Source organism: Kogia breviceps, chromosome 2 (genome assembly GCF_026419965.1).
Source record: "Kogia breviceps isolate mKogBre1 chromosome 2, mKogBre1 haplotype 1, whole genome shotgun sequence".
Classification (NCBI taxonomy): Eukaryota; Metazoa; Chordata; class Mammalia; order Artiodactyla; family Physeteridae; genus Kogia; species Kogia breviceps.
The window spans coordinates 97,024,645-97,313,002 of NC_081311.1; the positions used below are offsets into that span (position 1 = coordinate 97,024,645).

A 288,358-nucleotide genomic window follows, 5' to 3' on the forward strand; every position below is an offset into this window, starting at 1 on the left:
GCGTAGATGCTTTAGAGGATTCTGCCACATGGAAAAAGGAAAACAAGGAAGACTCCTATCTTTCATTCCCAGGAAAGCTTTGCAAAAGGGACAAAAAATAAGTTTGGACACAGGCTCCACTACCTTCCGTGGGAAGTATAAATCAGGGCTACGATAGACATAATATTTTCCAAATCTATCCACATTTACTTGGCAGAAAAAGAATGTCTCATGCATGACCCAGCCTTCCAGGAGCTCACATTTGCCTCCCCTTACAGCTGCAGGTAGAACAAATTCCATCTCTCATTTGCTAAACCTTCCGTTTCACAGATTGTTAATCCTAACTAAAATATTTGGTATTAAGCTATCTGCATGAATTGTTGATAAAGAATTAAGATAACACTTGAGCTATTAAATATAATGTGTGCTCATATTTTTTCAATGGATACTTGGGTTACTGCTCATAAAGTATACACGCTAACCTTTTTTTTTCTTCTTCAAACCGTTTCCCTTTCTTTATTTTACTTATCCCCATCAAAAGCTAAACAGAATCACCGGATGCCCTTAACAATCGTAGGATTTAATATTTGTTAGCCAATTAGAATTGTGATATATTCTATAGCTTTTTTCCTAAGCCAGGAACTGAATAATAGCATCATGCTTCACTGGCAGTGAAGTGAGCTGAGCCTTTACATTAGGAGAAAATCAGAATGGTATGACTGCAGTTCATTACTGAAATAGGTAACTGATGAACTGAAAAGACAAAGGGCATTGTTAAATGAAATGTCATTATTAGAAGTGTTCATGTTTAACAAATGTACTGTAAGTTAATTCAGTAGTGTTTTCTATAAAGTTCTTCGCTGAATGTTCACTGCTCATTTTTACTGTCTCTGCATACCTAACATCTCCTTATACATGTTTTAAAGGAAACAATGTCAACTCCCAATCACAGGGAGTAATTAAACCTAGGTCACGACCATCTTCTGAGCGCAGGTGCTTGTGGCACTGTCACTGAAGACCCCGACCAGATGCAATTGCATTTCTGTTGCTAGATTTACATGCTATCTGCTAGGATGTAAATAATGCAAAAAAAAAAAAAAAAAAAAAAAAAGCGCAATCATTTTGGAGAAGATGAGAGATGTTTTCAGCTTAAAGAGAAACAAAAGCAATGAAACCCCTTTGGCATCTGTGCAAAACTGTTTGCTTGGCTCTGGAGGTGATAAAAATAATTTATGAAGCTCTAGATTTTTAGCAAGAGGAAATGACCTCAGCTTTTGGCCATCTGATGCAGTTAGCGAAGCCTCTCTCTACTACTTTTATGGATTTCCTTGAGCTGCATATTCTGTGACCTGTATTTCAGATTTATTGGCAGATACATAAGCCACATTTAGTAATATAAAATGCGGTGAATGCATCAAACAACTCAGCAGGGACCGACTGACAGCCGGCGAGAGGCGGCCTCTTCGAAGAAGTCACTCCGAATCGGATACCTGTTTATGCATCTGTCCAACCAGGCTCTGAATTTTTGTTTGAAATAAAGACATTATTTCCAAACAAAAGAGTCTCCAGCCAAACACATAATATATTGGGTGACAGGAAGAGGGTGTATGGCCAACTTTAAAATCTCAGCAAACCCTCAGGATTTTGAGTGTGAACACTCTTGGCTTCCAGTTGGAGGGGCAGCATGACTTCTCAGCAGGAAGAAGGGGGCCCCTGCATATTGTGTTTGGTTCTAAGCAAGACAATAGAGTGGCATTTTGATGAGGGAGATGCAGACTGACCAATAATGTCTTTTGGTGAATATCAGTACTTACTGCCCTGATTAAGAGAAGAAAAGGATCTGGGAGGAAATGGGTATCAAATAGGGCTGTACAACCAGCATTTCCACAAGAGCTGGAAGAATTTTTGTAAAATCTATACTCCCATCTCTGATGCATTAAAAGGCAGGGCCCAAGGTGGCAAAGTGGAAAGAGAACCAGTGCAGCAGTCAGGAGGGCCGATTTTTGGCTGAGCTTCCAGGGTATCATCTTGGGTAACTCACACCCTCTCTCTGGAGCTCACAGTGGGACTCCTGGCATCCCTTCTGGCACAACACCCCTTAATTCTGGAAACAGTGGGGTCCAAATCATTGATGTAAGAGAAGTAAGATCACAGGATGCAGGGGACACCTCGACCGGCAGTGAATTACTTGGGAAGATTCAGGCACTGGCGTAAACCCAAACAGAAAAATGATGGACATGTGGTTTCATGGGGAACTTTTAATTCACCTTCCTGTGACTGTTACATTTTGCTGTTGTAACTATTCCCTTGTAAAGATAGCCTTGTGGAACTCAGGTAACCCTCCCCCAACACACTTTCCAGGTGAATTCACCCTAGGCCTCTCCATTCTCTGAAAATAGACCACTCTTAGTAACACTTAATACTGCCCATATGAACAAGTAAGCAGAATGACTGAAGGCTCAAGTCCTAGAGTCAGATGGCCCAAGTTTAAGATCTTGACCTTGGGCAAGTCTCCTAACCTCTCTGAGCCCCACTTTCCTCTTTTGTAAAACAGGGATGACAGTAATACTGTTTGTTTAATGAGTTATTGTGGTGATGAAATGAGATCCAATTTGTACAGCACTTAGCACAAAGCCTGACAGAGTAAAATTCTCAATCAGTATTAGGTACTATTATTATTAACATTATATTATTACTCTCTTTCATGCCTTTTCTTAACAAGCAAGCAATTCATTAAAGGCAGAATCACCACAAACACATATTATTTGTGTTCCCTACAGTGCTGGGTTCCCATTATGTTTTCAGAAAGTAAGTATTGGTGAATAAATTCCTGTTTAAAGGTGGGGAAAGGAGATGAAGCATGACAGCGATAGAATAAAAGTACCTGGGGTCCTGTTGCTTGAAGAGCAGTTCTAATGATGGCCACCGTTATTAAACACTCACCTTACGCCAGACGCTTTACATAAGTTATTTCCAATCACTACTCTGCGAGAGACCTGTATTATCGTCCCTGTTTCACAGAAACAAAAGTTGAATTTCAGAGAAGGTAAGACATATTCAGAAGGGATACACCATGGAAGTGAAGGAATGGGCTTCAAGCCCAGGTCAGTGAGCTGCCGATGTCCATCCCTGTCATATAGACCCTTCCACCACAAAATACTGTCCAATCAGACAGATACTCAACTTCAGAATGTGCCACACAGCTGCTGCATGGTGGGAAGGAATTAGAGATGAGGTCGCCATAGTAGCCCTCAATGCTGAGTCATAGAGCAAAATGTATGGCAGGCAGTGTGAAACTGAAAGTTGAGTCAGCCTTCAAAAATGCACAGCATGGAAAAAAAGAAGTGCAGAGCATAGTCATGTGGGGCTCACACCATAGCAATTATCATCACCAGGGTTCTCTTTGAACCCTAACAATGGTGACTTAAAGTCAAGGTGCTACGTAATTAAAACATTGAACATGAATATTAAATAACAATAATATGGGGCTTCCCTGGTGGCGCAGTGGTTGAGAGTCCGCCTGCCGATGCAGGGGACATGGGTTCGTGCCCCGGTCCGGGAGGATCCCACATGCCGCGGAGCGGCTGGGCCCGTGAGCCATGGTCGCTGAGCCTGCGCGTCCGGAGCCTGTGCTCCGCAATGGGAGAAGCCACAGCAGTGAGGGACCACGTACCGCTAAAAAATAAAAATAAAAATAAATAAATAACAATAATATGATAACTCGTTACTTGGAAATAACAGTCATGCCTTATACTTACAAAGCTCCTCTAAAATGTCCATTGGCATTAAGTTAAGGGTACTCAGATGAGGGAATTCACACGGGTAAAGTTGGGACATGACTTGAGGAGAAAAAGGAGATTTGGAGAGGCAGGCAAGACCATCCATAAAATCCCAACTGGAAGTGTCAGTGCAGGTTGTGGCTTGGACTGGGGCCAGTGGAGAAACATGTGGTCCATGCAGGACATGTTGGGGACCATATCTGCAGGAAGGACGTGGTATCAGGAATGTCTTTTGTCTGATTAAAAATATTTGGTCTCTCCAAGCAACCATTTCCAGATCTGAATGTTGTCTACCCTTCAGAAATGTTTCATCCTAGACCTGAGTTATCCCCATTGTTTACCCAAATGCCAGGTAGAAATGCTCGGGATGTTAAAACCAAGAGCACAGGAAATCCATTTGCCTTGGATACACTTTCTTAAGGTGCTTCACGGCAAAGGAGTCCAGAGTTCCGTTCGCAAATGTAATAAGAGTTGAGGCAAGAACCACCTTTAATAATTCAAAGCTAAAATTAGACATTCACCTGAAAATTTCAGGTAACAGAAACAAAAATGAGGGGGACTTTGTTTATTTAAATTATGAGGATAATTGCCTCAATTCTCCAATTCCCCTCACTCGGGTAGACTTGGCTTGAATGTACCAGTATCCATGGTGACTCATCTAATAAGTAAACTGCATTAGCTCTGCTACTAGCAGAGAGCAAAGGAAAAGGTCTTGAAATCTATCTTTTGTGGCTTCCTTCCAGAGCAAGGGATTTCATTATATCCCGAAGACATGAGGCAGTTCAAAGAGATTTGAAATATGGAATGAGAAGTGGAGGAGGAGAAGTTTGGGCTTATACACTTGCTTTTTAGTTTTGTTTTTATATATGAAGAAACAGAGACTCTAGGGGGAGGCTTTATTCTTCAGGTCCAGGATTTTATTTTTAGTTTGTTCTGTGGTTGGTATCTTTCCAAAGAGTTCACCTACACAAGGAAGCTTTCACGTTTACCCTTATGTACATAATTTCAAATAAGGATGACAGGGGATCCTTTCAAAAAATACACATGCATGATTTTATATTCCATGGCTGGAATGAACCTTGATGGAACAAACGCATAATGGTACCTGTTTATTAAACCCAGACAGTGTGAAATGATAATAGAAATCATTCCAAAAGAGGCGCCGCCACATCCTTCCAACAGCAGAACAATAACTTGCTTTGCCTCCATCTACTTCTGAAAACCATTTTATGATTACAAGCATGTAAGCTATTCTAATTATTACTGTAAATAATTAATCATTTCCTCTACAATCACTTATTAATTAGCTGTCATAACACTGTTGTGAATTAGGAGGAAGACAAGAATTCAATATTCAGTTATTAACACCTAATTAAAATATGCATTGTTTTCCATATGTTTGTAGCTGTGCTTTCTCACACTTGACCACAGAATTTCTCTAACAAGGAACATCCTCCATTTGCTTAGCGACATCGCCACCTGTTGTTGGGAAGTGGAAAATATCCTTTTCTGTTTTTTCACAAAAACAATAGCTTAATCCTTACCTCAGCTTTTATTTGGAATTGAGAAAGCTTGATCCACAGTGTTCTCTTCCTGAAATATTTTTCTAGACTTTACTTGCCCCACTACTGACTAAAGTATTCTACTGACTAATTTAAATAGCATCATCTAAGTGGTAAAAGTAAGTGAACCCACTAACAAATTACAGTGAGATATTTAAACTACGCCGATATGCAGGTCAAGTAAAAGAGCGGGAATTAGCTAGTTAATTAGGTTACATAAAGTCATTACTGAGGGAAATTTAAGATTGATCACCAAATCACCTACAGATTTACTCTATACTAACTCATCTTAATAATAAGAGCTCACACTCATTGATTGCTGAGGGCCCATCACTATGCATTCTTGCAACAATCCAATGATGGAGACACTGTTATGGTGCCCATTTTACAAATAAGGAAACTGAGACACTGGGGAAGTAAAGTAATTTGTTGATGTAGGGTGAGCTACATAATTCGCAGAGTCCAGTGCAAAATGAAAATATGGGGTTTCTTGTTTCAAAAGCAGGAAGAAAGTGCCATTAAAGGTACTAAAGGGGCTTCCCTGGTGGCACAGTGGTTGAGAGTCCGCCTGCCGATGCAGGGGACATGGGTTCGTGCCCCTGTCTGGGAGGATCCCACGTGCCACAGAGCGGCTGGGCCCATGAGCCATGGCCGCTGAGCCTGCCCGTCCGGACCCTGTGCTCCGCAACGGGAGAGACCACAACAGTGAGAGGCCCGCGCACTGCAAAAAAAAAAAAAAAAAAAAAAAAAAAAAAAAAAAAAAAAAGATGAAACTATCAAGAATTCCAAGAGAGTGACAGCAGAGTGTTAAACCAAGGGTGAGGCTCCCTGCACGTGGCGTCCTGCGAGACTGTACAGGTCACGCGCCCACAAAGCAGTCGCCGGGACGACGGACACATGAAGAACCCGGGCAATCCAAGTCCAGAGCTTGTGCTCTGAGCTGCCATGCTCTGCTGCCCCTCAGGTGGCACTCAGAGGCACCGCCAAAGGTTCTGCTTTATGTCCATTATTCATAGAATAAAAATAAAGATGATGGCAACTAGAAGGCCTTAGAAGTACAACCTCCTCATTATAAAGACAGGGGCAAAAGGCCTGAAGAGCCAGGATGACAGCCCTGATTCCTGAAGCCAGACCTCCTCATTCAAATTGTCGAAACGAACACAGTATCTCCTTTCCCCTCTCTACTCCTTCCCCAGCCCTCACTTCCTTTGGGGGCCCACTGCTTTCCTAGGCCACAGCCATTCCATTCAGCCCCTGCACCAGACCCAGAGAAGGGCACATAGGCAGGTCTGGCAAAGCCCTATGATTCACAAGGACCACGATCCAGCTGTGGGGAAAGAGACACTCTATTCCTCTGGGATCTTGAGACAAGTGAGCCATGAAATGATGGAGCATCCAGTGGCCAAACTGTCACCAGGTAGAGAGGACTGTGGGAGACCGAGGTCAACGCGGAGGAAAGCAGAGCTAAGAGACGCAGAGAGAGACAAGTCCCCGTGTGTGTGCAGCTTTGAGCGTCTTGGTTGAGTCTCCAGTTACATCAATGAGCTAATAAATTCCCCTTTTATTCTTAGGCAAGTTTGAATCAGGTTTCTGTCTCTTGCAACAAGGAGTCCTCACCTAAGACAAATGAAGATACAGATTTGAGAATCACCACACACACAATCATTGAAACACGACGCGAGTGCAGGGAAAGAGGTCCAAAGGGGAAGCCCCAAGGAAGCTCATGTAAGGAGAGAGCAAAGGAAAAGAAGCCAGCGAAGGAGACTGGGGGAGCGAGAGGGGAGTTTTCAAGAGACTCATTACAGGAGAAAACGTCCACCAGGCAGGAGTAAAAAAAACAGGTATGCGCAAGGCCAAGTAAGACAATTTAATCAAGATGAGGATTGGCGAGTCTAGGGACCTAGCAATTAGGACAGTGGAGACTCCCGCCAGGAGTTCCTTGGATGGTGGGAAACAAAGCCGGGGGACTGGGGGTTAAAGAGTGAATGGAAAAACGTTGTGTCAAAATTGATAGGCTGGATCCACTGATCCAACCTGATGACTACTCACTTCCTCCTGAGACACAACTAAAATGGGAAGAAAAAAAGACGGCTTAACCTGCAAAAACAATGAACACAAGAGAGACCACAGTGGATGAAATTTGATGACTGCACATGAGAAATGTGTTGACATTCTGGGAAGTGAGAAAACAGACAGAGGACTAGTATCTGGCTTCAGGAAAGAGGGGAAGAGAGACCCTCTCCGGGCCCACTTGGGTTAATGGTGGGGAGTGATTTACCACCGGGAACCCTGAAAACCACAGGGCTGAGGCCCCTGGCAGCTTGGAGAGCAGGAGTTAGGCTCCAGGCTGATACAGGAAGGTTGTTTGAAGCCTCTACCAGAGCAATTGTCCCTAATTTCCTCTGTCATTTATAGCTGGGTCACTGATTCCCTGATTCCCACAAGAAACCAGAGAATTAATCTCTGGAGACAATGAAACCCTGGAACCCCTAGCAGAGAGGGGTCATGGATGAGGCTCTGTGCCCCAAACTAAGGAATTAGTGTGGCTCACAGCTCGAGCCCCCTCCTGTCTCCTGTCTTTAACCGGGACACCAGTAGTCAGGTGTGTATGCCCCAACCAAGACACTGAAAGAGCTCTCCAGGCACAATGCAGAGTACAAACAGTGGTGGTTCGTACTGGGGCGCTTTAGCTAGATAGGAACTACACTTAGCAGAATCCCCTTCCCTGTGTGCTTCTGGGATAGGGTGACAAGAGGGGTCACTGTGAAGTCTGGAAAGAAGAAACGGGAAGCAGCCTCTGTTATGCTCTGAACTAGGCACCACTGCAGCCCCTGCACGCTGTCACTGATCTGCTGGCTCACCCTGCTGCAGGGCAGCCCCTGCAACCCCCCAGCCCCCCAGCCCCCTAGATCGCCTCCAGCTTCTCTGAATTCTTGGTCATGCACATACGCAGCTCTATGGCGAAATGCTCCAGCTTCTTTGGTAGGTCACCTGCATCACTGAGGTTGAGGTGGCCAGAGCCCCCATCGCAGACACCCCACCCCCTTTCCCAGCTTACAGAGGAGGTTAGGGAGATGAAGGAAGAAGTCCTCGAGTCAAAGCTGCCTAGAAGAGTCCCAAGTACCCCTCCTGGGCTCAGTCACTGGAGCAGGAAAGCGTGGCCCTGAGGTCAGTGCAATGATGGACCAGAGCCACTAGCAAACTGAACTCACTGCAGTGGGAGATCTGAGAGGTGCATTCTCAAGGGCGCCACAGAGGTGTCATCAGCCAGTAGGGTAGTGGGGAGACCTGTGGTTTTCCTTCTTCCCATACTCTGTATTGGTTTCCTAGGGCTGCCATAACAAAGTATGCAAAGTGAGGTGGCTGAAAGTAACAGCAGTTCATTGTCTCACAGCTCTGGAGGCTAGAAGTCCAAATCAACGTGTCAGCAGGGCCATGCTCCCTTTGAACCCTGTAGGGGAATCCTTCCTTGCCTCTTCCTACTTCCCGTGGTTTGCTGGCCACCTGAGGCATTTCCTGGCGTGCAGCTGTATAACTGTGTGTGGTTGGATTTGAGAATTTGTTTTAACTTTAGCTTCACTTCTTTATGCTTCAGGTTTTAATGCTTCCATCCATAAAATGAGAGAATTGTGTTAGCTTTTAAAAAGGATTAACACCAACAGCGATAACAACAAAAACACTCCATTTTTCAACATGAAGTCTGGGTTTCTTCTCTTCGCCAAGCACAGTCCTAAGCCTAAGGACATTCCAGGCAACATCACAGGCACACACTCTGCAGCTTCATGAAGTTTACAGTAAAGAGGGGAAGAGGGGCTTCCCTGGTGGTGCAGTGGTTGAGAGTCCGCCTGCCGATGCAGGGGACACGGGTTCGTGCCCCGGTCCGGGAGGATCCCACATGCCGCGGAGCGGCTACGCCTGTGAGCCATGGCCATTGAGCCTGCGCGTCCGGAGCCTGTGCTCCGCAACGGGAGAGGCCACAACAGTGAGAGACCCGTGTACCGCAAAAAAAAAAAAAAAGGGGGGAAGAGAGTCAGAAATATTCAGAATAAATAAACTGTGGTACATACATACAGTGAAATGCTACAAAATGTTAGTAAAATAAAATACTATTACACATGCCAGTCTGGGAACATCTTACAGCCACAATGGGGAGCATCTGTAAGAAGTTCAAGAATAGGAAAACTAGCCTACGGTGATAAAAGCTGAAAAAGAGAATCATTTATGGGAGAGGAGAGCAGAGCCTTCTGGGATGTTAGAAACATTTTATGCTTAACCTGGGTGGTGGCTCCTTGGATTTAGACATATGTAAAAATTCTTCAAGATTGGCTGCTTCGTTGGGTGTATGTTATACCCCAATACAATGTTAACAAATGTCCCCATATAGAGTTAATCATTTGCAATAAGTGCTACCAAGAAAAACTCGTGTCCTACAAGAGCACCTGCTCTGATCTGGGGGGTGAGGTCCAGGATGGCTTTCCCAAGGAAGTCAGAAGTAGAAAAGAGGGGTTCACAGAGGTGAACCTGCAGGAGGTGCTGAGGGGAGAACAGCTTGACATCTGGAAGATGGGAAAGGGCGCCAGGGAGGCTAGAGCCACAAGAGGGAGTGTGTGAGGCAAGCATGAGGAGGCAGGCTCGGGCCAGAGCCGGCAGCTACTTGCAGCCCGTGTTAAGGTGTTGCACTCAGCTCTGGGACCTATGGAGGGGCTTGCACGGAGAGACACATCATAGATTACTTAGAAAACAGTGGATGTTCAATTCAGGTACTTTTTCTACTGGCTGAGTTGACAACTGAGGATCTCTCTATAGCAATACTTTATTGTTCAGTTTGCATTTAGGAGGATCCCCTCATTTCATGAAGACCCCCCTCATTTAATATAACTTCTCTCCCACTCTTCCTGCCCATTCTTTACAAGACAACAGTCCCGCTGAGTAAGTCTCTGACATACATAGAGGATCGTGCATGCATGCCTCTCCCAGATAGAGCCTTTAGGGTGGATTACACCTAAATGTACGGATCAAGACCCTCTCGCATCACCAGTCGGCACGGTCCTTGAGTGCACCATTGTCCAGGCAGGCTTCCATGGGAACACCAGTGCCCCACGAGGCATCAATTGGTATCTGTAGTCAAATACATTTGTGAAATACACAAAGCACACAGTTTTTCTATGGCAGGATTTCTCCAGGTGTTTCCTATATGAATATGCATTATGACTTTCTAAGGCGGGGTGGGGTGGGAAACAATACACAACATTTCTAAACTTATTTGACCCATGGAGCCCTTTTGTGGGGGTGAACAAGGTGATCTGAAGTCTGACAGCACAGTGCTTTGGTGCTACTTACGAATTAGTGATTTATTCATTACAACAAGCAACAGCCTCCTTTATCTCAATTCATTTTTAGAATAAATATAAATAAATGACAGAAAACTGAAGTTGCTATTTTATTTTTGTTTTTCAAGTTCTAATTCCTCCTGCAACATTATCTGCTCATCTTCTGCATTTGTTCTTTGGATGCTCATTCATCTGCATTGGCTGTAGATTATTCTCTTCCCTGGTAATTTTAAGTACCTAAAAAACTTCCACCAACTCTTTGTATTATTTGAAAGAAAGTTTATTGCTCTTTAACCCTTTTTAGAAATTACCATAAAGTTAACTGGACTCAAATCCCTGTCCTATCACTGATGACACATAAAACAGTGTTTTTCATATCTCAAGTCCAAAATCATGTTATCTGTTTTAGACAATTTTAGTGGAACAGATTGCAAAAGTATATATATATATATATATAGGAATGTTAATTCTGCTATAGCTGACATATTCAGAATTTTTGGTATTCAACCCAAGCTTTGCATTTTCTTTGCAATTTTCAAAATGCAGAGCTTCACGCTCTCTTTCAAAGGCTCTGGTATCATCCAGAAGCAATTATGAAGAAAAACGAAATTACCTTTCGTCATTCTATCTTCTCCTGGCCTTGGAAACGCAGACTGACAATGCGCTGACAATTATATGCAATTCACTTTCAGTTAATTTCACCATAAATTGAGGCTGAGGACTGCTGACAAATAAAATATATTATTCATCTGAAAACATTCTCTTTGGGGCTCCAGATCTCCAATCTACTTCATTAGTGGTCACGATCCAACTAAGTTGAGAATTGATTTATGCAATAGTTATCCTTCTGCAATAATTAATTAGGAAAATAATACTTTGGTGGAGATTTGAAAAGGAGCAGTTTCTAAGGCTCTGATAAAATAGAAAACTTTTAAAATAATTATGAGGCAGTGTCCCTAAGGGAGGAGATATGCATTGCTCTTGCCCATTTCCACAAGTCACTAGACTTAAATCACAGTCAGAGATAGCTCCTTGAACCTCAATTCAGTTCATCTAACAACTTTTGCTCTGTACTATGTGCTAGGCACATACAACGTGTACAGCTAAGTCTTGGAGTATCACAGAAATGGAGCATCCTCAATGAGTGTCCATGGGCAGGTCGCCATGTATACTATTAACTGTCCTAATAAATGTTGTAATAGACATAAGAGCAAAGTGTTTTGCAGTCATAGAGGCTTCAGGGATTTATTCTGCTTGAATCATTGGGGGATGCTTCATGGGAGACAGTGGCATTGGAACAGGTCCTAGGACAATGGGTACATTTTTAATTGGCTGAGATGAAGCACTGTGGGCTGGATGGAATGCAAGTTCAGTTCCAGGCAGAGGGAACGGTATAAACAATTGCAAAGAACTAGGATGATTCCAGGCGGGTTCTGAGAAGAGGTGAGAGATCTAGGGTGGCTGCGTGAGGTTAGGAGAAGAGGACATGTTGGGACGAGGTAATGAAGGGGAAACGAAATCCTCAGACTATTTCTAATAAATGGGTTTTTAGATCAGGGGGCTGCATTGTTCACATGATAAATCAGGTGGCGGTGTCATGGGATGAAAGAGTACTGGAAGGTATTGTAATTGTTCTGCCGAGAGGCAATAAAAAACTGTGGGAGACGAAAATACAGATGCAAGGAATAGAATCTGGGAATAATCTAGTTCATCCCCTTAGAAGTCGAGGCACAGTGAGGTCTGAGGTTGCAAGGTTCTTGTGCGCATTGAAGTCATGGAGGTTGTGAGCCAAAGATGGTGAGGAAAATAAACTATGAAATAAATGCTGAAGTCTTAAAGAAGGGTGGGCATATATTGGAAGGTGATAAGAGGAGGATGATATTTCTTCACTGTTTGGCTCATTTATTCATTTAAAAAACCTGTCATTGAAAACTTACTCCACTGGGCATTGCAAATACAGACACCAACAAAACACATTAAGTCACCAGCTTTGATCAAAGAGGAAACTTATTGTCTTCAGGCAGAGGAAGGTTTCAAGGTTAGTTAGAAATTTATCTGAGCATATTTTTACACCCAACAGGTTCTACTACAAAGGAAGCAAGGAAGAATGGACGTCATAGGTGACTAGCAAGTACATTTTGCATGTTTATGTATATTTTTATTCTATTCCTCTGGTTGATTAAAATCTTACTGGAGTACAGAATTCTAGGTTAAATATAATTTTTCATTAGAATTTTGAATGTGTTGCTCCATTTTGTTCTAGCTTCCAGTGCTACTGCTGCAAAATCATGCCATTCTAATTCTCATTTCTCTGTGACCTGCTCTTTCCCTCTGTAAAATCTTGGCATCCTCTCTTCATCACTAGTGTTGTGAAATGTCATTATACTGTGCTTTGGTGTGAATCACTTTTCCATTCATTACGCATGGCATTGGGAGGGTCTTTCTAACCTGGACACTCCTTTATTATATCTTTGAAAATCGCCTCCCCTACTGTCTTCTATTATGATGTCTGACCTCCTGGACATTTCCTTTGCTCTATCTTCCAACTCTTCTATTGATTTTTAATCAGCTCTCTGTTTTTAATTTCCAAGGGCTCCCTTTCATATGTGAATTATTATTAATTATAATTAGTAAATATCTATAATTGTAATTGTATACGTACAGCATACAAGGCTGTGAAGTGAGGCTTTTAAAAAAATTTGGAGTTTTGGCTGAGGCTTAAAACCTAGAATGTAATGTGCCCCCATATTCCAAAGAAAGATGCTAGACCATTCATATAAGACTCACTATGAGATCATGAAACAGGTCCTGTGCCCTTAGCCTACCTTCTACCTCTATGCATATTTGAAGAGAAAGAAAGAAAGAGGAAAGGAGGGAGGGAGGGAGAGAGAGAGAAAGGAGGAAGGAAGGAAGGAGGGAAGGAGGGAGGGAGGGAGGGAGGGAAAAAGAAAGGCTGGAGACTCTTAAAAGTGAGTGGAGATTTTGTTTAAAGAATTATACGTGGGAGTGGGAACATTTATTTATTTTTGTTGTTGTTTTTTGTTTTTTGCGGTACGCGGGCCTCTCACCGCTGCGGCCTCTCCCGTTGCGGAGCACAGGCTCCGGACACGCAGGCTCAGCGGCCATGGCTCACGGGCCCAGCCGCTCCGCGGCACGTGGGATCTTCCCGGACCGGGGCACGAACCCACCTCCCCCGCATCGGCAGGTAGAGCCCCAACCACTGCGCCACCGGAGAAGCCCGGAGTGGGAACATGTAAAGTGAATGCTTCTCTCTACCCCTCAGGCCCAGCAAAGGGAGGCTTCTCAACACACACTCAAGATCCTGGGATTCTCTGCCATGGGTAGAGACTAACATGGACTCCAGCCAGCTTCTGCTGAGCTGCAGACACCTGTAGGTCTGCTCTATGCTGCAACCTGGACAGTCGGGCAAAGTGTCGGAAGAGAGTGCTTTGGGGGAGAACTAGACCCATGTCCTCTGGACTTGGGGGGTCTGATGGGTGGGGGAGGGGGTGGAGAGATTAGTGCCTTCTAATCACCTGAGGCTACCTGGTATTACCTGTGTAGAACAAAGAAGAGACTAGAGTGGGAATAGTCTATAAACTTTCATAGTTGGATTGGATGGAGATTCACGAGTTCCAGGAAGTAAGTGGAAAACCAGGAAGGTAAGAGTGAGCTTGAAAGGACCCCCTACCTAACAGTTATGCCCTAGAAGAATGAGCTTTCTTCAGGAGCACACGGAAGGAGAATAGAGGGAACTGCATGAGATGTCAGCAGCATGGTGTTTCCCCCAGTGAAGTGTGGGGAGAACAGAGCAAGTTCAAAAGTCCCACGAGACAGTTGGCAAAAGAATACTACAAAAGCATGCTCACCAGAAGAGATCAGCTTGGGGCACCTGTCACACAGAGGCATCAATGACAGGCATAACAGCCCAATCAAATACAGTTTTCCTCTTCTAATTCCGGTTCCCCTTGGGCATGACACTGGGAGGGACAGAAGCATCAGTTAGTGAAAGTGGGAAGAAGTCGGGTGAGAGCGATGAAAGAATAGTCCATGAACCCCTGCTTCCATTTAGCAGAATTCCAGGTCAGATTCAAGCTAGGAAGGGGGAGAAGGTATGAACTGGGTGAAAGACTGAAGATTAGATTAGACTGGACTTCTTAATACCTGACAAGGAGACGATTTTAACCTCCCAAAGTGCCCCTATGAGCCTTAGAATCTGCACAAGATCTGATCCAGATGGCGGGGAAAGGAACTCTAACAGAGCAACTTTAAAGAAGCTGGGTGGGAGGAAATCCAGGTTTCTTCCTGTTTGCAGCTTATCGAGTATAACCCATTTACTGAACTGGTTATAATAGCTTTTTTTGGTTTCCTCTTCCATTTTCTTCCATTCTTTTTGTCTTTGTGGAATCATACTTTCGCTATCATACTATCTGGATATCAGGACAGAAAGAAGATGGACACATGTGTCTAGTCTAGTCCCTTTTTTGACCACAAATCAATGCCACTGCATTTTTTTACACCAAGAGCTCTTTTTCCTAGAATGAGTACGTTGACCTACTGATATTTGAAATGAGAAATCAATAGATGATAGGACAGTCCCAAATTCCCATGTAAATATTGGGTGTATTTCACTTACGTAAGCTTACTCTGAACTCTTTTCTCTGAAAGGATAATCACTGTCACATCTGCCACCTGGTGGCCATTCTGATGCACACATTATGCTAATATCGCTCACCTGGCCCACACCTTTTCATCCATCCACCCATCCATCCATCATCCATCCATACATCCATGGCGCACTTGTTCGAGGCAGGCTCTGGGCATTAAGATAAACAGAAAACACACAGCCCTTGCTCTTCCTTGAGGAGCTGACAATCTAACGGGGAGAAAAACATGCATTTTTTAGGGAGATTTGTAAGAGCTAAGGCACTAAGGTTCAAGTCTGTATTTTCAGCTTTTTTTTTTTCCCAACTGGCTTCTTCCCTGCAATTTAATAAAAGATATTCCAGTCCCTGCTGTCTTTTAAAAAAGCCAAAGAAACAAACTCTCCATCAATCACGTACCCCTAACCATCTTATTTCTTTCCTTCAATTCATAACCAAGCTTCTCCACAGAGAAGTCTACACCTTCTGTCCCCTCTTTCTTCCCACTAATTCACTTTAAAGTTTTTCTTTATTTCATTTTTAATATATTTTACTATAAATAGTTAAAATATGCAGAAAATAAGAATAATAAAATTGCCCATGTATTTATCACCCACCTTTATCAAATATTGACATTATATCATATTTGCCTTAGATCTTCTTTCCCCAGGAAATAAAACATTACAGATAGAATAGATGATCTCTGGTTCCCCTTCCCACGGCTTTCCCTGCTCCATCTCCCCCCACCCCGAGAGAATCACAATCATGAGCATAATTCTCAGGCAGGCTTTCACACTTTTACTACATATTTATGTATCCATAAGCATTGACTAATATTATTATTTTATTATTATTATTATTATTATTATTATTTTGCGGTACGTGTGCCTCTCACTGTTGTGGCCTCTCCCGTTGCAGAGCACAGGCTCCGGACATGCAGGCTCAGTGGCCATGGCTCACGGGCCCAGATGCTCCGTGGCATGTGGGATCTTCCTGGACCGGGGCATGAACCCATGTCCCCTGCATAGGCAGAAGGACTCTCAACCACTGCGCCACCAGGAAAGCCCAACTAATATTATTTTGAATGTTTGTAAACTTAGCAAATCCTTATGAAAGTTGCTTTTCTTAAAAATTCAACTTTATATGTTTCACAATTATCCATCTTCAAACACATAACTCTAGTTCATTTTCACCACTGGATATTAAACCGTTGTATGAAGATATCCCAAATTATATATATACATTCTTTGTTTGATGAATATTTAGGTCATTGTATTTTTCTATCTCAAAAAATGCCATGGACAATCTCATGCACACCTCCTTGTCCACATGTGTAGTTCTTGAAAAGAGAACCCTCTGTCCTGCAGCTGGAAAGTGAGGAGGAAACTCCCCAGGCATTTTCTCTATTGAGGGTCTTTGCCCGTCCATCACATCCTCTACTCTCAACAAGAAATGTCACTACCCCAAGCACTGGATTCAGTCCTCTATCCACACAGCCTGAGAACAGAAGTGACTTACCTTCCAAGTTGATTCCACCTTGTGATGAGTCCAATTTTGAGGATCCAGAACTGCAACAAGATGATTTTTTTCTCTCTCTACTAATTTAATTCTGATTTCTTTTTCTCTTACTTTTATTGCTATTAAGTAATGGTTCAAAAAGAAGCCTGTTAGAATTAAAATTTTTAGGATGATGTTTTTTAATTTTAGATTATTTAAATGCCAATCTTATAAGCTGACGACTTCCATGTCATTCTGTTTGCAGGTAGAGTAAATAGAGCAGTTTTGCTGTTTTAACAAATCCAATCAAATAATCCAGAAACACTGCAGCAATCATTTGTCTTTGCCAAGAAATGTGAAGAGTCTTAGGAGGATATTTCAGAAATCTACAATATAATTGTAGATCTTACTAGTAAATTATTTCCATTTTATTTGATTTCAAGATAATGAAACCATAATGTCTTTATTTAAGACTATTTACGAAGTCTCTCCTACTGATCCAGGAAAACCATTTTTTGGTCTCTCTTCTAAAGTAATTTTGGATTATTTTCATTTAGCTTCACACAGAAACTTGATGGAACTGTGGTTCCTTGGATAACGTTACATAAATGCACTTTATTTAGAAATACATTTCCTGAGTTGATTGTTTCCTCCCCTACCATCTCCAGACGGTGTAAGGGCGGGGTCTAGGCTGTTGCTGTTTACTGAGTCTCCATAACATGAACAGTAGTAGGAGTTTTACATGAGCAATCATGTCACTGGGGGACATTTGAAACCCAAAGTCCATTTCTGTGAACCAGGGGCTGAACCTACTCCAGGGACAAGATGAACACGCTTACGAAATACTTTTTCTTCAAGCTTTCTGATCGCTGTCCTTGTGCTTAGGTGAAATCCGAACACCTTGGGGGTGGCCCTCAAGGTCCTGTGTGGGCAGGGCCCCTCCACCTCCCGCTCTCTGAACTCCAGTCCCGCAGGCTCCCCCAGCTCCCCGTGCTCTGCCCCGAACGCCTTCCCCTGCGGTGTCTCTTACTCCGCCCCAGGTCTTAAACGGACATCCTTGGAGAAAATCTCACTGACTTCCCACTCAAAGCCATTCCTCCTGCACCTACCTCCTCATCCCACCTTTCAACCTGCCATGAACGGCACTTATTTCACCTGCAGTCATGTAGTTTGGATGTGATCATTTTTCGACTGTGCACGTTCATCTCACAGCTCCATTTTGTTCACTTACTGTATCCAGAGGTTTGGGGGTGCTTGTGGCATCTGGAGAGACAATTCTTCCTTGTGTGGTGCATTAGTCAGACTACGCTGTGATGATCATGTTAGCAAACAACCGCCAAATCTCAGTGCTCACACTGATACCCCGCTCACGGGGCCGGCTGCGCTGGGCTGGGCTGGGCTGGGTCTCAGGTCTGCTCCCTTCTCTGTTTCTCGTGGAAGGACCCCGGCAGAGGGGGCCCTGGCTGCCTGGGTGCGTTCTCATAAGGGTTGGAATGAACAGAAGGGCTCTTAGCATCCCCATCCAGAACTGGCACAGTCGCACATCTTCCCTCATTCCTCCAGGCAAAGCAATTCTTATGACTCAAATTCAATACAAGCCACTTGACACATCCACAATGGCTGGGTGCTAAATTGTTGGTAATGACTCTGAGTCACCGTGAAAACTTACAAATGTCCCCTGGGTGCTGAATCACACCTTCCACCCCCACGGAGAACCCTTCTCTGTGCCTGGCACACAGTAGGCACTCAATGGATATTTGGTAACAAATTAACTTTGCCAAATTGCCCTCCAAAACCCTTGCAAAACCTTAATGATGAGGGAGTGCTATGGCATGAGTTTAATGTCCTCAAAACATTAATTATTTCTTCCGTGCAAAGGTTATAACTAACGTGAGGCTGAGAATTTTTTTCATATATACAGTGAATTTCTTTGAGTAATTCTCTATTCAAGTATTTGCCTCATTTTTCTATTAAACTTTTCTTCCTCATTTGCAAGAACTCTTGTCACTGGTAATGAATATTTTTCCAGTCTGCCTTTTAAATGTTTTAATGAGTTTTTGACAGGCAGACATTGCTAATATTTATATAGCCTCATCTCTTACCCTTTTCTTTCCTGGCCTGCTGCAGTGAACGTTTTTACAGGCCACATGATGTTGCACCGAAAGGACATACTCTAATGTATTTACCCATCCCCTTTTCATGGGCTTTTTACATAGTTTCCAGGTTTTCCTCTCATAAATAACATCATGATGAAGATCTTTGTGCATAAGTCCTAAAAATGGAAGTATCATGTCCAAGCATATGTTGTAAGTTATTGATACAGTTTGCCAAATTACTATTGATACCCTACTTTCCAGGTCCTACACCCCAGAACTTGCCACCCCAGGATCAACACTCCAGATCCTCACATCCTAGGCACCCGTACCCCAGGTCCTGATGATGGACCCTGACTGGCCAGCTTTGTATAGCAGCAAGCAAGTGAGAGGGGTAAGAGTGGGTCTGGAGGGACAAAGAGAGGTTGTCCAGAACCCCCTAGATGTTCCTTCTGCCTGGAAGGAGATCTTCCCATGGCACCTTCTTAAGATTCAGGTCTCCCTTCAAATGGCACCTGAAAGCCCTATACTGACCCCTTCATCTAAAAGATGTACATGGTGACAGATCTAAAAGAGCCTCTGACTCCAAATATTCCCTATCACATTACACTGTTTCTTTTCCATGAAGAACACTTATTTGTATCCAATACTATCTTATTAATTTACATGTTTAATCTCTGTCATCATCTTGTCTGGTCTGCTAACTGCATTGTCTCCAGCACCAGGAACGAGTCTTTGGCACAGAGAGAGTGGTTGTCAAATTGGCCACTCATCGAAATCACCTGTAAAGCTTTAACAATCCACTTGCCTCCCCAATTGTTTTACCAAGAAAATGTCAGATATCATTTTCTGCAGGAGATACAGAATGTAAGAGATGTTCTCAAGCATTTATTCATTGCTGTGTAGCTGGATCCTCGTCAAGTCCTTTGTAATGTAGTGAATAGAGTGTGGTTGTGAAAATTATGGAAATTGTTGGAATTCTTTAATAAAACTACCACGTTTGGGAAGATGTACTAGAAGAACTCATCCAACTGTGTGTGTTTCTGTGTGTGTGTGTGTGTGTGTGTGTGTGTGTGTGTGTGTGTGTGTGTGTGTGTGTGTGCTGGGTTGTGTCCAGAAGCAGAGGAGGGTTAGGTTTGCTTGTATCATCTGTGCCTCTATTTTTTACTACAGAAACGTGACATGCTAAATACAGGGTAGTGTGTTGTAAAATTTTACTGCATGAGAATAGATCAGCATACAACTAAGAATTTTCAGGAAGAACTCATTTAACTTAAAGACTCTTTGTTTAGGAACCTTAAATTTTGTATGCCACTGTAATCTATAAAGAAACAGAATAATAATGTAGTTACTACTGTGTTGCCCAGGTACATATACCTGGATTGTTTTATATATAAACAATATATTCCAAGGGAAAAGATTCAGTATTCATGCTTTTTCCCAGATCAGTTAAACCAGAACCTCTGGGGGTAGAACTCAAGGCACTGGTACCTTTTAAAACTCCCTTGGTGATTCCAAGGTGCAGCCAAGTTTGAGAGCCACTGACGTTAAAGGAACTCAGGAGTATTTGTTGGATGGATGGATGGATGGTGGAAGGATAAAAGGACACTGTGAATCAGAAATTTGGGGCTCCAGTCCCAGCACTGCCAATAACATGCTATGTGCCCTAAATTGTGTCACTCTACTTTTCTAAACACCCATAGTTGCCATCTAAATTCCTGCTTTCAAGACTTCACAATTCCCCTTCTTGGTTACAGTAAGAGCCCTGGAGTGGAAGAGCTAGGAGAAACATGAGGACAGAATGATTGAGGCTTTGTAAAACTGTCACCCAGGATAAAGGTGATCCTAACAGGAAGCTCTTTACTATAGCAACCTTCTACCTGGAAAAGGAAAGTATCTGTGGAGTTCCCGAGAATCTTGCACTTAGAAGAACATCACACGTCTCTGTACTGGATGTGCAGAGGAGGGACAGACTGATCCTTAATCCCCAGATACCCCACTAGGGAGATAAAATGTGTGTATGGGTACCCTGAGCCAGAAGAAGGGGAGAGATGCATTTACTTGAGTCCTCACAAACCTCCTCTTCTGATATTATCTGTTTGAGGTCTTCTCTAAGGCAAACCTGGGCTACTCAAACTTTTCTTTTTTTTAAAATTGTTTTTCTTGTGATGAGATGCTCTTTCTTTTCTTCTGTTTTTTAATGTTTATTTATTTATTTTGGCTGTATTGGGGTTTAGTTGTGGCACGCGGGATCTTTGTTGCGATGCATGGGCTCTTTGTTGCAGTGCACAGGTTTCTCTCTAGTTGTGGTGCATGGGCTCCAGAGCATGTGGGCTCCGTAGTGGCGCCCGGGCTCAGTAGTTTCGGCACAGGAGCTTAGTTGCTCCGTGGCATTTGGGATCTTAGTCCCCTGACCAGGGATTGAACCTGCGTCCCCAGCATTGGGAGGTGGATTCTTAACCACTGGACCACCAGGGAAGTCCCTACTCAAGCTTTCTTTCTTTTTTTTTCTTTTTTTATTATTTTTTATTGGGGTATAGTTGCTTTACAATGTTGTGTTAGTTTCTGCTGTACAGCAAAGTGAATCAGCCATACGTATACATATATCCACTCTTTTTTGGATTTCCTTTCCATTTAGGTTACAACAGAGCACTGAGTAGAGTTCTGTGTGCTATACAGTAGGTTCTCATTAGTTATCTATTTTATACATAGTAGTGTATATATGTCACTTCCAATCTCCCAATTCACCCACCTCCCCTGGTATCCATACGTCTGTTCCTTACCTCTGTGTCTCTATTTCTGCTTCACAAATAAGTTCATCTGTATCATTTTTCTAGATTCCACATATAAGTGATATTATACTATATTTTTCTCTTTCTGACTTCACTCTGTATGACAGTCTCTGGGTCCATCCACCTCACCGCAAATAACTCAGTTTCATTTCTTTTTATGGCCGAGTAATATTCCATTGTATATATGTACCACATCTTCTTTATCCATCCCTCTGTTGATGGACATTAAGGTTGCTTCCATGTCCTGGCTATTGTAAATAGTGCTTCAATGAACATTGGGGCCCTACTCAAGCTTTCTTGATCGTTGCCATGGCTATTTTGCTGGATTCTTTTTTTAAAAAATATAAATTTACTTATTTATTTTTTTATTTTTGGCTGTGTTGGGTCTTCATTGCTGCACACGGGCTTTCTCTAGTTGTGGCGAGCAGGGGCTACTCTTCGTTGCAGTGTGCAGGCTTCTCATTGCGGTGGCTTCTCTTGTTGCAGAGCACGGGCTCTAGGTGCACAGACTTCAGTAGTTGTGGTGCACAGGCTCAGTAGTTGTGGCTTGCAGGCTCTAGAGCATAGGCTCAGTAGTTGTGGTACACAGGCTTAGTTGCTCTGAGGCATGTGGGATCTTCCCAGACCAGGGCTCGAACATGTGTCCCCCACAATGGCAGGAGGATTCTTAACCACTGTGCCACCAGGGAAGACCCCTTGCTGGATCTTTTAAAAAAAAAAAAAAAAAAAAAAAGGGATGCTGCTACCCTGACTCTGCTACTGTCACCCTACACAGACAGTAAAACAGGATGGTTTCTTACTGGGAAAGATAGCTGCTCGTGTTTATTTAAAACATTGCAAAGTCATTTACAACAGGGAAGTCCAATGTGGCCTACCTGAGTCCTACTATTCTCCAGGCCCTATTCCCCAAGCTACTTTAAATACGGCTATTTAGGCTTGCTGCTATGTGAGATTGTGCTACCTATTCCCGAGGCATCAATACCTGTCGGGGCATTCAACAATGGCTACAAATTATCCACCTTTAGTCCTCCTCATCCTATACCATCTCAGGGAGGACAATTTTAAGATTACAAAGATAACATATCTGGGAAGTTATGAGAGTGGGCACCTTAGACACCGAGTTTCACTGGCTTCACGGGTGAGAGCAAAATATCACACAACACAGTCAAGAGAGTTCGCATAGCACCTTAATTTGCATATTCAAATTTCTCAAATTCCTGCTAAATACTGTTAGCAATATTTACCAGCTACATTTTAAAAGGAAATGGTCATTCTTAGGATGCTTCCAACAATTTGTATACTCTGGTTCCAGAGAAATCTCTGTTCTGTCAGGATAAACTCCAGGAGTAGTACGAAAGGCACAAAGAATTTCTTCAAGGACAAACATTAACTGAGTACCTACTTTTTAAGATGCTGGGGATGCAGAGAGGAACACACACACAACCTCTTTGACCTCAAGGGGCTCATAGCCTCCGTCAATACCGGAGTCGCGTTCTCAGAGATGACCTTCTCCTCAGGAAGAACCTGAAACTGGGCATGGTGGGGGTGAGTTCCCGGGGAACACGATGCACTGGCTCGGACACTGGGGAGGCAGAGAGCTGGAGAATCCTTCTTCGGGTACTCGGTTCCCTGGTCCGTATATCAAGAAGTTTGCCCAAGTGCGCGTTAATGAGGGGACACCCCGATTCTGAGCCACAACCAGCCGGGTCTGAATCGCCAAGCTCATCAGTGCTCAAGCCTTGACCCGGAAGCAAGCGGGCTTCCGAAGTCCGGTTCGCGGAGAGGACCGAACCCACTTGAGGCATCTGATGCCCGTGAGAAGTAGAGACGGGAACCAGGATGCAAAATTTCCCCAAGATAGAGGAATAATCCCTTTTATAAAGCACCTCGAGGAAAATGCAGAGCCCCGGCGCGAAGCTCCGCAGAACCTGGAGCTCGGCAGGCGGCCTGGACTGCAGCTCGCGCGCCAGATCAAGTCCGGCCCTCTCCCGGACCTGCCCTCGCGCAGGCGTAGTCGCGCAGCGCTGCCGCCCCAACGCGCATGCTCCGCCGGGCCGGGGCGCTCCCGGCCGGCGGAGGCGGCGGGAGGAAGTTACCGCTTTGCACTCCACCCCGGTAGCAGCTTCGGGGCTGGGGACAGCTTCCTCCGGACGCTCCGCGGGCTTCGCTGCCGCTGCACGGAGGTCCGACAAGATCATGGGGTTGCCCAAGGGGCCGGAAGGGCAGGGTCTCCCGGAGGTAAGGAACCCCTCCCTCCCTCCCTGACACGTCCGGGTTTCCGAAAGAGGGCCGAGCCCACGGGGTCGGCTGCGATTAGGGCGCCCCGCCCTCTCTCTCAGGTGTGTCCACCACCGGGAGCACCGGCCCTGTCAGCTGGGGACCGAGCAAGTGTGGGCGTGGGCGGGGACAAACTTCAGCCGGTGCCGTGTCTCCCGGGACGGAGGGAGCCTTCCCAGCCCAATACCTGCGCCGACGCAGCCCCAGGCCCCGCGGGGCCCGGGGTCCCACCTCTCCGGCTTCCCCCGGCAGTCCCCTGCGATCCCCGGCGCCGCTCGGCTCGCCTCGAGGACAGGGGGTGCTGCGCCCAGTAGTCACGAGACGCGCGCTGGGACGGTCCGGGCTCGGGTTGGTGCAAAGGGCGGTGACCTTGTGGCGCCGGCTGCCGCCTCCCCGGACCCACGGAGTACTGGCGGCCGGCACCCGCCGCCTTGGTATCGGGAGGGAATGCCGCCCTGCGTTTGTCTCCACGCCCCGCCGGGCCGGCGGGAGGAAGTTTGGGAGCCGTGCGGAGTGGTCGGGCGGAAACCGTCGCTGCTTGTCCAGAAGGGAGGTGTTTGTTATTAAGTACTCAATTGGTCCTGAGGAACGGGATGATCAACGGTTTCTGGATTTACATATCCATTACCTGGGAGGAGAGGAAAAGTGCATTTCCTTTTGGCTGCAAATATCACTTAGCTAGGTGGTTTGCATGTCCTCTCTTGCAGTTGATTTACTCAAAAGCTAGTCTAGTTTACTAGATTCTTGAAAGAAATGGAATCCACGTTGCACCTCTGTCCCCTTTCTAGGGTTTTGAAGCAGGCATTTGTCAGAGGGACTGATTCCTTGACATGGTGCGTGGTCCCTTCACACTTAGCTGCCTGTGGCCAATCTTGCTTCTTTCCCCTCTCGCCGCATCCTTAGTTCTTAAATCCCACTAGTACCACTAATTGAGGGAATCACTGTTCTGTGCATAAAAGCTGGAGGTGTAGTAATGGAAGGACAGACTTAAGCTGTCATTGTGTGCTCCCAGAATGCAAATCCATTTTGTTATCTCCAGAAAACCTAGCAAGTTTTCTGACGTTTTCATTGTCCCACTGTACTACCAGTAGTCTTTCCAAAATAAAAAGCAACTTGCCCCTGTTTGTCCTTTGCTTAACCCTTCACTGTCAGGAGACTGGGTCTAATTTATCACTTTTCCAAGTTCCTGGCAATTGGGAGGCAAACAGGGTGAATCTAATAATCCAATTATTATCATTTCGTTCAAAGACCAGTGCATATGAATACGTCATTAAGCTGTCACTAGTCCGGTTAATTCATTAAATTCAATTTTGTAAGCCCTTTATTGTATGTATGTAAAGGATAGAGATACAGTTAGACGTGGCCCTGCCTTCCAGCTTACGTGAACTACAGTATCAGACAACTGATAATTTAGTGTGCCTGGTTTAAGAGCTCACAGCATTCATCTTTATCAGAATTTTAGTTTTAACAATGGGATGTATTACCCAGCCTGGTGACTTTTTATGGCTTAAAGAGAGGATATTCTTTCATTCCCTGCATATTAGCCAGTGACCCTTTTGCGTTTTGTTTTAGTGTTAATCTGTGAATTGAATTTGGAGTCCTGTAAACGTTCTCCATTCATTGTCTCGTGCTAAAAAGTTACTTCGCAGGGTGCATTGCAAAAGTACACTTCTCCATTCGTGGGATAAGTGGCTGGGAAGCATGGGCCAGGCACCTGCCGTGGTGTGGGCGGTGGGTGCTCATTAGGTGCAGGTTGAGGCAGGGATGCCCTTCTGCAGAGGTCTTGTCCTCTTCTTGGAAGTGTTTTCATGATAAATGATTGAACAAATGAAGGGTTCCTGTTTTACATCCCGGGAGCTTTAAGAAAATACTTATATGATCCCATTTTCCTTTTCTATTCTATTTTTATGAACCATAACTATTCTTTATTTTCTCTCTCTCTTTGTGTCTCTTGACTTGTAGATGGTTCTCAACCATCACAGATCTTTTGCCAAGGAAGAGAATGTGTGAATAATTAATATTTACTTTTGCATGTCTCCTAGGAATTAGTGAATGCTAACCTTCAGAATCTTTGATAGGCCAGACCAGGGTCATTTGAGAGGGAAGTAAAATGAGCAGTGTTGCAAGGCTGTCTCTTCCATCACTGCCCATTGCAAGAGATTAACAGTCACTTTAATAGTTTCATGTTCAGCTATGTGTTAACATGTGTGCTCCTTCTCCTGGCAGTTTGTACTTTAAAATAAACTTGAGGGACTTCCCTGGTGGCGCAGTGGTTGCGAGTCCGCCTGCTGATGCAGGGGACACGGGTTCGAGCGTCTGGGAGGATCCCACGTGCCGCGGAGCAGCTGGGCCCGTGAGCCATGGCCGCTGAGCCTGCGCATCCGGAGCCTGTGCTCCGCAACGGGAGAGGCCGCAACAGTGAGAGGCCCGCGTACCGCAAAAATAATAAATAAATTAAATAAACTTGAATTTCCATTATCAGTATCATGATTATGAAAACATTTTGTTAATACGTGACTGGCTTAGGTCATGCACTTTATGTAATGTTTGAGCATGTCATTCCATATTTAACAAGTGTGTTCTTGGAGCCTAATGCTGTTCAGAACAGAGGAGTAAACCTGGGTGGATAATATATGGAATATATGGGTCCTCCCCTGAACCAGCTCATAGTCTATTTGGAAAGACTGGCGTGTACATTAACACCAGACATCTCACTCAGAAGAGGTTGATAACTGTATGAATGACAGACTGTAAATAAAATAGAAGTGCAGGGGAGTGACCACATTAATCTGTAGGGTTGACATTGAATAGGAGCTAGAGTTTGAAGGTGGTGTCTGGGTGGTTAGAGGATATCAGGGGAGCCGTGCAGGAATGAGTGAGCAGGGCCTGTTGAGGTTGCCCACAGCCATGTCTGTATTGTTTTGGCAGGAGGTAAAGGATGAAGCTGAAAAGATAGGTTGCAGCCCAAGATCTGAATGCCAAAGCAAGACGTTTGGAATTTATCTGATAGACAGTGAATGATGCCTTAATGATGAGGGCTGGGGGCTGAGCTGAAGAGGGATGATGAGAAAGCTGTGATTTAGGAAGGAATGAGCAAGACAAGTTAACGGGGAAGAAAGATTGAGAGGCAGTTGCCATTGTCCTGGCATAATGTACAAAGAAAAGGGAAGGGAGGATAAATGTGAGCTGCGTAGTTAAGGAAGATTTAGCAGGCATTGTTGGGTACGGGAGTAGCCAGAGGTGGGTATGAGATTTTAAAACAGGTGACCTTGGCACTGCTTTCTGTCGAGAGGTCGTTTTTTATTTTCTGCAGTAATGGAGGTCAGGAAACGTACAGTTCAGGAAAGTAAATGGAGGCAAAAGTACTGGAATATTCAGATATATTGAACTTGTAGATAAACAACCTGAGAGCAAAGGTAGGATATTCATTTAAAACATTTAAATAAAATCCTTATTTAAATATATTAAGTGAATGTTTTATTTTTAAGGCAACCCTGTTATGTGGTAGTAATCTGTCTGTAATATATCTGGGTTGAAAGCCTTCTTTATATTTGCTGTAGAGATCAAAGTGCAGATGGAGACACATGTTTGAATTCTTTGTTCTTGCCCCTCTTGTCAGTAACTTCTAGGACCAAGATGAGTATAAACGTAAACAGAACAAACTACCTGTTCCGTCTGAAAGGAGTTCATAAGCCAGTCGAGAAGCCTGCCATACAAATCACATGTTAGAGAACAGGGCGGTAATGTGCTGGAATCTTCCTTTCCCTGGATTCCTTCAGCGCCTGATGAACAGTCCATACTACCTGTGCACGTCTTCTTGCCCCACCTGTGACGATTGACAGCTGGCTGAGGGCCAGGGACCCTGTTCTGTGCGACTGTGGCAGCATTGTGTCCCCACACTCCTGCATGAATGCTGTGATAACAGCCAGTGCTGTCTGCTCCTTGGCGATGAGATTGTGGCATCAGAAATACACCTGGTGTTCCTTTAGTCAAGGTAGCTTTTTACCAGCCTTTTGCTTTTGTTTTAGGTAGAAACAAGAGAAGATGAAGAACAAAATGTCAAGTTGACTGAGATTCTGGAGCTCTTGGTTGCAGCTGGGTATTTCAGGGCAAGAATTAAAGGCTTGTCACCTTTTGACAAGGTAAGATGAAGTCTTTCTAAGCATTAGGCTAGTTTTTGTCAGGACGGCATAGTTTACTGTGGGAAGGAGGAAGAGATTGTGTTTTTACTTTCTCTACGTGCTTGTTGCCATTTCTCATGGGTTCAGATTCATTATGGAAGTGTTCAACTTTCCTATCAAAAGAAAATAATCATGTATCAGTCAATACACCTTGAAGTCCTTTCTGTGCATGAAGCTTTGAGATATACAAATAAGCAAAATAAATAGTTCCTTCTTTCAAGGAACTTAAAGCTTGGGTGGGGAGATGAAGTTTATGTAAGATAAAATAATTTGAGCTAATAGGGAGCTATCCCAAGTTGGGGCACTCACAGACAATTGCCAGGTATTCCGTGGGTGGTAAACGCTGGATTTAGAGGAGGAAGAAGTCACTATGGGATGAAGTCATTTAATTCAGCAGAACCTAAACAGTTCTTATGCACAAGGCATAAGGATAAGAGGGCACAAGGATAAGAACAAAGGCCTTATATGCAAAGAGCCTGACTTCTAAAGAGTAGGGAAGAGAGGCAAGGAAAACATGGTGCATAGACAAAATGACACAATTCATTAAGTGCCACAGTGAACTATGCACAGAGATGAAGCATTCACATCAGTTGGGGCAGGCCGGGAAGGCTTCCTTGTAGAAGAAAGCATTGAGTCCTCCAGTGGGCCACAGCCCTGGCTGCACATAACAGATTCTTTTGTAATACAGATATCTAGGCCTCAGCCATTGAAATTCTGGTTTGCTAGGTCTGGGCTGGGCACTGGAATCTGTATTTTATTATGCATCTCACATGAGTCTACAGTATAGCCAGGGATAAGATTCACTGTTGTTCTTTTCTGTGTCTAAAAATGTTTTGTTTCAGAATGGATTTTTAGCCTTAGTCTCATTTGCATCTCAGAGAAATCCCATGACAAAACTAGAGCAAGGTTTCTCATCTCCTTTAGGTAGTAGAAAAAAATGAGATGTATGGAAATTAAGTAATGAGTCACAGAATGTCACCCTTGTTACCCACATATCTGGTCCATAAAATCCATAATTTCTCTGCACTCTGGCACTTGCCTATAATTGGATTAAGACTTCACCCAGCTGAGAGTTAATGTCTGTCCCATCAGTATGAAGAGGATCTATGCATCATAGGTCCATTTAGTAATAGAAGTCAGCGTCTCAGTCCACTGGCCATGAGTCAAGTGCTCAGTAACCACATGTGGCTAGCAGCACTGTACTAAACAGTGCAGATACAGACTGTTCCCGTCTTTGCAGAGAGCTTTACAGTATTCATCAGTGCTGCTTAGGTGAATTGTAGTGGATGGAGTCAGGACACGTATTATCTCTCTGAGGGTACCCAATTTTGTATATAAAAACTATTTATATTTTATCTACCTTCCACTTATTCCCCTCTTCCCAAAGTAGGAAGAGGAAATAGGTATTTTTTTGTGTCTTTCAGGTGGTAGGAGGAATGACCTGGTGCATCACCACTTGCAACTTTGATGTGGATGTTGATTTGCTCTTTCAGGAGAACTCTACAATAGGTCAGAAAATGTAAGTTATCCGGCTTTCCATGGAAGAGACTGAAGGGGGAGAAAAGAGCTAACTCCTGAGCGTGTGCTATGTGCCAGAAGTTGTGTTAGACAGTTTACCTATAGGCTGAAAGAAGCCAAGGTCACACAGCTAACATATGAGAGTCACCTAATGTTATTCTAATGTTATATAGGCTATTTCCAGTGCTTTTCCTTGATCACAGTTTCTGTCGACTGCTCATGTATCTCTTTCCAAAGGCGGTGAATGTGGATGGAAGTTGAATAGGTGAGAGAAGGGGCCTCTTTCCCTCCCCGTTGCCTCTGGGTAAGGCAGAGCCCCACTTTGCCTGCCCTCGAGCGAAGGCAGCCTGGGCTCCTCGCTGGAGATGTCACGGGAGGGTGCCCTGGCTGGTCGTCTGTAGCTCAACAGGGGCTTGGTGATTTCACGAGACCGTTGGGATCCCCAGTTCTGCTCAGCCCTGCCCTGGGCAGCCGTGTGACCTTAGGCAAACCTTAGTTCTCTTTTCTGTAAGAAAGAGTGTTTGTGATCTCAGATCTGTATGATTCTGTGACTTACTTCCTCATCTTTTCTGAAGCCTTATCCTCCCCTAAACGGATTAAAGATAGTTTACAAACACGCATGGGGAGCAGTAATACTGGAAAAGTGAAGCAAAGCTAAAGGAAAAGAAAAGGAAACAAAAGGCAGAGTTGGGGATAAGGGACACACCTGTGAGGGGCCATAAAGGCCCTGTTTTTCCAAGGGTGGGACAAAGATTTCACTGTGAAAAGAAGAAAAAAACATGCTAAATTACCCAATTTACAGTTTCCATACAGTAGAAGAAAAATAGGTCCCTGTGAATCACCAAAATTCTTAACACTAAGACCAAAAGGCCTCTCTTGGATCCTTGTTAAGGAGGACATGCTGTTTGACACAGAGATACTGTCATCAGTGCCCGGCCATGAGTAGTGGGCTCTGTGTCCTAACACCTGTGTGGGGCTGTGGCATCATGTCCAGCGACCTGCAGTGAAAAGTCCTCCACTGGGAGGGTACTATGGATGTGGCATGTGGCTACATGGGTACAGTCCAGGCATGTGGCTCTGCTCCCTGCCGGTCCAGCTCAATCCAGAGGTAGATGGTATTCTTGTTCTTTTGTTTGTTTTTATTTAGGTGTTACATATTAGAAGGTTAAAAAAAAAATTCAAATACTACCAAAGGGAGCAAAACATCCAGCTGATGTCTCTCCTCCTTCCCATTTTACACCCCAGTTTTATTCCCTGGAAACAGTCATCTCTGGCTGTCCAGGTTTTAGATTCTTCAGAGTGGTCACTAATATATCTCCAACTATGTATACAGTCTGTTTCATTCAAGTCTAATGAAAGGAGGAAATTGGCTAACGTGTACCACTCACTACATCCCCTTTGTCTTCCATCTTCCACTCTTTTAATTGTTTTCTGGTTTTTCTATGATCACTTGCATAATTTGAATCTACTTAAGCTTCTATTTCTTGACCCATTAACATAAGATGGTTTCTCCTAGGTCCTAACTGAGTAGCCGTTTTAGTATCTCTATCTTTCCTTCTATCCTTCGGCCTCCACGTACCATCATGACATCATTTTTATAATGTTTCAAGTATAATATTTATAGTGTCTTCTGTAATAGCAGTTAAATTGTCCATGCTTTATCTACAGGTAAATTCTAAAAGCAAATCTATAAATGGTATTTACAGTAAGAACTGAGAATTGTGATGGGGTCAGAAAGAAGGAACTGTAATCTTTTGGACCATAATGGTGCTGTTTAAAGGAGAATATTCAATGTATCATAGTCAAAAGCAATCTGTTTTCATTTATTCATAGACTCAGTAAATATCAAACTCCTACCTTTACTGAACAATCAGGCATTGTTCTGGATACATTAATGAAAAATGTCCTGCCTTCATGGAGCTTATAGTCTATTGGGGGAGACAGACCAAAAACTAATTTAATAAATAACTAAATTATATATAGAAATAATATGTGCTATGAAAAAAATTAAAACTGGGAAGGGGTGTGAGGAGGGACGGAGGGCAGGAGGTAGTTGTTTTGAGTTAGTGTAGGCCTCACTGAGAGGGTGATATTAGAGCTAAGACTTGAGGGACGAGGGCACTCTCCCTTTCCAGGCAAAGGGGGAACTGCCACCATGAAGGCCCCAAGCAGAAGCTTGCCTGCATTGGAGTGCGGAGTGGAGAGCAGAGGACGTCAGTGCGGAGTGGAGAGCAGAGGACGTCAGCGCAGAGAGGTCCTGGGGGCAGGTCAGGTGCAGTGCCTTGTAGGTCAGAGTAAGGACTTGGGGTTTACTCTGTGTGAGATGGGAAATTCTTGAGGGTTTTGAGCAGAGGAGGAACATAATCTGTTCTATGCTTAAGAAGCAACCCTGGTCTGATTACCGAATTAAGGGGAATCAGGGAGATTCTTTAGTGTATTATAGTAATCCTCCCAGGAGATGATGGTGCCCTGAACGGTGGGCTAGCAGTGGTGGCATTCTGGATTTATTTTGAAGGTAGAACCAACAGTATTTCATGACATTGGATTTGGAGTGTGAGTCAGAGAGGAGCTGAGGGTGATTCGGAAGTGTTTGGCCCGAGCAAGTGGAGATGGTCTGTGCAAGTCATTGAGAATCAAGCACACTGCAATTTGCTTCATGTTTATACAGCTTTTTACCCTTGTGTTTCTGATTGCCTTTTTTTTTTTCTTGATGACAGAGAAGCATGTAGTTTCACCTGTAATGAACATCAGCCAGCTTCTTAATCAGTCTGTCGACTAACATGAATTCACTGTCTTCTTGAGTACACTCTTGGTTGAAGACTCTTTCTGTTCCAATTTGAGCTGATTGCTTGTTACACCTGTGGCACCCCTAATGTTCTGGGATATCTTTCCATTGCATTCCTTCTGGGCTACGATTCTCAATCCCTTATCTGTGTTTCTGGTATCTAAATAACACTGAAAATGGGTTTTTTTTCTTTCAAGTGCCAATACAAAACTTATTTGGAAGTAAAACATGACCTGAACTGACTTAAGGTTATTTATAGTCTTTACTGATCCCATGTATATGATTACTCATGTGTTTTACTGCAGAAATATTCATTTCTTTGATTATAGGGTGCTGCTCTAGACTTCACTGGGTCTTACCTAATACACAGTATATGCCCCTTAGGTATACTAAGGTACAGACATCTAAAGAATTCTGACTTCTGAAACACATCTGCTCCTAAAGGGTTTGGATAAGGGGTTGAGGGTGTATTATGTTCCCTGGTAAGTATTTGATGTGTAGCTTTTAAGTGCACAGCTGTGAACTACAATTGAAGGCAAAGCTGTTGACAAGGGTTAACTTGTAAAGGCCCAGCAGACTCCTAGCAGTGCATCGGACAGTTGGGTCTTTTATCATCTGCAGGAGAAATGGCATAGCCATAGGGCACTGAATTATCCAAAAATCTTTTCTGTTTGGTTTCGGAATATGTTCAGTGTTTGGGGTCCTCCCCAGAAAGTTTCGGGTTACTTGCAGATCAGACTCTACTGCCGTGTGTTTGCAGTGCCTCCGCACACCCCAGCTGCTGTAAGGGGGGGCCAGCAGCACCTCTGAGGAGCACACTTGCCTGTACAGCGCACAGTTATCTTCCAGGCTCCGTTGGGACCTTGTCCTCCTTCTTGATCCTGCTTTCTTGTGGGTTCCATGAGCCTCGACCCTCTATCCCCAGCCTGTCCTAAAACCCCATTACCACAGAGTGCTGTGTTCTGAGGTACATAAATGAGATTTTAGGCTTATAAGTGGGTTCACTTCTACAGCACATATTTACTAGCCACCTGTGTGCAGAGCACTTACACACGCATTTTATTATTTTACCTTTACAGCAACCCTTGAACAGGCAGGACAGGGATTACGCCTTGTTTTATGATGGGATTATTGGACCAGTGGGACCGGGTGGCTTGCCAGAAGTTCTGTGGTCGGTGATGGAACTTGGAATTTAGACCCTGGTTTAATTCACACTGTTTGCAGTGGAGGAGGAAACTGTGCACTGAACACTTAGAAAACTAAAGGAATCAAACCAGTCACCTGTAATGAAGCGTGGGCTTGTTAGATGAGGAATCTTAGATTAGGAAACCCATCTGGGTGACCTCTGAGACTGTCATGTTCCCTGATTTTCAGAAAGTCAGAGGATCTCCTCTGAGCTCCAGGGAGAAGCCGAATGGGGGCTGGTAGGTTTCCGCAAGAAGCCTTGCTGACTTCTGCCCCTTTAGCTGGCCTGTTTCCCTCTGGTCCCCACCCCCACTGCAGGCTTGGCAGTCATTTCTAGGAAGTGGGTTTAAGAGGGTTGTAAACCCTGAGATGACCCTGGGCGTCCTTCCCTCTGGGCCCTTAGGAAGTGGGAGAGTGGGCCGCCTCTGAGGAGTGGCGGGGGAGAACCTTGTCTGAAAGTGGAGGGTTGGCTGCATGGTGATTTGTAAGCTGCTGAACGGTTGTAGCCAATCACTAACCCTGCACAGACTCACAGATCTGTAGCCACCAGAGGGCGCTCTCCTCCTGCTGAACCAAGATGTGAATGGCTAGTGAAGACCTGCCCCGAGCAAGGACGCAAAGCCGGAGCTGGGGACCATCTTCATTTGCTAAGCTTGGAGTCTGGGGAGCAGGGCCAATTAGGCCATCCATCTCTTCCCCTCACAGGTTTCAAAGAAATTAAGGAACAAGCAGTGGGCGTCTTATGGAAATCACATTAAAAAGTAAAGCTTATCAGAGAGAGAGCCTTAGCTATGTTGCCAAATGGGTTTGCCAGTCCTTCCTACTAAACTGTCCCGTTTGGGCCCCAGGAAGAGTTGGACGACCAGAGGCTTCCCCAATGGGGCAGGGCATGTACCTCGTGGCAGAGAAGATGCATGTGTCCTAAGGACGGGCTGCTCAGAAAGGAGGGCCTGCAGGGGCTGCTGGGAGTCAGATGACACTTTCCTTCCCCGTCTCAGACCTTTTGGATAAATTACACACACACCCCTTCTGTCTGCAGTGAAAATGTCCTCCCGTGTACTTCTCTCCTGGGAGGTGGGTAGTCCTTCCTTCTGTGAATGTGTGCAGCAGGGATCAGTCTTCCCTCTCCGAATTTTTTTCTCTTAACCTATTGGACTTGATATTGTGATCAGTGGAGCTGGGGCTGTGACTGTTTCCACTCAGCAGTTTTAACCTTGGTCCCACCTTGTAAAGCTACTGTAGATATAAACATGGTTTTGTAGCATGTTCTCCAGGGATCATTCTCTGGGAGCTGTTTGGCTTCTGTCCCTAGATTGCTACCTTGGTTCCTACCAAGAGTGAGGGCATGAAACATACCAAAGGGAACATAGGTAAGGTAAGTACTCTCATCCAGGCCTGAGTTAGATGTCGGTCTTAAGGGTATCTGTCCCCTGAGAAGGATTATGGAACTGCAGAAAGACAAAAGTATACAAGATTTCTTTGAACAAGAAATACTTTTGATAGATAGACCCAAAACTTACTATATTTGAAGCATCTAATAAGAACCTGGTGACCTTGTTCAGCAGGGCCTTCATCTATTAGAGGAAAGTCTGACACTTGTAGATGAGGCCACAGTAGCTGCTGTAACTAGCTACGATTTTTTTTTTTTTTTTTAGTGTCTTAGATGGGGTATAACCTAAACTATCCATGTAGGCTGAGCCAGAGCTCCCATTTCTCCACATGGCCTCACAAGGCCACAGCTTGTGACTTGTTTCTCAGGCTTCCTAGGCTACGTACCATGGCTTTGGGGGTTAGCGGACCCATTAAATAACCTCTATTCTCTCCTTTTGAATGTGATCCGATTAAGGTATAAGACATAGGAACCAGACCATTGGAGATCAAACAGCAGCTGGTTAGAGAAGATTTAAATCTGTGGTGAAGTGCACTTGCACGCAAGTCCCTCTATCACTCCTGCCATAAAACTGCCCCGCCCAGGCCAGGGCTCTGCTGTGCATCCAGCGGGGCGGGTGCTCAGCTCCTGACTGATGCAGGCGGTGCTCTGGGCCTCCAGGAGCCTGACTCCTGCTCTCTTCCTCCAGCCACTCCAAGAGAAGGCTGAGCAAGGTGTAGGAGAGAGATCAAGTGTCCCTCGTGAGACGTGGAAAGCACCTTCTCTCTGGAAGGAAGAGTGAGGGCGTGTGGTTCCCCCAAACCTAGGATTAATTTTAGAGTACCAAAAAAATTAAAGGCTATTTTTTATTTCAAAAATATTTTGTATTGGAGTAGAGAACTTTATTTTATTTATTTATTTATTTATTTTTAATTTATTTTTAATTTTTTGAGCATGTGGCCTCATGTTTTGTCTTAATATTATTGGCACCTGGCACAGAGTCTGGTAATTATTTGTTGCTTGAATGATATTTAGAACATTTTTTTTAATGTTTAACCTAATGGTTTCCAGACTTGGAAAAAGTAGGGCAGTGAAGTGAAATGTAAAAGAATATGCAGCACTAATAACTTTTTATTTTACCATGTAAGGATGTTAAAAAAAAATAGCTACCACCTCAAACTTCGCCATAACATCAAGAAACAAAATATTTTAATATAAAAAGTAGGATGAACAAGATCTTAGAATTAAGGATGAAGGTAGTTTTGTGTCCTTACACACACACACACGCCTAAGTTGTGCTTATTTTTCTCAATTTGCCATCAGCCAGGAGAAATATGGTCATGGTCTGGTATTGAGAAACCTCAGATCCCTCTGGGTTGCAGCCAGACTTGAGAGATGTCTTAAGAGCCACTTGGTGTGTTCTCACTCTTGGCTTGTTGTTTTTCTCTGAGCAGAGCTCTGTCAGAAAAAATTGTGTCCGTCCTGCCAAGAATGAAATGTCCACACCAGCTGGAGCCCCACCAGATCCAGGGGATGGATTTTATTCACATATTTCCTGTTGTCCAGGTAAGAGCATCTGTGGGGTTTCTTGTCCTCTGAACATTGGAATTCATGTAACGGGTCTGCCTCTTGGGCCGTCTGGCCTAGATCCTGGATCTGACGGGTGTGGTATGGATTTGGTGGCAGCAGAACATGATGACACTCCTCAAAACGTTGCCAGTACTCAGTCTACCCTAGTTTCATACCGTCACTTGTTCTGATCTTTGAATGTTTCCGTTAGTAGCTTTTCATTGCCCTCTGGTAAAGATGGAGGCCCACAGCCCCCCCATCACACCCCATGTGCTGGTCCCCTTTGACCTCTCCAGCCTCAGTTTATTCTTTGCTTTTCTTTGTTCTTTCTATTCTAGCCCCTCTGACTTTCTTTCAAATTTCCTCATACACACTGTGCTTCCTCCTGTCACGGGGCCTTTCAGGGCGGGAAGGTCTTCCCTTCTCTCCTTACCTTTATCTTCCAGATCTCAGTTCCACCAAGCCTTCTCAAGAAAACATCCCGACTGCCAGATCTAGAGCAGGTTCCTTTGCTGTATCCTCTTATACGGCATGTCCCCTACCCTCACAGGAATCCTCCTCACTGCAGTTTGTGACTGTGTCCATTCAACGTCTGGTTATTTGTACCTCTCTCCCATCAAACTGTAAGCTTCCTGAGGGCAGGTACCATGGCTGTCCTCCTTGCTCTTGTGTCTTCAGCACCTCTTGGAATGTCTGGCACTTTGTAGGCATTCAGTCCTACAAAGGACTAAATTTCTAACAGGAGACTTATCTCCAGCCCCGTTTTCCCCCAAGGCCCTGTGATTAAGTGGCTGTGCTGTACAAGTCCCTGTATTCTGTGCAGTTCTCGTGTCTCAGCCCCTCCTCCAGGCACCACAGAAAAGGGGGGGAGCAAAGGGATGGATGTACCTTTGTTGCCTGCTGTGTGGACGGTACTTTGCCTCGGATCCTAATAGAGTTCTCTGAAGCATCTGTTGTAATCCCAGTCTTACATCTGAGGAAAGTGAGACTCGGAGAGGATAATCAATTTGCTTAAGGGCAGAGAACTAGTGAGTGGAGAGGCAGATTCCTCTAAATTCCTTGTCTTTAAGCCTGTACTTTCCCCTCCACCACCATGCAGCCACCCAGAGGAATGCCGCACAGCCCCTGCTAGAGAGGTTTTGTGATTCTGTTAAGATTATGCACTGTAGCAGTTAAGAGTCTGTACTCTGGAGACTTCCTGGGTTCACATCTTGGCTCTGCCACTTTCTAGCTATGTGATCTTGGGCGAATGACTTAACTTCTTACCTGATAAGTAGAAATAATAATAGTACCTACCTGATGGGATGAAAGCTGAGTAAGTGAGTGTGTGTAAAGCACTTGATTGAAGGGCTGGCACCTTTCAGTAAGTGCTTTGTAAGTGTTATATAGTTGTTTCTGTTGTTGTTACTGCTATTGGGAATCTTCCCCTGCACTAGACTTCAAATCAAATGTGTTGAAATTTGTAACTGAAATTTGTAAATTTGAGACTAGGACTTTAACCCAGGATTTGACTTTGTTTGTTAGGGGATGGTTGGTACCCAATCATTTTGTGAAATAACTCAGGATTTGACTTGTTTATTTGTTAGGGGATGGATGGTACCCAATCATTTTGTGAAAGTAAGAAGTCTGTGTAGATTCTTACAGAAACCTCCAACCCCATCATACTGTGAAGTTGTTGCCCTTTCCCCTGAAGCCTGGATCTCTAGTGACTAGACCTTACTCAAAACTCTGCTAGAACTTTGAGGACCAAAACTCTAGTCCGTATATGAGAAGGGGATGAAAGGGAAGTGATTGTCTACAGTTGGTTTGGGCATTTTGAGTATCTAATGTTTGTGTTGTGGGCAGAATGTCGGAGGGCTTCCTGTCTGGATGTGAGAGCCTCTCTAATGGTTACCCCATATCTTAATTTCGTGGATCTGTAAAATTTTAAAGCGCAAATAGAGGTTGACCTGTGGTTGCAACCTGTATTTTGCAGGAAGGGACTTTTTTTTTTTTTTTTTTTTTTTTTGCGGTATGCGGGCCTCTCACTGTTGTGGCCTCTCCCATTGCGGAGCACAGGCTCCGGACGCGCAAGCCTAGCGGCCATGGCTCACGGGCTTAGTTGCTCCACGGCATGTGGGATCTTCCCGGACCAGGGCACGAACCCGTGTCTCCTGCATCTGCAGGCGGATTCTCAACCACTGCGCCACCAGGGAAGCCCAGGAAGGGACGTTTTTAAAGGCAACAATTATTTTACTTTCTTAACCATTTCCTAAAAGAAAGGCCATTTAACTCTCACTCTCAGAATAAAGGACAGTCCTTCAAATGGTATACATGTAGCCTTATGAAAACTCACCACATGCCTGTAGTTTTCTGTTTTGCCAGACACCAGTGAAAGAGCAGTCGTGGACCAGCCACTGGGAACCCCTGAACTGGTTGTCTTGTGTGGGACTAGAGGTCTACCACCCTTGTTCGTGCTGTTTAGCACAGCTGTGGTGACACTCTCTGAATGCAACCAGGAGGAAAGAAGAGCTAACTTCCGGCTACTGGTAGTTCCAGGTCACATCTTTTTCTCCCATGTGGGGCACATGAACCCTGTGAGGGTAGGTATTTTCTCAAATGCTAGGGGCTTGTGGCAGAACTCAGCTGTCCTAGAGGTTCCCTCCGCAGCCCTTTATGCTGGGAACTCCAAAACACAGCGGTCGAGTCTCTAAGGAATCCTTTGAATCAACGGGCTTTGCCTTCCTCATCTGAGCATGTTCTCCAGGATCCAGCCAAGTTACAACTCAGGGTCGATCTAATTAACAGGCAGATCTGAAAAGGCAACAACAATGAAAGGCCAGAAACTGGATCCCCCGATGCAAAGCAAAGCAGAGAGAAATTGAGTTGAACAGTGACTCAGCCTCCTTAGACGTCCAGGGCCGGTGCTGGGGTATGGGTGAAGGGGGCTGGAGTAGCCCCAAATGCCTTCCGATTTTCTGCCCCTGCCCTTCTGGATTTTAGTCAGTGCCTGAGGTCATTGTTTGGAGGTGGGGTGGAGTGGAGTGATGGAAACAAATGGAAGATACTAGCAACCAAAGAATACTCCTCATAGAATTATTTGCAGCCACTGACTGCTCTCCTGGGCAGCTGCTTCCTAAGTGTGTCCTCTACTTGAGCTGGCCTCCCTCCCTGAGCGCACACTCCTCCATCCCCGCAGGAGCCCTGTGCCATGTGCATGTGTCTGAACCTTGCCACGTGTGGCCATGCCCTGGGGAAGCACAGCTACTGTCCAGAAACTGCTCCTGAGATGTATTAGCTCTCTCTCTCTCTCTAGAGAGAGAGAGGATGGCATCCCTCCATAAAGCTCTTTAGTAATAACGGGAATGAATGAAGAGTCAGGAGGAGAAGCAAAGGCTCTTTTGGTACTTTGCATTCTCACCCTCAGAACGCCTGGGCCTTCCACATGTGGTGGGGCGTGGGTGTGTGCACGTGTGTTTCGGTTCCCTGGATTTGTAAGTCAGCGGACACGAGGAGTGGCTCCTTGTGTGTATAAATCCCGGAGACCTAGGAAATGTGGCGTGAAGCCCAGACGTGCAGTGTCCTGATGTGGCCGGCAGCTGTGTGGCTTGCTGGCTGTGGATCGGTGGGCAGATCATGTAGTCTCTCCGAGCTTCCGATTCTGTAAAACACAGCCAGTGCCAATTACTTTTTAGTGTCGGGTAGATTCGAGAGCTGTGCTGTGAGTGCCGAGCTAACCTGAAGCCTAGGGCTTGTACTCAGTACACCTGGTCTCAAGTCTGAATATTGGGGGGATTTTTTTCCACCTGTCAAACGAGGGTTACACTAGGCATTCTCACTGGTTCCCTTCCCTTCCTCTGGTCTGTGGTGCGAGCAGCACAGGAGGGAGAGAGCTCCAGTAAGATCTGCCACTAGGCGCAGGGAGGTCTGGGGGACAGCTCTGTTTGTGTCGGGCTCCAGGTGTTTACAGAGCTTTCTAGTACTTATGTGTCATTTGCTCCCACAGTTGCTCTGTGACGTGAAGGGAACTGATACTCTCACCTCCTCTTTAGCAGAGAGGGAAACTGAGGCCCGGGCACCTGAAGTGAGGCTCGAAGGCTCCTGCGTGGCTGTCAGCTCCGGTCCCCCTAGATCTCAGCATCCAGACACCCAACGGCTGCTTTTCCTGCAGGGCAGTGTGTGTTGATGGTCATTCGTCGCCTGGGCGGTGCATGTTCTGTCATTCGGGCGCAGGACCTGTGGCGTCTCTGAGTTGGCCTTTACCACAGTATGTTTCACCCCGGTCAGTTCACGTTTCCTCACTTTCTTCCCCAGTGGCTGGTGAAGCGAGCTATAGAAACGAAAGAAGAGATGGGCGACTATATCCGGTCCTACTCCACATCCCAGTTCCAGAAAGCCTACAGTCTCCCTGAGGTCAGTGTTCTCTTCCAGTCCAGGTGAGAACCTAAGTACACAGTGAGGGGCCCCTGGGAAGGCGCAGAGTACGCTCCAGCTCCCCTGCACTCCCACGCACCTGCGTGGCACCCCTGCCCCCACCTGATCAGCACTGAAACTGGGCCTCCCGGTTCATTAGAATTGCCTGTTTATTTTTTATTTATTTATTTATTTATTTATTTATTTTTTTTGTGGTACGCGGGCCTCTCACTGCTGTGGCCTCTCCCATTGAGGAGCACAGGTTCTGGACGCGCAGGCTCAGCGGCCATGGCTCACGGGCCCAGCCGCTCCACGGCATGTGGGATCCTCCTGTACCGGGGCACGAACCCGTGTCCCCTGCATCGGCAGGCGGACTCTCAACCACTGCGCCACCAGGGAAGCCCAGAATTGCCTGTTTAAATGGGCACTGAGTGTCAAGCCCTACAGTTTTGTCCTTGTTTCTCAATGTTGGTACTTGATCTGGACCTTTTGTTAAATTACAAGAGCATGAGTGTATTTTTGTATAGTCTTATAAAGGTCTTCGAGAGGCCACCTGCTTGGGACACACCACTAGTAACAGTTGAACAGTAACCACCACAACAGTACTAGCTGATCACTGTCAGATACTGCATTCCAGTCCCGGCACATCACCTGCCTTCTACTTCTTGATCCTCATGACTGCTCCTTGAGATAGGCAGTATCGTCCCCGTTTTACAGGTGGAAAAGCTAAGGAAGGCTTAGAGGGTAGGTAACTTGCTCATAAGGATTTGAAGTGAGAGCGCTTGTCTTTGCCACTTACACTCCGTGGTCCCCCTTTTTCTCACCGGCTATAGGGATCTGTTTTGCAGCCATCGGCAGAGGCCCCAGCTTTTTCCCATGCAGGATATATTCCCATTTGTTAGAAAATTGAGACTTCTTCAGGCAAAGTTGTGATGAGAAGTCAGTTTATAAGACGGACTGCTGAGCAGTCCAGCTGAGTTTCAGTCTTTACGCAGGAAGATTTGTTTCATCCCTGCGTCTTCTTGTCTTGCAGGATGATGACTTCATCAAGAGAAAAGAAAAGGCCATCAAGACAGTTGTTGACCTCTCGGTGAGTTCCCTGCCCGAGTTCTTCTGTAAGGGAAGAACATAGGGTCATAGCCTCCAAGTAGCCCTTTGAGATAAATCACAGAAGCCCCTACCCTCCGAGGTTTCTATCTGCCGGGTTGCCCAAGAGCTGATCTCAGGTGCACATGTGAGGGAGGCCCTGCCTGCCGTGCGTGCCCGGTGTCCGATGCCAGCATTCAGGGTAGAACATGCCACTGCCCTGTGTCTCCCTGAGTTCCAGTTTTCCAGACCCAAAGCCCTTCCTCATTTGTGCCAGTGGCAGCTCTAAACTTCACATAGCTCCAAAGAGCAGATGACGAACTAGAGCTGATGCATTGAGGTGACCACTGCCATGACGGCTTCGGAGAAGCAGAGTAGCTTCTGAGCTTTTTGTGGGAAACTCTGGGATGGCCTTTGTCCCCAAGCACAGTGTATCTTAACCACAGGGTTTGCACTCATGTGCCCACTTCCCCAGTGCAAGGGCCAGAGGAGAGCTTTGGGCCTTTTCAAAACACTCTGGGCCAGAGCCCAGCAGAACCTTGTCAGCCTTCACCCTCCAGCCTTCCTACTTGAGCTGATGGGAATGGAGCCTCAATGCCTGGGTATAAATTCACTTTCTTTAGAAAATAATGTCTAGAGTTATTCTGCTTTTTTTTTTTTTTTTTTTACTTTTAAGAATAAATGTGTGGTCTCCCCAGGCGATTACTGTGAAAAGAATAACAGTAGTTTGATGATGAAAGACATGAAATGCTCATCTAAAACAAAAAAGCCTTTGTCAGTTTATGGTTGTAATTTGTATCTTTTCCACAGTTCCATTTTGGAAATGGGAGAAATGGAAAACCTTTAACATAGTTACACTCTGAAGCCAGATGCTGTTTTCAGATTTGGTGGCGGTATTAAATAATAATAACTAAGAGGACATGATAGAACAGCAAGTAATTTTTTTCCTGGTTGTGAGGTAGATGTTCAGTTTAGAACATCTTTCAAGTTTTCTTTAAAAAGATTGATAGATGAGAGGAAGAAAATCAACCTTAATCTAACAACACAGAAGCAGCCACTTTTGATGCTTGGACATATTTCTTCAGTGTTTTTAATGTGTATTTTTATAGTGAATTAGAATTATACTTTGAATGTAATTTTGTAGTTTTTTTCCACTTAGCAATATAGAGTCTTGTATGCTGTTAAAGGTTCCGTTCCTCCTAATAGCATTTTCACGACAAATAATAACCAATTGGTTGGACGTGCTGTTGCTTTTCCCTTGTTTTAAATGATGCTTCATTTAAAAGAAATGAAAAGAAATGTTTTCATTTCTCCCTCTGATACAGGGAGCTGGGGAGCCAGTGGCAGGAGAGGAAGGGAAATTCTCTTTTCCCTATAAACTGTATTATTTGGATTTTATACTAAGTCTGTGTATTACCTATTCAAAAACAATAATGTAAAAATTAATGTTTTTAAATTAAGAAGCTGTAGAAGTTTATTTTTTCAAAATTACAACTGCAGGCATATATTACTGTATCAAATCTTATAGAATCCAATTCTTTTTTTTTTTTTTGATACTTTCAGCATGTTGTTTTATTTTATTTTGTTTTACTGGAGTATAGTTGCTTTACAATGTTGTGTTAGTTTCTGCTGTAGAGCCGAGTGAATCAGCTATACGTATACATATATCCCCTCTTTTTTGGATTTTCTTCCCATTTAGGTCACTGCAGAGCACTGAGTAGAGTTCCCTGTGCTATACAATAGGTTCTCATTAATTATCTATTTTATACATAGTATCAATAGTGTAAAAAATTTAATGTTCAATTGAATATCTTCATGTGCAAATCTCACTTGGAGCCCTGGGTAGAGAGTGAGAAACATTACATTTTTTGGCTGTATCACCAAGAATAAAAGGCCAGTGTAGCTGTTGATCAAAGTGGTCCTGATGTCTCTACATATTAAACATTTCAGCCCTCTAGAGACACATTATTTCTTCTTCTCGTTTGTAATGGAGTTTTTAAAGACAATCGTCTTCTGCTTGGCAATGTGACTTAAATTCTTAATGGAATTTCAGGAGATAATGGCAGTGACAAATATATAGGTGCCCAAACATTGTTCCGAGCATTTACACATAACTTATCTAGTGCTCACCACAACCCTATGAAGTAACAGTATTTTTGTTTTTGACAGGTGAGGAAACTAAGGCACAGATCGGTTTTGTAGGTTGCCCTAGGTCACATTGGTGATGATGGAGCCAGGATGCAATAAAATGCTAGATAAAATGCTGTTTGCATCTCACTAGAAAATAATACCAAGATAAAGGGGAATGGAAAAAAAAAATTGTAGGTCTCTGATAATAGTTCAAATTGCTTAGCTTATTGCCTTTTATTATGTGTGAACTTACTCCTCAGTTGACTGTCAATACATTTGCAACAGGAATGATAAAAAAATTTTTATGGATGGCCAGAGCTGGACTTTGGGTTTTGTTTGTTTGTTTTCTTCTTTCTCTATCTCCTGAAAATACTCCCCCATTTCTAGATGCTGTCTTCTTAGGTTTCTGAGCTGGGCTCTGTTGCCATTAACTTCCATCCTTCCCACCCACCACTTCTGCACACGCTTGCTTGCGGCCTTGGAGTGAGGGTCCCACGAGCTTGTCAGAGGCTCCGGGGCTCCATGTCCCTGTCTTCTTCCTGTGAGTCAGTGTAAGACATGGAACAGCTTGCTGGGTTTTGTTTGCTGTCACTCTCTCCAAGGAGAGTCCCTCCCCCCGTAGAGGGAATAAAGTCTTTCCTGGGTGACCAGGGTGTGGCTCTTTGCAAGTCTTAGTTTCCCAAGAATGTTTTCTTCTCCTTCCAGCCTCTCCCCAGTTCTGCCCTTCACATGTCTCATCACTGTTTCTTACCTGCCCCTTACTGACAAACGTAGAATCCCAAATTTAAACTCTGAATGGTAAATTAAGGATTAAAATTCGGTCTTACATACAGTGCCAGGTTTCTAGAGCCAGCCTTTTATAAAATATGCATGTAGCTGCCGGGTACTGACTGAGTGCCTTCTATGTGCTTGACGTCTAATGAGGCATTTTACAAGCATTATCTCATGTACTCCTCATCAGCATGCAAGGACTTATGCGTTATATTTCCATTTTATAAATCAGGAAGTTGAAACTCAGAAAGGTTAGTAAATTCCCTACACGGTTGCAGAGCTGAGAAGAGGCAGCCAGGTTTTCATTTTACATCTGGCTCCTCAAACACAGCAGGTGTTGGTACTTCTCTAGTTTTCTCACTCTTCACCTGGTCTCTGATTTCCTACATATCCCTGACACTGATTTGGCCATAATGTTTCTGACTGACTTCAGGACCCTGGGGTATTATTTATCAGGGTCCCAGAGACTCAAATGCATGCAGAGTGGTTGGGTGCTCTGCCCTTGTGAGGGCATCTACTCTGCCTTTGCCCGTTTGAAGACCATTTGTCCAGCTGGAGAATGGGTGCCAAGTGGAGATTGTCCTGTTGTCTTTTTTCCCATCTATTAACAAGTTATCATTGTGCCTCAACAAGCAGACTTTACTTACTCTTGCTTATGTGTCTTTTTAAAAAATAAATATTAAACATTTTAATGTTTTTCAAAAAATTTTAGCTTATAAGAATATAAGCTTGTCCTGTCTTTAGCCATCTTTGTAGGACTATTCCAATTTTTTGCATTCATCCTTGTTTATGTAGCTCATCTATTTTTCTGATGCATGATTTTTTGTTTTACAAAAGGTTATTTTTCTTTCATACTACTACTGTGGTAATAATGAAAAATTAGGAAAGGGAGAAAAGGTACAAAGACTAAATCACCCGTGATACCACCAGCCACGTATAACCACTGTTATTCCAAGTAGGAAATATATAGTTATGGATACCAATATAGAAAATTAGAGATCACAAAAAATGACATGATACGATATATTCTGTTTTGTTGTGTGGTTATTTTGCTCAACAGTATAATCAAGGATATATTTCCATGCCAATAAATATACCTCCATAGCATTTTTAGTGGCTGTACATTATGCATTGTGTGGAACTAACTTAACTAGCTTAGTTTGTTTTGGGGGTTTTTTTTTCTTTTGGTTTTGGCTATTATGTAGGACATCCCCATAGCTAAATTGTTTCTTTTATCTTTAATTATTTACCTGGGTTACATTCCATGAAGTGGAGTTGGTTCAGAGGTTATGCCTCAATCTGTCAGTACCTCTTGCCAGATTGCCTGGCAGAAAGGCTGTTGTGTGGACTTTTAACTTCTGAGCTCATCACCTTCCAGTGCTCTCTCTTTTTGCCTTGGCCTCATTTTTCTTCGTCCTGGGGAAGCAGAAGTGCTTCTCCTTTGAAATGTGTTCTTTTCTTGACTTCTCCATATCTCCTTTTTACGGAATAGGTGGCCGCTTTGTAGAAGGCCTGCTTGATGGGAGGTGGTATTTTCAAAGGAGGAAAGAAAATGAAACTATTGCCCAGGACAGGCCTCCCCTTACCCTTCCACTTTCGCATCATAATCGCTCATTTGTCTCACCTAATGTGCTGTTGTACAGCCTACTTCCTCCTTTTCCGAACTGTCAGCTTTCCATATTCATGAAGTATCTGACCTGTGCAGTGAGGTCTTTTACTCCCTCTCAACCTTGAGTAAAGAGTAACTGTGAAATTTTACCCAAAACCCCCAAAGATACATTTGCTTACTATTTGTTGAGCATTTCTTCGTAATGTTTAGAATTTTGTATGAGAACAGAGGGGACAGAGGGAAAAAAAAAAAGACTTCTTATTGGTCCCCTAAGAGACCAGGTCATTTAAAACTACGACTCCACTGTGTTCTTCCATAGGAAACGCTGTGAGGAGGGCCTTTCTATCCAGGACATGGAATGTAAACGTGGCAACATAAGTAAAAAATTATATATTAGCACATTTTATCAATAATAGCAAATATACACATGTATGTATATCTTAGCCCTTAATGTGTATCAGATAATGTTAAACAGATTGGCTAATCCTTACGACTCTCTCCATATACCTGTTTTACAGATGGAAAGCCTCAGAGGTTAAAGTAATTTGCCCCAAATCAGAGAGCTAGTAATGGGGCACGAGTTAAAAGCCCGTCTGTCTGACTCTATATATTCATTCCATAATAGTAATTGAGCCCTCACTGTGTGCCAGACCGCATTCTAGGGCATGAGGTGAAAGCAGGAGCATTGCAGCTGTAAGGGATTCAAGGGATTTCGGGACCCATCAAGGGACAAGATGTGACAGGGCGTTAGCAGTAGCACACACAGGGTCTCTGGGCAGTGCTTTGACAGGTTTGCCTGAAGGGTGGGGAGGCTGTCAGTGCGCAGGCCATCCCAAGGCCTAGGCGTCCGGGCCACCATTCAGAAGGGGAGGCAAGGAAACGAGGGAGCCTCGAAATCTGAAGGGCAGCTGCAGCCTGGGGTCTTTATAGCCACGGGGCTTATCCTATCTGTGGTTCGCAAATGTCAGGTGCAGTTTTGCAGAGCATGCAACGTGGACAGGCTGTAAACCGCTAAACTCTGCTTAGTGGGGCCATCTTTTAAACAACTGGGTCTGTGAAAAGTTTGAGGTTGGTGCTGGAGGGTTTTGAGCTGTGGGTCTCAGCCTGCTGTGAAGAAGTAAACCTAGGAGTCGATATACAGAAGCCATCTTGGCTCATGTATACAAAACAGTGACCTCCTTCTTACCCACCGAGTTACACTGTTTGGTACAAACTCAAGGGGACCTGAGGTGGAACTTGTGTCGGACCTCAAAGAACAGAAGGCAGGCCTGCACAGCGGAGCTCACGTAAAAGAGAATAGAGGGGGCTTCCCTGGTGGTGCAGTGGTTGAGAGTCTGCCTGCCGATGCAGGGGACATGGGTTCGTGCCCCGCTCCGGGAGGATCCCACATGCCGCGGAGTGGCTGGGCCCGTGAGCCATGGCCGCTGAGCCTGCGCGTCTGGAATCTGTGCTCCACAACGGGAGAGGCCGCAACAGTGGAGAGACCAGTGTACCGCAAAAAAAGAAAAAGAAAGGAAAAAAAAAGAAAGAAAATAGAGGAAGAACAAAGTTTAGGGGCATCTGGAGAAAACTCTACCTCCCCAGCTAACTTTCCTACCCACAGACATGATTGCCATCCGTCTCTCATCATTCCCTCACTCAGTTCCCAGGGCTTCATTTTGGTGGTGGTGGTGGTGGTGGTGGTTTTATTCATGTGAGAATGAAGAAAAGAACCTGATTTGTCTCAGTTATAATGGCTTTCTTATGGGGTGTTTCAGGGCCCTGCACTTGTTGATGGGAACATCAGCGGAGCCCCTCTGGGTGGAAGGCAGCGTTTGTTCAGGGGCTGGTGGGCGGAGGTGTGTCCGTTAGAGTAGGGTTTGGGTTTGGGCTGTCAGGTGAGCCCTGGGAGAATGAGATGTGCTTCCTGCTGAGTTGGGTGTGGTCCAGCTCCCTGGAGCTCTGGAGGGCAGTGGCTGCTCCTGGCTGTCTTGCTGCCCGCTGGGTATTTCCTGAAGGGGTTGCCCACCGTAACTGAGAGGCGAATTATTTAATCTCTGCTTCTTTAGTGGCAAGGTGGAGGTAATGGCATCTGCCCTGCTTCTACCTCATGGTGTAGTTATAAAATGTAAAAGATGAGATGTATGTGATGTACTTTAAAGTATAAGGATAATTACGCAAAGGCCAACATTTGTCATTGTTTGGCAGACTAAAAGGTCCTTGTGGCTGTCGGTTTCAGTATGCGATTGTTTTGGAGTCAGTCCTTCTTTAGACTCCAGTTTTCCTGTCTGGGGTCATTGACTCTATGAATGGTAACTAAGGAAAGTAGCAGTTAAGCTCAATCATATAGTGCTGCTGTAATGGTAGAGCTCCGTGGAAATTAAATCGTACACAGTAACTGACGTCATATGGGTCTATTATGTTTTTCATTTCCCCATAAATCTGTTTTGTGTTATTTATAGCTTCCTATCCATGTAGGCACCAGCAGCAACCTAGGAATATTTGCGGCAGTGAATTACCAGAACAGCCCTCCAGGGTCATCCCAGCACCTGTTTCATTCCTTTTCCACAAAATTATTGAGATTATTTATATATGTTACAGAAAGGATGTTTTTCTGTATGTTTGAAACTTTTCATAACAAAAAGTGAGATAATAATAAAGTTAACAAGAATCATCAAGAGCGGAACAATTCTAATTAGCATAAAAATACCACTGTCTGGAGAAACCTGGTAGTATGCTTGTCCTGGTGATGTCCAGGCGGAGATTAGGTGTGGTGAACTCCGCTAGTGGAGAAGAAAAGATCCACGGACAAACTGGACTACCTTGCACAAACAGCTGCCTGTTTGCGCCCAGAGCCCTGAGCAGATATTATTAAGGTATTGTTTGATGCCAGTTTGGCAGTCAAGAAGGACATTCATTTGGGGTAGAATGACAAACCAGGTCATCTGGGGGTGAAGACCTACATTAATTGAGCACCTACTACATGCCATGTACTTTGTTTAGGAAATATATATATATATATATATATGCAGTTTCAGAATGTGTCCTACACAAAAGAGGTCTGTGTTTCTACATTTATGACTAAATAATACTCTAATAATTTTAAAAAGTCATTGAAAGTTTAAAGTGCATTTTGTGTTTTTATAAGTTTTTTAAGGATAAACCTCAAAACACTTTTGTAAAGAGATACATATCTCTGAAGGGTTTGTATTTACTTTCCTTTTCTGGTATTGGAGTTCAAGAAATGGAGATTTCTATGCCATGAGAGAATTTCTTTTTAAACATTCTAGGTTAACATGTATATCTGTGATTTTTGCACAGTTTATGTCTCTGGGTGGTAGAAAGGTCTGGATATGTAGTGACTGGAAAATTTGTATTTTTTTTCTGGAAAATTTTGTTAAAGAATAAAAAGGATCTGAACAGAGAGATAAATCTTGCTTTTCAAGGCAAGATTCAGTATTATAGAGATGTCAGTTCTTCCCAAAGTAATGTATAAATTTGGTGTGACTCTAGTCAAAGCTCAACAGTTTTTCATAATGAACTTGACAAGCTGATGCTAGAATTCATTTGGAAAAGAAAATGTGTAAGAATAGCCAGGAAATTTGAAAAAGAACAGTGGAGACAGGATAAAGACTCATAAAGCAAGAGGAATTGAAGAGGATAATATTGGTACACGTTTTATATATATGTATATAGTTGTCATTTTAAATCAAGGAAAGGATAGACTATTAAATTGATGATGTTGGGATTCTTAATTTTCCATTCAGAGAAAAACATATCTATAGATACCTACCTTTCATTATACCCCCCCCCAAAAAAAATTCTGAATAGATTAAAAGGCTAAATATAATCTATAAAAATAACATACAAGAGCTTTTTTTTTTTTTTTAACAGTCCCTGGGTTAGGAAGTGAGATGATTGATAAGTTTGATTGCATGAAATATTAAAACGTCATAGGACAGAAAAACCCAACAAGATGAAACAAAGTTGACAAGCAATAGATTGGGTGGAAATATTTGCTACAGTGTAAAAATCAAAGGGGCAGACTCCTTGAAGGCAGTGGCCATGTGCCAGCTGTCCTCCTGAAGGGGAGCTGTATACCCACTGCCATGGGAAAGGACTCCCGCCCCTGACAGGCTGGACCAGCCTCCCCACGCTTAGTAACTCTCTGCCTCCTCCACCTCTTAGGATGCCTACAAGCCCCGTCGGAAGTACAGACGCCAGCGGGGGGCCGAGGAGCTGCTGGATGAAGAATCACGGGTCCACACGACGCTTTTGGAATATGGCAGGTAACGACGGCGGCCCAGTCTGAAGTGTCTGTTTGATGAAGCCATTGAAAAGAGAAGCTAATTGAAATTGCTTCACTGGGATGAACTTGGTTGGTTTTCACCTGAGTTTACGGGTTTGAGCCTGTGATAGCCGACACCGGGGACTTTTCTCCCTGGTGTTGAATTAGCTCAGTTTCTGTGGGTAGCTTCTCTGGGGGTGGCAGAGGCCTGATCTTTGAAGTTCCTCGCCAAGCCCGCACCCCCGGCCCTGCCCTTCTCAGGGAGTTGGGGAGCACAGGGCATGCGCAGCGGCTCAGGTGGGCTGCCCTTCATGCCCCGCCATTCGTTGACGTCTTCAGGTGAACTGAGAATTGAAAGCAGCTACAGCAGTTTTACTTTGTGTCAGAGTCTAATAGTTTTGGTTCCCTGTGAAGCATTGTCCTGACCAGGAAAATGAAGAATTTAGAAGTAGTTTTGTCACTTCTTAAAAACACTCCCTAACATCTTACAAAAAATAAACTCAAAATGGATTAAAGACCTAAATGTAAAGCCAGACACTATAAAACTCTTAAAGGAAAACATAGGCAGAACTCTATGACATAAATCACAGCAAGATCCTTTTTGATCCACCTCCTAGAGAAATGGAAATAAAACCAAAAATAAACAAATGGGACCTAATGAAACTTAAAAGCTTTTGCACAGCAAAGGATACCATAAACAAGACCAAAAGACAACCCTCAGAATGGGAGAAAATATTTGCAAATGAAGCAACTGACAAAGGATTAATCTCCAAAATTTATAAGCAACTCATGCAGCTCAATAACAAAAAAACAAACAACCCAATCCAAAAATGGGCAGAAGAACTAAATAGACATTTCTCCAAAGAAGATATACAGATTGCTAACAAACACATGAAAGAATGCTCAACATCATTAATCATTAGAGAAATGCAAATCAAAACTACAATGAGATATCATCTCACACCGGTCAGATTGGCCATCATCAAAAACTCTAGAAACAATAAATTCTGGAGAGGGTGTGGAGAAAAGGGAACCCTCTTGCACTGCTGGTGGGAATGTAAATTGATACAGCCACTATGGAAAACAGTATGGAGGTTCCTTAAAAAACTACAAATAGAACTACCATACGACCCAGCGATCCCACTACTGGGCATATACCCTGAGAAAACCATAATTCAGCTCTAATTTTTAAAACTACAGTTTTTATAGCCTCAGTTTTCAGTTACACACACACACACACACACACACACGGAAGTGCTTCTCCTCGTTGAATTTTTTGCTTGACTCTGGGTATTAACTTTCCTTTGTGTCCTGAATTTTCTACTTAGGGTCACTGATTCCTTGATGTGAGTATGTCTCCTGTGCTTGCTTACCCTCTGCTCCAAGTGATTGCTGTGTGCTGCCCTGCTCATAACCCAGCCCTCACGGGGGCACTGGGAGTAACAGCACTGCCACTAGCATCTCCAAGTGAGCGTCGGATGGCTTCTCCCTCTAGGGCACTGGCAACACAACCAGAAGGAAATTAAGGCTAATTCCCTTACTTATTCCATCTCTCAAATGGAATTGCAGTTGCCACTTTCTGTTTGCTTGTTCATTTGTTTGTTTTTGAGAGAGTAATGCGGGCTCAGATCCTTTCTTCCTGAGAGTGAAAGCTAGTCCGTTTCATTCAAAGGAAGTTGTTAGTTCTGACCCTGACCTGAGCGTGAGGGCTGCCCCACAGCTCACCAGCTGTTGCTGCGAATTGAGCTGCTTCTAAGTCAGGCACCTCCAGACCAGCGACATAATTTGCAGGGCCCAATCAGTGTAAAATGAAAATACAGGGCACCTTAGGCCACTGAGAATCATGAATAATGATTAATCATTAAGGATTTCATGACAGCGGCAACAGCCGAATGCGGGGCCCTTCGGGTGTGAGGTCCCGTGCCACTGGACGAGTTGCACGCCTTGGACACTGTGAGGGGTGCTCTCTAGCCACCGCTCAGCTGCAGGTGGGCCCACGAGACTGCGCTGGTCCAGACGAGCCAGAGCTGGAGAGGCAGCCTCTGGGGGTGTCACGTGTTCCAGAGCCAGAGAAGACTTAGGGAAGTGTGGTTTTTGGTAGTTTGTATTGTTCATACTTCCATTTTTTCCAATATCCAGTACATGTCTCAGAACTAGCCTTAGTTCTTATTGGTGGGATCATGCTGACTCCTGATTTCTGAGCCTGGTGGGGGGCGGTGTTTGATGAAGCCTTTTTTTGTTTTTTTTTAGGAAATGGGGTTATTTTGCCTTTTTCTTTTTTTTTATGAGTTTCTGGTAAGGAGAGGGTGAGTTTGTGAAGGTGGAGAATTCTGATGGTTTATTCAGCTCATTCCCGTTTTTGAGAATGATGAAGACAGCATTCAGAAAGGGTAAAAAATAACCTGCCCAAGGTCAACTGCTAACTATTAAGAACTAGTAAGAGCCCCAAACTGGGACTTGAACTCAGGTTTGCTGGACTCCAGAAACAAGTCATCATTATTATCTACAAATGTTGTTTGAGCCTCTGCTGAGAGTTTGGTTCTTGATTTTAGCAAGACAGGCCCAGCGTTGGTTGTTTGACCTGAGACTGAACAACCAGAGAGTGGTTATTACAACTGACAGAGCAAATGGGATAAAACTTATGGCCCCAATGGGCTTTCCTGGTGGCACAGTGGTTGAGAATCTGCCTACCAGTGCAGGGCACACGGGTTCAAGCCCTGGTCTGGGAGGATCCCACATGCCGTGGAGCAACTAGGCCCGTGAGCCACAGCTACTGAGCCTGCGCATCTGGAGCCTGTGCTCTGCAACAAGAGAGGCCGCGATAGTGAGAGGCCCACACTCACCGCAACTAGAGAAAGCCCTCACTCAGAAACGAAGACCCAACACAGCCAAGATAAATAAATTAATTAATAAACTCCTACCCCCAACATCTTCTTAAAAAAAAAAAAACTTACAGCCCCAAGAAGTGTTCTTTTATTCCCCTTCCTTGGGAAGGCTGCTTGCCTACTTTCTGTCTCTCTTACTCTGCCCATAGGGTTTTAAGTCAATACTTTCCACTGCTTGAGATCTTTCCCATTCGATGAGGATTACATAACAATGTCTTTATGAAGGACTTTGAACAGTTTGTCTCATGTAGAAAAAGGAAATGTCAACTGTTAGGTGCTGTCACCACCACCACCAACACCATCATCATCACCGTCACTATCACCACCACCATCACCATCACAGTCATCACCATCATCATCATCACCATCACCGTCATCATCACCATCATCACCACCATCACCACCATCATCACTGTCACCATCACCATCATCACCACCACCATCATCACCACCCTCATCATCACCATCATCACAATCATCACCATCACCATCGTCATCACCATCACCGTCACCATCATCACCATCACCATCATCACAATCATCATCATCATCACCATCATCATCATCATCATCATCATCATCACAATCATCATCATCACCACCATCACCATCATCATCACCACCACCATCACCGTCACCATCATCACCATCACTATCATCACAATCATCATCATCACCACCACCATCACCATCATCATCACCACCACCATCACCACCATCATCATCACCGTCACCATCATCACAATCATCATCATCATCACCATCATCATCATCACAGTCATCATCTCACCATTACCATCATCATCATCATCATCACCATCACCATCATCACCACCATCATCACCATCACCCATCATCACCATCATCATCATATCATCACCATCATCACCATCACCATCATCACCACCACCATCATCACCACCATCATCATCACCACCATCATCATCACCACCCTCATCATCATCACCACCATCATCTCCCTCTTCATCACTATCACCATCGCCACCATCATCTTCACCACCATCATCCTGAGCAGCAGCAGTTTTCAGTTCTCAAATGCCCTAAATGTGACCTTTAGATTCAAATGAGGAGCCTAACCTGAGCCCCTCCTTTCAGTTCTCCTTGTCCCTATGTTCTCATTACCCCCAACTCCAGCCCTCCCTCCAGCCCCTTTATGAGAAGCCTTACCCTCTTCCCTTTCCTTCCTAATCCGGCAGGGCTGGGCCCCTACTGCCTCTGGCACTCACTGCACTCCTCCCTGCCTCCCCCTTAATTGCTCAGCCCCACCTAGGAATCCTAACCCCTCATCTGTTGTCAGTGCTTCTGTTTTCCTCTTCATCTCACCTCTTGACAAGAGGGAAAGTATTTTGACTCCTAGAATAAGGAGGTCTGAAAACAGTGTTTCTTCTTTGGGGTTAGAGGTCAGTCATCAGCCTAAGCCCTCAGAGCATCTGGCTTTGAGGCCCGCATCCCAGTTTCTTCTCCCTTTTTTGACTTTCAGTTGCTCAAATAAGGCTAGACATTGAGCCTGGCCAATTATGCTGAGGACCTTACGGACTGTGCGTCTTGTTAAAAACATGTTGGGTATATTTGTTTAAATGTTATGTTGTTGGAAAAACAAGACTCATAGTTTCGATTTTAGACTTAAACACAATTGTATCTTTATAGTATTTCAATTATATTATGGGTCCAATCAACTTTTAAGAGCTAAACTTAAACAACTAACCAAACTATGAAACTGTCACTGTGGGGGAATGCATTTTAAGTGCATATGACATGTCTCTCCCAACCTGTGTCCCCTCGGAAGGCCCATGACATGCTCATAGAGGTATTTAGTAAATGCTCGTTGAATGAACAAAGAACAGAATCCACAGCCCTTAGTGTTTAGAGCTTTCTTATGCCCCTGATTTGTTCTGGATTCCAGCTGATTTGATACCTGTCTTACTTTGCCCTGGGGGAGAAAGTTAGTTTGTTTCCTAGAACTGTGTGACGTGCAGTTTGGTAGCCTGTAGCCATGCGCGACTGTTGAGCATTTATAATGTGACTAGTACGGCTCAGGAACAGGACTTTAATAATTAAGTTAAATTTAAAAAATTTTAATACATGCTTTAGTTATTGGAATGTGTTTAAGTATGTCCGGAATAACTTGGGTATGTGAACACTAATTTAAAGTTCTAGAAGATGTACATCCTTGATGATAAAGACCAAGTCCTGAGTCTGGAGTGTGAGGAAGTGACTGGGTGGTGAGAGGGCTGGAGCTCTGTTGGTGTTGACAGTGTAGGTGTCAGCCGGGTTGGCGGGTCAGAGCCAACAGCGGGAACTAAAGCACGTGGCACTGCACGTCAGGCTGGCGCTTGACAGGACAGGGCCCAGCTGACAGGGCAAGAGGAAAGGTAGGTTGTAGGATACAGCGTGAAAGGATGCTCTAGGAAGGATGAAAGAGAAGTAAATGTGTTTGTAGTAGAAATAAGCTGAAGCACCTCCCTGCTCTTTGTGAGGATGATAGGCCGCAAAAGGGTATCATGTCCTCCTGGTGAAATTCAAACAGCACGGAAGGGTCTCCCGGAGATGTGGGACCAGTGAGCAAATGAGGCAGGCGTTGATAGGCAGCTGAGGACAGCTCTTGTTTGTCATGGAAGCGTTGCCACTATGTCACATGGAGAAGGAAACCTTTAGAAGAGTCAGCGGGACACTTCATTCAGCAAACGTTAATCATGTACCTACTATGTGCCAGGCACTGCAGTAGACGCTGGGGATACAAAAGTGAATATTCACAGCAGCACTATTCACAGTCACCAAAAAGTGGAAACAAACCAGATGTCCATCAGCTGCTGAATGGACAGACAAAATGTGGTTTTTTCGTACAATGGGATACTATTTAGGCATGAAAAGGCATTGAGTACTGATTCATGCTATAATATTGATGAACTTTGAAAGCATGCTAAATGAAAGAATCCAGGCACAAAAGGCCACGTGTTGTATGATTCCATTTATATGAAATGTTCAGAATAGGCAAATCCACAGAGACAGAAAGTAGATTAGTGGTTGCCAGGGGAAGGGGATAGGGGAAAATTGGACTAACTGCTATTTATATATATTAGGTGTGGAGCTCCTTGGGTGATGGAACTATTCTAGAATTAGACAGTAGTGGTGGTTGCACAAATAGTGAATACACTAAAAACCACTGAAGTATACATTTTAAAATGGTGAATTTTATGTTATATGAATTATACCTCAATTTAAAAAATGTAAAGAAAAAAAAATGAATGAAGCAAATTTCCTCCCCTCCAGGGCTCAACAGACAGATTGCACATAACACATAATTATTGTACCCCGTGGGTGTCAACATAGAAGTGCATATCTGTGTGGGCCTAACCTAGTTTGGGGTGGTCAGAAAAGTCTTCCCAGAGCCTCTGTCTTTAAGGGGAAGTAGCTGGGACCTGGGAATTGAATTACTCAGATTTAGCTGTTTACTACTTTACTTGGAAAATCTGTAAAGTTCCTGGGCCTTAGATAAGGCCCGTCTGCCTGAGGGTATGTCTTCTGCCCTGAAGGTCTCCACAGACTGAAGGCCTGGGAAACAAAAGAATACCCAGGGTGCAAGGCCACTTCTCGGAGTGGGACACTTCAGAGAGACCCTCTGTTGGTCAGCGCTCCCTGGTTCAGGACACAAAACCTTCCCGCTAGTTTCAGCAGAAAGGATCGATTGCAGGGCTGGATGGGAGGAGTTAAGAGACGTGACGTAGGCTGGGCAAGGTCACTTCCCAAGTGTCACATTAGATCTGGGCTGCCTAGGATGCTGCTTCTGCCTCCATCATCAGGAAACTAGTGAACAGCCTGTGGAGTTGGGAAGCTGGTACTGTAGCTGCTGACAAAGAAACCACCCACTTTGCCAAAATCAGAAAAGCACCGAGACAGCTTCTGGCCCCAGAAGTTACTGCTGCTGATCCGCAGCAGTGCAGTGAATCGTTTGTACTTTTGCTGTCTCCTTCTCTAACTGCTACACGTTCAGAACTCCAGCAAATGCATCTCATTGATGGAACCTAAGTAGTATTCAGAACCCCAGGTGCAAGAGAGTATGGAAAATAGAGTTGCTTGTTCTCCTGCCTCCACGGTATAGAAAGATGCTAGATGTGGACTAAGCCGGTTCACTGAATCTGCCATAAGGTCCTGTACAGGATTTGGGTGGATACTCAAAACATAACTTTGGTCTGCTGCACTTTGGGCCTGTAGATCTGTGCCCAGAGGATGGGCACAGTGTAACCAGCAGTGACTTTTGGTCTCTCCAGTTATAAGACAACCTATTGCAAGGTCGGGTGATACTTTTGGCTTCTTGATTTCTCCATTTTCTTGGAGAAGGATGCAGACAGGCAAATAGGCAGTTGGACATGATTTCTGTCCAGGAAGTAGGGAGAACATGTACAGGCCCAGGGATGGATCAGCCAGGGCAGAATGTTTGAGCAATTGAAAAGTTTCCAACCCAAACTACCCAGCCTGTAGTTTGTATCTCCTCCCAGCCCTCCCATACAATCAGTGGTAATTTATAGAAATCCTATGGAAGCTGTTTAAACAGGGCTTGGGATCCTGTTTGCAATCCCGTATCAGCGGTACAAAGCTCAGAGAGGTGAAGCTGTTTCCCCCATGTCACACAGTTTGCTGGCACCAGAATGAAGACTCTAGCTAAACCCATTGTCCTGACTTCTACTTCCCAACCCACCTTGTATACCAGACTCAACTGTAAACTAAGCCTGTGATGTGTCAGCAAAGTTCTAAGGAATGCTGTGCCCAGGTGTGTGTTTCCCTTCACACCCATCACACGGCAGGCAAAGCACTGGTCCCAGATGGAGATTTTCAGGTTGTAAGTGGAACTGACTTTTGGAAATGACTAAAACCATCCAAAGCAAAGTCTGGGAATGCTTCAAAGATGAGGTGGCTTTAGAGCTGAGGTGTGAGGAGTGAATAGGAAAGTAGGAGGAGCCAGGAGAATAGCACAGTGTGTGCAGAGCTCTGCTCAGGGGCCGATGCACAGGAGTGGGGAAGGTGACCTGCTGGCGGTGAGGCTCAGCGGTTGTTAGTTGGGCCCGTGGATGGGAGGCCCTAGTGACAGTGCCCACAAGGGCATGTGTTCCCTGCCAGTGACAGATGCGGGCCAGGCCAGCGGGAGGTTGAATAAGGGATGGGGAAGGAAGAGGGGGCGTGGAGGCCCGAGACCAGGTCAGAGGCCAGCACCTGACCCAGCAAGCAGGGTGAGGTGTGAGTGAGGGCAGAGCAGGAGCCCTTAATTTGTTTTTCTTAAATGGTTGCATGTGATTTTATTTCCTTAAAAACTATTTAAAGGTAAGTGAGTTTGGGTGTTTTGCATTATGGTTTTTGTTCTAGGTCGAATGGTTTTTGCATTGCTTTAAAAATAGATATTAATTAGAACCTGAAAAGCTAATTTAAACTAAAGTGCATTTGTGAGCGTCTTTGAATTTAAACTTGGCGTGAAGTGAGCACACAACATTATTGGCGTCATGCTTGGATTGTGTTTGAGAATAAAAAATGGGCTGGACATGAGGTTATGAAAGTAGTCATTTAGAGAGCATGTTTAGCTTGAGCAAACACATTCACATATCATACAGATATTTTTAAGGCTTTTAGCTTAAACCGTGGATCTGAAATACAGTTCCCGATTCAAAGAGTCATAATCGCACTTAAAGAGAATGTTGTACTCTGCAGGAAGAGTTCCCATTTATAGTATTTATAAGGTGAATAGAATGGCAGGCCCTTTATTCAAAAACAGTGGAATATGTTTTTGGTTTAGGCCCTTGAAACATGTTCTCCAGTCACCAAATAGCCTGAATTCTTTCTGGTGCTTTTCATATAAAAATCCAACTAAAATGCCTGTGATCAGATTTATTTTTTGAATAGTAATTGAGCTCCCCTCTTTTGTGGCTTGCAGGAGGTATGGATTTAGCAACCGGAGCAAAGCAGAGAAGGTAAGAAAAGCTTGGCTAATGGGAGAGAATGTCTGAGAGATGCAAGTGCGCCTCTCCTTTGCCTCTGTCTGACACGGACAGGCTCCTGGCAGGGCTGGGACAGCAGGGCTCTAGTCCTCGGGCAGCCCCGGGCAGCGGGGATGTGCCAGCTGCCTTTGGCCCCTGATCTCCCTCATGGCATCCCCAGTCTGTTGCCCCTGCAGGCCGGGGTGCTGAGGCAACACCTCATCATGGGGCTGGAAGTGAAGGGTGGTTGGAAGTCATGACACCAGGGTCAAGCAGATGGCCGTAATAACTCCACTCACAGGCCTTCCCTGGTGGCGCAGTGGTTGAGAGTCCGCCTGCTGATGTAGGGGACGCGGGTTCGTGCCCCAGTCCGGGAAGATCCCACATGCCGCGGAGCGGCTGGGCCCGTGGGCCATGGCCGCTAAGCCTGCGCGTCCGGAGTCTGTGCTCTGCAACGGGAGAGGCCACAACAGTGAGAGGCCTGCGTACCGCAAAAAAAAAAAAAAAAAAAAAAAACTCCACTCCCAGAGCCCTTAGCACTCCTCATCTGATGAGAGAGGCCCTACACAGGTGTAAGCAGGCTGCTGGCAGTGCAAGAGAGCACAGCATGTGCTACAGGCTGGCCCTGTACTAAGACAACCTGGTGTGGAAAAAACGGAAAGTCAAGATGGGGTTTTATAAGTTCATAAAAGAGTATCAAGGATTTCTCTTCATTCATGTATTTTTTTTGTATGTATCAGTATTCATTCATGATTCTTGATTGTCAGCAGCAAGGCAGGCCTATAAATCTTATAGTGCCAAACCTTTCCTGTGTTCAGGCCCTTTGTTCAGGGCTCTACATGTATTTTTTCACTTATTCCTCTGAACAACTCTATGAGGAAGTTACTTATTTCTGTTTTTCAGGGCAGAAAGCTGAGGTTCAGAGAGGCTCAGTGATTGGTCTAAGATCACACAGCTCCTAAAGTGCCATAATAAGAATCTGAACCCAGATCTGTGTGACATCAAAGCCTGTGCTCTTATCCACTGCCTTTTCAATAATAACATGCTAACTAAAGTGGCCAGTGGCTTCTTAAAAAGTAGAGTCCAGGGACTTCCCTGGTGGCGCAGTGGTTGAGAGTCCGCCTGGAGATGCAGGGGACGCGGGTTCGTGCCCCGGTCCGGGAAGATCCCACGTGCCGCGGAGCGGCTGGGCCCGTGAGCCATGGCCGCTGCGCCTGCGCATCCGGAGCCTGTGCTCCGCAACGGGAGAGGCCGCAGCAGCGAGAGGCCCGCGTACCGTGAAAAAAAAAAAAAAAAAAAGTAGAGTCCACAGCTTGAGATCTAGTAAAACCTCTTTCCTCATTCCCCTCCTGAACTCCAGATTTTCTTGAATGACACACCACCCCCTCCTGCTGTTCTCCTGCCTCCCTCCTCTGTGCAGATCCCCCATTCCTCAGTCCCTCCAGGAAGGCTTCCCTGACCCCGGCCTCCCTCTGCTTTCTGTGGTCTTTGTCTGTCCTTGGAGGGCACTGACAGTGACCTGGAGCATATGTTCTAAAGCCAGACTGGCTGGTTTCAAATCCTCGCTCCTCCCCTTCACTGTGTGACTTTGGTCAGTATACTTCGTTGTGGCTTAGTTCACAGCATCTGTAAAATGGGGGCAGAAATTGTACTACCTCACAACATTGTTGTGAATATTAAAATATAAAGGATGTAGAATAATCCAACCCACAGTGCACATCTACTAAGCATTAACTCTCATCATCATTATTATTATCATTAACAATCATTTGTGCATTCATCATGACATCTTCTTTTTTGGTTTTCTTATTATTTCTTCCACATTTGTGTTTTCACTCAACCAAACAGCCATTCCCTCCAAAGCAAGGTTTTTTTTCTGGATTTGAGTGTCATGTGGCATCTAGTGTATAAGAATTTGATGTGTATGTGTAATATGTAATTTTAAGTCTGAAAAGAATGTCTATGTATATGACTATATTCTGAAATAAGACAATTTGGTTATGATTGGAAAAATCATGAGATGCCCATGAAATATTATTCGCATTGGCCTTGCCTTATCATTCTCATGTGAGATGGCACATTTGAACTGGAAGTCTCATCCCCTGTAGATATATGCAGGCGCTCAGGCCATGCCCCAGGGTCAGTCATAGGCTTGTTATAGAAATGCATCTCAGAACTGGGATGGTCTCAGAAGGGTATCTGAGGGCAGTCCTCTCATTCAACCCTAGAAGACCCCAGTATCCAGAGAAGGTAAGCCTGAGGTTGCCAGCTGGTGAATGGCAAAGATGGAGCTAAAACCAAGAACCCTAGACTTGCAGCCCAGGTTTGGGGAGCAGCCGTTACTCCAGGTGTCCTGAGTGTGGTGCGGTACACTTAGAGCTTGAGCTGGGTCCATAGCCTGGAGCTTGACCTTTACTACCTGTAGTGCACTTGGATGTGTTGTATTCTGTTACTTTTATTTAGTTTATTTAGATGCCAATCATACCTGCTAAATTACTTTCATATCCCACTAATGGGTCTCTGCTGGAAAACAGGCAGGGATCTTAAGGCAGTGATCTGCTCTTGGCAGGAATTAAAGTAGGGGAAGACCCAAGCAAAGTGTAAGGCTAAGTCTGGCAAAGGTGTATGACCTGATAGGAATTGCGTCGGCAAGCAGTTCAGAGATGGAGGTGGGCATTGGCTGAGACCCGAGGCTCCAGCTGCTTGGTCTGTGGTTGTAGTGGAAGCCCCGGTCTCTGGATCTCGTTTTCTTTCCCAGAGACTGGGTGACTTGTCCAGATCTGTGTGTTTTCTTTCACAGACTCAGGCTCCTTTGCAGTGTCCTTTCTCTACTGAATCTCCAACTGCGGTGCTCAGTTGTTTTCCCATCTTCCCTTCCAGGCCGAGGACAAGAAAATGGCACTTCCCACAGGGCTGTTAGCTGCAGAGAAAGCCGATGCCCACGAGGAAGATGAGCTTCAGGCTGCTGAAGAGGTGAGTGGTCCATGTAGCCCCTGAGGTTTCCGCCTAAGTCTTTGGGGGAAATCTCGCTTTCATCTGCAGCTCTCCAAGATGGCCAGCTGCCTCCCACAGCCAGCTGCTGCTGGCTGGCCTTTCACGCCCTTTCCAGCATTGGCTGGCCTTTTGCGCCCTTTCCAGCTTCCTTTCATCACCTCTCATGAGGCTCACCGTAAAACGAGGCCGGCTGAAATAGCCCTTAGATTCCACGGCGAAGACCTGTTTTGACACCCTGCTTAAGTCTTGTGTGGTCAGACCTGCTCACTGCTACCTCTCCCCTTTGTTCTTTTAGCAGCGTATTCAGTCCCTGATGACCAAGATGACTGCCATGGCACGTGAGGAGGTGAGGCAGGCGTGGTCATGTGGGTAGGCGTGGTGTGGAGGTGGAGACTCGGCACCACCCCGGCTCTGTTATGAGGGGGCCTCTTCCGACTGTCCACCTTCAGGGCCCTCTCGTTTCAGCACCCTGCTTCCTGTTTTCTTGGGATCTTTCTTCTGGAAACCTTCTATACATGCACGGTGTTGCCGTCCATGGGAACCTCTAGGAGGGAGATTTGAAGGACCCATGTGAAGACAGGATGTCCCAGCTGGGAGGGCATCACAGGGCCCGTGCAGGAGAGCTGTGGTTCAGCCCTGCCTCTCCATAACTACATGTGGCATCCCATGCCAAAGGAGCCCTTGTTTCCCTCGTACACCATCTAGGTAGATGATAGGGTACTAAATTTATATTCACTCTTGCCAGAGCTCATGACCTGTGTAAAATGTTTAACCAAGTGCTTTGAAAGGGGAATTCCTTTTTAGGGCAGGAAGGGCCTGTGGCAGTCAAGAGATAGTTCGGGAGTTCTGAGATCCCTTTTCCTCTCCCATTTGTACTTTTTTCCTCTGAGTCCTATGCCTGCCAAGTTCCCTTCAGGCTCTGTTTAGTGATCCTCAGCAGTAAAAACCCTGGAATGATTTTCCAGGCTACCCAGGGTCCGAGGAGAATCTAATGCAGTCTGCTGAGTGACTCAGGGGGAGGGAGGTGACTTAACCTTTGCCCTGAAGCTTGTTTTCTCCATTCCGTGTTGCCGAACACATTAGCAAACGCCAAATTATTTTTTTCCCCTGGGAATATTATCTGTTTTACTTTAATAGTGTTCAGGGTCCCCAGTTGTGTGAAAGACAGTGCGCGGCCTTGAGAGCACGCCCTCCCTGTGATTGCAGAACCGTCTGACCGCTAGCTCCGTGGGCCAGATCGTGGGCCTCTGCTCTGCCGAGATCAAGCAGATTGTGTCTGAGTATGCAGAGAAGGTATGTGGGGACCCAGCTGGAGCCTTTGTCTCAGATAATGCCCCGAGGACTTCTCCTGCTTCCCTGCCCCCTCCCAGCGGTGGGGGAGGCAAGTTGTAACCCATCAGCCACGTTTGTCAAGAACAGAACCATGCAGAGTCATCCACATTTGCCCGTCAGCTGAATTCATTGTCTTCTGCGGTGCCTATTTTTCTATAAATATAAAGAGAAAACCTGTCTCTCAGAGCAACGATTACATCTGATAAATGGATGTGTTAGGTAGAGCACCTGCATTTTTCCTTCTTTACCAGGCTTCTTATAACTTGGGCTCAGTTTGGTGATGGGGCTGAGGGGTGAAACTTGGCCACTTAGGAGATAAACCCCATAAGTCAGCCAAGCCCAAGGCAGAATTTTGTGTTCTGCTTTATTAAAAGGGTATAGAATGAACAAAAGCCTGAGAGTCATATTTCAGCGTTAGATTTTTTTCCATCCTAAGACTAGGCAGCAGGACCTTGAATATTTCAGGGAGACAGTGATTAATCATTTTGCACACAACTGATTCTGGTCTGACTGAAACGTAGTATTGGTAAAATCAGATTTACAGGGCATTGTTTCACATCCTTCCTTCCCCAGCCCTACTCAGGCTGCCCCACTAAAATGTTGATGTCTGTTGAAGCATCCAGCTTTGTTTTCCCTGTCTCAAAAGGCTTGACGACAAATTAGCTCTGCCCGGACCCTCTGAGCAATATTCTTCTGAAGCAGTTGCACAGATGATGTAGTTGGGGAACAGGTGTCACCTGTAATCTGGTAGTTATAATCTGCCGTAAACACAGCAGGTGGTCATCTGCCACCAAGTGAGGGGCCTTCTGAGCAAGACTGAGTAAAATGGTAACAGTCTAGTGGTTACCAGAGGGGAGGAAGGCGGAGGGAGGGTGAAATGGGTAAAGGGGGGGTCAACAGTACGGTGACGGATGGAAACAACTTTTGTTGGTGAACACACTTTCAGAAGTCGAAATAAAATGTTGTACACATAAATTCATGTAATGTTATAAACCAGCTTTTTAAAAAGGGCATAGGATGTCTAGGGAATGGAGTTCTATTGTTTTCCCCACCCTCCAAATCAATGTTTCTTAACATGGGTTTTCTAATCCAACTTTCATAGAATCCAGAGTATCCTGTATTTTAATTTACCACCTAGAAAAGGTGACAGTTGTCAAAGTGTCATCTGAGATTTGACCGGAAAAAGATGTAGGTCATCCTAAAAGTACCAGTAAAATCAAAAGACTTGAAGACATAGTTGTGGAAAGAGTGATTAATTCACTGCCCTAAGAAGTAATCTTGGTTTGCAGTCAGCACACACACCTGGATGGCAAGAGGGTGAGTCTGTACCTGCCCTTAGGTTGCCACATAGCATTGCTGAATCCAGTTTTTACCAAAAGACAAATGGATGGGGCACTCACTGCTGTTCCTACAGGGACTCTGATTTTTATCTTCATACTTGCCCACTGCAAGCAGATAGGAGCTCAGATTATAAGAGGGGAAGCAAGTAGGCAGACCCTCCTTAGTATACCTGTCCTTGCTTGCGAGTCTTGAAGCTTACCTGTCTTCCCCATCAGCTCAGCAATTCCTGCTGGGTCTCTGTCCCCTGAGCGTTCCCTACCTCACCCTTGTACAGTGATCTGATGGCTGCATTCTGTATTCTTGCTTCTCTGCATCTGTTCTGTTCTTCCAGGAAAGAGTGAAATAGTAGTTTTGGACACAGGTCTCTTTCCAGGGACGTATATAATTAAAACTTCTCATGGAGAATTGGAGTTCACCAGTTCACCAGTTCATTGCTTGTCTGTGCATTAAATATATAGCATTAAAGACGGGTGCTTTTATTTTTTTTTTTATTTTATTTTTTTTTGCCGTACGCGGGCCTCTCACTGTTGCGGCCTCTCCCGTTGTGGAGCACAGGCTCCGGACGCGCAGGCCCAGCGGCCATGGCTCACGGGCTTAGCCGCTCTGCGGCATGTGGGATCTTCCCGGACTGGGGCACGAACCCGTGTCCCCTGCATCGGCAGGCAGACTCTCAACCACTGCGCCACCAGGGAAGCCCAAGACGGGTGCTTTTAAAATTAAATTGCCTTTAATCCTGTTCCCGTATCACAGGTATTTCACATTTGCATATTTAATCCAGTGTTTGTCCCCAGATATCCACGGTAACACCTAGTTGCAATCATCATGTGTGTCTAAAAGGTAGAACAGTGTAGTTACAAACACAGCATTGGAGTCCTATCTTGGTTCATGTCTCTCTCCTCAGCTTCCCAGCTCTGTGACCTTGGGAAGTTTATTTAACTTCTTTGCTCCAGTATCTTCATCTATAAAATGGGAATCATATAACTTTCCTGGCACGGCGTTGTGAAGATTAAATGAAATGTGAACAAAGTGCCTAAAACAGTTCCTGGCATGTTATAGCCATGCACCTAATGATAGGCTTTATGTGCACTTTTACAATCTGCTTTTTTTTTTTTTTTTTTTGGACACATCAAATTCTAAACATTTTCCATGTTTCTAGTCTTCAAAATAGTTTTTACATGGATCTGATAAAGTAATTCATTACATTTCAGCTCATTTTTTGTTATGTTTAATCCTTTAACCTATGTAGAGTTCATTTTTCTTTAGTCTAAATGTACATTCATCCTAGTTTTCCTGCTCCTATCCACTTAATATCATTTATCAAATAATTTCTTTATACTCATTTGGAGATACTTTGTTATATTTTTGTATTTTAGATCTAATTTAAACTGTGTTTTCTTGGTTTGGTTTATACTTCTATTTTTATGCAAGTTCCATGGTAAAATCATGTTTGCTTTTTTGTTTTTGTTATTTGCTTTATTTGTTTGCTGTAGTCTTGTCAATGTCCTCCAGCCAAAGACCACTAGGAACATGCCCATAGTTGAACAAGTTGGGTTTATTGCTGGTTGTCGTGAGGGAGACCACACACCAATGGGGAATCATACAGCATCTCAGTAAGGAGGCATTAGAAAAGACTTATGGGATTCAGACTGGTTTTAGGGGATTTGGGGGAAGCTTCAAGAAAGTAGAGCTTTGCTCTGTGTTGTTTGCCTTAAGGTGGGGCAATTCAGTGAATATTATCTAAAGAAATCTATGAGACAAGGGCAGTGAATCAAGGTTAAAGCTGTATGCCCATGTTAGCTGGTACAGGGGGATGTTTGATCATTTAGGGGATTTGAACAATGTTCAGGTTTTTGTCCATGTACAAACATGATTACAGAGTAGAGTGGTCGATCCTTGTGGTTGTCTGATGTTGCTGTTCTCTGGAATTATTTATCTTTTATTTTTATTTATTTATTTATTTGTTTGTTTGTTTGTTTGCGGTACACGGGCCTCTCACTGTTGTGGCCTCTCCCGTTGCGGAGCACAGGCTCCGGACGCGCAGGCTCAGCGGGCATGGCTCACGGGCCCAGCCGCTCCGTGGCATGTGGGATCTTCCCGGACCGGGGCACGAACCCGCATCCCCTGCATCAGCAGGCGGGCTCCCAACCACTGTGCCACCAGGGAAGCCCTGGAATTATTTATCTTTAACACCGAAGCCGAGTACGAGTGCAGGCCAGCTCCCAGAAACATTAAGGCCTTGCTGAGAGTGCCAGATCAGCTCTCAGACGTCAGGGGCTGCTTTTCTCTTCCTCTGAGTTTAGTTATGTGTTGCTACACAGGAGTATTACATAAATGCGGCAGCCTAAAATAACATAGTTTATTATTGCAGCACTTTCTGTGGGTCGGTGGTTGGCACAGTGTCGCAGGGTCCTTTGTTTCAGACTCTTAAGAGATTACAGTGAAGGTGCTGGCCTGGCCTGCAGTCTCATCTGAGGCTTGACTGGAGAAGGATCCACTTCCAAGTTCATGGTTGTTGGCAGCATTCAGTTCCTCGACACCCACTGGCTGAGGTCAGCAGTTCTGGCAGTCAGCTGGAGGCTACCCTCAGTTCCTTGCCAGGTAGGCCTCACCTACATCACTTATTTCATCAAAGCCAGCAAAGGAAGCACCTCCCCGCAAGACAGACATTACAGTCTCATGTGACATAATTATGTACATGCAGTTACACGCACCCCACCACGTTTGCAGAGACTGTGGGGCCCTGTTAGGCTTGCCTACCCACAGCGTATTTGTTTTTCTCTTTAATCTTACTGCCGTAAACTGGGCTGAAACAGGGCACTGGCAATTCATCTAAAACTCCATGCCCCTACCTTCCTGGCCTCAGTAATGAAACCCTTGAAAGTAGAGATGGGATTGAGGAATGCTCAGGAGGAAAGCCTTTGGTGGCACTTGAAAGAAGCCCAGATTAGGCTGAGATCAGGATGGAATTTTTGCTTAGTGAGGAAAAGGGATGCAATAATTTTGGGAGGATGAAAGTGTGAAAGTGATTTTGCGACTAGGGAATGAATCAAGCAGCCTGCCTGGTGCGAGTGGTTGGAAAGTAGACAGGCAGTGAGAAATAAAGATGAAGTAAAAAACATGTGCAGGCTTCTCTTTCATTTGTAAAGTTCACAGGTTCTTACAACAGGGCAACATGGTACGTAATCCATGTCTTTCAGAGCAAGTCCCTGAGATACATAACTCAATTTAATATGGATCCTGTAAAGCAGGGAAGAGGAATGTGAACAAGCTTCCAGATACACAATTCATGAGTGTCAGCCGCCTCCGGGCCAGGGAGCACCATCTCCCTTTGTTTCCAGAGGGTGACACTCTTCCCAGAATGTACTTGGTGAGGCGCCACTGTGCTTCGTGGTGTTACGTCCAGCATGCTCACTGCATCGTAGCATTCATTTTTACAGGGGGCAAGAAGAATCTAGTACTGTGATTTGCAGAAAACTAAAAGCTTGACTGTCCCCAGAATACTTCCACTCTACTATCCCAGAAGGAAGGAAAGGAAGCTGAGCCAGGCAAGGCTGGGCCAGGGAAGGTGCAGGGTGCCCAGAAAGGCAGGAAGGGACTCTCCTCAATGCCACATGTTAATCGACTGTACACTGTTTTGACTCATCTGCAACTAAATCATTCTTGGTCAACATCTCCCTGAGACAGGATCTGAAAACATTTTGTATATCTAGAGGCACAGATCTGTCTTGGGGAATCAGAAGAATCCACCCTGAGTGCCTTCTCAGTGCCAGGTACTTTAAAAAAAATTTTTTTTTATTAAAGTATAGTTGATTTATAACATTACATTACTTTTGGGTGTACAGCATAGTGATTCAGTATTTTATAGACTATACTCTGTTTCAAGTTATTACAAAATAATGGTTGTATTTCCCTGTGCTGTACAATGCGTCCTTGTTGCTTATTTATCTTATACGTAGTATTTTGTATCTCTTAATCCCATACCCCTATCTTGTCCCTCCCCCAACCCCTCTCCCTACTGGTAGCCACTAGTTTGTTTTCTATACCTGTGCATTTGGGGTTTTTTAGATTCTCTCTATAAGTGATAACATATAGTATCTGTCTTTCTGTCCTATTTCACCGAGCATAATACTCTCTAGGTCCATCCACGTTTTTGCAGATGGCAGAATTTCATTTTTTATGGCTGAGTAATATTCCACTGTGTGTGGGGTGTGTGTGTGTATGTGTATATACACCACGTCTTCTTCATTCATCTGTTGATGGACACTCAGGTTGCTTCCACACCTTGGCTGTTGAATAAATAATGCTGCTATGAACATTGGGGTGCATGTATCTTTTTGAATTCGCATTTTCATTTTTTGGGGGTATATACCTATGAGTGGAATTACTGGATTATATGGTAGTTCTATTTTTAGGCTTTTCAGGAACCTCCATACTGTTTTCCATAGTGGCTATATCAATTTACATTCCCATCAGTAGTGTACAAGTGTTCCCTTTTCTCCACATCCTCACCGATATGTGTTATTTGTAGACTTTTTGATGATAGCCATTCTGACAGATGTGTGGTAGCTCATTGTGGTTTTGACTTGCATTTCTCTAATAATTAGCCATGTTGAACATCTTTTCATGTGCCTGGTAGCCATCTGTACATCTTTGGAAAATGTCTATTCAGATCTTCTGCCCACTTTTTAATTGTGTTGTTTGGTTTTTTGATATTGAGTTGTATGAGCTGTTTATGTATTTTAAATACTAACCCCTTATCGGTAATATCATTTGCAAATATTTTCTCCCATTCCAACAGTTGTCTTCATTTTGTCAGTGGTTTCCTTTGCTATGCAAGAGCTTTTAAGTGTAATTAAGTCCCATTTGTTTATTTTTGCTTTTATTTTTTTTGCCTTAGGAGACAGATCCAAAAAAATATTGCTACGATTTATTTCAGAGTGTTCTGCCTATTTTCTCTTCCAGGAGTTTCATGGTTTCAGCTCTTATATTTAGGTCTTTAATTCATTTCAAGTTTGTTTTTGCATATGGTGTTTGGGAATGTTCTAATCTCATTCTTTTACGTATAACTATCCAGTTTTCCCAGCATCACTTGTTGAAGAGACTGTCTTTTCTCCATTGTATATTCTTGCCTCCTTTGTCGTAGATGAATTGATCATAGGTGTGTGGATTTACTTCTGGGCTTTCTATTCTGTCGCATTGATCTACGTGTCTGTTTTTGTGCCAGAACCATGCTGTTTTTGATTTCTGTGGCTTTGTAGCATAGTCTGAAATTAGGGAGCATGATACCTCCAGCTTTGTTCATTTTTCTCAAGAGTGTTTTGGCAATTTGGAGTCTTTTATGGTCCTTATAAATTTTAGGATATTTGTTCTAGTTCTGTGGAAAGTGTCATGGGTATTTTGATAGGGATTGCATTAAATCTGTAGATTGCTTTGGGTAGTATGGCTATTTTAATAATATTAATTCTTCCAATCCAAGAGCACAGGATATCTTTCCATATCTTTGAATTATCTTCAATTTCCTTTATCAGTGTTTTATAATTTTCAGAATATAGTTCTTTCACCTCCTTGGTTAAGTTTATTCCTAGGTATTTTTTTTTACACAATTTTTAAATGGGATTTTGTTTTTAACTTTTTCTTTCTGATGATTCATTATAAGTATATAGAAATGCAACAGATTTCTGTATATTAATCTTGTATCCTGCAACCTTACTGAATTCATTTATTAGTTCTAATAGTTTTTTTGGTGGAGACTTTAGGATTTTCTTTATATAGTGCCATGTCATCTGCAAATAGTAACGGTTTTACATCTTCCCTTGCAATTGAATGTCTTTCTTTCTTTCTTTCTTCCTTCCTTCCTTCCTTCTTTCCTTCCTTCCTTCCTTCCTTCCTTCCTTCCTTCCTTCCTTCCTTTCTTCCTTCGTTTCTTGTCTGATTGCTATGGTTAGGACTTCTAATACTATGTTAAATAGAGGTGGTAAGAGCAGACATTCTTCTCTTGTTCCTGATTTTAGGGGAAAGGCTTTCAGCTTTTTCCCATTGAGTAAGATGTTAGCTGTAGGTTTATCGTAAATGGCCTTTATTATGTTGAGATATATTCCCTTTATACCCACTTCGAGAGTTTTAATCATGAATGGATGTTGAATTTTGTCAAATGCTTTCTCTGCATCTATGATCATATGATTTTTATCTTTCCTTTTGTTAATGTGTATAACATTGACTAATTTGCAAATATTGGACCATCCTTGAAATCCTGGAATAAATCCCACTTGAGCATGGTGTATGATTCTTTGTATGTGTTGTTGGATTCAGTTTCCTAATGTTTCATTGAGGATTTTTGCATCTACTTTTATCAGAGATATTGGCTTGTAATTTTCTTCTTTTGTACTGTCTTTGTCTGCTTTTGGTATCCAGGTAATGATGGCCTCATAGAATGAATTTGGGAGTTTTTCAGAATAGTTTGGGAAGGATAAGTATAAGTTCCTTGTATGTTTGGTAGAATTTCCCAGTAGCCATCTGGTCTTGGACTTTTCTTTGCAGGGAGTTTTTTTTATTCTGTTTCACATCTAGTAATCTGTCAAATTATCTGTTTATTCTTGACTCAGTTTTGGCAGGCTATATGTTTCTAGAAACTTGTCTGTTTCTTCTAAGTTTTCCAATTTGTTGGCATAGAACTGTTCATAGCATTCTCTTATGATTTTTATATATCTGTGGCATCATTTGTTATTTCTCCTTTTTCATTTCTTGTTTTGTTTATTTGGGTCCTCTTTCTTTTTTCTTCTTGGAAGCCTGGCTAAAGTTTTATCAATTTTGTTTATCTTTTCAAAAAAAAGACAGCTGTTAGGTTCATGAATTTTTTTCCATTGTTCTTTTGGTCTCTATTGCCTCTCTTTACTATTTCCTTCCTTCTGCTGACTTTAGACTTTGTTCTTCTTTCTCTAATTCCTTTAGATGTTAGGTTAGGTTGTTTATTTGAGATTTTTCTTGTTTCTTCTGTAAGGCCTGTATCACTATAAACTTCCCTTTTAGAGCTGCTTTTACTGCAACCCATAGATTTTTTTAAAGTTGTGTTTCCATTTTCATTTGTCTTGAGGTATTTTCTGATTTTCTCTTTGATTTTACTATTGGTTTTTTAGTAGCATGTTGTTCAGTCTCCATGTATTTGTGCTTTTCCTATTTTTCTTACTGTAATTTCTAGTTTCATACTGTTATGGTTGGGAAAAAAATGCTTGATATAATTTCTGTCCTCTTAAAGTTGTTGCGACTTATTTTGTGGCCTATCATGTGATCTGTCCTGGAGAGCATTCCATGTGTACTTGAAAAGAACGTGTATTCTGCTGTTTTGAAATGGAGTGTCCTGTAGATATCTATTAAATCCAACTGGTCGATTGTATCATTTAAGACCACTGTTGCCTTATTCATTTTCTCTCTGGGTGATCTGTCCATTGATGTAAGTGGGGTGCTAAAGTCCCTGACTATTATTGTATTATTGTCAGTTTCTTCATTTATGTCTGTTAATATTTGCTTTATACTTTTAGGTGCTCCTGTATTGGGTGCATGCATATATGGTAACAAGTAAAATATCCTCTCCTTGTATTGATCCCTTTATCATTATATAGTGCCCTGCTTTGTCTTTTGTTACATAGACTTTGTTTTAAAGTCTATTTTGTCTGGTATGAGTATTGTTACATCTACTTTCTTGTCATTTCTATTTGCATAAAATATCTTTTTCCATCCCCTCATTTTCAGTCTGTATATGTCTTTAGTTCTGAAGTGAGTATCTTGTAAACAGTATATAAATGGGTCTTTTTTTTTTTTTAAATCCAGTCATCTACCCTATGTCTTTTGATTGGAACATTTAGTCCATGGACATTTAAATTAATTATTGATAGGTATGTACTTATTTCTGTTTTATTACTTGTTTTCCTATTGTTTTTATAGTTCTTCTCTGTTCATTTCTTCTTTTTCTTGTTTCTTCCCTTGTGGTTCTTTAGTAGTATGTTTGTGTTTCCTTCTAGTTTTTGTGTATCTATTGCTGGTTTTTGATGTGTGGTTACCCTGGGGTTCATGTATCTTGGCTTATAACTGTATCTATTGATACTTGTAAACTGATAGTCGTTTAAGTCCAAACACATTCTAAAAGATCTGCATTTTTTTACTCCCCTCCCCAACGTTTTGTGGTTTTGATGTCACATTTTACAGCTTCAGGTCTGTCCCTTCACCATTTATTGTAGTCAGAGTTGCTTTTCCAGTTTTTTGTCTTTCATCTTCGTACTAGCTTATTTAAGTGGTTGATCCTCAGCCCTCACTGAGGCCTTTCCTAGTTGGATTTTTCCTTTTCTATAGATTCTTACTTCTTGTTATAGCCTTTTCTTTTCCACTTAGAGAAGACCCTTTAACATTTCATTTAGGGTAGGTTTAGCATTGATGAACTCTCTTAGTTTTTGCTTATCTGAGAAGTTCTTTATTTCTCCTTCAATTCTAAATAATAAACTTGCTGGGTAGAGTATCCTGGGTTACAGGTTTTTCCCTCTCAGCATTTTGAGTATATCGTGCCACTCCCTCTATCCTGCAAAGTTTCTGCAGAAAAATCAGCTGATAGTCTTGTATATGACTCTGTTTTTCTCTTGCTGCCTTTAGAATTCTCTCTTTATTTTTAACTTTTGCCATTTTAATTATGATATGTCTTGGCATGGGTCTGATTGAGTTCATCTTGGTTGGGACCCTCCGTGCTTCCTATACCTTAATATCTGTTTCCTTCTTCAGGTTTGGGAATTTTTCAGCCATAATTTCATCAAATATATTTTTGGCTACCTTCTCCTACTGGGACCCCTACAGTGTGAATGTTGGTAATGCCTGGTGTTATCTCAGAGATCTTTTAAACTGTTCTCATTTTTTCATATTTGGTTTTTTCTCTTTGCTCTTCTAAGTGGGTGACCTTCCATAATTCTATCTTCCAGATCACTTACACATCCTTCTGTATCACTTAGTCTGCTATTAACTCCTTATAGTGTTTTTCATTTGTTATTGTATTTTTCATTTCTGACTGGTTCTTTTTTATATTTTCTAGTTCCTTGTTAAAATTCTCACTGTGTTCATCATTCTTTTCCCTAATTCAGTTAGCATTTTTATTACTAATGCTTTGAATTCTTTATCTGGTAATTTGTTTACTTCTATTTCATTATTTATTTTTTCAGGGGTTTCTCTTGCTTTTTCAGTTGAGACCAGTTCCTCTGCCTTCTCATTTTGCTTATTAGCTTTCTCTGCCTCTATGAACTTACATGAAACAGTAGTTATCTGTTACAGTCCTGAAGGGTGTCCTTATGTGGGAGTGCCCCTATACGGACTACATTTGCCTCCTGCCTTTGGTGGGAGAGCTGGATTTGACCTCAAAGCAAGTCACATCTTTCCTCAGGGTGTGCTGGCAGCTCTCACCTTGGTAGAAGGTGGGGCTATAGATGGAGGGGCTAAAGCTGGAGCCAGCTGTGAGCTCAGGCTTCCCCTCTGCTCTGTGGCCGTTACTGCCCTATCAGGGCCGGCAGGGTCAGATCCCCAGTTGCTGTAGCAGAAGCCCTGAGGGTTGGCTTCAAGCCGGCTCTGTTCCCTTTAAGTGTGTGCTCTCCCCTTTCTCAGCACTGGGACCCTTTCCCCAGATGGGGGAGCAGTGCTGGAGCGAGGTGGGGCCTGTGTGGGCTCTCGGCTCATGATGGGGTGCGGGCTGTGGCGACCCAGCCAGAGACAGAGGTCAGGGCTGCTTCCCTGTGCCGCCTGTGGAAGCGCCGCAGTGACTGCTCCCACCCTGCTCAGACGCAGCCTCGGGGCCACGTCTTCTTTGTCCCTCACAGCCAGCCCCTGCCCCCAGCCTCTGCCTCCCCCGCCCTGTTGTGGAGCCATGCCACAGGGCAGATGGGGCCCATGTGGGCTCTCGGTCTCTATCGGGGTGTGGGCTGTGGAGTCCAGGTGCCGTCAGAGAGCCTGACTGCTTCTGATGCACTGGCCGAGCTAGTGCCAGCAGTGGCCCAGCTCTCTCCCCAGTTGTGACGGCCCTCAGTCCACCGTGGAGCTGCGATGTGAAGTAAGCTGGGCTGGGTGTTCACTTGCCTCAGGCTGGGGCACATGCCGGGGTGGGGAGCGAGGCAGCCACTGGAGCAGTCCTCCGTCTGCCCTCTGCACTGCCCTGAGAGCAAGCCACCGCAGACATGCTTCTCACGAGCGCAGTCCAGGCTTCCCACAGCCCTCCTGTTTGTCCGTCCCACTGGCGGTCCAGTCAGCTCGAGGGGCTTATCTTCCTGGTGCTGGGCCCCGGGAACGGGGAGCCCAACATGCGGCTTGAACTGCTCACTCCCCAGGGTGGATCTCCGCCCAGGTAATCTCCCTTTTCCTCTGAGTCCCTTCCCAGGACACCCGACCTGATTGCTTTTCTTCCCTTCCTGCCCAATTCCATGTGGATCTTTCTTACAGCGTTGGTTGTACAGGAGTCTTTCCGCCAGTTTGCAGTTAGTTTTCGGTGAGAAGTGTTCCGCCTGTGATGTGTTTTGGATGTGTTCGTGGGAGAGGTGAGTTCCACTTCTACTCTACCATCTTGATCGACCTCCGTTCCAGATACTTTTTGTACCACTATCTTATTTAATTTTCAAAAGAGCATGCTGCCTCCTTGCTTATAATCCTCTGCCTTCTTCCTCCATCACTCATGCGCAACTGAAGCTACCTGTTTATGTGTACGTGGACCACAATTTACTCTTCTCCTCTGTAACCTCGGAGCCTCCCCAAGCTCCTGGCGGTGTTGCTGCTCAGCGCATCAGCACGTGATATTATATCTGTTTTGCAGATGGGATGATCGTCAAAGGGGTTAAGTAGCTTGTGTACTACCGTGTAGCTCATAAGTTCCAGGTTTGCATACAGGACTGTCTGACTTTGAAACCTGTCTCTGTGGCAGGGTGGAGTGTCCTCAGGGGGAAGCAGGGACGGCCTCCTTGGCCATCTGTAGTGTCTGCCTCCCAGGCTCTGCAGTGACCAAGCCTCTTTAGACCCTCCCACTGTCTGACTGCCCACTTGGGCTGAGTGGGGTGAAGAGGCCAGGTCATGTTGGGAGCTAACCACAGAAATAAGTAAAAAACAGACGCAGCCCAAGTACTCACACACAGTCACACCTAAGCTATTGAAAACTGTGGGATTTTCTGTTTGGGGCATGTGAGTGGCTTTTCATATCACTGGAAAATGCCACATTAAAATATTCTCATCCAACTCTCCAGAGTGTAACATCCTAGCCAGAAGACTGTCAACATCTTGGTCTTATTTTAAGGTGAGATGCATTTGGGGTCATCAGGGGACTTATTTGTGGAGGAAATTCTTTTTCTCTATAGGTTTTGGAAACTTTCCTGTCCAGCACAGGGACCTTGCCTGCATCAGAAGGTCATGGGGTGCTTAGCAACTAGGAGACCCTGACTTTCGTTAGAGAATCTGTCCTGAGCTGAGCTGGAACCAGTGTGATTTCTAATAAGCTTGGGTAGGAATGATTCTAATCTCATCACCTGACCCCACCCGAAAAACTTTTCTTCTAGCAGCATTAGCACGTAGGGTTGGGGAAGGAGTGCGGTACAGGGGAGGAGGTGCCCTCTCAGGGCCCTCCTACTGTGGCCGCAGATAGAAAAACCCAGGTTGGGATTTCGAGGATGGGGGTTGGCGAGGTCGGGGAGGATATTTAAGCCGCTTCCTTCTAGGCCCCATTTTTTCACTTAAGGTCACAGATGTTAGACAGGTCATATTCCTGATCTGTAAACTTCTGGAGGGCCAAGATTTCATCTTTCATCTCTGTGTTCCTGTTGCCTGGCACATAATAACTCTCTCCCGTAGTTACGGGTGCCTCTCCTTCCTAAGGCTTTTCTCTGATGCGTGGGTCAGCTCCTTGTCATCTCCTTCATAGCACTGCTCACAAGGCACTATTTCATTTGTCTCTGCCTGTCTCCCAGGACTAGAATGTGTGCTGTCAACCAGGGCTGGGAGCATTGTACATGCCCTGTGCCTAATGTAATGGGGTTTTCATAAACATCTATTGAAGGAAGCAAAAAAGGAAGGGAGGAAGAAGAAGGAACGAGAAGAGCTTTCAAAACTCTCTCTTGCTCTGTCACGATGAAGGCTTGGGGAGAATGTGGCGGGTATAGCACCTTTATGGATGAGCGGGTGTTACCTGACTAGACCGTGAGATCTGTCTTTTTCCATGTTTCCAGTGCCTAACACTGTGCCCCAGTAAAGGTTAGCTGATGAAACAAAGGAAGGTGGGGAGAGAGATTTAAAAATCAGAATTTGGAGATGAAGGAACCCTGTATATCTGGAGAGAATATGCTAATATGTTTGTGTCTCCAAACTGCTCCAAGATTTCCTAAATTGTGAGTTGTGTAACACAGAAACTAACAGCGAAGAGAATGATACTAGCTAATGAGTTGTTGACCTGGTGGGATTGTCTCAAGTCACACAGCATAACCTGTACCTTTCAGGGTCTTTATCAATTTGGATAAAGACATAGGAATTAGCTTCATCAGATTTAAATGTCATTTAAAGCTAGAATAGAAAAGGTGGCTAGTAGATTGGAGAATAGAATCAACATTCAAAAATATCTTAGGCTGAAATGTTAAGCCCAAACAAATAAATTCATTTTTTAAGGAAGGTAAGAGTGAACTATTTTATTTCAGAAAAATCAGTCATACCAGTTCAGGATTTGATGAGGATGCCGTCTGACCTGACACTAGTTCATGGGGTAAAAGTGGGAGGTTTTGGATTTTGTTCACACCTCCTAAATATTAGCTGCATTCTGGGCAGATAGACTGTATTGCTCACCTTGGGACCCAGAGCTGTGCATTAGACTCAGCAAGTTTACATGAATATGAGTCTTTGAAATTCATGGGACTTCGTTGGTGGGAGTCAAGAATACTGAAAAGCACATTTATGTATCTGGTTTCATTAATGGGAGCAGAGTGTAGATCAGGGAAAGTGAATGATCCCATCCTGTCTGCAGCACTCAGATTCCATTGGGAATGCTCAAAAAGGATTATGAGCTTACAGATGTCCAAGGGACAGCCAAGATGGTGAAAGGGGCCGACATCTTATTAGGACAGCCATGATGGTGAGAGGGGCCGACATCTTACTATGAAAAGGACAGAAGACAGAGCTGTGGGTGCTTCTTTTTTAGAAAAGTTGGACTGTTACACAAGAGTGATTACACTTTATCTCTGTGGCTTCCGGGAGGAATGGGTATGTGTGTGTGTGAGTTTGCAGGTCCGTTTCTGCTGTTCATTTCTGCCAGCTGTTTCTCATGATGCTTTGACTTCATGTGTGCTCTTGATTTTTGACTGTCAGTTCATACTGCTTGGAAATTTATCTGTAGAAATTCTTTGAGACCCAGAGTTGAAGCCCTGTTCTTCCAGAGAGGATTTTCTTTGGCTCTTGCACGCATTTGGGCACACGCCAGCTCGGGCCCATTGTACACATAGTCTTGACTTGTAGGTTTTTTGGACCATCCAGGTAGTGTGTGAATTTAGGCTATAGAATTGCACGAGGGCAAATCTGTTGTCACAGAATCTCATTGCAGATTTTTTTTTCCTCCTATATCTGTGTCAAGGATTATGCAAAGCAGTTGTTGAATTATAAAAATCAAAGCCTGAGATCCACTGGTTTTGGCAAATACTCTCAAGAAAAAAGCCAACCTCCATGGATACACCTACCTCTTGGATTCCCACTTTTACTAACTTTTTGGCCTTTTAGGATGTCTTACATTCGTGCGGGCACATAGATTTTTTTTTTTAAGATTAAAAAAATAAATATCTTATATTGTCTGTTTACTTGCTTTCAGTGGGAGGCTTTGTCAGGGTCCAGAAACTGAAGTTCATCTGTTCAGTATGGAGAACTTGTGGCACCCTCATGAGATAAGCATCTTTTATTATTGACAGCTTAGTAGCCATATTGTAGTGGGGGAATTGGGAGAGCGATGACATAGGAAAGACTCCTGTATTAGGAAGGTTGGTGTGTAGATAACCTTTTGGGTCTCTTTCATTATGAAAGTATATAGTTTTAGCTAAAGTAATCATTTTTTTGTTTCTCTTAGGAATTTACTATTTTGAACTGGACTAATATTATCGAGTGACATTTATATCTGGTTCCCCTAAGAATAGAAATTGCAAACATCTGTCAGTTATTAGAAAACATTGAATCTGCACTAGAAGTCATCTTAATCCACCCTGTGGTTTTGAAAGCACGTTCTTAATCTGAAATTGTTGAACAAAATTAGATTGGCACTTTAGCCCCTGCTCTAATGTAAACACAGTGGAACATTTATAGATGGTTAGCATTCTTTGAGAGATGTTGGGCTTTTCAAGTAAAAATCAGTTAATATACCCCAGGGACTTAATTTTTTTCTGTCAAGGATTTACTGTAAAGCCCGTTCTCCTTTCTCCATCTGTCCAACTTTGTTTCATCCTTTAAGATCCAACTTGGTGATCTTTAGTTTTCTTCCCACTGTGACTGTCAGTGAACACAATGTCAGATGAGCCATACTGTTTCAAAGACCTGTTTCTGCCTTCATCGGTCTAGTTCTTTTGGCTTTGAGGAGGGTATTTGAAAGAAATGAGAATTTTCAATTACTTAATAAAAATATAGAACAATCAGCTTTCTGTTGACTAGGTTAAGAACTCTCTTCAGTTCAGCTCTGGAATAAATGATTTTTTTCTGTTACAAAAATAACTTCCCATTAAATAAAGCAGTTTGCATAGCACCATCTCTAGACTCAGGCAAATGGAGGAATTCACAAATTTATATGTACTGTGGGCCTGTTCATGTGCATATTATTCATTTTAATTGCACTGGAGAATGTCAGATGTGGAAATGGCACTTAATAACCTGACATGTACATTAATGCTTTGCAGATGCAAGTTTAAGGGACTGCACAGAGCAGTGAGAATTGCTACCTAGCAGCAAGAGAAAGGATTTTGAAAGCCCGTGTTTGCTTGGGACATACACTGTTATAACAGAGATGTAATAGTAAGTTTGTATGGAGACTTGAGCATCCTTTCGGTGCAGTACAAGTATTTTCTCTCTGGTTGGTTGAAGCAGCCGTCTAGTGAGGGTGGAATCAGAAAGCGCTTCCCCTCTCAGTTTCGTGGGTGGGCCCACTGCACTGGCTGGAGTCAGTGTTAATGAGGCTGCGCAGCCCAGTCAGTGAGTAGATTCCCAAGAGAGCCGGCCCCTTAAAGTAATGGTTCTCAAAATGTTTCATTTCAGGACCCTATAAGAACCCTTAAAAATCACTGAGGAGGTCCAAAAAACTTACGTATTAATTCATTTACAAATAACAATGATAAATGCATTACATATTAACATCAGAGCAGTGATACCGTCACATGTCATATAACAGGTGGAAAATTTCACTGTACAATCATGAGAGAATGAGTGAAAAAAATCATATCTAGTATCATTATGAAAAGGATTTTGACCTCAAAGACCCCCTGAGAGGATCTTAAGGGACCATGTGGCTAAAAATTTAAATTGAGAGAGAGGCAGGGGCAGTGAGGAATAGCCAGCTAGCCTGGAAGTCCTCTTTCCAGGTTGCAAGCTAGCTACTGGTTTTCCTGCAAGAAGGGCTCTTGGAAATGAAGTCAAATGTCATAGTCTTAAACAAAGCTGTGCGTGTTGCCAGGTACCCTGATAAGAGGGTGTTAGAAGCTGGGTGAGAAATGCAGTTTTCATTCTTTTGGGACCTTGGCCATAACAGCAGTCTCTCAGCAGGAAGGCACGTGCTAAGAGTTGGAGACATCTTCCAACTCATGCCAAAGGAGCAGGGCGGCACTGAACGAGTGTGTGCCTACCCCTCACCCCCACAGGCTGGAGGGAGTCTCCCTGGGAGGTGACCGAGACATGGATCCCCTGGAGCCCGCTTGCCCACAGCTTGACCTGATCCAAAGCCAGAGAGACACCCAGAGGAGGTCAGGGCACTCAAGATAATCCTGACATCAAACATAGAGACATACCACGTGGGGTAGTTCCTATGATTGGGGAATTAATTCCATTTCAGACATCAGTAAATCATGAGATGGAGGGTTTATGTAATTCTGCTAGTAAAGCAGAATGCTCTGAGGATATGCCAGTGACATTTTGGAAATCAGTGTCAGGGAATCTAAGCTGGATGTTAAAATGCGAATCTGAAATGAACTCCAAGAAGAAAGCTACTAAGTATATAACAGACAAAAGTGGCCAAATTGATAACATAGTTCAGGATGATGTAGTCAAAGTGGAGGAGATATAATTAGTTAATTATAACTATGTTTCTGACAAGTGATTTGAAAATCAAGAGGGAGTGCTCTTTCCTTTTCCCCGTTTTTTTATGCTCTCAAATGATTTTCAGGAACAGTTCTCCTTCCCTTGACTACAGGTTGTAAATATCTTGATGTGCCCAAAGTTAATTGCATTTTAAAAGTTAACTCCAATTTGAAGAAATTCAGATAAGCTGGAGTGTGTTAGTTGACATTTCCCAAAGATCCCAGGTTTCAAGTCGAGCTGTTTTGTAATGCCTAGTTCTCCTTTATGGCCTAGCAGCTCACAAGATAGAAAATGATGTTTCCTGCCATTTTATGCAGCCATATCCTGCTGGTTGACTCCCACCTCCAGAGTCATTAAGCAGCAAAAAACTTTTCCTTTATTAATAGTGCCTCTGACTTATTCAGGGAAATCCTTAACCAAGATAAGTGGTGACTGTACCATCCAGTTTCTTCTTCTTCTCACTTTTCTGTCTCTTTCCACCAGAGGTAAATCTTCCACAACTTTGAAGCTCATGATCACTGTTAAAACATGCAGGGAAAATCAGATATTCATACAGTTTCGTTGTGCTTGGGCTTAAAATCAGTGATTAGCTTGGAATTGGGGTACTTCCAGTAAAGAAGGCAGTGTGGTTATAATGGGTGTTCATTGGCTGGTCAATGAAGCTGTCTATTCTGTGATCACCCAAGAAGTGTTTTAAAGATACCTGTTGGAATAGGGTCAAACTTCTTGTTTCTTGTTCCTGGGACTTCCCTCTCTGGGGTCTTGAGGCAAGTGTTTATCTGCACCAAGCTGCTGCCCCCTTCTTTGCATGGTTTCTGGATAACATTGCTGCGTTCACCTCATCACCCCAACCGGAAATCTCTCCCTTCCTCACCTCCCGTCCTGACAGTCTCTACGTCCTGTCCAGCCCTTCTTCTCCATCCCCTCATCATTTACACAATTTCAGGACCTTCCTCCTGGCCTCTCTCAGCAACCCTCACCCCTCTCAAATCTGTCCTCTGTGAGCACCAGAGGAATAGAAATAAGAAATGGGCCCATGGATGGGGAGAATAAGGTGAGAGAGAGACTGTTTCTTTTCATTGTAAGTGCTTCCAAATGGCTAAACTTTTTAACCATCTATTTATAATACTTTGATGAAAGTGAATCAGTTCATCATTCTGGCTAACTGTGGAATGGTCTTAATGAAGATACTAAGACGACCATGTTATTCCTCTGTTTGAGACCCTTTGATGAGAACCTATTGCTCATGTGATATCAACCTAACCGCAGTTATATAGCCCTGTGCTTCTGCACGTGCTGTTCACTCTGCCAGGAACGTAGACTCTCTTGATAGGGCTTTTGGTCCCCGGGTCAAAATCTTCTTCTCTGAATTGGGTTTTGCACTGGACCCCGGGGCCCCACTGGCTTGGTTGTGACCGGCTGCCCACTAGTGTTCTGCCCGGACTGAGCAGGGACAGGCCTGTCTTAGTGCACTGGGTGTGGTGGGGGGGAGCTGATTAAATCCTTTGGGTCTTCTGTCTGTTTCCCACAGCAGTCTGAGCTATCAGCTGAAGAAAGTCTGGAAAAATTAGGAACCTCCCAACTACATCGTCATAAAGTCATTTCCTTGAACAAGCAGATTCTGCAGAAGACCAAACAACTGGAAGAGGTTAGTGTTTTCTTTTCATAATTTTATTCAAGTAAAATAAAACCATGCTTCAAGAAGAGAGAAACTGGGGAAGGAGTTAAGATCTCCATGTCAGAATGGTCAAAGGAGATTCTAGAACAGGGGTCGACACTCTCAGGCCCTAGGGCAGTCCAGCCGCCACCTGTTCTTGTAAATAGTTTCATTGAAATACATGCACACTCATTTGTTTACATATGTTCTGTGGCTGCTTTCAGGCTCCAGTGGCAGAATTGAGACCTACAGAGCCTAAAGTATTTACTGTCTGGCCCTTTACAGAGAATATTTGCCAACCTCTGTTCTAGAGGAAGATCACAGGGCAAGAAGAGCGTTTATTCATTCACAGAGATTAGCTGAGCACCACTGTGCTGGGCACTGAACTAGGCCGTGGTGGTGAAAGAAGAACGAGTTACAATCTCTGCTCTCAGGGCACTGAAGGTAGTGATGAGGAGACATACTCTAGAGAAATACATCATTTTTTTTCTGTCTTTATACATTTAAATGCTTCAGCTCATTAAATTTAAATTATAGGGATAATTCAAGCTCACTATAAATAAACAAAATAGTGTAGAACTGTATGAAGTTAAAAATGAGAATCCGGGCTTCCCTGGTGGCGCAGTGGTTGAGAATCCGCCTGCCGATGCAGGGGACACGGGTTCGTGCCCTGGTCCGGGAAGATCCCACATGCCGCGGAGCGGCTGGGCCCGTGAGCCATGGCCGCTGAGCCTGCGCGTCCGGAGCCTGCGCTCCGCAATGGGAGAGGCCACAACAGTGAGAGGCCCGCGTACCACAAAAAAAAAAAAAAAAAAAAATGAGAATCCCCCTGTACTCTCACCCACTCCTGTTCCCTAGAGCAACCCACTGTTTCCTAGGCTTTGCAAGCTCTTATATATGCTCATTCACCTGGGGACAGAGGGTTGTCTGGTTATAAAAATTGAGTTTGTTTTTCACTTATTTTTTCACAGATATCTTTCTGTCAGTAATAGTAATGTCTAATAAGGACTTTCTTTTAGAGTAATTACAAAGTGCTTTTCAAAATTAACTCATTCAGGGGCTTCCCTGGTGGCACAGTGGTTAAGAATCCACCTGCGAACGCAGGGGACACAGGTTCGAGCCCTGGTCCGGGAAGATACCACATGCCGCGGAGCAACTAAGCCCGTGCACCACAACTACTGAGCCTGTGCTCTAGAGCCCTAAGGCCACAACTACTAACTACTGAGCCCGCACACTGCAACTACTGAAGCCCACATGCCTAGAGCCCGTGCTCCACAGCAAGAGAAACCACCGCAATGAGAAGCCCGTGCACAGCAACAAAGAGTTACCCCTGCTTGCCGCAACTAGAGAGAAGCCCGTGCACAGCAACGAAGATCCACCGCAGCCAAAAATTAATTAATTAATTAATTTTTTAAAAAATTAACTCATTCAGTTCACACAACATCCTTGTGAAGGAGGTACTATTACTACCCTCATTTTACAGATGAAGAACCTGAGACACAGAAGTGAAGTAGTTTTGCCTGTGGTCACACAGCTTATTAACAGTGGAACCAAGATTGGAACATATAGATCTACCTCATTCTTTCTAATGGAAGAGCATAGTGCATATCCACAGTACATATGTACTGTATAGTTTATTTCACCTGTCCTCTATTTATGAGGTTTTTTCCCCAGGATTTTTTTCCCAGTTGTAAATTTATGCTACCATGAACATCTCTGTACAGTCATCTTTGTGCAAATATTTCTGTAAAATGGATTTTAAGAAGTGGAATTGCTGGATCAAAAAAAATATGCATTTTCAATTTTTCTAGAAACTGTCAAATTATTCACCAATTGTTTTACTACTTTATACTTCTACCAACAGTATGTGAGAAAATCCAAACTCTTTAAATCCAAGAACCTCTCCTACAGGGCCATGAGGGTAGAAAGTGACCAGGATTCTCCTGCGGCCTTGGCGTTGAGAACCGCAGAGAGAGCCTTAGCCCAACAGGGAGATGGAAGGAGGAGTAAAAGAAGGAATAAAGAACACGGTCCAGTAGGGGAGTATGCTGCCAGAGGCATAGAGTGGAAGGCAGCTAGTAGATGGCTGACAAGAAACCTGAGGTTGAAGAAAGAGGAACCCAGAAAGGATGTGTTAACCAGCAGCTGAAGTTTGGGCGGTAAGTCTCGGGGTTAAGGATGAAGACGAGGATAGAGATGGCAGAATCACGGAGGACTCGAGCAAGACAGAAACATAGCTAAACTATTGGGACAGCCCCTGTTAGAGAAAAGCTGGGCAGATCTGTGATGAGTTAGTTAAAGAGAAGAGATGTCTTCCCTGTCAGGATCCAGCCCCCGTGTGTCTTTGTCGGTGACTCCTTCCTTGATGAGCAAGCTGACTCTTTCCTTGGCCTCCCCGGGGGGGGCCTGTCTCTGACCCAGCTCGTCTCACACTTTATTCCCCAGTTTACTGGTTCGGCTCCCTGAGGGAAAGGACTGTGCCGTGCTCTTCGCCTTCCACTGCACACCTCATTTGAGCAGAGCCTTGGGTAAATGTCAGATGGGTGGGTGGGTGCAGGGGAGAGAGGGGGTCAGGAAGGTGGGTGAAGCAGGTACAAAAACAGCAGGAACTCTTCCTGGAGCTTCAAGAGTTAAGTCATTAGGATTTCAAGAGAAAAACAAACTTTCTCCAGAAATGCTCTCATCTACTAGTGACACAGGCAGGTTAATAAAAGTCCTCATTGCACAGATGGCACACTTTGAAAAGCAAGAAGCCAGAGCCCCCTGCTTCCCTCCTCTATCTCCTGCCCTCCGCTTGAGGTGGCTTCCTGAGAGGCCTGGCTGGAAATTCATCAGTTGTGAAGACTGATAATTAGAAGCACAGTTTAAGAGTAATGACTTTTGAAGGTGACATAATTCTTAATAGGTTGCTTACAGGTTCAAAGATGGGCTGAGTTGGGAATTCCCTGGTGGTCCAATGGTTAGGACTCCGTGCTCTCACTGCTGGGGACCAGGTTCAAGTCCCGGTTAGGGAACTAAGATCTCATAAGCCACACGGCACAGCCAATAAATAAATAAATAAATAAAAATTTTTAATGGGCTGAGTTATTTTGAAATAATCGTTGAGATACAAAATACAATTTCTCATTGTTAATTTGTACGCAGGTAACAACCAAAGTGTCTGATGAGTCTAACTGGTTTTCTACCACATCCCCTTTTCAAAAGTAGAAATGTACAAATCCTTTGAGCTTTGAGTGGAATGTTTTCAGATATCTAAAAGTTCATAGGCAGCACAAGATATACCTTTTTTGTAAGGAAAAGGGAAATGACATTTTTGAGATGTAAGTTTACGATTGTATAACTTGGAGCAGTAAAGGTAGTTCATTTTCTTTCTCTTCATGTTGAAGTCCTGAATCCTTTCTTCTGTCTGGCATTGTTTGCCATCCAGTCAAATTCTATGCTAGATTCTTGAGTGCAGCAATGCAGTTTGTATCCTGTGAACAGGCAAGTTTGTTAACTGAAGTGATTGTAGCCATACAAAGAAGTCAGGCCTGAATTTGAACCCAGGCCTTATCAGTTATCAGCTACGAAACTTTAGTAAAGTAACTTAACCCCTCTGAGTCTTTAATTCCTCATCTGTTAAATAAGGATAATGTCTTCGTCCATTGAATTTAGTGAGGATTCACTGTTAGGATTTACGCAGAAAACCTAGTATATCACCTGACATGTAGTTGGTCCTAATTGAGTCAGAAACGTCCATATTTGTTAGTTTAAATCTTTCTGAGCTTCCGTTTTCTCATCTGTGAAATGTGGATACCTCCCATATCTGTTCCATTGTGAGGATCAAATGAGAACAGACGTCTTTTATCTTTCACTTACAGCTGCAGGCAAGTCGTACCGACCTACAAGCCAGATATGAGGAAAAAAAGAAAACGCTGACAGAGGTGAGCAGGTCTCCTTCCTCCATGGGTCTCGTTGGTAATCGTTTGACCTGGAGGGGCCACCACCCCCTTCTCAGGGCTCGGGTCCATCTGGGGACCAAGGCCAGTCACGTGGTAGTGCGTGACCCGAGCCGTCAGTTTATCCACACACTGCCGTGCTCTAAACCACCAGAGTCCGGGTGGGAGAGGTCGCCGTGGGCTGCAAGGGTCAGGGAAGCTTCCTGAGGACAGTGGGCCTGACAGGCAGGGTGGCCACTTGGAAGAACATGATGGGTCATTCATGGTAAAGGGCCCCTGCTCCAGAACACTGGATACCTTGAGAGGGAGAAGGTTTCTTTTTGTGAGATGACACGACTACAGAGGGTATCATTTGTTGTTCACAATTGCCGGTGATCTCCTAGGCGGAATGGAAGAGGGGCTGTGGATCCGTTTGACCCTGTGGTCCGTGTCGTGACCCAGGGGGTGACCGTGCCGTCCTCCGTCAGCATCACAGCATACCTACCTCCCACTTGCGACTGCCTCGGAAGCCAGGCGAGGAAAACACACACTTGTGATACCAGCTCTGTCATGCGAGGAATTTAGTTCTTTTTACTTCTGTCCCTGTTTCCACGGAAAGCTAACCCTCACCCAGGTCTGAAGAGCTCTGCCCGTTGTGATTTCGGTGCTCGGGCTACAGCTGTACTTTACAAGGGCCTCGTGCGAGGGCCCCACCTAGTGCTTTCTGGACCATGTGGAAGCAAGACTGGCCTTCAAAGGCATCTCTGAAGCCAAGGCAGTCCCTATTTTTATTTTTTTAATTTCACATGAAATTTGCCCATTTATAATTGTTACTTCTCTAGCAGTATGCAGCACTTATGCAGTTCACTGCTTTGCTATAAACCTGACAAAGCTTTGCAATTCTGACCTGGACTGGTGGCTTCAATTATTGTCAGAATGTTTGAAAAGGGCAGACGCAAGAATGACAATTAGAGGAATTAAAAAAAAAATTCTAAAGATGCCTGTGTTGCATTTGGACACATCAGCTTTCTTTACACTATTCTGTGACTCCATTCCTTCTGGATTAGATGGCAAACTCCTGGGGTGGGATCCCTGAGGCTGTCCTACTTTTCATGGTACACAATCCCTGGCTTGAAGTTTGCAAAGTCATGGATCCATCTTTTTATAACAATCTGGAAGAGATTAAAGGCAAAACATCTTGATATCAATTTCCCAAAACACTTACATGTCTTAGGATATAAATCCAGAATGGCTATCAAGTCACTTTTGGTATTAAACACTAAATCAAATATTTTTTGAACCCCGTACATGTGCTAGAAAGGTGGAAGGTATGAGTTAAGTCAATAATAGGAGACAGTCTTCCTGTCCTCACATAATAGTAGCTGCTGACATTACAGTGTGCTGGGCGTGCTCTGGGCACATCATTTGTATTAGTCATTGAATCTTCATAGCAGCCCTGGCAACACACTGTTGATATCCCTGTTCTGCAGCTGGAGAAACTAAAGTAGAGGGGACGTTCAGATTCCACTACTAACAATCTGGCACCAATGACCTCTTAGCGAGCTTGCTGTCTAGGAGGGCAGTCAGACTAATTTCCGTCTAGAAAAATGGGAGGCTATCCAAAACCTAGTGCTGAACAACTTATATAGGAGACGGATTTGGTCAGAATACTGACCACTGTGAACCTGAATCAGTAACGGACTTTGCCTTTGGGCCTCAGTCTTCTTCTCTGTTCAAGGCAAGGACTGGGCACGCTGGGCCCTTTCACGCCAGTTTGCCCAGGTTTTACCTTTTCAGCAAAACCTGCCTCACAGGATAACCTAGTAGCACTGGAAAACAGGGAAGATCTGCCTTCCCAGTAAACTTAGGAAAAGTGAAGCCGAGCACGGAAGGTAGAGGACACACGGGAGCCCTGACGTGTGGCCGGGGGATGGGGGCTGCCGCAGGCCGCTGCATTAGCCGAGGCCCCCAGGTTCTAGCCTGTGCGCTTTCAATTTCAGCAACCACAGCTTTGATTTTGTACGTGAGAGGTTAATCCTGTTTAAAATATGCAGTATCCTCTCCTGCCTCTCTGAGGGCATTAACTGTGTCTGAAGTTTCTCTTGATCTATAAACAATTCCTTCAGATCAGAATTCATTTGTTGAATTGATACATTTTATATGGTTCTGTCTTTCTTCAAATGTTTGATAATTCTTCATGGTGTGCTTACTGTTGATTGTGAAATTTTCTGTTACCAACTGTATGGGTTCTGTGTCCATTTTATGCAGTGACTGTTCTGGAAGGGTGGGTCCCGCTATTTGGTGGGATCAGCCAGTGGTACTCGATGTTCGGGGCTGGGGCACCGTCTCTGCTGCCGAGTGTCGCTGGCTCTCTGGGGGCTGCCCTGCCTCTGGGACCCACGTGCCAGCTCTTGGGTTGAGGGAGCCAGGCTACTCTGCGTAGCCCGCTGGCTCGTCCTGATGCAGACCCCAGCCCTGCACCCCAGGCCTTCCTGCATCCTCTGGGTCCACACGGCAGTCCTCCGCAGCCCCTTCCTCTCTGCTGCCATCTTGCTTGTCCCCGAGGTACCCAACTCCTGTGATCCAACAGAATCACCTGGACTTTCTAGGACTTGAGGCAAGAGGAGCTGGCTGCAGCTTGCGTTTGGTCTTCCATTTTCAGCTAGGACTCTTAGAACTTCTTTAACTTGTTTTTTTTTAATAGGTAACCCATTCACATGGTTCAAAATTCAAAAAGTATGAAGGGTGTCCTCCTGTAACCCAAGCAAACAGCTACTCTCTCCAGAGGGTAACCAGTTTCTTGTGAATCTTTTCAGAAAATGTTCATGCATATACAAATAACATGTAGGTTCTTTTATACCTGTGTACATCCAATGTATACATTCCTTTATACACATTGGAAGCACATTGGAATCATGGTTTTATATGTTGTTTTCTTCAATCAACAGTAGATGTTAAGAGATCATCATAAAAGAGCTGTTTATTCTTTCTTTTTTAAATAGCAGCTTAGTATTCTATTGTGTGATAGATTTGCACACCTTAAAAATTAAAATCTGAGTTTCTTTAAAATTTCTTTTTTACAATCCCCAACTGTCTAACTCAGAAAAAGAAAGTGGAATTTTTCAAGATGGGAGATTTAACCCTGCCCCTGTCAAGCAGCCGTGATAGTGGTATCCTGAAATTGAAACCCAGGTCTGTCTCTCACAGCCACTGTTATTATTTACCTCTTGCTACTGAAAGACACCTGCTGTCAGCATTACTTTTGGTTTTCCACCCATTTGCTGCTGTGATTTAAAGATATTGCCTTTAAGGTCTCATTTACCAGCAGCATGTGTCGAGAAGGGTCTGGTTTTGACCTTTCCATGCTGTCCCTCCACCCCCATCCTCTTCCTCTCGTCCACCTATTTTCTCAGCATACAGCCAAATCCAGTAGGCTGTCAGGAAAGGGGTGCAGGTGTGAGCCGGGAAGGAGAGGACATCTCCTGTCCCACCAACGTGCCTCCTTGTCTCTCACAGCTCAAGAGTTATGGTGAGAAACTGGACAAAGAACAGGCCGCCCTTGAGAAGGTAGAAGCCAAAGCTGATCCAGGGTAAGAGGTTTCAGCACGTGCTTATTTTCTCCGCGAAGGTATCTGGTGGTTTGAGCACAGGGCTGAGGAGCTGGGGGTCGTTGCTGCCGGCCCCGTGCCGCTCAGTGACCTCACCGCTGACCCGGCCCCGTGCCGCTCGGTGACCTCACCGCTGACCCGGCCCTGTGCCGCTCAGTGACTTCACCGTGGACCCGGGCCGTACCACTTGCCCAGGGGGTGCTGAGTCAGCCTCCTCTTCCCCACAGTTGCCCCTGGGGTCAGGAGCAGCTCGTTTTGTGTTTTGTTTTGTTTTTCTGTTTTTAAAAACTAAGTAATACATTCAAGGTTCAAAGGACGTGTGCCCCCCTCCCTTAGAATCAACCATTGTTACCAGGTTTTAACAGCACACATTTCAGGCCTGTCCTTTGGGAGTGAAGGTGCCATCTTTTTTGACCAAGACACAGCTGCTGAGTTTTTGTGTTTTGTTTTGTTTTTCAATTAATTGTATTTAGACAATTTAAGTTAAATATAATCACTTACATTTGACTGTTTTAGCACCAAACTGGGTGGTGAAATCTCCCAAGTGTCACTCACTTGAGTGAAATCATGAAATAATAAAATGCTTCAGGCACAGATTGAGCGGTTCTGGGGTTGGTGGACATTTTTAGCAAAGAAGTACCTACAGATTACTTGGCTTTATGATTAGAAATCCTCTTTTCATGATGTGGAGCAAAGTACTATTAGATACTTGACATTTTAAATTTCAAATTAGTGCTTTTAATGACCTTGAAACTCATTTCCTTTCAGAAGGGAAATGAAAAATAGGAATTAAAATCACGATACTGTGTGTGCTCTGAGTCTGTTAAGTAATTAGTATCATTAAAAATATACAGTAATCTTGAAACTCCTTGTTGTTTCTGCAGCTGACATTTTAATGCTGAATTCTGTAGTGTTTGTTTGGATGTGGCCTGATGGACTCGGCTTATAAATGAATAATAATGTCAGTTAAAGGGTAGTCATAACCATTTGTGGGAAGCCCATTAGACACTCTTGGGAGAGACAAGGAAATTAAGAAAGAAATCCCTTTTTATCTGGGGTCTTGGTTTTCCCCGTGATTCATAAAATCATAATAGTTTGTTTCAAGTCAGTCATTTTTTGGTCTTTTCTTTTCAGCATCCTGCAGAACTTGAGAGCCCTTGTAGCCATGAATGAAAATCTGAAAAGTCAGGAACAGGAGTTTAAAGCACATTGTCGAGTAAGTGTTGCTTGGTGTCGGCAGATGTTAAACAAGATTCTTGTAAAATCTCCTGCTTTCCCTCTCTTGTGTTGCCGAGGGTCCCGTCCAGGTGCGGTTGGAAAAGCAGGCTCACCAGGCGGGTACGCGGCAGTGTGTGAGAGGAGTAGAGGACTATGGTAGGTGCCCTCCGAGCACACCGCAAGTGACTTAGGTGTGCCAAACCCCCAGACTGACTGGGAGCGCAGTCTAACAAACGATGTTTTCTAATTTCCAAATGTACTGAAAAGTCTTACAAAGTGCGAAAGGCATAGCATCTTAGGAGACCAGGGCCGCCCTGAAAACCTGGCGTGTCTGTGTGTTGCATGTTCTGCCACGTGAGACCTCGTGGTCCAGTAGCGGGCACATGCTCAGGTGACCATGTGGGAGGCAGGAAAAGGGAGTTGAGTCATGTGTGAGTCCAGGGAGAGAGGCCACCGTGGCGCCAGAGCCATCCGGAAGCTGGTCTGAGTTGCGCAGGGCCAGGTGGCAGGGGAGGAGTGCCTTGGTGAGGCAGGGCTCCGGGCTGCAAGGTCCCAAGAAAGGTGGAAAAGGGTCGGCACCGAGAAGGAGGCTTGGACTGGGCTCTAAGCCACTCGTTCATTCCGTGTCCCAGGGGTTGCTGTGAGCCTCGCCTGCCCTTTAGGAAGAAAGGCCCCTTCTGACTGAGGTACAGCTGCCTGTATCCTCCTGAGTTAACCTTCCCAGGCTGAAAATCGGGGGTCTGGGGAGCTACTGCCTAATGGACTTTCTGACTCCATGTAAACTCACAAAATGTGAAAAAAAGACTCTAGATCAAGATAAATAATTACCTCCGATTACTAGCCTGTCCAAATCTTATGGCTGTTCATATTATTTTTAAAGGAGGAGATGGCACGGCTGCAGCAGGACATTGAAAACCTGAAGGCTGAGAGGGCTCCAGGCAGAGATGAAAAGGTACGGGCTGTGGAGGAGTGCTCCAGCCTACTGGGGGCTGCGTGACTTCCACCGTGAAAGGATTTCTAGAGGACTCAACAGCGAAGAGTGTGGTGCTGGAAAAGACCAGACCTTCCTCAGCCTGGCCCTCTGAACGCACATTTCTCAAGTAGTTTTCTTAGATACTTGTCCCTGTCCTTTGTCTTCCTTCTGTGGGTTAAAGCATCCATCGGTGTGGCCAGCAGCAACTCCAGATAAGAATTAAGGGGTCACAAGCCGGCCTCCCCCTCTGTTAGGGACAGGGTGTTTGCAGGAGCCCCCTGAGCTCTGTTCCCACTCGTCCCATTTGCCTGTAAATTCTGTGCCAGTTTGCTCATTCCACCCTGCGCTCCTGCCCGCTGACACAGGAAGGCAGCAGAGAGCAGCACGGGACGGGAGGTCAGAGCCCCGGCAGCACGGGAGCATCCCGGGCTCAGGAACACAGCCCACTGGCTCTCGGAACAGAGGCCTTGATCTTCCAAGGAGCTAGCGTGGACGAGGACAGAAAAATAAGTCTGTTTCTCTCACCAGATGAGGTTGTAGGGACCGCTGTGGTTTGTCCCTTCTCACACTCCATTCAGGGCTTCTTTGCTGTGGCTCCCTGTGCTTAAGATGTGAGAGCTGGGGGTGGCTTTGGAGCCCATCGACTGTACCCTCTCACGGGGAAATGGGGAACTTGGGGCTCAGAGGGGGCAGGGGACTTGTCCAGGCAGCCAGCATGAGTCCAGATGCGCTCCACCAGGGCTGCGGGGAGACGGGCCTCAGAGGTGCCACCTCCCTGTCGTGATGTGTGTGCCACTCCAGCCACAGCCGTGAGGACCAGCACGGGGATAGCAGAGTGTGGCCGTGCCGTGGGTCGTGTCCTGGGACTACCGCCCGCATCCAGCCTTTCCAGTTGTTTCTAAGACTTTGAGCTTGGAGGCTCACGTGAGCTCAGCAGCCTCTGCGTTTGCACAAATCACAGACTTTCAGGATGGCACTCCTCCTCTGAGCAGTCACACCTTGTTAGAGGGATTGACTCACATTCAAAGACAGTCAGAGTTTAGCTTGTTAGTGTGAGGCTGACAGGCACTTAAGAACAATTTAAAATCTGGGGCTCGTGTGCAGGCTATGCCCTGTTCAGACGTGGTCTGCCCACCCCGCCTTCCTACATCTGGACCCTCAGCTTTTCTGTCCCATCCCTTTCCTCAGAAACATTTTTTGTCTTTTTTTTTTTTTTTTTTTACTTTTCCTCACGGCAGACCCTCTCCAGGGGAGAGCAGCACGGTGCCCTAACCCCTGCTATGACGCACAACGTAAGTACCTGCCCATTCTCAGGACCACCGCTGTCCTCTGCGGGTGTGGCAGCTTCTCACGTGTCCACCTCCTTGTCTTCGGGCTCTCAGGGCGTGGCTCCATCTCGCGCACCCGCCCCTTGGGTGGAGCAGGACCTCCCGGGGACGGGCCTGGCACAAGGCATGCCGTCCCCACCCTGGCATCTGAGCCGGGAAGGGGACAGGCCTGTGTGGTCCACACGTGCCCATCACAGCCCAGGCTTCGAGGAGCGAGCAGTGCACGGGGAGAGAGCTCTCTCTGGGGGAACTGCGTTCAGGGTCAGCAGCCTGTAAAGGGCTGGGTGGTAAATATCGTCACCTTTGTGGTCCAGCTCCACTGTGGCCATCATAGTCTGTAGATAAGTGAAAGGACATGTCTGCATTCCAGTAAAACTTTATTGACAAAACTAGGCACAGGGGCGAATTTGACCCAAGGGCTGTGGGATTTAGCTGCTGGGCTGTAGTTTGCAGACCCGTGTTCTGAGTTAAACAGGTGCTTCTAGGAGAAAGGAATAGAAAAGGAAGAGGAGAAGGAAGAGAGAAACAGGAAAGCCTCTAACATTCTCCTCTTTTAGGGTTTCTCTTCCCTTCGTGCCCTCAGAGGCACCTAGAGAGTGAGCTTCGGGACTCCCATGGTGAAGGCTATTGAGGTTTCCCTGCAGCTGAGCCCCATGGAGGAGCTGTGTGTGTGTGTGTGTGTGTGTGTGTGAAGGCTATTGAGGTTTCCCTTCAGCTGAGCCCCATGGAGGAGCTGGGTGTGTGTGTGTGTGTGTGTGTGTGTGTGTGTGTGTGTGTGTGTGTGTGTGTGTGTGTGTGTGTGTGTGTGTGTGTGTGTGAAGGCTATTGAGGTTTCCCTGCAGCTGAGCCCCATGGAGGAGCTGGGTGTGTGTGTGTGCGTGTGTATGCACACAGTGGGGAAGGGGCACCTCTGACACTACTGTAGCTTTCCCCAGTTCAGCAAACCATCCAGCCATGTCTTTTACCCCATTGGGTTCAGTGAGGGGCTAGTTTCTCTCTTTTAATTCAACTCTGTCCAAAGGGCCTTTCTACAGTGGTGGAAATGTTCTCTATCTGTGCTGTCCAATATGGTAGCCACTAGCTACATGTGGCTACTGAGCACTTGAAACGTGGCTAGGGAAGTTGAGAAGCTGAATATTTTAAAGTTTTAGTTAACGTAAATTTAGATACCCACTTGCGGCTGGTGGCTATCATGTTGGATAGTGCAGGTCTAAACAGAAACATAGGAAGCAAGCCATCATCATCTCCAAACACAGAGACATAGAACAACAGGCTCTTTAAATAACGGTTGTCTCCTCCTCCTCATGAATCTTTTTTGGTGTGGGAGGAAAGGGCACTTGGACTTGACAGATACTTCACTTAAGAACCCTGGATGCGGCCTGGGTCCCGGAAGAAGGAAGAGTTGTTATAAAGTGATGTGAAAGAGTGTCAAGGACTTAGGACCCGACCCTGAACTCGGCCATTTGAAAAAAGGAATTTGGAGCCTCAGGATGAGGGAGATATATAAAAACTGTTCAACTTCAAAAGATTTCATCAAAAAATGAAAATTTCCTATTCCCAGATAATTGTGTTTTTTTTCCAATTTCAGGAAGACCTAGACAGACGGTATAATATGGAGAAAGAGAAGCTTTACAAGATCCGTTTACTACAGGTGAGTGAAAACAAGAGCCAATAAATGCCTCTAACTAGGCATGTGTCCTTATAGCAGAAGTAGAAAGTCTCAGCATCTAAGAGCTGGAGAGACTCAGGAAAGCTGCTGTTTGCTCTTCTACCTGGAGTATAACTCAGTGGATTATGTTGGTTATAACACCTCACATCGGCATGTTGTTTCACCATCATCTCATTTGAGATGGGTGGAAAGTAGCTATTAGCCTCATCTTCTGTATGAAGAAATTGACTCACATCTGTGAAGTACAAGCAGCTGGTAAGTGCCAGAGCCAAGGTTAGAGGTCTAATGTTCTTGTCCATTACTTTTTTTGTTTTTTAATTAAGAAAATTTTATTTACAGTAGAACAGAATACTTAGGAATATATTTAACAAAAGGATTGTAAAACTTGTACTCTGCAAACTATAAAAAATTGTTAAAATGTCCAGCAGAGGCAAATCTGTAGAGACAGAAAGTGCTGCCTAATGGTGGGGGTAAGGGGTCGGGAGACATGGGAGTGACTGCTGATTGGTACGGGTTTCTTTTGGGGTGATGAAAAAGTTCTGCAATTTTAGGTAGTGGTGATGGTTGTACGATTCTGTGAGTATACTAAAAACCATTGAATTGTATACTTTGGGTGAAATGTATGGCCTGTGAATTATATATCTCATAGCTGTTTACAAAAAAGTGGGGGGGAGGATAAGGTAGATTTTAAAATATTGTGTTCTTGTCTAGTACCTTTCCCCTAAAATTAAGTGCCCACTTTAGCTGTCTTAGTTGATACCCTTAGCGGTTTGTGAGAAGTCCATCAAGTATGGGGAGTTTTAAAGTTGGCTCTAAATTCACATAGATCAAAATTATGTTATAGAATCTTTTACACTGCCAGGGTCTGGCTCATGCACATTCACAAGACAAGAGTTAACTTGTGTTGCACTCAGGCCCGGGCCTTCTCTCTGTTCTCTGGGAAAGGAAGGCCAGGTTCTGGGGGGAGTGGCCAAGGGGCTGCAGGGGCCAATGGGACCCTCTTTCTCCTTTCTCTGGCCTGTGCTTATTTTGCTGAGTTGTTTGGCTAAATTCCGGGGAGTCAAATTTGTCCTGATACAAGGACACTGTACCAATCTTAAAGAGACACAGAATTAAATAAAATCAGGACAGTACAGCTGCACACTTGGAAACTTGTTGGCTGTGTGCTTACTATGTGTTCAGTGTTGCCTTAGATCCCAGGAATAGTAAATGGGATGTTCTGTCTTCTGGGAGCTGGCTGCCTGTTTGAGAACCAAGATATGTCCATATACATCAAAGTACAAGGGGGCTTATATGCGAATTGCATACTGCAGGCTGGAGACCTGGGGGTCAGTCATACATACTGGCTAGAGGGAAGGTGCAGTAGAACCCTAAGCCTGCTGAAGCCTGAGCCAGGGCTGGGTCAGTGAAAATGGACAGAAATAAACCGGCAGGTGAGAGACTGAGCAGCTGTATCCATGGAACTCGGGATGGGCTAGAGAAAAAGTGGAGTCGAGCGAGGATGGTGGGGGAATTTCTGACTTGGGCACTAGTGTGGATCCTTGTGTTATTAATTGAGCAAAAGCCTAAAGGAGAAAGGATAGGGCTGAAGGGGATGGGAGTGTGAATAGAAGTGTTAGTGAGATCTGTTTAGGGCTTTTAAAGGTTGGGGTACTCACCCAAGTAGGAATAGTCTGGGCTGGAGATCTGGGGGTCAGCACTGTATAGGTGATAACCTAGGATGTGAAAATACAGGCTGAGAAGAAGGAGGGAAGGACCCCATCAATGAGGGTTGAGACCAAGCAGGCAGCCGGAGGCCCAGGGAAGACAGGAGCCCGAGGTCTCGTGGCAGCTGAGCAGAGAGCTCAGTGGAGAGAAGGGTCAGTGTTGCCAGAAGTCAGGAAAGCTGGAAGCTGAGAATTGCCACAGGTGCAGAGAGAAGGTCTGTGGTGACCTTGACGAGGGCAGTGGCCGTGGGTGTTGGGAGCAGCCAGCGGCAGTGGCCTGAAGGGCGACCGAGGCGGGTGGAGGGTCAGAGGCACGGGGGGGCGTTGCGCTCGGGAAGTTGTGCTGTTAGAGGGAGGAGAAGGATGGAAGCTGAAAGATGATCAGGGCTTAAGGAAGGGCCTTTCTAAGGATGAGGGACTTGAACATATTTAAATGCCGGTGAGAAGAAGCCAGTAGAAAAGGAGAGGTTAAAGATACAGTGAAAAGAGTGAATGATTTTATCTTTAGATTCCTGAGAAGGTATAGGGTCCGGAGCCTGAGGCCCCACGGGAGGCGCAGCCTTGGCCACGGGGAGAGGTGCATCCTTCCCTCTACTCTGGCCAGACCAGCAGGCACTGTTTTGGTTTGATCACGAGAGACGATAGTGGGTTTTGCGCCCGGAGGGGTTTTTGCGCCCTAATGAATGAGAGGTCCCCGTCTGCCGCTATGATAAAGTGGGCCAGGAGAGGGGGGGGACGAGGAGGCGCAGGAGAGGGGCAGCGCTGAGACCGTGAACCTGCGGTGGGGGCTGCGTGGCCCTCTTTGGCGCTGCCCCTCGGGGAAGCCGCCCACCTCGGGGCCTGAGGTCTCCCCTGTGCCACGCACAGCCCGGCCTCCCTGGATGCGCCTGGGGCAGTTCAGCTAGAAGAGCCCGTTCGTTTCACAGGAGGGGGAAAGTGCCAGAAAGCTGCTTTAGGAGGAAACTGTAGGAGCTTTTCAAACACACCAAGGGATTTGGGATCTGCATGGAGGCAGCAGGGTAGCATCCCTTGTCATCTGGGAGGCACTTCTGTTTCCTGGTCCCTGCCTGACGCTGGGAATCAGCTGCTCTGGAGTCCTTGGGGGCCTGGTGGGCTGGCTGGGGGCACCATCCACACACGCCCTCCCGTTCAGAATCCTCCCTCCTATCCGTTATTTTGACGCCTTCTCCCTGTGTTGCCGGGTGAGTCAGGGTCTGAGACGTGCACCTCAGGCCGCAGCCGCGCCGGGTGCCTGCCTCCCAGGGCGGGTGTGTGGGCACAGGGTGGGTGGCGGCAGTGTCTTGGCTCCCCAGAGGGCACGTGAGGCCTTTCACCAAACAGTGGTGTCTCGCCCTCCCTTTTGCACCTAGGCTCGAAGAAACCGAGAAATAGCAATCTTGCATCGCAGGATTGACGAAGTGCCCAGCAGAGCCGAGCTGATACAGTATCAGAAGAGATTTATCGAACTCTACCGCCAGAGTACGTACACCGGCCACCCACAGGCTCCCGAGGCTGACCCTGGGAGGGGCAGGAGGCGAGGGGCTCTGTCCCACTTCGGTGCGGTGGCGCCGTCCATGACAGCCACCCCTGGGAAGGCCCCAGCTCATCGTCAGGCCCACTCATTTCACGTAGCCCAGCGGCCCAGCAGGGACACCAGGGGGCTCTGCCTGCCCCCTCCCTGGACAGGTAGCTTAAGCTGACTGAGCGCTTAGGTGCTTCTAGCCCAGCCTCGTCTCTGTCAGTCACCGGGCCCCACTTCCCCGCGTCACGTGGGAGCCCGTGACCCCGGCATCTCCGATCAGCCTTCGCTCCGTTCTTCTCCCCTGCAGGCCGTCTTGCTCGCGCGGTCCCTGCCTTTAGCAGCACCACGGCCACCGGGGATGCAGCACTGGGTCCCCCTCAGCCCAAACCAGGGAGCACATCTCGTCAGGCTCAGAGTGACACTCAAAGCTGTCATCGCCTTTCTCCCCCCAGTGCTGCTGCCGTGTCTGCTCTCCCTTGCGTCGTAGCTCAGCCCAGTGAGCCTTAGCTGGTCTGCAGCCCCTTCTCAGTCTGTCATCCACCCACCCGGTCATGTCACTCCTCTCCAGTGACAAATCCTCGGGCGCTTCCTAGACCCACTGAGGAAAGCCTCTCTCCTTATTCTGCCCAGGGCCCCCCCCAGTCTAAGTCTAAGTGGCCTGCCTGAAGGTCCCGATTGCTGCCCTCCGTGCACACCGTGCCCTTTGACATCCTGGGCCTTGACCCTTGTTAACCTGCACCTGGGACCCCTTCTTCACTCTGTTGGACAGAATCTCAAGGCCCAGCTCACACCCGCTGTAAAGAGACCCTGGACCATCCCCCCTGCCTTAGGCCCCCACTCTTGCCTGTCTCCCGGGCAGCTCAAACTCAGCACATATGAGACAGAATTTGCCTCCCTCCCGCCTTTCCCCTCGGTCACTGGGAGCGCCGTCAAGGCAAGCTAGAGCCCCTGTCTTCCCTGCTGTAGCACCGTCTCATCCCTGCCCAGACTCTAAGCCCTTGTCTGCACTTGTGCCTGAGGGATCTTCCTCACACAGAATTTGATCCTTTTACACTCTTGCTTGAAGAGCCTTGATGTTTAATAGCTCCCCCTAACTGGATGGACAATGTTCAGAACCCTCAATCCTGCCTCGTCTGGGCCGGCGGGCCCCCCGCAGTCCCTGTATCCCTCAGCCCCGGGAGCTGGTCCCAGGCCCAGGAGGCCAGTGCCCTACAGTTCCCACTTGGAAAACTCCCAAGTCTTCTTTCAGAATACACCCCAGATTTTCCCTTGAGACGTTGGCGTCTCAACCGTCCTTCCCGGTTCAAGCCGGAGCACTGTCCCTACTCAGAACACGCGTCCAGACGCACGCATCCTTTCACGTCTTCCCTCGCCACCCTGATGTTGTATGCGGTCCTCACGTTTCACTCAGATGATCGGGGCAGGTGTCAACGATGGCAGTTTCTCAGCAGAAAATAGTTTCTGCCTTAAGTTAAATCTTCCTAAGCACGGGGTTCACGAAAGAGAGCCGGCTGTGGCTCCTGCCCCTAAGGAGCGTGGGAAGGGAGGCAGCCGCACAGACAGGGAGAGCGAGCTGGCCCGGGGCTGCTTCACCCCTCTGTCTTCCTCCCGGGACCCCTCACCTGCAGGACTTCGGAGAAACCTGCGTCCCGCAGGCTGACAGGGACTTCCGCTGGCTCCCCGTCTTGGCGGGCCCGTCACTGCTGCCACGCACGTGCCGTCAGCCTGTGGCGGCCCTACACCGGCCTTTGTGCCCCGTGGGGCTTCTGCACCGGCAGCGGGCGAGTGAGAGCCAGCACTGGCAGGTCCGAGTCCTGCAGTGCCTCCGCGGGGAGAGGGTACTCAGGGTGGTTTTGATACATTTTCTCGCTCATGTGCTGATTTCTTTGCATTTGCAGTTTCAGCAGTGCACAAAGAAACCAAGCAGTTCTTCACTTTATATAATACCCTGGATGACAAAAAGGTTTATTTGGAAAAAGAGGTAAGAGCCTTTATGGAAACAAGAAACATAATCAGAGGAGCAGCTACCAGTGCTGTCAGCCCGGGAAGTTCACACGAACCTGGTGTCGGGATGCCTTCGGCTGAAGTGGGAGGAACAGCTGTCGTGTGCCCAGTGCCGGGTACAGAGTCAGAAAGCGCACATTCGTCGGGGCTCCCGCTCCGCAGGGTGGGCGGCAGCTGTGTATGGTGCCTTGTGAGAGATGACGTCATAAAAAGAAACATACTGGCAGCTCGAGAGGTGCATATGGAGGAGGGCCTGGAGTCGGTGAAACTGTAGTTTGAGTTTTAGAGGAAGGAAAGAGCCAGCTAAAGGAAATGGGGAGGGTGGGCTGTCAGAGTTGACAGAGGGAAATGGCGATTTAATCATCAGCGGCAGACAGAGGCGTGCACTAAAAGAATTGTGAGAACGAAAGCAGGAGTGGAAGGGGTGACCGGGGCAGCCCCTCCATGTTACTGTGACTCAGGCCAGATCCGCTGGTGGTCGGGGCCCTCGCTGGAAGGCAGACGATTGGGGCAGGTGTGCAGCTGTGTTTAGGAAAAAGCAGCGCTGTCTTCCCAGCGGCAGCAGTGTGGTGTCTCCAGCAGGCACTCTGGACTCACACGGGTTTGGGTTTTAGTGCGGCCTTATCTTCCTCACCTGTAAAACGGGGAGAACTCCTGCAGTGATGGAGACAGAACGAGGCAATGCCTGTGAAGTCCCTTGCATGTGGTGATACGTATTAGCTCCTGCCTCCCCCTCCCCTTGAGGGTGACAGAACCTATTTCTATTTTATCATCATCCTGCAACCTGCACTAATTACCACTTTACTAAGAACAGTATTACAAATGTGTCTTTTACCTGGACCCAAATGGAGGCATCAGTGAGTACTGTCCTTGACGGCCTGTTGTCAGTCAAACCAGATTAATCTCCTCCGAGATGCACTCCTTGAGGAGGGGTTGGGTTCTGTTTTCTCTGTATCCAGGGCCGTACACAGTAATGGGCACAGAACAGGCATCTGATAAACGTTCGAGCAGATGAACCGAGTGCGTTTGGGGGATTTACGTCAGCCCTGGGGGTAGCTCTGCTGCACGCCCTGGCCTTGGGTTCTTCCTACCTGTTGAGGGAAGACGGGCAGCCCCTTCTGAGGAAGCCCCGAACCCCACTGACCTTCCTTCATCAGCAGTGTTTAAAGTTGTTGCATTCTTTTAAAAACGAGGAGTATGCGGGGGGCGGGGGGACTGCTTTTTAATTCCAAGCCATACTAATGCGGTTACAAGTTTGCATTTGGATAAACTGTACATTTTATCTCAAGTGTGTTTATACCTGTGATATTTTGGCTTTCAACCTGCCTGTGGAGTCATAAGGACAAGAATATCATCTCCGTTTTACAGAGTGTTAACCTGAGTCCAAGTATAGTAAATGCTCAGTCCTGAGCTCACAAGCCGAGTCGGTGAGAGCCAGAAAGAGGACCTAGGTTTCTAGACCCCAGACTCAGAGGCCTGCCCTGGATGATCATCAGGACAGATGGAGGGTGCTAGGTGCGGGCTATGGCACTTCTAGGGGAGAGGGGTCTTGAATGGCGGCACACCCCCGTGGAGGCCCTCTGAGCCGCCCAGCAGCCGGCCGCATTGGCAGAGACTTTGTGGGAAGGAGAAGAATGGGCAGTGTTCTCACCCTCCATGCCCACTGACCCTCTGCTAAGCTGATGGCCCTGAAAATAAAGTGCAGTGTTTGGTGAGATCGGAAGGGCTGTGGTACAGCCCTAAGAGCCCTAATGTTGGCTTAGGCTTCCCAGCTGGGATTTGGGTTCTGTCATTCCTGTGGGCATGGCTGTGGGAAGGTGGATGCTCTGGGGAAACTCTGGAGGTGAGAGCACATTGCTCTTTTTTTTTCATGTTACTTTCATCTGTGCGAACAAGGTGTGTTCATCTCAGAAGCAGCCTCCAGAGACACGTGACAAGCTTGCAGTGGCTGGGCTTAGCACAGGCATCTTTCATCCTTTGCTTGTTGTTTTTATTCTTCTTTCCTCCCCAGATCAGCCTGCTGAACTCAGTTCATGAGAACTTCTCACAGTAAGTGCTCTGTCCTCCCATCAGTAGCTTGTGTGCCCTGCACTTTTGTTGGCTCACCTCTGCCTGATCGAGCAAGGCTTAGTGCTCAGGGTGGGGTTCTTACACTTTCACCCCTGCTGCTATGTGCAGATGTGCCTTGGTTTATGCAGAGCTTGAGTTCTTGCAAAAACTTTATGACACAGTGAATTTTAAAAACACCAAGGAATAGCTTAGGGAAAAGGTGAACTTTCAAATAATTTGACTATGCCTAACTACTATGATTTCTTCATAGATTACTTTTGTCCTGCTAGGATTAGATTAATAACATTTGTTTTTGAGCACATAGAGATGTTTTAAAATTTAGATAACGAGGGAATTCCCTGTCAGTCCAGTGGTTAGGACTCTGTGCTTTCACTGCCGAGGGCCCAGCTTCAGTCCCTGGTCGGGGAACTAAGATCCCACAAGCCGTGTGGCGTGGCCAAAAAATAAAACAAGATAAGACAAAATAAAATTTAAATAATGAAATAATCTATATGATTTTTTAAAAATACTTTTCAAACCTTGTGATAGATTTTGGCTTTTAAGTCATGTGCATACTCTAAACTACTTTGTTCAGGTATAAATATGTTCTCCAAAAGTCGGATGGCAAGGCCCATCTGTACCCAAATCATACCAGCCCTCAAGCACGGCCACTGGCCTGCCCGCCATCCGGGCAGCCCCAGGCTGGCTCTCCGTCCGTTGGGCTTCCTCTCCTTCCAGCACAGGTCTCTGCTGTCCCCTGGCAGATGAACTAAGATCTTAATGGATAACAAGTTCTGGACTTTAAGTTTCATTTCTAAAAACAAACAAAAATCCTCAGAGCCCCATTTAATATTCAGATTCAGTTAGTGACTTCCAGCCTTGTGACATTTCTAAAAATGGCGCCCTCACCTTTATCCCCTGATCGTTGAGAGGAGCTGAGGTCTGAGTGTTTGTGTGGCGAGTTCTGCTTTCTCTCAGCCTGTCCTTTGGGAGTATCCTCATCTTGCATCCATGTGCTCTGACCCTTTGGTGTCATTTCCTCTGCAGAACTGGAGGTGAAGGGGCATGTGTTAGGGCAGCACTTCTTTAGCTGCTCTTCCTGGAAACAGGACCAGCCTGGTTTTAGGAAAATCTCAGAAAATGTCTCTCAGTCTTGAGCAGTGCCTCTCAATCTGCAGATTTTTAAAAACTAAGTGAAATTCATTTCTTAAGCAGAACCTGCCATCATTCAAAATTTTTTTTAAAAATTGTTAATTTTAGTCACATTTTATTTTATTTGAGAAAATATGTATTAGTAAGAAAACTATAGGGTGGGTGGGAAAAAAAGATTACTATTCAGTTACAAGACAAGGCTAATTTTCATGCCTTCCTCAGAGTTTAGAATCTTTGGCTGCCTGGAATCTCGGGGACCCCATGGGTCCATCCTGCCTTGCAAATGCCTGCTTGCCTCTCGGGGCATTATCTGGGTACAGGGCTGACCCCTCAGGGCCTCCCCTTTTCTGAGAGTCCTGTTTGCTGGTCATACCTCTGCTGGTCTTTCTTTCAGAGCCATGGCCTCCCCTGCTTCCCGGGACCAGTTTTTACGTCAGATGGAACAGATCGTAGAAGGAATTAAGCAAAGTCGAATGAAGGTTAGACGGTTTCCTTTCTGTAATGCGGCCGGGGTTTCACCCTGCTGATGGAGAAGGCCCTGGGGGAAGCAGGCCTCTTCTGTTTGTCCTGGGAACATGGTCTCAATTCTGAAGACACGTCTTCAGTGTCTCTGCAAGGGGTCCCACCGGGCCTCTGACCCTGCAGTGAGCAGGCTAGCTCCACGGGCTGCCTGTTCCACAGGCTGCCTGCACTGGTCGTTCAGAGGCTGCTCTTAGCAACAGCTCTGTGGACTGAACACCTGCCGTGTGCCAAGCACTGTGCTAATCCTCCTAAAGCCCTCTTAAGTGAGTGGGGGTTCCCCCCCCATTTCACAGGTGAGGAAACTTTCACCAGCAGGCCTTCTCTCTTGCCCAGAATCACATCCTCACTGGCTCTTTGGTTCCTGACATTCTACCGTTAGGGATTCATTCCTCAGCAGCTTAAGAGCATTTTAGTTTCCAGGAACCCCCTGCAAAAAGTGCAAGTAATTGCTGAACTCTGCTAAAGTGAGAGGATATTGAGCCTCAGAAGTCAGAAGAGCAAAGAGAGGAACTGAAGAGGGGTGTGGGTGCCCCAGAGGTAGCTTTGCAGAGCATCATCCAGGCGGGGCGCAGCATGGGGATTTCCACGCTCAGTGGATCCGCACGGGCACACTTTGTCCGTAGGAAAGAAGACTTGCTGACGGTCTGAAAGCCGGACACGCAGCCACAGCCTCCCACTACCATAGCCAGACAAATCCCAACTAGTGCTTCCAGTGTCTCTTGCTTTTGGTTGTGTTTTTAAAACGTATCACACACCTGGTCCTCGGGCACGGCAGTGAAACCTTCTGGGGACTTAGGGCATCTCCTCTCACAATCCTGGGGCAGGGTGGTCCAGTGAGGGCAACCAGAGTGTAAACACGTGGAAGGAAGGATTGCCTGTAGGACCTGTCCTAAAAATCCACTCATTGAAGCTGCCTGTAATCCCATCTCACCAGAGATGAACTGCGGGCAAAAGCTAACCATATATCCCTTTCCCTGTAGCAGAATTTTCATCTTCCTATTAAGGACGTCAATAAAATCATGTCAAAAGAGCAAAAAAAAAAGAAAAAATGTGTCACTGGTGACAAGACTATTCAACCTCAAAAATGAGGGCAAAGATGAGACAGCACCTGTCCACGTGTGTGGACCCTTACCCAGGACGGACAGGCTCTCTTGCAGGAGGGAGTGGAGGCCCTTGTTGATGATCTGGGGTGCGAGGGAAGTGGGGGGCAGAGAGCCTGGCCAACCACAGGCCTGTGACAACTGAACCTCAGTGCGGGGACCTTTCCACCCGCCATGGCCATGCTTGTCCTCAGGGAGATGCTCTTGTGCATAGTGAAGAACAACAGGAAGTTACTGGGGTTTTTTCCCCTTTGGCTTCCCATTTGTTTACTATCTGATGCATTCCTGGGGGTAGAAATGGGCCCGGCCCCTTCATTCTCTCCATCCTCGCCCAGGCTGCCTGGCGAAGGCACCTCAGTGCTGGCCAGCGAAGGAAGCAGCCCTGGTGCCCGTCCTCCCCCCGCCTTCCCCGTGAGGTAGCCGGGCACCAGAAGGACGGTCAGGCCCCAGGGCAGGGAGGGCTCTCTCCTCTCTTGTCTGTGCTGCTGGTGGCTGACAACAGCACCTGACCTGTAGCAGGCACCCAAGAACCGTTTGTGTTAAGTGAATTCATTCTGTTGACGCCAAAAGCAGTTCTCAACAAGGGTTCCACGTAGGGTTTGACTATTGCCTGGCACTTGAATGGAGTAAGTCTGCTCTGCAGAACAGTGCTTATTTGGATGGATGTCTTTTGTTGTGTTTATTTAGAAGAAACAAAATCATAGCCCTCCGTATCTAGGTGTCATGATGGGTCCTGCCCAGATAGAGGTGGCAGGGGAGTGTGTGTGCCCCAGAGCTCAGGTTTCCCCGGAACTGGAAGGTGCAGGGGGTACACGGAACAGAGGAGCAGTGAGTGCAAGTAGTAAACTAGGTGTCCATGAAAGAGTTGCTGAATAAAGAGGGTACTGCCTACCTGTTTCTTGTGAAATTGTTTATATTCACACACAAAAAAACTCATTACAGTAAGTCCCCTACAAACGAATTCCGTTCCGAGAGCGTGTTCCTAAGTCCAATTTGTTCTTAAGTCCAACAAAGTTGGCCTAGGTACCCAACTAACACAATCAGTTATACAGTACTGTACTGTACTAGGTTTATAATACTTTTCACACAAATAATACTAAAAAACAAACACAAAAAAATAAAACATTTTTAATCTTACAGTACAGTACCTTGGAAAGTACAGTGCAGTACCAGCTACATCACCACTGCTTTTACACTTGCTTCCGGACATCCTGGACTTGAAATAAAGATACTGTACTACTGTGCTGTATACAGTGCTGTACAGTAAAGTACACAAAAGCACAACCACTTGTAGCGGATGCACACACATGACAACGTACGCCAGACACGTGAACTAACTTGCGTGATTGGACACACAAATGCACGTTCTCATCTTTGAAAGTTCACAACTTGAAGGTTCGTGTATAGGGGACTTACTGTAAATGAAACAGTTAATGCCCAGTGATAGAATTGCTGAAAAATTATAGAGTCTCTGTGCAATATTTTGCAAATAAATAAACCAACCTCAAAAACGATGCACAGAAGGAAACTGCTAGAAGGAAATCCATGAAAATGTCAGTAATATTTGCCTTTTGCACGTTGCCCGCTGCCCTTGGCAAGAACATGCCTTTTATCGCCATTTCCCCAAATGTTTCAACAGATGGAGAAGAAGAAGCAAGAGAACAAAATGAGACGAGACCAGTTGAACGACCAGTACTTGGAACTGTTAGAAAAACAGAGGCTGTACTTTAAGACTGTGAAAGAGTTCAAGGAGGTAAGAGGAGGGCTGGACTGGCGTGTAAGGCTGGGCGAGATTTGTGTTCACCCCCAGATGAGCCTTTGCAAACCAGAGCATTGCTTTGTTTTTCCACCGGTCTGAAATGGGAGATAGCAAGTTGGCAGTGGATGTGACAGTAAAGCGTGCATCACGATTGCGTTGTTCTGTGGCCCATCTTGAGGCTCTAACTGAACATTCTAAGAAACGTCACTTCAATTTCCTAACACTCAGTCACCACATTAAACTCGCAAGTAAAATGGCATCGTCAGCCCACCTGGAAACAGTGTTTGCTATGGGTTCAGGTCTAGCATTTTCCCCCCTCCCAGTCTTAGACTGGGGAAGGACCTTGAGAAGCCACATGGGAGGAGAGTGAATTTGCGTGTGGCAGGCTTGGCTTCAGATCCTGCCACTCGCCAGCTGTGCAGGTGGGGAGGGACCTCATCCCTGTCGGGTCAGACGAAAGAGGAGAGCATCTAGGCTGTGTCTGGCACCTGTCACACCCACGTGCAGGTGAACTTTGTTTGCCCCTGTCTCTTCTCCCTGCATTTGGGCAGGATTATTCTCCATCATTCCAGAAGGAAACGTGCCCTTTTAAGAAAATTTCCAGAAAGGAGGCTTCATTCTGTTGCTTGCCAAGATCCGTCTCATCAGCTTTATTTTCAGGAATTTTTTCCCCCTTTCTAATGTAAATCCATGTGGCCTCAGTGAATTTAGAGACTGCTGAAAATACAGAGGGCGGCTAAAGGTAGTCGTATCCTGGGGTGTGGTCAGTGGAATAAAAAATACAATCTTTCCATACCAGTCATTTGGTTCTCACCTGTTTTCAGGCTCTTCCCTCTCCCTCCCTTGTCTTTTTCTTCTCTACTTCTCCTTCCCTTTTTTGTAACTTAACTTTTGAGGACCACAACCATAGGCATTTCAGATTCTCTTGTCCTTTCAATAAATGTTCTTCCAGCTCCTGCCACGGCCCTGGGATAGATACATCAGGTCGTAAAACAGACTGGGTCCCTGTGTCCCGGAGACAGATAGCAAGCTAGGAAACAGACCCTCATAAACAAGTAGTAACAAATAAGTACTTCCAGCCATTGCCTTGGCAGGGACTAATGTAGAGGGTGTGGTCAGGGAAGGCCTCTCTCCAACGAGAAGGACCTGGCCTTGGGCAGAGAGTCCAGGCGAGGTGCTCTGGGTCTGGGAGCCCCTGTGGCCGGCAGGAGTTGGAGCTGAAGGGCCAGTGAGTGAGCTGACAGGGAACAAATAGGGACCCGCCGCTCCCCATCAGAGCTCTTTTTTCCCAAATAACGCACAAAGAGAAAAGGCCCAGAGGAGAATTACGTTTCACATGTTGCGTGAAGGCCAGCACTGCCCTTTTGACAGCAAGAACAGAAAGCAGATGAACAGAGGAGGATAAGTATAAGCTGTCAGAATCAAAGCAAATAAAAGTGACATATAGAAAGGCTCACTGTTGCACTGCAGGCTCTCAGGCTGAAGGCTTGGGGTGATCTCTGCTCTGAAGGGAAGGTTCCTTCAGACGTGTTAAGGTTGAGGTTTCCACGTTCCCGCCTCTTCAGCACAGTTACTCTCAGTCAGAGACTGAGGGTGGGTCCCTCAGAGCCCGAGAACACCCCAGACTGGACCAGGTGCTGGCCTCAGTTTTGTTCAGTCCAAAACAAGTTGGAGAAAAGGGGGTAGGGGGAATGTGATATGTTCCCCAGGTAGCTTAGTGTATTATACTTAAAGGACTCACCTTTTTAAAAACTTGCATGTCCCCTTGTTTTTTGATGTTAAAATTGCTCTCTCTTATAAAATGATAGTGACAGTATGCATTCCTTTTTTTTTAATCATTTTACTTGGCAAAAATTTAAAATTAACAACCACAGGTTAACGTTCCCAAATCTTAAATTTTTTTTGCAAGATCCCCTGAGGTAACTTGGGGCCATCACAGGTGTTGAGGCCTGCTTGCAGCTCCCCAGTTTCCACCCCATTCCTCCAGGTAGAGGAATTCTGCTCTTTTACGTATTGCAGTGCCAGGTAAGATCTCATTTGTGGAAGAAACACAGTTCGAAAAGTCAGACTTTCATCCCAGGATGGACTCTCCTCCCAGAACCCTCTGTCTGCCTCCTTTATTTGCCTCTCCTCGGCCTGCTTGGGTTACTGCTCCCCAGTTCTGAATTCTCACTGCATCCTGGTCCCCAGCACCGTCCTGGGCAGTAATGGTTCTTCATGCAGAGCACGGTGTTAGCCAGAACATGGCCTTTGACCTCCGCTGTCATCCCTTTATGGTTTAGTTGACTCCACATTAACTGAGCCCCATGACACCTGCGGGCTCCGTGCCGGCACCAGGTCATGGCCTCACCCTGATCCAGCCTCCTCCGGGATCAAGGCCTTTTTGACTGGCAACGTCGGGTTGCCTCTAAAACCCCATTGGCTTGCTTGCTCTGGGATGGTTTATTAATAACAAGTCTGCCGGGAAAAAACACATACTCTGGAATCACCTTAATTGCATTATTACACCAGCTGTGTTTCTCAAAGCACAGTCTGTCACAGGGTCATCAAACCAAGATTCAGATTCTAGCCTGGCTCTGATGAATGCCAGCCAGACATTTTTATGACGCTGGCTCTGGGCACGTAATCTCCGGTGAGCGGAACTCAGAGTGTCTGGCACATAGCGAGCCCCATACCGTCTTCAGCAGGAAAGAAGCAGGAGGGAGGAGACATTTTCCCTTCTCTTATAGAAAGAAATACCTAAAGGGCCCTTTCTGTATTTGCTTTAAACAGACAGACAGTATCATTCTGTAGTCCCGAAAGGCTCCGAGGAGATTCCATGAAAGGTAATCAGTGCTCACGCACCAGGTGACAGCCAAGGATGTTTTTACTGAGAACGTCAAGCATCATCTCAGTGTGGTGTGACGAGCAAAATCACCCCTGGTGGACTCTGCCACAGCAGTGTTTTGATGCTTACGAGTTGTTTGTTTTGGTTTTGGGTTTTTTTTTTTTTTCTCTATTCAGAAGGTGAGGTGGGTAACAAAAGTTACTTATTCATTGTTTTATTGTTTTATCTTTTTATTATGGAAATTTTGAAAAACACACAGAAGTAGAGAAGGTAGTGTCACAATATAATTGCATGACTGCCTGTCTTGGTCTGTCTTTACCCCTACCCCCCCCCCCATTTTTTTAGGCTGGAGGTTTTACACCCAAGCAAATCTCAGTAACTCGTTTTAAATAAGAAAACTTTCTTCTCAACTTTTCTAACACAACAAGTGTTACTTATCTTCGCCTTCTTTTTTTTTCCCATCCCCAGGAAAAATTAACTATCTACCCCCCAAAAAACACGTGCTTAAAAAATGTCAGAGTATCTTGCTTCTGGCAGAACAATTCAGCTTCACCCCCGCCCAGCCCAGAGCCTCCCCAGCTCTGAGTGGAAGATACGCAGAAACCCTACAGGCGCACCAGGGTCCTTGCAGCCAGAAAGACCAAAGGGCCTCCAGAGAAGTGGGAGCACCTGGCCGGACCCAGGGAGAAGGAAACATTGACTTTCGGGTTCTTGGATGCAGAGGGGCCAAGGGTGACAGAAAATTTTTCTTCCATACTAAGTGGATCTCCAGCCAAAGCATGGCAGCTGGAGGCCTAGCCACACGTGGGGCCTGCACCCTCGGGCTCGACCCCTCCAGGCCCTTCCCCCTGCCGCATTCACTTCTCACTCTAAACAGGGCTCCTTGTGACGCGGCCCGGGGAAGGGGTGGAGATGGTGTGCTAGCAGCTGGAGGTACCCTGAGCTGTCAAGGCCACTACGAACAAGGGGGAAGGAGGGCACACAGTGGTAAGCTTTGGAAGAAGGGGATACAGAACAATGCAGTGGTGGCCTTGCACCCTGGACGCCAGACTCCCCACGCGGGGGAGGCCCCAGTGACCCCTCAGCACACACAGTGATGGGTTTCCTTCAGCTCACTTTGAGGGGGAGGTGTCCCTTGACACGTCTCCCTCCCTCTGTCTTCTGTGGGTTTCTCTTGTAAAGCCAGGTGTGTTCTTAACCTTCACTCTTGCTGGGGTAAGAGCTTTTCTACGTGCTCTGCCTGCTGTGTGGACTGGGGCTGCCTCTTATAACTCCTTAGGCCGTGGTCTCCGAGGACTTTCCCCCTTCCTCACCGGAGGGGTCCAAGATTGGCACATGTGTGTCTGCTTCTGTCCCTTGGGATTCTAGAGGCTTCTTGAAGTCTTTTGGAATGACAGTGCCTAATCCTCTCCTATCCTCAGTCTGACAGTCCAGAAACCAGTCGTCTTTATAGCCGTTGGGGCCTTGAAGGTGGTCAGCGTGGCCAGGAAGCTCCGCCATGCCGGTGGCGGCGTGCAATGAGGCCGGTCCGTGGTCCACAGGGCTCCCTGCAGGATGGGAAAGGATGGAGAGGCCATCTGAGCCTCACGCGGGTGCTAACGCGGTCCCCACCTCTCTGCGCTCTCTCTCTCTCTCTCTCCCCGCTTCCCCTCCAGGAGGGCCGCAAAAATGAGGTGCTGCTGTCCAAGGTGAAAGCCAAGGCCTCCTGAAAATTCCCACATGGCACCGTACGTCATTGATGTCTTTTTCTAAATGCCGTGTATCAACTACAAGATGGTGAAATGGCTCTGAACGCTGCAGCAAAGATGCAGGTGTGATGATCTCGACACCCTGGATATTTCCTTTCTCCTGTTTGCTTCCATTGTTGTCGATGGAATCAGATGGTGCAACCGTCCTGGCTCGGGGAACACCCGTCCTCCGGTGAAGAGACGTGGGCAGTGTTTGTCCTCTGTGTCCATTCGGCTCTTATTTCTCCAGTGACATTGCACATATGAAAGGTACCGTGTTTGTCTGGACTCTGAATAAAGTGATGTTGATTGAGCAGCCTCTGAGGAGGCACTGAGGGAGAGAGCAGGGCGGCATAGACCCTGCTGCCAGGCTCCCAGCGAGTGGCCCCAGAGCCTGACCACTGGGATGTTTTTCTTCTTAGTAAACAAGGCTTTTAGCTGAATGACCAGCCCAGGTGAGTGTTCCTCGCTCGGGCCTTTCACTCGCCCGTGGTGCCTTTTGTTCCCGTCCCCTTGGGCGCCAGCCAGCGGGCTTGATGGTGTAGCAACTAGAAAGAAAGCTCAGCACCTGCCCTGGCTTCACCCTCTCGCTCCGCTCAAGTTCATCTCACCAAAAATCGAAAACAGGGGCCTCAGCTTGAGGACATGTAAGTAAGAGTGACACCTCACCTCTCCCCATTCTCCTGTGAGTCCCAGCCAACCTGTGGATGGTCCTGTACACCCCTCGCTAAGAGCACAGCACATGCCCTCCGCCCTGCACCAGTCAGGGCTGGGCCCGGAGATGGGCTCTCCCACCAGTCACTGCCGTCCAGGCCAACGTGTAAGTGGCGGAGGGGCCAGCCGTGAGCAGGTGCCAGAGGGCGTCCCAGCAGGAAGAGCAGCGAGGTGTGCGGAGATTTCATGGAGCAGGCTGGGTCCGGGCTGGATCTGAAGGGGGAATAGCAATTTAATAGCAGAGATTGGTGGGAAGGCCATTTTGGATAAAGTGTGGCTGTGATTAAAACTGAAGAGGGTGTGGGGAGAGTACAAGGCATGCTTGTGGGGAGAGGAGTGAGCGGCCAGTGTCTGCAGGAGGCTTTAGAGACCAGTCTGGAAAGGTGGGCTGGGACCCGCCTTTGCAGGGCCTTGAAGGGAAGGTGGAGGGCTCAAGTTTCTCCTCTGGAAGGAGCAGTCCATCCAGACGGAACTCCTGCTACCCCAGCCCTGGGGAGTCTGGCAGCTTGGGGTCAGTGAACCCAGCACGAGGCTTGCACGTCATTCCACACGAGCCTTGCACACGTACCAGTCAGCAGGTTTGGGCCATAAAACATAAAAGCTTAAACATGCAAGGAGGGCGCTCAGTGCAGCCACAGGGACACCGTGCTCATTTTTAGTTCCCTAATGTACGCGTTGAGCGGGGCTGATGGCGTACAGACTCCAACAGTCTCTTGCTGTATTAACAGCCCTTGGCTTCTGTGTCCTCCCAGCGAGGCCCCCCCCGTGAGGAGGCGGCTCCTGGTGCCCGAGTGATAAGGGCACCGTTCCTGGGCCGCACGCTTCTCCAGCTGCCCTGAGCCCTGGTCACTTGTGCGTTTTGAAAGGACTCAGTGAAGTTGAAGCAAGCGATTGCCAAAGAGCAGGTGGTGCTCCGAGGGCAGGGGAAGGAGACGACGGTTTGACTGGAAACTATTTCGGGTTCAGAGAAGCATCTTGGTTATCGTGTTGAGAAGCTCATAGACCCATTCCCTAACTAACAACTTTTGAGCAATTAGAGTATTCGTGTATTATCCACAGGTGGTAGGGAGGAGGAACAGGTAATATCGGAGGTGACGGTGGTCCTCCTTCTAGGTGATTGGGGAAAGTAGGGCACGACTAATCCAAAGCAACCGATAATTCTTCTAAAAGTAGGGGCGTTTACTTTGGGCTGCTTCTAAAGAGCTTCGTTTGGTTTGGTTTTGGTGTAGGGAGGTATCAGTAGATACCTTTTCCCATGTTTTAATCTACAAGGCCTAAGGCAGATAATAAATCAATTTCTGTTCCTTGAGCACATTTTGAATTAAACTGCAGAAGTCCGTCTTGAGATTTCTGTTTGCCACAGATAAGCCACAGGGTGGATGCTGCCCTTGTGAGTAATGAGGACATAAAATGTGCTTTACGGTTAGGCCTCAGAGGCTGAGGAGATGGCCCGAGGCCCTGATCATTTCAGAAGCCCTTCAGGGGGCCCTCCCAGGATTGTGTCCCTCTGTGTGCCCGCAGAGTATGGCTGGCTGTTCTGCTAAGCCCACGGGCTTTTCTGGAGCTAAAAAATAAGTTACTTTTAGGAAACCTGTGCTTCGGGAGGAACAGGGTTTCCCCGGGGAGCAGTCCATTGTCCCTGCTCAGTCAGAGCAGTGAGCTTGCTGACGGCAGGTGCCCTGGGATTCTCGGGGAGCCTCTGGGCTGGGGCTCCCCTCCATCCCACTTGCCCCTCAGGAAGTACACGGGGCTGCTTTGGCTTAAACGGAAATCAGAGCTGCTGCGAGCAGGACATGCTAGATGATCACGAGGAGTCTGGGAACGTGTTTGTTGCTGTCCTTGGCCTGGATTCAGACTCCTGGCTCACTGGGCTAATCACACCCAAGGGAGGCGCTGAGGTTACAAGCCAGGGGCCTGTCTCCCTTTTTAACAGGGAGGGCACAGCCCGAGTTCGTCAGGCCTGAGCTCTCTTAGAGTCTGCAGGGTATGGTTTTAATTGGGTGTGGGTTCATTGCCCATGTTCTGTGGAGAGCCGGGTCCTACCAGTGTCCACTGGGCCGGCAACAGGGCCAGAAGACAGGAGGCCTTTCCCAGGCTGAGGATCCGCTCCCTGACGGACCCCACAGCTCCCGGGCCTCCTGATCCAGGCGCAGGGGATGGGGAGGGCCTCAGCGTCAGGTTGACAGCCCCGATTGCGTGCGTCTGTGGTGACCAAGCAGCCCTGCCGAGGGCACTTCGGGCCGTCAGCTGTAGCCTGCAAACCTGTGCCACCCCGATCTCTGTCGCCTCAGCACGGCCTTGTGCTGCCCCCTCTGCAGGCGACGGGCGATCGGTGTGAGAGGGGAGGGACCTTGTAGCACCACGTGCTGACAGCTACTGCAGGTAGTGGGCGGTCCCCAGCCTTTGGGGCGCCAGGGCCCGGTTTCGTGGAAGACGGTTTCTCCACAGAAGGCGGCGGGAGGACGGTTCAGGAGGGAGCGACGGGGAGCTGCAGATGCAGCTTCGCCCGCCGCCGCTCACCTCCTGTGTGCGGCCCGGTTCCCGACGGGCCTCAGACCTATTCCGCCCCGGGAGTCGGGGATCCCTGGCTTAGAACACGCTCCGAGGAAGGAGGTGCTTTATGAGTCGCTCATGGCCAGTGTTGGCCTCAAGGAAAGCACGACTTGCCGCAGAGCCTCCCGTAGCGGGAGGGCCCGCTGTCGTCCGGGTGGCTGAGCGCTGGCCGGGTGAGGGGCCTTGTGTGATGCGGCTTCAGAGTCCCCAGGCCCTCTCTTGGTCCTTTTCCGCCAGCCCACAGCAGTCCCTCTCATAGCACATGGTGATAGGCTGAAAATGCTACTAAAAACTAACGTTATGGTCTCCGCAGTTCTCACAATAAATGTGTAAAAACATGAGGGGAGATTTAGTGGCTGGTCTGCAGCCTCTTTGACAGCGTGGGGACCACGACGGGTTCTCCGCGTCAGCCTTACGTAAGTCAGTTCCTCAAAAGTGCCAGGCTCACTCCTGCTTTGCCTCTGCCTGGAGCGCCCTCCCTCCCAGATCGTGGGCAAGGGCTTTCCCAGACCCCCCCGCTGCTCATACAGACCCCTCAGTGTCAGCCTGCAGCCCTGACCACACACTGCCCTCTCCCCTGCACGGTCTTGGTGGCACACGTCACTGTTGGACTCCTACGTAGCCTTTTGCGACGTGTGTTGCCCGCCCTCCCCTCTGGTGTGTAAGATCAGCAAACGCAGGCACCTCGCCTGTATTGTTCCCCGCGGTCTCTTCGGCATCTGGCCAGAGTGGATGATCAGGAAACTCTGGCTGGATAAAACAGCTTCTCCAAATTGCAGCTATGCATCCCCGTAGTAGCAAAGTTTAGATTGAACCTTTCCTCTATGTTATGCTTAGCTTGAGAGCAAGGAGGCAATTGTATTCAGCAGCTTCAGAGGATCCCAGAGTCTTTGTTACACTCTAACCTTGACGGTTGGGATGAGAAAGGTGTCAGAGGTTTCAGGCCTTTCAGAGGAATTATGTTGTACAGAAGTATTTTCTCCCCATGTAGATGGGGGAAGGGGGAAGAAAGGAAGCACATTACTGTCAGTGATTAGGTCATGAGTGTGTTTGGGCTCAAAGCAAACCGTGCATAAAGGTACCTTGTCTGGTTGAAATGACTGAGCCACATGAAACCAAGAAGTGGGCAGCAGCCGCGGGACGCAGCATTCTGGACGCAGCAGGATGAGCCGCTCAACCCCGCGGGGGGCAGCCAGACCCTTTCTGTCAAAAGCGCGGACGCACGCGTCTCTCGGGCCGGCCACGCTACTTCTAAGGATTTTTCCTACGTACAAGGATTTTCATTGCAGCATTATTGGTAATAGTAAAAAGTTGGAAACTACCACCAACATAGGGCAATGGTTAAATAAATTGTGGCAAATCCATACAATGGAATATTAACCCACTCTGTATGTACTGCCATGGAATGATCCCTAAGATGCATGGTTAAGTGGGGGGAAAGAGGCTCTTGGCTTAGTAGTGTTTGTTTCTAAAAAAAAAAAAAAAAAAGAAAAGAAAAAAAAATGGAAGGGGATGGAGAAAAATGCCTGTGGCTGTGCATGTCCTTACGTGTGTGTGTGTGTGTGTGTGTGTGTGTGTGCGTACAGATAGAGTGCCTCTGAAGGGATCCACGGGAACCTGACAGCCTTGGGTGCCTCTGGGAAGAGGGCTGGGGGGGACTTTTCACTCTGTATCTTTTGTACCTTTTGAATTTTGTACCATGTACAGGTATTATCTATTCAAAAAATAAAGTTTTTAAATTTTAACTTTGTTTACTATTCTAAAAAAATAGAAGCAGGACATCAGATTCTTGTTCAGTAAATCTGCTTTCTTTACGAATTGAAAGTCCTTGAGCCCAAAGTAGTTAATCTCCCTTTCTTGGGTCTTGGGGGAAATAGCGATGCGAAGAGGGCGCCCTCCTCTTCTGGAGGAACAGCTCCGGGGAGACGAAGCAGTGAGAGTGGCTCTGCCCTGATTACGTGGGTGGCTTTGGGTGGCAGTGAGGGCGACGCGGACGGGGGACGGTGAAGTGACTGCCTCCCGGGAACAGACCCGGGCCGCTGTGTGGTGGCCTCTGTCTCGTGAGGATCACAGCACAACCCGTGTTCCTCTGGCTTTCGGGCTTTAAAAGATGGAGATGGGACCTCTGAGTCATGGTCCATGGGGAGCTGTGCCTGTCCTGCGTGGAAACCTGATGTGGGTGATCCCTTTCCTGACCAGCAGAACCAATTTTGTCCAGCTCTGGGCGGCAACGTGTCCAGCCCCAGGAGAGGAATCGTGACAGCTGTCCTAAAACAGTCATGAGAATTCTATTTCTGTTTGCCAGGAACTGGTTTACAGACAGGCACATAATTGGGTGTCTAACCCAGTTAATGGCCAATACGGAGGAGGCCTTCCTGCTGGTGATCAGCACGAGATGCAGAGAAGAGCTTCTGTTCCGGCAGGTGGCGGGGGAAGGGCAGGGCGTCGGAGCAGCCTCCGCCGTTTCCAGACCATCAGAAAGGACATCCAGCACCCTGAGTGAAAGGCTGGAAAGAGCCTGGCTCCCTGAAGGCACGACGAGCTTCGTGGGGACCCACGTGGGGACCGCTTGCCTCCTCTCTTATTCCATGAGAAAAATAAATCCCTGTTCACTCATTCATTCCACCAACAAATATTTGAGCTCCTGCTCTGGGTCAGGCCCTGGGAATAGACCCAAGCAGGCAAAGGAACCCGTTTTCCTAGAGGTACACCCCTGAGGGGAAAGTGTACAAACAGGTAACACGTACACTATCGCATTTTGCTTCAGTGTACTAAGCAAACCAGCAAAGTGTCTGGTTTGGTGGTGATGGCTGCAGTTTTATAATGCGTAGGCAGGGGATACTACTTTGCATTCTTTCCTGAAAACTACCTCCGTTTATAGTCTGGAAATTTTACCAGACAGCCAGATAATTTGCTGCCTATCATAGTTGTCACACTTTATCCGTCTGATCAGTGATTCTCGGCGTTCAGAGCCTCCTAGTTTCATCCAAGCTTGCAGTAGACGTCATGGGAGCATCCTGCTTTACAGAGTTATCTCCTGTGCCTAATTGCCTTTCTTTCACTTTTTAGTCACCCTGACTTTCTTTGAATTCTATAAACTGCAGACTGTTTTACATGCTTTCATTTGATTACAAGCCAGGTACTGGTTTCATGGTTTAAAAGCTATGGGTACTGTCTCTTTGCACAATTTTAGTATCGCTCTTTCTTAAAGATAATATTTAGGTGTTGGCAGATTAATTCCAGTAAGAGAGAAAATATGTTGTGCATTTTTATAGATTTGTGTGCTTTTCTGTTTTAGAAGTTTGAATCACTAGTGGTTTTATTATGAAAATCCTATTTAGAAAAAAAAAAAAAAAAGACTGTTCTTTAACTGTTGGCCCCTTCTTTAGGGTATCTGTGTTCTTGGCATTAAATAAATATCAATAAACAAAACCTCACTACTAGTGAAGGAATTAATCACATAGATAGATACCGTGTGAAGAGAGTTCCAGGCAGAGAGAGTAGCAAGTGTCAAGGTGGAGGTAGGAGCGTGCCCTGCAGGTGAGTGAGGGGCAGGAAGGGGTTCCATGTGGGAAACCACTGGAGGGTTTTGAGAAAATCTCAGTAGAGACGCCTCTGGCGGCTGTGCTGACTACAGACTGCAGGGGGGCAAGGACAGAAGTGGGGAGTCCGGCTAAGCAGTGACTGACACTCCAGCTGAAACATGCCTGGAAGGGGTTGCATGAAACAGTGCTCACGCTTTCCACACTACACTCTGATGTTTTTCCTGTCTTACGTAACTTTTGAAAAATGTTAAACATTGAGTTATTGGATTCCATTCTTCACTCCCCAGAGCGGACGCGCGTTTGTCACGGGCACCCTGGCAGATGGAATGTGCTTCCCCACCCTTGACTTTGGGCTCAGTCTGGTCTGTGGGTTATTAGCAGCCTTGATGGGAGCAAAGCTTTGAGAATGTGCTGTGTGCTGGGCTTGTCCCGTTGCACATCTCTCTGAAAAAGAACTTACCCTGCTGGCCCGAGGAGGTTCAGAGACACGGAGCAGACGGAGACCAACCCACAGCTTGAAGCTGAACCCAGAAGAGCCCAGCCTGGATCAGTGAAATCCCAGCAACTCACAGACACCTTAGCAGGGAGTGAAGGCTTGCTGCTCTGCGCCACCCAGATTCTGTAGTGATTGTGTGCAGACACTGAGAACACAGCTATCTGAGACGATCACCCAACTGATGTTGTGATGGGTTGTGACCTGGAGTTTAAAAGACCCTTCTCTATATCATCCAGCTCTAGTGTGGAGGGAGAAGGTCTGGGCCCGGAAGAGAGGGCTTCTGGGGCTGGTACCCACATGTGGGAGAGAGGCTCACAGAGGACGGCAGGCGTGAGGAGAATCCAGATTCCCTTCAGGCACGCCTGAAGAAACATGGAGGCTGTGGTAAAGGGGAGAAAAGTGGCATAGTTTATGCAGGACTAAATTTACAAAATAAAACTGTTAGGGTAGCCACAGCCACCCTACAGACCTGGAACTTTACTACGGAATTGGATTTGGACATGAAGACCCTTTAGTGATAACTTAATCGGCAAATAAATTCTGGCAAGGAAGAGATTAATTCCTCTTACAGCCTCCCAACCCTCTCTCCCTCATGTCCTACAGGCAGAGAGATTTGAGGCAGAACAGAGACATTAGGCTTAAGGGAGTTCCTGCAATGTTTATTATAAATCCATTAGTTTGTCTATAGGTTTCTATTTCTGATACTCTGCATTGAAAGGAATTACAAGTACGTCCTTACATAAAATTAGTCAACTGATCTGTCTCAGAAACTGAGCACTTTGTAATTATAGTGAGTAGTCAGGGAAGGCCTCACTAACCGAAGAAAAAGGTCAACTCTGAACGGTCCAACAGGAATTGCCATCAAGTTAGCCGGCAAACAACTTCCTTTCAAGAAGAACTCAACATAAATGATTCCTTCTGCCTGGGATGCTTCCATGATGATCCTGCATTAAGTCAAAGCCCAGGCCAAATGAACACAGTGATAAAGCATCCTATCCAATAGTGAGAGTAAACCAAAAACTTGCATTCCCCTCCCCACCCCCCAACCATACCTAGACTCTTCCTCTAAGGCTCCTGCCTGGAATCCAACCAGAACAATGCAAGTGGAGCCACTACACCAGGTATGGGTCCCGTGCTGCGAAATGCAAGCCAGCATTGAAACAGGGAGTCCAGTCAGATTCGTGTTGTGTTCCCTTCACTCTCCCATGTTTGGATTCAGGCAGACTTGAGTCCAGGTGCTGTTCAACCATGTGCTGTGTGACCACAGGCTAGCTGCTCACCCTCTTGGAACATGAGTAAATGAGGACAGTACCTACCTTGTAGGGCAGATGTAGGATTAAACGAGTATTTGTATATGAAACATAGTATAGCAGCTACACACGGTGGGTGCTCAATAAAGAGTACTGTTAAATGTATTCCTGATTGTGTGTTTTATGAGGGGAGGGATGGGGAGAAGACCATTAACACCACCTGGCGTCTTTCAACCAAGAGGGGAAAATCCTCACTAGCCCCAAGCTTGAGCTTTAGCCCTTAAAACCCACCAGTGGGGCTTTCCTGGTGGCGCAGTGGTTGAGAGTCCGCCTGCCGATGCAGAGGACACGGGTTCGTACCCCGGTCCGGGAAGATCCCACATGCCGCAGAGCGGCTGGGCCCGTGAGCCATGGCCGCTGGGCCTGTGCTCCGCAACGGGAGAGGCCGCAGCAGTGAGAGGCCCGCATACCGCAAAAAAAAAAAACAACCCCCAGTGACGATGTTTGAGGACGCCATTTGATCCGTAATGATGTGCCCAGCTGTTCCACTGCATCCAGGTTGCCAGTCATCTGGTCCTTTCTTCCCTGTCTCAGTTCACAGAGCATTTGAGGTAGCTTGTAGGAAATACACAGAATATAATGGTAAAGTATAAATAAGACATAAAACGCTAGAATAGGGAGGACCTAAATAAGAATTGGGATTATAGACTGGCTAGGAACATCAAACACAAGTAGGTTACCCCTTCCTATATAGATTCCAAAGTTAACCCATAAATTTGGTTCTGCCTCCTGATGAGAATAAAAACGGGAACATGGTCAGTTAAAAGCTCCCATGGTCATAAGAAAACATGCCTTCACAAAGAGTGTAATCAGATGACTTCAACTACAGCTTGATGTGAAAGGAATTGGTAAATTTCATAAGACTATTTCTTGAAGCACCTTCAGTGAAAGAGAAGAACATATTTCCAAAATACGACCCCAAGAAGACTGTCCTAGGGGCCATGCCAAGCACCGTGTGGTGTCCCGTCCTCTAGCAACAAAGGAATGGTTGGACCACGTACTCCTCCCAGACTCCCTGCAGAATCCCTCTTCTCAGCACGGCTGAGCAAGTTTGGGACTTCAGATGGCTTGAGGTTATACGGGTCCTCAAGGGCAAAGCACAGAAAGCTCAGGAAACAGGTGGTTTCTAACTCATTTGATGATAAAATCTGATCTGACCCAGTGTGAGGTTATTTTTAGTTCTTTTCTCACAGTGTAAATATTCATGCATTATTACTGCAGAAGTACCCATGTGTTTGATTAGAGGCTGGCTGCTGGCCCAGACCAGCTGGGGGTATTAATGAATCTATGGATTACACACCATATTACATTTCTAAAACTTAAAAAAAAGATTCTATCTGTCCCAAAGATTTTGAAAAAGGCCCAGTGGACCTATATTCTGATAAACTCCAAAGTACAGATACTCTCTAGTGTAAGTTGAAAGAAGGTCTGCATACCTCAGACAAGTGAGTCAATGGTGAGATGAACTGTTTCAAGTAAATTAAAACACCTAATCAATAGGCAGCCAGCCACCTCCAAAATCAGGTAGACTCTGGCCAAGATGACTTAGTCCAGGCACCCCTCCCCCATCAAGGCCCTTGGATATTAAATGTGGGCCACATTTAATATTTTCAGGAAGGCCAAGATTCACTGTGGCAGTTTTGGGGGGAGAGGTTGGTGGTGTTGTTTGTGTTTTCGTTTCACAACAGACATTTTCCCCATCTCAGTGACATACACGTGAATGTATGTACATATGAACATGTATCCGTGTGTGTGACCAATCACATGTGAATGATTCTGAACCCAGAAATGAATGCTTCAAAAGTATTACACATACAAGTCAGAATGGTGACGAAATGGAGACATTTCTCACAGCTGCTCTCCCTTGTACAGAAGCAGAGGAAAGGCCTCACCAGGGGTTCCCAATGCTGGCTGCACAGTGGAATCACCCAGGGAGCTTTAAAAAGCACTACTGCCTGGATCTTAACCCCCAGAAATGCCACTTTAATTGCTCTAAAGAGCAGCCTAAGCAGCCAGCAGTGTCTCTCACTGATTAAAATAAAAGATCATCTAGAGAATTTAATAAAATGTAAGTTACCAGACCTCTTCTTGACAAGTCTGATTCAGTAGATATGGGTTGAACTGGACCATTTTTTTAGAAAACAAAAGTTCAGATGATCCTTATCACCCAAATTGGGATACACTGCCTTGGAATTTGGGAAAATAAGTTGAATTGGGTGGATAAGGGTGAGGGGAGGGCTGTTTCACAAAGAAGACAGGCTCCTGAATGGGCCACAAAACAGGCCACTGGGGCCCTGTGCTGAGGAATATGGTAATTAGATAAAGGAAGGGCAACTCAGCTTTGACTCTTGTATGAATTCTAGCCAATTTGCAGTAACTGCCTGATGTGCTGTCTGAAAAGGATTCTGAGGCCTAGTTCCTCCTCATTGGGGAGATGTGCTGAGATCAATTAGCAATGTCTGCCACATACACAGCAAGAGGACATAGCTGCACGCTTGCCACCCATTTGCTGTTTTTCTGGAGAAACTTTGGCACTGCTGCTCCTATAGTCCAGGCCCAAGTGGTATGGTTCCCAAACATCATTAATACTCAGCTGTGGGGAAGGCTCCCACCCAGATCTCCGGTGAAGGGGAGAAATCCTAGTTCCCTCCCCACAACCCTACCTGCGTGTCTCTCCAAGCCCTGGGTTTATCTCTGCTTGGTGAAAAGTTTCCTGAAGGCATTGTTGTAGTTCTTGTTCGATGCCATGTAAATCAGGGGATTGAAGAAAGAGTTGGAGTAGCCAAGCCACAGGAATACGCTTTTCCAGATGGGGGGCAGGCTGCAGGCACAGAGGGGGCTGATGAGCTCTGTCAGGAAGAAGGGGCTCCAGCACAGCATGAGCACGCCGATGAGAATGCCCACCATCACCGCCGCCCGCTTCACCTTAGGCTCCTGCCATGAGGCTCTGTTCATCTGAAAGGCCACCGCAGGGCAACGCGCCGTGAACACCACCATCTCAGCCTCGTGAGGGGCCTCTTTCACCTGGGAACAAAGGAAACATGGAATTCAAAAATAAAACGTATCATTGGATGGTACAGCGACGTGAGGCCACTCCAACCTTGGCCGGCCCCTCCCCTCCAGCCTCCTACAAGATGCAATGATCCCATACTCCATCAGTAAATATTAGGTGAAAAAGTCCTTGAAACTGTAGGTTAAAATAAATTCTGAAGGCTCTTCAGGGAGTGAGAGTGGTGGTCCCTACAATGTCAAATAATATGACCTAAAAAGCAGGGGATGGGGAGATAGTTAAGAGCAGGCGCCTTGGTGTCACACCCTGGCTTGAGCCCCTGCCCCGCTGGCCGAGGCATTCCCCTACCTGTTAAGCTGGGCGACCAAGTCCCCGTGGTCGAGAACTGGGAATGCGTTGGGTGCACAGCACTCACCATTCAATACTCATGGAACCTCCATACTGTTCTCCATAGTGGCTGTACCAATTTCCATTCCCACCAACAGTGCAAGAGGGTTCCCTTTTCTCCACACCCTCTCCAGCATTTATTGTTTGTAGATTTTTTTGATGATGGCCATTCTGACCGGTATGAGATGATATCACATCGTAGTTTTGATTTGCATTTCTCTCATGATTAATGATGTTGAGCATTCTTTCATGTGTTTGTTGGCAATCTGTATATCTTCTTTGGAGAAATGTCTCTTTAGGTCTTCTGCCCATTTTTGGATTGGGTTGTTTGTTTTTTTGATATTGAGCTGCATGAGCTGCTTGTAAATTTTGGAGATTAATCCTTTTTCAGTTGCTCCATTTGCAAATATTTTCTCCCATTCTGAGGGTTGTCTTTTCGTCTTGTTTATGGTTTCCTTTGCTGTACAAAAGCTTTTAAGTTTCATTATGTCCCATTTGTTTATTTTTGTTTTTATTTCCATTTCTCTAGGAGGTGGATCAAAAAGGATCTTGCTGTGATTTATGTCATAGAGTGTTCTGCCTGTGTTTTCCTCTAAGAGTTTGATAGTGTCTGGCCTTACATTTAGGTCTTTAATCCATTTTGAGTTTATTTTTGTGTATGGTGTTAGGTAGTGTTCTAATTTCATACTTTTACATGTACCTGTCCAGTTTTCCCAGCACCACTTATTGAAGAGGCTGTCTTTTCTCCACTGTATATTCTTGCCTCCTTTATCAAAGATAAGGTGACCGTAAATTGATACAGCCACTATGGAGAACAGTATGGAGGTTCTTTAAAAAACTGGAAATAGAACTACTATACAACCCAGCAATCCCACTCCTGGGCATATACCCTGAGAAAACCATAATTCAAAAAGAGTCGTGTACCAAAATGTTCACTGCAGCTCTATTTACAGTAGCCAGGACATGGAAGCAACCTAATTGTCCATCAACAGATGAATGGATAAAGAAGATGTGGCACATATATACAATGGAATATTACTCAGCCATAAAAAGAAACGAAATTGAGTTATTTGTAGTGGGGTGGATGAACCTGGAGTCTGTCATACAGAGTGAAGTAAGTCAGAAAGAGAAAAACAAGTACCGTATACTAACACATAGATACGGAATCTAAGAAAAAAAAAGGTCATGAAGAACCTAGGGTCAAGACGTGAATAAAGACACAGACCTACTAGAGACTGGACTTGAGGACATGGGTAGGGGGAAGGATAAGCTGGGACGAAGTGAGAGAGTGGCATGGACATATATACACTACGAAATGTAAAATAGATAGCTAGTGGGAAGCAGCCACATAGCACAGGGAGATCAGCTCGGTGCTTTGTGACCACCTAGAGGGGTGGGATAGGGAGGGTGGGAGGGAGGGAGATGCAAGAGGGAGGAGATATGGGGACATATGTATATGTATAGCTGATTCACTTTGTTATAAAGCAGAAACTAACATACCATTGTAAAACAATTATACTCCAATAAAGATGCTAAAAAAACCCACAAAACTCATGGAGGCGGGCAAGGCTGGGACTAGGGCCCCAAAGAGAACAAACCCAGGCCTGCCCCTCACAGTTCCCAGGAGAAGCAGCCTGTAAACATGAGTACTGCAAGAAATTATACACTCCTGTGCTAAAGGGATTCACTTTAAATTGGGAGCTAATTTTGTATTGCTTAGCTTAAAATCAACAAGCGTGAATGCCTTTGTGGTGAAAATTAGCTACCATTTAAGGGGCCTCAGGCACACTCTCCATCCTCTGACTCCCATTCTTTGATGAGTCTCAGCTTAAAGGCCACCAGCCCTCTCAGAGCGGCCTTCCTGCCCCCATCAACTACAAACTGGCACTTGCCATCTACCTCTACAACGATTAAATCATGAGCCACTGCTGCGGCTGTCCTTCAACACCCCCTGAAAGGAGTTCAGGGTGGAGATCAGGAATGAGGCCCTCTTTGCTCTGGGAAAAACTGGAAGAACAGGTCTTCAGATAGATACTTTCAGGAGAGGGTTTTATGAGCCCAATTCTTGTGTCTCCTCATATCTAGAAAAGCACTAAAATCCTTCATGGTGACGAATGCTCCTCGTGACTAGCAGAAACCTTCTGCAAAAAAATACGTACTTGATTGTATGTACTCCCCCTTCACCAAAATCACATATATACTGACCTTCCCCCCCTGCCTCTTTGGAGCAGTTTCTCAGAGCTCTCTGAAATGCTGTCTCCCGGGCTATAGTGCTCATTTTGCGCCCAATAAAACTTAAGTCATAACTCCCACGTTGTGCTTTATTTTTTCAGTCAGCACCCCTCTAAACTCAATCACATGTCCCTGTGATTTGGTACCACATTCCCCTCCTTTGTAGCAATGTGTGTGATCGTGGGTGTTGTATGTGGCACCCCTCTGGTCCAAGCTGAACAACGGCAGGCCTGGGTCTTCCTTGTACAGCACCTGCCTGGCAACACCACCTGGGCACCTGGAAGGTGCCCTGGAAACAGCTGCTAAGTTGACATTTCAACAGCATCGTCTGCACCTGGAGTTTTCTTCCTTCCCAGAAAGCTGCCAGTCATGATGCTGGAGAAAAACTCAGAGGCAAGGGGTTCCCAGGCAAAGATTGCATCTAGTTTCCCTCCCAGACAGAACTGGAAGCAGGCATCCGGAGAGCCACCCAACCTCGGGGCACTTCACCATGTCCACGGAAGGAAGAACCCTGTCTCCTCTCGCCTGGGGCAGGACGGTGGGAGCCAAGAAGGCGACCACGTGGTCTGACCTGACAAACCTCACCCTCAGCTCTACCTTCAAATTCTTGGTCTCCGCTACTTCCCCCAACCCTCATCTCTATCTATTCAGAAAACCGCTAGGTCGGCCTGAAGCAGATCATGGCGATATGGACAAAGGTGAGTCCTTTCTTTTGTTAGTGTAAACCCAGCTTCCTCCTGCTGCCACTTGGAGAGAGAGAAGGAAGAGGTCTCTCGTGGCGACCAACCAGCACTTCCCTCCTCTCCAACCCTCTGCCCCTTACAAAGGCCTGTCTTGGCAAACAGACACCATCTGGGGGCCCGCGGGCACCCCCTCTTTAATGAGCCGTCCCAAGGTTTCCGGTCCCCCCAAGACAGGTGGGAGCTGCAGGTCACCTCTCCCCTTTAGAAGAGAGAACACTGACCACTTCCCTCATAGTAGACCACCACCATCCACCAAAGGAAGCCTGGGGGATAAAATGTGTCACCCTGAAATCACCCCGTGAGTCGTAGCAGGCCGTTTTCCGGAGGGAAAAACAGTATCAGAGCACAGGAGGAAGTGGCAGGTGATGCTTGTGTTTCTCCCACTCAGCTCATTAATGGGCACTTTCCCAGCCATTTCTCCGGTGACCTCAATGACCTCCCAGGCCCTTGAGCTCCTCCCTGGGTTAATGCAATTCCAAATCCTTGTTATGCTACAGAAGTAAAGATAGACGTGGGGTCAGTTCAGTTCAAAAGGATCCTGGGGGAAGAGAAACAGAAAAGGCAGCAGAAAGAAAAGGCAGTCCCCCTGGTTGGCTAGGAGACTGACAAGGTTGGCTTTTTTCATTTGAAATGTAATATCCAATAGTAAACCAAAAGACACTAAGAACAACTCCAGAAAAGCCGCTGTAAAACAGAGACTATGCTAAACACTTGTAACGAATGACTTTAATTTATCCTCACACCAATCCTTCGAGGGATTATCTCCACTTCACAGGTGAGAAAACACAGAGCCTACCTTAGGATCACATATGTGCTTGGCATGCTTTCAGAATGGACATCTACAGCTTCCTAGGAAATGTCTAGGGGCTCTAGCACCCAGCTCTGGGGCCATCCCTGAACTTCTCCATCTTTCCTCTTTGGTTGGGGGTCTCCTCAGCCTCTTCGCCCTGACTTTCCTCTGTACAGCTGTGGGAAAACTGACCATTCAGGTTTAAGAAGCCGCTGACGCTGGCTTAGAATCCACTAATCTGAAGGCAAAAATACGGACTGTTGAAGGCACCCAACCAGTAGCACCTGCCACTCTTTGGTCCTGCTGTAAAAGGACAGGTGCTCTGAACACACAGAAGTCTGGAGACATCAGATGTCATGGCCAAGGCCACACAAGCAGGGCAAAGCAGAACCAAGGTGCCTGCCTAGTCTGTTTGGTTCCAGGCCTGTATGGTTTCTGCCAGGGAAGGGAAGGGAAGGGGAAGGGGACATGACCTAAAAGATGCGTTCACCTAAACATCTCCATAGAGTCTGAGGCTTTTCCACCTAAAATTAATTAAGGACCAAATCAGCCAGACAATATATTCTCAGAGATTTATTAATCACCTACTGTGGATATAGGGACTATATACTGGAATTCCCCATCAAGTCCCAATTTCAAATATTCTGTCCCGCTATTCCCATAAGCACTCTGATATCAGGGCATGGATTCTGAATCATCATTCTGAATATTATGTCACGATCAACACTCCAGGAGGGCAGGGGCCACGTGTGTCCTGTCCACTGAAAAGTCCCCAGCACCTTGTAATATATGGCCTTTAGTAAAATCTCAATAAACACTTACTGAATAAATAGATATTTGGGGGGGAAAACTCTAAGTCTCTTGCGTTTCTGCACATTTTGCTAGCAAAGACACTGACAGCCCTTGTTTTGGACTAGCTTGTCAAGGATGTTGGAAGAGCAAACAGTCTTGGAAGACAGAGATAGTGTCTCCCAGTAGAAAAGAAGGCAGGTTTACTTGCAACCCATCATAAAAGATTCATGTTTCCTAAGAGCAAAGGGCAGGTTTACTTATTGGCCAATGCTGGCCAATACAGACTTGAGTTCCCTCATCTGGGAGTTTCTCTACTATTTGTGATTCCAGTCCAGTGGGCCAGTCCACGTGACTCCCATGGAACTTTGAAGGGAAGGGGAACAGATGCACACATGAGGCTTGTGCTGCCTGTGTACCATGATTAATAAAGGCCTTTGACTCTGATCCGGGAGTCTCCTGCCTCCTGCCAGCATCCAGTAAACTAAGGTAGCCGACTTGTTTGCTTGCAAACAGGCTAAAATCTCAGACCTTCACAGCTCCTGAGTGTCGTTTAGTATTTGCCATGTGGTCCCACACACCATCTTACTCAGTTATAACAGCAGCCAGTAAAGAAAGAATGAGGAAACCAAGGCTCAGAGCAAGTTAGTGATTAGATAGGATTCCAATCGGAGCCCCCATTTCCACATCTCCAACCATGAAGAACCTTATCTATATGGTGGGCTTCCTGGAGGATGACAGTGAGACAGTAGTACATGGCAGGACCTCAGAAAGGTCAGCTTCATGTTCCCTTGTCCCTTCCCCCCAATGAAAGAAAGAAAAATTCCAGCTGCCACAGAAAGTACCCACAAACATATGTAAACCTCTAATGTTGTCAGATGAACAACCTCATAAGAAGTAGAAAAGGAGAGCAGAAGGAAGGCAGGTTACTAATCACTTCTGGGACCAACCAGTTTGCATTGTGACGCATGGTCAGGCACCCAGTACAGGGAGGGGGTCTTCCCAAGGCTGGTGTGAGGAGACGCACTCACCCTCGTGACTAATCAAGCCCTGCAGCATCTGAGAGAGGCCAGAGGGCGGAGGGCACTGAGACCTTTCCGATTTGGGTTGAGGGCAATCCGGATTGTAACTGGAATCCCCCATTTCTAACCAGAGCTCGGAGGGTCGGGAGTTGGAATATCCAGAGCTCCATTCTCTCTGCCCAGGGTGTACTGAGATAAGCAAGCTCCAAGCTGCATTTCTAAAGGCATCTTGAAGAGATAACTAACCAAAATAGCCCCTCAAAGTAAACAGGAGCTGTCTAGCTTGTCTGACAAAGTAGACCAGGAAATCTTCTCAGCTGCTTCTCTTGTGCAAAAGAAGCCAGAAAACAAATTAAGGACGTTTTCTTGTAAAAATATAAAAGCAGAGCACTGCTGGGCTTGAAAAATATTAATTTTCCCTTGAGGGTAATTATATACGCCACAGAGTACAGTTTTGCTAAACTTTGGGGTATGATGATAACATAAAGTACAATTACTATTATCCTTATATTTGGAAAACATGGACTTGACGGGGCTGTTAGTCACCCTGGAATGGCTAAGGCACCGCTGGAGTTAATGATGAGAAGGGGAAATTGTAATCAGGTGTGTTAATTAAAGTTACACGACACTTGTTTCTGCTCTTACATCATCTGATCTAGTCACCCCCTTTATGGGTGGAGGCCAATGGAAGGTCATCTGTTGAGGCAAGAGTTCCTACCCGGAGGTGCCCAGACGCCCAGGCCAGAGAGCCTCTGCACGGGAGTACAGTGTAATGGAGAGAGGGGAGATTTTGCCTTTTGCACACGCATTGTCCAGCCTCGGTGTTCTGACCTGCCCTCTTAGGGCGCCATGGCTCCCCTGACCACCACGGCCCTGCCTCAGAGAGCCCCAGTTGCTGCTGCACTGTGGGTTCCATCCCTTGGGAGAGCCAGTAGGAGGAAAGGCTGAGCATCGCTCTCCAGAAATGGGCTTCAGGGAGTGCCCTCGGCGCGCTTCTGGACAGCAAGTCCAAACGTTTGTTCGATCTTCAGCGAATTCTGTGACTTACCAAAGGGTTAATAACCAAGGAGTTTGGATGCCATGCTTCCACTGAGAAGCTCAATCTTCTCCAGGAACTACATGGATGTAAAGGTCATTGGTGAAAACACATTATCCCTGCCCAACGCTCACCTACATCCCCCTCTGTTTGCCCCGCCCTTTCCACGCTTCCCCAACAGTCCAATCAGAGAAGAGAGAAACGGAAGCAGATGTAAAGAGACTGAATGAGCATCAAGGGAGAAGTTTATAGAGAGGGGAAAGCCAGGGGTAGTTCTAAAAGTATAGAGAAAACGCTCCTTCATCCACCCAAGTAGTTCTGGAAACTCTCAGCGCCAATCTTAAAAGAATCAAACCATAAGCCAGATGTCCTGTTACCGCTGATACAACTTGATTAATAAAATTTACTTTTCCAAAGTTAAAATAACCTTGCAGTCTGGCATGGGAACGTGTTTCAGTCATATTTCTTTTAATAGATGGAATCAGAACAGGGTGATGTTCCACCATCCTCTTCCCATAGCCGAGCTCTGACTGAACCCAGCTCCTGCACGTGGTTCTGTACACAAGCCCACCAGCTGCTGGTCTTCGGAGAGGAACAGATGACAACTAAACATTGGAAAAGTGGCAAAAACGTCAAGGGTTCTGTACAGATTTCAGGTCACTTAGGGCTTATATACTGTATGCTTGCAACACAAATCTACTAATGTGGAGAACTGGAGCCAAATATTTTGTAATGTAACATTATCTAAAATTCAGATCCAAGTCATCGTAAAGGCTATAGCTCAATACTACAAATTTATTTTGACCTTTACAGGTTCCAAAGTGTTTTCGCGTACACTATCAATCTTTTGGGATCACTGCCCTCTGGACAGACTTCTAGAAAAGTACCTATAAGAATTGATTATTAATTCTGTAATTGTGTCTTACTGAAATTAATCCCCTGAGAGCAGAGACCACTTCTATGAAACCTCAAAGGCTCCTACATTGTCTGATGCATAGGTCACTACAAGCCAAGTAACCTTGAACCATCTCCGTATCCTTTTGAAGGGGTTTTAAAATATGTCCATGGGTTCATTGACACGTTTCCCAAAGGTGGAGCCTAATTCCCCCTCCTTGAGTATGGACTGGAGTTAGTGACTCACTTCTAAGGAATAGGATATAAGGGAAGTGATGGAATATAACTTCTGAGACCAGATCATAAAAGGCACTGACTGCAGTTTCCTCCTTGCTTCACTGTCTCAGACTAGGGCAAGCCAGTGGCCATGTTGTGATGACACTCAAGCAGCCTTGTGGAGACATCCTGCTAACAGACATGCAAACAAGCCACAGCACAACCACAAGAGACCTTGTGCCAGAACCGCCCAGCTAAGCCAATCCCAATGCCTGCCCCACGGAAACTGTGAGTTCATACGTGTTTGCTGTATTAAGACACTAAGCTTTGCACTAATTGTTTTTTTTTTTTTTGGTTGTATGAGGGCCTCTCACTGTCATGGTCTCTCTCTCCCTTTGCGGAGCACAGGCTCCGGACGCGCAGGCTCAGCAGCCATGGCTCACGGGCCCAGCTGCTCTGCGGCATGTGGGATCTTCCCGGACCGGGACACGAACCCGTGTCCCCTGCATTCGCAGGCGGATTCTCAACCACTGCACCACCAGGGAAGCCCTGCACTAATTGTTAAGAAATAAATAACAAACCCACCTATAATGGTAAGAGGTATAAAATGATAGTTTATTACTTATAATTTGTAAGAAGAATTTCAAAAACTAATAATGAAGATAGTACAGCAGCTATCATTTAGGGTTTACTATTTTAGTTACTCCATATACACTATTATCTCATCTACTCTTCACAAGAATTTTAAGAGGCAGATGGCAATATTTCCATTTAACCTACAGATGGAAATGCAGATGGAGATGAACTCACCTGGCTGAAGTGCTAATAAGTGGCACAGAAAGAATTGAAATCCAGGTCTCCTTGCTTCTAAATCCCATGCTCTTAACCACTGTGCACACTGTCTCCCAACACATGTTTATTGATTGAGTGAATGAGTGAAGGGTATCAACCAGGGCCACGTTATAACCTTCATGAGCCCGAGGCATCCTTGCCTCTGTGGGTCCTTCCTCCATTAAAAAATATTAAAAATTATATCGCATGACCATACTATTATAAAGACTAATATAATCGAGCCTGGGCTCATTATTACATATTCATTAACAATTATATTCATTTTTTCCTCTAAAAGAAATTAAAATTAAACTATTTCCACCAGCCCCTATAAGGTATGGTGGCTCTCGGTGGTGTACTCACTGTGCCTAATGAATAAAATGGCCCCAGTATCAACTTGTGCACAGATATCAGATAATTAAAAAGAACAAAATGTTGGATGTCGCATTTTCAAAGCCAAACAAATCATCTCTATTGGCTTTGCTTTTTTCTTCTTCTAAGCAGTAAAAGGCACAGGGCAGAAGCAGTCATAACCCATGGGAGGTGCGTGGTGAGGGCAGAATATACTCTATGTGTCGTGCTCAGTCTATGAGGCTGAAAAAAAGGATGCAGGTAGGAATTAATCCCGTCTCCCAAGAGAAGCTGGCGGTACCTCTGTGCTCAGCTGTGTTCAGCTCTCCTGAAAAGGTGTTCACGGGCATAGTTCTGAGATCCTGCTCCCTGTGCGTGAAAAATGTCTCCTGCCATATCAGGAAACAGAAGATGTTGTGGCCCTCAAGCCATCAGCCACTGAACTGTGCACTCTGAGGGGATTCAGGACAAAGAAAAGCAGGATACAGGCCCCAGATAGCTAAGGTGCAAATCAAAGGGATGATTTCAATGAGCCCAGACTCTTGCATCTTCCCATACATAGACAAGCGCTAAATTCATTAACTTAAGATATCTGGGGCTTCCCCGGTGGCCCAGTGGTTAGGAATCGCCTGCCAAGGCAGGTGACATGGGTTCGAACCCTGGTCTGGGAAGATCCCACATGCCGTGGAGCAACTAGGCCCGTGCGCCACGGCTGCTGGACCTATGCTCTAGAGCCCGCGAGCCACAACTACTGAAGCCCGTGCGCCTAGAGCCCGTGCTTCGCAACAAGAGAAGCCACCGCAATGAGAAGCCTGCGCACCGCGGCAAAGGGTGGCCCCCGCTCGCCACAACTGGAGAAGGCCTGTGTGCAGCAGCGAGGACCCAACATGGCCAAAGATGGATAAATAAATGAATAAATTTATAAAAAAACAAAAACAAACTTAAGGTATCAGGTTTTCTTTAATTAACAGTAATCTTTTGAAGTTCCGACTACCTGGTTTTTCTGTATATCCTGGCTGCTTCCTTACCTCTTCGAAGCCGTCCCTCGGAGCGACCTGAGAGGCTGTCTTTGGGCTTAAGTCCTCAGAAAGTCCACTGAATAAAACATAATTCTCACTTTTAGGTTGTGCTTTTGTTTTCAGTTGACATCCCCATGACCCACCTTGACTGGGATATGACTGCCTGTCTCCCATGAAGGTCGAGATGCTTGTGAGACGCTTGTGACAATGCTCCGAAGTTAAGTTCCAGGAGGGAGCATGGCGTACTGAAAAAGGGGTGAAACAGAAGAGTGACTTTTAGATCCGGGACAAACTTCAGCTTTTCCACCCCATAACTGTGTGGTCCTGGATGAACTCACTTTATGGCACTTGAGTCTGATCATCTGTAAAATGAGAGCTGTGTGGCGAAGACGGTTAGTGTTCTCCAAATAGCCATAGGCTCCCCAAGTTTTCACAGTGTCTGGCCAACGGACTGTGACCCGAAGGGGCACTTCAGGGTAAGGCAGGTAAAAGTTGCTGTATCTTCAGGTCTTGCTTCCCCTTCCACAGCAACCTTGGAAGCCACCTGTTCAGGACAGCACAGCTAAAGGATGACAAGGGGCCCGGATCCATGAGTTACTGCCTGAAGGAATGCTGAGCAGGAGGAGGGCCTCCAGACCCACACTGAACTTTGAGTGAGAGTGAGATAAACCGTTAGTCTGGGGGTTCTACGTTACACAGCGTATCTTAGGTTATCCTGATGAACAGAGACCGTAATGCCAATTTGTCTGGACGCTGAGAATTAAATAAGAGGATGTAGGCAAAGTGGCACAGTGCCTGAAAGAGGGAACTCAGTCAGCATTTCTTTCCTTCTCTACTTTAAAAAATCGAGGCACTGTTGCAGATCCCTTTCTGACACTATTTTAGTGTTGGGACCTAGTCACAGAATGCTGAAAAAAGATGAAGGGTGTGCACAGCCTCAGTAAAGACACTTTGCAGGACCTAAATGCAACTTGACTCATTTCCCCGGAGGGCAGACAAAAGCAGGTTGGGGAACGCATGGAGAGAGTACTTCCCGGCACATTATTTTAAAATTCTGTCTGGGTGTCCTGTGGTCAGCAAGCTTGCCAATGCTGACTCAGCAACATTACCCAGGAGTTTGAGTGACAGCTTGCTGGAGCCTAAAGAAGCAGGGTGTTCTCGAACCCCATCTCATCTGTAGATGTATCTCAGCATCATGAGTCAGGACTCTTAGCCTGACTTAGACCAATGCTGTGTCCTAGAGCAGAGACCTGCAGCACCAGGTGCGGAAGGGGCTCGCCCCAGCAGGTGGCGCCAGCAGGCGGCTAAATCAGGACACCACGCTGCCCCGCCTCCTAGAGCTCTTTCTCCCTGCCGGTGGCCTCCCCATTGGCCAGGCTCCCGACCAGGCACATCTGCTTTGTATCACCTGCCTGAATGGGTTCTGTCAAAAACGAACACTCAACTCAGGCTTGGCAAGCCTTTCTGGCATCCGTTTCGCCATGATTTCTCTGGGTGCGCACTGGATTGACGCAGCCAGTAAAAGTCAGCCCTACCTCGGCCAGCAGAGAGAAAAGCGATGATCACCCCAGGATTTCCGAGGGACCTTTCAAAGGACATCATTAATTCTGAATAAAGCTTTCCCCTGCCAACACTTTCCAGCTGACATTCCTATTTTATCCTACAAAACTCCTCTGCCATTTAATGAAGGGCGTGCGGGGTGGCGAGACGCCTGCTTTTAAAAATACACACATTTGAATAACCTAAGTATAGGGGTTAACTTTCAAAAGTAAAACAAAACTAACAACAGAAGAACCCTGTCTCTTTCCTTCCCCCCTCATGCCCCCTTTCCCTGGTCCATATATTGTATTAGGAAAGGGGCAATAAGTCCTGTTATTCTCTAGGACTGAGAGCCTGAAACCCCCATTCACTCAAAAGGAGCGTTTGGGGCTTCCAGGGTGAGGAGGGAACTGTCATCTGTTAAGGTCTGGCCAAAAGGCAGAAAGCCCCGACTCTAAATACAATGGAGAGGGCTTCCCTGGTGGCTCAGTGGCTGAGAGTCCGCCTGCCGATGCAGGGGACACGGGTTCGTGCCCCGGTCCGGGAAGGTCCCACATGCTGCGGAGCGGCTGGGCCCGTGAGCCATGGCCGCTGAGCCCGTGCTCCGCAACGGGAGAGGCCACAACAGTGAGAGGCCCGCGTACCGCAAAAAAAAAAAAAAAAAAAAAAAAAAAAAATGGGGAGAAGTTCTGCCAAATGCAGGTTCCTCCATCTCATTTATTTCCAGGCTTATGTGCGGGCCCACTGTAGACTGCCAGGCAACGCGCCGTGGATCTCCTTGCTCCAGCCAGCTCTGACCCCCATTCCCCGTTTGCCAGGCACTGTGCTAGGTGCCTCACATGCTTCATCTCACGTAAACCAACAGCCCTATGAAGTAGGAATTCACTTATTTAAAGTTGAGGAAACAAAGCCCACAGAAATTAAGCAACTGCCCCAACGTCCCCAGCTGGGATTTCAACCCACGGTTCTATCTCGTTCCAAAGTCACTAAAAGATAGCACTGAGGTTGGGACAGTGAAAGCAAAGTGACACTTGGATTCATTTTTAACCTCACTTCCCCCTTGGCAGGGAGCTGGCCGATAGGGTTGGGGAATCGTCTCTGGACAGCAGGGTGTGGACGAGGACAGCAGGGAGACATTAAATAAGGGGCGAATGGTCACAGGAATTCGCTCATCGCAGGACGTATCCCCAGCCCCCCGCAGTCGCGCTTGGTCTAGCCAGGACAAACCAACAGAGGGCTCAGCGAAATCAGACGTGCCCTCACCGCTACCGAGCAATGGTGCCCATGTCGCCCCCTTCTCCTTTTCCTGCGCGCACCAGCCACGCAGGTGGCGAACCCTTCGCGTGCGCGCCAGGCGCAGGTGATGAGCCCCTCGGCGTGCGCTGCAGGGGAGCAGATGGCAAACTCCCCGGCCGCTCGGGCTGCGCTGGTGGCCAACCTTTTCGCGCGTGCGCCAAGTGTGCAAACTTTCACCGCCAGCTCTCCCTTTCATCAAGCTTCCTCCTCCCGCAGCGACCCGCTTCCCCAAATCCCCATTGCTCAACCCGCGCCTCACCTGCACGGTGGCGGGCAACAGCAGCACAGCTCTGCGGCGGCGACCGAAGCGAAGCTTGGCCGCCTTGTATATCTTCCAGCAGACGGATAGCACCGCGCCAAGAGGCAGGTAGACGGCGCCACAGGTGGAGGAGACGGCGTAGGAGGGTTCCTGGCTCACCTAGCAGCGCTGGAGCCGAGCGTCTTTCGCCTCCCCCCAGCCGAAGAGCAGCGGCGCGAAGGCGATGAGCGCGGAGAGGGCCCAGGTGAGCGCGATCGTGAGCACCGAGGCCCGGCGGAGGGTGCGAGGCGTGTACGGCAGGTGGCGCGTGATGGTCCAGTATCGGTCCAGGGCGATGGCCGCCACGTTCCAGATGCTGGCGGTGCAGCGCAGCACGTCGAAGGAGAGCCACACGTGGCACAAGCTCCGGCCCAGCCGCCACCGTCGCCCGGTCGACAGCTCGCTCTCCAGGCTCAGGGGCGTGATGCACCAGCGCTGCCACGAGCACGTCCGACACGGCCGTCGAGGCCCTGTTATGCCAAGTTATGCGGCACACGGTGGAGGGCGCGGACGTGCAGGATGGTGACCAAGACCAGCAGGTTCCACAGGAAAGTGGCCGCGATCAGTAGCACCAGCTGCGTCACCACCGGCCCCGTGAAGACAGAGAAGGGCGGCTCTCGACCAGGCAGGGCGCCGCCGCCTGGGGTCAACTGGACGACCCCGCCGGGGCTTGGGCTGCTGCTCTAGGCTTCGGGTCCCAGGCGAAGGGCGACCCCGGCGGAGGCCACCGAGAGGTTAGCTGCTTCCGTGGCGCGCGGCGTGCGGGATCCCGGCTCCTCGGCGGGGACGCACGTGCCCCTGGCGCTCAGCGTGGACAGGGAGGGTGCGGGCGTCGGAGGGGGGCCCTGTGTGCCCGGGGAGGGCAGAGAGGGGTCCAGTTCGTCCTCCCATGGTCCCTCGTTGTGCCGCAGCCCTCCTTTGGCGCCTCTGCTTGGAGCGCTCGTGGACCTCTTTTCCAGTGGAAGAAAAAGAGGGAAAAAAAAAAAAAGAGCGGGACCCCTCAGGAGTCCAGCTCCGCCGGGCGCGCCAGCCCTTCCCGCCTCTCCTCGTCGTCCCGGGGGGCAACGGGCTGTCGTGGGGCTGGGAATCTGAGAGCACGCGGTGTCCGCGCGCAGGGCGGCCTTGGAGAGTGGACCCCACCACGCACGAGCCGGCGGCCGCTGGAGCAGAGCTGCACCCGGGGTGCGCGGGGGCGGGTGGTCCGGAGAGCCCGCCGCCTGGAGCCGGGCCTTCAGGCGGTCCCGCGAGTCTCCCCGCCCCCGGCGCGCGGAGAGAACCCTGACGCGGATCGGCGGAGAAGGTTCACAATCGCCTGGGAATCCCGTGGCCGCCACCTTCGCGGATCCCTGAGACCAGCCTGGGGCACAGTCTGACATCCGGAAACAGAGGAACCGGCCCTCTCCCGGACAGAGAGGTTCTGGTTTCCTCCATCCCCATCCTAGGTGAACTGGGAGACTCAGGTGTCGGGTATGTCAAACAGGAAGCTCCTCAGCCCGGCTCCGTCCTGCCTGCCGCCTCCCTCGCCACACCTCTGCCCGGCGAGGCTGCCTGCCGCCTTGAGAAGTTCCCTGTCTGGCTCTGTGCAGGAAGAACGCGGCTTCTAGGCGTCTGGCAGAGGCGCTGACGCGGGAGGCTTCGCCACCTCCTCGCCATGCCATCCCTAAGCCGTCCCATCACATCTCTACCCGCGTTCCCAGCCCGCCCTCCCTTTGCGGGTGCGGAAGTTCCTGACCCTAGTGTGTGTCTTCCGGTTCTTCACATCCAGGGTGAGGATCGGCTTATATTTTGATGACCCCTGGGCAAAGGTAGACACCAGCGAGAAGTGAAATTCCCCTAACCCGCCGCCCAGCCCCCATTTTCAGTCTCTTACACTTTAAAAAATAGTTCAATCATAATTAAATCAGCCTAAAGCTGCAATACTTCTGTTCCTGGGAGTAGACTAGAAACCTAAAGAACACAGAGCCCAAACTGCCCCTTCTCTTGTCAGGGCAGCTGGACCGGCTGGCGGTCATTCACTGGCTTCTTACTAAGACCCTGGGAACAGCCTCAGGCTGAGCAGGGGAGCCCAGAAGAGGCTCTTTCTGGAAAGGTTCCCTAGGCTGCAGTGGGGGGAAGTGTTTCTTCCCTGGTCCTCTGAGTATCCCACCCCTGGCATCTGGGGCAATCTTTGGGGATCTGGACCCCGCAGGAGGGACACAAAGAGTGTCCTCCTTACTCTCCCTTCCTCATCCATTCACAGAGTGGGGACTTCTGCCTTCTGCATCCTGTGTGGGACTGGTCTTGCTTACACACACAGACTCACTCCTGGGGCATAAGGAGCAACAGGCAAAGGTGTCAAGATAAAAATACTTGGACTTGCAGGCGTAAGTGTCAAGTGGTTGACAAAAAAATCTCAGAAATGATGGGCTGTTCAGGGATCACAGAGATGGGGGAGCTGTGGTCGGAGAAGCCCTTAGGCTACTGAGCTGTCAGGAAGGCATTTAGATGTTGGATGAAATGAATGGAGGATGGGACCTGGCCAGAGTGTGGGTAGCTGGGGCAAAGCCACCAGGAGATGGACATGCAGAGTGCAAATGCCAAGGAGCAGGGTTTGCACTGGGTCGTGGAAAAAGCTGGATTTGGGACGAAAATTGACATGACAAAGACCATCCTTTAGAAGGAAATGGTGACTAGCATTTGAAAGAGTTCCACAAGAATTTTCTCCCTATTTTATTGGGCAAACATTGTAACGAGAGCAAAGAATAGCAAACATGTAAAAGCATTCATCTTGCCCCAGTCAGACGCAGGACATGCTTTTGTTTTGCCATCTTTGCTTCTATCCACATACATTTTTCATGGCTACAGTCAATTTTTTATTTTCCAGATTTCTCTTAACATTTTTCGTGTTGCTATATACTCTCTTCATAGTTACACTTTTTATGTTGTTCCATGTATTAGGTGAGAGGCTTTGAGCAACTTAAGCTTTCGGAGACTCAGTTTTCTCATTTTAGAAATGAGGATAATTAACACCTGTCAGGGGATTATTGTAAAAGTATGGTTTAATAGTTGACTAAGTGTTCAATGAATGATGACAACTGCCACTATTTTTAACTTCTAGTTCAAAGCTTAGATTCCCTGCTCTTGGGACGTTTGATGCAGATCGAGTTATTACAGTTTTACTCTCTCAAATATTTGTAACTACAAAATACATTCACGCATTTTATTTCACTTGATCTTACCCGCAAGCTTTTTAGGCATTTTTCCTATTTGCAGACAGAGAAACAGCGAGAGGCTTGTCGCCTGGTGACTGATGCGGGGGGCTTAGCTCTTCCGACCCCCATCCCCCATTTGTCCATGACACCAAGTGGCCCTCCATTCACTGGACTGGGGCTTCAGTCTGATGGTTTTCATTGACTTCTTCCATATAAACTGTTTTATGTAAAAAGAAAATTAAATTGTTAAATTGTCTCCATTACATGTCATTTTGGGCTTTTCTACTCTCATCTCAGACCACTCTCTCCTGCTCACCACACTTCTGGTCTGCATGACCAGAATGCAGCAAAATGTGCCAACCGCTGATTAGAAGTAGAAACAAAGGTGTCTGATCTCGCTGGGGGAGAGGAGTCCCCTCCGATGGGAAGGAGTGGAGTGAGAGGCAGCCTTTGACCTGGACATTAAACGATGGAGGACTTTCCCTGACGGAGGTGAAGGAGGAGCGAGGCAGAGCTGGCTGCAGGAGGAGGGTGAGCAAAGGCTTGTAGGCAAAAGAAGAAGAACAAAAACAACAACAAACCCAAGGCACGGGCAGAGAATAATCAGGAAGTGCCCGACATTGACTGAACAGCAGTTCATTCCCTTCTGGTTTGTCAGGTTTTGCTTTTAAAGACAACAGAGGTAGAACATTTCAATCATCTTGAGTCAGCTGATCCCTCTACTTCTCTTTAGTGTTTCCATGCATCTCCCATGATTACCTTCTTCTGCTGTTATTAAAAAAGCATTTGTTCTTTGACATTATTGCCCTTGTGTTCTCCCAGATGATTTTTCATGTTATTTTCTCGGGCTCTTTTCCTATTTGTTCATTGTCTCAGACCAAGTGTAAGTGTCACCTCCTTTGAGAAGCTGGTTCTGGTCCCCACCTCTGCCCCACCCCCAGCCTCAGCAGTGTTCTTGCTCTGGCTGGGCCCTGAGGCCAGTCTTGGGACAGGACAGGTTTCTGCCTCTCCCCTGGAAGGCAGCAGGATCCCTGAGGTTATGGCTGGGTCTCTCCTTGCCTTTCTTCCCAGCATCTACACAGTGCCGGGTGTGGCTCAGAGAGCATGCATGCATGAATGAATGAATGAATGAGTGAGTGAATGAATGAGTGAATGAATGAATGAGTTAATCAATGAGTGAATGAATGAACGAATAAGTGAATGAATGAACGAGTGAGTGAATGAATGAACGAGTGAGTGAATGAATGAATGAGTTAATGAGTGAGTGAATGAACAAATGAGTGAATGAATGAATGAACAAATGAGTGAATGAATGAGTGAGTGAGTGAATGAATGAGTGAATGAATGAATGAAGAGAGCCAAGAAGCAGCTAACTGAAGGTAGAGAGGAGTTGAGGGTGTGGAAAGGTATCAGGGAAGATATCTGGTCATGGAAGGTGAGGAGAAGGGTTCAGTTAAGCATGAAGCCAAGCAAAAGTAAAGAAACAGCAAAAGAGAAGGGAGGAAATATAGAGTTTCATAAAAAACTGAAAAAAATATAAAAGTTTGTAGTTGGGGAGGAAGTTAGGATCTAGTGGAGAAGCACCCCCGTATCACAGCCCAAACACCACCGCCTCAGACTGGTCTCATGCATTGGTTCTCAAACCTCAACGTCCATCAGAGTCACCCAGAGAGCGTATTAAACCCAGATGGCTGGGGCCCAGCTCCAGAGTTAGGCCTGAGATGGGGGCCAAGAGTCTGCATTTCTAATGAGCTCCCAGATGTAGCTGCTGATCCTGGGTCCACACTTTGAGGACCACTGGTCTAAAGCAGGTTTTCAGCTATTCTCTCTCTACTTTCCACTTTCCTTATACGACTTATTAACCCTCACTCTGTGCAAGCGCTTTCTATCACACGACACCCTTAATTTTCACAAAAACCTTCTGTGATACTTTTATGATCTCCATTCTACACATAAAGGAAGAAGCAAGAGAAATTAAATTATGGTACCAAAATCATATAGCTAGTGAAGCTCTAAAGTCTGTTTGACAGTAAGAGCAATTTTAAATTCTGTAAAGACTGGGACTCACTGTCAGTGGTGGGACCCTGGACAAGGCACTTCTAAGGCCTCAGTGTCTTTTTAAATGAGGTTATTATAGTAGCACATATTTCACTACGGGTTGTTGGGAGAATTCAATGTGTTAATTCACAAGAGCTGATAGCATAATTATGATCTGAAGTGTACCCGATTCTTAGGCGCCTGCCCTCCCAACTAGAATATAAATTCCATGAGGACAAGAAGTTTGCCCTGTTGGTTTCTGGGACCCCAGAACACATAACAAAACCTAACACACACTAGACCCTCAAGAAACACATCTCGTTGTCTTGTTTTTTGCCAGACAACCTTTTCTTTTAAAACCAACATTACTAGTACCTTTGAGACAGAGCTTTTAGTATATTTGCATATGAACATCTAAGTGCATTTACTACGTCCATCTAGGTCAGAGTTCCTCAGCCTGAGCACTGCGGGCATTTTGGGCTGAATAGGCTTTGCCGTGGGAGGAGGAGTCTGTTGCTGTGGGATGTTTAGCCGCACCTTTGCCCTCCACCCACTAGATGCCAGCAGCACCTCCCCAGGTGTGACAACGAGAAATGTCTCCAGAAACTGCCGGATGTTTCCTGGGGGTCAAAGCCCCTGAAGCTGAGAACCACTGACTTAGGTATTTCAGACGTGTCTCTCTGGCTGGCATGCCCCCTCTCAAATGTCCTGCTTGACCACAGAGGTCTTAGTCCTACTAGTTTCCCTTCCTACGGCTTCCCAGAGAAAGATCCTCCACATTGGCATGGCCCCTGCCTTAACTCCTCAGGAATTGGAGAACAGCACTGGGGGCTGGATATGGCTCTTGCAAGCCACCATATTGTAGGTGATAAGGTCCCTCCAAGGGTGGGTCCCTGAGGAGTTCTCACCCGTCGGGAGTGCCAGCCTTCGGCCCTCAGTCCTCACAGCCCAGCCCATTTCTGGGGGTGTCTGGCCCTTAGAAGGTCCCATCAGAAACAAATGTTCCTCCTAAGGCCTTTCCTTAGTCGCTCCCCTCACCTAGACAATACCAAAACCCAAAGAGGTACCTTCCCTGAAAGCAGAGTTATTTAATCTGCATTGATGCCTCGTGTGAAGCTTTACAAAGCAAGTGTGAAATGAAGACATGTCACTGTATCCTTCGGCTACCATCCCAGCTCCTTTTTGCTACTAATACAGATGGTTAAATTCCTGAATAAGAATGCTTCTGCATGAACGTGCACACACACACACACACACAAGAACAAAGAAATTTTAAGGACAGTATGGTCTAAATCCACATTTGGAGGAATTTTTCTCCCCTAAAGGAAATGTGACCCGTATTTCACACCCAGTGAACGTGCTCTTTTATGGAGCCGTGAGGACCAGTTTCCCTCCTTGTGGTTCCTGAACATCTCTATTCTAGAAGGGAGAAGGGACTGCACCCCTGCCTTGGCGTAACCAAAATGCTCAAAGGAACTGCCTGCTGGCAAAGGTGAAATTCAGGTGTCCACCTCCAGAGAAAGCAATAGCTGCCTGTGACTTTAAAATAGCCATCTCTCCTCCTCAAACCCCCTGCTGGTCTTTATCAAGGTTTTAAAAAGCACAAGGACTAGTCTCAGGCAGGTACCCCATTATATCTATAGTTAGAAATAAATCTAGAAACGCATCCTCTATACATTAACCTATGTCATAGTGTCAATCTGCTTTATAAAACTATTTTTAGCCACATTTCCTCAATTATGATTTACATTGAAATTTAACAATTAAAGCCTATGCCTCTCCTACGCTATGAATGACCATAATTAGCCCTCAGCCACCCAGAGATGTGTGTTCTATCTGGAGTTGAAGAAGGTGGTTTTTTTTCTCACCTCACACACAGGAAGGAATTGATCTGGGTTTGGTGTTGGTCCCAGCCTCCCCACTCCTGTGACTTTGCTTTAGAATAAAAGTGGGCAAAAATAATTTTTCCAGATAAGCAATGAGCTTATCTGCAACTCACTGTCAAAGTAACCTTAATGATCAGGTGCTGATGGGGAAGAGGAAACATGTTCAAGGAAACATCCAGGCATGATTGGCGTTTGTTTTTCCAAACAAACGTGTGGGTGTTGAGGCCAATTGTTTGCAGGAATGTGGGAGAGATAGTGCCTTAGAGTAATTTGTTCCTCCTACAACTCTTAGAGTTTTAATTAGCAGATGGGTTCCATTTTTTTCCCCCAGCTACTTTCTTTTCCATGACCAAAGGTAATTGTTTTTCCATGCATTCAAACCTCAATGCTTGAAAATCCCTCCATTCTTACTAAAGCAAAGACCTCTAGCAAAGACTTTTGGCCTACAGCTGAAAGTTCTCCAATGTCAATGATGATAATAAAGCCTATCCAAGAGCCTCCAGGACCCGGCACCAATAGGTTACATCCCAGGGTGGCCCATTGAACTGAGGGCTCTGCCTAGTTCCGTGTTTTCCACGCTCAGGGGTCTCTTCCCACCAGTCAGGGAATCAGCCAGGCTAATTACCTCTGGCTCATCTCGCCACATGTTGCTTCCCAGCATCAGAAGGGGTTAGAAGCAGGATAAGGAAGATGAGGGGGTGCATGGAAGAGAAGGGTTGTCTCAGTGGACTTTTTCTGCATTTTAAGCAGTTCACAGGAAGGCAAAATTGGAAAGCATGGCTGTAATGAGATCTGGAATTATCCACATTCCCCCTGCAGGCTAGTTTGCACCCTGAACCCTACCTGAGCTGTTGATTTAGCCCCAGATCCTGTAAATGAAATATCAGCCTTCAACCAACAGTTGCAATTTCTAACTCCAGAGGAGCAAAAGAGAGAAGTGCTTAGAAAACAAAATAAATCCAAGATCTCTAAGTCTCTTAATTTGGAGAGAGGTCAGTTAGGAAACACCTCATTGAGAGAAGTACAGATTAGAAAAATCGATCAAGACCAGATGATACTTGGTAAATTTAATGTATAGATTTATAGGATGAATACAGAGAGCCATAAAGAAATATCCTACCAATCTGTTGCTCGTTGGTGAATTTTAACTCTAAGGTGTTAGAGAAAAGCATTAATTATTTTGAAAAAGGCATGGATTTAAGTACAGATTCTAGGAAAAATCCCTCACTCACTGTCCTGCCTCACACTCTTGGATGAAAACCCCAGTTTGGCCCAAGATCCTTGGGGGCAGCAGGTATTATGATTTCTAGAAGCCTTGGACTTTCATTCCTCCTGGGGGGAGGGAGGGTGTTCTGAGATGAATTCAGATTCTTGAGCTGCAGGAAAGTCCTCCGTGGTTCCTATTTCCCTGATGTGGTAACTGGCCGCTAAATGAGCTTCAGAGGTTGCAAGCAGGAATAATACTTTCAAGTCTCCCAGGTCATGACGGTCGGACTCACATCTGCCTCCGCTTCTCCTCTCTGCCTCTATCGCTTTGATCTTTCTCTTTCCTGGAATTTGATTTTCTGCGGGTTGTGAGAGGGAGTCATTATCATGCCTGCGCTGTCGACTCTCTTTGAGGTTTATAATTTCAGATTCCAACACATTCCAGGCACACTCTTTTATCTCCAAAATTTGAATTCCTTTTTGGGCTTTACAGAAAGTCTGGTCCCTGGATACTCTTTTTTTTTTTTTTTTTTTTTTTTTTTGCGGTACACGGGCCTCTCACTGTTGTGGCCTCTCCCGTTGCGGAGCACAGGCTCCGGACGCGCAGGCCCAGCGGCCATGGCTCACGGGCCCAGCCGCTCCGCGGCACGTGGGATCCTCCCGGACCGGGGCACGAACCCGTGTCCCCTGCATCGGCAGGCGGACTCTCAACCACTGCGCCACTAGGGAAGCCCCCTGGATACTCTTTACTTTAGGCAAACTTAACTTTCGCCTTAAAAAAAAAATACCTTTATTGTGCACGGAATTATTTTCCTTCTATGAAATTTTTCTTTCAGTCTCTAAGGATTACAGAGAAAGCAGAGGACTTCCAAAATTCTCTTTCTTGGTTTGGAGCCCACTTTTCCTTCAACATCTCCAGATACTTCCCAAACGATGACGTGACCAGAGGCTGTTTGCCAACTGAGAGGACAATGAAGGGGGACTCTGGAGCCTGACACGCGTGGGTGCAAATCCCAGCTCAACCAGCGGCCAGCAGAGCCCCTTGGTCAGGACACCACTGCTCTGCATGGCCGTCCTCTTGTCTCCTTGCAGCTCGTCGCCCTAATAAGGGAGTGACTGCCCTGTCACATCCTGCTCCAAACAAGACCCAGGGTAACACGATGGACCCCTTCCCTTCTTCCCTCTTTTCCATCTCCCCCTTTCTTTCCTCACTTCCTTTTAAGCCCTCAGAGTTGACAACAAGCTCCCCCTTTAGGATCAAAGGACTTGGTCCCCTGGCAGCTGGGGGAGCTGCCACAGAGAGTCCTCCACCCCCGGCTTATTCTGGAATTGCCTCTGCTGAAGGGAGTCCCTGGCCCATGTCGCAGCCCCTCCCAGGACCGCTCAGCCATGACCATCACAGAGTATAAAGTCTCAGCCCCTCTTTCCAACTTGAGACTCAGAAGGATAATCTCAGCTTCAGAGCCCCCAGTGGGCTTAGCTGTGAATTTTTGGTGACTGTGTCCCAGCTCAGCTTCTCCCTTAGCCCCTGAAGGTGATGTTTTCCCCTGAGCCACACCCCAATAAACTTCCTGCACACTAATCTCCATCCCAGCATCTGTGTCCTAGGGAATTCCACCTGCAACAGCTGTGATGAGGTAGGATACCGAAGACACAATTTGGTGGATGAGGAAGTGCACTTTAAATAGGCTGAGAGCAATACAAGATGAAGGCTAGCAAAGAGTCGTTAAGTTACCATTCAAAAAACTTCAATAGGGTGAAAATAGTGAGGGGGGCTTCCTGGAGGAGGTGTTGTAACTTCTTGATGGGTAGGATTTGTAAAGAAGAAAGAACAACACAGGATGCTTTTGACAGAGGGAATCACTCAAGCAATTTGAGACAGAACATCCCTAGTTTGTGAAACAGGAGTTTTAGGAAGGCAAAGCAGACACCATTTGCTGGGGGGCGGGAGGGAGCTAGATATAGAGTTTGAATATGCTGGATTGTGATTAAATATAGAGTTTGAATATGCTAGATTGTGGTTAAATATTAGATTTGGAAGAACTTTGACAGCCAGGCTGTGACATCCAATACCCACAAGCGGTGAGGAGCAATTGTTGGGGCCAGGTGGGCAGAGATTTCATAGAAATACTTGAAGCCAGTTATTGAAAATCACTCCTAATTTTACTTATTTTAACAAAAATCCACTATTTTTCACTTGGTTGTAAATGACAACCTGCATCCAAATTTCACTACGTGTAGCTGTTCTATCAACCTTTGACTGTTCCATTGCAATTACACTTTCCCCGTCCTGGGGTGTCGGCACATAATGTAGGGAGTTTGAGGGCAGTACCAGGGCATGTACTGCCATGATCTCCCCCTGCTGGGTTTGTGTGTTTAGGAGTATTATTGATATTTTGCCAGCAGTTTTTATGACGGGTTAGCATTGGGACTAAATTGGGGGAAGGAAAGCAGGTGGGTGAAAATTCCACTGATGCAAGTGGCGTGTGAAGGGAGCTTGGCATCTGGGCAGGAACAATATGTAGCATGTATCAACATCTCATTCCTGTTTATGGCTGAATAATATTGGACTGAAGTGTATAAACCACATTTTGTTTAACCATGTATCTACTGATAAGCACTTGGGTTGTTTCCACCTTTTGGCTATTGTGAATAATGCTGTGATGAACACAGGCATGCAAGTAATTGAGTCCATGTTTTTGATTCCTTTGGGTATGTACCTAGGAGTGGAATTGCTGGGTCATATGGTAACTCTATGGTTAACTTACTGGGGAACCACCCCACTGTTTTCCACAGCAGCTGCACCATTTTACATTCCACCAGCGATGTGTGAGAGTTACAATTTCTCTGCGGCTTCACCAACACTTGTTATTTTCCATTTTTAAAACTATAGACATCCTAGTAGATGTGAAGTGGTATATCATTGTGGTTCATATTTCATTCTTAATTGTAGAAATTATTTTTGCATATTTCTTTTTTCTTACTTTGCAACAATTTTAATAACCTAGCTCTATATTGATTTTTATTGTAAGCCTTTTAGAAATAGATACACTGGACTTAAGCTGCCTTAAAAGAGCTCACATTTTGTGTTATGAAGCTCTCCATTCAAATTGCTTTTCACTTCCTAGATGATCTTGTCACGGAGGATTTTCTTTCTCTGTTTTTCTTTGTCAAGTCTCTAGTGTTATGCCTGTACGGTCCAGTGGAGATTCTTCTGTTTCCTGAGCAATTTGACAGTTGAACTCATCTAGTCAAAAGAGTTGCTAGTCCTTGTTGTCTCTTTCGAGTAACATTTATATTCTGTTGGCAAGATATGAAACTCCCAGTATCAGAGTGTTCTTTACTGAGGGTGAAATGATACACGGCTATGGAAGTAGCTACAACCAGACCCAACCCTTACCCTGCCGTGATTGACTTCATGACAAATTCTGAAATCCTCAGACTGTCTTTCTTTAAAAACTTCCCCGGCCAAATACTAGCCATTATTTTCATTAATGACTTTAAGAAGGGCTAATGGCAGTCAATCACAAAAGAAAATAAAACTCTCTTTTCTTTCTTTTCCTTATATGTTTTGAACATGAAATAGAGGAAAAGTATAAGGTAATATTTGGGTATTGTTTCCAAATCTTTAAAAATTATGCCTGCATGCAAAAAAGCATTTGAGGAATCTATCACCCTTTGAAAATAAAGCACTAGATAAACTCGGAATAGAAGGGAACTTTCTCAACATAATAAAGGATATAAATGAAAAGCCTATAGCTAATATCATGTTCAGTAGTGAAAGTCTGAAAGCTAAGATTAAGAACAAGACAAGGATACCCACTTTCATCACTTCTGTTCACCATGTATATAGGCATAATAATTAGGCAAGAAAAGAAATAAAAGGCATCCAAATTGGAAAGAAGGTATTAAGACATGTCACAGATGACATGATGTTATATGAAGAAAACCCTAAAGATTCCACAAAAAACTGTTAGAGCTAATAAACAAATTCATCAAAGTTGCAGGCTATAAGATCAACATGCAAAAATGAATATTTCCATACACAAGCAGTGAGTAACCCAAAAAGGCAATTAAAAACAATTTCATTTACAATATCATTAAAAACAATAAAATACTTAGGAATAAAATCAACCAAAGAGGTTCAGGACTTGTAAATTAAAATTACAAAATATAGCTGAAAGAAATTTTAAAAGACTTCAAGAAACAGAAAGACATCCTATGTTCATGCATTGGAAGCCAATATTGTTAAGAACTGAAATACTCCCCAATGTGATCTATAGATTCAATGTAATCCCTATCAAAATCACAATGGCCTTCTTGCAGAATAAAAAACCTGATCCTAAAATTTATATAGTCTCAAGGGACCCCCAATAGCCAAAACAATTGTGTGAAAGAAGAGCAAAGTTGTAGGAATCCTAATTCCCAAATTCAAAAGTGATTACAAAGTCACAGTCATCAAAATAGTGTGGTGCTGGCATAAAGACAGACACAATAGACCTCTGGAATAGGGAGTCCAAAAATAACCCCATATATTCATGGCCAGTTGATTTTGACATTGATGCCAAGACCATTCAATGGGGGAAAGAACATCCTCTTCAAAAAATGGTGCTGGGACAACTGGATATCCACACATAAAGAAATTATGTTAGACCCTTACCTCACACCATATACAGAAATTAACTAAACTAGAGCAAAGACCAAAATGTAAGAGCCGCAACTGTAAAATTCTTAGAAGACAACATGGAGGAAAGTCTTCATGACATCATTAGTTATCAGAGAAATGAAAATCAAAACCACAATGAGATATCTCTTCACACTTACTAGGATGGCTACAAGCCACAATCAGACAATAACCAGTGTGACTGAGGATGTGAGAAATTAGAACCTTCACACACTGCTGTTAAAAATGTAAATGGTGCAGACACTTTGGAAAACAGCCTGGCAGTTCCTCAAAAAAGTTAAACATGAGTTACTTTTCGGCCCAACAATTCCACTCCTAGGTATGTTCCCAAGCGAAATGAAAACATGTGTCCACACAAAAACTTGTACACAAATGTTCATAGTAGCATTCTTTATAACACCCCCAAACAGAAACAATCCAAATGCCTGCCAATGGACATATGTATAAATAAAATGTGGTATATTCATATAATGGATTATTATTTGGCCATCAAAAGGGAGGAAGTACTAGTTCACGTGACAACATGGATAAATCTTGAAAACATGCTAAGTGAAAGAAGCCGGGCACAAAAGGCTTCATATTGTATGATTCCATTTATGTGAAAGATCGAGACTAGGCATATTTATAAAAACAGAGAGTAGATTAGTGACTGCCAGTGGCTGGAGGCGGGGGGGAGGGGTTGCTAATGGGCACAGGCTTTCTTTTTGAGGTGGTGGAAATGTTCTAAACTTGATTGTGGTGATGGTTGCACAACTCCCTGAATATGTGAAAAAAACTTTCAGTGGGTGAATTGTATGGTACATAAATGGTATAATAATATATATTCTATCTCATTAGAGCTACCAAAAAAGGGTTCAAAGGGATTGGACTCCTCCAGCCCTTCCAACCTTGCCCTCACTCATGATAGAGTGGGGAAACCTCCAGTTTCAGCTGCTGGTCTCAAATTGGCCCCCTGTTTGTTCTTTTTGGGTTTCTCCTGTTCTTAGATCCATCAGCTGCTGCATTATTTCCCACTGTTTCCTCCTGCACTTTGCCAATAACCAGCAGTTCTGTGGCTGTTTGCTGCTTTGTCCCACCCACCTGTGCTTTGGGATTCAGCGGGACACTCTGTGACCTGCTTTTTGTTGTAATTATGGTCTGTGGCTTTTTTTGTTTTGCTCTCTGGCTGCTCTGTTTTCATGTAACTATTGTCTGTGTTTTTTTGTTTTGCTCTCTGGCTGCTCTGTTTTTATGTAACTATTGTCTGTGCTTTTTGTTTTGCTCTCTGGCTGCTCTGTTTTTATGTGGGGATTCAGAAAAATAAAAAACTTACTCTGTCAGGGTGACCACCATCTTCCTAGGATCCCTGTAGGAGAGCTTTGTCAAGTACCCCTTTTTGATATGAATTGCAAAGATTCCTCTCCCCAACGTGTTTAATTTGTCTTTGGTCATTTGAGCTTCGTGGATGGGTCACTTGGAGATGAGGAGGTGGGCGTTCTGAGGGTGATCCATAGTTGCCCACACTGCACTTTATATGACCTGGGGGTCCCACCTTCTTTCTGAAGGATCACTAGGGAATCCATTGAGCCCCTTGTTTTATCAGCCTCGAGGCTCTGTAGCACACTGGACTTTCCCAGGTTGTTATTCATATTTTCTCTTGAGCTTCTTCAATAGTGCAATTCAGCCCATCTATTGCTTAGAAAATATTGCTATGGTAACCTATTCCGGCATGTAAAGCTGTTACTTAGAGTTGAGGGAAATGAAGGTGGACTAAAAAACTGAGTACTCCACCCATTCCACCACCGCTTACTCCCCAAAGGCACCTGAAAGAATTAAGGGAAACAAACATGTAGGTATTGAATACAGTGCTGCACTCTGTCCATCACAGATGCGCAAGGGTTCAATCCAGCTGGCGTCTGCAGAGGACCCTTCTCTGAAGCAGAGAATACTGGTGAATTTAATTCCTTGCCACACTGAGGTTTGCAGAAGAGTCTGTAGTGAGACTTCCAGATGTCTAATTTGGGGTCAAGTAATAGTTTGTTTTAAAGCGTCTTCAATTCCTGTGGAGTTCTATTAAGATTTAAACTCCAGTTTCCACAGCTGTGAACGTTGTTCCAAGGCTGAATGCGGAAGTCCAGTGTTTTACAGCTTGTGTCTTCCAAACGGTTGCCAAGGATCCCGGGAAATGTGCACAGGTACAAAGAAGTCTTTCAACTCGAAATGGGGGAAAGGTTCTATATTAGTTTCCTGTGGCTGCTGTAATTAAGTGCCACACACTTAGTGGTGTAAACAACACAAATTTATTATCTTACAATAATCGGAAGTCCAAAGTGGGCCTCCCTGAACTAAAGTCAAAGCGTCAGCAGAGCCTTTTGGAGGCTCCAGGGAGAATGTTTCCTTGCTTTTCCAGCTTCTAGCATCTGCCTGCATTCCTTGACTCACAGCCCTTCCTCTGTCTTCCAAGCTGGCTGGGTAGTATCTTCACATCTCTCCCTGACTCTCTGTTCCTGTTGTTACATCACCTTCTTTGACTCTGACCCTCTTGCCTTTCTCTTATAAGGACCCCTGTGATCACAGTGAGCCCATTTGGGTAATCCAGGGTAACTTTCCATCTCAAGATTATCACTAAGTCACATCCACAAAGTCCCTTTTGTCATGTAAGGTAGTGTATTCATGGTTTCTGGGGATTAGGATATGGGCATTATTGGGGGGGGGCATTATTTCGGCTGCCACAGATCCCAACATATCCGAGGTACTCCTGCTCTCACCAGAACCTGGTCTTTTCACCTGGGTCCCTATGGAGCTGAAAACCTCCAGGCTCTGGTGCCAGGGGAGCTAGAATGCCACCTTACACCTCAAAGCCAAGGATGCCCAGGGATGCTGTCAGGAAACAGACACTTCTTAAGTTTTACTTAGAGTGGGGAAAACATCAAACAGGAAAGTGTCCTATTTAAATCAGTTACTCACCTGCCAGCCTTCTCTGAGGCTTTGCTTCTTCGACTACCCTCACTTTCTCTTTTCCATCTTCAGTTTCTTGCTCCTTTGCCCAAGGATATGTTTAAGCCTCTTCTATCCTAAAAAAGCAAACAGCATTACCTTTCCAGGACACGACAACGGCTCTTGACCTAGGCAAGGTGCAGTTCAAGAACGTTTATTTAACAGGAAACCAGTGCTCATTACACAGGACACCGTGTAGCTGCTGTACAGGACTCTTGACCGCCCTCTGTCTTTGTGTCCACCTACAAGTGCTTCCTACCCTTCTCCAAATACAGAGCCCTGGCTCACCTGCTATTCCCCACTTCACGTCACTCCTCACCATCCTCTCATGCAGCCCTGCCTGGCGTTTCCACCATTTTCGCTTGGCACGAGCTGTTCCCACCACCTAGAATATCTTCCAGTCCTTCCTCTTCTTCTTTACCCAAGAGATCTCTCCTGGCCCCTCCTGTCTCTGGTCAATGCTCGCGTCATCCATGAATCCCCAGGCAGCGTTAGAGGCCCATCCTCAGGGCTCACACGAGGCTCTGCTCATGATGGATTTACTTCCGAGTGTCTCCTCCTCCAGTGGACCACAAGCTCCTTATGAGTAGGGATGGAGTCGCTCCCCCCTGCTGCTGCAGCGTCTAGCACAGTGCCTCATACAAAGTAGTTACTCAGTACAGTTCTCACGGGTGACAGAATGACTCCAAATGTCCTGCTGCAAATTCTCTTATGACTTCTGGCCCTCCTTGCCTCTTCCCTTGGAGATCCTGCTGAATTCTCAACATCAACTTGCTCTGAAGTCCCTCTTCTTCCCCAGAAATCAGCACCTTCTTTTCTGTTCAATCTCTATTTATTAAACTCTTAAACTCTGTGTGCTATACACAAGGGGTACAAAGATAAATAAGACCCGGAGCCATGCCCTCAAGGAGGGTCTAGATCAGGGTTTCCCATTCGTGATGCCACTGACATTTGGGGCTGGATAATTCTCTGTTGTGAGGGCCTGTCCTGTGCACTGTAGGACGTTTAGCAGCATCTCTGGCCTCTACCTGATAAGTGCTGGCCAGCAGCATCCTCCTCCCAATCATGATGACCAAAAACGTCTGCAGACACTGTCAAACGCCCCCTGTGAGACAAAACTGACCTCCGTTGAGAACCACTGGTCTAGATGCAGAGACATCAAGAAACAGAGAGAGAAAAATTTCCAAATGAGGCAGATGTAAGCACAAAGTACAAAAATGATCTGTAAGATAATTAAATTGGAGACTTGGAAAATACTTGTATGTACACTGATGAACTGGCCAAGAATCTAAAGCTTCGTCACATGAAATAATGAAAAGGCAACACAAGACAGCATTTTCAAAATGGGAGACGAGGGGGTTAAAACTTGTTCGGATCCTTGCTATGCAGAAGCTGCTTTGCATCTGTTGATTCCTTTCATTCTCACGACAATCCTGCGAGGCAGGGATGGTTTTCCATTAGTTAGAGGAGGAAAGTGAGCTAATGAGTTAAGGTTATGTGCTCAAGGCGACACCTCAGCTCCTTTGTATTTGCTAACGGCACCACATTCCTCTCTGCGCCCCAGTCTTTGTGGTCAGCACACCGTATTCTTCCAGCCACTCCAGTGTCACCCCTGAATCCATCAGGGTCATGCCTGGAGGACTGCAGCAGCACAATGTCTCATGTCTGTTCTTGTTTCCTTCTCTAATTCCCAGCTTTCCCCACCTCCAGTTTCACCCTGGTCCTCTCCACCCTAAACATTAGGCAGCATGAATCCTAATGCACAATCTGACATTGCACCCGCTTTCTTTCCACTGCGAACCAAATTAAAGTCCAAGCGTCATGGCTTGGCTTTCTAGCCTCCTTTCTCCGAGTTCCACCCAGGTTCCTAGTTCCGTCTCTCACTGCCTCCTAAAGTACGCGTCCTGCTCTGCTAATAGCAGCTAGTATATCTGAAGTGCTTGTATTGGTTCATAGAATCCATACAGCAGCCCAGTGAGGTGGACAGTGCTGTTCTTGTTTTACCAAAGCTGCTTCATTTTTGCCTTTGCTCAGGCTGTTCACATCGTTGCCTGGACACCTGGTTCCTCCCTTCCGTCACCCCCTTTGCTCCAGGTAAAGCCTCCTGCAAGACTCCACTCTGAGGTCACACCTTCCCAAAGCTGCTATCATTGAACCCTTGGAGATGGTTATTTTCTCTGTATAGTACATTGTCCCTGTATTTATGTCACATCCCTCTCACAGTAAGCTTCTAGAATGGCATCAGAACCGCCCCTACACTCCTGGGGTTCTACCCTTAGTACATGCTCAAATACAGGTTATCTGAACAAAGTTGAGGCCCGTGTGGTTTCTCACCTTTAAAATGTTTCCCCTGTCACAGCCGCCCTGGTAGCCCTATTGACCGGAGCATCAGGGCTACGAGGCACGCCTCCCGAGCCCTCGGCCAGCATCGCCCGCTCTTGTCAGGGCTCAGGGGCTCTGTGTCCCGTCTGCACCTGGGGACACCCGCGCCAGCCCTGAGCAGGATGGAGCCTGGCGAGCGGGCACCCCTGCTGTCCCCCTACTCGCCCCGCCCCCTTTCCTCTAGCCTGGTGTCGTGGGAAGGAGCCCCCTAGGGCCCTCCTCTGCCAACAAAAGGAAGACCAATCAACCCCCGGATTCTGCGCAGAGGGGCCGCGGGAGCGCAGACGCAGCCGCAGACGCCGGTCGCTCCCGCTCGGCTGCCACGCCCCCTGCGGGCGAGATGCGGAATCACAGAAAGCGTACGACACCTCCCGGGCTTTATTGGCCTACGTCTGAAACCGTGACGTTTTGATGGTAGGGAGAGGGTGTGAGAAAGAAGGCAAGTCCGAGAAAACATTGTTTTGTATCTGACCCACCCTATCCCTTTTCTGATGTTCGCGGTAGTAGCTTCAATAGCTGCCATTTCCAAGAGCTGACTCGGCTCCATTCGGTGCTAAAGTTTTCCCTTTGCTCTACTGCGTTTAATCCTGCAGATGCCGTGACTTCCTCCCTTTCTGTGGATGAGGAAACGGAGGCACAGAGAGGGAAGTCGCTGTTCAAAGCCTCACGGTCAGTGGTGGAGTCGGGATTCACACAGGTTGTGACTCCAGAAGCTGCGGCCCTGGAAGGTTCGATGAGGGCAGCCCGGTCCGTTCCCAGCGCCAGTGCTCCACACGAGGCTCAGAGAAATGCGAAGGACCCCCGTTCTCCCGCCCCGCAGGCCCCCAGATCCAGAGCAGTACTCCATGATCTTTCCCTGGAGGTGGTGAACTTGCCGCTTGTTCCTCCTTTGATGCATCCTTGCCTCAAGCATGTTTGCGTGTTTCAAGTCCCGGCTTTCCTCCACGTCAGCCATTTTCCCTGTGTAGGAGGCAGGAGTCTGCGCGGGGAGAGCCTGGATGGTGGGAAGCAACTTGGACTTCCTGCCCTCTCCCAACAGAGGGGGAGAGAGAAACCAAATCTGAGAGTCACTGAGTGTTTGCAGGGGCTTTAGAGGTTATTTCTTTAGGTTCTTTCTTATAATCAATGATTTAAGCTGAAAGGAATTAATTGAAATGACAGTGGATATCCGGATGGAGACCCCGGCTTGCAGAAGGGGCAGAAATAGGGGCAGGTCGATAATGGGCAGGACCCCAGGCAAAGTCACGTCCCACAGTCAGCTTGCGCTGAGTCCTGCTGCTGCCTGGACGTCACAGCTGGGGCCACCTCTGCCCCTGATGCAGCTGCTGCTGGAAGATTCCGCATTCTGATGCCTTCAGGTTACACCTAGGTCACAGCCCTTCTGACTGCAGGGGAGGCTTTCTGCTTTCCAGTGGGAAGTGATCCTGCCCACACACCAGGACTTGCCTGGCTCGGTCTCTGAACCTGGGAAGGAGATTAGATACTGGGCAGCCCCACAAACCAAAAATGTCCACTACAGCGGTCATCTAGTTAAAATTGGTTTGCATCCCCTCCCCTCCCCCTGCCTTAAATTACAGATGAGATGCCGAGTCCTAGAGGGGAGAATGGCTTTCTTAATGACATCTCCTGTGCGAACACCAACCAACTGGATCCCGTTGAATGGAGCACTGCTGGCGGATCTCGAGGCTTTGGCTGGCTGGGGCAGGAATGGGGGCCAAGGTGGTTGTGCTGTCCTGCACTGTGCTTTCGCACGTAAGGCATTTCAGACAAAGGCACAGCTGTTTCTTGCTGGAAAGCCTGAGTCTTAGGTGTCTCCTCTGGCCACCCTGCCTTGTGGACGGCTAAACACACTAACGCCATTTCCTGTCTGGCAGTTTTACTTTACAGGATGAGAACATTACAAGGTTTACCAAGAGACTGCCTGTGTTTGTACTCTAGACTGGATGTTCCCACACCTAGCTGTGCTGAGAATCATCCAGATTCCTCTGCCCTGCTAAAGGTCTATATGGGCAATCTCCTGGGCATGGGCAAGAAAAATCTTAAAAAAAAAAAAATCTCGGGCTTTCTTGTGTGGCATTTGGGAACTCACTTCCCAGAACAGAAGCCTGTCTTCCATAGGTAGAGAAGGTTCCAATAGCTCTTTATCAGCTGAAGTCCACCTGAACCCAAGGATGCAGAATTTCCAGGCTTAGAAATAGCTGGGACATTTCTTTTCCAGGCTTAGAAATAGCTGGGACATTTCTATCTGCATGTCACATGACTTGGAAAACAATATTACAATTGCTTATGACACCTTTCTCCTGTAGACCTACCAGGTTCCTAAGAGGAGCTCAGCCACATGCATCTGTGTCCTCTGCAATTCCCGGCACCTAGCAGGCTCTTGATTCATGAACATTTAGCCTTATCCAAAGTCACTGTTCCCTCCACCAAACACCCAATACAAATCAGCCTTGAAAACTGCATGAATCAACTTGACAGTAAAAGGCCCAAGATAGCTCAGGTTCTTCAGTGAGTCCTTGTACCTGATTCCGTTGGGCAGCAGGCCTTTTGTGTAGGATTTAGGCATTAATAAAGACAGCTACCAGGTACTTTGTACTGTCCTAACACCTTACATGTTAGTGCATTCAATTCTTACCACCTTACAAAGTAGGTTTTATTACTTTCTTTGTTCTACTCATTTAACAGGCCCAGAGCTGGAACTTGAATTTAGGCATTCTGGTTCCAGAGCACTCATTTGTAACCACTATGATTTTTTTTCTTAATATAAACTTATTTTTGGCTGTGTTGGGTCTTCGTTGCTGCACGTGGACTTTCTCTAGTTGCGGTGGGTGGGGTCAACTCTTCTTTGTGGCGCGCGGGCTTCTCACTGCAGTGGCTTCTCTTATTGTGGAGCACAGGCTCTAGGCACACGGGCTCAGTAGTTGTGGCACACGGGCTTAGCTGCTCTGCGACATGTGGGATCTTCCCGGCCCAGGGCTCGAACCCATGTCCCCCGCATTGGCAGGTGGATTCTTAACCACTGCACCACCAGGGAAGTCCCACCACTACGTATTTTTGAATAAACAAAATTCTTTTTTGGATATCCCAAATTCAGTTTTAACCTGAGCAGCTAAGACCAAAATAAATTTAGAAATAGCAATGACACACCTGTGGCCCAGAGGACCCAAAGGTCTCTACTTGCTGGCAGTGATCTCCTTGGCTTCCAGTCCATGCTGCCTGGCCTTCCTGGCTGAAGCCACTTAATCCCATTTGTCAAGTTAGTGGCCGCACACATGCCACCAGCAGCTGTGTTCTTAGCATAGGAACCTAAGGAGGTCTTCTCTTTGTGCAAATAAGCCTTGCAGATGGTGCTGCGCTGACCTTGTTATCTGATTTTAGTGACCGCTCCCTCACATTTGAATCCTGGCCAGGGTGGTCAAGTCTGGTTGTCTGGATGTCCCTAGGCTGGACCGGCCTGCCAGCAGAATTTCACACAGGACTCCCACCAAGTCCTAAAGTAAGCCGTTATCACAGTAAGAACAATCTTTCCAACCTTCTGTTTATATACTTTTCGCGCAAATGACGAAACAGGCACTAGATACACTGAGACAAGGAGAGCCAGTATGGGACATGCAGGCATCCAGAACTCAAATCCAGGCAGACCAGGCAAGGTTAAAGCATAGTAATAAATGAGATACAAAGTTGATGTAATTATTTAATGACACAGGAAAATGTTATGAAACAAGATGGTTACAAATAGTGGGTAAGGATGACTTACTTCACCTTTGATAAAAAAATTTAAAAGTATGTATACAAAACACTGGAGGATTATGTATCAAAATACTGGCAGTATTTACTTCTGTTCAGTGATTAAATATTCTTCTCTGTTTCTGTGTACTTTCTGAAACATGATTATTTCTGAAACAAAAAAGAATAGTTACTGGAAAGAGAAACAGTTATTAAATGCCAGAAGTCCAGCAATCAAGGTCTGAAGCCCAGGACATGTCTAGCTAGGGGGACAGTGGTTGAGCCCAGGTGTGGAACAGTATATCATTCTTTCCTCTTCCTACTGCAGTGCTGTTTACCAGACTGTTTCTTCTACATTTGATACTTATATTTAATAGGAATCTATGAATATGAACTGGTACAACAGCAAAATGATGCTAGCCACTTTGGTTTTAAATAACTACAAAATGTAATAACCATTCTGTAGTTATAAAACACTAGAAATAAAACATAAAACACACCAGAAATCAAAAGTTCCTACAACAAAAAACCCCATCTGACTAAACCACTGACTTTGTTCCTCATTCTGATGTGTGTTCATTTTCAATTTTCACCATAAATCTACTTTTGTTTCATGGATCTGGAAGAGGCAATTTTCCTCAAAAAGATGCTTTGCCTTCTAACTACTATGAAGAGTTGGAAGGGCTCACCAAAATCCAAACCACTTCAAACAAACAAGTTTGACTGAGGAGTGTCACCATTCTCTGTGCATTAAAAAAAAAAGTCTGCTAAGTTACCAAATGGAGAACAGCAGAGTATTACACCTGTAAATGAGGCTCAAAACTCTCAGATCTCATCCCCAACCTACCCTCCATTGTCAGGACTGCTGCGGCACTTTACTCAAATAACAATGACAACCCATATTTCTTCCTCTTAAAAAAGTAAAATGGAGAAAGGATCATTGTTTTAAAATCCAACATGTTAAAAAAAGTGCCACCTTTAACCGGAGGTGCTTCTTGGGTACTTCCCAAAGCCCCTGCCCTTTTACATGGCAGCATTTTCAGGAGGGGTCAGAAAACTACTGAAGTAAGGTCCAAGAAACAACTAAAGGTCCAAGAAACAACCAAAACCAAAAAAATAAACTCAGAATTTCAGCTGTCCAGTGTCACCTGCCCTGTCTGGCAGGCTGACACAGCACCCTAAGCCATACAAATCTTCAGACACCAGGAAGGAAAGGTACCAAAAGAATTACACTAGAACAGTAACCAGTTTGGGGAAAAAAAGATTTGAACTTAAAAACATTCTGTCATCACACACTAAGAAGATCCCTTGCTTTGTCCTTGGCCAATCAAGAAATACTGAACTGTTTTATATTCCCAAAGAGGAGACCCACTGGAAATATCAGTGCCAGCACCCCAAGTCAATTCATACTCTTGTTAGATGAGTCCCAAATCCTACGGCAACAACAATTCTTTTGTTAGAGCAAGAAAAAAAAAAAAAATCCATTTCAGAACAAAGGTTTGCCTTCAGTGAGAGAACTGCCTGCCGTCAGACGGTTTCTTGCTTATGTGCTTGAAGATCTTGGACTTCTCGACTTTTCTGGCTTTCTGGTAGCCGAAGCCACCACCGCCACCCCTTTTTCTAAGTTTGCCATCGTTGCTGTTCACGTCTAAAGGGGGACGTTAAGGAAATCAAGCAACACAAAGACAAGGACTCCAGTCTACCGTCTGCAGAAGAACCAGCCAGCTGTACCCCAGGGGCCCCACCACCCCTCCCCAGGCCACGAACACACACGAACATTCCAGACAATCAGGAGTGGCCACATGACTGTGGACTAAAACTAGCAGGATAGACTTTTAAGCCCAGTGTAATACTTGTATTATTTTTCCACGCAATGAAGTCGAAGAGGTAAATCAGTAAGTGTGTAGGAACACATTAAGAAATACTCCCAGTGTCAAAACAAAATGACTTTCACCTCTGTTGGGAGCTGATTCAGAGGTGCCTGACCGAGTGGAGTTGCTCCTCCTGTCACATGGGGACTCAAAATGTGTTCACAACAGCAGACATTCACTCGATGCTCACGATGCGGACAGCCACCCAAACTGCGGTCCTCCAAGTCCCCTTCGGAGTTACTACCACAGTGTTAACGAGCAGGCCTCACTCTAGCTGGCTGTTTCTTCTGTTGAAAATGTGTAATAAAACACATATTACGTATCATAACAGAAGCAACTGGATGTGCTCCCTTTGCCTTTTATCTTGAGTAGCACTTAGGTTATTTTCTTTCACTGGTCTTGCAATTTCCTTGCATGAAATCCTTCAACGACTGAGAGGATAAAAGCCCTCGGAGAGGTTCCATCTTGTCTTCAGCTTCTTCAAGGTATCCCACTCCTCTGGGTACCCTGCATAGTGAAGCCGCACACCGCCAAGCCCTGCCCCTCTGAGCTTCTCCCTGGAACGTACAACTCCTCCTGCTCTGCCTGCCACTCACATTCCACTGTCTTTTCTAAAGCCATGAACTGTCTCACTTGTGTAGTCTCCACCCCGACAATTAACCCCTGCCCACCCCATGGGAGCACTGACAAGAGGTCAGTGACCAGCTTGAAGGCCTGGGCCCTGCAGGCCTCAGCCAGAGCAGACACGCCAACCCAAGTGCGAAGCCCCAAGGCCCCTGGTCAAGCTTCTGTCCCTTAGTGCCTGGACGAATTCATAACCACAAAGAAAAGGATACTCAAATCAACAAAAGGAGGCACCTTGAAACCAAATGACAGAGCAACCTGAGGCAAGTTTAAGTTATTAACATTAAAGATCTGTTTCAGCGAATGGGAATCATACGCTCGAATGTATGACTTATATGCTTCCTGGGCTGACTTATGAAGGAAGTAGTTCTTTTCAATCAGCTTTTCAAGCTGAAACAGAAAGAAATATTGCTTTTAATGAAATAAAAAAGCATGTCATATAAAACATTTGTTCCAATACACTTGCTCCAAGCTTTGTAATATCTGTAAAATCAGGCTGCAGTTAAAACTAATGACAAAATTCTTATAAAACACGGACTGGGGCTTCCCTGGTGGCGTGGTGGTTAAGGATCAGCCTGCCAATGCAGGGGACACGGGTTTGAGCCCTGGTCTGGAGCCACATGCCGCGGAGCAACTAGGCCTGTGAGCCACAACTACTGAGCCTGCGTGTCTGGAGCCTGTGCTCCGCAACAAGAGAGTCCACAATAGTGAGAGGTCCGCCCACTGTGATGAAGAGTGGCCTCCACTTGCCGCAACCAGAGAAAGCCCTCGCACAGAAACGAAGACCCAACATAGCAAAAATAAATAAATACATAAATAAATAAAGATACGGACTGAAACAAGGTAGAGAGCTCTGAAATGTGGTCACCAGCACAACAAGACACTGAAACAATCACTCAGTCCAAACTTCTCACTTCATGAAAAGGGAGACTCGGAGCACAATGACTGTCAATGAGACACTAGAAAGGTGGTGCTGGGATGACCCTTCCTCCCCCTCTCCCCTGCATACCTGAGACTGAATGTCAGAAATTTTGGACCAGGAAAACTCAAATTCACTTAATGGAACCTAGGAAACAAAAGCACGCCGATTAGTAAACCAGGATGGCTCTGATGCAGCTCGTAGGGCACTGAAGAGATGAAAGGGGAACAGGCCTGTGGAATCCCATGGGCCAGACATCTGCTCCCTCTTGTCTCCCAATGCCAATGGGAAAGGCTTACCTTCCCTCTGCTAACTGCACATCAATCATGCTATGGAATCCCCTTGAAAGAAAAGGCAAGAAACTGGCAGGGGCAATAAATCACTGAAGCCCTTTTCTCTAAATAAAGGTCTCTGTGGATGCAACGTGATGAAGCAGCCTGAAGCCTCTACCTGAAAGAACCACTAGCCCTTCTCTCCAACACCACACTGCCCTGTGACTGGCATTTGTGACACTAGGTCACAATGATCACAAACTCCTACAGGAAGGATACTTCTTACCAGTTCTAACTTATTAGATGACTGGGAAAGTGCAAGACCGATGCTAGATGCTGGGGGAAAAGAACAACTGCCCAAGTCACGGGCCCTGCCGTCAGGGAGCCTGCAGCCTTGAGGGGAGACAGGTAAGTGATGAGACAACTTGATGAGCACCCGTGCTGGGGGGACATGAAGGAGAGCAGAGCCTCCCAGAGGAGATGGCAGCTAGCGGAAGCAGAGGCTATCTGAGAGCCAGGAAACAGGCATCTGGAGAAAAAGTGCAAGGGTTGATGGCAATCCCTAGGAAATGCTCCACGATGAGGGCAGCTGGGGGCGGAAAATCCACCAGGCGACACTGTGCCAGTGAAGAGGCAAATGTTAGGCAAGACAAGGCCTGACAAGCATTCTCACGACCTGGCAACAGAGAGGCCAAAGCCAGATTAGGGCGGACTGGAGACCAAAATCAGAGGAGCTGAAATATAACCCACTTTTCAAAATGGCAGACTGAGGAAAGGCGACAGGCAATAGCCATGCTGGACCTAGTGATAGGAGAGCGGGTTTAGGGTTGAAGTTATTTTTTTGGTCAGAGACTTGAGATGGTAAAGAGCTAACTGCCAGGGAGGGACTGAGTCAACGGACAAAGGCCCGAAGGAGGAAGAGGTAGGAAGGAATGAGTTCCCTTGGCCTCGGGCGAGGTGCAGACACCAGGGTGAAGACACATGGCAGAGAAGGCCGGTGTGAGGGAGCTCACTCACGAGGAGTGGAGGAGGTTTCAAACAGGGCTGGGCGGATGAGAGCGGAGACTGGGGACAGGAAGGCACCCTGCGCGACACAGAGCTCAAGAACGGGGCCTCGACGGTAGTTTTCTGCTCACATTTCCTGGGGGCGACCCACATAAATCTCATCTGCTAAACTGCTGTAACAGCTGTCCGAACAGCATGGCGACGACGCAGGACTCCTCGGACACACCTAGTAATGGTGCTTAAGGCCACATGCACCAGTAACCAATTCCTCTCGAGAGGAATCTGTCCCCAGCTTAAGGTTTTCCAAGTGAAGGTCTTTACCTTGGATTGCTTCAAGTAGCGAAGGAAACCCAATTCTTCAGGGCGCAAAATGAGCAAGGCATGCCCTCTGCCGTTCAGGCCTCTGGCTGTTCTACCCACACGATGAATATATTCCTTTGGTGGAGAGAGAAAACCTTAGGTAATACACTGGTTTCCACGGCAACCTGTGGCGATCTGCACATCCAGAACTTGCACGGTAGTGGACGGCAGTGTGCCAGCACGTCAGTGTGAGATGGTGCCCACCTCCACCTAGGGGCGCCACACAGCCCGTGACCATGCTCCCCAAAGCTAGTGCCCCACTCCTGCAGGGAGCATCCCCACAGAGGTAATAGAGCCACGCCCGGGGCCAAGGAAAGCTAGAGAGAACATTCACATGAATTCTATGATCTAATCAAATGACTATTAAGTGTGCTTCAACTTCAAAAGGGTTTTGGGAAACATATTTAAATGCTGGCTAATCTATATAATCTATTGTTTGCTGAAATACCCAGTAAAACTTTTTTTTTTCAGTAAAACTTATTTTACTGCATATACTAAAGAATGGTATCTATCTCTGTAAGCAAACTTTATTTCCTTCTGACATCTACTATTCTTAACAGATACTTCCAAGCATAGGACATGCCTAACTTAAGTCCCACTGACACCTCTCAGATCTCCTTGCACACACCCTCTTTGGGTCCTGCAAAAGCCGTAAACACTACCAGCATCAGAGAAATACTGAAGTCACTGCACACTACAGGGATATTCTGTGGAATGTGGTATTTCTCAGGGAACCTTGGGGTCATCCGGAGGGTCATACTGAACAATCCAGTCCACTTCAGGAATATCCAGCCCTCTAGCTGCCACGTCTGTACACAACAAGATCCCCGAATCTGCATTGCAGAACTGGAAGAACGTGGTCGTACGCTTATTTTGTTTCTGCCTTCCCTAGAATCAAAACAAAACATCCATTGGAACAGAAAACTTGAAGTTGTTTGTGGGAGGTCTTGATGTAGAATCCCCAAACTGTGGAACTATTACCCTGCTTTATTTCAAGTTCATAACCTGTCCTAATTCCTCAAGGGATGGCATCCCTTCCTCCTTTCTGGTCCCTGCCCCTCCACCCCCAGCAAAGCTCCCTCCACACAGGATCAGTCACCCACTATTGCCCAAACTACTTAGAACTATGTTTGGAGGAGAGAGCAATACCTCAATCCCCACAATCTATATAACTTGATAAGTGTAACCTGTTTTTAATAAATTCATCATAATCACTTACATGAATGGCCAAGACAGGCAAATCGATGTAGTTCAGCAACTCGTAGTGGTATTTCACGGACTTACAGGATGAAAAGAAGACCATCAGTTTCTTCTTCCGGTTCTTCTTAAGGAATGTAAAGAGTAGGAGGAACCTCTTTTCGGAAGGACAGACAACATATCCCTAGGAGAGGTTCAAGTGAACAGACACAAAATAATCAAATGGACATTTTCAGCTTCATGAACTAATATAATTTGATGGAGAGCACAGATTAGTACAGCATATACACCGTTATACCTCACCTACAGCAAAATTACTGCCTTCACTATAACAATGCATTCCTAAAATAAGACTAAGTTTAACTCTTGATTGCTTTCATTGGCTACAATCACTGGATACTAAATACTTTCCATATTTTTGAAATTACTGATATACCAATACCCCTATTAACTGGAACCCTCAAAGTGTACCAATGATTCATTTTTAGAAGTTCCTTAACAGCAAGATCTCAAATAACCACAGCTTAAGTGCACCGTCCTAAACATGATAACAAAGCTGGGTGAATATATTTTTAAAAACTAAACAACCAATGAAAGGTTTTTAAGCTAAAGTGTCACAGGAAACATATCATTCATCAGACGACTCAACCTTACAGCTCTATTTTTAATCAACTTAGTCTGGATCTCTGTCACCTCATTTCCACAGCAAGGCGCCTGAAACCAGCCTCTCCACCTTCTAACTCACCTCACATCTTAGCGCAAGAGCAGATTAAAACAGCAAAATGTTTTTTACTCATCTAAAATTGGCAGTGATATATTTAGTTCATTAACCCATTTGCTTTCTAGACGATCCTCCAAACACTTGCAAGGAAACACCAGCGATCCTTAAAATTGAAGGTATTGACAAGAAGTACCTGCTCGAGACCGTCCACGGTTGCATGAGCTTTATCGTCATCAACACCGACATACAAGGGCTCCTTTTTCAGAGAAATCCTTGCCAGGTCTTCAACTTTTCGAGTTTGTGTGGCAGAAAAGAGCATGGTCTGCCTGCGGGCTGAAACACACCCACATAAACATAAGCCAGATCCTTCAGGGAACCTTTAGAATTGCTCCACAACTAAAAACGCTCTCAGTGGAACTATCAGAAATGAGAAACATGGTATCGCTATAAATAGTAAGAAAGGAACACCATGGACAACTTTATGTCTAGACATTTGACAACTAAGATGAAATGGACAGCTTCCTTGAAAAAGAAACTGCTAAAGCTTGCTCAAGGAGAAATAGAAAACCTGAATAGCCTTTTATCTATTAAGGAAATTATAGTTAAAATCTTCATGTAAAGAAGACTCCAGCCCCAATGGCCTCTGCTGGTGAAGTCTACCAAACACTTAAGAAAGAAATATTATCGATATTTCATAAACTCTCCAGGACACTGAAGAGAGCCTTACTTCCCAACTCATACCTTTTACAAAGTTTTAGCAAAGTGAATCCAGAAATATATATAAAGGATAATGTATCATGACCAAGTGGGGTTTATTCTAGGAATGCAAGGTTGGTTAACAGTTGAAAATTAACCAATATAATTTACCATATTAACAGACTAAAGAAAAAACATCTGATCATTTCAACAGACACAGAAAAAACACCTGTCAGAATTTAACATTTATTACTGATTTAAGAAAAATCTTAGCAAACTAGGAACAAAAGGGATCACCCTCAGTCTGCTATAGGGCATATAGATCTAGAACATCTACAGCTAACATCATACTTAATGGTGAAAGACTGAATGCTTTCCCACCTAAGATCAGGAGTAAGACAAAGATGTCTTCTCTTGCCAATTCTATTCAGGATTATACTGGAGGTTCTGGCCAGCTCAATCAGGCAAGAAAACAATTAAGTGAAAAATTTTATCTCACAAAAGATATGAAAAAACCTGTACACTGAACTTTGAACACTGCTGAGAGAAATTAGGGAGCTAATAAACGAAATTCTACCTCATTCACGTGTTGAATGACTCAACATTGTCTTCCACCAATGATCAATATTCAGTACAATCCCAAGATCCCCAGAGATTAACAAACTGATTCTAACATTCTTATAGAAATGCCAAAGACAAGACTGGCCAAAACAATTTTGAAAACGAACAAAGTTGGAGGGTTAACACTACCTAATTTCAAGACTTAACAGGAGGAACTGGAAATTCCATACACTGCTGACGGGGATGTAAACTGGTACAAGTTAAACATACACCAGTCACTCCATTCCTAGGTAATCACCCAACAGAAAAGGAGATATGTGCCCACAAGAAGAGCTGCAGAGGGATGTTCACAGCAACTTTATTTGCAGTAGACCAGAACAGTTAGCACCACAGTCGTCCATCAACAGTTACATGGATAGACGGGTTGTGGCATATTTATACACTAGAACGCCACTGAGGAATAAAGCAAAGAACTACTGATACGTGTAACGGCACAGACGAATCACAGAAGAATTTGCGGAGCAAAAGAAACCAGATAAAAAGAGAGTTACACTGCATATGAATTCATATGAATCCCTGGAAAATGCAAACCGATCCACAGTGACAGAGAGCAGATCAACAATCTCCTGTGAGAGAGATGTGCGTGGCAGCTGTTGCAAGTAGGGGGCGGTGAGAGGGAGGGATTACAAAGGCGCACAAAGTTTTGAGGGTTATGGAAATGTTCACTGTATTGACTGTGGTGATGGTTTCGAGGTGTAAACAGGACAAAAACGTATCAAATCATACATTTAAAATATGTAGATTATGTTAATTATACCTCAATGAAGCATTAAAAAACCAATCATATAATGTACTGAACCATGGTGTTCTTATAGATATAAGCAGTTTACAATGTTTCAAGTACTCTAACCAAGGTATGGACCACTCAAACATAACACAGAAAGCAGCAAGTTGATGGCTACCCAGGAGATGTGAGATGGGGTGGAGGGGACAGACGGGAACCAGATGTACGCTAAGACTGTTCAACTTGCATGGCAGCCTGTCAAATGGCAAAACCACTGAGTTAAGTCACTAGTGAGAGTGATGCCTGTGCTGCAAACTACATCTGAGGGTGACTGGCACAACCACTGCACTTGCTAAAGTAAAATCCTGATATTAGTAGTGTTCATACAGGAAAAGCTCTCATCTACTTCCAACAGCTGCTCGGCAAACCACGTGCAGATGCTACCTACTTACTTGGCAGAAGTTTAATAATTTGCTTTAATTCTTCTTCAAACCCAACATCCAAGATACGATCAGCCTCATCAATAACCAGACACTGTAGGTTTTTATACATAAACCCTGGGGTATTCTGACAAGACAAAGGACAAAGAAAAACTGTTAGCTGTCAAGTTTATGTTTCACACAGACAAAAGACGGGGACCACACAATCGTGTTCTCTCACCTGCATATGGTCCAGGAGACGGCCTGGTGTGGCCACAATGACGTTGATCCCATTGGCAAGCTTCTGTGCTTCAGCAGACCTGTTACTGCCACCCATTATTAATCCATACGTGTGAACGTGGTGTGTCATCAGCTCCTTAAGGACACCAAAAGTCTGCATGGCCAGTTCCCTAGTAGGTGAGAGAATAAGGACTCCTGTTCCTAAAAAGCAAAACAGGATATACAGTGAAAGTCAAACTAGTTATCACCAGGAGTCCACCAACAGCTACAACAGACTTCCAGTGAGATACTGGCAGAAACAATGGGGCCACAGACTTACCATTCCTGGGCATGAACTTTAACTTAACTATGAGTTCAACTGCAGGAATGAGAAATGCCAGGGTTTTGCCACTGCCTGTTTTTGCAGCTGCTAGAAGATCCCTAAAAAATAAAAAGGAAAAGGAGAGAGACATTTAGTCTACTCACTCAACAAGTACCATGTACTATCTCACGTTTTAAGCACTGAGGCTAGATCATAACAAAAAAAAAGTCCCCACTTTCTCTATCACTGAAATCAATCATGTGGGTAAAATACTTAACTCAAAAGTAAGAATTGTGCTAAAACCAGAAGTGAACAATTTTCTCCAAACATCAGTAAATAAACTAAAGCCTTTAACGAAGGTTGGGTATATTACCCAACATGGTGCAAGATCAACAGAACATACTGGTATTTTCTTTCCAAATTACTAGCACTAAAAATAGAGATACTAATGCCCAAACCTCAATGTTAATCATACCTGCCCTCCAGAAGTGGTCTGATACTTTTATGCTGAATTTCAGTCATGTTTGTAAAGCCCATTTCTTTTATTGCCTTCAGAGTGTTCTCATTGACAAGATTAGTCAGAGAATCAAACGAAGTATCCTCAAAAGCTCCTAAAGATAAGACAGTTTATCATTAGCAAATTTATCTTTTCTTAATAGTTAATATTGATAGTTTCCTAAATTAGTTTTGCTGATTGAAAACATTACTGGGTTGGTGTCAAGCTTAGAAGAGCTTCTTCCAATAAGAAAAGAATAAACCCCAACCATTCCTATAAAAAAACCTTATACTTTTGAAGTTTCTCCACTGCTAATGGCTGTGTGATGTAAACTCCAGAGCCTACACTGTAACAAAGTAACAGACGGAGAGATGGTACAGTCAAGGGACTTGTATGAAATGAAAATGCCAAGGTGGCAGGAAGGGGAGGGGGGAGAGACGGGGGTGGTTTGCTGGGGCAGAGTTCAGAGAGAAATGAAATGTTTAAGAAATGTGAAATAAAAAGTGAAAACATTCAGTATAACAAAAACTGAATATGCAATCAATCAAAATAGTAACTCTCACTCCAAAAAGACAACTGAGAAGAGTCGGGTGTAGCCACAGATGGTGAGACTATACCCCTGTATCAGGTGTACTGTGGTTCTCCAGCAGAGGGAGGCATCAGTATCACCAGGGAGCTCCCCGCCCCACACGTGCCCTGGCTATAACCCAAGTTTTGGCAGCCTCGACACCACTGACATTTTGGGGTGGATAATTTTTTGTTGTGAGAGGTTGTCCTATGCATTATAGGATGTCCTGCAGCATCACTGACCTCTACCTACTGGATGCCTGCAGCCTGCCCCCAGTTCTGACAACCAAACATACTGGTGGCCAACCCTCATGTTTTGCCCGGGACGGTGGTTTACGGGACACAGGACTTTGAATGGGAAAACTGGGATGAGCTGGTCACCCTACCTGGGAGGTAAAATTACCCTGTTTGAGAAGCACTGCCATAACCTCTGCAATTGTGATTATGGAGATTGGGTACTGGGCCTCAATTATTTTAATAAACAAAAAACCCAAACCAAACAACCCAAGCAACTGCTAGACATTTCTGGTTAGGAGCAACTGATTCTAGCCTAAACGCTTGACTTTACAGGTAAAGAAATAGAGGCTAAAGGAGGTGACTCTGGCACAAGCCCCTCAATAATGTTAATTTCACCCTTCTCTTTTAGTAATGGAGTCAGTATTGAACCTCTGGGCTCCAGACTTCCAGGCCAATGATTTTCCTACTACAACACGGAGTGAGCTTTAGAAAGTGACAAACCAAAGGAACAGAGGACCCCAAGAACTATTCGTGTGCATGTCAAAATATTTAGTGTTAGAAATAAAGAAAAGGGAAAAACAGAAAAAGAAACAACAAGAACTAAGGCACACAACGTGGATGATAAAAAGCAATAGTTAGATATAAAATCATTTCTTGTCAATACTTATTTTTTCCAAGTAAATAAAAAGCCACAACCGAACCTTTGAATACTATAACCCAAGGAGGCATATGACATTTTACAGAAGCTCTATCTGGGAAACACTGATAGCTACCTGTCAGTCCCAGGGGCAGGCTGGGCACCATGCTGTCATTGTCCTCACTGTCCGGCTTCTCCACACTGCTTTCTGTTTCTTCAGGAGCCCGGGCGCCATCTTCAGACTCTCCCTGGTCTTCAGTTTTTGCTTTTTTGGAATCTTTGGATTAAAGGACAGACCCCCCACAAATTTTTTTCTTAAAATAAGAATACCAAATGAGACCACAAAATAAAAGACGTGTGATGCAAAAAGGCATATTTTCAAAAGCTTAACATATTTTCAGTTTTAATTTGCTAAGAATCTCTTTTTCCTAATTAAAAAATCTGGCTATATTAAAAAACCCAGTGGGACACACAGATTTGCCAACAAACTATTTTTTAGGCTTCTTAATACATATTCTTTTACTGAAGTATAGTTGATTTACAATGTTGTGGTTTCAGGCATATAGCAAAGTGATTCAGTTCTACCTACATATATGTATATATTGACGTTCTTTTAAAAAAAATTCTTTTTCATTATATTGAATACAGTTCCCTGTGCTATACAGTACAAATCCTTGCTCTTTGTTTTATATATGGTAGCATGCGTCTGTTAACCCCATACTCCCAATTTATCCAACCCCCTTCCCCTTGTTTTCTGTCTGTGAGTCTCTTTCTGTTTTGTAAGTTCATTTGTACTATTTTTCAGATTCCACATATATGTGATATCATATAATATTTCTTTCTGTCTGACTTACTACTTATATATTATACCATCTTAGGTGAGCAAGAAATTTTTTATAAGCTGAACTAAACAATTTAAGTATGTTAATCACACCCAGTTCTATAAACATTACTGAGAATAAAAACAAGGCAAGTCATGAATGTTTTTAAAAAAAAAAACTTGTAACAAGCACCGGTTTTTCCTCCTATGCCATTAAAGATAAATTTTCGATAAAAGCTAATTTTGTTTTAAAGGGGAACAGAAACACAAAAGGCTCTTCATGTTACTAGAGGCAGACTACAAAGCAACAATCTACTTTGCTGGGCGACAAAAACTCGCCTGTTCCTTGACTGAAAGTGGTGAGGGGAGGAGAGGGAAGGCCTCCTGGCTTTTCATTTCTACATGCACGACTTTCATAACACAGTCCCTTAAACTACCATTCCAGTCTTACCTCCCATCATGCTCTTAAATGTTCCACTCTGGGCCAAATGGGTTAACCACCATGCTGGGCCTTTACAAGTTTATGGCAGTTAGTGATGCCAGTTACAACAGAAGTGACCTAAACCAGAACTCAGGACTCTTTGGAGCCCAGGACTGGCCTCTTCCTTGGACCTTACTACCACCCTTCTGGGAAATGGGCAACACTGCAGGACCCACACGTTCAAAAGGCCATGGGTATTATCAGCTGGTCTTCAAGGTTTAATACTTCTGTTTTCCTCAAAACAGTTCTTAACGGTTACCAATAGGATTTATACTCCCAGCCCTGTGATTCAATGCTTGAGAAAAAAAAAAAATATCACTTCCTTAGGCATACTCAGAACAAGAATCCTAAGGGCACTAATCATTTTAGAACATGATTACAATCACTTTAAATAAAAACTGTAATGTCTAATCCTCATGCTTTTCTCTATCTTATTTCACTTTTTGTTTAAACCATTTCTCATAACTTACAACTGTATTATAGCCTGTAGGTAGTAAAAAGACAGCCATGCATGTTGGGAAAACAGACAATAGATGAATAGGATATGCTTACACAAAGTGCTGCCAAACGTCTATAAAGGGCCAGACTGTAAACATTTTAGGCTTTGCAGGCCATATGGTCTCTATCACCACAAAGGCCAAGTAAAAAAATGGGCATCTCAGTGTTCCAATTAAGCTTTATTTGCAAAAATAGGCAGAGGCTGAATAGCTTGCTGACACCGGTTCTATCCTGTCTTGAAATCTCTGCTTGCTCACATTTCAATTAAAATGCCTATTCTTTCACCTAAGCTTATTCAATCCAAGAATGTTGCAAAAGAAAATAGCCCTGCCTCCCCAATCCTGGCCATTCTACTCACTTGGAAATTAACGTTCCATTTATTCAGAAGTTTCCTAACTGCTATTTTATACACTTTGCATATCCAAATTATCACTAAGTTGCCTTTCAAAGGTAGGAATTTATTGTAGGAAAAAGGAATGGGGCAAAAAAAGACGTAAATGAAAAGAATCACTAATGCAAAGGCCTTGACACATAAAGACCCAAGAAGATAGACTCTACTACCAGCCCAGATTTCTTTAGTGTCAGTAATTCCACAGTCCTCTTTGGAAACAGGTAAACCTAAAGTATTTTCCATAACATCTTATGGAAAAACCCGAATGAACTTTTTGGCCAGCCCAATACTATGTCACAGTACGTTCTGTTTATCATAAAAAGATCAGATAGTTAACTGCCAAAGAAGAGCAGTATTTTGAGAAACGTTAAACTGCAGCCCCCCCCCCCATTTGCTTTAGCTACCAGGCTAGTTTCTCACAGTCTTGCATGTCATGTGGATATAAGAGGAGAGGAAAAGCAGAATGATAACTTGAAAACCTGAATAGCTTAAGTTCAAAGACAATACATACCAGGCCCAGCATCATCCACTATTTTTCTCTTTTTCTTCTTCTTCTTCTTCTTTTTTGATTCTGCATTGGGAGACTGCATTGCTGCTTCTCCACTGGTCAGTGTGCTAGATTTCCTGGAGGATTTTTTAACTTTTACATTTTCCACTGTTTCTTTAGGTAAGTCTCCATTTTGGGCTTCTGACCAGACTGCATTCATAGACTGTTTTAGGAATTTTTTAACTTTTCCACCTACTACTGCTTCTTCAGAGATGTCTCCATTTTGGGTTTCTGACAAGCCCACATTCACAGACTGTTTTAGGGGCTTTTTAATTTTTCCACCTCCCACTGTTCCTTCAGACACATCTCCATTTTGAGTTTCTGACAAGTTCACAGCTGAGGCCCCTGTTTAAAAACAGAACACACATAGTGACAAAGGAGAGGTTTACTTAGAAACAGTGGTATCCCAAATGAGAAATGTCATGGCTTCCAGGACTGAAATGATTTAGTTTTTACTTCCCTGTCAGGTATATTAAGACAACTTCCAATTTTACAGTGTTCTACTGCAGGACAAATAAATTTAAAAAAAAAAAAAAAAGGAAAAGCTGCATTGATTTTTTAAATTCAAAAACCACATCTCTGTCCATAAGGAGTTGAAAGTCTGGAACAAGGAAACTTCAGTGAGGTTAAATAAACAGATGGGGCCAATGTTACTTACAAAATATACATTCTAATATTAGGTACTTGACAAATATACTTTCCTAGACATCAGTGAATTGAAAATTCTGTTGATGTAACCACTTATTTGTCTTGATATTTATCATATATAAATGCCTAAGACTGTCTTTACAAAACTATCTGTTTGTATACAGAAGAAGCACCATCTTTTGTTACCTTTAAGAAATAGTTAGCAACGCTTTGTTATTCTATAGGAAATGGAAATATAAGGGAACTTCAAAAACACTATTCCTAAAACCCACACAACTCTTCTCTCCTCCAGGATTTCTTTCAATCAACTAATCTCTGCAGAAAACCAGCCAGTGTAAGGCATTATGCCTCCAACACTGCCCTAGGGGGCTTCCGTATTATACAGGACCGAAAAAGGTTAACATAACTTCAGGATGTCTGACCCACTGTCAGGAAGTTAGGACTGCAAATGAGGTAGGTAAAGAAAAGTGACATTCAGGTAAAATACTTTTCATGGAAGTCCTTAAGGATGCAAATACATAGAAGCTCTTAAGAAATTTATAACCTAAAGTTCGGGGTGACAGGAAGACAGGGCACGAGATTATGCACATGCGTATGATATGTGCAAAAAGACATTCTGGGAGCTGAAAATGATGAAGTTCTTCAAGAGTCGAAACGGAGGGCAGGTGGGTAGGGGAAGGCAAGGGTATCAGGAATGTTCTGTGAAGAAGGACACCTAGCTTGTTCTGAAGCGACAGAGACAGGAGATAGTTGATGTGAAAGGAAGATGCGGGGAGATGAGAAAGTCCCACGTGCCTGATTGTAAATGGGGGTTGGGGATGACCCTAGAAATGGTGAGGAAGTCAGAAAGGGAGGGTGGAAATGGGGCAGACTGGAAACGAACTCTAGAGGCCTCCTGCCCGAACTCTGTAAGGACAAACTGCTGCTCAGAAAGGGCAGATCTGGAGCAACGCGGAGAGTCGGCATCTGCGCGGGGCCCGACGGGAGGCCGCCCCGGGCTGCCTTTCCACGCTCCGCAAGCACGCGCGCTCTGCGGGGACGCTGTCAGCGCAACATCGGGGCCGCAGGGCCTCCCCACCAGCGCCGCTCGGCCGCTCAGCGCCGCTCGGCCGCTCGGCCGCTCGGCCCCGCGGGCGCCGCAGAGCGCCACGGCCCACGTGCTGGCTCCCTCCGCAACCCAGGCCGCCGCGAAGCTGAGCGCATCTCACCCTGGAGCTTTAGGTTTCGCTGTCGCAATTTGAGGTTCCGCTTCTCGATCTTCTTGCGTAAAAGTTTCATCGGTAAATGAGACATTTTGTCGGTGAAACACCTTCACGGCGGCGCCACAACCCGGCTTCTCTGCTCCCCCGGTGACGTTACTTCGTTTCCGCCCACACGAGCTCAGTTCAGCCAGCCGGAAATACGTCACAGGAGCGCTCGCGGTCGTCGGAGCGGAAGTGGGTCCGGAGCGGAAATGCTTCCGGGCGCGTGCGGCGTCTTACCCTTCGAGACCGGATTCTCTGCAGCGCCCTCTAGGGGAACGTAGGACTGGCCCTGCACTGTGTTCCTTCGCATCGTGCCCGAGCCAGCGGACCACTGAGGACATTTGGTAGTTTGAGGTTCTTCTGGGGAAGTGTGAAATATCAAGGCCGAGCAGAGGGCCTTAGGGAGTCTCCATTCTTTTTTTTTTTTGCTGTACGCGGGCCTCTCACTGTCGTGGCCTCTCCCGTTGCGGAGCCCAGGCTCCGGACGCGCAGGCTCAGCGGCCATGGCTCACGGGCCCAGCCGCTCTGCGGCATGTGGGATCTTCCCGGACCAGGCCACGAACCCACGTCCCCTGCATCGGCAGGCGGACTCTCAACCACTGCGCCACCAGGGAAGCCCGGGAGTCTCCATTCTTATGTTCCTACCCTCTTTGGATCCTGGTAAGTTGAGTAGTACCTAAATTTCGTATATGTGTGTTCTCAAACTTGTTTGACCGCTCTCCTCAGTGAGAAATACACTTTCCATGTCACTTGCTACCCAGTAATCCACACATAAATATAACATTTCTCAAAGCAATACCCTAACTCTTGTTTCACTTTGATATTTTTCCTTCGATACCATTCATCCCATCCTAAATTCTGAGTCCATTAAATATTCTGATTAGAATGCATTTAAATTGATTTTACTACTCTATTAAAGGATTGGCTGCAGTTTGAAAAATACAGGTTTATAATCCCCAAAGCTCATACCCACAGACCCTTAAAAAGTCAGGACAGAAATTACAATCTGGCTGGACAGTAGACAGTTTTGTGTGTGTGGAAGAGGGTACATTAAAAAAAAAAAATGTTGGGCTTACCTGGTGGCGCAGTGGTTGAGAATCCGCCTGACGATGCAGGGAACGCGGGTTCGTGCCCCGGTCCGGGAAGATCCCACATGCCGCGGAGCGGCTGGGCCCGTGAGCCATGGCCGCTGAGCCTGCGCGTCGCGCGTCCGGAGCCTGTGCTCCGCAACGGGAGAGGCCACAACAGTGAGAGGCCCGCGTACCACTAAAAAAAAAAAAAAAAAAAAAAAAAAAAAAAAGTTGCCAACGTTAAAAATTGGGGATAGTTCTTGTAGAAATTCACATCTTTCTTTAAAAATTGGTACAAATGGGCTCAAATTCCCCTTGGCAATAATCAATTTGAGCTGAACGATAATTGGAAGGGTTAATGAAAGCTAGAATAATTTGTTCAATTGGAGTGGCAGAGCATGAGCTCATAGGGATTAGACATAATCAGGGGAAAAGAGAGAGGGAGAAAACTTGGGAGGGAGTTTAAACAGAATGTAAATAAACTGACTGAGAAATTACATTGAATTGGACTAGAAATTGAGACAAACCATGATATGCTTAAGTTGTTACTAATTGGGTGGGTTAGATGAGTCAGAAATTTAAACTGGCACACATGCACAGACACCCACAGACACACACATGCACAGACACCCACAGACACACACAGGCACACACACAGACACACAGATATACATACATACATACACACATACAAACATATCTCAGTTTAAATATATATATGGCAGCTTAAATTGATATATATCAGTTTATATATTTGTCTATATACACTGCATTTTTTATATTTAAATTTTTTTGTATATTGTGAAGTTTTGACATCTTAAAAAACTCTTTCTGGCTGGAGAGAGATTGCTCCTCCAGGGACTAGCCAATTTTTAGAGATAGCAAAAGACTCAGCCAGGAGCATGCCTTTAATATGCAAACTAAGTAATGCAGAGCCATACCTTCTCCATCTGGCCCGTGTACCCCAAGAGGCAATATTCCTCTGCCTTAATCATCCCAGGGCCAGGTACCAAGCAACTATGGACCACTCCTATAGTTTACAGCCCACCTAAATTATTTAAACCAGTCAGCTGCAAACTGTTTGTTTTGCCTTGCTTTTCTTGAGGAACCTCCAATAAAGGCTGTGGCGTAGGCTCCTCCTTTGATCCTGCCCCTCCTGCCTATATGGGATGCTGGTGCTTCCCCATGTGGCCCTGCATGGTGTGGCATGCCTCCTCTTTCTAGTACCTGTGAGTATAATAAACTTTGTTTTCTTGAGCCTCTCCTGTGTCTCCTCTTGTGGTCATACCTGACTATCACATGAAAGAGCACAGAATATACATACGTATCTAATTCTCTCTATATATACATAAACATATATTCACATGATTAGACACCTGAATATTGGGTCTGTGACTTTGAAATTCACATCCATCACTCTTAGGTGAAACAGCTAATATCTTCCATATTTTCTTAAGGTACATGGAAGTGCTTCATTTTAAGGATTGGCAACCTTTCAGTAGCCACATATAAGGCTACTGATGCCATTTTTTGTAGACTTTTAGGAAAGGGATGAGAGATGATGACCTTGCATCTGGTCTCAGAATCAGGGGGTAGGAATTTTAACAGAGTGAATTGCCGAGACCAGGTCTGGTAGACAAATGCGTATCACTGGATGGGACTTCAGAAAATATCTGTGAGGTTTGGAGAGGTGCCAATCAAAAACATGTGCCTCTGAAAATCCTTTTGTCTCTCACTGAGACAAAATATCTTAATATTTTGAGCCTATCTTAATATCTATTTAGTATATGTTTGCAAAAGTCTTTAGAACTTTTTGCCTTGGTTCCCCATCCCAGATGTCCCTCTCCCCAGAATATATTCATTTCTCAATTATCAACTCATTTAGCAATTATTTTCCAAGCATACCTGTGCTATGAGTATGTGATTGGTGTGTGCTAAGTTCTGAGAATAGAACAGTGGGTAAGATGCATGTGGCTCGCCTTTGTGGAGATTACAGAACTTACATGGAAAACAGCCACGGTAAACTGTGCAGTGAGAAGGGAAGCACATGACAGGAACAACACCCTAGTCTGGGAGTGGAGTCCTTCATTCAGTGCCCACTGTGCATGTGCACTGGGCTAGAGTCAGGCAGAACACAGAGTGGAGATGACGTCTTTTACTTGCCTACCAGAAATACTTACATTTAGTATGGACCTTATTGCTTACCCATACCATTCTTTCTATTTCATTGGAGATCCTTAAGGCTTAGACAAGTGTTTATATAATAAAAAGCAGATTTGTCCATACAAAATTTCTTCTCATTCAAAAAAAAAAAAGCCTCACTTCACTGGGAAAAGAAATCAGTCTATTTCACAAATCCCTTAGAATTTGTTAGAAATAACTGACTCACTCTCTAATCACTGCATTTGGATGCTTGAAACATTTTCCTAGGGACTTTCAAATGCTATTTTCTATAAGGTTAACCACCCTTTAGTTTGTAGGAAAGTGCTACATTACTGTAAGTAAGTGGGGTGTTGTACCCTTCATGTGGCTTGACCCTGGTTCTTGGTATTGTCTTAAGCAGATGGCAGGTGCTTGAGAAATGTCTTCTTCAATGAACTGACAGATATGAAAATGAGAGAGCATTTTAGGGAGCATTGCAACAACTCTCCAAGTCACGATTATTGTAGTGGTTCTAGGGACTAGAGTACATAACCTTTCTCTAAGTGTATTTATTTGTTATTTTAAAAAATCTACTCTGTTCCCGGTACTATTTCGGGCCCTGGGAATCAGCAGTGAACAAGACAGGCAAGGTCTTTGTTTCCAGGGATCTTAGTGCCTAGAGAGGGGAGACAGATATCAATCAGTTAAACAAGTGAGCGAACAAGGTAACTTTACATGGAGCTAAATGCTGGAGAGACATTAAAACAAGATGATGTCATATAATAGAGAGAGACGGTTCGGAGGCCAGGGCAGCATGCTACTCAGGGTGGGAGGTATTTTTGTGGAGCGAAAACAGCCATACAAAGATCTGAGGCCAGAGAAAAGGCTGGCAAAGACAAGCCTTAGTATTTCATTAAATAACAGTACAGGACCACAAGAGCAGCTATGCAGGGGAGAGTCCAGGGCTTGGGCCAGGCTTGGGGAGGGAGGCTTGAAAAGGTATAGGAATTGGTGGGGGAAAGTGAGAACTTCAAAAAGACACCTTCCTTTGACCACCTGCCCCCTGAGCCCTCCAGTCTGACCACTGATGACAGAATCATAGACTGACCTTTGCTCATCCAGTACCTTGTGGAAACAAGAGTTCAGAATTGGGATTAACTTTAATACACTTTTTATTTGGCATGACTTTATTTTTAAATTTTATTTATGGCTGCGTTGGGTCTTCGTTGCTGCACGGGGGCTACTCCTCGTTGTGGTGCGCAGGCTTCTCATTGCAGTGGCTTCGCTTGTTGCGGAGCATGGGCTCTAGGTGCATGGGCTTCAGCAGTTGTGGCTCACGGGCTCTAGAGCGCAGGTTCGGTAGTTGTGGCGCATGGGCTTAGTTGCTCCGCAGCATGTGGGATCTTCCCGGACCAGGGCTCGAACCTGTGTCCCCTACATTGGCAGGTGGATTCTTAACCATTGCACCACCAGGGAAGTCCTGGCATGACTTTAGATTTACAAAAATTTTGCAATGATAGTGCCCGCCACTCAGCTTCCCCTTATGTTAACAGCTCATGTAGCTGTAAGACATTTGTCAAAATTAAGACATTAACACTGGCAAATTACTATTAACTAAATTACAGATTTATTCACATTTCACCAGTCTTTCCACTAATGTCTGTTTTCTGTCCCAGGATTTTTGCCATTTTCTAAATAATCCATGTGAATAAATGAAGGTAGTGGCTACCAGCCAGAACCTGATAAGTTCTACACCTTATTTCCTAGCATGTCATTTTTACTGGTTCTTTATTTTACAACCGAAGATCTCTCCTCCTCCCATGCTTTCTTACCCTATCTTTCCCAGGGTAGTGTTGTCATAGTAATTTTAACAACCACCAGGTCAACTTATTTCCCTAAAAAAGTTTTGAAAGTGGGCCACTTTCAGAGACTTGAGTTTAGGGAAGCAACTGCTGCCCCCCAACCCTCTACCTAGCTGCTTTACTACAGTGAAAACTGTGAGAAGTCTGACTCTTCACCAACTGATTTCATGCAGTTTATCAAACTACCTTCCTATATTATTGTCTGGGTCTTTACTTCATAGTTAATTTTCCTTTCTTGAAGACAGGAGTGTTGTTTCATTCATCTTTAGAGACCACCTACATTTAGAACTTTCCATTCATTCACTGATTCTTTCAAACTAGTATCTATGAATCCATGATGATGTGACAGGTAATTGGCTATATGCTGGCAATATAAAGTTAAATTAGCCAAAGTTCCCTCTGTCAACATGCTCACACTTTTGGAGGAAGTCAAAGATGTCTCCCTTCCCATTAGACTTCCCATGCCAGCACAGTGGCTGGAGTTATGTAGGCCCTCCATAAATGTTTGACACCCTGTTTTGAGACGACTTCTCTGACAACAGTGGAGAGAATAGAGGTGAGATGATCAATCAGGTGGTGTTGCAGTGCTTCCGTAGGGACATTATGAAGATCATGGGGCTGGAACAGACTGAGTTTCAGTATATTTTCTGAGAAAGAATTAACGGAACTGGGTGACCAGTTGGATGAGGAAGTTAAGAGAGAGGAAGGAGTAGAGGATGCTTCTGAAGTTTCCAGCTTGAGACGCGCCCTATAGAATACAGGAAGAGAAGAAAGTTTGGAGGGCAGTGGTGGAGAGGAGGAAGGGGAAAGGGAAAATGAGCTTAGCGGGAACGTTTAGTTTGAGAAGAAAGTACATATAATAGATGGCCCACAAATACCTCTTGAATGAGTGAAGGTAGGGATGGATTGCTGCTGGAATGTCAACGGAAAGATGGGGAAGATGGGCTAAATGGGGCGAATGCTTTTTCTGTATAAAATTCTGAGTCTGTGATGCCAGTTGCCCAGTATTTTTGGCAGCCGGAGCAGGTAAAGGAGGAAGAAGAACATGTGGCACAGGACCCGGGTCCTAAGCATGTATAGAATTTGGTTGTGGAATATGGCATAACAGAGGCGTAAGGTGGGTTTAACCTCCTGTCTGCAAAGGAGTAGAGACATTGGAAGTTTTTGAGGGCAGTTGCTTGAGTAATAGGGAAGATAAGGAAATGTGGAAACAGATCGTAAGGTCCTTAAGTAAGAGCCTGAAGTTTAGGCGTAATGTATGACACTATAGGCTCTTGAGAAGGTCAGTGGGGATGACCCAAGTTATGCTTTTGGAGGACTTTTTTGTCAGCAATGTTCAGGAGGAATTGGATACGGGAGAGAATTGAGACTGGCTGGTGGCTGTTTTGCTAGTCCAGAAATAAAGTGATGGGATTTCATGGTGCTTGTTTCATGACCCCATGTGGTCTCGTTGCTTGGTACACCTTCCCCTCCTTCCCTGCCTCCACTTAGTTTTACCCCCCAGTCAGTTACCTTCTCATCATCCTTCAAGACTCTGCTTCAGTGCAGCCCCTCTCTGGAGAGCTCCCCCAAACCCCTGTGGGCTGAGCTGCTCACTCCCTCCTCGGGACTGCCTGTGTATTGTGTTTTTACTGATGCTCCCGGATAGTAATGTGTTCTCTGGAATATCTTTCCTTCTAGTACCCTGTGAGCTACTTAAAGACAGAGATACTATCCTTCAGTTCCAGAACTCTGCCTAGCACATAGTAGGCACTCAGTGAATTGAATTAAATTATGTTGGGTAAATTAATGACAGGGAAAATGGAAAGAAAAGTATGGATCAAGGGTAAATTTGGAGGATAAAACTGGAGAGATTTACTGATTAATCAAAAGAAGAACTGTCACCTATAGAGTTGATGTATTCTTTGAGGCTAGAGCGGGAGTGGTGATCTGTAATGGGAGTAATAAATTCAGTCTGGAACACACTTACTGCCATATACAGTAAGTCCTCTGCATACTGACCTCCAAGTTGTGAACTTTCCAAGATGCGGACGTGAATTTGCATGTCCAGTCACGCAAGTTAGTTCACGTGTCTGGCATACGTTGTCATGTGTGTGCATCCGCTACAAGTGGTTGTGCTTTTGTGTACTTTACTGTACAGCACTGTATAGAGTACAGCAGTACAGTATCTTTATTTCAAGCCCAGGGTGTCCAGAAGCAAGCGTAAAAGCAGCGGTGATGTAGCTGGTACCGCGAAGAAGCGCCAAGCAATAAGGATGGAAACAAAAGTGAAAATAGAGAGTGGAGCAAGGCAAAAAGATGCTAGACATCGCTCGTTCTTATAACATGAATTGTTTAACCATCGGCACGGTTCTAAAGAACAAGGACAAGATCGTGGAACATCTGAAGTCTGCTGTGCCGATGATGTCAACAATAATATCGAAGAAGCGTGGGAAAGTGAGGGAGGAGGTGAAGAAACTTCTCAGTGTGCGGATGCAGGATCAACATCAGTGCTGAGTCCCGCTCAGCTTAGTGCTGATTCAAGAGAAAGCTAAAAGCCTTTATGAAGACTTGAAAAAGAAACATGGCAAAGAATCAGAGGGTGCATCTTTTAATGCCAACCATGGCTGGTTTCATTAGTTCAAGGCTAGAGCCAACCTTCACAAGGTGAAAGTAAGTGGGAGGGAACGAGTGTAGGTACCGTAGCTGCCCGGGAATTTCCTGAAACACTTCGAGAAATTATTAATGAAGGCACGTACTTACCTGAGCAGGTTTTTAATGTGGATGAGACAGGACTGTACTGGAAGAGGATGCCAGACCAAAGTTAACGTCAGTAAGGAGGAAAAGTTGATGCCAGGCTATAAAGCAGCAAAGGATAGGCCCACTCTGTTGTTTGGTGGCCATGCTTCGGCGATATGAAGCTGAAGCCTCTCTTAGTTTATCATTCAGAGAACCCAAGAGCCCTTGAACACATAGCCAAGGGCTCTCTTCCTCTTGTGTGGAAGAGTAACCCCAAAGCCTGGGTTACACAGACCATTTTCCAGAACTGCTTTTTCCACCACTTTATCCTGGAGGTAGAGAAGTATTGCTTGGAGAAGGACGTCCCGAATTCAACGGTCTTTTGCTGCTCGACAACGTTCGGGGCCATGTCCCGAACGGATGGATGGATGACTTTCATCCCAACGTCAAAGGAGGGCATCTGCCACCGAATACTACGTCGCTCACCCAACCTATGGACCGGGGGTCACAGCGACTTTCAAGAAACATTATTTATGTCATACTTTTTGTCAGGCAGTAAAGGCGAGTGACAAAACAGGAACAACCTTGCAACGATTTCGGAGGTATTGCTGCTCATCCAGAAGGCCATAAAAAACACTGACTTTTCTTGGCGTGAGGTTATGGCCATCACCATGAATAGGGTTTGGAAGAACCTTTGCCTGCAGTTTATTCACGATTTTTGTGGATTTGAGAAGGTGGGTGAGGAGTCCAGAGAGGTCTTCAGCAGCTTTAGTGACCCTTAGCCAGAAGCTGGAGCTAGATCTGCAAGAGGACGACTTCATTGAACTCCTTGCTGTGCAACACGGGGAGCTTGCTAATGAAGACCTGATGGAATTGGAGGCCCAGAGAAAGGATGAAGAGAGACAAGAGGAAGAAGGAGTAACTGAAGAACCAAAGAGACTCACGACACAGGAAGTGGCAAGGGGATTTTCTTTATTTGAGGAATCACTGTGAGTTCTTGACGCACAGGACCTGAACGTAGAACGGTACATGAAGGATGCAGCAGCCGTTCAGAATGCAATCCAGTGCTACCGTGTCATCTGACGAGAATAAAAAGCTACCACCAGACATCACTGGATCGTTCTTTCAAGAGCGTAGATAGAATTGAATCCAGCAAGGAACCAGAACCTGTGCCATCAGTGTCAGGTGTGAGTGACATTGCAGCTTGCCCTCCGTCTCCTATTGCTGACGACCCTTCAGCTCTACCATCTCCACATCCTCTCCTCCTCCTTTCAGTAACTCTTCCTGCCTGTTCACGCGATGCCAGCCCTGGATGCCAGCTGTTGTGCTGTACTACTGTAGTTTTCAAGGACCTGTGCTGTAAGATGAACAGTGTTTTCTTTATTCTTTGCGTTTGTTTTCTAAGTATTATTTGTGTGAAAAGTGTTATAAACCTATCACAGTACAGTACTATAGAGCCGACTGTGTTAGTTGGGTACCTAGGCCAACTTTGTCGGACTTAAGAACAAATTGGACTTACAAATGTGCTCTCGGAATGGAACTCATTTGTATGTAAGGGACTTACTATATGTATAAGTATGTAATATATAATGTATAAATATATTAAAATAACATAATATACAGTACACGTAAATATGAATAACTAATATATAACATATAAATTACATATATAATGCTGTCTATGTATATATTACGTATATTTAGTATATATAATATTTTATAGTTTCCAAACTAAATGTTTTGATTTTAAGAGAAAAATTAAGTTTAGTTGTTAAAGGCTCAGGTTTGAAGTAAAACAGATATAAGCTTCAATTCCAGCTCTGCCATTTATTGGCTATGTTACTTTTGGCAAATACTTATTTGGTTTTAGCCTCAATTTCTTTATCTGTAGAAGGGATATAGCAATAATTGTCCCATGGAGTTGTGTGAGAATTCAATGAGTTTATAAATGTTATGCACATTTATGTTGATGCTTAGCTTTTATTAAATGACAACTTTCGTTATTATTCATGCACATGGAGAAGAATTAAAAGGGAGTTCAGAAGGAACAGGGAGAGCCAGTTAAAACCAATAACTGTGAGGAAGCCTTGGAGCTGAGGACTGGAATTTCTACTAAAGTGAGAAGATAAGGGACAAGGGAAATGGATCTCTCACACATTCATGTAATCATTTTTGAGTAAGTTTAATTAAACTGCACCTATCAAAGCATCTGGTGGAAGAATTTCCGCATTTTACACTGGAAATATGGGTTGAAATCCTAACTACATTCATGTGACTAATTGGGAAGAATATACTCAAGCCAGGGTCACCTTTTTCCATCAAAGGAAAGAGAATGCATTAGCCCTGGGTAGAGAGTTATGACTATTGACATGAGATTTTCTTGAAGTCCCACATGGAAAACTGATGCTGCTTATCCATTTTTAGAGTATAGGGGAAAATATGGTTATTGAAAGCCCAAAGGAGCATATCTTCATATACCTTAATTGACCATTATACTGAAAATATGAAATTTATGAATAGCTGGCTTGATTCTCCAGCCTGTGACAGAGAACAATCTGCTGCAGACTTACAAAGGTTTCCTTGCTTGGGTTTATGTATAAAGACGTGCAGAGACTCACTCACCCTATTTGCCAGAATGTCTGACTTGTTTTCTAAATGCGGATCCTGGGGGCCCAGTCTGGGATGGACAAGGCAGAGGTATTGTGTCGAGAAGGATTCATGGAATGCCAGGGCTGGAAGGAATGTTGGGGTACCAGCTTCTCAGAGTAGAGGCTCAGAGGGGAGCTGTGAAGGCCTTCCTCTTAGGAGAAGATGCAACTGTGTCCCCTTTGGCACAAACATCAGGCTTGATTATTGCAGAAACATTTGATTATATATTCTTATGTAATCCACACACCTTGGAAGGAGGCAGTGAAACAGGGATCACACACCTGGTTTTAGACGAGGAGAACAATTCTACTGAGACAAAGGGGCCCAGTGCTCTTGGCGTCACAAAGGAAGAACCCAGCCCAATATCGGTGGGGTCTCCACATCCTGTCCTGTGAGGCCTCAGCCTGACCTCAGCCTGCACTTCAGGTCAAACATTTTTTTTAAGGCAAAAAGAAACAAGAAGGTACGTTTTCTTTAGATAATTTAATAAAGCAATCTATTTGTCCTTTAAGTTATTTCTTAATCACTAACTATGAAAAATATGAACTGGGAAATACCAAAATACTGATGATGGCTCAGTGGCCAGTCTGACTCAGGATTCAGGCACAAATCCAAATGGAAATCATTTTTTTCCTTTGAATTATGATATTTATTGTTAATCGTATCTGTCACGTAGGCACTAACTGCTCATCTCTGTCAAGTACACACTGGATATATTTTGTATGAGATATTTATTAATGGTATTAATAAATTGCATGTTTTACATCAAGTATTCATTAATGGTATTAGGACATTTATAATTAGCCACTGAGTGAGCCTCAAACTTGAATTATTCAACCTATGATTTTACCAAAATGTCTCATATGTTGGACTGGTATAGTTTAAGATACATCTTGAGATTATTTTCATATTAATTGAATAATTTTTTCAGCCTGTAGCTGGTTTGATTAAGGATCTCAGGCTCATCGGGGTGCAAACATTGCAGAGTTTGACTTTTTAAACTCTTACCCTGTCCTGTCAGATCCCTGTATCTGCTGTGTTGTGAGGTCCCTTAAAAATATTTCAGTTTGATTCTATAACTTTTCATCTTTAGTTATTTAAAAATCTAGGGTTTCCCTGGTGGCGCAGTGGTTGAGAGTCCGCCTGCTGATGAAGGGGACGTGGGTTCGTGCTCCGGTCCGGGAAGATCCCATGTGTGGCTGGGCCCGTGAGCCATGGCCGCTGAGCCTGTGTGTCTGGAGCCTGTGCTCCGCAACGGGAGAGGCCACGACAGTGAGAGGCCCGCGTACCGCAAAAAAAAAAAAAAAAAAAAAATCTAGCTATTGAATATGTCAACCTCTTATTCAATTCAAATCTCTCACCTCCCTCTAAAGCAGTCTAGGTGTTCCTCTCCAGAGATTTGAAGAGGAGGAATGAGGCCTTTGTCTGCTACGTTCTCTTCCCTCCTCTTTCTTGTGCTTGTTCCTTGGGTATTACAGTGAGGAGAAGGAAGAGGAAGAAAATGTAGAGTCATTTACTTTCTTGATTTTCCATGGTGAGTTGGTTCTCCTTTTGTTGCTGCTGCTGTTACTTGGAAGTGCTTTCTTCTTAGGCAAACAATCACATATTGGCAATGGGGAGGTTACTCTACCTATTTTTCTATTCACCATCCCTTATCTAATTCCTTACCACAATGCCAGCACAGGGGGAGGCAAACTGCCCCAGCAGTTTCCATGGACAAGGAACTCCCTAAGGAGTTCCCATAGGCATTGGTGGTCCTTCTGTGATGCACCCGTATCTTCCAGTTGACCCCTAGGTGGCAGCCTCTGAGTATCTTCCTGTCATGCGCATGCCCCATTCATTGTCCCATTCAGTAAACCTCTCCAGAACATCTACAGCATCAATCTCATCTACGTTTTGTGGACCCTTTAGTCCCTGCATTGGTTTATATTCCATCAATTTTCTTAGATAAGGCATTGCAATGGAGCTAAAGGTGCTAGAAAAGGATACATGGTTATTTATTTTCCCTTGCCTTGCCCTACACCCCTGCCCCCACCCCTCTTTCTTTAAATCTTCTCTGCTCAACTTAATATGAACAAGTCTTATACTTAGTGCTGCATTATCATGGGCTTATTTTTGTAAGTAGCTGGCTATGAATTCACAAGCATGAGACTTCCTGAGGCAACAGGACAGGTATAGACAAAGGAAGGCCTGAGCTATGAGCATATTGTTTTAGCTCAGTGCCGATCTAGGTGGCTGTATTGGCATTGTTTTGCCCCTTTGTTTGGGGAAATTCAATGCAATAAGAATGCCTCTTTATTCTCCTCCACCTTTTCACTTGGTTTGCCTTATGTCTATGTGAGAAGGAAAATCAACTGGCATTCTCAATACTTACAAAGTCTTTGAGTCAGGCTGTGTAAACTTGGGGCAAGATACTTAAATTTTTGTGTTTTGTTTCCTTATCTGTAAAATGAAGATGAGGTTAGTAGCTACCTTGTAGTGTTGTTGAGAGAATGAAATGAGTAAATACAGGTGAAGTGCTTGGAACGGTCCTATCAATAAATGCTGTGTGATGTCAATAAGGTGTTCCTCTGCCTTGTTATTTTGTGTCTGTAAAGAAAGCCTTATGCAGGCTGGAAGTAGCCAGAGAGCTCATCAAAAATATGCTTACTGTACTCTGAACTCTTGATGCCAAGGGCACATGCTCTATTTGTCTTCCAGCATGCAGTGTGGTGTTTGGCCCATGGTCAGTACTCAGTAGGAAATGCTTGAATGAATGAACATGCTCTCAGTCCTGCTTTAATCCTTGGCATGCCCTCTTCGCAGTACAGCTCAGACACCTTGAGCAGGGGAAGAATGAAGCCTCCTAGAGGTATAGGATTTAAACCATAAAGCACCGAGGACCTGTTTCGTTAGATCACCTCTCCACAGGCCTCCCAGTTACTTAGAAAGCTTCAAAGAATTTTGTTGTTGAGAACCTACTCCCATGTGTTTCTACTCAAAGCAATGTCAGCACTGCAGATCTTTTTACTTGCTGTCAAGGCTACAATAGGGTCATTGAATAATGAGCAGATTAATCACAACTTCAGATGCTGCTTGTAACTCATAACTTATAGATTGACAGGTTCATCATCCTGAAGTCATAATTTTCCATAGGGTATGGGTCTTTTCTATAATAAACTATTCTTTTTTCTTTAAACATGAAGGTTCTCAATAAAAGAAATACAATCTCTTTTTTTTCAGTAGAGTGCACTGCAGTTCTTTATACCTATTCAGCTAAAAAATATATATGTTTTAAGAAGTCACAGAGAGAGATTGATTCACGCACATACACACACAAAGGGAAATATGGGCTAAATCTGTAGACTTAACTCACTGCTTTTAGTTCATAAAGTAACTTATGACCACAAAGTAACCCAGAAGTGTGCAGTTTACCCTTCAGTCATTATGGTTGTGAGTTTAAAGTTTTTAGTCCACAGTCTGCTCCTAAACCAATGTCTGAGAAAATGCAGCCATAATTGCTCAGGTTCTGCACTTGTATTTGAGGTCTTGAGAATTTGGATTTTTGTGACTGAAACAGTGTACTAACTCATACTATTTTTAATAAGGCTCAGAATGGGATAAATATATCCTTTTAAAAGTTCATGTGGCTTGTGCTCTTTGATTAAGGACCTGTTTGCTCTTTAGACCTGTTACCTAATGCCAAAATTTTCAATAAATTGGGACAGATTTATATGGCTTGATGATATCTCCTTCTAAATCATAAGAAATATGTTGAGAAGGGAGACTCGAATGCATCTCAGTTATAATGAGGAGGCTCTTAAGATCTGATATCAAAAATATTTATCTTTTTTCTTATCTGTGACTTCTGCCAGAACAAGCCCTCTCTCTTAGCCCATCATGAATAGTTTTGGCTAGTTATCAATGGGTTTTGTACTTGGAATAATCAATCTAGTCACTCTTTCTGGTCCTACTAATCACCTGTGAAATAAAGCAATAGTGATAATTTGAATATCTGAATAATTTCCAGGAGCCTAATTACCCTGGCCACTCATATTACTTGTGAATAACCTGAAGGCAGTAAATTGAATTGGAAGCTCTCTCTTGCTGCCTCTTCCAGATCACCTTTTACGAAAAACTTGTATTCTAGTCCTTTCAACCATATTTGAGGACTTACGACAAACTGTTTGGTTTGGCATTGCTGTAAATGAGAGTACAAGCTTAACTTCATAATTCTTAAGGTAAAATGTATGAAAGTTAACAGATGTTATGGACTGAATGTTTGTGTCACCCCCAATTCTTACGTTGAAGCTCTACCACCTCAATGTGATGGTTTTAGGAGGTGGGGCCTTTGGGAGCCTGTTGGGAATAGATGAGGTCACGAGGGTGGAGCCCTCGTGAATGGGATTAGTGCCCTCATAAGAGTCACTGGAGAGCTTTCTTTCCTTTTTGCTCTCTGCCATGTGAGGTTACAATGAGACATCCTCTGTCTGCAACAAGAAGAGGGTCCTCACAATGCTGGCAACCTGACTTAGACTTTCAGCCCCTAGAACTGTAAAAAATAAATTCCCATTGTTTATAAGCCACCTGGTCTATGAAATTTTGTTATAGCAACCTGATCTAAGACAACAGAAAACATACACATGAACTCTAATAATTAAGGCAATAGTCCTGTTGGCTGTTCTGGACTCCCATTAGTGCCTTTTCTGACTCTAGTACACAGCCATGCATGGAGCTGTCTGCTCTGTCAGCACTCAGCACCAGAGAAATCATGTTCAGTCATTCATTGAGCAAAATTGATTGAGTGCCCACTGTGTGCTAGCACCATGCAAAGCACTGGGAGCACAATGGTGAGCAAAATGCAGACACAGTCGCTGTTCTCTTGGTACCCTGGGTATGAAGGTGTCAGACATTAAGCAAATATTTACATGTGGCTGTATCATTACAAAGGAAAAGCAGGGTTCTATGAGTGTACACGGCGTGTGTAAGTACTAAAGCCAAAGGCTGTATTACCTGCCTCTTGTGGGGGCAGTGCTCCCACCTAGGAGGCTGTTTGTAAATCTGTAGGAGCATTTTTGTTTGTACCCCCAAATAGTTGGAGACATTTAGTGGGAGAGGAACAGTGTTTGCCTACAGCTCACAGGACAGTCTTCTATACAAGGTATTGTCTCACTTCACACATAACTTTCATATATACTTATGTGTTTAATTATCTGAGCTTGGCACTGAACTTCATCTCACATAGAAATACAAAGTATTTTTGCATGATTTTAACATATGTAGAATTTTCCAACAATGTAACTTCAATGTAAGATTATGCTTTATTTTGTCTGCAACTTGAATGAGAGAAGTGACCTTTGTAGTCTGGACTCAGCCACAGACAGACATGGGTACAGCCTGACTGACTGCCTAGCTTAGAGCCCCTAGGAATAGTGCAGGGGTTCTCAGTTCTGACTGTCCTTAAGAGTGACCTGGGAAGCTTTTATAAAGTATTCACATCCAGACCTCATTCCAAACCAATTAAATCAGAATCTCTGGGAGTAGGCTGGCTTCCTCATTATAAAAGATTTCTCAGTTGATTATAATATTTGGCCAAGTGCTGAACACCTTGTGCAGGTTCTTTGGTGAGTTCTGGTTCTACCAATAGGGCCATCTATCTCTCTGGTAGATTTAGAGGACTGGTTGATCAACCTCACCTGGTCAGGTAGAGCATTCCAGACTTAATAGGCCATTGATTAGCTCCTTTTTTTAGGTTGTAGTTCCTGGTGAAAATCAGTTATATACTCCTTTCTATCCTGTTAAATCCACCACTCTTAACATATTGACACTTAAAAGATTTAAGCTGACAGTAATTCATTTGCCAGTGCTGAGAATAGGTAGATTCCATGCAGATTTATGAGTTTGTATCGCACAACACTTAAGCACAGTGTTGTACAATATGCTTTTTGTTAAAATTATCTAAAGAGGGAGACAGGGAGGGCTATTTGTGTCAAGGTACTAAAAATGTTCTTTTTTTTAAGTTGTAGCAAATTGAGAGGAATAAAAAAACATTTTTCTTGTGGTAGGCTACATGTAGAGAGATTGAATCAACTCTGGCTGAGATAGACAAACTATACACACAAAAATGCTGAGCGTCATGTAGAGGACATACTAGTTTGTAGAACCTGGTCTTGGGCCCTGGCTGCTTTGGTTTATTTGATTCTTGGTCATTTGTATCTGATGCCGGAGGTCTATAAATCACCACCAGGGGGCCCTGAAAGCATTTCTATCTGATTTCTGAGACTGTAGTCTCTTTCAGTGAGCAGAGCTGATAATATCCCTGGTGCAAATTGGAGGGGTGCCTTGGACCCTGTTTAAAGTTTGGCTTTCTCCCATGGATATTTTCACTCAGAATGTAGCAGCAGCTGCTGAAATAGCTTTGATGTACTCTGGGTTTTATCAATTTTTTACTGTAATGTTGAATAATCTTTTATGCCTTGGCTTCTATTTGATGAGCCAAGGTTTTGTGTAAATTTGATACTCTCTGTGGTAAGAAAATAAGGTTTATTTCTTTTTAAATTAAAAGCAAAAAGGAAAACAGTTAACTTTTTTTTCTATCTTTTTACTGAGCTAAAATAACTGGGGATTTGCAAAGTCTGTTCTGAGTGTATGGTGAGTTTTCGTAACACCCCATCCTTTGCATCAGATCTACCCTGAATTTTCCTTTAGATCTATTTCAAGGACCTTGAATTATTTTCAAATGAATACTTAATTATGTTACCTGAAAGATAACTGTTAATTGCTCAAAAGGGATATGATTTGTAGCCTTACAGTAATTTTATTAATCTGGGCAATCCATTTAAATTTTTAGAGAAATATTTCTCACATTCAGATAGTTATCAGTAGATTTTGCATCATTTCAAAATATTGCTATTTTTATTTAAATGATCTCCTTTGGGGAGGAGATCTCTTACTTCCTGTATCTCACTTAAAATGAGATACAGGAAGAAGTAAGGCTTTATTATTGTGAAGAAATGAAAGATTATCTGTTTATTCTGCTTATGTTTTGAGTTGACTTTTGCAAGTTTAGCATTAAATATCTGAAGTATGAGTATTCTCAAGTATTAGAAAGAATTTTATAGTTTTAATGAAACCCACATCGAATTCAAAATTAAAGTTGTATCAAATACAAATATTTAATAATACATGAATATATTCTAGTAAGGCTTGAATAAATATAGAACTAATCCAGAAAGTTCTCTGGCCCTGTATCCAACGATAAACAGGTAACCACTTGCCAAGAATCAGGAGAGATTCAAGCATCACAAGTCTGGTGAGTAGAGGTGTCCTTTAAGATATTATTCACATTCTAGATTTTATACCTATGTGAAATCAGATACTACATTCAATTCTATTAAAACTGTTGTTTCCACAAACTCCACAGTTTCTATATAGACAAAATGTGTTTGTGATATGAAATAAAGTTGAAGGTGAATTTGCAGAATGCTTAAGACCCGTAGAGAAACATATATTCAGGGTTAAGTTATTGAACTGAATTTGTTTCTGTAACTGGTCATTGGATATAACTGAGTCTGTGTGCCTTTATGGTGTGCTTGCTCTTTGTCTACTTGTATGTTTTAGATTTTCACCTTATAAATCCATTTGATGCGTTCTTTTACCCACTGCTCTCATAATAGCAAGAAATTATGTCAATTTGCTAAGACAGCTGCCGTTAGTAGGGCTCCAAAATGCCAGGGGTGAGCATATCATCTTAGAATGAATTTAACAGTTTATTTCTGGCAACAACTTCTTTCATTCAGTGAACTCCAAGACTGTTCTGTTAAATGAAGGGCACAGATTTTGTGTTTATGTACATGAGTGGTGCAGAGAACAATTTCTTCCCCAGTTCTTATAGATAAGTATTTTATATAAGTAAATTTAAATGTACAGGAGTCAATCCAAATATTTGCATTTGAAAGTTACTAGTAGATATGGTTCTTAGAGATTCTAGAAACATTCCTCAATTGAGAAAATGGATTCACTATCTACAATGCTAATTCAGTCTCATTGAATTGATGGTAGAGAATTTCCTTACTTAACTAAAGGTCACTTATCTTCTTTTTTTATTGAGGCATGGTTGATGTACAATATTATATAAGTTTCAGGTTTACAACAATTTTTAAAGATTATATTCCATTTATAGTTCTTATAAAATATTGGCTGTATTCCCTGTTTTGTACAATATATCCTTGTAGCTTATTTATTTTATACCCAGGAGTTTGTACCTCATAATCCCTTACTGCATATTACCCCGCTCCTCTTCCCTCTCCCCACTGGTAGCCACTAGTCTGTTCTCTATATCTGTGAGTCTGTTTCTTTTTTGTTATATTCACTAGTTTGTTTTACTTTTTAGATTCCACATATAAGTAATATCTATTTTTAAAAATATTCATTTTATTTATTTATTTTTTTTCTTGTCTTTTTTTTTTTTTTTTTTTTTGGCTGCGGTGGGTCTTAGTTGCAGCATGCGGGTTCTTTATTGAGGTGTATGGGATCTTTCGTTGAGGTGTGGTCTCTTCATTGTGGCACTCGGGTTTCTCTCTAGTTGTGGTGCGAGGGCTCCAGGGTGTGTGGGCTCTGTAGTTGTGGTTCATGGTGTCCAGAGTTCATGGGCTCTGTAGTTTGTGGCACACAGGCTTTCTAGTTGAGGCACATGAGCTCAGTAGTTGTGGAGCGTAGGCTTAGTTGCCCCATAGCATGTGGGATCTTAGTTCCCTGACCAGGGATTGAACCCACGTCCCCTGCATTGGAAGGCAGATTCTTTACCACTGGACCACCAGGGAAATCCCATAAGTGATATAATACAGTGGCGGTCCCCAACCTTTTTGGCACCGGGGACCGGTTTCATGGAAGACAATTTTTCCATGCACGGGGCTGGTGGGATGGTTCAGGTAGTGATGAGAGTGATGGGGAGCGATGGGGAGCAGCAGATGAAGCTTTGCTCATTTGCCCACCGCTCACCTCCTGCTGTGTGGCCCAGTTCCTGTCAGGCCACGGACCACTACCAGTCTGCAGCTGGGGGTTGGGGACCCCTGTCATACAGTATTTGTCTTTCTGTGTCTCACTTATTTAATTTAGCATAATACCCTTCAAGTCTATCCATGTTGTTGCAAATGGCAAAATTTTATTCTTTTTTAAGGTTAAGTAATATTCCATTGTATTATATATATACGTGTATATATATGCACACACACAGAATATATATATATATATATACACACACACACAAAGGAGATGTGGTATATATTGGGTTGGCCAAAAAGTTCATTCAGGTTTTCCAGTACGGAAAAACCCGAATGAACTTTTTGGCCAACCCAATGTATATGTGTATATATATATATATTTGTCTGTTGATGGAAACTTAGGTTGCTTCCATATCTTGGCAATTATAAATAATGCTGATATGAACATTAGGGTACATTTATCTTTTTGAATTAGTGCTTCTTTTTTTTCCCAGGAGTGGAATTGCCAGGTCATATGGTAGTTCTATTTTTAGTTTTTTGAGGAACCTCCATTCTGTTTTCCATAGTGGCTGCACCAATTTATATTCCCACCAACAGTGTATAAGAGTTCCTTTTTCTCCACATCCTCACCAAAAACTTGGTCTTTTTGATGACAGCCATTCTGACAAGTGTGAGGTGATAACTCATCTTGGTTCTAATTTACACTTTTCTGATGATTTCATGTACCTGTTGGCCATCCGTATGTCTACCTTGGAAAAATGTGTATTCAGGTCTTCTGCCCATTTTTTTTATGGGTTGTTTGTTTTTTTGATGTTAAGTTATATGAGCTGTTTATATATTTTGGATATTAACCCCTTATTGGTCGTATCATTGGTGAATATTTTCTCCTATTCATTAAGTTGTCTCTTTGTTTTCTTGATGGTTTCCTTTTGCTGTGAAAAAGCTTTTAAGTTTAATTAGGTCCCATTTGTTCATTTTTGCTTTTATTTCCTTTGCTTTAGGAGACAGTTCTAAAAAAAATATTGCTACAGTTTATGTCAAAGAGTGTTTTGCCTATGTTTTCTTCTAGGGGTTTTATGGTTTCCAGTCTTACGTTTCAATTTTTAATCCATTTTGAGTTTATTTTTGTATATGGTGTTAGAGAATGTTATGATTTCATTAAAGGTTACTTATCTTCAAGTATATATTTGACAATCTGGAAATTAGAAAAACAGATGTGTGACTGTCAAAATAGACCACTCAAGGTCCAAAATGTAAAGCCCATGTCTTTTATTCAAGAAAGAGTCTCTCAAGTCCTACCAGTCTCTGGACTCTTGATCTTCCCCACACTCCTATGAAGATTGGTGACTTTGATTTCTCATCTGCAGAAACCACAAACGTTGGGGGGTGGGTGGGCGGAGGAGAGCAGATACAGAGAGCCATGCTGATAGGCAGCAAGAAGTGATTGCTGACATTTAGAAGGACACTATAAAACACATTCAAACTTAAAAAAATGACAGAAATTTGGGGTCATAATTTAGGATTATTGAGCATAGGAGTAGCCTTCTATCTTTCAGCAGCTTTTGAGAGTGTTCCTATGTGGCACCAGAAGTTTCTAATGATGATTCCTGGAGTCTTAGTTTTCTGTGTTGTCCCAGAAATACCAAGTGGGTGGGATTCTGCCACACCCCTATTTCTCACTTCAGCTTTCTTTTTATCTATTTCATATGTTAGAATTGTATAATGAGACTTCTCGTTTAAAGTGTATAGTATTTGAAAGCCAACAGTTTAGAGTATAGTTTGGTTCCATGATGAGGCTGAATCATTAAGAAAAGATTAAATTATGCTCAGCCTTCTTTGTGTAAAAGGCAGAGAAAGATATAAAATATTTCAGAAAAAAAATATTTCAGAAATATTTGCATTAAAATGGTGAAAATAAAAGTTTTGGCATGGTAAGCTCTAAGTAAATATTTGTTGAATGGATGAATTACCAAATGCAAAAGAGAGAAACTCAATGTATCATAAAAGTTGCCTTCCCTCACATCACTGAATAAATAAGGCAGAACTGAATGTGGCTCCTTTATTGAATTTTGTTGTGTTTATGGATACTTGGGTTCAGTCTTCTAAGAACAGCTCAAATAGAGAGGTGACAACATTTGGCAAGGCACTTGTCAGAAATGCCTTCAGGTATCATCCTGGAATCTTTAAAATGTCTTTAAGAAATACATCATCGTGGGGCTTCCCTGGTGGTACAGTGGTTAAGAATCCGCCCTGCCAATGCAGGGGACACAGGTTCGAGCCCTGGTCTGGGAAAATCCCACATGCCACTGAGCAACTAAGCCCGTGAGCCACAACTACTGAGTCCGCACGCCTAGAGCCCATGTTCCACAACAAGAGAAGCCACCGCAATGAGAAGCCCGTGCACCACAATGAAGAGTAGCCCCCACTTGCCGCAACTAGAGAAAGCCCATGCGCAGCAACGAAGACCCAAAGCAGCCAAAAAAAAAAAAAAAAAAAAAAATCATCGAAGTATTTTGAGTGAAAGCTGATGAGCCATTCTCTTGCAGATGTGGAAACTGAGACTGACATCAGCTCTAGAGGAAATACAATTTATTTATGTAATTAATATAGTTAATTAAAGAGAAAGGTACTTATTTTCTTAAAGGTAATTGATTCAATTGGTATTTTGTGTATTGAGTATCTACTGCCAAGAATGAGGCAGAGCTAAACATGAAATATATATATATATGAATATATGTATTTTACAATGTTAGCTATACATATATATACACACACATATATATAAAACTAAAATTGTAAAATACAACATGTATGTATGTAAGCACCACTTATACATACATGTATGTGCATATATCCTTGGTTTTATCTCTTGACTGCACAGCCTAAACATTTTAGCATCTGGCATTTTATAAGGAGAGTTTGCCAACTCCTGTTCTGGAGTCTCACCAACGAACACTTGGATGTTGCCAGTCTTTAATTTCAGCTATTCTGATGGGTCTGTAATCGTATTATGCTGTAATTTTAACCTTCATCTCTCTAATTTCTAAATTTACTGGGTACCTGGCCATTTGGATGTTATCTTCTAAGGAGTGTCTATTCAGGTCTCTTGCCCATTTTTCTTTTGGGTTGTGTGCCTTTTTCTTACTGATAGATAGTTCTTTATGTGTCCTGGATGTAAGACTTTGTCAGTTTTGTGTTGCAAGTTTCTTCTTCCACTGCATAGTTTGCCTTTTAACTTGCTTTGCGGCCTCGTTTGATGAACAGAAGGTCTGCATTTTTATTTACCCATCTTTTTCTTTATAGTTATGTTTTGTTTAGGAAGCCTTTTCTTACCTTGATCATGCAAATAGTCCCCTAATTTAGCATCTAAAACAGTGACTCTCACAATTTCCTGTGCATCAGAGTCACCTGAAAGGCTTGACTGAACCCAGCTGGCTGAGACCCACTGCCACACTTTCTGGCTGAGCACATCTGGGGCGAGGCTGGAGAGTTTGCATTTCTATCAAGTTCCCGGGTGGTGCTGACACTGCTGGTCTGGGGTCTTTATACCTATGATCCACCAGAAGTTATGAAGGGTCAGTTTTCACTTCTTTCCTATGGAAATCCAAGTACCATTTGTTGACAAGATAGTCTGCTCTCTACTATTCTGTAAACCAAGTGTCAAAAAGTACACGTATTTGTTTCTGGGCTCTCCAGTCTACAGTGGTCTCTTTGCCTGGCCTGGGCCAGTACCACTGTCTTGTTACTGTAGCACTGTCTTGAGTCTTGATATACCGTAAACTGCCCATCCTTCCTTTCCCTTCAATATACATTTATGACCAGCTTGTCAATTTACTGTCTCTCTCTCTCTCTCTCTCTCTCTCTCTCTCTCTCTCTCTCTCTCTCTCTCTCTCTCTCTCTCTCTCTCTCGGAGTTTTCATTAGAAGTGAATTAAATCTATGAATTGGTTTGGAAGAATTGATATATTTACAATATTAAATCGCCTAATTCAGGCTTCTCAACCTTTTTTTCCCTAATATTCCTCCAAAGACTCTTTTTTAGACTTTTTCCCCCTAATTACCCCCCTACCTCCGTGAAATGTTAATGCCACAGATATACTGTATATCTGTGCCTTACACACAGATAAGGATAGTAATATTTTTCATCCCTCCAGAACCAATTTTTATTCCTTCTGGGGGAGATTTCAGTCCTGTTGTGAATATGTATCCCAATCCATAGTATAGCTTTCCATTTGTTTAGATATACTTTGACTTCTCTTAATAATGTTTCTAATTTTCTGTGTAGCAGTCAAACACTTATTTTTAGATTGACTCCTAGGTATTTTGGAATGTAGGGTTCATGCCCTCCTGGGTTGGCTATGCAGCTCCCAGGCAGGCTCAGGTGAACAGGTGTGGTCACTGCTGTTCAGGGCCTCCCGGCTCCCCACCTCATTAAATCTTGATTTGAGGCGCCATTTTTCAAGACCTATGGTTGACAGTCCTAGTGTAATTCCAAACTCATTTGTCATTTGCACTATAAAAGAAAATAATATATATGGTTATAAGTGCAGAACAGGCATTTGGAAGGAGGGCTACATCTTGGAAAGTGTTCATAATTAAGGTGTAAACAACAGTGATTATTATTTTCATGGTTTATATGAACAGTGTGAAAATGTATCAATAGATGGCACTGTTTCTTAATAGATAAAAAAAGTCCTAAACTGGTGGAATAGGTTTGAGGAAAATATTTTTTTGTTAAATCGGAATTAAGAATAAGATAAATAAAACTAAAGAAAGTTCTGCAGAATCCCTTGTGATCTACTTCTCTGGTGAGCTTAATCAAAGTCAATGAAGACGCTTAAAGCTCTTTCACCCCCTCATTTGTGGTGGGCTGTTGCTCTAATTGTGTCTTTTCCCAGGCCAGGGAAAAGTGACAGCGTATTGTGCAGTTGGCGTGGCCAGAATAAGATTACCCAGACGGAAGCGCCGCGTGCCTTGCTTTCTGTGGCCCTGTGCTCTGCACAGAAGGCAATGCTGCTTTTTGTTTTCAGAACAATCTGTGTGGAAGACAGCATGAAACATGAAGGGAATAAAACCCAAGCCTCCCATCACTGTGTTTTCTGTGCAGCAGAGTGGAAGATCTGGTTGCAAACCCTGCCTCTGCCATGTACTAGCTATTTGATCGTAGCAAACCATTTAATCGCTCTGACCTCAGTTTCATTACCTGAAAAACGGAGGTAAAACCTACATGACACGGTGTTGTGAGGAGTAAATGAGGCAACATCTGTAGCGCACTTAGCCTGGCACCAGAGAGTGACAGTGCGCTATTGGGATTAGTCCATGCTCTTTGGAACTTTAAAAGTGGCACAGAAAGTAGACCTTGTGGGATGCCAGTGATACCTGTCATGTGCCCAGGTGACAAACATCATCGATCCTGGCTACTTGCATCGCTCTCAGGTTTGAGCTCTGCAACCCAGGCGAATAGCCTTAAGCAGTAGAACCCAAACCTGTTTGCTTCCTGGTTCTCCTGAGGAGCTTCCAAAAAGCAGCAATGCCTTGGCCCTAGAGATTCTGATTTAACTGGTCCCGGGTGGGTCAGGTCTGAGGAGGCTCCAGTGGGCAGCTGCATTGAGATGCCCGGCTTACGGTGAGCTATCTTTACATGGTGTCACCTACAGAGGGTCTCAGGCTTGGGGTGTGGCCTCAGGTTTGTATCTGGGAGGTGTCGGAGCCATTCCTCTCCTGGGCGGGGCGCTGTGCAGTCCGCTCAGGCATCTTTGACAGCTGGTTCTGACTGGGCAGAGGTGCAGTTAAGATATAAGGGGCATGTTTCCCCCTCAGATGTACTCCCTGAAATAGAGAAATAAAGCTCCGTGAGTGAATCAGAGAGAACATAATGAGGTATTGTATTTTTTCGTACCCTTTTCTTATCTTTGTGCTTCTGTGCATAGGTATGTCTGTGTGCATACCTTCCTGCTTTCTTCCTGTCATGTGTGTGTGTTCTGTTTCTTTCTATCTGCCTCTCTCTGTGTGTCTCTGCTCTGTACCTGTCTGCATCTGTCTGTCTCTCTCTTGACTCCTCTGTTGGGGTGCAGGGCCTGATTTATGCACCCTACGGTTACAGAGTATATTAGTCAGGGTTCTGCAGAAAAACAGAACCATTAGAAGATGATGTATGATTATATACATACAGTTATATATGTATGTCACATAATGACATACATATACAAAGAGATTTATTATGAGGGATTGCCACACACGATGATGGAAGCTGACAGGTCCCAAGATCTGCAGAGGCAAGCCTGAGACCCAGGAGTGCCGATGGTGTGTTTCACTTTCAGTCCAAGTCCAAAGTCAGGAGAAGACTAATGTCCCAGTTTGAAGATAGGGCGAGAGATATTCTCCCTTACTCAACCTTTCTGTTCTATTCAAGCCTTCAACAGAGTAGATGGGACCCACTCACACTGGGGAGGGCAATCTGCTTTAGTCAGTCTACTGATTCAAATGTTAACCTCACCCAGAAACAGATACACCTAGAAAAATGTTTGACCAAATATCTGGACACCCTGTGGCCTGGTCAAGTTGACACATAAAATTAACTATCATACCATAGAAGTCCGTATGTCTACCATCCTAGAATTTCTGGGTCCGAAAAGTCTTAAACCAGATGACTAAGGGTCAAATCAGGCATGTCTTGTCAGTCTCCCACCCTCATGCCTATGTTACATCCAATGATAATACACCCAGGAAGCTTCACTCTGTATGTTACCTATGTGACCACTTTTTCTAGGTCATGATGAGGTATGAGGTCACTGAACACGAGACCCCTTTTCTATCTATTCTAATAAGAGTGTTACAGAACTAGGTTAAACATGGTTTGTTTACATCACTGAGAACATCTAAACACATTTCCTACTTGCACTGGTGATATTACTCAGCTGAAAGAATTCAGCAGTTTGACTGTGCAACTGCCTGAACTCACTTCTTGATTGACATGTCTGGAAAAAAAAAAAGAGTTTCAGTCATTCGCACCCTGTTTGCCAGGGTGAACCCAAGGGCGTTTTAGTTGTTGTCCATCAGGAAAGAAGGTTTTCCCCAAACTCACTGTCTCCCATCCTGACTTCTTTTTTTAGGTTATCTCATGCTCCTTCCTCACTGGAATTTTGCCTGACATCCCCAAACATCTAAATGCTTTACCAACCAGAACATATAATACCCCCGGGCTGCTCCAGATGTAAACTGTCTTGTGGAAGTACCTCAGAGTTTGAAAATGTCAATACAAGTTTTTCAGTATATTAATTTTATGACGTTTAAAACAGAACTTAAAAGGTTTTTAAAGCAAACTGTTCTATCCAATGGGAATAAAAGAAAAGGCAGATCCATAACTATATAATAGAAATATAATACCCTGAGCTAAAGACTATGTAATTATGCCAGTGTTTTATATTCTTTTCTGAAAATCTTTGGGACAGATTATTACAATTTTCTTGTTTTATGTGGAACATTAAAATATTTCCAACGGTGCTGTGTTTTGGAAAGTGTAGGGAAAAAAGCAGTTTCAAATATTAAAAATTGAAAACAATAAATGATAATTTCTGTGCTCTTGCCAGAGGCTGGAGGCAGAGGTAAGGCTCTGGCACAGAGAAGGCTGAAAGAGATGCAAGTGTAAGAACGGGTGGTGGAGGAAGCAGAGAGGGCGAGGCATGGACCCTAGGAACCTGTCAAGGCTTCTTCCCTTAGGATCCTCTTGGCAACACTGGTCAGCGCTTAAACCATCCCAGAAAGTGACCGTGTGCCTCCAATCTCTAGGAGCAACTTCAGAATCATTCCGGGCCATTTATAGGTGCAAATACTTATTTCTGAGAACTGGAGGAATCCTAGTGATTTGCGTGGTAAGAGATCCACTGGTTTATCTTGCCACACTGCAACTGCTGACTGGCATCTTTCTCTTCATTGAACTATAAACTCCTTGCAAGCAGGGTAGCAAAGACTCTGTCCTTGACACGACTTTAGTCAGGGTCCTCTGAGCCCTCTTCTTGACTAGATCCTGATTTGGATGCTGTCCTTAGCCCACTTAGTCCAATTTAAGCAAAAATCCTGCTGGGTCAGTTTATCGAAAAATCCCCTACCCTTGATATCTAATCAAATCCCTCACCCTCAATATCTTATCACCCTTGTCTGCCTTCAGCAAGAATACTGTTGAGTTGGTCTAGCAAGAGTTCTCCTTATCCCTACTGTTTCCTCTTAGTAACTTTTCATCCACTGACCTTCACCCTGCTCTTCGGCTGTAAACCACCCCCCCTTGTCCTTGTTGTATTCAGGGTTGAGCCTGACCTCTCTCCCCTATTGCACCCTGTCACCCCCCCCCCAGAGTGTGGTAGCCCCTTGAATAAAGTCTTCCTCACTGTCTTAACAGGTGTCAGAATACTTTTTTTTTTGCAGCTCGACTTTGCATCTCTAGGATCAAACACAGGACCTGGATCATAATTGGTGCTCAATAATTTTTGAAGGGACAAAGGAATGAATGAAAGAAATAGGTAGCTTGGTTTAGCATTGCAAGCAGGGGCTTTGAAGACCACAGACCTGTGTTCAAATTCGTGTTCTGATGTTTACCAGCTATGAGGTCATGGATAAACTATTGAACTTTATGTTCAGCTTCCTCAGCTATAAGAATGAAGAAAATAGAACCTATTTTATAGAGTTGTTTTGAGGAGCAAATGTGATAATGTGAAATGTTGGGTGCTTGGTTTTTGATCAATAATGATTGTTATTGTTATTAGTAACAGTGATGGTAAAATGACCACCCAGCCTGGGGCGTGTAGGGAAGGTGTAATTCTCCATTTTTTCCAAGGATTTCCCATTCTGTTATAGATGAAATCGTGTCCCCCTCCCTGCCCCCCCCCCAATCCATCTGTTGAAGTCTTCACTTACAATGTGACTATATTTGGAGATAGGGTCTTTAAGGAAGTAATTAAGGTTAAATGAGGTCATAAGGATTGGGGGCTAATCTGATAGGAATGATGTCCTTAAAAGAAGAGAAAGAGACATCAGAGCTCTTTCTCCCCCAGCGTGCACAGAGGAAAGGCCATGTGTGGATATAGCGAGAAGGTAGCTATCTACAGGCCAAGAAGAGAGGTCTCACCAGAAACCTTGGCACCTTGATCTTGGACTACCAGCTTCCAGAACTGCGAGAAAACAAATTTCTGTTGTTTAAGCCAGCCAAGTCTGGTATTTTCTTATGGCAGCCAGAGCCATCTAGTGAATATTCTAAGGCCCACCGCTGACACTTAGCTCTTCACTATGTAAACAACCCCCTTTACCCCCTCACGTTGTAATTTCTCCATCCATCATTGCATTCTTTACTTACTCAATCTGATTTTTATCAATTCCATCTAAGCCTTTGTACCCTTTTCCAGAATTTGGCTCTTCAAAGACTATTATTATCTTCTCATCAAACTATCTTTCAAATGAAAGTTGATATCCAAAATTTTGAGTTCATAATTTTATGTGACCAAAGTGCTAATTAATTTTGTAAACAAGACTTGAGATGATTAGAAAAAATTACAGAGCATTAATACAGATTGGGAAGGCTTCTTGGAGGAGCTATATCATGTTTTAAGAAGGGAGAGGAGTTTCATTATTTTGGCCCAAAAGAAGCTGGAAGCCTGCATTTTTTGAGGCATTGAGCCCATTAATGCTTGTGATTCAACTTTTAAAAGAGCAAATCCCTTTCCATGACACCATCTGGGGGAGCAGTTGATCCAGTTATTTATTGCCTAACAAACCACCACATATTTAATGGCTTAGAATATGGATTATTTATTTTGCCCATGAATCTGAAGTCTGGCCAGGGCTTGGCAGGTCTCAGCACGTCTCTGTGATGAGATCTGGGGCAGGTCGTCTGCGGGCTGGAGGAGCCACTTCCAAGGGTGGCTCATTCACATGACTGGAAGTCTGGTTGCTCAGCTAGACTCTGGGCCAGCTGCTTGGGCTTCCTCACAGAATGGTAGCTGGATTCCAAGAATGAGGTCTTAAGAGACAGGGGGGAAGTAGAAGCTGCCAGTTGGTAAGGATTGGTCTTGGAAACTGGCACGGTGTCACTTTTGCCTTAATGTATTGATCAAGCTATCATGGAGCCGATTCTACAGGAGGGACCGACCCTAGACCTCTCCTCCTAACGGGAGACCTGTCAAAGAATTTTGGGTCCATGTGTGAAATATGGCACAGCAGATTGTATATATCAGGGGTTCTCAAATCCTGGCTGTATTTTAGAAACATTTTGAAGTTAAAAATAAAATACCAGTGCTTGTGACCACCTCAAGAGATTTTGGTTTAATTGGGCTAGGGGAGGCCTGGGAATCTATATTAAGCAAAATTCAAGGTGATTCTGAAATGTAACTTTGGTCTGTGGGCCAAAGTTCCTGTGTGCAAGGATTGGCAAAAATGAGCCTTGAGTCAAAGGGTGAGAATGAAGCTCCTCTGGCCATACAGAGCCTGATGCAAGAAGACACAGCTCAAGAAGTTTGCCTAAGAGTTATCCCAACACGACTGCCTACAAGATAAATTGCTTCCAAATGAGTATGGGGAAAATCTTTCAATTAAAAGGACCTTCCATCATCATACATGTTTTTCCTCATTTCACATTTTACCTGAAGATCGTAAATATTACTGAAAAAATCAACAATGCTGCCATATTGCCATGATCTAATTTGTCTTTTCTGATTGTGTGAAGCATGGGTAGGCATCTGGCATCGCATTTCCAGACCACAGAGAACGAATGATGTTAACTTAATCATCTGTCAGAAATGTACAGAAGCATAATGTCTCATTAATAATTATTAAATCATTGAGTCACACAGAAGGAGATGTTCCCCTCTTTCCTTACATAATGACCAGTAACCACTAAAACATAGGCCATTTGTGAGGCATTAGCAGCATATATGATAGTGGAAATCTGCTTGAGGAAATTAATAAAAAATCTTATTAAGAGATAGACTTTTAGAAAGGATGAAAATGTGTATGGATGCTGTAATATTCAGCCAGGGCAAATAGATGCCCCCTCCCTGTTTAGAGTCAGGTTAAAATTCAGTCAGGTAATTGCTAGGAGTGAAGAGATGTGAAAGGAAATGATCTTATTTGCTTTCTGAGGTTAGATAACTCATTTCAGAATGCCCAGCTTTGGGCTTTTATTCGTAAGTATATGTATCATTTTATGAATAAAAGAGATACATATTTTGATTTGAAATGAGGCTGGGCTGGAAGGTGCAATTTTTCAGGACTTGGGTTTTATTTCTGATGCTGTTCATGAGGATTTTTTATTTTATAGGAACTTTTAATATCAGGCAATGTCATTTTAGCAACATAAAATGCAAGAATTGAATTACATTTGTTGTAGATTCCACCCCCCCATCTCCCAATATTCAGCCCAGAGAATTTAAAGATTTAGCCTTTAAAAAATTTGCAAGCTATATTTTCCTTTACAGCAGCTGATATTATCAACTCTTCTTATTTTTCATTTTCAACCTTAAACTTTCTTCATTCTGAGTAAAAGTGAAGCTTCCTAATCTATACATGTGACAGTTGCATGATCTAGTCAACCAAGGTGGTGGTTCAGGGTTGTGTGGAATTGTTATGGGTATCACATGCCGTCTGTTTTGGCCTGATGTGGCATTCTGTGCCACCAATATTCCTTCAGTCAAACTTTTGGAGTCTTTCATACATTGCTCTTTACCATGCTAAGGCTGGGCTTTGGCAAAAAGTATTAAACACACAATACTTGCTTTTGGTGCTCATCCTTCCAGTTCTGGGCCAGTAATCAGTAACCCCCTTCCTTCCGGCCATTAGCTCTGCACCGTTCTTAGACACAGCCTTCTCATAGACCTTTGAACCATTGTGGATTGAAGCACTTGTTAGTTGCCACTTACCAGGAAATCGTCAGAATGTCTTGTGTGTGTTATCATGTCTCCCAGAGGTTTGGGGAAGGAGGACCACGTTTAAAATGCCTCTTAAAATTTGATAACCGCACGGCAGGGCCTGGAGGAGAGCGCCGAGTCCTAGCGGACCGCGGGCTGCAGCAATATGCACCCGAGCGGCAATCGCGGTGGCGGCGCCCCCTCATGGGCCCCCGAGGACGCCTGGATGGGCACGCACCCTGAGTATTTAGAAATGATGGAATTAGATATAGGAGATGCTACCCAAGTTTATATAGCATTCTTGGTTTACCTGGACCTCATGGAGAGTAAAAGTTGGCATGAAGTAAACTGTGTGGGATTACCAGATCTCCAGCTCATCTGCCTTCTTGGTACTGAGATAGAAGGAGAAGGGTTACAGACTGTGGTACCTACACCCGTCAGTGCTTCCCTCAGCCATAACAGGGTAAGGGAGTTCTTGAAGGCATCTCGAAAATTGCAAGGTGATCCAGATTTGCCGATGTCTTTTACTTTGACCATAGTGGAGACTGACTCCACAATAGTCTAGTACAAATTTACTGATGGATTTATGCTGCCAGATCCTCAGAATATTTCCCTTAGAAGATGACACCTATACTTCCCGATGCTTGCTTTATTCACACAAGATTGGATTGAGACCCCTCAGCCTGATTTGTCTTTTATCTCAGAGATTGTCAGGGTTGACTTAGCTGGTCCCATTCCATAAGTTTTCTTTTTGAAGAATAAAACTTTCCCAGGTAGAAGAATCTATTTTATTCAGAAATATAGGGTAGTTGCTCTAGACCTTTCTCATCTGGAGACAGTTTAATTATAGTTGTATATAAGTGTTTATGCCTAGGGTGTGTTCAGAAGGGTAGAACATTGTTGAGACTGCCACCTCTTTCCCTCACTCAACCCTCTCAGTGCCTTTTGGTCACTACAGCTAGCCTGGAATGGCATTTCAGGTACACCTTGACACCTGGAGAGTTTACTTTAGTCTGCTTTTTCATCCCCAATAGAAAGTATTTTTTCAATTGGTTTTTTCATGTTGCAATTACTGTCACTTCCCTCTTTGGTTGACTTTAAATCAAAACTAAAATTATGCTCTTCCAGAGTGTAAAATTACATGTCTAGATGAATAAGGACCAGAGAATTGCTACCTACAAGAGTACTGGGTCTTTTTTTTTCCATTCTCATTACCACCACCTGTGCTGTATCATAGCTAGAATATTACAAGAGAGATAGTAGGAGACAGTGTTAACCTTAAAAACATCTTTCTTAAGTAAGCCCAGTTTTTCCACTTTTGTTAATACCTCTCAATTGAGTTGCCTAAAGTATAAACAATTATATGCACAGAGATGTTTCAAGTGACATTTTGGGGCATATAATAAGCCAAATTATAAATGACTTAAAAGTTTAAGACAAGGGTCAGCAAAATTTTTCTGGAAAGGGTCAGAAAGGAAATATTTTAGGCTTTTTAGGTCATATAGGCTTTCTCACAACTTCTCAGCCCTGCTGTTTGTAGGACAAAAATAACCATAGACAGTATCTAAATGAATGGATATGGCTGTATTCCAATAAAACTTATTTGCAAATACAGGGCCATAGTTTGCCAACCACTGGTCTGGGGAGATAGTCAGTGAACATATATAGCTAATGAATGGTGTGTTATGTACCCATTAAAAATTAGTAATTACTGAAAAACATGAGAAAGTATTTAGTAACAAAAAACAAGATACAAAAGTATATGAATGTGTATGACTATGGCTATAAATAACACACCAAGTATCTAATAAAAAGATGACAAAATAAATTACTAACTGGTTATAATAGGATGGCAGGGCAGGAAATGGATGACTTTGTCTTTCTTCAATATTTTAGTTTTTCTCTATTTGTATTACTTTTATAATAAAAATGTTTTAAAAAAATTTGGTAAGATTTACTTTCATGTTAATTTGCCTGAACAAATGAATAAAAATCTTCCCCTCCATTGTCCATCAATGATTTAAAGCATTTATAAGGATACATTTAATTTTTTAAAACACCATAAATAGGATTAGGTGAGAAACAAGAAAGAAATGTACTGGTGGAGATATGAAAAGGGGCCAGGAATGAAGGCAAAACAAAAATTCAGACTATACAATCTGTTACTGTTGAAACAGATGGGCCTCAAATTGTTCTGTAAGTATTCTAGAAACGAAATGACATGGAACATTTGCTTGGTTGTACTATTCAGAGTACATGAGAATAAAAACAAACCCATCCCTAAGGAGAGGCACAATTCATTTTGATATTATGGCAAGAATAACATTCCTTCTGGGATTCTCTCTGATGAGCACACTGTGTAATGCAACAGTGCCCTCAACCTCCTCCGTGTAGAGACCTGAGGTTCCACTGGTATGTCTCTTGTGTTTCTCATTGTAGACTGATGGTGTCACACCAAAGCCCAAGTCAGTGAAAGCCTTTGAGAATATGAAAGGGAAAAAGGCGAAAGACAGTCTATTTCACAAATTCCTGCTGGTCTAGCTGAATTCAAGAGTGGACCTTAGACTATCTGGATGGAAGGATAAAACGGATAGATTTTACACATTCTCCATCATAACTTTTTCTCTAAACTGAGCTTTTGATAAATACCAGAAGGCAGCAGCATGTTTAATGTTACACTTGCTTAAGGTGTGCGCATTTTGTGTCACCAATTCAGTAATGGACCCAAAGGCCCTATCAGACAGTGGCTGGGGGTAAAAAGTGGACACACCCTGTGAAAACAGGTGCTGAGAGAGGGCTTACCTGAATCAATATCCATTCCACTCTGGTAAGAGGTCAGCTGAAAGAATCTCTGTGTGCAAGGGCCGAGGGCTGAATTGTGTGTTACTATCTCTAAGCATTTTTGCAATTACTGTTGCAGGAGCATGAGAATCAAAGAGGTAGGGCTGACAAATGGTAATAGTCAAGGTGAATCATTGCCAAAGGTAGAGGGAGTGAGGAAGTAAGATGGCTGATTTGTGCAGATTCTAAGATACGTCTAAATGGAGCTTTCTGGCAAAGCAATTGATTTACTTGTCGCTTTATTCTTGCAATACGTAAAAACACATGGTTTAGTACTCTCTATTTTTTTTCATTCTCATCTTCCATAGATAGATCGATCTCCCTGTGCCTTCCACTGGAGGTTTTGGAGCTCACTGTTTGTTGTATGGCTTCCCAGAACCAGTTACCCTCAGAGAGGGTGCCAAGCCTACTCATATGGTCATATAAAGATTTTAATCCTATATTCTGTTAATGACAGAGGTCCTGGTTTCAAGGAGAGAATTGTTTCCATTTTCTTGTATTTAAATTGAGTAATAAGATAATGGCTAGGAATTACCATTAGCAACACAGATATGAGAGGTCATTCTAAGTTCCTCACTAGAATAATTGTTGGGAAGCCATAGTTTTATGCTGAATGATTTTGGGACCTAATTACTGAATCTGAAAGGCTGTTTTTAAAATGTCAGTAATGGTAGAAAAAGATCCTTTATTCTTAAAGACCAGCCAGGAATGAGCAGTACAAAATGTTCTCATTAAAATTTCCCTTCTCTTTTTAAAATAGATGATCAAAGACAGCCTGGCATTTCTATCATTTTAGGAGATGTATATATATATGAGGAATGGCACATAGGAAGACTCAGATCTTTACGACACGTGGAAGTTCACAGAATAAGAGAAAATTCAAAGTGGAAGGCAATGTCTAGCCCAACCTCCTCATTTTGCAGATGAGGAAGCAGTGATCTACAAGGGAGGCATTACTTATAAATGTCGTTAAGTTTAATGGCAGAGCAAGTATTGGGTCCAGGGTTCCTCTTTCTGAATCTAGTGGCCTGTCAGTGGTGTCTAGGAGATGCTGGCTGCCCCATTCCTCCTTGCTCCTATAATGTCTACTTTGATGTTACCATAATATGCCCAGCCCCAGTGAGACAGATAGTGACTATCATGGTAATGTTGACTGAAAAAAAATGCATAACCTAAACGTGGAGAGTTATGTTTTATTTGGCGAACTTTCTGAGGACTTCAAGCTCAGGACACAGCATCTCAGATAACACTGAGAAAACTGTTCCAAAGAGTCAAGGGGGGAGGGGGAATCAGGATACATAGGAGTTTTTGCAACAAAGACCAGGTATTCGGAACATCAAAAGATTACTGTTAATTAAAGAAAACCAGATATCTCAAGTTAAGAAATTTAGTTCTTCTCTATGTATGGGAAGATGCAAGAGTCTGGACTCACTGAAATCATTCTTTTGATATGCACCTTAGCTATCTGGGGCCAGTATCCTGTGTTTTCTCATCCTGAGTCTCCTCAGGGTACACCATGGGGGTGGCTGCAGGGGCTGACTGCTAGATGGGCTTGGCGGTGGGCAGCCCATTTGTCTCCATCCTGAGTTCCCTCAGAGGTCACCATCCCAGCAGCTGAAATGTAATGGCTTGATGGCTGCAACATCCTTTGTTTACTGATATGGCAGGAAATATTTTAGTTCTCAGTAATCACGTTCCTTTTGCTAGTGGGTATGCTCTGGACTATGATATGAGAGGAACTTTGCTGGTGCCCTTTGGAAGAGTTTTACCTCCCTGACAAGATGAGGCACTTGAGATTAGAGCCCTTTGGCTAATACTTCCCTTGCTTTCTCTTTCGGACACCCTCATGGGACTATGCAAGGCTTAGAGCTGTGACAACTCCCCTTGCAACCGTAAAAAGGAGATTGTTGCCTCTGTATTGAAGTCTGCAGACTAGAAAGAGAAAATTCGTCTCATCCTTGTGGACATAGCTGATCTCTGAGCAAGGCTGCAACTGACTACATCTTCTAATTAGGTGAGCAGAACATTCCTTTGATTTAGGACAGGCAGGAGGGTGCTTGAATAGACAAGAGGCCCATGTGTTTGGAGAGCAGTGAACAAGAGGGAGTATAGAAGGAGGTGAGGTTAGGAGGTAAGGGGAGACCAAATCAGGTAGGGTTTTGTAGCTTGTTAGGGACTTTTAGCTCAGTGAATGGGAAACCATTGGAGAGGTGTAGGCAGAAGCATACTGGGTTCTGACTTATGTGTGACTGAATCCCTCAGGCTATGTTGAGATTAGACTGTTGAGGTCAAAGATAGAATCAGGGAAACCTACTAGGACTCTATTGACATAATCCAGGGGAAAGATGGAGGTAGCTTAGGCTAAGACAGTAGTGGTAAAATTGTCTAGAAGTCATCAGAATCTGTATACATACTAAAGGTAAAGATAATAATGAATCTTGATGTAATAAGTAGAGAGAGAGAGATGGAGATAAAGATAGAGAAAGAGAGAGAGGGAGAGAGAGAGAGACTACAAGATTTTGGGCTGGAGCGATGGGAAGAGCAAAGTTGCCATGAATGTGACCTAGTTGGGGTAGACAGAAAGAGGAATGAAAGTTGGGGGGATGATAAGAGGTTCCATTCTAGACATGTTAAGTTTGAGGTGCCTATTAGACTTAATGGTAGTGATGTTAAATTGGTTATCAGATCATGATGTCTGGAGTTCAGGGGAGAAATCCATGCTGGAAACGTAAATTTGAGAATTTTTATCATATTGATTGTATTTAAAACCATGGAACTAGATGTGATCTGTAAGGGGCTAAGTATGGAAGGGAAAGAGAAGAGATGCAGACATTGATCTCTGGGGTGCTCCAGCATTTAGTGGTGAGGAGAAACTGGAGTCTGAGAAGGCGTAACCAGGAAGCTGAGAGGAAAACCAGGATAGAGGGTGACCCTGGGGGCCAAACGAAGAAAGTGTTCGAGGAAGAGGGAGTAATCACCTGGACCAACAAAGTCAGGTTGGCTCAAATCCCCAGCCAGGGTATAAGGGGACGCTCAGGGTCTCCTTCCAATATTTTCTGGTGGTCTTGGGGGTGGTGGGGATGGGGAGAAGGGATACTTGCATGTCTTCAAGTTGCCTCTGACACCACAGTCTTCTAGTTTAGACTTCTTAATCTCTACTTGCGTTTCGATGACTCCGTACACTGTCCCATTTTGCTACCACATCACTATACTGGGGACTTCCTTGACCATCTCCGCTCTCCAGTCCACCAACTGCAGGCTGCGTGTGTGGCAGACCGGATGGAAGATTTAGGGCGTCTGGGGGGGGGTGTGATACCACAGGGCAACACAACATTCAATGGAATGAATCAGCCAGGATAGGCCGGGTTATGCTATGGTAACAAATGACTTCAAATATCAATGACTGAAACGAAGAAATAAAACTCTTCAATTGGGCATGTAAGATTTGTGTATTTCACTTTCTGTACATTTTGCCAAAAAAGAACTGCAAACAAATATTGGGCTCTACTTAGCAACATGCATGCTGAAGTATTTAGGGATGATGTGTATTGATGTCTGCAACTTACTTTGAAATACATCCAAAAAATAAAATATATTGATGAGTGGATAGAAGGATGAAAGGATGGATAGATAAGTCCTTTATAACCTAACTTGGAATCTTATGCAGCACTGCTCTCATGCATTCTGTTTGTGGAAACTGTCACAAAGACTTGTTTAGGGTCAAGGGGAGGGGAAATAGATTCCAGCTCTCAATGGGGGGAGAGGAAACATACTGGAAGAGTATGTGGAAACTAGAGATATTGCTGTGGTCATTTTTAGAATATGCAGTCCACTGCAGCTGCATCTAATATTTTTCTTAATGGGAATGTGTTTAGCAGCAGTGCTGAGGAAGCCTCCAACAGCTGAGGTGATGCTTGGGCATGGTGTAAGGAGTGATAGAATCTGACAGTCCGATTAGGTAGGCAGGACATATTTATTATTCCCAATTTGCATATGGGGAAACTGAGGCATAAGAGTTGACAGATATACCCAAGATCATGTCGCTTTCATAAAGGAAATACTGGAAGTGGTTTCTAGTCTCCTGAACCTCAGTTCAACTCCTGAGACAGCCAAGAGATTCTCACCCAGGCGTGAGGCATTTCCTCAACCTGATGCAGGAGACACAACAGAATCTCCAAGAGTGGAACCTGAGAGCTTTTATCTATCAAATGGAAAGACACTTTTTAGAAAAGGTGAAAAATTCTTTATTAGATCTTACTGCTGCAGTTAACTGTAGAATGTTTTGTTGAGTTCTTTGATTCTAAAATCTATTCATTTAACCAAGAATCCTTAATATAAAATCCCAGATTCTGAAGATTTTAGGAAGTATGCTTGAATTTAATGAGGGAAAGAAAAACCTTTACTTCTTAGAGTTAATTCCCTGAGGAGTTAGAGGTGAATTGATGAAATGAGTTAGTGACTTACTGCTTTCCCCTCATGTCCGATTTCTATAAACCTTTAGCGATTATTGAATGAGAAAAGTACTCTCTTTCCTTAGAGATCTTCAGGTCAATAAATGTTTATTGAGAACTTTCTAGGTGCTAGAAACTGTGTTATATATTGGGGGAATACAATACACACACCTTAGTATCTCCTCCGAAAAAGCTTACACATAATTTCTTTGAACGCCAAACAAGAAGGGCTATGATATCTAGATATGTACGCACTGCTATGCTGGTATTGAAATTAGTTTGGGAGGGAAGGGGCAGTCTTGCAGTAGAGGATGCTGGGCAGAGTCAAGGAGGAATTGTAGGAGTTCCCCAGGAACTTTCCAGGATGGTGGGAGATGTGGATTTGTAACCCTTTTTGTTTTCCCTTACTCTACTGCTCTCTGCTTGAGCTCCCCCCTTTCAACACTGCCAACGGAGCGATTGTGCTGCTGGCTTGTTGATTTACAGAGTATGTTTGAGACCCATGTTTCTTATTATCTTTATTTCTTGTTAATAATATAAAGAATATGAATTTCCTGTTGTTGATTGAGATGAAGGCTTTTCTATGAATGTCTTTAGAAAAATGAACACTAAGCCCAAGGAGGTGTCCACCCTGACTTCTAGAAGGGTCACCCACAAATGGTCCAACAGCTGTAGAACAGTAGGAATTTAGAAAATCCGACCCAGGAATCTGCACTTATCCCTCATTCTCTTGCTCTATTGCCTGAAACTTCCACTGTTAATGAAACCGTGCACCTCAGATTGGGACTTGAACCTATGTGCCAGGACTTGAACCCAACCGAAACTTCGATTGGAACTTGAACCCACAGTCTTTTAACTGAGATCACACACCTGGTCTCAGGACTTAATGAAGCTCAGGTTCTTAATGTCTCATTGCAGAAAGAATTCATTGAAAGACAAAGTGGTAGGTAAGAAGTGGATTTATTTAGAGAGGTACACATTTTATAGACAGAGCGTGGACCATCTCAGAAGGCAAGAGGACCTGAAATATGGGTGGTTAGTTTTGATGGGCTGGGTAATTTCATAGGCTAAAAAGCGGGAGGATTATTCCAACTATTTTGGGGAAGGGATGGGGATTTCCAGGAATTGGGCTATGGCCCACTTTTTCACTTTTTATGGTTAGCCTCAGAACTGTCATGGTGCTGGTGGGTGTGTCATTTAGCATGCTGATGTATTACAGTGAGCCTATGATAAGTCTCAATGTCCACTGGAAGTCGAATCTTCCACCATCTTGGACCTAGCTGGTTCTGACCAGTTTTTGTCATGTCCTATGGCTGTGTCATTGCTTTAAAGGGTGTGCCCTGCCCCCCTCCCTCCTGTTTCATTAAGAGTCTTACCCAGGGGTGATTCCAGTAAAATGCAAGATGTGTTCCTGAACAAAACCTCGGTCCACTGACCCACGCACAGCAAAGCCAATCTACTGACACCAGGCTGTGATGAAGGAAAGTGAGTTTGTGCAGGGCACCAAGCAAAAGACCCAGGCAGCTAGTGCTCAAAAAGCCCGAAGTCCCCAATGGGTTTCAGCAAAGCATTTTAAATGCCAGGTGAGGGAGGGGGATTTCAGGGTATGTGATCAGCTCATGCACAATTCTCTGATTTGTTGATGGTGAGGAAACAGGGTAGTGTCACAGGGGTCAACATCATCAATCCTCAGGTGCCGGTAGGTCTGGGGGCTATGCATTCATGGTCTTCAAGTAGTTAATTTCTTTCATTCATTGGGGGTTTTAGCATCTGTAAAACAACTCATGAAATATGCATCAGATACTATTATCTGGTACTTCAGAGAGGAGCTAAAGCAGAGGATATGGGGGTGGGGTCTGCTCTGGGAAGGCCCCAGAGGGTCCTGCTTGGTTACAGATGGTCTAGGAAGAGGAGTTGATCAAGTCAGAAATCTGCAAATGGTATTTGTGTAATTCTAGTTCCCAAAATGTTCTTTAAAAATAATGCCTGAGGGCTTCCCTGGTGGCGCAGTGGTTGAGAATCCGCCTGCCGATGCAGGGGACACGGGTTCGTGCCCCGGTCCGGGACGATCCCACATGCCGCGGAGCGACTGGGCCCGTGAGCTATGGCCACTGAGCCGGCGCGTCCTGCTCCGCAACGGGAGAGGCCACAACAGTGAGAGGCCTGCGTATCACAAAAAAAAAAAAATAATAATAATGCCTGAGAGACATGGCATTAAATATCATCTGTCAGATATTAACAATATAAATCTGCACAGTAAATGTTTAAGATATTTTCAGGTAGAGTTGCTGACATAAATTATTTAAGTACATGTTTTCCACAATATACAATTTTCAGGTAAACTCTTCCATTGTCTTGAAGGATCAGTGTTCTCAGAGAATATGTTCAGTGACACTTGTCAACAACCTGGTGGAATTGTTAGGGAACCGTTGACCAAAGCCCCCTGTCTCCCCAGCCCAGGCAGCCTGCTCTGGGACCATGGGTCATGCTTGGTCCTGACTGCCCTCCCCAACTTGGAAGCAGGCAACACAAAGCCCTAGGCAGATGGCTGAGAGTATCATCTTCTAAGACCTTTTGACTCTTCAATCTCAAGGATTTGCTGGGAGAAGTATGTGCACCTCAACTTATACTACATTCTACTGCATGGGGAATAAGTTTTCAGCAACATTATAGTAAAAAAAAAAAAATAAAATAAATTACAAATTCTGTACTGGAGAGCCTGTGGAAATAGAAGAAATGGTTCTAATGGAAAATCATAATGCACCTAGCATGCCGTATGGCACGAGTCACACTCTCCCCCACCTAACTCCCACCATATTTTTAAATAATATCAAGAAGTAATAGCTCATTTACAAGAAAAGCGTCTTGTGAGCAATTCTAGCTGCTTTAGCCTTTGTCATTTATAGCCTCCCTAACAGAGTTAGATGAAGGATAAGGATGTTGGAAATAGAAGTTGGATGAGCCAGCCTTCAGTGTCCACCGCAGCAGAGTCAGGATTTGAACCTGGGCTATCTGACTCCATCCAAGGCCTATTCCTTTAGTCATGATTTCTACAGACTCTGCTTTATTTGAAAAAGAAAAAAAAAAAGGTAAACCAATGAAACTTCAAAAGAGCTAAGTTATAAGAGTGAAGTTGAGAAATTAATGGATTATTCAAACTGGTTAACTGAGAAAACTTCATAAGGAGGCAAATGGAGGTCTAGATGAGAAAAGGACTGAGCCATTTAAGGAAAGAGAAAAGGAAGGAGGTGAGGTGGGGAAGGGCAGGAGAAGAAGAAGAGAGAGAAGAAAGAGAAAAAGAGAGAAGGAGATAGAGGATAAGGGAGGGGAGGGAAGGAAGGGAGAAAGGAAGAAAGGGAGGGAGGAAGGAAAGTTTGGGTTTAGTGTTGAATTCCATTTGGACTTTATTCTATATAAGTAATAAAAGGATCCAATCTTGCCAGAAAACTCTGAAACAATTTAACAGTTGTCTGTGGCTTGAAGGGGAGTGGGTTTCACCACCTCAAAATATGCCAAAGATAATACTTGGCATGAGGATTATTTTGAGCTTATCAAGGTCAATTTCTAGAGGAAACAAGGTTGTACCTGGAGAAACAGGCAGTGTCGAGGCTGAAGAACAAGATGAGAATGGAGAACAACAAGTCAGCACACCTGAGAATAAAAGCACAGAGAGGGCCGGGAAGGGAAGCAGTGTCTAAGTGGAGACTATGCGTGGTACTCCAGTTCTAACTTGGCCCTCATGAGCTATGCTGAGTGTAAGGAAAGCACTGGCTCGCAGGAGGGATGACGGAGCAGGCAAAGGCGCTGATGTGATAACCGTGTCGCATTGAGATGGATTGTCACCACGGGGCATCCACCAGAAGATTTTCTCGGTGGGTCTCAGTTTGTTGACAGCACACATGTATATTGTCTGCTCTCCTTGCGTATTTCCCTGGATTTCTCTTCCCAGCTCTGCAGAAGCTGGTATGATTAAATGTACCTTGGCTTCATCAGGCACCCTCTCCAGACATTTGAATGGTCTTTTTATCATCCCAGACCATGGAGCGTGGCTCCTTAACCCTCTGCCAAAGATTACTCAGTGAATGAAGCCAAATGCAGTTCTTTTAGAGCTGTCATTGACTCAGTGTAGGAACCATTCTCTGAGCACAATGTATGGAGTGTTTTCCTTATCACTGGGCCGTGAAGGCAGCTTAAGTGGAAAGCTGGCATTTGAGGTTGGATGACTGGCTTCTGGCGTCTTTTCTCCCCATAAAGTAAGAACTTGGATACTTTTAAAGATTAAGAGAAGACGTGCTCCATTATTTTTCATATTCATACTGGAGGCCTGTGGTCTGCATTCTGCATACATGCATCTCAGAGCAGACTGCCTGGTGCATAATTCAAATTTGGAGACAGGCACTGTGAAAGCCATACAGAATGCATGCATTCTCTAAGCACGTAGAATGTTCAGCATCCTTGTCCTTTTGTACTGGGTTTTATTTTGCATCCTGCTTTTTGCTGTTTGCTTTCGGAGCCTCCATGTACAGTTGTAAACTAGGCTTATAAGTTGTGCAGGTTGTGCACTGCAAAAAGTCTCCTTGTCTAAGGAGACTCCATTATGTTGTATACATTGTGGCTTTGTGTACTTACTACACAAAATCTGGAAGATGGCAATAAGTGTCTTGTCCTAAAAAACATGGAAAATATTCTGACAGATGGCAATGATGTGTCTTGAGGAAGGGGTACTATTTTCTTATTTGTACAAAGTTCCTAGATGAGTAAACTTTAGGAAACTTGAAAGACAGAGGGGTTTTCTCCCTTGCTTCAGTATATGAAGGTAGCCAGGTGTCTGTGTGGCCCTACCTAGGTATTATCTGGTGGTAGCTCATCAAAATGATGGGTAGGGGGTCTTTTAATGGGACTTGAGGAGGCAGCCCTGGTTTGGCTCTCTTGTTGCCCAGAAATGTGAATGGCTTTCCTATGACCAGGGAGAGATTGGGAGTGGTGGTGGTCTCCATGAGAAGTGGAGACCCAGGCCCTGATTGTCCACAGTACCCTGGATGGAACGGTGGCTCACAGGGCCAAGGTTGCCGGGGGGCGGGAAATGGATGTGCTTGGAAGTCTTGACAAAGGATCTCCGAGGCCCACCTTGGTACAGACCAGTGACATTCCACCTTCTAAACAGGTCTTGCCAACCTGAGCACTGAGCATCTTAGTAGTGTTAAAAAAACCCAATTCAACTGAGTAAATTTTAGGATCTAATTGGCTTTATTCAACAAGTCACAGGTCAGGCAGCATTCCATCTAGCAAGTGGAAAGGGGTCTCTGAGGAACTGTACAAAATTAAGGCTTTTATAGAACCTAGAAGGAGAAGGAGTTTATTAGCTAAAGCAGAGAAAGGATTATTTCCAGCAAGGTTACCTCACTAGTGCTGATCAGGGACTGCAATTAAGTCTTAGTTGGCAGTACTGAGGGCAGTGACCCCACCTTGGGCCTGTTGTTTCCTTCTCCCCCTCCCCTTCCGCTTCTAACTCTTCCTTTTCCCCTTCTCCATCTCCTCCTCCTCCTTCTTCCTCTTCCCCTTCCCCTTCCCCTTCCCCCTTTTCTTCTTCTTCTTCTTCATCTAATTCATCTTCTTCTTTTCCTCCCCCTCCTCCTTCTTCCAGCAGCCACCAATAGGGATGTAAGAACATGGATCCCTCCCTCAAATTCTCTGCTCTGTGTACGCTATTTCTCCCTTCCCAGGACTTATGTATGAATTTACATGATATTAGGCACCTTACCAAATTAAATCTAAACCAAAAATAAAGCAATGTGCTGTTACTTATACCCAAGTCCAATGGAGCAAATTTATATGCGCTACACCTGAAAACAGATGATGCCTTTAGCTGAAGAATCACAGTATTTCCAAAGCCAGTGCCAGTACTGGAAGCAAGTGTAACTTTGGTAAAATCTTTCTTTAGCGTTCTGTTTCTGTCTTTGTAAAACACCCTCTCTCATTTAGCTTCATTCGCTTCCTCGTCCCAGGAGCCCAGCCTGCCTCTGGTGCATGTTTGCTGCCCCAGGTCCCCCTTCTTGCAGGAAGCAACCCACACTCACTCTCCTTCTCACCTCAGTCCTGACCCTCTGTAAGCGTAGGTGTCCTGTGACACATCCCTTCCAAACTTACCCTCTGGCTACAAATCAGGGGAGAGGCATTAATGACTCTTGGTGAGTTAATAGGTTACCCTGCCGGCAAAGACAAAAACAAACCAGAGACCCAGTTAGCAAAGGCCGTCTATTCATAAGCCTACAGCAGCGCGCTGTCACTTTCCTTTCAGCAGGGGTTTGAAGGGGCTGCATAGGTTTTTTTTTTTTTTTTTTTTGCTGTACGCGGGCCTCTCACTGCCGTGGCCTCTCCCGTTGCGGAGCACAGACTCCGGACGCGCAGGCCCAGGGGCCATGGCTCACGGGCCCAGCCGCTCCGTGGCATGTGGGATCTTCCCAGACCAGGGCACGAACCCGCATCCCCTGCATCGGCAGGCGGACTCTCAACCACTGCGCCACCAGGGAAGCCCTGCATAGGTTTTATAGAACAAAAGGAGATGTCTTGAGACAGTGTCTGATGGGTGACCATTCAGTTGGCGTGGCTTTCTGATCTGCCTTTAAGTATATTTTGGTAGCCGTTAAAGAGTTCACTGTCCATTTTTACATGACTGGGGAATTTTCAGATTGGGCAGAATTGGAAGGGCTTTTCTGCCTTTCCAGGGCTATCTAAAGATACTTCTTAACTCTGCAGGGCAGAGTGGGATATCTGGATGTTGGTTGGTGGGAAAATGGAATAATATCCTCCAAACTGAGAAGGAACTTTGAGACCAAAAATGAAGCAGACAACTCCATAAAGTGTAATGATGATTTTCATCGCAGGTAACTTCCATACAGGCAGGACTGGGCAGAGGATGATTCAGAGGCATTCACAGCTTCACTCCACACCGCCCAAAGGGGTCCCGGGGATTTAAAGGGTCCAAAGCTAGAAATAGAACCTGACTACCAAGGGAGAGACACATCTGTGCCAACAGGAACAGGGTTTTTTTCTTCCCCCAGGGGTCTCATTACCATTATTCCTCAAGGACCGTTAACCATCTGCATTTGTAAAAGGCATTCTTCCCAGTTCTCAAATCGGGGGGAAGCAAGGGTAAAAGTTGACTGGGAACTTATCTGGCTCGGGGGGCATTCCTTGTGGGTAGGCTAAAGCCCAGTCTCGCAGAAAGGGGAGGGGGTGGGACTGCAGGCCTAACCTGGAGCTGACAGAATGGAGTCAGTGTGGTTCAGCCACACCCTGGGCCTGACCGGGACCAGGCGGGGCTTCCTTCCTTTGTGCGAGAACGTGTTTTTCTTCCTTCTCAAGAAATAGTTTCTCACTCCTGGGATTCCATCCCTTCCTTCTGTCATATTTCAACAGAAGCAACAGCAGCAATGATCACGAAAGAAAAAAAAAATCTACTGAGTGCTTACTAAGTACAGATACTACGAGCTAAATGTAATGATTCCCGTTTTAATGAAGGAGAAACTGAGTCTCAGAGGGGTTGAGTGAACTGACCAAGGCTCTTCCGCTACGCAGCTAGGCAGTGTCAGAACTGAGACGGAAGCCTGTTTGGCTCTGAATACCAAGATCTTTCAACTGTACCATCTCCTCCTTGGGTAAAAGCCAACCAGGATAATGATGGCAGCAATTAGGGGAACTGTTCTGGGTAAAGAGCTCCACTAACATCTTCTAGGTCAAACCTTCTCTTTGGGCCAGACTATAGCAGCCTGCACATAGCTCTAGCTTTGCATGTACGAAGTGTCCGTTCTGAAGTTTAGCATTCTTCCATTTCAGCTGTGGTTGCATTAGCGAAAATGCCCACAGTTTGTTTAGGAAGAGGTGGAGGTAGCTAGAGGGCTCTAGGGTCTGGAAAGGACAAGGAGAGTGTGGCATCCCAGTTGTTACTAAGTGCATTTGCTACTGGGGTCTGCCACCAAAACCTTACATCTTGAGATAGAGGGTAGAAAAAAAAAGGAAACTTTTCTTAAACTTTCCAAAGGGGGGAAAAAAAAACAGCACAACAGCAGTAGAGAAGAGTACCAAGCCTCAGACATTTTCTCCTTTACTACACAGGTGAGTGCATCTCTTCTTGAATTTTCAGCTCAGTCACATGACCCCACACAGTCCTTTTATGGACCTATTGCTGCAGTAATTTGACATTAATGTGAGATGATAGGGTACTACGTTGAAACAGCCTCCATGGAGTGGAGAGAAGTGATAGCAACCATGAAAAGAAGATAATGTTCTTTTTAAGAGTGTACCTGATGGGACTTGACTGTACCGTACATGCTGTACAAATTTCTCCTTTTACCACTCTTGCATCCCTGGGCACCTGATACCCTTGCATCTCAGGTGTGAAAGCCTTACTGAAAACTCCCTTCTTCACACCCCTTAGTGTGCATACTTGGAATGGGGTGGGGGCAGACACTGGAGGGTACTTTCAGGAACTCTTTGGCTTTTCATCCACCACCAGGATGATTCCATCTGCAAATGGGGTATGCCATTAGTACTTAAAAAAACACCCATGGAAACTGGTTTTAGTTACAGCTTGGTAAGGGGCACCTCCGGGTGCAAGAAGGGAAGTGGAATCAGATGTTCAGTCAGGGGAGGGGTAGAAGAGTTAGAAGTTCCTGCCACCCCACCCAGATGCCTCATGAATGCAGATGGGAGACAGGAGACCAGTAAACAGATGTCTCTGTTTGTGAATTTTATTGTGGAGGAGAAAAAGGTTACCATGTAAATTAGAGCAGAAAGCCAATACAAATTACTCATTACTTTTTAACTGCCACCAACCAATTAATGTTCTTCTCTCATACTTAAAAACTTGTACTTCCCTTCCCCAGAGCTTTTGAGTCATACTAGGAAGGTGCAAAATATATTCATTCTCAAAGCATGATGACTCTCAAACTCTTGGGCATGAACCGTCATCTTAAAGATACTTCAAGGTGTACAGAACTAGGGACCGCCATGTTTCTTAGCCCACTTGTGCAAAGCAGTGCAGGAAGGAGGGCTCATGGTTACATTGACAGCTATCTGATGGTTCCTAACCTAGAAAGCTGAGATCTGCTCACTCCTACAAACTACTCAAGAGTAGTTTTGTATTAGCCAGATGTCTGCTGAGGTCTCCTGACCACTGAGATTCAAATGAAGTTGGCTCTGATCTTGTTCCAAATTCAGTAGGAAGTCGGAGTCATTCCCAGTCTCCTGAGGGATTCTGGGAGAGGGTGGCTTACATATCTGCTGGTTGCCTCTGGCTTCAAGCCTCTGTTTCCCAGAGTAATTCAGTTCACAGAGCATGTTTCTGTCCTGCTCACGCTGTCATGTTCCAAAATTCATCATCTGAGCTGCAGAACTTGGCCTCTTTCCTTCTTTACAACCCTGTGCCCCAAACCCTAAGGCCTTGAAGTGGTAGTTGACTTCAGTGAAGATTTGGGAAGATAGAACTGATACTACAAAAATCCAAACAACCAAAAATTGGGCAATATTCTTTATAACCCCTTCACCATTTTCACCAACCTGAGCTCCAACTTCACAACGTGTTCTTTGGCGTTTCTCACTCGTTTTTTTGCTCCCTTACCTTATCCTGTTTATTTCTCTTCCCTCCTCAACTCCTGTCCTCTCCCACTAAGGAATAACAACAGGAAAAAGTCCAAAGCGCTTAGCTCAGCCCCAGGTCTCTTTGCACATCCAAGGGCTCACAAAAGTGGTTTGCAGCTCAGTAGACCATGACACCAGGACCATGAACAATGGCCTCAGACTTTCTCCCTCCCCACCGGTGTCTGCTGAAAGGGAAAAAGAGTAGGAGAGAGATTTTAGGACTCACTGATATGGTTAATGACACTCCCCCAGCTCCCTCCTTAGAAGGCAGAAGCCTTGCAGTCCATTCAGTTTGGTCATTTTCCCCTGTTGATTTGATGCATTCCTTCACTGCATCACAAGTCTTCCCTAGTGGAGCTAAGCAGACTCCTTATATGCTAGGATGTGTCTCTTATGGGAGGTCTCCAAGTATCATTCCTGGACCAAGAGTACCATCTGGGAACTTGTTAGAGATGCAAAGTCTCAGGCTCCATCCTAGACCTACAATCAGAGATTCTAGGGGTGGGCCTAGCAGTCTGTGGGTTCCCATGTGCCCCAGATGATTCTGATTTACACTCAAATTGGAGAACCACTGAGCTAACAGATGGGCTTAAAAGACATCCGGGCAGAGCACGCTGTCCACAAATGCCAACAAATCAGTAACGAACTAAAGTACTTGCAAAACACTACATTCTTCCTACAGGGTTGATAATTGTAGGGAGGCTGAGGGCCTTGTGGGTTGTACCAAGTGAGGACAAGGAGGAACATTAATGGAAGTTAACATTTACTGGGAACTTACTATGTGCTGGGTACTGTTCTGTTACATGATAACTCATTTATGCCTCACAATAATCCTGTGATGTAGGTATTATTATCTCCATCTAACAGATGAGGAAAGGGAAGCACAGAGGAGTTAAATAACTTGCTCAAAGACACACAGCCAGGAAGGGACAGAGCCCACACAAGGGCTTTGTGGCTCCAGTCTTCAACTCTCACCACTTTGCCATATGCCTTCTTCTCCACCAGCCTTTCTTGAAAGGGTACTTTGATGTTCTGCTTCCACTGGTAATGGAAGAAATGGATTCAAAAGAATATTAGCTACTCTCCTTGGAAAGAAAGCAAGCCAAGAAACTAGAGTCATTTCTATGGCTCTCTTCTTATTTGTAAATAGGAAAAAACAAACAACATTGGGAGGCAATATACTAAAGGGAAATCTGAACTTTGAAATTAGATGGCCCTGGGCTCAAAGCACTGCTCACTGTAGGCTGAGTCTCTGGGGAAGTTACTGTCCTCATCTGTAAGATGGGTATAATAATTTACATCTCAGGGTTGTTGTGAGAATTAAAAAGCCTACATATGTGAAGATCCGGGATGAACAATCCAAGAATGTGCATCCCTAGCTTGCCCCTTCCTTTCTTCTGCACAGAATGATTTCCATAGAAAAGTAGAATTGAGGAATAGGTCTCAGTAAAACTTTAACCCGCTTGTCTGCTGCTGGGTGGGGCTGGGTTCCCTCCCTGTTGGTTGTTTAGCTTGAGGCAACCCAACACTGGAGCCTAAGTGGGCTGTTTGGTGGGGCTAATGGCGGACTCTGGGAGGGCTCCCGCCAAGGAGTACTTCCTAGATCTTCTGCTGCCAGTGTCCTTGTCCCCACGGTGAGCCACAGCCAACCCCCCACCTCTGCAAGAGACCCTCCAACACTAGCAAGTAGGTCTGCTTCAGTTTCCTATGGGGTCACTGCTCCTTGCCCCTGGGTCCTGATGCACACAGTACTTTGTGTGTGCCCTCCAAGAGTAGAGTCTCTGTTTCCCCCAGTCCTCTCCAAGCCCGGCAATCAAATTCCACTAGCCTTCAAAGTCTGAATCTCTGGGAATTCCTCCTCCTGTTGCCGGACCCCCAAGTTGGGAAGCCTGACATGGGGCTCAGAACCTTCACTCCAGTGGGTGGACTTCTGTGGTATATGTTCTCCAATTTGTGAGTCACCCACCCAGCTGTTATGGGATTTGATTTTATTGTGATTGCCCCCCTCCTACCGTCTCATTGTGGCTTCTCCTTTGTCTTTGGCTGTGGGTTATCTTTTTTAGTGAGTTCCGGTGTCTCCTTGTCGATTATTGTTCAGCAGTTAGTTGTGATTGTGGTGTTCTCGAAAGAGGGAGTGAGAGCATGTCCCTCTACTCCACCATCTTGAACCGATCTCTAGGACTCTATCTTAAGACTTACTTATGCCTTGGCCTGCTATGTATTACACTAGCAATGAACAAAACACTGTTTTGAAAAGGATTTTCATGGCTTTCTATGGAGGAACTCCTGTTGACAATCTTTATTTCTAAACAGTTACGTCTTTTGTCTTCAGAAATGATTTTTGGGGCTATAAGAAAACTGTAATGAAACAGCTGAAATGTACTGAGTACTTATTACATGCCAGGCTCTAAGCTAAGAGCTTTACTTGGATTAGCTCATGTAATCTTCCACAACTCTGTGAGGAGCCATTATCCCCCTTTTTCAAGGAGGTGGTCTGAGGGGTAGGGCTGAGATTTGACCCCATCAGTGTGGCTGCAGAGCCCGCCTGTATGGAACCTCCGATCCTTACTGGGGTGTTGGTACTTGATGACAGCCTGTGTTCTCTCTCCCTCTGTCAGAATCTCTCATCCTCCCTGACGTGCTCTGGCCTTATTTCCCATAGTAGTTCACAGTGATGCACTGCCAACTAGAAACAGACTTTTTAAAAACCAGTGGGCCTGTATTTTAAAAGCTTTGTTTGCTAAAGCAATGGGACAGCTGGCTGGGGCTGCTGTTTGCAGAAGAGATACAGAGGGAGGAGGTACAAGGAATTTGGCCAAATGCGAATATTTATATTTTTCCAGATAATTAACTATGGCAGCTTGTAAATGAAATATTTGCCAGCGCTCATGAACATTATCCAGGTTAATGTTATCTTTTGATTAAACAACATATGTTCCCTAATAATGCGTATGTATGAGGGATGAAGAGGAAGGTGCCAAGATGCTCAGAATTTCTTAGATTTGGTGGCTGCCAGCCAGATTCTAATGTAGTTCAAGACTTTCGAGGGAGAAAAGGAGACTAGGATTCTGTTGATTATGCATTGTTCTTTTTCTAATCCACCGACAAACAATATTGTGCATGTTAATAATGTGAGTAATAATACATGCAAAGATAGCTGGATTAAGTTTGGTAGTAGTAAGGAAAATGAGCAATTTTATGCATTATGGTTTGATTTAATTTCTCCACGAGACTCATTTTCTAGGTCCGTGGGTCTCAAAGGTTAGCTGCATCCGCATTACCTTGTGGCCTTTGAGAACGACCAACCTAGGCTGAGGTTAGATTGTGTGAAGCAACACAGGAACATACTGAATGGACCAGGGGTCCCACTGTGATATTCGACACATGTCTATTCCAGCGTGCTCTGAGAGATTCACATGCGTTTTCGTTTATCAGAGTATTAGTGGTTGGATGAAATGGTGTCTGGCATAAAATCCACTTGGGTTATAGCCAAAATTGTACCCTGGACCCTAATTATAAACCTGCAAGTTATTTTTCTTGCTGTCGACTTCAGCAGGTCTTCTTCAGGAATACACGCCAAAACAGCATCAGTGAAGAGATGTCTGTCTGTGGGCCTCACAGTGCCCAGAGCTCAAGCTCTCAGTCACTGGTTGGTTCATTGGTGGTGCAGCTCCACTCAGTACTTTTCTCAGCAGCTCCTCAGCTTCTTGTTGGCTTAAATTATCAGGATGTACACTTCAGAGGAATGGGACCATTGCATGGCTTTTTGGATGATTTTGAGTAATATTATTAATATCCTAGCACAGTTACAAATATTAGAAAATATCAAACTCAAACCAAATCAAACACGAAAATATGACAACCAGATTGTCTGTACCATGGCTCACTGCATGGTGTCCCATGGTCAACAAGTATTATTTCTATAAGTGAAGCAAGTCAGAGAGAGAAAGACAAATGTCATATGATGGCGCTTATACGGTATGTGGAATCTAAAGAAAATGATACAAACATTTATTATCTTATTTACAAAACAGAAACAGACTCACAGATTAGAGAATGGATTTATGGTTAGTGGGGGGATGGGCGGGGGGAAGGGATAGTTAGGGAGTTTGGGATTGACATGTCCACACTGCGATATTTAAAATAGGTAACCAACTGGGACCTACTGCATAGCACAGGGAACTCCACTCAATACCCTGTAATAACCTAAATGGGAAAGGAATTTGAAAAAGAATAGATACATGTATATGTATAACTGAATCACTTTGCTGTGCACCTGAAACTAAAACAACATTGTTCATCAGCTATACTCCAATATAAAATAAAAATTTTTAAAAATTTAAGAAAATAAAAGTGAAAATAACAAAACAAAACACCACGTATTTCTAGAATAAGTAGAGTCAGGCTCAGTTTTAATTGGGTGTTAAGACTGTGGTATGTCAGATCCAGCGTGGACGGAGAAAGAATTCCCCTAGAATTCATGGACTTCTCTTATTTCAGTCTACGGTGATTAACTCAGAGTCATCCTCTTGGTCTCTTATATTTCACTGCAACGTTAGTTCCCTTTTCTGGTCTAGAGCACCGTGAAGAACATGTCAACGTTAATCAGCAGGTGAATCGCCCAGGCTGTTGGATTCTGAAGGGAGGGCTTTGAATAGCTGTGGAGCAATGTGAAGGCACTGAGGTATCTGATTAATACATGTCAGTGCTCTCAACCAGGGCCAATTTTGCCCCTCTGCTGGGGACGGATTTCCTGGAGACATTTTTGAGTATTACAGCTGGGGAATTGCTACTGGTATCTAGTGCATAGAGGTCAGGGTTGTTGATAAATATGCGACAGTGCACAGGACATCCCCTCTCGGCAAAGAATCATCCTGCTGCAAATGACAATTGTACCGAGGTTGAGGAAACCCTGGCCTGGGAGCTGAGATGCCCTCAATTCACTGGATGTATTAGGAGTGTAAGCCATTGCCGCCTGTGATGCCTCAGTTTCCTGCTAAAAGATCCAAGAGACCTAGAGTGTGACTTGGGAACACCCAGTCCTGTCAAGCCAGCTAGGAGGAAGACGTGGACAGAACGGAGTGTCTGTTCTCGGCCTTTCCAGAAGAAAGGCTGCAACTCTCACCCAGCAGCGTGGAATCCAGCTCTTGCAAGAATGTGGCATTCACTCCAAGACTGAGAAACAAATAGGTGCTTTCCTGTTATCCTCCCGTGGAGCTGCGCAAGTCATTACACGGCATTTTGAAGGAAGAATGATCGGTTAATTTATTCTGGCTGGATGTGCAGCAAACCAGTGCCGGACACTGGGTGGAAATCCATGCCTGTACCTCATTATCTCTAATGGGAGTTTCAAAGGCCCTCGCGGATTTAGTGTCCTATTTGGTCTGAGTTGTATAACACCTGTCAGTAGGCTGCTTCCTTGCTATGTCATTAATATTTAAATAATGTGATTTAAAGGTCAAACTACACCTACAGCAATATTAAAATACATCATTCAGGTTTTCTAGATGGTTATGCAAAGGACTAGGAGTGGCGACACGCAGGAGACAGCGAAAAGTTAATGGCCCTACCTAGAAGAGAGAATTAGCCACAAATATTTTTATTGTATGAATATAATCAATAAGTTAAGAAGGTTTGCATCTTTTTTTTTTTTTTCCTGGTCAGAAATCTACACCCTTGTATTGAATTGTTGCAAAAATGAGCTACAGGGGATGAGTCCTGCCTAGACTAGCTGGGAGTGAGCAGCGGAGGTTGGGGGACTTGCCTTCTTCCCTTTACTGTCTCCCTTCTGAGGTTTCCATCTTCTTCACCTCCGCGGTTCACCCTGGACCCCTCTCCTGGGAAATGCCTTGGCTGGGCGGGTCTACGACGTTTGCCTGCAGTGCACCTCATTCCCAGCAGAGGGAGCTAGTCTCCACCGTTGTTGCTCTGGAAGGAAGCTCATTAACAGATTTACCAATGATGTTACTAAGGAAGGGGTAGTAAACATTTGCCACCTTTTGGCCCCTAGCATTCACTTGCCGCCCCCTCCTTCTATCACGTCTTTGTTCAACTGTAAAGCCAGGTGCCTGGCTCCCACCATGGGTGACAGAAAAGACCCGAGTTTTTCCTCTCTAGTTGAGGAGACTTAGTATGCGAGACATCTCAGTGTCCTCATGTTGAGCAGAATGTTGCTGCTCTTTGGAGCTCTGCAGCTTTCTTGGTTCTCTCTGTAACCAATCCCGCTTTGATGGTGGTCCATAGACGCTCTGAGCTTCCTAGTGCTGACCTTCTGTGGACAAAGAATTAGCACATCGAACCAGCCTGTCAGCAGAATCTGTGCCTGATTTACGAATGAGCCTTCCTAACAATGCAGGACAAATTGGTCAGGAAATGCCTTCCAAACCGTGGTCAGATTTACAACCAAGAGGAGGCGCTTTGGCTGGAGAACGTAGTTTGCCATTCCAGTAAGCGAATGCTGCTCACCGTCAAGCCATCAGCCACTGTAGCCACCTTGATGGTGCACCCTGAGGGGAATACAGGATGGAGAAAAACAGAATGCTGGCCCTAGATAGTTAAGGTGCATATCCAAGGAATAATTTTAATGAGCCTAGACTCTTAGATGTTTGCAGGCAGCAGTGAGAGGAAAACAAGCTTTTTCTTGCTTGTACCCTACCCGTTATTATACTGGTTTCACTTAATTTACCCTTATGAGTTAACAGAGTCAGTTTCCCACTCTTGAAGCCAAAGCTCTGTACACACTATAAGTGTGTCATGCCTCTCAGAGGTATTGTGATGCAACACAGGATAACTTTTTAAATTCAAGGTTAGATTTTTCTGGCATCACAGGTGGGAGTGTGGAAAGAGGCGAGTGGCATACTCCTTCACAAGACGAAACACAGTGAGTTCCCCCAGGTTTGGGCTGCATCCTTGCTGGATGCTGTCAGACAGAGGGCCTGGTGGGAAGGTCCACCACCATGACCACCTGGGGCCATCCTGATGGCTTTAATCATGACCCTGTTTCCAGGTCACTTAATGACTCCAAAACTAGTGTTCTTATCTATAAAGTGGGAATAATAACAACTCATGGAATTGTGAGAATTCAATGAGGTGACACATGTGACATAGCTTTTTAAACTGTAAAGGGGTATACAAATAGGAAAGATTTTTCTTAATTTAATTTTTGAACAGATAACACATTTATGGCATATGTGGTTTAAAATATTTTAAAAGACATAAAAAGAAAGTTCTCTCTTACTCCTGTCCCTCAGGCACCCAGTTCATCTCAATCTCTTCCAGGTCTACACTGTTTTTAGTTTCTTTAAGCATATTCAAACAAAACCCAACATATATTCTTATTTTCTCCCTCATTTTACTCAAAGGTAGAGTTATTCTTCTGTAACTTGCTTTTTTCTATCTAGTTAAATATATATCTTCGTAACGTGGCGAAAACACTTGAATTTGTTTCTATATCAATATATAGCTCATTATTTTTCTTTTTTTAACAGCTGGTTTAGTGAGTCCTCTATTGATACATATCTGGGTTGTTTCCAATATTCTTCTCTTCAGATAAGTCTGCAAAGAAGCATTTTGTGTGTGTGTGTGTGTGCCGGCACACACACACACACACAGGTATGTGTGTATTTTTACATACTGAAATTCCTGCGTCAAAGAGGGAAGAGTTTTTCTTTCTTTGCTGGTGCAGGTGCCCTGTTTAGAACAGGAAATCTTAGGCAGAGCTCTCTTTCTGTAACTCTCACCGAGCTCTGATTATTTGGCCCTGGACAAGAACAGATGGAGTTAGAGGTCAGTTCTTTGTAGCTTTTAAATTTGAGGAAAGAGAAGGCAAGCTGGAAGCCTGGGTCTAGAGTTGGATTTCTCTCCTCAGGACATGATGAGTCTGCTCCTATGGAAAAGAGACGGATGTTGCTTCTTTTCCATATTTTGGAGCACTTTTCTCAACCAAGGAATGGGGATATCAGCACTCACCCGCAGCACGGAGGTCCCAGCACAGCTCACTCTGTAATGTTAGCCACACGGCTGTCCCGTCAGCAGGGTATTGGATGGACCCTCGCTCCATTCAGTTCACTATTACAAAGTGATATACGACAGGTGCCAGAGGAGAGGGAACGGAACAAAACCATGGGTGTACGGCCATCGTTCATAGTTTGTGGTCTCAGAGGCCCAGTGACTCCGCCTCTTAGCTGCTCAGTGGGTGTCATGTCACACTGATGCTGAGATAGCCCACCCGCCCGCTGCAGCTGAGCACGACCTGGTCAGACGCTGACCATTCTGTTGCTTGTCGGAAGGCAGCCGCTGTGAAACGGCAGAGCATGTTCGGGGCAACGTGGAGCAGTCACTGTGCAGAGGAAATGATGTTTGTAGAGACGGGCAGAGGTAGTTGCTGAGAAGAGCCAGGCAGGACTGGATTGGGACAAGTCTTGATCGCCAAGTTCAAGCTTTCAAACTATTGCAAAAGCTATGGGTTCCTTTGGGGGGTTTAAGTAAGGGTGTAACCCCAAACGCGCTTGCATTTGCATGTAGAAAGAGCACTCTGGCACCAGCGTGGCGACGGACGGAAGGGGAAGACCCTGGGCGGGGAGCGCGGTGAGGGCGCCCCCCTAAGGCAGGAGGTGGCAATTCAGGCTGCGACCCACTGGGAGGCACAGAGCGTGGCAACCGTGAGGGGTAGGAGAGGTCAGAGGGCCGACTCTGGGATGGCCGCCCAGTTTCCGGCTCTGTTGGCCACGTGGATGGTGGTGCCATGTATTGAGCTGTACACCCAGGAAAAGAAGCCGGTGCTGCATTGAGGGCTGAAGGTTCCGTTTGGCGGCGAGCTTGAGTTGCTGGAGAGACATCTAAACGGAGACGTCTAGCGGGCAGTTTGACATGTGAGTCTGGCTTGGGAGAGAGATCAGGACTGGCAATTGTACGGATCAGCCTCCTCTACACTTTTTTGCCACTGTTATTTATTTCTCTGGGAATGTTCCTTTCTTTTTTTCCTGTCTGCATCCTCTCTCACCCCCTCCAAACTGCCTTTCCCTTACAGTGGAGACCATGCCACCCAAGATGTAAAACCTCCTGGGAGGCTGTTTCTCAACTAGTGGGCCCTTGGTGACGATAGCCACCTGCTTGCTGAAATGGAGTCTGGCCTCTGCACATTTGAAAGTAATGTTAGCAGTTCTCGTCTCCGACGGATGCCGAGTCCACTAGTTACAATCACAAGTAATGAAAAGTTAGGTTCAATGTTTCTTTCTTCTTTTGATTACAGGAGTAATTATGCAGGTGTTTATTTGATCAGCCTATCAGTCAGGAGACTGGAAATTCTTAAACTGCATCCTTTCAAAGCGTCAGTGGCAGATTGCGGCCACCTTCTCACTCATGCACACCCACTGTTTCTTATCTAATGGAACAAATTAACCATTGTTCCTTCCTTTCCATGTGGATGTCTACAAACCTCCAGGCAGATGCCCCGGTAAGAAACCCACTGGTAGAGAAGAAAGCGAAAGCCCCTTCCGTGTGTCGCCTTCTGGAACACTGCAGAACAAGCATTGTGGCATAAATCACTCCAAATTCATCAGCTCTGGCGTACCATCAAAGAAGAAGAAACATTTCTAATGGGGTGAGCGAATCTTTGTAAATTCAAGAGCTCCTTTGAAAAAACCCTGACATTTCCTGGTGCCATAGAAACCATCTTTTTCAAGTGGAATGTAAATAAAAACAGGGCCCTCTGGCTTCACATTTATATTATATGTCTATGGTCTTTTAAACATGGAAAAGTATGCCTTATTTCTCTTGGCGATGTCTGGCCTGTTGATCTTATTCTCATTGTATCTGACTGTAGTCATAGGGAAAGCTTATGTTAGCCTTTCTGGGTTAAGAGATAAGAAATTCATACAACTGATAGATGCCGATATTCATTTTAATGCAGTCAGAGGTGTTGTGTTCCCAAGAGCAGATGAATCATGGAAAAGAATTTAAAAAACTCTCTCCCCCAGCAAGGGTAAAATAGAGTCATAGATCTGTGTGGAATTTTGCTCACAGAACTCCTGTGACATGAAGGCTGTGGCTGTTTTGAGACATTTCATTTGTATATCACATTTCACTTTGTGAGGAGAACCCAGTATTTCACTGGGGCAGATACGGGCCTTTTGCGTATCCTTCTCGAGTTTTGACTGGCTGTCCCGCGGAAGAGAGCCTCTAAGAGTCTGCATGGAGGATGAGAGCAGAGTGTCTAGGAGTCGCTCGTGCCATCATTAGATACACCTGCCAAACACCGACCGGGCAGGGAGGCATTCTGGGAGATGCGGGGTTTGAAGGCTTTCTTTGCTGACCTTGAGTTAAAGCAGAACTGATTTCACACATATGAAATGCACCCCAGGAAAAGTTCTCCCTCAAAAAGCTGCCTGTTTACCCTTGATTTAGCTAAATGTTCCTCTTTTGCATTCCCCTAGCCTCCACCTTGTCACTCAAGAGCACTGAAATTATCTGTTTCTGTTTCGCCCACCAAACTCTCCACTTCTTAAGGGCAGGGACAGGGTTTGATTCATTCTTATGCTGCAGTGTCCAGTCCAGCACCATGCACCTAGTAGGTCCTCACGAAATACCTTTCAAACAGAACTGACATGAGTTGAAAAGCCATATCTTGTAACTAGGAGTGAGCTTCTCCAGGGTGGGTACCATGTCTCATTTATTTTTGGAATAATATTGAAGATAATAGCTTACTTTGATTGGCTATTTGCATGCATTAACATTTCTAATTGCCTCATCAATTCTATAAGATACCTTCTATTATTGTCTCCATTTTTCAGATAATGAAACTGAGTCAGAAAGGTAATTTGGTTACCTGGTGCACCTAGTACGTGGTGGATCTGGGGTTCTGACACATACCCTCTAATTCCAGAGCACGTGGCCAGTGTCATGATGGTCTGCTGCCTGCAGGTCTAAGCATAGTCCATTATTTAGAGAAGATATTAAGAGATGTTTGTTGAATGAGTACATCTCATAGGAACTCTGGTAACTCAAATTGTCATGTGCCTGACTCACTTTTTAGAAGCAGTCAACACCTCGTTTCTCACGGTGCTGCTGGTTGATACTTAGGAGATTGATCTCATGACCTGTGGCGAGCATTGCCCTCTGAGGAGTGCGCCATTAAGACCCTCATAAGCCTCAGGGCCCGATTGTACTCTCCTTGGTATGCATCCTGGACTTTATGGTTTGAACGTAAAAAAGGAGATGGCCTTTGGCCAGATGGCTCCAGAGACCTGCTCAGTTACTGGGAGTCCCTGGTTGTTCCCTAAAGCTAGGAAAAGCAACCCTGGAGGGGAAGTTGGTGCCTTTGTGGAACAAGCAATAAACCCGCTGATGCAGATATGGTGGTGACTAGCCGAGAGGAAAGCCCAGTTCTATGTTTATACAAAGTCCCTGCTTTACAATGACTATGCAAAGTCCCTGCTTTACAATGACTATGCAAAGTCCCTGCTTTAGGGGTATATAGATGGCTATGCTCTGTTATTAAATTTGCCTTGCAACCATCAGTTGTCTGTGCCCTTCTGATCCCATACCTTGGTGCTTACCGTTCCCTACCCCCTCTCCTCGATTGTTGCTGCACTTTGAGGACCCACCGCGGCTGGCGCGGCTGGCGGCAATGACCCAATCATGAGAGTTGTTCACAAATAGTTTGTTTCCCATCCTTCCAGGCACGGTAGAATTCACTTCCTTGTTACTTCCTGTTAGTCATGGACTTCTGACTTGCCTTAGCCCATGAAATATGAGCAGAAGTGATATGTGTCACTTACAAGCAGAAGCTTTGAGGGCCAGCGTGTGCTTCACCATATACGCTTTCCCCTGCCGTGGTGAATGTGGACATAAAGGCCGAGATGGTACAGAGCTCCTTGACGATCCATGTTGGTTGTGTGTAGTGTGAGGGAGAAAGAAACCTTCTTTTGTTGTTAGCCACTGACGTGGGGCCTTGGTTGTTAAATGTAGCGTAACCTTACCCATCTTGCCTAGTCCAGATATCAAATGACTGCTTCTCTCTCGTTTCAGTCATCTGGACATCACTGGCAGTGATGGTCAAAGCACAAGAGGTCTTCTGAAGAACCCCCGTTATTCAACAAATATTAAATTACTCCTCCTACCATATCCTTTTAGACGTCAAAGGCACAGAGTCCTGTCTTAACTTGGAAACTCTTGATGGTACCCACTAGATATAACTCCTTTTGAAAGTTTTGTTAGTTTGATTGCTTTTATGGATTTGGCTATGTCTTAGGTCGGGTTCTGCAGAAACAGACCCAGAAATGAGAATTCCTGTACAAGTGCTTTATTCAAGAAGGGCTCCCAATGGAGACCAGGGAGGGGCTGGGGCAGCAGGACAGGAAGTGGGGAGGGAGCCAAGGCAGCATGTGGTCTCAGGCCAAGTCTTCAGGAAGGTTCCCAGGGAAAGGTAAGTTACACCTTAGTGTTTTCTTGCCTGGAGCAAGGGAGTTAGGCTTCCCTTCTCCCTGGTGAACGGTTTTGATTAACGGTTACCCTGTAGAAGGTGGGACGTAAACCCCAGGAGCTGGCCTTCTACTAGGATAAGGGCATTCCCAAAGAAGATACACAGGCACTGGCTGTTGAAAGCACACTGAAGGAGGAGGAAGGGTGTGCACAGAAAGAGTTAATTAGGGGTCATTTCTTAGTTTTGACCTATTTTAAACACTCTTTGCTTAGACACTTGTCGTGGAAAAATCAAAGATTGGCCTCCCCATTTCTGTGTGACAATGACAGAGAGGAGGACCTGGGGGTGCAAGATGACCTTCCTGTCATCAGGGAGGCAGTCGTGACGAAAGATGATGTTGGCACTTGTGACTTCTGAGTCTGGTACCAGAGAATCGTGCACCCGCTCTGGGGCACTCTTGGCATGAGAGCTGATTGTATCAAACTCTAAGTGGGCTCTGCGTTCATACAATCTGATGTGCGGACTTCTTACTGGCCCACAAAGACCAATTAAAGTATATCTGTTTACATTACAAAAGCATTTAGCGAAGCTGAAAGGTTAAATGCCAGCATTCCTGGAAACAGTTTCCAAGATAGCAAAAATAAGAATCTTCCTGTGTAAATTGTTAAAAAAAAGTTTACTAGAAGAGTTTGCAGGATTTCTTTCTTCTGAGATTTTCAACAAGGACTTATCTAGGGACATAGGAGTATTATCCTAGATGGGATGGGAAAGGAATGACCTCTCAAGGTCACTCAGATGTTGTGATCACAGTGCAACAAAATCGGGATTCCACGTAATGGATCAAAACGGTTTATGCACAACACCAGGCACTACATGAACATATGGCAGGAACACAGACACTGTGGAATATATACATTGCATCGTTATGTTTGTGTGACTTCTGTTTCATACATCTGTCACAAGGAAGGAGTGAAGCCTGTGATTATCTTTCTCTTAGACTGGCAAATGAATGTGTAAAAGTTGGAGAAAAGACATTGTATTCACCAGAAACTCATAAACTACCAGAAGCTGTAAGTAAATGTGTGAGAATCAATTTCTTCGTGCTTGGGAATATTACCAGCATTTCAGTTGTAACTGAAAATAATGTGAGATTTGAAAACAAATACCAAATATGTTCCCGTTTGGAAATGTTTTAAACTTTAGTCTTTATCAATAAATCTAAATCTCTTCATTCCACATAAAGCTCTGATATTTTATTTTCAAAATGTTGTGTTTTCCTTCTGGCACACACTCTTCTTCTCCCTTACCCCTTCTATAACAAACAATCATACAAACAAACAAAGATCGCCTCAGACCTTCAGAGTTCATTGTGCTATGCTGGCCCCAACTCCAAAGTTGTCTGAACTTGAACTTCTTAGCAGAATCATTTCAACATGTTTTGTTTTATTGTCTAGCTATAATACTTCTCAGGTCTTTTTTTTTTTTTTTTTTTTTTGAGAAAGAGGAGGAGCAGAAATGAAATACACCTTTCATTATAATTTATTTCAAGCAATAAGGGAACATGGCTGTGCAATTGGCTTATTTTCCCTTGCAGCTTTTGGATTCCCTGACTCTTTGTGCAGTCTTACTGGGAGACTCTAGGTTACCTGCTGCAGCAGACTTGTGCCTCTTGCCTCTCAGTATGGAAGTATGCTATCATGTATAGCATGATCTGTGGCAGGTAGGATCAGCAAGAAGTAAAACACTAAAGCTTATGGGTACAGGTAGATGTGGGTATGGTGCTTTAAAAGTGTGTCCACAAATTCTTTAAAATTCTACTGGCACCCCATCTTCCTCTTTTCTCTGAATCTGATTTTACCCTCATCATGACCTTGAACCTTAGCTTTTTCCTATTCTTTTTCCTTCTGTCTTTCTTGGGGTTCTCTTATCCTTTTGCCTGTGCCTTTACAGGCACCCAAGATTTTCTTATTCCCTTTACCCTTTCATTTTGCCTGCTTTGACCATCACTAACCACACACAGCTCCTCAATGTCTGTATTCTGTTTCCAGTATTATCATAGGTGTGCATTGTCGAGGAAAACTGGGATGGGACTGTCTGTCTAGTAAGTATCCATGCCCTCCTTTCTCAGCTGGGGCCTCAGTTCGGCAGGAGACTCCTTTTAGTTCTATTCTGTTGGTTCTCTCTTATGTCCTCCTTTGTCCCTCTCTGCCCTGCACAAGCCCTCACCTCATCTATTCCTCATTCTTTTCTCTCCGCTTATAATCTTACCTTCTGCTTTGCTAAGAAGACAAGTCTTTCAAGGTGAGCCTTCTCAAATAATTAACTTCCTTACCCTCATGTTTATAAGGAAACATCCCCTGAAATAGCAGTGGCTCAAACAGGATACAATTTATTTTCTCTATGTGTAGTTAAGAAGTGGGAGGTTCGGGGCTACTTTCATGATCCTCAGGAACCCAAATACCTTCCAGCTTAGTGCTCTCCTGTACCTTGGGTGTGGCTTCCATCTTCATGAGCCACATGGCTGCTTGAGAGCCAATGACTGTATTCACATTCCAGGGGAGAGGATGAAGAAAACAGGTGTATCCCTTTGTTTAAGGACACACCCCAGACATCACATACAACACACCACCTTACATCTCACTCAAGAGTTAGTTAGTCCTCTGGCTTTAGTAAGTGTGAAGAATGAAATCTTCTCTAGGTAGCCATTTGCCCAACTAAAATGTCAGAGGTTCTTTTTCTAAGGAAGGAAGGAAGAACAATGTCCCTTCATGATATCTCTGTATAGTCACCATTCTCTGCCTTTATTTGTCTATCCAAGGAAATTGAGTCCTAAGGTGTTCTAAGTCCTAAAAAGTTCTAAGGTGACAACGTCTGTATGTTCCTGTGATCCCACACATTTCACAACGATTTGAAACTGTATACTTGTTTTCAGAATTAGGTTAACTGTGTTTATTTCTCTTTGTATTTCTGACAGTGAACATTTTTCCTGCCTCTACCATTTATCACATTTGATTCTTTTTGAAGATGGAATTATTCCAGAGGTTTAGTCATTGTATTTAACAAATAACATAAAATTACTCTTCTGCCTGCCTGCTACCCTTTTGTATCATTTGAACTTGCTTTAATTAAAAAAAAGTGACTGTGAATATACACATGCATATATATGAGCATGATATATATATATATATATATATATATATATACATGTGTATATATGTAAGCATGCTACTCATTTTCATGTCATTTTAAGATTTTTATTAACGATTCATTTAAAAGTTAATGTATTGGTTATGAATACATTATTGGTCTCAGGAAGTATTAGCCTGCTCTGTTATTTTGGCTGGACTATTCAGATCTAAGAGATTGTCTGTAATCTTGTACCAGAGAGGATGCTTTGCAGGTAAATTTTCATTTCATGATAAAATGTTATCTGGTCCCATGATATGTGACTCAGTCTTAATTTATAAAGCTGACCGAGTGATGACAAAGAGAAGCCAATGCCATTGAAAGAAGAATTTTTATTATGTATATTTCTTGAAAAAAGGGGACACACATGCCATGTAGGGCCACGTGGGGAAGTACCAGGTTTGGTCAGGAGGTGGAAGCAGGAGTGAGGGGAAAGCCTAGCCCACAGGGAAAGAAAAGGCAGGGCAGGGTAAATGCTTTAGGATTGGGTAGTTTGAATAATTCCAGTGGGCTTTGGGGCATAGGGGCTGTCCCTAGCTGTCTGGTACCTGGCCCTGGGTGATTAGGGCAAAGGAATATAGTCTCCTAGAATGCATGAAGCAGATAGAGGAGATGATTTAGAATGTGGGCTCTGGATTGCATAGTTTGCCTGTGAAAGACTTGTTCATGGCAGAGCCCTTTGTTACCTCTAGGAACTGGGTAGCCCTGATGGGGACAGTTTCTCCCTGCCAGCGAGGTATTTAAGATGCCAAAACATAAGAAACAACACCAGAAAAACCCCATGATTACTCCAGCCCGCCATCACTTTCTTAGTTGTCATCTTGTTATCTCACCACCCCATCTCCGTTGCCTCTTGCTGTCAGATTATGTTCTCTCCTAACATATGCAGACCTAAGTCATCCACTTCTCTTGCTTTTCAATCTGGTGCTGTCCTTATGCACTTTCGGGGCCTTAATCAGTGCCTCTGTCTATCAAGGATAGGGGTGTGGTCTTGGAAACTCTAGTTAGTGTTTCTCTTTGGGCCTCTGCTTTGTGTATAAAATGGGAGGAGGTGGGGGGGGGTGGAGGCAGGCTTCATTTTTTTCTCCCATCTATGCCTTTTTTTCTCAGAGGCCATAACAGCCCCTGAAAAGGGGCCTTTTTCTGAGATAAGGTGTGGAGGATATTCTCCATCACCACAGCGTTTATTTACCTGGGAGAACAGAGGAGGAGAAGATGGAATATCTCTGGATCTGACAGGAAAAGGGAGGAGTAGGAACAGATTACAGAACTCTCTGCCATCAGTTGAGTATACGACACTCTAATTCTGCTTGTATATTAATCCTGGTGGCTATTAATTTTAGGCCCCCATAATATGAATGTCTGCTCTTTCCCAACACAAGCCATTGTCTGCAGCCTGACCGGTCTTTGTTAATTGCCTGGCTTATTTCCACCAATGTGTCTTTCTTCATCCTCCTCCGCCTTGCATGCCCTCTCCCCTTCTTTCCTTTTATGTTTGCTCTTCAAGGCCTAGGGCTTTTACTCCTGATTTTCTTCTCTGATTTTTCTGACCTGCCTGAAGGATCTCTTAACGAATCCTAATTGTTACCTATGTGTTAGCTTTTTAAACTGGACCCTGAGCTTTGGGTGGTCAGAGGCCGCTTCCGGATGAATGTGGTCACCGTTTACATAGGACGTTTTCTCCATGGTCTCCCGATGACCTGCTGCGCTTCTTCCTGCATCAGCTGAATGCTCTGCTGCTTCAGAATTCAGTGCTTTTACCCATGTAACTCCCTCCATCTACACTACTGTTTTATTGGCCTCACTGTGACCGCTTTAAACCTCAGTCAGTTCTATAAGCTTTGCTTTGCTTATCTGCCACTCACTCCCTAGGCTGTGAGCCCCTGGGGGGACATGACTGGCAATGCTTGGCACACAGTAGGTTCTTAAGAACTGCCCTTAGTATACTTGAGGAAGAGGCCCAGCTGGCTTTTCCCATTGTATACTCTTCTCCACCCGAGACCCACCACCTTTATTTTATCTTCAAGGCTGATATTTTACCAGCACAGAGAGGGACAGAACGTGCCATGAATTCTGACTTCTATTTAACCCTGTAGAGACAATCTGAATACTTTCCCTGTGGGTGCTTGAGGGAAGCAAATTAGCCCCATGCTTGTCAGATTCCCTCCCTCTCTTCGTGCTGTAGTTGAAAGTACAAGGAGTGAAAACTGGAACTCTCTTAACCTTTTCAGGTCTTCAAATAATGATTTTCTAGACAGATGAGACTAAATTGGTGTTGGATCTCTGCTCGGGAGCAGGAAGGATGGCTGTTTACAGGCTGCATGTGTCTTGCTCTCAGCTTCATTGCCTTCCCCGCTTCTCGGTGGAGGAAGTTAAAACTCTGATGGTCAGATGACGTGGTTCTTAGCCTCTGGCCCTTGCCTGCTGCCTCAGATGTGAGAATTAGGCTTGTCTGCCGGTTCAGATGAGGTGGTCAGTAATTTGAACACTTGAAGAAATGACTGAGGTAATAAGGTCCTTAAACAAAAGGGTTCGTGAGGTGTTAAAAAAGTCCACAACCCAAAGCAAACAAACGGCAGTCCTCCCCCTCGGCTTCCCACTGAAGAGCGGAGGGTTACCTACCCAGAGCAAAGTAGAGGGCAAGGTCAAAATCGCCTAATTCCTAGGGCTGACTTCTGCTCTGAGCCGCCCCTATTAGTCATTCCTTTGAGTGAAGGCATCCGTCTACAGTGGAGCTGCCTGTTAACCAGGAGACATCTGCTGTTGACGTGTGTTAACAAGACTTTCATCCAGGTGTTCAGCTGGTTTTGGGAGAGCTGGACCATGGGTCAGGTGAGTCTTCAAGAGGAAAGGAGGTTGGCAATAATCCAGAGGTCAGGGTTTGTTGCTCAAGGCCCATTCTCATTACATCCCACAGAGAAGGTAACTGGTGGGCATTGGCTTCTTCCCTGAAAAGGATATGTCAGTGATTGGGAGAAGAGGTCCTCAAAAACACATGTGGCTTAGGTTTCAATGTTGCCAAAACTAGCAATGGCTTCTTCAAAGCATCCTTCTCAAGGGCCGTGAGTCAATCCACATTTATTGGGTGCCTTGACTCTTGGAGGAATGAGAATTGGAAGGCCAGATAGGAAAGTTGTCATGAGACATCATTCAGTTTAGTGGCGGGCACCATTATAAAATACACTTTTTCTGTACCTGCTCCTTTATGTTACTAATCCTCTTATGGGGTGGCTTTGAATCTCAGTCATAGATTCTGCACTGTCTGGGATAAAGCATTAGGAGAAATAGGCCTGGATAGTCATTCCTCTAAGGTTTAGCAGAAATCAAGCTTTATTTATCTATTTATTTTTCATGCTCTGTGGCTAAAGGATACAGAGTACCATTGCATCTGACTGTCACAACAGTGTGACTTTTCTTCTAAAACCAGTGGACCAGGATTGGTTTTGTGCAGTCACACAAGTAAGGAATCTGAGAGTCACAATGAACCACTAAATAAAGGCTAGATAAGACTATATAAAAAATACTAATAAGAGGCTGATATTTTTTCTCTCCATCTTTTAGTCTCCTGCTCTCTCTTTGTCTCTATTTCTCTTTCCTTGTGTTTATAGAAGGATGGGAGCTCTCTAGATATTACATGGTCATTTTTTCCTGTGACCCTTTAATTTCACTAAAACATCTCTCATTATTGGGAAAAATTAGGTTCAGAAGAGCATTTACTATTGTTCTTTGGTTTACTTAATGGAAGATGAAATAGTTAACTTGTGTGGTGTTTATATGATTTTTTTATAGTTCCTAAACTGAATATTATACAATGGTATGACCTTTTTATCAAAAAACTGAACAGTTCTGGCCTGCAAAGTATCCAGGGCAGAGATGATCAAAGTCCCCATCTCTCTGTCTTGATCAGACTCTCACCAGGTTCGTTCTAAGCCACATTTCTCAGAGGCCAGTGACAAGGCCTAGGATAAAGTCATCCTGAGAAAACATGTCTTATGAGCTGAAGGAGCTGGAGGAACTGTAGCCTGCAAAAAAAAAGACTAAAGTGAGACTTCATTTGTTGTCTTGAGATATTTAAAGTGGTGCCCAATTGCAAAGGGGCAGACCTTGGCCTGATGCCTAGGAGTTCAGGGCAGGGAGACCTGAGTAACTATTCCATCAGAATTGATGAAGTCGTGAGACTTCTATCACTTGAATTATTCAAGCAAAGGCTGAATACTCACTTGTGGGAATGTTGTAGGTGAGATTAGGCTGAGTTATCCTGTGTGCCTGCATTTCAGGTGAGGTTTTCCCCAGAATAACCCTCAAAAGAGCAAAAATTCTTTTATATTTGAATTCTTACACAGGGAATACAACAAATGTCTCTTTGGAGAAGACAAATAAGCTTGGAGATTCTTTAAATACTTCAGTTGATGCTACTTTTAATGCATTAAGATTCAAATAATAGAATCAGTAAAAGATGAAGCAAAGGAATTTCTGAAAAAAATTTAGTAATGGTTTCTGGGTATTTGACCTTGCAGTTCAAAATATTGAGGTTGTTATAAATAAATAATTTAAAAATAATATAATACAACAGTACAGTAAGAGTTTGCTCTCTGGCAGTGGTTCTTATCTGGGAACGATTTTGCCTCCTGGGAGATAATCTGGAAATTTTTGGAGCCATTTTTGACTGTCATGACTTATAGGGGTTGTGCGCGCTACTGCCACCTAGTGGATAGAGACCAAGGATGCTGCTAAACATCGTGCTGCTCTCAGGACAAGTTCCCACAACAAAGAGTTAGTTATCCAGCCCAAATGTCAGTTGTGCTATAGCCGAGAAGCTTTGCTTTAATGAAATCAGGAATATAACTACAAGGCTAATAAAAATCATCTCAGTGACAACATCATGGGGAGTCACAAAATCCTATAGTTTAAACAACTATTATGGGAGTAAAGATGATGTGTTTTGATGAGCCATGTTTTGTGTTATGTGGCTCAAAAAATGTCTTTGGTGACAGCAGACATTCTGTTGTCAGCAGTGTATGTGAAGAGTTCCAAGAAAACTGTTTCATAAAATGTGTGAATGAAGAAAGCAATATTTCTTATTTTAAAAAAACTTATTTATTTTACTTATTATTTATTTTTGCCCGTGTTGGATCTTCGTTGATGTGCACGGGCTTTTCTCTAGCTGTGCCGAGCGGGGGCTACTCTTCTTGCGATGTGTGGGCTTCTCCTTGCGGTGGCTTCTCTAGGCGCTTGGGCTTCAGTAGTTGTGACTCGCGAGCTCTAGAGCGCAGGCTCAGTAGTTATGGCTCACGGGCTTAGTTGCTCAGCGGCATGCGGGATCTTCCGGGACCAGGGCTCAAACCCATGTCCCCTGCAGTGGCAGGCAGATTCTTAACCACTGAGCCACCAGGGACGCCCCCAAAGCAATATTTCTAAATCAATATGTTATTGTATCTAATATGTGATTTTAAATATTTATTTGTAACAATTTAATAAACTAAATTTTATAGTCATTTGGCAATGTAATTTGCTCTGATAGTTGATATACTGAAGAGGGCCTGAAACAATTTTTTGTTCTTCTCATTGGGAAAAATGGCTGCATGCCTTGTATTCAGGTGAGCCTTGTATTTGGATGTGAACAGAAAATCTAATTCCAGGTCCTCCTAAGCTCTGTGTGTCTGTGTTTGGTCATGGCATACATTTTTTGTCATGATATGAAATTCCTTCCTTTTATGAATCTGGAAATAACTTCCAAAGATAATCAAATCTTTCCTATTTTTATTTGCTTTAAAAAATTACACACTATAAAATTCAGCACATTTTATGAGTTTTGACAAATGCATACAATTGTGTAACTACTGCCACAATCAAGATGCAAACCAGTCTACCATCCTCCTGCTTTCTCTTTGTTATCAACCCCTTTTCTGCATGTTCCTGGTTTTAAAATTTACTTCTACACAACTTACAAGTAGAATGCTTAATTTCAAAATAAACTCTTCTGCAGAGACCCAGCATCAAAATCATACCCACACAGATCTTCTCTGGGCAAAGTGGGTCATGGGGTCCTAATTTCACCTACTCTGCCTCCCTCTGGCCCCAGCAAGGGCCTTGGGGACTTTTTGGGGAAACTGGTGCTGTGATGAACAGCCAGCTCCACTGATTAAATTCTTCCATTTATCAAATGTTAGGTCAGCCCTTACAGTGTGCCAGCTCTTAGCTGGGGATGGAGAGAAGGATGAATCAGATAGATACAGTTCCTCCCTTTAGCAATCTTAGACTCTAGTAGACTGACATCAGTCAAGTGTCAGTGAAGCTGAGGAAAAAATGATGTCTTCTCTGATGGAATTATCCCTGCTCCTGAGCAGAGGAAGCTTCATGGGAACCCTTAGGGGGCCGGTGCAACCATGAGAAAGCTGGTGTGGCCAGACAGGCAAGGAGTTCCTGGAGAAGTCATCAGGGATTAGACTGAGTAAGGATTTGTTGAAGGAAAAAAGAAAAAAAGAAAGAAAGCAAGGAAGGAAGAAAGAAAGGAAAGAAAGAAAGAAAGAAAAAGGAAAGAAAGGAAGGAAAGAAAAAAGAAGGAAGGAAGGATATTGAAAGAATATTGAAAAAATTGAACTTCATCTCAAGATTTGGGGTGAAGGGTGTTACATAGGACAGTGACATGTTCAGAGCTCTCAGTTACACTGGTTACCATTAATAGAACGGATCAGAGTGTGGGATGGGCAAATATGGATGTAGATGGAGTAGTGAAAAAACTGTTTCAGCAGCAACGGGCAGGAGATGATGGTTGGCACATAGAGGTGATGGTGAAAATTAAAATGAGGTAATTCATTAAATATAGGCTTCAGAGGTAAATTAATGCTGGCCTATTGCTGAGATAAGGAGAGAGTGACAGGGAGTTTGACCAGATGTCTGGCTTGGGGACTGCACTTACTGAGGTGGAGTCCTCTGGGGTTGGATCAGGTTTAGGAGGGGAATACAGAATCTACTTCTGAACGTGTTAGACTCTGGGCCATGGGAGATATCCAGAAGGAAGTCCAGAAGAGGCAGACCAATATCAGGGTCTGGAGCTCCATCCCAACCATTGTTTACTTATTCTTTGGAAAGGTCCACCACATTCTGGTCCCTAGCTAGGAATTGGGGTGAGAGTATAGCTGTGATGTGGTTGCTGCCCTGGAAGCACTGGAGAAGGAAGCAGAATACATTTGGATTAATGTTGTAAAAGAAATATGTTCACACAACCATGTGGCTCAGCAGAGGATGTGATTTCTTTTGCCTGAGGGAGTCAGAAAAGTTTTTACCAGCTTTGCGAGACCAAGGGTTTTCCTAGATCTAAAGTGGAAAGAACATCATTCTCAGGACAGAAAGCAGTAAGTACAAAATTTGCAAGGTGTGAAAATTGATGGTCCATGTGGGGACTTTCAGATAGCTGGGTATAGGCAGGCTGTAGAGACTGTGTACTAGGGAAGTGGTTGGAAAGGAAGACTTTTGGGTCCAAATGTTGAACATGCAAAATGCTTTGCAAGCGATAAGCCAGGCAGGGCAGCAAGGAGGAAGGGGACACGGTAGGATCTGTGGCTAGAGATTGCATTGTGGACTGGAGAGGGAGGTGCTGGGGTCAGGGAGACGGACTGGAAGGGATCCCAGGTGTCCAGATGGGAGAGGAGGAGGTTCTCAAGGCTGTGGCAATAGGCATGGAGAAAAAGTGATGATTCGGGGTCTTAGGAAGCAGAGTCTAGCGGTCTTGGTGAGAGAAGAGATGAAAGGACAGAAGACTATATTGTTTCCATTTTGAACAAGCACGTTGCTGTGATGCTGTTAACTGCAGGTAGCCTGTAGGGGAGCAGCAGTGCTGTGGTCAAATAGTGAATTCCGTTTTGCACAGGTTGTGTGTGAGCTCCTGAAGGGCCTCCGTGGACCCCCAGTGGGCAGTGAGGATGATGTGAACCTGTTGTGTCAGACCCAGCCCATACTATGTTGCATTCCAGTGGTTTGTTTTATGAGTCTCTGTTTAGATTATGGGTATTCCCAGGGTAGGAGCTGGTCTGTATTTTCCCTTTCTCTCTAGAGATATGTTGTAGGGCAGTGTCTTTCAAACTTTTTTTTACTTCACCCACAGTGAGAAATACATTTTACATCATGCACAAACATCCATCTAAAATATATCTAAAATTTTCTTAGAAAACATGTACCCATAGCAACTGCAGTGCCCTCTACTCTCTCCTTCCCCCCCATCTCTCCTCCCCTCTCCCCTTCTTATCTCTCCTAATTTCTTCTTTTCATTTTCTATTCTAATTTTATTTTAAAAAGTTACTCCTTCCTACATTCACTTCAGGACAAGTAGTCTGCTGTCAGCTGTGTGTTAACCACTGATGCGGAGCACAGAGTGTAGTAAAGATCCTGCTGTCTGTAGTCAGGCCGACTCAGATTTGAACTTTACTCTGTCACTGAATAGCTGTATGGCCCTAGGCAAGTCATTTAACCTCTCTGAACCTCAGTTTTCTCACTTGTAGAATGGAGACAAATGTTTCAGCCATAGTGAAGAGCAAATAAGAAAGTAAATGTATATTAAATAAACCTAGTTGTATTAGTTTGTCTTGCTGCTGTAGCAAATTATCACAAAATCAGTGGCTCAAAACAACACAGATTTTTAAATCTTACAGTTCTGGAGGTCAGAAGTCCAAAATGAGTCTTACTGGACTAAAATCAAAGTAGAGTAGGGCTGTGTTCCTTCTGCGGTCTCTGTGGGAGGATGTGCTTCCTTACTTTTTCTAGTTCCTGGAAGCTGCCTGCATTCCTGGGCTCATGGCCTCTTCTTCTATCTTCAGTGCCAGCAGCACAGCATTTTCAATGCCTCCTAGACTAACCTTCTGCCTCCTTCTTCCACATTTAAAGGACCTTGTGGTCTCCCTCTTGCAAGACCACCGGAATCACAACTAACTGCTGAACAATCATTGACAGGAAGACACTGGAACTCACCAAAAAAGATACCCCACATCCAAAGACAAAGGAGAAGCCACAATGAGATGGTAGTAGGGGCACAATCACAATAAAATCAAATCCCATAACTGCTGGGTGGGTGACTCACAAACTGGAGAACACTTATACCACAGAAGTCCACCCACTGGAGTGAAGGTTCTGAGCCCCATGTCAGGCTTCCCAACTTGGGGGTCCGGCAACAGGAGGAGGAATTCCCAGAGATTCAGACTTTGAAGGCTAGTGGAATTTGATTGCCAGGCTTGGAGAGGACTGGGGAAAACAGAGACTCTACTCTTGGAGGGCACACACAAAGTACTGTGTGCATCAGGACCCAGGGGCAAGGAGCAGTGACCCCATAGGAAACTGAAGCAGACCTACTTGCTACTGTTGGAGGGTCTCTTGCAGAGGTGGGGGTTAGCTCTGACTCACTGTGGGGACAAGGACACTGGCAGCAGAAGTTCTGGGAAGTACTCCTTGGCTTGAGCCTTCCCGGAGTCCACCATTAGCCCCACCAAAGAGGCTGGGTAGGCTCCAGTGTTGGGTCGCCTCAGGCCAAACAACCAACAGGGAGGGGACCCAGCCCCACCCATCAGCAGACAAGCAGATTAAAGTTTTACTGAGCTCTGCCCACCAGATCGCCACATATACACTAATATGTATAAAATAGATAACTAATAAGAACCTGCTGTATAAAAAAAAATAAATGAAAATAAAAAACAGAGGACCTGTGTACACTGGTCTCACCCAGATAATCTGGGACAATCTCTTTATCTTAAGGTTGGCTGAATAGCAAACTTAATTCCATCTGCAACCTTAATTCTCCCTTGCCATTAAACATACTGTATTCGCAAGCTCTGGGTATTAGGATGTGGGCATCTTTAGGGCCACTATTCTGACCACCACAGCAGTGCACTGAGTAGAACCTCATGGGTGTCCAATAAAGAGCTGATACATTGAAGTTCACTTTTAACTCTGACTGTCTGTGAAATTAAAAAATATGTATAATACGAAACAATGCAACACACACGCACAAAATCTGACCTTTAAATACAGATTCAACTTTGAGCCAGATGCCCATTTAACCTTTGGGAAATTGATGTTTGACGCTAAGTACAGGACTTGGCATTTGACTGTCTTATAGTTTTGAAGACAGGTATCAGCATCAAAGAATCTTCTTTAAATGCTTTGCTTCAGTTGAGAATTTGGTGAGCACGCTTCATTGCCAGTACTCAAGTCAACGATGAAAATATTGAGCAGGCCAGGCCTCACGTCGAAGACTTGAAGAGTTCTCCTGGAGGCATTTCTAGGCCCTGAAACTGATCATTCATCAATACTTTCATCTGACCTGAGAGATAGAAGGAGAGGGGGAAGAGAGAAAGACAAGAGGAGAGAGAGAATGACTAAGAACAAGCTGCACTTCTGAGAATATGACACAAAGCAAATGTTTTTTTCTGGGGATTGGTGTCTTGGAGAAAAAAATGGGGTTATAATAAGGCCACTTTTAAATAAATATTTGCTATTATTATTATTCTACCTATTTCCAGCATTTCTCATAGACTAAACCTGGAGCTACATATAAGACTCTTGCTGTTTCGTGCTGGAAAATTCACCTCCCCTGCCGATTAGATTAAAGAGCTAAATCCCTGGCTACTCAGGCAGCTTGTGAGCCTGCAGTCAGGGCAGTGCCTAGTTCCCTGGCACCTTGACTGCAAGAGATTTGGGAGAAGGGTCAACAACAGTACCGAAGGATCTGGGAGCGCAGGTCGCATCTTCAGCAGCAACACAGAGGAGGGTGACATAGGGTCAGAGTTATGGATCATGAGGGTGAGTTTACAGCAGGTCTGCCTCCTCTGAGCTGGGGGAGGGGGAGGTGGTGATAAAGGGGGACAAAGCACCACAGCCAAATAAGAGGAGGTGAAGGGTGTCTCCACCCATTTTAATGTTTGGCCCACATGGCATCAAACATGGGGGCTTTGGGGACTGTCCAAAGGATGAGTTGACTTTTTCATACTCCATTGTCTTTCCATGCTCATGAAGAGTTGTGGCTTTCTGTTTTCCAGATGTTTTGCCTCTAGATGCCTGACTGAATCATGTGGTTGCCCACTGACATCTGACGTCCTATTGATTCAAGGTAAGGCTGTTCCGGAGTATAAAGTTGGTAGTTCTTCTGAAACCATGAGCAGGGGCCTGGCTGAGGACAGTTCTGTAACCCAGTGCCTAATCCAGAGCAGACCCTCAGTAAACTTTTGTTGAATTTAAGAGAGAATAGATTCAAATTGCTTCTCAATAGAATTTTGTATCCATTTTCTTGACACCTGGTCATTATGCAAATAATTTTGGAATGAACTCTGCCTTTTGTTGTGATAATAAGATTTCATAGTGGGAAGAGAACAAACTTGGAATTAGGCCCATGATCAAATCTCCATCTGGGCATTTACTTATATTTTTGTGTTTTGAGACAATGATTTAAATGATCTGTCTTACTTTACTCATCTGTAAAATGGAGTTAATAGTATTTCCCACCTTACAGAATTATTGTGAGAAGTAAAGACTTTTTCTACCCCACCTGAGTCAGGATGTTTTTGGCTGCAGGTTACAGACACTCAGTGAACATTGACCTGATTTATGAAGATGTTCATTGTTATCTTACAAAGCAACTTATAGGTTGGCAGTTCCACGGCCTTTCGATAGTTCAACAATTTCAGTTGGGATGCAGACTCTATATATCTTTGTGATCTGCCATCTTGCATTGCCTCTTCTTCAGTTTATACTTTATGGCCACAAGATGGGTGCTCCAACTCCAGGGCACCATGTGCTCACAGCGTTTCCCCAAGAACAGTGGCATCTAAAAGCTTTCTTCTCAGAGATCTGTCTTTTTATCCTACAAGTGAAGGCCTCCCATGAGGGACTTCCCCTTATGAATCATTGGCCAGAACTACACCCACTCCAAGACCAATCTCTGGCAAAGAGAGATGGATTTTCCACTGACTTAGAATGATCTTGATTCACACCCTGGATGGTGGGTGGAGGTTCTTGCTTTCTTCTCTGTGATCCAGGCCTCTCTGCCCCCAAGCAGGAGGATGGAGAGGACTGTCTGCTGGGTTGACCACGAGCGACGTCCACCGTGCCTCCTACACACGCTCCCTTCCCTGCCTGCCGTCTCCCCACATGCCTCATCTGCAACCTGTGCCTCTGATCTTTGTTTCCTTCCAGAGGTCAGAATCCCCAGTACACTGGTAGTTCTAAAGGGTTAAGAAGGAACGCCCTACAGCATGTTTTCTTTGCATCTTCTGTCTTCCCCAATACAGCATGAAGTCTTGAAGAATAAAGATTGTATCATATTCCTTTATGTCTCTAGCGTCCAGCACAGATCCTGTTTGATGGTTTCTGTTCACAGTAGGTGTGTTAAATGAAATAAGTGCCTGAAACCTGAAATTTAATGAGAAAATCATGCAGATTGGGGTAGGAATTCAATAAAAAAACCTGTGTTCAATAAAAAACACAGGTTCAATAAAGAACCTGTGAGTACAGAGTAGAAGAGTGATTGACCAAAATGCCTGATAGGTGGAAAATCAGATATTACTACCTAACTTGCTGTTGATTTGCAAAGTAACCTCCTGTGTATCTAGAGGCAGCATCTTCCAGGGAAGGGAGGAATAGCTGATAAATGGTATGAATCAGCTGGGTCTAGCACAAACATAGCTTTGTGCAAGTGTGTGAACGTGTACTGACTCAAATGGGACTCTTCAGTGGTCTGTAACCTTCAACTCCAGTCTTGAGCACTGGCCTTTTGTCTACCTTCACCTTGGGCCCTTACCTTTTTTGTGTATTACCCTCCTCTCCCACCCAACATACCCACAGACAAGGTTAGTGTCACACTCATGTCTGTATTTCCTGTACTCAGAGTGCTGGGCCATTGCACAGGAGAGCTTGTGACACTGAATTGGATTTCCTCAGGAGAGGAGGAAAACACAAGTGGCCTCCAGCCGACACTAAGGCTTGCCTGCATGGGGAATCTTTAGCCAGCTTTTGGAGAGGTCATCTAGCATTGCCTGAAACGTCAATTCTTATTATGTGGTTCTTCTTTTTGTTTTGTTCTGTCTTTTCTATCCCCTACGCCATTGATTCCTTAAGCACCCCGGCATGTATGGAGCCATAGGCAATGATTATTGCCCAGGATTGGGGAATCCTTTGAAAAGGTTTTTTTCTTTTTTCTCATAGAATGCAGTAGTTAAGGCTGACACTCTCATTAAGCCTATTTCCTCACTCTCTGAATTGCTATATGCCACATGCTCCTGAGGATGAACTGTCAAAACCACATTCAACACCCATTCAAAGCCACACACTGTACATTCAGTCCAATTCATTAGATTCCCTCCAACTTGGGACTCTCGTGCCTGCACATAGGTAATTAACACCAATTTCCCCAAGAATGAGGAAGGTGGGAATGAGGGGATGACATATTTATTTGATTTATAATGTGGCTATCTTATAAATTGCATAAATCTTTGGTATTTGTGGATGGAATATCTCAAGGCTGACATTATTCTAGGTGTACAGGAAGTAGATGTCTAACTATGGACCTCACAGAGATCAAGATAGAGGTGAGAAGAGTAGGCAAGTGGGAAGAGGTCAAACATGGGACAGCAAACTTTTCATCCACTCCCTCTACCATCCCCCTTAGGTTTTTCCATGTGCCAAGGACGGATACGTCTGAGGGCATCACTAAGGCAAGAGTGCATGGAATGCATGGTTCATATGAGCACATGATGAGATTGAAAACAATTAGACGGAAATGCAAGAAATGATTGTTAGACCTTCTATTACTTGGAGCCTAGTGCTATTTATATGTTTCTAAAATCCAGTGAAGATCATTAATTCTGATAATTCTAATATTGATCTCACATTCATTGTTATAGCTTTCTGAATATGTCTGGTGCTAAGAGGATGGATTGGTGCATTGGGTATATTTGCTTGAGACGGACAAAATGTGAACCACGTGGAAGAGAATGCTGTTGTGAAATACACATCTGGATTCTGAAAACCTGACTCTTTCCCTAATGAACTGACGTTGGCCAATGTATTTAGTCTCTGAGACTCAGCTTCTTTCATGTGGTAAACTAGGGAATTACCACCTATATCTTACTCAGCATTCGTGTGAGGGTCAAATGAGGTCACACATGTAAACAACATGAAACAGTGCCTGGTATCTGGTAGAAGCTCAATACATGTTAGTTCTCTTCATTGTATGTAGTAAGCTTTTAAAGTGCGAACACAGTGTAATAGGATGTTTTAATGGGACTCTTCCTGTCTTTATTTTGGCTGATACCCAAGGCATTAGGTACCAAAACCTCCCATATAACAAAGCAAGATGCTCTATTGTTGAAGAAGACTTGCAAAGGAAATTAAAGTCCATAAGCCCCTTATCCATGTTGGGGGATGTTGCTGAGATAGGAATGCTCACCAATATCTCCTGTGCTTTCCTTCATTTCCTGGCCTCCTTGCAGGTAGGCGGGGCCACAGGACTGTTCCGGTCAATGGGCTGTGAAGGGATGGGACACTTGTCACTTTCAGGCCCAATCGTAGAAGAGTGGGTGTGGCTTCTACATGCACTCTCTTCCCTAGTCGTGGTGTTGTGGCTAAGCCACAAAACTGAAATTGCCTGGAATCCTGGGTCACCTGATGAGCAACAGCCCTCACAAGACATCCCGATTCTTAGCAGGCTTCTCCTGAGAGTGGAATAAAGTTTTGCTAAGCTACTGACATTTGGGGGTTAATTTGTTATTGCAGCCTAATCTGTCTATGTAAGGAGAAGCTGGAAAGTCAATTCTCTTGACTTTGAGGAAGTTGTCAAAATGTTGTAGTGTGTTCTTTCCCTTGTCCTGATGGGAAAGGGAGGTGGGTACGTCCCTTTCACTTCTACCTGGTGAGAGGGACTTCAGAGGGAACGTGCGCAGGGCTGGACCTTTTCCTCTGGGGACCACAAAGAGGCACAGCGACTGTAGGATCCAGATTTGGGAGTCTGAAGGTGAGATCCTGTGGCCAGTGGGAGAGCTGGTTGCTTTGGGAGCAGGCTATGCTTCCAGAGTTTGTGAGACAAGGATGGATGAGATGAATTAAGAACCAAGTGAAAGAGAGCTGGCCTAGAGGGACTTTGCTCAAGCTGACTCCTTGTAGGGGCATTAGGGCCTAACAGAGTCAGGCTGTGTCTGGGAAGGCTGCAGGGGCAGGGCTGAGGAGGGAACCCCAAGCAGCCAGTTCGAGGAGAGGACACCAACCATCGGGCTCCGAAATACCCCTGCAAAAGGGCCCCGAGAGGAAGAATCAGCCTTAACCCTCTGCTGTAGCTGGAGGTCATCCTTTCCTGCCTGTGAATTCTCCTCCCTTCTGCCCCTGGAGGAAGCAGAGATGTCTTTTTGAGTTGAGGAAAGGGCCAGATGCTCTAGGTGGGGAAATGGAGAAGGTGGCCTTGACCCTCTTCCTGGATGAGGAAGCAGCTTTGCTATTAAGTATCGATGAGAGTTTGACTCTTTCTTGAGAGTGAATAGTTACATTATGAAAAAAGATTGGGAGTCTAAAAGTAGAGAATTTTTTAAATAGATAAGAATGACAGAAAAAATAGAGAAAACATTTTTAATATAAAGAAGAATTAGTCCCACAGAGCAGATTTGAAAGAGCAGAGTGGAGAAGAATGTGTGATTTAAAAAAAATTTTTTTTGTTTTGCTGCACTTCCTCTTTCAAAGATATGGTTTCACAAGCATCATATATGATACTGTTGATTACATTAAAAGCAAAACACCCAAAACAGAGCAGTAATCTGAAATGTGTAATAGGAGAGAGGTCTTTTCTTGAGCAATGTCACAGAGTATGACAGTGAATAAGGTGTCATTCTTCTAATTGTAGAACATAATCTCCTAATATGGGATAGGCTACCAAGAGCCAGAGGTTCATGAGCCTTCTGTATAGTGTCTTAAACACTTAAAACAGTGTCTTTAAAAAAAAAATCAATTAATTGTAATGCAAAATTGCTTGATAGTTAGAGCTCAGAGAAAAATTTAACAATGATTTTCCTAAATGCCCTTTATTCTCTGCACTGATGAAAACAGCAAGACTAGAGATTATACTCTACAAACATGGTCCATGAAGAAACAGGTACTACAGTTCTTGCCTTTTTAAAATGGTGTGTTTTATCCTCCTCTAAAATGTTTTCCATTATCTACTGTTCCCCTGTAAGAGCAGCAAATAGTGTGGTGATAAGCTCAGTAATTACGGACACGGTAGGTTCTGGAAGATTTTTGTAGCTGGAGTCAATGGGCAACATTATTATCTGAGGCCATCACACTGGGTTAAGTGTCCTTCAGGATGAATCTTCAGAGGATCTCAGTGTGTCTTCCATGTCATCAGTGGAGCCTAGTGGGGGTAGTGTTGGATAGTGGGTAAATGAAGGTCTGGGCAACCCCCAGACCAGCCCAAACTCTTCTCCCTGAATGACTGTGCAATTTTGGGCAAGTTACTTCACTTACTTAAGGCTCAAGTTTCTTCTTCAATAATATGGTTATTACCTACCGAGGGTTACTCTGAAGGCTAAATGTAATAACACACGTAAAGCGCTAATACAGTGCCAGGAAAATAGGGTGAAAAAGACTAATAAAATAAAGAGAATTATTTCAGGCTGAGTATACAATGACATTAACTAGAATGATAAAAGAATGGATGATGCTAAAAGGATAAACCCATAATGATGAAGTGAGAATTGGATAACTGTGAAAGGAGACAATGGCAAACAGTGTAAAATTTGTACAATTATAACAAAATGTGCATACGTCACAGTCCAAAGATACACAGTTTTCCTCTTTCAAATTATTTTATAACTATGAGAGACCTGAAACTTCCTTTTAAAATTCAGGAAAGAATTAATTATTTAACCTGTTTAGGACTATTCCTTCTACACTGATGTACGGAAAGCGCTTCATACATTAGAAGAATCAACACAGTTTGCTTCTGTCTTGTTTTGTGGTTGGAGTCTGCTTTGCTCACATCAGAGGATTCTCAAAGGCTTTGCAGATGGTCCCTTCCAAATGTGTTATTGGCTCTCAAGCTGTAGTTGAATTACCTTTAAAAGGTGGGCGTGTGCTTCTCTGAACTGAACTCGTTGCTCCCTAGGGCCTTCTGTTTCTAGAAACATAGATACATTTTTAATCTCTCTCACTTGCATACAAAGATGGCAGGGGATTGCTCCTTGCCAAGGGGCTGGGCGTTTTAACCCAATGGAAAGATTGCAAATTCCTAGGAATAGCCAAACTGCTGCTTTTCGCTCCTGAGCCCAAGGATCTTGGCTTCACATCTGTGGCCGTTACTTGCAGAATGGGACACTGTCTGCAGCTTCGAACTTGCTGCCATTTGGCCTGAGGCTCAGAGCTCTGAACGTGCCCAGAGGCAGTGGTATGTGTGGGGAGGGACTGGGCCCTTTGGTTTTTCCCAGGCATCTGCTGGAGGAGATTCAAGGTGGAGGGAAGAGTGGAAACAGAATCTCCCAGTACCACAGCGTGCTTATCTCCATTTATGCCCAAGTACTGTGCCTCTAGGTGCTCTCTGGCTTACAGATTAGTTAGACCCTTACTTTATTTTGCCCTTCCCTAAACGGGGTGCCGTCTGCCCCTCCCCTATGGGTGTTGTTTCTTAGACAGTGACAGTGACAGTGACAGATAATAAACATGAACCATCCATTTCCTCCTGCCAGCAGCTCTCTAATGCTCAGAAAGGCATATGTGTGGCCATAATACATGGTGCCACCCTCTCTTCTCTCATTTATCTGCTTCAGCCCTTATTCTACTGCCCTATGTTTACCTTCATCAGTAACCTCCCAGCAGCTCTCTAATGTTCAGAAAGGCTTATGTGTGGCCATAATACATGGTGGCACCCTCTCTTCTCTCATTTATCTGCTTCAGCCCTTATACTACTGCCCTATGTTTACCTTCATCAGTAACCTCCCAGAGGTCACAAACAGGACTCATCTCTTTTTCTTTTGTTTTCCTCCCATTATAAAAAGAACACGTCAATTTTTGACTATTTGGAAAATTTGAAAACAAGTAATTAAAACACTATTCTGAACCCCACCATTGAGAGATACTAGGTATTTATGTTGTGTTGTATTCCCATCTTGGTTTGACCTTGTGCATGTATACAGTTGAAATCACACTACATACTAAGTTTCATGTCTTGTTTTATTTCACTTAACATTATATTATGAGCATTTCCTTAGACCAATAAGCATATTTCTCATAACTTGAGTGGCCAATACTATTCCACTGTACAGGTATTTCTGATTTATTTAATCTTTCCCTTGTATGTAATTTTTCACTGTCGTAGACAATGCCACAGTGAGCATCTTTCCCATAAATCTTTGCTGTTCCCACAGAGGATGGGATACTCAGTGCTAAACACTTTCCAGAGAACTTGTATGCATTTACAGTCCCTTCAGCTGTGTCTCAGAGTTCCATTTCCACCAAACTCCCTCCATTGCCATGAAATATCATATATTACTGCCTATTTTAGAAAAAGGAAATGACACTCCACTGTTATTTCCATATACATTTCTTGGACAATGAATATAATCTGTACAGCCTGCTTTACTTATTTGGGGTACAAATGTGATTATATTGCTCTAATTACCCCCAAAGGATGATTTCAGCATTTATAGCCCATATGAGCAGGGAGTTCAATATGTGCTCTTGAGGCCTCCCAGCAACATCCCCAGCCCTGCCTCATCTGAGAATCCACAGGGAAGAATTCGTCTGACTTCTGAATGCCTGGGAGTAAGGTAACTGGAGAGTCTGATCAGTACCTTCTGTCAGAGGCTGCAGAGGGGGTGGCCGTGGAAGGCTTGCCCTGAGCAATTCAGGTCCTTGTTCACATGCCCCACACATACTCGCTCACTGTTCAAGCTCAGCCATGGTGTCAGGTTGGCTGGCTTGGGGGTGAGAGTCATGCTTATAGCACTGTCCCGTGCTACCCCAGATCTAGCCTGTGAGCTTCAGGGACCCTATAGTGCCTGAGTCATTAGATACCTCCCACCTTTTGGTGAGGTCCTTTTGGTGCCCTGAGCAACCTTTCTCTCTGCAGACTTTAAGGGCCAGGAACACCTGGTCCAGTCAAGGTGCTAGTTTAGAATCTGGGAGCTGGGGAGTGGGGGCCAAGACTGTGATCTCAGAAGGCTCTTGGGCTGTTCATGAAACGGATCCATTCCTTCCAAGATGTCTGTCTACCAGGTGGAGGGAGCTTCTCCTAAAACCTGGGTGTGAGAGTGTCCTCTGTGGGTTTACTGCCTGACTTTGAATCCTGGCTTTACCATTTCTGAGCTGGGTAATCTTGTGCGCAATTTGCTTAATCTGTTTAAGACTCAAATTCCTCATTTGTGAAAGGGTTTATTTAAGTACCTTCCTCTTAGGATCCCTGTGGGGATTAAATGAGATAATCCATGTGAAGTGTATAATGTCCCTGGCACAAAGACACACAACATAAGTTAGCCACAAAATTATTATGCTATATAAAACTCAAAAGGTCCTATTGCACCCAAATGAAAGTTTTGCTACCAGGGGACTTCTTCTCCATTATGTGAAGAAACTGCTGGAAACTTATTTCTTGTTTAAAAAATCTGTCTTAAATTCACTGATTAGTAAAGTTAAACATTAACCCCCCACCAGCCCCAGCGTTGCTATATTTATTCGCTCTTTGGTGAATTGTCAGCCAAAGCGTTTCCTGTTTTCTGCTTTCTTTTTATTTTTTAGTTAAACTTTTTATTTTGAGATAACTGTCTATGCAGTAATAAGAAATAAGACAGAGAGATTCCATGTAACCCTGGTTTCAGTTTCTTGAACATCTGTGCATGTGTGTGTGTGTGTGTGTGTGTGTGTGTGTATTTATTTATTTTTCCAGCTTGTTTCTCTCTGTTTTTCAGATTATATCATTTCTATTGTTCTATCTTCAAGGTCACTAATTCTTTCTTCTGTTCTCTACATTCTGGTGTTGAGTCCATTCACTGATTCTTATTTAGGTTTTCTATTTTCTTATTCTAAAATTTCCATTTGGTTCTTCTTTATATCTTCTGTTTCTTTGCTGAGATTTTCTGTTTCTTTGCTAAGTCTTTCTATGTTTTCATTTGTTTCAAATGTGTTCTTAATTGTTCATTGAAGCATTATATGATGGCTGATTTAAAAACCTTGTCAGATAATTCTAACATCCCTGTGTGGGTATCTATTTTTTCGCCATTCTAGCTGAGGTTTTCTTAGTTCTTTGTGTGATGAGTGCTTTTTTTTTTTTTTTTTTTTTTTGCGGTACACGGGCCTCTCACCTTTGTGGCCTCTCCTGTTGCGGAGCACACGCTCCGGACGCGCAGGCTCAGCGGCCATGGCTCACGGGCCCAGCTGCTCCGCGGCATGTGGGATCTTCCCGGACCAGGGCACGAACCCGTGTCCCCTGCATCGGCAGGCGGACTCTCAACCACTGCGCCACCAGGGAAGCCCGATGAGTGCTTTTTGATCAAAACCATTTGGGGTATTATGTTAGGGACTCTGGGTCTTAGTTAGACCTTCTTTTTTTTTTTTTTTTTTTTTTGCGGTACGCAGGCCTCTCGCCGTTGTGGCCTCTCCCGTTGCGGAGCACAGGCTCCAGACGCGCAGGCTCAGCGGCCATGGCTCACGGGCCCAGCCACTCCGCGGCACGTGGGATCTTCCTGGACCAGGGCACGAACCCGTGTCCCTTGCATCGGCAGGCGGACTCTCAACCACTGCGCCACCGGGGAAGCCCTAGACCTTCTTTTTTAGCTGGCATTTGTAGCATCACTCCATCCGAGGAAGGGAGCCCACCCTCATTACTGCCAGGGAGGGGTGGGAATACCAAGTCCCCTATACACTCTGTTGACCTCCAAGGGTGGTGAAGCTCCTCCTTACTGCTGGGTGAGGGTAAGAGATTGGCCCACCACGAGGTCTTTATCCCACCCTTTCCTGCGAGGGCAGAGATACCTTGTCACTGATCCCACATAACCTCCATGGTCGGGGGCAGGGTGGCCTCATTCACACTGGGTGGTGATGAAAGTCCTGACTCAATGCCAGGAGTCTTCTGAACCCCAGCATGGTGCCTTGTTACTGCTGGTAGGTTACTTGGTGCTGTTATATTGCAGCCTCCCCACATGGTCTCCATAACATGGGGGTGGGGGACCACATTACTGCCTATTACAGCCTGTTACTGCAGGCAACTCTACTTCTTGTCCTGCTCTCTACTCTGCCTTTTCTGCCATCACCCTGGTGGAAGAGTTCAGAGACCTTCTTACAGACCAATGAAGATGGATGTCTAAGCTCCCCACCTGGCCTTTGCTGGCATGGGTGGGGTGGGCCACAGTTTTATCTGTGATGTTTATCTGGAGGAGAGCATTATGGTCTAAAAGTTCTCTGTCTTGCTAGGCTGCTCCTTGCTAGGCTTTCCTTAGGGAGAGAAGACTTTTGGGAGATCTTTTTTTGGGTCTGCATCCATTGGCCTTTCCAGGTTGCCAGCTCCTGAAGCTCCAAGTCTGGGGTATGTATATGGGGCAAAAAGAAACCCCAGGGAGCTCACCACTGTGTCGTTTCTCAGGTCCAAGGTTCCTAGCTGGTCTGCCTTCTTCCCTCCTCCTTTCAGAGTCTTCTGGTTTGTCTTACCTATAAGTTCAGGGGTTTTAGCTGTACTTAGTGGGAGGATTAGGGAAATGTATGTTCACCAGAAGTGAAAGTTTCTCTCTGCCTCCTTTTCAAAAATAAAGTTTTATTGCTTTCCTTATAAACTTGTCAGAAATCAAATATTAAGGATATCAGCCTTCTGAATGTCAGAACTATAAAAAATACCTCTTCCTATATGTGGTTATTTGTATGCTTGTTCAAGACCTGTGCTACATTCACTTAAAAAAATCTTATTCATGTTAGTGGTGATGGTGATGATGGGATTAGTATTGGCTAAAATCAGGGAAAGTATTGGCTAAAATCAAGGGCTTAGATCTTTAGCCAAGTTGAGTTCTGTAGGTGGTCTCCTGTTGCCCTAGATGATTTTGAATTAGCTCCAGGGGAGTGAAGTCTTGGTAGCAGATTCAAGGTTTGGCATGTCTCTGTCCTCCAGGAGGAATTGAGACTTTCAGGGGACTGATCAGGAGGCTGCTGGAAACAGGAGCAATTTGGCCAACAGCTGGGCTGAGAAGTTCCTATCAACAATCCATGCTGGCTCTGCCAAAGTATCTTGATGACACCTTAGTGCCTTTACAATCAGAGCGGCAGTGAACAGCTTGTTCCCTTGGCAAAATGCTGGAGATCTGCCCTTTATAGCTCCGATGCTGCAAAACTGAGACTCTTGGACTCAGTGACTCTGGGGACATTATTTATATGACACGTCCACGTACCTGCTGGGCTTTCTGGTCCCTCCAATCAGGGGAGACCCTCAGGAAAATTGTGACCCTTGGGATGATGGTTTTGGGTGATTCTAACTCCATTTTTGCCCTTCACTCATTTATTCATTCATTGAATCATCTATTCCATTGTTTATCTACTTATTAGAGAACTACCTTATTTTCAGGAGGCATCAGGGAAACAAATGAAAAACATCCTTTTTGCTGATAGGATGATCATAAGTAGGGAAGCCAATGACCATTACATTTACAGCCGTGATGGAAAGAAGTACAAGGTCGTCCCAGAGTGCAGAGCAGGCTAAGGATAGACTGTCAGAAAGGGCTTCTTGAAGGAGATGACACGTGGGGTGAATCTTGTTGGGGAAAAGGAATTAGCCAAGTGAAGAGGGAGCAGGCGTGCAAGGTTGACCACTGCAACGGAGGGATGTGGTTCCAAGATGGTGGGACCACAGAGTGGGAAATGCCAGGTGTATGAGAGGTGAGCCTGAGAGGCAGGAGAGGGTTTGGTGCTGCAGGGCTTTATTGTCAGGCTACCGAGCCTAGATTTCAGCCTAAAGACAACGTATAACCATGAAGGGTTTTTATGCAGAACAGTAGCGCAATACTCCAGAAAGCTCATTCTGACTGTCATGTGGAAGAAGAATGGATTGGAGAAAGATGTGCCTTTGTCTTGACTATAATCACTGGCCACTTCAGTCTTGGAGGAAATCGGTATGTTCATTTGTACCAAAGTATGAGTGATTTTACATGATCCTAAGAACAGTATTTTTGTTGTTATTGTTGTAAATGAGTATTGAGAGAATCTGATTTTGTGGTGAACCCTCAAACCATACCATGTGGGTGAGCATACATTTGCTGAGGTTTGAGATCTGCTGGCCAGTCCTTCTCATAAACTGCAGGTAACTGAGCGCTGTTATCATCAGATGAATTCTTTTCCATCCATCTGTTTATGTAAATAAGAAGAAGGACCTTTCTTGTGAACTGTGAAGATTGTCCTGAATGAGAAAACAGCTGCTTTTCAGTCCTTTGGAAGAATGATTGGAACTGATGGAAAAAGGGGAAAATGAAGGCCATTTCCCATTCATTTCCTTCCTTTGGATCAGAAACTATGAAAATGTAAATTGAACCTTGAAACACTCAAGCAGAAATGGGAAAACAAAGGACAAAGGCTGTTTGAGACATAGCTAGTGAATTTGGGAAGACTGGGAGGTGGGGGAGTTATTTGCTGTCCCCAGGAAACAATATCGCTCTCATCAAAAGGAAGAAAAATAAGTTCTCTGGTTTCCTATGCCCTGAGGCTGAATTTAATTAAAGCAAGAAAGGGCAGAGAGAAGTGATAAATAAAACAAAACCTAGATCTGTAGGAAACTGCCCTAGAGAAGTTAGAGGAGAGAGAGGCTGGTAATCATCATTACATGAGGGATGAGATATGTCAAGGGTAGAGGATGTCGTGTGGACAATATAATGAAGCACAATATGGGAGGAGATAGTAAAATCCAAACACCTTTTATAATAGCAGAACTAAGATGCAGGGTGCATGCATGAGCTCTGGTTCTTTTCAGTTTGACAAAATGGATCTTTGATGTCTCCCTCTTTATCAGCCTCGGGGATGAAAGCAGTGGTATCTGCAAGGTGATGCCCTTGGCTGAGGGCCACTTAAGTTTCATTGGAGATGTGAGAGAGGAAAACTGAGTGGTGGATAATTTGTATGGTAAGGATCACATTTCAGATGATCTTGGGGAAAAGGTTAATATATGCAAAAACATAACCAAAGGTAACGGGAATGCCTGGAGCAATTGAAAATCCAAGTTCTCAAATGCGAGATGGCAACCCCAGGTTTGCCACTTTTGGGCTGAGTGACTTTGGGCAAGTCACAACTTGGCTGTTCATCAGTCAGTCAAAGAATGGGGCTAAGGTGCAGTACCTCATTTTAGCTATTGTTAAAAGGATTAAATGAATTAATATGTGTAAGGCACTTAATTCCTGGCACACAGAAAATGCAACATATAAAACAATTTTTAAACTATTGTGATGGCGACTATCTGCCCAAGTTATTGGGGCGTCTGGGGACTCAGTGTGAGACACAGCATAAAAACCAAAATGTCACTTGGAAGCTCTGAGCCAACTTGTGGAAGAGTCTAGAATCAAGAGAGTGAGAAATCAATACTAGCATCCTGTGGGGAATGGGAAAGATCAGGATCATAAGTGGGTGGTGGAGCCGTGAGTCAGGGATGGGCTGGAGAAGCCATGGAATCAGAGCCATTGGAGAGCAAGCTGAGGGCAGTTCATTGCTATAAGCCTAGTACCTCGAGCAGTGCCTGATACATAGCTGGCCCTCCCTAAGTGTTTGTTCAGTAACTGATTGAAGTGTTGAAAGGGCAGTGGACATGTTGGCCTGGTGTAAAGGAACAGAATCAGGGTGGACAGATGTTACAGGGAAGCAAACTTAAAGGCCACAGTAACTCCCACGGCAAGGAGTCTGAGTTCTCAGGGGTGTCTAGAATTCGAAAATCCTGAATTTGAGTAAGCTGGGCTGAGGAACATCAATTAATGTCTTTCTCTCTGTCTTTCTCCCTCCCTCCTGCCTTTCCTCCTTCCTTTTGGATCTTTGTCTTTCATCTGCCAATCTACCCTGATATAAAGGAAGTGGTTGCCTTCTAATTTTTCTTTCCTCCTTCCTTTTGGATCTTTGTCTTTCATCTGCCAATCTACCCTGATATAAAGGAAGTGGTTGCCTTCTAATTTTTCTCTCTTCTGTGGATGGAGCAAGGACACAATCAGGTGAGTTTAAGGAACAGTTAAGAGATTTCAGTTAGGTTTAAAGAAGAGTTTCTTACCAGCAAGGAGTGCTCAGTCCTGAAATCTGTTACAGAGGCAAGTGGGGGAAAACCTTCTTGCCTAAAAGATCTCTGCCAGTAGCATAAATTCTCCATTCTCTAGAAAGCTCTGTGATCCTGCATGAAAGAGAATGAACAAGGAAAACTCATGAGGGGTCTCTGCCCAGGAGGATGTGGAAGTGAAGATGACCTTAAAGATGACTCAGAGATTTGCAGGCTTGCAAAATGGAGTTGGGTGATGGGAGGGAAAGGAATGAAGTCCAAAGACTAGGCCAAGGCAAATGGCAGCTTTCTCTTTTCAGCAGATCAAAGAAGAGAGGACATGAATCCTTGGTGTATTTATGGTTAGTTACTAATTCTGGGTTTTTAGCCTGTTTGGGATATTGTGATAAGGATGTGTAGGATTGTGGTGGTGGTGGCGGTTGTCTTTGTGTAGGTGTGAGTATGTGGTATATGTATGTGGATCTGTATGGATGTGTGTGTGTGTGTGTGTGTGTGTGGATGAGAATGAAAAAGAGGTGTCTATATTTTCAAATGCTGCTAAAGTGCTTAGAGATCCTCATTGTGGGTTTCCATGGAAACATGAGATTTTGTCTCAGAAACAAATGGCAGGATCCTGGAGAACAGGGCACAGAAACTCACATTTAGTATCTTTTTGTAATCTACCTATTTTTGTGCATGTGTGAGGGCAAGTAAGCTAAAGGAGTGATCAAAATATTCAGAAATATCTTAGTGGCTATTTTACTAAAAAAAGGAGGATATTGGTCATTTAGCTTTTGTTTTACACAGCTTTCACATAACACAGAGGTTATTTCTAAGATTCTCTCTTTGATTTCTTACTTTACTTTCAGCTTGTGTACCAACCAATTCTTGTTAAATATTTATGGACAAGATTAAAGACTTTATAAAACTTAGCAGCTGGCAGCTGTCCTCGCCTAAAGGATAAAGCAGAGAGTTTTCATTTTAATTGGATAACTATGTGACAGTAATATCTAAACCCTAAGGGAAATACAAGAATTAAAATATGTAAAGCAATTTTCAAAAGAGAAAATTGCCTTTTACATTTTGTAGTTTTTATTTCTGTGTGTAGCTTGTGTGTGTGAAGGTGAAGTTACGGTGTTGTCTTTTATAGTTTCCTAAGGCTGAAGACATATTTCAATGTTTCAGAATGTTTCCTAATAAGATTCAGGCAGTGAAAAGACAATTTTCGTCCTTGATGTGACACAAAATCACTCATCATACTCCACTTCTAAGAATCTTTAACACAGCTGTCTGATGACCAAGTTGTAAAATGAAAGAGTAAACTGAAAAGTTCTGGGGGCTGGAGGAATCCGTTAAACTGGCTGTCTGACGTTGGACGTAACCAACAGCAGTTGAAAAAGTGTTTTTTCTTTTTTTTCCATTATTAAACCGGCAATTGCCTGTCGTTGAATAGACATACTCTTTGTATTGAGCTTCTGACATTGATCTCATACTGTTTGAGAGAGAGAAAGACATTAATTGATCTTCCTCAGCTGATCTTGGACAAGTCACTTCCCCTCTGTGGGTCTGCTACTCAACCATAACATATGGGGCTTGGACAGAATATTTCCTGAGATTTTTTGTTTTTGTTTTTGAGGGCCTCAGTGTCTAAGTCAGGGCCAGCAAGCAAGGGACCATGAACCAAATCGTATCTCCTGCCTGTTTTTTTATAACCCTGAAAATTAAGAATGACATTTAAAAATGGTTGGGGGAAAATCAATAGAAGATTAATATTTTGTGATACATAAAATTATATGAAATTCAAATTTCGGTGTCTGTAAAGTTTTATTGCAACAGATCCAAGCTCATTCATTTACATTGTTTTGTCCACGGCTGTTTTCACAGCACAATGGCACAGCTGAGTACTGTGACAGAAACCCTATGATCCTCAAAGCCTAACATATTCACTCTCTAATCTTTACAGAAAAAGGTTTCCAACTTCTACCTAAATGATTCTCAATCATTTAAAAGAATCAGTCAAATCATCTTGTTTTGGCTGTTTGAACAGCAATGTTCTTAATAGAACGGATTGCGTTTGAAAAAAGTTTTTTATTAGATCTTTTCTCTGTATTTAAAAGGGGGAAAATGTGGTTTTCTTCAAACAAACCAGGTAACTTTTTGACATGAACCAATTTCTCTGGGTAATTATTTCCTCTCTCAGCTTCACGTGGGGAGTGTTAGCTGCATTCCTGTAGGAGTGGGGGAGGTGGGAGAATGTCACCTATGGAGCAAAGGTTACAAGAGTCCACTCCTTCAAGGTCTCCCTTGTTTACAAGGTCTCAAACCCAAGCTCTGAGAAAAACTCTTGACTGGCTGAAGTGCAAATGAAACCAATCACTAGCAGACCTGGGGAAGTAACCTTTATTGATCCTTTGCTCTCTGCCAGCCTCAGTGTTAGGAATTTGCATGCATAGCTTTTAAAAATTCTTTTTAATGACCTCATCTCCCAGGTGGGAGGGCCTGGGGCATGGAGAATTTAGACAGCTGGTAAGTAGAGGGGTGTAGATTTGAGCCTAGGTCTGTCTGACTTCTAAGCTCAAGTTCTTACAAAATCAACTTCATATTTACAAAAACTCTCTTCCCAGTAAGGAAGTCACCCAAAGAAACCAAAAATAAGTCCAGAAGTCCTACATTTACATCATAGACAGGTCCAGGAACCTCTGTCAGTCTCTTTGGATGTGTCAAAACTCTCCCTAAATAGCTTCTAATCTCTGCTTTCAAGTGTCAGAGCTCTCCTATATGAGACTTTGTTTGTTTTCCATGCTATGGCTTCTGTTGTTGGTATCCCACTGTTTTTAAGGGCTGACTCCCAGTGTACAGAGCTCCCAGGAGGCCTGACACTTTGCTGGCTGTTGGCAAGTGACACCTCCTCTATCCAGTCTTCTAGGAACCTTCCTACACTGGCTGATTACATCTTCCTCTGAGCCCCACATCTGTCTTTTCCTTCATGTCCAACATTCTGCCATGGAGCCCCTTTGGACTGTAAGCTTCTTGAGGTCAGAGATTATTTCTTAGGTCTTTGTAACCACGCAGCACTGAATGTGGTGCCTTGTGAGGGCAATGAACATTTGTGGTGAATAATTACATGGGAAAAAAAATTCCATGCTGGAAATTTACCTCATCACCTATATTCTGAGTGCCTACTATATGCTGAAGCCAACAAGAACACACTGAATGAATGCAAGGCTGTTTGTGCTTATCAGCAGAAAAGGGGCAGGTTTAAGCTGAGATATGACATCTAGGGATAGCATTTCTTTTGAATTGAGGTACAGCTGATGTACAATATTATATAAGTTATAGGTGTACAATATAGTGATTCACAATTTTTAAAGGTTATACTCCATTTATAGCTATTATAAAACATTGGCTATATTCCCTGTGTTGTACAATATACCCTTGTAGCTTACTTTATACCTAATAGTTTGTACCTCTTAATCTCCTACCCCTTTGTGGGCCCACCCCCTTTCCCTTTCCCTAGGATGGCATTTTTTTCTTCCTCTTTTTATCTTTATTTTATTTTATTAAAAATTTCTTTTTTAGGTGTACAGCAAAGTGATTCAGTTATGCATGTACATCTATTCTTTTTCAAATCTTTCCCCATTTAGGTTATTACAGAATATTGAGCAGAGTTCTCAGTGCTATACAGTAGGTCCTTTTTGGTTATCTATTCTAAACATAGCAGTGTGTACATGTCAATCCCAAACTCCCAATCTATCCCTCCCCCCTACCCTTCTTCCCTGGTAACCAAAAGTTTGTTGTCTAAGTCTATGAGTCTACTTCTGTTTTGTAACTAAGTTCATTTGTATCATTTTTTTTTTAAGATTCCACATATAAGCGATATCACAGGATTTTTGTATTTCTCTGTCTGACTTACTTCATTTGGTATGATAATCTCCAGGTTCATCCATGTTGCTGCAAATGGCATTATTTCATTCCGAGTAATATTCCATTGCACATAATGCACCACACCTTCTTTATCCATTCATCTGTCAATGCACATTTAGGTTGTTTCTATGTCTTGGCTATTGTAAACAGTGCTGCAATGAACATTGGGTGCATGTATACTTTTGAACCAAGTTTTTCTCCGGATCTATGCCCAGAAGTGGGATTTCTGGATCATATGGTAGCTCTACTTTTCGTTTTTTAAGGAACCTCCATACTGTTCTCCACAGTGGATTTACCAATTTACATGCCCACCAACATTTTAGGAGAGTTCCCTTTTCTCTACACCCTTTCCATCCCTTGTTGTTTGTAGATTTTTTGATGATGGTCATTCTGACTGGAGTGAGGTGATATCTCATTGAGTTTTGATTTGCATTTCTCTGATAATTAGCTATGTTGAACATCTTTTCATGTGCCTCTTGGCCATCTGTATATCTTCTATGGAGAAATGTCTATTTAGGTCTTCTGCCCATTTTTTGATTCGGTTGTTGATTTTTACTGTATTGAGCACATGAGCTATATGTAAATTTTGGAGATTAATCCTTTTTTGGTCACATCATTTGCAAATATTTTCTCCCATTCTGAGGGTTGTCTTTTTGTTTTGTTTATGGTTTCCTTTGCTGTTCAAAAGCACTGGAGTTTAATTAGGTCCCATTTGTTTATTTTTGTTTTTATTTCTCTTACTCAGGGGGATGGATCAAAAAAGATATTACTGCAATTTATGTCAGAGAGTGTTCTGCTTATGTTTTCCTCTAAAAGTTTTATAGTATCTGGTCTTACATTTAGGTTTTTAATCCATTTTGAGTTTATTTTTGTGTGTGGTGTTAAAGAGTGTTCTAATTTAATTTTTTTGCATGTATTTAGCTTTCTAGTATTCCTAGCACCATTTATTGGAGAGACTGTCTTTCCTTCATTGTATAGTCTTGCCTCCTTTGTCATAGATTAATTGACCATAGGTATGTGGGTTCATTTCTGGGCTTTCTGTCCTGTTCCATTGATCTATATTTCTGTTTTTGTGCCAGTACCATACTGCTTTGATGACTGTAGCTTTGTAGTATAGTTTGGAGTTGGGCACCCTGATTCCTCCAGCTCCATTTTTCTTTCTCAAGATTGCTTTGGCAATTTGGGGTCTTTTGTGTTTCCATAAAGATTGTAAAAAATTTTTTCTAATTCTGTGAAAAATGTCATTGGTAATTTGATAGGGATTGCATTGAATCTGTAGATTGCTTTGGGTAGTATAGTCATTTTCACAATATTGATTCTTCCAATCCAAGAACATGGTATATCTCTCCAGCTGTTTGTGTCATCTTTGATTTCTTTCATCAGTATCTTACATTTTTCTGAGTACAGGTCTTCTGCCTCCTTAGATAGGTTTATTCCTAGGTATTTTATTCTTTTTGTTGTGATGATAAATGAGATTGTATCCTTACTTTCTGTTTATGATCTTTCATTGTTAGTGTATAGGAATGCAAGAGATTTCTATGTATTGATTTTGTATCCTGCAACTTTAGCAGATTCATTGATGAGCTCTAGTAGTTTTCTAGTAGCATCTTTAGGGTTTTCTATGTATAATATCATGTCATCTGTGAACAGTGACAGTTTTACTTCTTCTTTTCAAGTTTGGATTCTTTTTATTTCTTTTCCTTCTCTGATTGCCATGGCTAGGACTTCCATAACTATGTTGAATAATACTGGCTAGAGTGGACATCCTTGTCTTGTTACTGATCTTAGAGGAAATATTTTCAGTTTTTCACCATTGAGAATGATGTTTTCTGTGTGTTTGTCATATACAACCTGTATTATGTGGAGGTAGGTTCCCTCTATGCTCACTCTCTGGAAACTTGTTATCATAAGTAGATGTTGAATTTTTGTCAAAAGTTTTTACTGCATCTGTTGAGATGGTTTTTATTCTTCAATTTGTTGATGTGGTGTATCACACTGAGTAATTTGCAGCTACTGAAAAATCCTTGCATCCCTGGGATAAATCCCACTTGATCATGGTGTATAATCCTTTAAATGTATTCTGGGATTCTGTTTGCTAGTATTTAGTTGAGGATTTTTGTGTCTATGTTCATCAGTGATATTGGCTTATAATTTCCTTTTTTGTGGTATCTTTGTCTGGTTTTGGTATCAGGGTGATTGTAGCCTCATAGAATGAGTTTGGGAGTATTTCTTTCTCTGCAATTTTTGGGAAGAGTTTCAGAATGATAGGTGTTAACTCTTCTCTAAATGTTTGATAGAATTCTCCTGTGAAGCCATCTGGTCCTGAAATTTTTTCATTGGGAGTTATTTATTATTAATTAATTAATTAATTTTAACATCTTTATTGGAGTATAGTTGCTTTACAGTGCTGTATTAGTTTTTGCTGTATAACAAAGTGAATCAGCTATATGTATACATATATCCTCATATCTCCTCCCTCTTGCATCTCCCTCCCACCCTCCTTATCCCACCCCTCTAGGTGGTCACAAAGCACCAAGCTGATCACCCTGTGCTACTCAGCTGCTTCACACTAGTTATCTATTTTACATTTGGTAGTGTATATATGTCAATGTTAACTCTCTCAGTTTGTCCCAGCTTACCGTTTCCCTTCCCCATGTCCTCAAATCCATTCTCTATGCCTGCGTCTTTATTCCTATCCTGTCCCTAGGTTCATCAGAACCTTTTTTTTTTTTTTTTTTTTAGATTCCATATATATGTGTTAGCATATGGTATTTGTTTTTCTCTTTCTGACTTACCTCACTCTGTATGATAGACTCTAGGTCCATCCAACTCACTAAAAATAAATCAATTTCATTTCTTTTTATGGCTACGTAATATTCCATTGTATATATGTGCCACATCTTCTTTATCCATTCATCTGTCAGTGGACACTTAGGTTGCTTCCATGTCCTGGCTATTGTAAACAGAGCTGCAGTGAACATTGTGGTACATGACTCTTTCTGAATTATGGTTTTCTCAGGGTATATGCCCAGTAGTGGGATTGCTGGATCATATGGCAGTTCTATTTTTAGTTTTTTAAGGAACCCCCATACTGTTCTCCATAGTGGCTGTATCAATTTACATTCCCACCAACAGTGCAAGAGGGTTCCCTTTTCTCCACGACCTCTCCAGTATTTGTTGTTTGTAGATTTTTTGATGATGGCCATTCTGACCAGTGTGAGGTGACACCTCATTGTAGTTTTGATTTGCATTTCTCTGATGATTAGTGATGTTGAGCATCTTCTCATGTGTTTGTTGGCAATCTGTGTATCTTCTTTGGAAAAATGTCTGTTTAGGTCTTCTGCCCATTTTTGGATTGAGTTGTTTGTCTTTTTGACATGGAGATGTATGAGCTGCTTGTATATTTTGGAGATTAATTCTTTGTCAGTTGCTTCATTTGTAAATATTTTCTCCCATTCTGAGGGTCGTCTTTTTGTTTTGTGTATGGTTTCCTGGGCTGTTAAAAGCTTTTACGTTTCATTAGGTCCCATTTGTTTATTTCTGTTTTTACTTCCATTTCTCTAGGAGTTGGGTCAAAAAGGATCTTGCTGTGATTTAGGTCATGGAGTGTTCAGCCTAGTTTTTCCCTAAGAGTTTTATAGTGTCTGGCCTTACATTTGGGTCTTTAATCCATTTTGAGTTTATTTTTATGTATGGTGTTAAGAAGTGTTCTAATTATATTCTTTTACATGTAGCTGTCCAGTTTTCCCAACACCACTTATTGAAGAGGCTGTCTTTTCTCCATTGTATATTCTTGCATCCTTTATCAAAGATAAGGTGACCACAGGTGCGTGGGTTCATCTCTGGGCTTTCTATCCTGTTCTATTGACCTATATTTCTGTTTTGGTGCCAGAACCATACTGTCTTGATTACTGTAGCTTTGTAGTCTGAAGTCTGGGAGTCTGATTCCTCCAGCTGCATTTTTCTCTCTCAAAATTGTTTTGGCTATTGAGGGTCTTCTGTGTTTCCATAAAAACTGTGCAATTTTTTGTTGTAGTTCTGTGAAAAATGTCATTGGTAGTTTGATAGGGATTGCATTGAATCTGTAGATTGCTTTGGGTAGTATAGTCATTTTCACAGTGTTGATTCTTCCAATCCAAGAACATGGTCTATCTCTGCATCTGTTTGTATCAGCTTTAATTTCTTTCATCAGTGTCTTATAGTTTTCTACATACTGATCTTTTGTCTCCTTAGGTAAGTTTATTCCTAGGTATTTTTTTCTTTTTGTTGCAATGGTAAATGGGGAGTGTTTCCTTCATTTCTCTTTCAGATTTTTCTTCATTAGTGTATAGGAATGCAAGGGATTTCTGTGCATCAATTTTGTATCCTGCTACTTTACCAAATTCATTGATAAGCTCTAGTAGTTTTCTGGTAGCATCTTTAGGATTCTCTCTATATATTATGTCATCTGCAAACAGTGACAGTTTTACTTCTTCTTTTCCAATTTGGATTCCTTTTGTTTCTTTTTCTTCTTTGATTGATGTGGCTAAAGCTTCCAAAATTATGTTGAATATTAGTGGTGAGAGTGGGCAACCTTGTTTTGTTCCTGATCTTAGAGGAAATCGTTTCAATTTCTAACCATTGAGAATGATGTTTGCTGTGGGTTTGTCATATAGGGCATTTATTATGTTGAGGTAGATTCCCTTTATGCCCACTTTCTGGAGAGTTTTTATCATAAATAGGCATCATAAAAAAAAGCAGTCATAAGCTTTTTCTGCATCTATTGAGATGATCATATGGTTTTTATCCTTCAATTTGTTAATATGGTATATCACATTGATCAATTTCCGTATAATGAAGAATCCTTGCATTCTTGGGATAAATCCCACTTGATCATGGTGTATGATCCTTTTAATGTGCTGTTGGATTCTGTTTGCTAGTAGTTTTTGAGGATTTTTGCATCTGTGTTCATCAGAGCTATTGGCCTGTAGTTTTCTTTTTTTACTGACATCTTTTTCTGGTTTTGGTATCAAGGTGATGGTAGCCTTGTAGAATGAGTTTGGGAGTGTTCCTCCCTCTGCTATATTTTGGGAGAGTTTCAGAATGATAGGTGTTAGCTCTTTTCTAAATGTTTGATAGACTTTGCCTGTGAAGCCATCTGGTCCTGGGCTTTGGTTTGGTGGAAGATTTTAAATCACAATTTCAATTTCAGTGCTTGTGATTGGTCTGTTTATATTGCTTGTAGTAATTTCTCCTGATCCTTTGTAATTCTGTAGGGTCAGTTGTTACTTCTCCGTTTTCATTTCTAATTCTGTTGATTTGAGCCTTCTCCCTTTTTTTCTTGATGAGTGTGGCTTATGCTTTATCAATTTTGTTGATCTTCTCAGAGAACCAGCTTTTAATTTTATTGATCTTTGCTATTGTTTCCTTCATTTCTTTTTTCATTTATTTCTGATCTGATGTTTATGATTTCTTTCTTTCTGCTCACTTTGGAGTTTTTTCTTCTTCTTTCTCTGATTGCCTTAGGTGTAAGGTTAGATTGCTTATTTGAGATTTTTCTTGTTTCTTATGGTCGGATTGTTTTGCTATAAACTTCACTCTTAAAACTGCTTTTGCTGCATGCCATAGGTTTTGGGTCATCGTGTTTCCATTGTCATTTATTTCTAGGTATTTTTTGATTTCCTCTTTGATTTCTTCAGTGATCTCTTTGTTATTTATTAGTGTATTGTTTATCTTGCATGTGTTTGTATTCTTTACTTTTTTTTCTGTAATTGATATCTAGTCTCATAACGTTGTGGTCGGAAAAGTTACTGCAAGTGATTTCACTTTTCTTAAATTTTCCGAGGCTTTAATTTTGACCCACGATATGGTCTATCCTGGAGAATGTTCCATGAGCACTTGAGAAGAAAGTGTATTCTGTTTTTTTAAGTTGCTGGTCTTTTAATTTCAAATGCATTTCCAATATCCTGCATTTGTCTTCTCCCCTTCTCACAATTGCTGGTTTTGATATCGTATTTGTGTGTGGATGACTTCCTACTTTTACTGTGTGTTTGCCTTTACTGGTGAGCTTTTCCATTCATAATTTTCTTATTTCTAGTCACGGCCTTTTCTTTTCTGCTTAGGGAAGTTCCTTTAGCATTTGTTGCAAAGATGATCTGGTGGTGCTGAACTCTCTTAGCTTTTGCTTGTTTGTAAAGCTTTTGATTTCTCCATCAAACCTGAATGAGAGCCTTCTGGGTAGAGTATTCTTGGTTGTAGGTTCTTCCCTTTCATCACTTTAAATATATTGTGCTACTCCCTTCTGGCCTGAAGAGTTTCTGCTGAGAAATCACCTGTTAATCTTATGGGAGTTCCTTTGTATGTTATTTGTGTCTTTTCCCTTGTTGCTTTTAATATTTTTTCTTTGTCTTTAATTTTTTTCAATTTGATTCCTATATTTCTGGGTGTGTTCCTCCTTAGGTTTTTCCTGCCTGGGACTCTGTGCTTCCTGGACTTGGGTGACTGTTTCCTTTCCCATGTTAGGCAAGTTTTCAGCTATTTTCTCTTCCAGTATTTTCTCAGGTCTTTTGTCTCTCTCTTCTCCTTCTGGGACCCTTATAATGCAAATGTTGGTGTGTTTAATGTTCTCTCAGAGATCTCATGGGCTGTCTGCATTTCTTTTCACTCTTTTTTTCTTTATTCTGTTCCATGGCAGTGATTTACACCATTCTGTCTTACAGGTCACTTATTCGTTTTCTTCTGCCTCAGTTATTCTGCTGTTGATTCCTTCTAGTGTATTTTTCACTTCAGATATTCTATTATTCATCTCTGTTTTTGTTCTTTAGTTCTTTTAGGTCTTTGTTAAACATTTCTTCCATCTTCTGGATCCTTTCCTCCATTCTTTTTCCAAGATCCTGGACTGTCTTCATTCTTATTATTCTGAATTCTTTTTATGGAAGGTTGCCTATCTCCACGTCACTTAGTTGTTCTTCTGGGGTTTATTCTGTTCCTTCATCCAGGACATATTCCTCTGTAATTTAATTTTTTCTAACTTTCTGTGATTGCAGTTTTTGTTCTGCAGGCTACAGGATTGTAATTCTTGCTTCTATTGTCTGCCCTCTGGTGGATGAGGCTATCTAAAAGACTTGTGCAGGCTTCCTGATGGAAGGGACTGGTGCTTGGTGGAGCTGGTTCTTGTCCCTCTGATGGACAGGACCATGCTCTGTAAGACCTTAAGCTGCTTTTCTGCTGATGGATACAGCTGTGTTCCCACCCTGTTGGTCGTTTGGTCTGAGGTGACCCAGCACTGGAGCCTACAGTCTCTTGGGTGGGGCTAATGGCAGCCTCTGGGAGGGCTCATATCAATGAGTACTCCCAGAACTGCTGCTGCCAGTGTCTTTGTCCCTGAAGTGAACCACAGCTGCTCCCTGCCTCTGCAGGAGGCCATTCAATACCAGCAGATAGGTCTGGCCCAGTCTCTTATGGGATTACTCCTTTTTTCCCCTGGGTCCTGGTGTGCACGGCTCCTTGTGCACACCCTCCAAGAGTGGAGTTTCTGCTCCCCCAGTCCTGTGTAATTCCTGCAATCAAACCCAGCTGGCCTTCAAAGTCAGATTCTCTGGGGGCTTCTCCTCCCATTGCCAGACCCCCAGGCTTATAAGCCTGATGTTGGGCTCAGAACTTTCACTCCAGCGGGAAAACTTGTGTGGTATAATTGTTTTCCAGTTTGTGGGTTGCCCCCTAGTGGGTATGGGATTTGATATTATGATGATTGTGCCCTTTGTTGTGGCTTCTTCTTTGTCTTTGGATGTAGGGAATCCTTTTTGGTAGGTTCCAGCGTTTTTTTGTCAATGGTTGTTCAACAGTTATTTGTAATTTTGGTGTTCTCGTAAGAAGAGGTGAGTGCACGTTCTTCTACTCTGCCATCCTGAGCAATCGTGTTCCCTATGATGGCATTTTTTTAAAGGGACTCTTCAGTTCACTGAGAAGAAAGCCTCCTTGTTACCTGGGTGGGTCTTATTACTAAGCTCTCTCTCTTCCAACCAGAACTGATAGAGGCACTACACATCGCTCAGTCAGTTCCATCTTTCCAAATCCTGGATTTACACCCATCCAAGCTCTGAGAATCTGCAAGGAGTCAGGGCCTGGTGGTGAAGAGTATGAGCTCTGGAGTTGATAGATTTGTGTTTTCGGTTCCAGTTCTGTGAGTTACAAACTGTACAACCTTGGGCATTTACTTAAGTTCTCTGGAACTCAGTTTCCTCTTTTGTAAAATCAGAGTAATACTAGCTCTTACTCCAGAAGGTTGTCTTAAATATTAGATGGGAAAATGCACCTAAAACACTTATATGACAGCAATCATACTTATGATGCTAAGGTAACAGGAGAGCTACCCAATCATGGTTGCTTTTTGGTGACAGGAGTGCTTATCCACTCAACTGTTGATGTTTTAATTTATTCTGCATGTAGCTGGTGTAGATATTTGGGAGGGAAAAGATGCAGGAGAAAATCTGAGGAGTCCTATTTCCCTTCCCTGCTCTCTCTGCCTTTCCTGCCTGCATTCTTTCCCTACTTCATGAGCAGTGGCAGAAGCATCTTCTATTTGTTTTTTTTTTTTTCTTTTCTTTTTTTTCTTTTTTTTTTTTTTTGCGGTATGCGGGCCTCTCACTGCTGTGGCCTCTCCCGTTGCGGTGCACAGGCTCCGGACGCGCAGACTCAGTGGCCATGGCTCACGGGCCCAGCCGCTCCGCGGCATGTGGGATCTTCCCGGAGCGGGGCACGAACCCGTGTCCCCTGCATCGGCAGGCGGACTCTCAACCACTGCGCCACCAGGGAAACCCCATTTGTTTCTTTAGTTAAGCCTTGGACACATTGGGGCGAGCCATTTCCAGCATCCATCTTTGGCAACCTATGGCAGTGCTGGGTGGATGGACCACGTGTTTATGAGCATAACGTGGGGCCCAGGCCTCTGTCACAGTCCTGAGCCCTGATTCCCACCCAACACGCAGGGTGGGCTGAGTGGTTAGGCTGAGGGTCCCTGTTCTCTGCAGCTGGGCTCTAGGCATAGAGGAATAATGCAGACCGCGTTTTCAACATTTACTAGGTGCCAGACATTGTTCCAAGCAGTTTATAGGTATTATCCTACTTAACTCTCACAACCCTGTCCATTTTAGAAGTAAGGAAAAGGATGGAGAACAGTTAAGCAACCTTCCCAATATTATAAACTGGCAGAGCCAAGAATTAAACCCAAACCTTACAGCTCCAGAAGCCAAGTTGAGACAAGCTGAGTGACTTGGTGTTTTTCAGCTACCAAGAGTTCATTCCAAAATCTCTTGCAAAAAATGTTCAGCTTCAATGAATACTTTTCACTCAGGTGTTGTTATTCAGATCCCCAGCTTTGTTTTCTTAGGGGAAAAAATCCAACTGAGAAAGGATCATACTTAGTGTCATCTGAAAAACAATTTGATAGCTGTGATTGTCACTTAGAAATGAAGCCCTTTCTCACTTTGTGCTCCTGGAGCCTTTATTTCTGTGTGTGTGTGTGTGTGGGGGGGGGAGGTGGGGAGTTGGATGAGCTGTGAAAATAAGTGGATTTTCTCTGATGTCTAATCCACTAATTATGCAGAGCAAAATTAAATCACACTTGTAATTCAGTTTTTACTGTTTGCATTAAGAAATGCTATTGGCAGAGTTGTGAACAGGAAAAGAGAGAAGGACGTTGCAAATCATAATGTGAACAGAGTGAATGGTAATTTTGGGGGGGTTTGGGCAAGATGTTGCGTTTGGACTGCTTGGTGTAGTTAATGGAGCGGTAGCAGTGGTGGCTAAAGTGGCAGCCGAGAATATTAAGGAAAGTAACATGGAAATAAATTTGAATATAAGTCATAATGACTACCCTATGTTTGCATACAGGATGAGGAGTAAAATACAATGCATGGATTCTGTGTCATTGAATTTAAAGGAACTGTCACCCCCAAATTGGCTCTAATGATAGAAATTTCAGAAAGGTGATAAACTTTTGGGTGAAAAACACAGGACTGACCAGCGTTTGGACCTTTCTTCAAGTTTGCTCAGAGCCCAAGGCTACCACCTCCTCCTTTGTGTGTAATAGTAGCGCTCATCTCTGTCATGGAATTACTTTTATGCCCCAAACATCTTGAAGCTTTTGGGGGCGTACCTCTCTCCAGTCTTTGTGGCTTACCAAGTGCCATCAAACACTAACATTCTAAGGAAAATATCAAGAAGGTGAATTTTGACTTAGAAAAGAGAAAGACCCAGAATGAAAGTAGCCCTGGGAGGAATGTATGTGGGGAAAGGAAAGTTTTCTAGAAAGTTTTTATGGTGTTGAGCTGGGATTGTCTCTCCCTGGTACTTTTGCTCACATCTCTCTCTCCCTCACTCTCTGTCTGCCTGTCTGTGTCTTTCTATCATTTCTTACTAGGAATGATAGAGGCTTGCTTCAAAGCCTGTAGTTCAATTTGGGGCCCAGTTGACACCATTTTCCACTTGGGACAGTGTGTTTCTGTCATGTGCCAGCTGGGCAGGTACCACCCTACCTCCCAATTATGAGAATGAAAAATGGCTCCAGACGTTGCCAGATATCCCCGGCTGGGAATGTTGGCCTTGGTTGAGAACCACTGGGGTAGGCCATCTTTTTTATTCACTGTGTTAAACTCACCGATGGAGTATGGAAATTGAGGAGAAAAGAGGAAGTCTAGTCCTTGTGGATTTTCCCCCCATGACTTGCCCATCCTTCCTTAGAATTGGAGTTTTCCTAGAAGTTTATTCAGAAGCTGACTGTGTTTTCATTCCTTCTCCAGGAAGGAGTTGCCTATGGTAACCCTACATTTAACCTTCTGAGGACTGCCAGAATGTTTTCCAAAGCAGCTGAGCTCTTTAATGCAGGTTTTGCAAATACAATTTCCTGTGACCCCCCTTTTCCCATTTCCTCCTCTTTTAGAACTTGTTTCAAATATCATCTCCTCAGGGACAGCTTAGCTGACCTTCAAGACTAGTTCAGGCCTCTTTATTACATGCCCTCATCACAACAAAATTAATTTTTGTGTAAAGTTTTATTAACTTTTAGACCCCTTGTGCCTCGGTTTATCCATTTATGTATTTATTTGTAAAATAGGGGTAATGCTGTCTAAATTACACATGAGAATACTAGAGTTAAAATGTCTAGCATCTCAAAGCCTAGCACATAGTAGGGCTAAAAATGGCAGTTATTATTTTAATATCCTCTGTATGGAATATAAGATCAGAACCATGACTGCACATTCACTGAGCATGAACCAGACATAACTTGTTTTCCCACAGTTTTTTGTTCATAGCTAGTTGATACTTTGTGTTTTGTTGCTTAGAAATGTTTACCAGCAAACAAACAGGTGACAGAGTTGTAAGAGAATATAATAGAAAGATGTAAATAGAAAAAATTCTATTTATTAATTTATTTGAATTGGGAAGATGGCTAATATTTGATTTTAGAAGAAAAGACCTTAGTTTAGCTAAAGGAATCCCAGGATTGGGTGGGGCATATTCTATGAACCATGATTCTTAACAACATATACAAAGATTTTTGTTTTTTCATTTGCATACCATTAGTCCCTCAGACTCCTGAAGAGCCAGTGCCCGCATTTACTTCTGCTTTTTTCCCCTGAAGCTTGGCCAAGGCAGAAGCCAGTCCCCCAGTATGGCAGTGATACTCTCCGGCTGAGAACTGGGCTACTGATCTGTCTCTCAGCAACTCCTCAAGGCTGGCTGTGCTGAGGAGAATCCACAGAGAACCATTTGGAAGTGAGAGTTGGCAGCATCTCACCTCCTGCCCACATCTGCAGCTATAGTGTGTAAGTGTCATGCTTCAGGCAATGCTAGCGTTGCTAGAGATTAGAGGGGAAAATGCTGGTCAGGGACCTGTAGTGGATGCAGGGACTGTTGACAGCCCTTTCCAACCTGGAGAGTGAGGAGTTGGGATCTTGCAGTCACAGTGGAGGCAAGGCAGATTAGGGCTTTGGGGTGCCTCCCATTGCTAGATTCTAAGGCTTTTCTAAGCTGAGTGTTGGGCAAGTGCAGAACAAGGTGGGGGAAATACTCCCTTCTTTCAGGGGGCTACGAGAGGAGAAATACAATTTATCAAGAACTGTCCTTAGGAATCTCCCAGGTTGATGGAACTTTCCTTTTCTGGACTCATTTTCTTCTTTGTCTTTCAAGTTTTCTACTGAGTGCCCTGGGGATGCTGGGGACCCCAGGCTCCCTGCTGGTCCTGGGCCTGTATTGGATGCTGTTGGTACATTCCATATGCTTGATGGGCATTCATCCCCTGCTGTGGGGTGTGGCTAATAACCACTCCCTGCTGTCTCCTTCCCAGACAGTGGGAGACTTCTCAAAAGAGGTGGCCCCCCACTGTCCCATCCTCTCCTCCCTTCTTGCCTCAAGGTGGGGCCAATCCTAAATTACACTAAAGCTCATCTCCAGCTGAGACCACATCCTTGCTCTTGTTCCCCTGTCTTATCCTGCTTCCCTCTCTCTTCTCCTGGAAGCATTCTTTCATAAGCCACTTGAATAAGAATCCCTGTCTTAGGCTGTGCTTCTAGGGAAGCCAAGATAGTGCCCCTGCTCAAGGCTGCCTTCTGTTTTCTTTTCAGTTAGTACCTGTCTCTACTAGGTGAAGATGGATCATATTAATAATTGATCATAAATAAACCCTCCTAGTATATTTGTAGGCTAAATGTGTTACTTTTCCTGATAACATAATACCTTACCACCAAGAATTTATTTTTAGGACTTCTTAAGTAGCAATCCCAGTGGGCAAATATCAGTGGACTTTTAGGAGTATGGCTGACAGTGTCTGCAGGGAGGAGAAGGAAGGGATGCTTCTGGTCAGTTGAACCTTTCATCATCCATTCCAGAAAGACTTTCTGAATCACCCTCACCATCTGCAATGGACTGAATGTCTGTTTCCCCCCAAGATTCAAATGTTAAAATCTTAATCTCCAGTGTGATGGTATTTGGTTTGGGAGATAATGAAGTTCTGAGGGTGGAGCTCTCATGAATGAGATTAGTGACCTTATAAAAGGGACCCCAGAGAATTCTCTCTGCTCTCCACCAAGTGAGGATACAAGGAGAAGTCGGCAGTCTGCAACCCGGAAGAGGGCCTTCAGCAGAACCCGACCATGCTAGCATCCTGATCTTGGAATTTCAGAATTGTGAGAAATAAATTTCTGTTGTTTATAAGCCACCTAGTCTATGTGGTACTTTGTTATAGCAGCCCAAACTGATCAAAACACCATCCCTGTCCACCAGTGAATTGAACTCTCCTTCTTTGATCTGATGAGTACCCCTTTATTGCACTTACCATATTGCATGGTGATTATTTGTTTTCCTGGCTCCCTCCCCCACTAGACTAGCAGTGTCTGGAGAGCAGGGACCTTGTCCTATTCATCTCTATATCCTCAGTGCTACTCATAGTGCCTGGAACCCTGTGTGAACTCAATAATGCATGTGACTGATAGAAGCCCACCTCCTTCTCCTCTGCTTTCATGTATACTGGGACCTGAGCACACATGACATTTTGGGTGGGATAAAATCTTTAGAGTATTAATCAATTGTCTTTCTTCCCGGTATTTCCCAGATTTTGAGACTGAAAAATGTTACCCCAGGCTGAGGGAAAGAGAAGAGAGAGAGGTGATGAGAAATGGGAAGCTAGTGGGTCTCCGAAATAGCCTGGGGATGGGGTGATGGTCAGGCAGAACCCAAGATAGACTTATGAGGTCCAAGAGCAGAGAGGGCCCTTCCTGTCTTTCCCTAGTGGGTCCTCTGTTAGGAAGGAAGACCCAGGGGAGAGGAGGGCACATGGTGAGCCTAAGCAGAGGGGCCTTACATAGGAAGTCAGTGTTTCCTGGGAACTAGGCCAATCCAGAGGCGACTGACTTTTTCCTATATACCCAAGGAGCCCAGGAGTGGCTGGAACTGAGGGGCCAGTTGGCTGGGTTAAGATATGACTCAGCATCTCCCTGATCCTACAGACTGAGGGCTAACCAGATGGAATAAGGCTCTGGAAGAGGGGCAACTCCCAGCCCACAGAAATTGTTCTGCTATTTTTGTGGATTAGGGAGTCAAACAAAAGAGTAAAGTTGAGTTATGGAAAACATCTTAAAGGCTACTTTTAGTGCACAGCTCAACTCCAGACTAAGACTTTTAGTTACTTTATGCTAAGAAGTAAAAGTGAAAACCCTAAGCAAACGAATCAATACTATTGATCAACAGTGGACGTAGGAGTCAGGGAGATGCAGGCTAAGGAGGGCCTGGGGTCTGGGGCATGGCTCATGGGATTTCAAGGACCCAGTGGAGCGATATACTGGTTGCCAATGAGGACAGGAACAAAATGATAGGTGATCTTGGGCTTTTTCAATTCCAAGCACACCACCCATGAACATCTTATAAACATAACAGGGAGGCCCAGACATTTAAAAAAGTCAACCAGAGGAACTCTGACAAAGAGGTATCCCCAGGCACTGTTGTGGTGGAGATGCTGAAACTGCTGTGGCTGTGAAAACTGAAAACCATGCCAAGTACTCACTTGCCTGGAGTCAGAAAGGCAGCCTGGAAAACTTCACTTGACAAATCTTATCATGATTTTTTTCCCCGGGATATTCTTGGGCTGACTCAAGACTGCTTGGAGAAATGGATATCCATACATAGAGATAAATATCCATATTCAGACATAAATGCCTACAGACAAACACTCCTATGCAGACATAAATACGCAGACATTATCACTTATTGAATACTTACAGTTTGGGGGGTTCTATATATGATTTCACATATATTATCTCATTTTTTTCTCCCTTCAGCAATGATGATATTAATCTGTTTTTACATAAGAGGAAATTGAGTGGTGAAATAACTTGTCCAGGCTCTCAAAGCTAGAAAGGGGTAGGGCCTTCCTACATGATTGTGCATAATCAACACTGACTTCTCTGTATAGTTATGGTGGATGGATTTATAATGACCATCCCCTGCTCCTCAACTCTCATTATTCAGCTCATCCTATTTATCAACATTATTGGCAAGAGCCATATGTGAATGATCCTAACACATTTTTATGAAACAGAGAGACAGTAGCTCTGGAGAAAGGTCGTGTATGTGTGTGTGTATGGTCATACATACACACATATGCAGGTACACATGTTGTGTTTCACACGTGTGGAAATAGAAATTCAGAGAAGAAAGTGACTTGCTCAAGGGCCCACGAACCAAGTCTAGAGGAACCCTGGGGTGCTTCTGCTTGAGAGATGGAGAGATGGAGTGGGTCACCAGCTCTGCCTAGAATTGTGAGGCTGCCCAATGAGAGGGCAAGGCACTAGCCACCTTGCTAACTCTTCCTTAACCAGCTCTCATCTTCAGAATCTGACCTCAGTGTGATTTTTCAGAACATCAGATATCCCTGCCTTAAGATGAAGGCATGGGTATATTTTCCTAAACCAAATTGAAATGGATTTTGGATTAGCTCCTATTGTTCAGAAAAATCCTCTCTGCACTGGTTGCTTTGAAGTGCCCTGGCCTCCCAGCACCCTGAGTATCCTCTAGGAATTGTGTTGGAGATTGTTCTGTTATCTTCTTTCCATCCCTGTCCAGGCAGGTCCACAAGCTGACCTGTCCCTTCGCCAGGTCTGCACCAGGCCCTAAGGTCCAGAAACGACCCACTTGCTGCCTCAGACCATGAACCCAGCCCTTGCTTCTCTTGGAAGAATGAAACTTGGAAGCATTTATATATATTTTTGTTACATACATTTTTTAAAATAAAAAATATTAGAAATAGAAATATAACAAAACACCCAGGTACCTTCTACACAGATTTATTTATTTTTTTAAGAAACAAAACATTACAAATATAATTAAAAAGTTCCTTATGTATCCTTTCTGGCTCCCATGTTCTCCCACAGGCAAGTACTATGGCAACAAATATAACTATCTACATGTATTTCACATTTTTATGATATATTCATATTCACATAAAATATTATAAACTTAAAAGACATAAACTCATACTGTATATGAATTAAATTTTATATTTAATATAAACATAATGTATATAACATACTTATATAAAATTATATTTATATACTGCATAAACTTTAAGCTTAAATTAAATATTATAATAATTTAATTAAAAATGAAATCATTTCTACATATTTTTTATTATATGTAAATGCTGTATGTACATTAAAATTTATACTTATATAGTTTATATAAATTAAAATTTACAAAATTGGTATAAACTCTTCATATCATAGTATAACTTGCTTTTTCTTTCAATGCTCTATTTTCATTTCTATCTATTTTGATGTATGTTGTGTCCCTTCATTCTTTTTAACTGCTGTGGAATATCCCATTATAGAAACATGGCTCAATTAAATTATGATTGTTCTGTGGTTTGCAAAGCACAGTTGTTTGAAATTTCTCAAAATTACAAACATTGCCCACATTGATAGGGACAGAGTAAAGGGACAAATTAGTTAATTAAATAGTTAATCCCACTAGGGGATTTTAAGTAAAGAAAAAAGTATGGGAGACCCCTGTAAGTCAATGATCATTCAAGAAAGCAGGTTTGCTTAACCACAAAACCAAGCAGGCCTGCTTAGCAAAAAAACCCATGCAGCAGAAGCATGAGACTTGTCCCCAAACAATAAAACAATGGTGGCATGAGACCCACATCCTGCCCAGTGAGCTCAGTAAGTTAATGATCCCTACGACATGCTCCCAGCACACATGAAAAACATCAATATATGGAAAGGTGACATTTCAAAGTGAAAGACCCTCATTGTACTGAAACCTAAAATAATTTTTCCATAGTGCCATGACAGTCCTGGCTTGACCATGTAGGGCCAAGAAGACTCCCCTGCCCAAACTATATGAGGGGCTGATGATGGAAGCGTGATGTCTACTCAAGAATGAGGGAGAAGGTGGTCTTCTCCCCCTCCCCACTTTTCCTTTGATTATAAAAGGATAGCCCACTAAGTTCTTGGGGTGCAGCACCCTCTTGCCCACCCACTTGTAAGCTTCACAAGTATCCTACTCCAATAAATCACTTCTGATCTACCTCTTTGCCTCTTGTTGAATTCTTTCTTCGCTGAGACATAAAAGAACTGAGCTCCTCAGAGCCCCCCCAAAATGCCATCTAATGGTTCAGCATTATCCACATTCTTGGGGATAGACATCCCCTTGTGCACACATGTGAGTGATTTTAGGACAGATGCCTGGATGTGGGGTTGATGGGTGTTGTCAGATTATTCTCCAAAGAGGTGTGCTTGTCCCAGCACCTCCCCTCCTACCAGAAGGATATGAAGCTCCCGTCTTCCACACCTTTGTCAGCACCAGACTTGTGACCCTTGAGCTTCATTGCCGATTGGATGGGTGTGAACTGGTTTCTCATTGGTGCTGTCAAAGAGGAAGAAATTTTCCTCTACCCTTCTAGGTTCTTCTGGCTGGTCTAAGAATTAAATTGACATGAGACAGATTAACAGGAAAAATTAAACACGGTTTAATGACATGTAGACATGGCAGAGACCAAGGAAAACTGAGTTGAGTAACTTGCCAAAATGGGTGAAGCCCTCACCTTAAATACCATCTTCAGCTCAAGACTAAAGAGGATGCTGAGGGTAAGGCTTTGGGACTTCAAAGGGGAGGAAGGCAATTTACACGGAGATGGAAAAGCAAATGTTTGCTAAACAACGATTTGCTAGACCAGGCAGAGACAATGGGACACAGAGTGGACTCTGATCTCTGGGCCCTGTTACCCCCTCACACCTCACCCATATTCCTTGCAGATCTCTCTGGTGATAGCTCTATTGGGGGAACAGGCCCTCTATCTAAATTTTGTAGGCAATCAGAGGAACATCAATTTTCTTCCTGAGTCTTTTGGGCCTTGATGGTTTTCAGTTTGAAATAATTTGCATACCAAAGAGACATTTTGGGGTGGCAAGTTTTGCTCCCCTACAGTGCTTTATTCATATCTTCCTGACTGCACAAGAAGTTGATGGTCTTTTCATGTCTGTGAAATGCCTTTTTATAGTTTGTCTATCTTTCTCTTGGGTTATTAACTTGTAGGAGTTTTTTATATTCAGGATTTTAATCCTTTGTTAGCTTTGAACATTAACAGTGCTTTTTCTGGTTTATGACTTATCTTTTAACTTTATTTATTATGTCTTTTGTTATGTAAAAGTGTTAACTTTTATGTAGTCAAATTTACCAGCTGTTATCCTGATGATATGTTTTGTGTGTCCCGTTGAAGAAATCCATCACCTACCTCTCACTACTGACATTGTTCCATTGGTAAGATGACATCTGTGAGTATATATGAGAAATGAGAAGGGGCTTTTCTTTTGCTTTCTAAGTTCTTAATTACAACAGCAATCCAACGATTAGGCAAGTTCAGGTTTGCTCTAATGATTTCAGATTATTTTCTACCATAGGGTATAGGGTAGTGCTTCAAGGTATGAGTTCTAGGGGGAGAATGCCTGTGTTTGGATCACTTACTTTGGGCAAGTTACTTAAACTCACTCTGGGGATGATACTATAGTATCTACCTTGTAGGATTGTTGTGGAGATTAAATTAGTTACATATGCAAAGTTAACATAGAACAGTTTCTGGTACATCAAGAGAGCCAACTGTTATCTACTACTATTGTTGTTAGCATTATTTTCTCATTATACTTCCCAGTTTACCTCTGGGCTGGATTTCTAGAGGCTACCCTGAGACATTAAATCTCCATTCTTTACGTGCATTCCTGTGCCTAGACTGAAATCACCTTGGTGTGCTTGGCCACATACCTCTTAGGGGATTTATCCACTGGGAGGTCAAGAACTAAAAATGCTCATAGTCTAATCATTCCAGCCTGTGCCCCGGTTTGGTGGTACCAGACATTTCATCTCATAGTTTTCGGAAAAAATAGAGAATTAAAGGTTTCAAGAGGTCAACTATTTGAGTTCAGACAGAGTCATCATCCTTTTAAATCTCCAAAGTGAGACATGCATTGACAAAGGTGACTTGCAAGGACTTCATAATGTGTATCTATTATGGTTGTTTGCTCAGTGCCCCTTTCCTTTCTTCTGGTTTGGTCTCCCTTCATTCCTGTGCTTCTCAAGCAAGCTGGCAATCAAAGCATCACCTCTCTCCCACCCCCAGGGATGGAGATGTTACCCAAATTGAATTACCCCTCTGGCTATACTAATTTTTCTAAAAGGTGGACATGCAACCCAGCTGACCGATCAGAGACCTATGAGCATTAGATCTGCTTGGCTGGTTCCATATTTTTCTTCTCATATGTCTG

At 44.4% G+C, this 288,358-nt stretch overlaps 3 protein-coding genes, 1 long non-coding RNA gene and 1 pseudogene across 6 annotated transcripts; 2 read left to right on the plus strand and 3 right to left on the minus strand.

Annotated features, from left to right (window-relative positions):
- The first annotated feature begins 23,718 nt into the window (after window positions 1-23,718).
- Window positions 23,719-117,402, plus strand: CCDC93 (coiled-coil domain containing 93). Of its 2 annotated transcripts, XM_059052540.2 has the most exons (25): window positions 23,732-23,913; window positions 27,981-28,094; window positions 29,558-29,652; window positions 36,445-36,556; window positions 40,853-40,951; window positions 41,985-42,041; window positions 50,715-50,815; window positions 52,143-52,160; window positions 59,641-59,677; window positions 62,564-62,656; window positions 62,973-63,023; window positions 63,884-63,970; window positions 83,184-83,300; window positions 87,170-87,232; window positions 90,743-90,816; window positions 91,969-92,050; window positions 92,933-93,004; window positions 94,264-94,317; window positions 95,942-96,004; window positions 99,099-99,207; window positions 101,149-101,231; window positions 103,266-103,303; window positions 104,850-104,934; window positions 107,717-107,830; window positions 112,319-117,402. In XM_059052540.2, the coding sequence occupies exons 1-25, from the start codon at window positions 23,872-23,874 to the stop codon at window positions 112,370-112,372; spliced, it is 1,914 nt and encodes a 637-aa protein (XP_058908523.1). In that variant the 5' UTR covers window positions 23,732-23,871; the 3' UTR covers window positions 112,373-117,402. The 2 variants fall into 2 exon arrangements, with proteins under 2 accessions (XP_058908524.1, XP_058908523.1); XM_059052541.2 differs by lacking the exon at window positions 52,143-52,160 and having other exon boundaries at window positions 23,719-23,913.
- A 4,092-nt stretch (window positions 117,403-121,494) lies between these two features.
- Window positions 121,495-139,163, minus strand: LOC131750368 (5-hydroxytryptamine receptor 5B-like). The gene is given in 5 exon segments (XM_067025879.1): window positions 121,495-121,563; window positions 123,672-124,032; window positions 137,423-137,884; window positions 137,886-137,930; window positions 137,932-139,163. Coding segments are annotated over 4 exon segments (1,749 nt in total). The 5' UTR covers window positions 138,838-139,163; the 3' UTR covers window positions 121,495-121,563; window positions 123,672-123,696.
- A 14-nt stretch (window positions 139,164-139,177) lies between these two features.
- On the minus strand, window positions 139,178-156,120 carry LOC136793584 (uncharacterized). The gene is made up of 4 exons (XR_010839075.1): window positions 155,776-156,120; window positions 153,412-153,518; window positions 140,680-140,869; window positions 139,178-139,256 (listed from the first exon to the last, which is right to left on the minus strand). It is a non-coding gene; the product is annotated as an uncharacterized lncRNA (long non-coding RNA).
- Window positions 156,121-159,504: 3,384 nt separating this feature from the next.
- DDX18 (DEAD-box helicase 18) lies at window positions 159,505-176,247 on the minus strand. Of its 2 annotated transcripts, XM_059052499.2 has the most exons (14): window positions 176,050-176,247; window positions 174,158-174,538; window positions 171,593-171,733; window positions 169,995-170,130; window positions 169,538-169,638; window positions 169,220-169,419; window positions 169,012-169,126; window positions 166,712-166,851; window positions 165,820-165,981; window positions 165,336-165,488; window positions 164,562-164,675; window positions 163,054-163,110; window positions 162,257-162,434; window positions 159,505-161,197 (listed from the first exon to the last, which is right to left on the minus strand). In XM_059052499.2, the coding sequence occupies exons 1-14, from the start codon at window positions 176,132-176,134 to the stop codon at window positions 161,055-161,057; spliced, it is 2,106 nt and encodes a 701-aa protein (XP_058908482.1). In that variant the 5' UTR covers window positions 176,135-176,247; the 3' UTR covers window positions 159,505-161,054. The 2 variants fall into 2 exon arrangements, with proteins under 2 accessions (XP_058908482.1, XP_066881981.1); XM_067025880.1 differs by lacking the exon at window positions 165,336-165,488 and having other exon boundaries at window positions 176,050-176,223.
- Window positions 176,248-207,563: 31,316 nt separating this feature from the next.
- Window positions 207,564-208,080, plus strand: LOC131750136 (tRNA-splicing endonuclease subunit Sen15 pseudogene; annotated as a pseudogene).
- Window positions 208,081-288,358: the final 80,278 nt, after the last annotated feature.

Excerpts from the sequence above, each read along its gene's own strand:
- CCDC93 (XM_059052540.2), top strand. The coding sequence starts at position 23,872 with ATGGGGTTGCCCAAGGGGCCGGAAGGGCAGGGTCTCCCGGAG. Across the intron at positions 23,914-27,980 it reads AAGGGCAGGGTCTCCCGGAG|GTAGAAACAAGAGAAGATGA; the intron begins GTAAGGAACCCC and ends CTTTTGTTTTAG. Across the intron at positions 36,557-40,852 it reads ACATATTTCCTGTTGTCCAG|TGGCTGGTGAAGCGAGCTAT; the intron begins GTAAGAGCATCT and ends TTTCTTCCCCAG.
- DDX18 (XM_059052499.2), bottom strand. The coding sequence starts at position 176,134 with ATGTCTCATTTACCGATGAAACTTTTACGCAAGAAGATCGAGAAGCGG. Across the intron at positions 165,489-165,819 it reads TGCCTGTCTTGGCCATTCAT|GGAAGGCAGAAACAAAATAA; the intron begins GTAAGTGATTAT and ends TTTTGATTCTAG. Across the intron at positions 161,198-162,256 it reads GCCTCCTTTTGTTGATTTGA|ACGTGAACAGCAACGATGGC; the intron begins GTATCCTTTTCT and ends GTCCCCCTTTAG.